Genomic DNA, 255,227 nt, shown 5'->3' with positions numbered 1-255,227 from the left:
ACTCCAGAAAATGAGCCCATGTGAGAATACAGCAGGGTGTTTTCCTGGGGATTCACCACGAGCAAGTGGGTGTGTGGATTGCATTTAATCAGGCAGTTAAACACGTAGAAGAGACCGATGAAGAGGTCAACTGGGAGAAAACAGATTCGGGAGCTTTTGGTGAAAATGATTGACGTCGGTGTTGATTTTCTCAGCAGAATTCAGACATCATGTCCTCCTGCATGTTCTACCCTTTTCTGTTGTTATGAATGCATCTGAACGGTGAATCTCCTGCTGCGTTCATCATGTGCGAAAGTCAAACTCCACACCCAGATCACGTCTGAAGTGACAGCATGCGAGTCCTGGACCAGAAATGTCAGTTATTTGTTTAACATAGTTTGATGGTAATTTTATTTCTTAAATATTTTCTTCAGAGTTTAGTTGCTAATCCTATTTCTGGAGTGGATTACTTGCTCTCCGAGGGTTTCTTGGAAAGTTGAATTGATGCAATGAGATGGAAGTTCGGTGACTCAACTGCAGCGTCGGTTGTGTAATGTGAACTCACTGCTGGAGTGTGCTGTGGAGTTATTAGCAGGGTGGAGGGCACTGCCTCTTGGGGCATCTATGCTTCCCTTTGAGCAGGAGACCGCAGGAGGCCTCTGACCAAATATTTTATGCCGTTTGTCATGGACTTGATTACTAGTGGGGAGGAGGTTATGTGAGGCTGCAGGGATTCTGTTCTGCAACAGCTCTGAATTGTCCTCAGATATTTGGTTCAAATGTGGGAATATTGTAGGAACTTGTGAAATACAGTGAACACCCTCCACCTCTTTCTTCAACCATTCTTCTCCGTGTTTTTGTGTGGTTGTGTTTGCATGTTTCCAGATTCCCAGGCTTGTAGATTTAATTATTGTCCGGAGTCTTATTGGCAGGAAGATTATTGTTTGCAGTTTTACAGTTTAAGTGTCAGTCTCATTTCAGAACCAGATGTTCATGTCCCGACCACAGTGACCAAAGGACAGTCCACATAACACAAACATGTTAATGTATCTTACCAGAAAATTATCATATTACGTGCCGAACTCGTTCATCATCACAAGCAGGATTGGTTGAAATCGTCACGTGTGAAGAGATGTGTAAACACGGACTTGATCCATATTTGATCAAAACTGATAATACTTGGTGTCACAAAATGATAGAATTATTACATACATTTTCATGTATTATTGATCTTACATCGTACAGAGGGAAAAACTATCGTACATATGCAATAATTATCGGCATTAATGGATGGAACAGCCAGGTGCAGCGAGGAAGAGGCAGGAAGTGACACATTAATTCTGCTGCGGAGATCATGTGATCATGTTTACAACACCTCAACACAGTCGTCAGCTGATGGTTCTGTGGGACTGCAGCTGTTTGATGAAACCATCAGATGAAAAACTGAAAGAGAGGCTATGAAATAAGGTTTGCAATCAAACTTTTAAGTAAATAACTGGGGGTGGGGTGCACATACAGCATTTATTATCAAAAGCAAGATCTGTTTTTGTCTGGATTTGTCATCAGCACATCTGAGAAATAAAAGCTGTTTCCTGTGCGAGCCAGAAAGGACCACGCCCGCTGAACATTGAGTCTTCCATACGAACATGTGAGTGCACACACGCTCGCACACACACACACACACACACACACACACACACACACACACACACACACACACACACACACACACACACACACACACAAACACACACACACACACACACACACACACACACACACACACACACACACACGTCTCTCCATCCAGCACTATCAGTACAATCACCCACAGGGAAACTCATGTTACACTCCCTGCATTTTGAAAACTTGTTATTTCCTGACATAAATATACATGCTCTGGCAGAGCCTCCGTCTTTCCTGTTCCTCTTCCGATCATAAGGTAACATACATCCTCAAGGTTCACACGTGAATAACCTCAATGCGGGGGGGCGACCTGGTTGCTGCATGGTTAGGATCTATAACGCATGGACGCAGGTGCCTTGAGCAGCAGGTCCCTGGTTTGATTCCTTTGGACCTTCTACTGTTTGTCAGTCCCCTGCTCTCTAATCCCCTTTCTTGTCTCCTTCAAATAAAAAATACATTGAAAAAGATAACAGAGAAATTAGTTCTACTGTTAAGTGTAGCAGAAGTTGTGATTTAGAAAAAAAAACTTCATACAGGTTTGACTGTTGAGCTCCTTTCTCCTTATTCCCCGTCCCTCTCCCCATAATTATTTTTCAAAACTGACATCCTTGCTCTTTTCCTTCTTCACCCTTTGATAGATGTCAGTCCACAAGACCTCTTTCACTTCTTCACCACCTCTCTTAATAAGAATTCCATGTCTCCCTCTGTGTCCTATCTGAGGTTCCTGCCCACACTAACACAACACACATGTCTGCAGCTGTATACTGAGCTGCTGCAGGGAGCCCGACCTGGCAGCAGCACATGGCGATCAGCGTGGATGAGTGTGTTGTGGTCTGTGGTACGTTGCCGTTAAATTGTCCAGTGCAGTACGATTAATCACTAGAAATTGACAGTTGCTTCTCAGAGAGTTCAGGGCAGTGAGATGCAATGTGTAACTTTGGCCACTCGGGGTCTCTCAATCGAAATAATTACAAAAGACCAAGTTTGATGACATCGTGAAGGAGCGTGGGATCATGGGAGTTGTTGTCTTCGCCGTAATTTACCACAACAAACGGCAATTCATTATCATGATCCAATTAGAGTGACCAAAATAAACAGTGGAAGAAAGAAACAGCTGACTGGCTAACTGGCTAGCCGTGTGTTTCTGCTTCGTTGAGACGGACAAAGCCGCGGGTAAAGAGGATATAATTCAATAAAGTGACTAAAAGGAAATGTTCCCTTACCTTTAATAAAATTATGTATTTCTCTCGGTTTGAACTTGGTTGGACATATTTTAGATATTGTAAGTACACAAGTAATTTTGAGACATTTCAATTTAAAAGTGTTACATAATCATTAACACAATAACTTCCATTATAGAAATTAGCTCTGAAAGAGTCTAAACTGCCAAACGACGGGTAGCACAGCGTTATATCTAAAAGCAACGGGTGTGTTTTGCATTTCAAACTGCTCGAGTCTCACGTTGGTCTCTTTCTTTCCTCTTGTGTGTTTGTGGGTGTTTATGTACATGTGCGGGTTCTGCCCTCTCTCATGCCTGTTTATGGTCAAACTATGCTGGCGGGCTCCCTCAGAGCACAGCAGGGGTCATGGGAGGGGAAAAGAGAGAAAATGTAACTCACTCATCCAGTTTAGTTTCTATGTATCATTAACTGACAGTTCCCCTCAGATGTGTCATCTTCTCCCCAAAGTTAAGACGTAGAAATTCAGTAAAGCTCCCGCGATTAGTTCACGCTTACTTTCTGTTTTGTGTCCGAAAGCATGAATTAATTTCAGCACTAAATTATCCCACAATCCTCGGTGCTGCCAACAAGCGCTTTTGACCTCATTGGGAGTCAGTCTGCCCAGCGAGGTCCCGCCTCCACATGGGTTTTGACCAATCACAAGGCAGTCTCAGCTGTCAATTATACTTCACCGGATTTTTTCCCCTACGATGAAAGAAACAATCTTCAAGAACAAATTAGGTGATGACCATGTCCCATCTAATTACACAGGGGAGGTGGAGTTTATGACCTATACTGCAGGCAGCGCCCCCCCCCTCCCCTCTTAGGGCTTCATATTCCTAACATTAACTAACCAGCTATTACCGCACATTGAAACAGCTTTGGAATTATAAGAGTACCGATCTGTGCCGAGCCAACGAGACCCGGTTAGACCTCAAACGAGCTGATCGACAAAATGTTAAACACATGGAGAGCTGCTTGGACGAACTGCACTTTAACTTCTGACCACATGTGTTAAGCATTAATGAAAAAACATTGTATAACTGTAACACTTTGAGGCAATATTATGGATAATGGCATTATTGAAAAGGGTCACAAAACCGCGCACACACACACACAATGTGCGTCACAAAAACAAAATAAGATTCATGCAGTCAGCCCTCATGTCATCACCTGTTCATCAACAACAGCTCATTCTGTCCGATCCCTCTGCACTTGCTCTGCCTCAGTTATTAACCGAGAGGGAGGGAGTCTCCTGATACTGTGAGAGAACAGGCCCCAGCGAGCTGCAGTTTCAGGGTCGGCTCCCAGCACAAGGTGGAGAATTTCTCCTTTCATGCAACAGTTTGGCAGATAACACTGGGAGGAGCCTCTGGAGAATTCAGCTTGTTCCAGCTGAAGGCCGAGCGTGGTGAGGGTATTGCAGCAGCATGACTGACCTGAAAAACACTCCCCCCATTCGATGTCAGTGTGTGTGTGTCTGTGTTTGAATGGGTTTCAGTGTAATACCATCGGTTCCTGTTTGTAATGAGAGGAGTCTTGATAGACGTGAGCAGCTGGGAATGAAGGCACAGTGAGAGCGTGATGGAGAAGAAGTTGAGAAACTGCCCAAACCATGATGTGAAGAGACAGTGCATGTGTGTGTCAGTATATCTGTACTTGCAAGGACCTGCTCTTTCCCTGCTACATGAACTTGTAAACGTAGGGTTTAGTTTAAACTTACTTAAAGTCAATTAAAGCTGTAGTTCTTGTTGTATCCAATGTGTCACACACACAGTAGAGGACATACAAAGCCCAACAGTCCCCTCAACAAACAATAAGTAAACTCACTGGACACAAATTTCTGTTATGAGCCGAGCCGTCTCCTTAACATGTCGGATTTTGTTAATATAGATCCATGAATCACCCACTGGGAAATCAGTGAAACTGTAGCAAAAATTGCTTTGTTGCACAATGCTAAAAAAACTAAACAACTAATTCCCACATGTGCACCACAATTTTATGATTCCTTCCCTGACCCACCCTAGCATCAAGTTTTGTGGTGATCAGTCTTGTACTTTTTGTGTAGTCCTGCTAACAATCAGACAAACAAACCCATTAAAACATAATATCCTTGGCTGAGGTGACCATCACTCGACCCAGTTGTTCCCCTCAGCTCCCTTATTTGGATGAGTGGGGGGTGGAGCCTGACTTAGAGCTACACGCCCGCCTGCATCCATTGGACGACACTATTCATACAATGCTTTATCGTCTATTTTACTGTCAATGGGACCATGATTTACAAAATGAACATCATGCTGTGTTGAAGAAGACTTGAAACATAAAGTCAGTTTCATAGAAATCGGCTGGGAAGTTTTCGCTTAATCCTAATAAACAAACAAACAAACAAACGCAGATAAAAGCATAACCTACTTAGCAGAGGTAGGAATGTTAATCATGTTACTAATGTCAATAATGACTTAGTTTTTCATTCTACAACACAAAGACACAAAGTGTTTCTTGAACCTCCTAAAAATTTCGGACAGAGTTTCACTGCAGTGAGTTTTCCCGATTGCTAAATAATGATGTCTCCAAAAAGCAGGATTGTAAGACAGAGTTTTTGAGTGAGATGAATGAATACAGAATTTCCTCCAAGGATACGTGCCTGCCATGTTTCTGAAAGATTACTGCTCACTTAGGTTTTCTACACTAATCCATCAAACTACACTTAAAATACTGCCTGGATCAGCGGCTGTTGCAGGAAAAAACTTGGAGCCGTTTTGGTTTGACTGCAGGTCAGTGATTGATCAAAAACAGTTTTCGTGCTGATCTTGGACCTGAGCAGCTGTCCACAGAGACACAGATACACACACACACACACACACACACACACACACACACACACACACACACACACACACACACACACACACACACACACACACACACACACATGCTTGGCTTTGCTATGGTTGGAAAGACAGTTTCATCTGTTGGTAGTTTAACAAGTTTTAAAGTCAACAATATCATAATTTTATAAGTCCTCCGTCTTCATTAAAAGTCACAAAGCAAAGTTGAGGTTTATTTCACTTTTAACAGACATTGGTCAAACTGGGCTGACTCCATTGTTGCAAAATAGTTTCTATATGAGAAACCATTCTACTGGTCACTTGATTCATAATGTTAATAAACATTTTCCTGGTTTTGGTGTGGGTCCACTTCAAGGGGTGGATCCAGGATTATTATTTGTTTCACTTTTAACACTCTAAGACAGAGTGTTTCTCAATAGTTAATTCCATGATTTCTCAAAGAATTTATTTAAATAAAATCAGACATGTTTTGGGGATGGGTATTTATAAGTTAAATTGCAATTTGATGCAGGTCCAAAGACAAATCTGGATCTAGTGAATTTAAATGTGGTTTCATAAACGATTTGTTGGGCCTCGGCCGAGGTATGGGTTCCACTGAGTGACAATCTAATTCCTATTATTTTTCACCTTGTAAAGAGGAAACGCTTCACAGGTATCACACACAATAGACGGAAGAAATTCATACAAGGCCCAGACAGGAAAAAACAAAAATCACACGAGATCATAAAAGTGTCTGGATGGGGTGATACTGTATGAGCGAGCAGAATATTCCCAGTGTCACAACCACACGGAAAACCCCTTTGTCAGAGTGACTCAGAGGTCTCCCTCCTGCTGGGAACACACCCTTTCCCACACGGAAGCTCTAATTAACCTGGAGCGCTCCACACTTCCTGCTGGTCAGTCATTGTGCCCCAATTTGCTGGTTACCGTGGCAACAGTTGTTTTCTGGGAGCATGGGTGTTTGGGTTTCAGGGAGAGGTCAGATGACAGTAACAGATCACGCAACGGTCGGCCACAAGGATCAGAGCAAATACTGGACCAAGTTTTTCTCTTAGCTGTTAAATATCACTTGTTTTAGCTCATTCAAACATTTTGTAAGTATTTCAAAGAAATTCAGTATTTCACCTGTTAAAACCCCAAAACAGGTGCCAGGTCTCAACATTCCCATTTGAAACGATCTGCATTTCTGGAAATATCAGTCCCCTAAACATTTTGTATCTTTTTCATCAAGTTACAGGAATTTAGAAAAATGCCTCGTCTTGATCATCTTCTAAGACAGAAAGAAAGAATTCCTGGATTTGCCCCCTGATCCAGATCCACACCAAAATGATATGGGATCTCCCCTAAGCCAAACCACATCCCTCCACCTAGTTCGTGGAAATCAATTATGTAGTTTTTGTGTGATCTTGCTGACAAACCAACAAACCAGTAAACAAATGGACAGGATGAAAACATCACTTCCTCGCCGGAGGTAAAACGGTTAAACTCCTGCACATGAAGGTGAGAAGAAATATAAAGAGCGAAAACAGATGATGTTCCATCATGTAGTGCATGATAACAACAGGAAACCCTCTGCTGGTACAGTTATTGTACCATAGATGATGTGGGTTCTCTGAGTCATACAGATATTTTCAGTGTGACCAGGATGTCGTTTCCGTGCAGCCCTGAACTGTATCAGCAGATGTTCGTGTAAAAAAACAAAGCTGCAGCCTGGTATAATTATCAGATTTAGTTTCTCTACCGTCTTCAAACTTTTCACTTGTGCAGATGAGACTCTGTGACGTTTCCATCCTGCCTAGCACCTGCCGAGTTCATTGTGCTGGTAACTGTGAGAACTTCCATTATGACCACGAGACATCGCTCAGATATTCCAAGGACAACTCCTGGAAGCATTTCAGTACTTAAACATAATTATGTTGGGGGGGATTGTTCAAACAATGTCGACTGTCAGCTGTCTAATGGATCCCTGAAATGTGAGAGTCTGAGCTGATTCTTGGATGAGACTGAGACCAACTCTGAATGTTGGTCTCAGAGTTGGGAGTAATTTGGCACTTGAGTGAAAATAAAAACAAGCATAATCAGTTGAATTTCTTGATTATTTCTGTGACTTACAAAACTGCTGATGCACTTAATCATGAAGGCTTCATCAGATCATAGCTGTCAACAGTGATCTTCCGTTCTGTTACCTTTTTTAGCAGCGTTTCCACCGCATGAACTTTCTTCATTTATTAAGATTTTATTGATATTGAAGGTATCTTCTTTCCAAATTCAACAGTACTCTTCCTTGGGCCCTATTTTAATACACAAGCCAAGTGGGATGTCTATAAGATGAATAGTTGTTGAGAGTCAAATACAGATAGAATTCTGGAATTAGTAGATAGATTCCACCAAAGTACTGCTACACGGAGCTACTAGCATGACTGTTGGATCTACATTTATTATTTTTATCACTGGAGTTCTGCCTTTTCCCTGATGTTGATTTGGGGGGGACACACATAATGCCAGGCTGTGTTTTTCAGGGAGGCAACCAGGCTGAGATTCAGCGTGGGGGAGGCTTTTGTTCCTCCTCATGGAGAATATTTGTACAAATATGAATTTATAAAAACTCACACATGAGGGGGAAATCCAAATGGCTCATCCATTTAGGAGGAGGCAGGAGCTGAGCAGATCAAACTGCTCAAAGACCATGAAGTGACTCACATGTCCCAGATCCTGACCCCCGGTCATTAACAACCGCCTACACCTCCCACAGACACACACAGAGACGTCCCCTGTGGTGCAGCGGAGATAATTAGTGTCTTAACCAGTGAAATGGAGAATATTTCATCATCCAGAGTTTGTAAGGGGCACAATTGTGGTCTTGCTGGGGTTTGTGTTGTGGTCAGAACCGATCTTACTGGTATGCTGACAGCCTCAATGTTGAAGACTTGTGTGGTGTGGTGGGACCACCTCTGCCCGGCTGGAAGAGTTTAACCTCTGATCTCCAAGCTGCGATATCATCAGAAATACAGAGTGATGAACACGAAAGTTACATATTAGAAGTATTGGAGCAAAACAGGAAAGCCCCAGCTGAACAAACACTCACTGTGCTGGTGGTGTTTTGGGTTATCTGAGTCACAGAGCTGAGACGAACATGCACTGTCCCTGCAGCTCTGGAAAGATTAATGCATTCATTGATAATCTCTCCTGTGCAGCACATAATCATCGTTCTCCTCCTGACATCGCACCACATACTGAACCACTTGTTTCTCCCCGAAAGATCCACAGACACACACTTGAATTACTGCAAGACTCAGATATTATCTCAAGATGTGCATTCACTGTGAGAATTGAGTCTCCCCCGATCGCACATAACTGATCTCGAGGATGAATAAGTTCTGCTCTGAGAAGGAGGATGAGATAATGCCTGGAGAACAGCCCTGAAAAGCCTTTGTAAAGACCCAGGGGACTTACGGATGGATTGGATTCACAGGGATTCCTGATATCTGGGCTCTATCTGTGGCTGACAGACTGTCACTTTGCTCAGCGTGTGGTGGTTCCCTCGGGGATGGGTGGATGCTCACAGTTAGTCAGCTTGGATCGAGCTGTAGGAACGAGCACAAGTGCATAAGGTGTTTGAGTCGGAGCGTCCTTTGTCAAGCCAAACAGCTGGATCATAAAAAGCATGTTGGTGGTGTTCTAGGACAATCCCTGTGCACAGCATGGTGATAAACGAGACGTGGGTTTGACTAGACTGTTTGGTATCAAGTGTGTTGCTGTTATATCAGACAGTCTGACTGTGATCAGTGGAAGAGACACAGCTTGAACTGTGATTTATTTACAGCAGTGAGATGAAACATTCGATATGTGTGTGAAATATGAAGCTGGGGTTGGTTTAGCTTAGATTGAAGACAGGACAGTGAAAGTGTCTTCTATCAAGTTTTTATTTTACTTCTACTCAGATCCAATCAGATCATTCAAAATAGAACAGCTTCGACTTTATACATATTTAAGAGTTGTGGTTTTCACCTCTGTGTTTGTTGAATCGTTTTTTTGTGAGCAAGATTACACAAAAACAGAATTTACACTAAACTTGGTGCAGTGATGCAGTATGGGTGAGTGAACAACTTCGGTGTGAATCCAGATCAGAATATTTGTATAGCCAATATTCACAAATCACAATTTGAAAGGAGCTTAAATCTCATATCAGCTTCCTCATGTCAGACTATGTCGGTTTTAAATCACATCCAACACCGTGTTGTCCAATAAAACATTAAGCAACCCGAACATATTTCAAATTTAAAAAATATAATTTAGGCCAAAGAGAAATATAATGAAAAGCCAGCTTTCGCATAAGTTGCACAATTTGTATTTGAATAACCTAACTTGCCATTGTGCGCCTCAAAAGACTTTTGAGGCTGACACAAGCAATGGTTCACGACCCCTTTATACAAACTGTGATCACGAGCCGGTCAGTGCTGTCCATGAGAAATATACAAAAGAAACATGAACAAAAGAATGGAAAATTGGAATAATCTCGGGAGAGGCCATTTAAAGGGGGTTCCAGGAAGGAAGGGGGGAAAACAATCTGTGGTATCATATCACAAGTCTATTTGAAATAAACTGCACCCATGACCAGCATTCAGCATCCATTACTGAAGGGTAATTGCCACAGAACTGTGGTACAATGAAAGACTCATTGTTTTGATTAAATCAGGCTTTGATTACATGCGTCGGCCTGTAGAATGAAAACGGACTTCAGAGGAGAAGCAGGGTTCAAACAATCCCCAACTTCTAAATGAACCAAATTTGTTAGGACATCAAATTGTAACCCCCCCCAAAAGTGACTTAAATAAAGCCTCAAGCTCCTGGTGGATGTCATAAATGTTTTGCCATATCTTTCACGAGGGTGTGAGTCATTTTCCGATGAGCCAGAGTATCACATGCAGGACGTTCAGCCCGGTCCTGTAGGCGGATTCTGTTGAGAACAGCTCAGTCATCAGAAGCAGAGAGAAGGAGCAGCTGTGACCGTTGGTTCACATTATGACTCCATGTCTCCTCTTCTTCTGCATCTTCTAACGGAAATCTCTATCAACTGAATGTTATGCTGAAGTAAAACCAGACGTTTGTATTCTCTTATTTAGATTTTTTCAGCCCATCGAGCAAAGGACATGTGTGTTACAAACAGTGACATGAAAGATTACTAATGCACATTTAGTTGAACCCTGAAATTGGCAAATTGTCATTTAATTTGTGAAGCAGATCAACACTGGACCACAGACTTTAGAGTGAGGCAACTACATGATGATGCATTTTGAGTAAACTTAGTCGTCTATGGGCCAGTAGATCAGTGGATATGCAACCGACCACTAGGCCTGAGTGAAGCCACCATTATGAAATTAACATAATTTTTCATGGGGTAGTTTAAGAATGTGACTAAATAAATATAAGTCTCCAAATATTACAAACGTTACTGAATAAATAACTTCACTGCAAGTTATCAGCATGATTAACTTACATAAGGTTCAGCCATTAGAATCTGCTCACTGTGGTCGACTCAAGAGGCAGAGTGAGGTGGGCTTGGTTGGTCAGGAGGCCAGGTATGGAACAGGTGATCATTTTTAACAAGTCAAACACAGACACAAGCTTGAGTTTGCTGGACCTCCCCCTGGTGGCTGGCTGCAGTATAAATCTTAAGCACTGTCCCCTCAATGTTAGCAGATGGGACACAAATATTTGTTTCCCCAAAGATTGTTTCTAAAATTTGTGTTTCTTCTTTTTACACTGATTCACACCCAGTCAGTATTCTGTGCAGTCTCTGGTCCCAAATGATATTAAAATCACAAGATGGCAGCATCCGGATATTTTGGCTTAATTTTTGTGCAGGTGGAAGATTTGGAGATTGGTCGCCCGCTGTTGAGGCAACAGACTGAAACTAATTTATGTATTGTTACTTAAGATCTTGGGTAGTTTGGATATTCACAAAATAATACACAAGTCTGCTGCAGGATAGAGTAAAGTAAATACTCCAAACAGTAAACATCATCACCAAACAACTCCTGGAATGTACCGAGCATCAACAGTGGACATTTCCTCCCACAGCAGCTGAGGCAGACAGTGTTGACCATTTCCTTTTTACATTAAAAATGATCCAATGCGCTTGCCAACAAGTGTATTATCTTCCTTTCGCCTTTTCATCAAGATTTAAACTTGGCCTGAGTTTTCATTCAAGATTTCACAGCAAATAGCTTCTGGAAAGACGCCTGTGGTTGTCTGGCTTTGCCAAACAGCTGTTTCGTGGCCACTTGGGACGAGCGAGAGAAGAAATGCGGGACGGGAGAAAGATGATTCCAGCGAGAGGCACAGAAACAGGGGAGAAACAAAGATGGAACAGAGCAGACTGACAGAGGGACATAAAGAGAGAGGATTCAAACATGCGTGGCCGTCCACACTTGCTCGATTGTGTCTGTGGCCAGAAGCGAGAGGAGGAGAGTGGGAGGAATAAAACAATTAACATGAACAGTACTCTGGGGAATGTGGGTTTCCTTGACAACAGAGGGCAAAGCCAAACAAACGGACTCTTTCATAACAATTCAAGACAAACAGAAAGGTCTCCTTTGGTAAAAAAAAAGAAAAAAGGGGGCATTCCTTCCTGTTGTCCTAGAGAAGAAATACAAACAAACACAGTGTAATTTTTTCCCTCAAAATTCTTCTTTTAGAATTAGAATTAGAAAGCTTTATTATCATTGGACAAAATACATAACCAGTGTATGTATCATAATGGGCACTGTAAAAATATTGCACGAGTATAACCAGTGGATTGCACATTAAGATAAATAGTCAATGTGTTTTATATTCAGTTCTTCTTCTGCACCCCCTATTTCAAGTGCAATCATCAACTTGCACAGATTGATTATCAAACAGCAAAAACTGCTCTGACGAGAACTGCATCGACAGAGTGAAGTGAGAAACCCAGATAAGTTTGGGTTCATGTGAAAACCAGCAGAGACCGGCGTTACCGGGACGAGAGGAGGGCGACACCCTGGCAGAGCGTCCTGACCCAGATAGCGTTTCCAGAAAGTGAGAGAGAGAGAGGTATGTGTGTGTGCATGTGCGTGTGAACTGTCATTTTGGGTTTTTGGGGATGGGTGGGGTTTCGGGTAATTCAGAGCAGTGTTTGATGAGCCAGCAGGTCCACCCTGACTCCTGGCAAAGGTGCTGATCTATAATCAGTTGCAGTTGAGATGCTGAATATCTGAGAATCTTATTTGCTTCCACACTGAGAGATGATTGGATGAGACGATTGATTCCAGCCCTCAAGTCTGTACAGCAAAAAACATAAAGTTTGCACCCAGTTGTCAGTTAGCTTAGCTCAGCATAAAGACCTGAAAAATAGACTGTATATAAAAATGGATGACATGTCTCCACTTCATCCCAGTATCCAGAGTTGGCCACAGCTGTCAAAAATGATGTTTCTCCACTCAAAGTTTCTTTATTGCCTCAAATAGCTTGTTAAAATCAAACTTACTGGAAAGATTAACACCTGAACATAAATCAGTGTGATAAAAACTGGAGGAAGCTGAATTTGTTACATACAGTGCAGCCAGAATCCAGGGAAGAGGTGGACGGGCAGCAGCCTGGCTCATAAAGGAAAAATGATTTGCTAGAAACACCTCTGAAGCTCACTTATCCACATGTAATAATTAGTTTGTTTTGTCGAAACAGGAACATACGCATGAACGAAACAATTCTAGCAGTGAGTTAAGTGCATACCCCCATCGAAGCCCAGCAGACCCCTTATGAAACCACAATTAAATTTATAAATCCATATTTTTATTGATCTGCACCATTTGCATGCCTCATGGATATCGGCCCCTTAAACACACTAATATTTTAAAAACAGATGAAAAACACCGACCACACTCATAGATACAGACACATGCACCTCTCCTCCTCCTCTCTGGGGTCTTTAATCCCACCTCTCCATCCTCCACTCTGCCCACTTTCTTCCTGTACGTCTGTGCCACCAACCTGAGACAAGACTGTACCGTTTCTACACCAACACCATCGACACCAGTGAACATCCGAGAGGAAATGGACATTGAGATGGGGACTTTCTATAAGTGCCTGTGTGTCCACCTGCACATAAACCTGGACTGGCCGTGCTCCTGCACTTTATAAGGCCCTGATCAGACTGTGTAAAGGCTTTTTGGACTACAGGGGGCGCTCCTGCAGACCTTTAATGGCTTCAGCCACCATGATTGCAGTGATTTACTGGTGCAACAGCATTTCTACCTCTGACAGGTGAAGAGAGGCAAAACGAAAAGGATTGAAATGAGACACAAAACAGGATTGCGTCTCGATTGTGCGTGTCATCCTTGCGCAGGGGCCATGCTAACCTTCTCTGTATCAATCCAGCATTATTATGTGTGAAACCGAAGTTACACAAAAATTGAAAGTACCCCCACATGTTCATATAGTGATGTGAGTCAGACACAGTTTTAATTCATGGTATTGTTTTCTTATGAGGACGGGACGTGGTGCACTGACTCTGTGGCTTCACGTTGAGCTCGGACAGAATCATTATGAGTCCGTTTATCATCTTAATTCTTTTATCAAACCTCCGTGTTGCTCACAGGCTCACGGGGCTGATGGGAAGTTCGTGTAAAGCCGCCTGATTGGTTCGCTGCAGGCGAGAGAGCAAAAGATCCGCCCACAAACGTACTGCAAGATCAAAGCTCCGCAAGCGTCACCTAGCCGGCAAGGCTGTGATTGGTCAGCTAACTACATCATTTCCGGAGTCGCATTTCCGGTTCATGCTGACAGAGAATCCTGCAGGTGCTGCACAGACCGGAAGTGTTTTACATCACAAAGCTCACCTGTCAACCAACTGCCTGCAGCGAACTGCTCGGTCATGAATGAGGATAAGGAAGTGAAGTATTCGCCTCTGATTGGTCAAAGTTTCCTATGCACGCTCTGATTGGACGACACTTTTACTCTTCGAATGAATACTCACCTTAAACTAACTACACAGATTTCAGCAGCTGTATCGGAGCAGGTCAACAACTATACACATGTATATTTAGAGTATTTAACTTGGACAACTTCCGGCCCGCTAACCATAAGGACGGTGGTTCGATTCCCGCCTCCCTCATTCGCACTGGGATGTTCTATAAAGAGATTTGAGTGGTCGTGAGAACTATCTCTATCTCTATATTAATGCAGACCATTAATTTTTAAATGAAGCAGTGTTGTGTCTTTGGAATTAATATTACATGATGAATATAATATTATAATAATATCGTATTTGTAATTTTTATAATAATTAGTTTCATGAATGGTGTGTGATTGTGTCCCTTCCCTCAGCTAATACAACTTCATGATTTATTAAACAACCCTCAACTTACTATTGTTTATATCAGAATTATAACACGATTTTATTCTTCAATTCAATGTTTGTAATCTTGAAGTGCAGCTTCTCAACATGTTCCTCTTTTATTTAACTTTCCTAGAAATGGAGCCAACGTTTTATTATCCTGCCTGACTCCCAAAGCACACATATTTCATAATAGATGTGTCAGGCCATTCAACTAGTTCCTCTCAACAAACACCGTTACAATGTAAATGTCATGTGTGTGTGTGTGTATGTGGGGGGGGGATTAATGGCTTTCTCCCAAGTGAACGTTCTTTGTGATTAATGCCAAGAGTCATGAGGGCGATCAACCAAGTGAATCAACAGCGTGAAAGTTTGTTTGGGCGGAACACTGATGTATGTGTGTGATGTAATTATTTAATGAGTATCTGACAGCATTTCTGGATGTGTATGTGTGGCAGAGAGAGAGAGAGAGAGAGAGAGAGAGAGAGAGAGAGAGAGAGAGAGAGAGAGAGAGAGAGAGAGAGAGAGAGAGAGAGAGAGAGAGAGAGAGAGAGAGAGAGAGAGAGAGAGAGAGAATCTGGTCCTGTTGCCCGATATAAAAAACGAATGTTACTCAGTGTTGGTGTGAAATCTCAATTTTATATATAAATATAATGTGCAGGGTTTGTTTTCCCTTTGTGAGACTTATAAATAATAGATAATAGAATTAATAGAATATATTTAAGTTGTACTTTGAATTCCTACATTACTTCCCTTATTATAAGTAACAGGACAATTATTTTGAAAGCCCAAGTTACGTTGAAACCTGGCTTCACTTCAAAGATTAGATGTAAAGGTGAATGATCACAAGAGAAATAGAAAAAACACCAGAAAAACTTCCCTGACGTGGCTCCTACTGTTCTACATGCTGAAGCAAAGAGTGTTACAACCCTATATGAAGTTTAAATACATGAAACAAATCTGTATTATATCTGAATGTGAATGGGTATGTGGGACAAGATTAATAAATAAATAAATGTAGAAATGCATAATAAATATAAGTGGGAACTGTTGGTTTTCTCCATAAATCTTAAGGTCTGGACCTTATTATGTTAGGATTAGAACTGAATTGAATAACTTTTATTTTAGTTCATACAATTTTTGCCATGGGTTTTGTGACCCTTGTTTGGATAAGTTCTATAAGAATAAAGAAAGAGTTACATAAATAAATACGTAAATTGCCTTATTCATTTCAAAAATTGATTTAATTATCATTTTCCCCCCACTTATGTCATTTTGTGTCCCTCACAGATGGGGAGGTGACGGAGTAAGTGATGGGATGTCATGTGACCGTGATGGGGTTTGGAAACCCTCCCGCTGCCTCCAGTCTTCTGCAGATGAAGGAGTGAACTCAGACAGGCAGGAGCCCTCCTCCTCCTCCTCCTCTTCATCATCCTCACCACCTTCCTCCTCCTCCTCCTGCAGCGCACAATGGTCCAGCTCCTCCGCTGCTGTCGAGCCGGCTGCTTCTCTTGGACGACTCCACTCCATGCCGGATTAAGTAAAGCCTTCAGTTCCTGAGAGAGAACAGCCGAGAAGACAACTGCTCTCTGTGTGGGTTTTTGCAGCAGGACTGGTTCACCAGTTCGATTCCCTCCGCTGCCCCTGACACGTCTGGTTGGAGGAGGGGGTTTACCCCTCAGTGTTCAGCCACCAGCTCACCTGCAGAAGAGGAACCATGCGCTCCCAGTCTGGGCTCCCACGGTGAGTCCACCTCTATGTCCATGTGTGTCTGTGCGTAAAAGTTAAAAACACTGAAAGGGAATTTTACTTGCACACTTAACATTTAATCAGTGGAGCAGCAAATAAAAAAACTCGTTGGTTGACTAGCTACTATATTAGTTTTTCTCCTTTAAAAGATATTCTGAATCTGGCCTTTATAATGGGTCTTGCCTAGTTACAGGAGACTTCACATCTCCAGGACACTTTTTCATTGTCCCAGTGAGTGGAACAGATATAGGACGGTGTCATGACTACAATATGTCATGATGCCTCTTAAAGCACTTTGACCTGCCTTGTTGTTGAAAGGTGTTAATAATAAACTTGTCTTTTTCTCAACTGTGCCAAATATACAAAACTTTGGTTATTCAGCCACTCTAGGGTTAAGGTCAAATCCCCACAGACACTCAAGGAATTTTCCATCATAAGATCTGATCTTTGCCCTGTCTGACGTATTTTCAGCATTAAAAATAGTGGGAGTTCCGACTTCCAAATTCCAGTGCTGATAATAAATATAAAAAAAACTTCCAGCTGAAATAGTTTTCCCTCATCTCCCATCGCTTGGGATTATAAACCCATGATGCTGCGTTTAGGAATGAGGATGTTTTTCATGCTGAGGGGCCCCAACGTCCGGTCTGAACTTGACCCCTTGGGATCCGTGGAAATGTTGGGTTTGATGCGCTTCATGTTTTTTGTACAGTAGTTCACCTGATCTATCCTCTCCCATCCACAGGTTTTCCTCCTTCCTATTTCTACTCTTCCTTCCCCCCATTTTCTCCTCCCGCCCCCAGTGGATCCTCCAGCGTGTCCCCGTGGTCCTCCCACAGACCTCGGAGCCTCGGCCTGCCCCTCACTTCCTGTCCCCGGCCCGTCTGGAGGTCAGCTCCCCCTGTGACCCAGAGTGCCACAAGCGGGCCGCCCAGCCGAGCTACTGGGACCTGCGACGACTTCTGGCCTACGAGACACTTCACTCGAATGGTCATCTGACTGAGACCGCCATTGGGATTTATGGCTACCAACCCAACTCAACCAGCAGCACAGCCTATTCCTCCAAGTTGTCAAGGAAGGCCGAGCAGTCACACGTCAGGAGAAAGCGTCAGATCTTCGGCCATGATGGACGTTTTAGCATCGCTGGACAGAACTTCCTGCTAAAATATCCATTCTCAGTGGCAGTCAAGCTGTCCACTGGGTGTTCTGGGACACTGGTGGGGGACCGTCATGTTCTCACAGCTGCTCATTGTGTTCACGATGGTAAGAACTATGTGAAAGGAGCCCAGAAACTCCGGGTTGGATTTTTAAAACCCAAGCAACGAGACGCACAGTCTTCTTCCCTTTCCCTTCCCTCCAACTTCACCAACCGGGTCGAGGGTGGCAGCGCTCCTTACAACCCACCAACCAACGAGAAGATGAAGTTCCAGTGGATCAGAGCCAAGCGCACCCATGTCCCCAAAGGATGGATTAAAGGGAACGCCAACGACATCGGGATGGACTACGACTATGCTCTGCTTGAACTCAAGAAACCCCACAAACGCCGCCACATGAAGTTGGGAGTCAGCCCGCCCGCTCAGAGGCTGCCGGGCAAGCGCGTCCACTTCGCAGGATTCGACAACGACCGTCCAGGCCAGCTGGTGTATCGGTTCTGTCGGGCTGGCGAGGAGACCTCCGACCTGCTGTACCAGCACTGCGATGCTCAACCGGGGGCCAGCGGCTCAGGGGTCTACGCCCGGATGTGGGATGGGAGGCGTCGGCGTTGGGAGCGGAAGGTGATAGGTGTGTTTTCCGGTCATCAATGGGTGGAGCGACAAGGGGCATCTCATGAATTCAATGTAGCGGTGAGAATCACGCCTCTCAAATATGCTCAGATTTGCTACTGGATTAAAGGGAACTTTGTGGACTGCCGGGAGGGCTAAGGAAGTGGACGCAGGTATAGCTTCATTACAACAGGCCCACTACATTCCTCATGACCTTTTCTGGAATATGGGGGCCACAAGAATCCAGACTTTTCACCCCACTACTTGTAGCACTGACATAACATTAACATGAAAATCTAAATTTCTTTTGTTGCTCAAATTCTCAGAAGCCAACATCGTAAAGACAGACCCAGTGACAACACTAACACTAAGTGTTCATTTAATTTCTGCTTAGAGTCCTAAAACATGATAGTGTTAGTTATACTTTTGTTAAGTGGAAAAACATTTAGGTTCAGGTGGTTGTGCAGAACTGTGGCATGTTGTTTCTGTACCCTGGAACATTTATCTGGACAACAGCTCCGCAGTTCTGGAACATGGACTGATGTAGAAAGATGTTTTTGGAATAAAACCTAAGCAGCGCGGCAGTTGGACTTTTCATCATATCATCTTTCTTGAGCTAATACTAAAGATTGCACTGTTCAAACCTTTTTCTACTGAGTATGATTTTTTTGTGTCAGCTACCAAAGGTGCCAACTCTCCAAACTATCATGTATCACCTCTCAGTGGACACACTACTTATCTACAGTTTTCTCTGTCAGCAAAGTTAACCATTGAAGAAAGTTTTGGATGTTCAACGACTGCAGATGACTCACACCAAGGCTGCAGAGCACATTTTGTTAAATGTTATACGTTAATGCTTAGCTCCCCCTGGTGGCAAAGGTAAAACACTGCAGGTGTCCGTTATGCAGACTAAGCCTGGGCCTGAATAAGCACTTTTTACTTCCTCCTCACACTTGTGACACTGCATCATTTTGTCCCTCAAACTGAAGGGTGTTGCAAATTAAATGAAATATATACTTTTTGAAATATACAACTGTGTCACACATTTCTTTCCGTCCTGCTCACACAAGACATTTCATGCACAGGAACACATTATTGGTTTAAACACCATTTGTATTTTTATTTCCAATGTTTTCAGAAATGCTTGGTGGAAACAGAACACTGTAAAAATGCCGAACTATGAGGACCAGCTCCTGTGACTTCTCCAGCACTTTCAACCCAGAGTATGAACCCTGGAACATGGCACTGACAAGACAAACTCTGTAACTCAGTTTGAACATTTTTTATAGCAAAGGGAACACAGATCGAAACCGTCGGCGACAATTTTACATTTATCTCCTAACATCCTGAAGGCCAGAGGACCATCGAGTACAATTCTCGCCACCGTGGGTCCGGTGGTGGTGAATTAATTATCTTTTGAAAGCTCACTTCAGCTGTGATCTAATGGGATTCACCAAACTTAGCAGACAGTTTGTGTTATTTGGGCAAAAAACATTCAAGTAAGATGTGAAAAAGAAGCATAATTTTAAACAAACCTCAAAATGTCTAATATCTGTAATGGGATAAGGGCAAGTTTAGGATAACATAAAACTATACCCATACAAAACTGATATTTCGATGACAGTGCTCACCAATGACAAAGAAAGTGAACCGCACCATTTAGCTGCAAAATCGGGAACATTCAAGTGGAAAATTACACAAAACCGAGTAGAAGCACCAACAGGCCGGTGAAGGGACCGAGTTGCAGACGAAGCAGAACAGGCACGTGCATGACATTTGGGTTCAATCCTAAATTCTTCACACTTCTTTTTCTGTGATCCAGACGGACACGCTGGTTAATCTCCAAAGTAGCTTCCTCCACCTCATTGACACTCAACCTGAAACTCAGCCGAAGCAGCCAATGTGAAATCCACAGCTGCAACAGTAAAATATTGATTCTCAGATTTCCCACTCGGACTTTGCACGCTGACGAAAAGGCCTCAGGTCAATTTGTATTGATTTCTTTCTGAATAATGGGAAGCTAATGGGCCCTGGGACTAACAATACTGCCTGGAGATTAGAGCAGGTGAAGGAGTGGAGGAGAGTGCGACCTCAGAGAGAGGCAAAAAAATGCAAGGCAACCTGTTTGTAACACCGCTGCGGTAACCGAGAATACATGAACTGGTAATGAGGTGAACTACATAGTCCCTTCCCTCCAATCATCCACAAACTATGATTTTAAATTCATCCTCCTCCAGAAACATCACCGTTAAACATCCACTGCTGTCGACATATTCGCTGTGGGGAAAAAGACTGAACCAACAGAAACATTTATTAACCACAATCATTCTGTTAACTGCATCCAGTTGGCAAAGGGATGAACCTGATGTCACATGATCCTCACCCACACTAACGTTGAATAACTCAGGCACCAAAATTCAAGAAAACAGATTGTCTGGATGGCTTTTAAGAGCACAAATGTGTCAGATGCTAGACCGTAGCAAAAAAAAAAAGACTTCAGCATGTCAAGGTGTGGAGAGGCAGAGTGAAGGTTTGCAAAGCTTGGTGCTGCTCCTGCCCCCCCACACAGCCAATGAGGTGAAACTAGCAGATACTGATAAAAAGGCCCCCCAAAAAAAAGTTGAATGAGGACGAGTTTACCTTAGGTGTGATTTACATACTGACTGATCTGAAGTCAGTCAATGTTTTATCTGACTTCCACACCGAGGCCCTGCTCGTAGATTAGTCCGACAAAGTTGGAAAATTCACTTATTCTCTTTCTGGCAGGAAATCCCGTGAGAAAATCAATAGCTCATGTCTGAAGGACAGGGCGAGCTTAGCTCATGTCCCCAGCAGATAACATCCTACAACACAACTGAACATTGTTATTATACATTTGCTTTTGTTGAAGTTAAACAAAGGAGATATTCAATGTTATGAGCTGCCCGAAGGAAGAGGTTAGAACCACTGGACAGAGCAGAGCTGTCTCTCCCTTCTCTCTTCATGCTTAGCTAGAACCAGCTTCATATTTCCTGGACAGACATGAGTCGCATTAATCTTCTCATTCCTCGCCTGATCGCAAAGAAGCTTATTTTCCACATTGCCAAAATATTCCTTAAAAAGCATTGCCTAAAGGATCAGCATTGATTTCTGCAGCAGTGCTGAAATGATCAGATCATCCTGCTTCCATAGACGGCAACTGGTTCCAGATTTAAGATGTAGGAGCCTCAAAGTCGGAGGAGAATTTAGGCCAATCAGGATTCAGGTTCTCAGGCACGACTCCTTCCACTGCTCTGAATCACTCATCTGGTTCGACTGACTGTCAGAGACCATGTTGTCTCTTTCATTGGCCACCTGCACTTAAAATATCTTTGGTGAAAGTCACCTCCTGGCATTCCCCGACTTCCCTGTCACCTAACACCACATGCTAATGTTGTCAGTGTGGTAATGCCCGGCGTAACTCGAAATAGTATACAAAATAAAAATATTCTTTTAAATAGGTATATATAAACATTGCATTAAAAATAGAACCGTATCAAAACACAATTATGAGTTCACAGTCTGTCCCTTAACCTCCAAGCGTGAGTGCTATAACAACCCTCCAGTCTTCCGCTGTACCAGACCTCCTCCAGTCTTTCTCCTCCAAATCCAGAGAACGGAGGTGAGGTCTCATTCTGCGGAGCCTTTACGGGGATTTGAGCCCCAAAGCGTTGGAGGACAGAGGGAAGGAGTAGGCTTTGCCCAGCACGATGCGGTCTCGGAGCAGTTTAAAAAGGACATAGTAGTTGCAGAAGAGAATAAGGCCCAGAGACAACGTGTGGTTCCAGCGCTCAGAGCGCAGCAGAGAGTATAACTGATACAAAACCACAGTCGACTCGATCCAGATCAGCAGGTTGAGGATCCGCAATGGCTTGTGAAACAGAAACTGAAAAACCAACGACAGGAAAAGAAGATCAGCAAAAGATATACAAAGCAGACAGGAGGTCATAGATGAACAGATTAAATCTAGTTTAACTTTCACATGTAGAACGCAGCAGGAGATTGTGCCGGTCAGACATGTTCACTATGAGTAAATGTACAGAACATTCAGGTGGGGGTGGCACAGCGTGAAGGAGGCACAACATGACGTTTAAATTCCACTGTAGAAAGCAGTTTTTTCTTAACAGCACGTCTACACTGGCGTCGGCCCTTATCTATGTTTGTGAAGATTTTTGTTATCTTTTGGTCTTTTTCACTTTAGCGTCCGTTTTGTGTTAGAAACGTCATCAAGGCACCTACTCACTTATTGTGAATTTTCCACACATTTCCTGTTGTATTCTCATTTGGGCTCACTCAAGCATTTTCAACACATTTTACAAGGGGGCTGGCAGGAACACATCCAAAAAGGTCAGGGGCACCTGACTGGGACATTTGTGTTATCACATTCAGCCCCTACGGAAAATATCAGTCAACTGTCCGGAGTGCAGTGCATGTGTGAAAGCAGCCGAGGATACAAAGTGCAGATACTCACATAAAACCTTGCATGGGAAACATCAGAGGGCAGAGCAACATTATAGGCTCCAATTGCCTTATACAGAGATCGACTGTGTCGTACCAACACCCCCTGAGGCCAAATAGTGCTTTCTGACCACCTGCAAAACATATCAACAACACCGTTACACACAAACCTTACAAGAGTCATTTTTAAACCCCAGCAAGTGTTATAAAAAGAAGTTGGCACAAAAGGGCCACTCACACATGCTGAGGTGCGTTGCTGTACGAGCCGTGCTCCAGTTTCTGCCAACGGCCCAGGTGGGCTGCCGACCGGTGAAGCAGGTCGCAGTAGCTGGGGGGCAGCAGCTGACTCATCAGCATCACAAACGCATTGATCCACACCATGATCAGGTGCTCACATGACCAACGCATGTCATAGTACTGGGTGCTCTGTGGAGATGAAGAAGCAGAGATGAACTCATCAATAATTTCCAGGGACTGAAGGAAGATTTGTAAAAGCTTGAGTGACAGATACCAACCTTGACGAAGCAGAGAGGCAGGAAGGCGACATAGTAGGCGCTGAACAGCGAGTTGAAGAGCACCTCCTTGATTCGCCGGTTGAAGTCGCTCTTCAGCTCCTCCACCTCGGTTCGAATCAACTCGGCTGTCTGCGGCTGCGTTGGTGGGCAGGTATGAGTGGGCATGTGGGGGGAGCTGGAAAACTGCTCTCGGAGGTTCTCTCGCAACAGGAAGAGGAAGTCACGTGGTCGAAAGAACGGGGCCTCTGCTAATTCGGTCGTCTGGTGATCGGCTGGGTAATCGCAGTCGGTCGGAACCGTTTGGCTTTTCCCTCCCTCCTGATGGAAACAGCAGAGCGGGACGTACACACCGAATCTGGCCGAAGAACAGAGCAGCGAGTTTTAGTTTTAAATACGACTAAACTAAACGATCAGACACATGAAGGATGGGTCTACATGTCTATTCAGACACACATTTACAAAAAGTAAACCAACCAGAAACACTACATGAATAATTTCTCAGTTTAAGAATATAGTATAAAGGGGATTTATTGAAAAGATGATTTCTGTTTTACTCACGGGTATCCCAGGAAGAGGAGGTTGAGCACTGAGTGGTTCTTGCAGAGGTTGACCAGCGTCCAGCAGAGCACCCAGCCGCACATGGTCAGCAGGCAGAGCCGAGCTGCGATAAGAACCACATAGCGCAGCAGCGACCCGCCGCTGCTCTGAGACACCTGGACCACATGACAGAATGAGTCACAGTTATCAGAGGGACCCCACAGGGGCTGCGTGTTTGTACTAACATGTTTGAGCTGATTGTATATACAAGTCTGTGGTTACCTCAGAAACTATCGTCCAAACAAGCCTCCTGGCCAACATGACTGTGATGAAGGTCGCCAGGTGATAGTCCATCAGATGAAAGTTCTACAGCAGCAGCACAGAAAGAAGGAAAAAGCTCATATCAGTTTTCAGCAAATACACATGACACAAAATTTTAGGTAAATATATATTTTTTTCTGTTCTTCGAGAACAAGAACACTTCAGCCAGACAATGAGACAAGCAGCTATGAATAAAAATATAAATATTATCAAAAAGCAGCAGGTAACAGGAGAAAACAAAAGAAATACGATAAAACTAAATGAGTAGTGACATAGTTTTATGAAGAAATTGAGTTACGAGTCCACTTTATCTGCTCTCAATTATTAAGGTTAACTAAAATTAACACCCTGTGATTGTATGCCTCCAACAACTAGTGCAGTGTCAGTTTACATTTATTTCTCCCTTTTCCTCTGGAATCGAATCAATACATCTTTGATTCCAAGGAACAACTGGTGAAAAACTTGTATAGATTCCCTAAACAGAAAACATGTTTTGTGTCCTTGACCTTCGATCGACCAAATCTAATCAGTTCATCTGTGAGTCTTCATGAACATTTGTGCCAAATCTAAAAGGATTCTCTCGTGCTCTTGAGATTCCGTGTTCATATAAATGGATGAACAACCTGAAGACATAATGCCTGCTGCCGCTGGTTGTGGCCAATGCGGAGGAATAAAAATGCCAGACATCATAATGTTGAGAGTTGATCCTTTTATGGAGAGACAATCTAATGTAATCTTACTTGAGAGTGTTAGGCCAAAGTATAACTGTAGATCATTTTGATGCAGGATATTATACAAACCATTTTTCGAAACTCATTTGAAATTTGTAGCATTGAGGTGATATTTACGGCCCGTCATGCCTCTGGTTTACATTTAAATATTGCGGCTAAAATAAGATGGGGAAGGACACGAGGCAATAAAGTTTCGAAGCTGTGGATACACATAAAAATGGGCTGCAGGAGTATTAAATACCAGCTGTCAATTTAAAGATCATCCATAAAAAGGTTTCTTATTTGAGGACAATATAAAGTAAGTACCTTAAACTTCCGTTATGTTATAAAATGTATAGGGACTAATCAGTGGATCCAGTGGCTGAACAAATGTTTAACATTTTCACACAAAAAAAACCTACCTCATAAAGTTTCCTGTCGCACAAAGAATTTCATTTCTACTGTTCTTAAGTTTAACGTTTATTTTGGAATTCAAGGGTGAGTTTTTCATTTTTAAAGATGATTTTGAGTTGCCACAGACAACAAGGCTGATGGTGTGTGTCTGCTAAAGTGTGTGTTAAGTGTGTGTGTGTGTGTGTGCGAGTCCTTACAAGTGAGGTCGAGGCAGCGGGGTGGCTGTATGGGTACCACCACACTGTCCTGTAGATGTTGATGTACTGGACAAACAAGGCCACCAGCAGATACAGAAAGAGCAGGAGCTCAAACAGCAGGCCGCTGTCCAACGGCAGCTCGGGGATCCGGGAGTGGCGGACCGGCTCTGGAGCGATGAGAGCCGAGAGGGGCGGGGCCGACAGACCCACCGAGTTATTGTTCCTAAAGAAAGACACAGGAAAACATCAAAATACTAAACAGTCAAAAAAGATGTGTGAGGGATACAAACATTTGTGTCACATCAAGCCTACGGCAAGTTGTGTGTTAAACATTTACACAATCAAAGGTCAGCTCAGGGAAGAAGCACAGAGAAACTACAAGGCTCAGCACTAATCCCTCAAAAAAAAAAGTTTGAAGAGGATATGTGCAATTCATCGACAGGAACTAAATCTGAAACTGTTTTGATAAACAAATGGTACTCGACCTCACTTTTAAATGATTAATTATAAATTCCATACGTTCCAGTTAATTCACTGTAAGAATTTAATGATTTTCTTTGTTTCACAGGAAAATCTTTCGACTGTCGTTGGTCAGAGAAGCACTGGGATGGTTTTGCTTTGGATTTTAGGAACCTGCATTGTTCTGACATGTCCTGCATGTGCTGATTCATCGAGAAAATAATCTCCAGATTAAATGATTCTGACTATGACTTCATTTGCTCAGAAACGTATCGCTATGCTGTCCTATGTGGAGTAAATGTGTATTGTTCAAATGAAATGAAACAATCCTGGTTTACTGCATTAACATGAACATTTGGAAAAATACATAAAGACATAAATCAGTTGAAGTGAAGTTGTTGTTACAGGTGAGCGTGTTCATACCTGTTCCTGTTGCCTGTACCATTGCCCAGGTTGCCTCCAACGAGAGTCTGCAGGGACGGCAGAGCAGAGCGACTCAGCTGCTGTCTGCTGGGGCCCCTGCGACCTCCTGGCATGGTCGCCAGTTACCGTGGCAACCGCGAACGCCACCCACCAACCAACAGCCGCTGGGACTCCTCCCCTTCCCCTCAAACAGCCACCATGTACAGACAGGCCACTGTGGAGGAAATGTTGACTTTTACTAGGTTGTTTGCAACTAAGGGACAACAACAAAGAGGCAGTACAGTCAAGGATGTTGAATAAGTGGGACATCTTTCTTATAATTCCCTCAAGTTTCCCTCAATGTCTCAAGAATCATTCATCTTGACGAAGTGCAGCCTCGACTTTGGGGCCATTTGGACACATAAGCTCAATATGACTACACCAGTACTTTGAATTAAGATTAGCTGACTTTGATTTAAGATTAGCTAAAAAACACTTCAGATAAGTTTGCAGTTTAATTATATTTTGTTGTCAGCATGAAAAACCTGTTGCACTTTGAAACATACAAGTGCTGCCACATTCATGCATTCATGTTGAGAGAAGCGCTTCCGTCTTTTCTTTATCAAACCTACTTGAGGTTAAAGACCCGACATGCTATCGAGAAATGAACCATGTCAGTTCCACATGTCTGCCCTCAGAAACTGTCAGGGTTTTCCCCCACCACCCAGGAACTGACATAGCAGGTGTACTGAGCCACAAATGATGAACCGCCTCGTGTTCAGATTATTTGATAGACGACAGCCCCAAGCTGTACAAACAGTCTCTGTGGATTTACAGTATTACCTGTGTGCAATTGCCTCAGCTCTTTTCCCCCTGAATGGAAAAGGTCTGTATTCAATATAGGGTTTTTGTCTTGATGACCACCTGAACTTTTACTATAAACACATTCATACAGTGCATCTGTGTGCAGCACTTTCTCTATTACACCTCACTCACACACTGTCAACACATCGTTCAGGGGCAATTTGAGGATCAATGTCTTGCTCAAGTGCAGACAGGCCGACTGGAATCGAACCGCCGACCTACGTCCTGAACCTCTGAATGTTTTTTGTAATTTTTAACAGTAGGTTCATTGGATCTTTTATACAATCATTTTAAAGCAGAGCTGTTTTTTCTAATAAGTTATATGGCCTACACATACATATGTTACATAATTTGCTGAGCTACATTGTTTCCGACAATGTTAACCAGAGAAATCTCTGAGGTTATTCAAGGTATCGGGACAATTCATTTCTGGGGAAGCAAGAGGATCAGTCTTCTCTTGTTATTTTGATTGAGTGCCCCCTATGGTTCGAAGCTACATATTATACATTTAAGGTAAATTTAGGGCAGCGAGATGAACCCAAATCTGATGATCATATTGATGGAGGGGGATCATCGCACTGTTGAACTGCCTTCATACGACCGACAGGAGTTTCTAGTGTTTATATTACGTCGCCAATAGGAATGTGAGAAAATATTACCTTTCTGTATAACGCCACACAGCCACAGACAAGAGCCTCTAATGATCATCCAGCTGAACCAACACCCCCTCGAAACCGAAACCAAAGAAAACCCAAAGGCTTCTTGGTGGCAACACTGCCGGCTACAGTCAAACCACATCTTCACTAGGCAAACAGAGCCGTCCCCGACACACATCTACCCGGAGTGTCAGACCTGTTCATATGCGGTCTGCCTGCTTAAGCTAACATTGGGAAACAATAACCTGGAGGTGTCCGCAGAGACAAAGACAAATGTGAAGTGTGGCTGTGTGTAATAACTGACGAGGAGTGTGCGTCGGCTCACTACATTTCCTAGAGAGGTTGGGATGAAAAGAAAGGATGCTCGTATTATCTTCCTTTAGGGTTATATAGGTTTTACATGTCAAAGTTCTGCTTAGCTAAAAAGTCCAAAGTAAAGTGAGAGTTTCACACAGAGGCTGAAAGAGGAGCTGCAGCAACGGACAGTTTGAGGAAAGTGAGAGACGTGCATATGAGCTTGTGTCTCCTTTAGTACTGAAACTGACAACCTGCATTCTCAGGGAAATACCTCAGCTTCTTCTCAACTCCCTGACTCAGAACACGGTGTGAATACCTGTATGATTTGTAAAGGCTAATAACACAGTGTTTTATGGCCCACACGTCGCAGCGGTTTCACATGCCACGGCAGGAAACGCATACGTGTAACTAATAAACATTTAAAACAGCTCCTCTCCAGTTTAGCTTTGTCTGTCAGCCAGCAAGAACAATAGCCACTGACAAAACTAAATGGAGTGCAGCCATCAATTATGTTGTTATTGATTACAGCCGGGCCTCTCCTGCTCTGACATGTCATCATCTGCTGTAACAAAGGCCAATTAGCTGCGTCACTCTCAGAAAGCGATGACACACTCACTGCCATTATACAGCTAATGTAACAGATGTGGATGGGACATAAATAATTGATTTCAAAGACAATGAGTTGCTTTTTTCATTATCTGTCAGCACCTCTAATTCACTTTCAAGCTTCTTTTCACTGTTAAATGACTCACGTTAACGCTTTAAAATAGTCAGTATGCATCTTATAATTACTGTCATGTGGAACTCATCAGTTTCATTATTTAGAGATTTAGTGAGGAGATGTTAACTCTTTGAAATCACAAACTTCTGAGCTCTTACGATCACATTGTCAAATGTCTTATTTTGGTCCAACCAACGTTTCAAAAGCTATAGATACTGAATCAAAAATGATATAAAAAGACCTGTCAAGGGTTTCAATGCAACCCTTACAGGATGTGCAGCATGGATAATGGATGGACAGATAAAAAAACTGAAAAAACTGCAAAAAGCTGTAATCAGATTTGGGTCTTCCCCTCCCCCCAGATACAACCGTGTTGCTTATCATCAACTGACAATGGATTCATAAATAAATCATTTTAAGACTGTTGCAAGTGAAAGGATATTAACTTTACAACCTGTGGCAATAATGCACATTCCCCTTTGGACTGCTGCTGCTGCTGCTACTGCTGCTGCTGCTGCTGCTACTGCTGCTCTTTGCACAACAGAGACATAGATATGTATATGTGTTTTATGTATATGAGTTAGCTTTAAGCGTCCTTATTGCTATGTTTAATCCCTGGTTTATGGAGAACTAGCAAAGTGATAGATTCAAACGATAATTGAATCTGTTGAATTATTAAGCATAGGATACTGTTATCGCAATGTCTGTTATTTTAGAGATGAGTTGGTTGAACTATATATAAAACTGTCTGTGACTGATCAGAGAATTCTCATGTTTTACTGTTTATTTATATTGTTATTATTTATAATATATGTTATGTTTTGCTGTGGAAATAACCTTGTACATTGATCAAAAAAATCCATCAGTATAATCTAATTTAAACTACACTATTAATTCATATTCATAGCATCTCAAATAAGAATTGAATTGTACAAAGCTGAATACATTTGGATTGTCTAATAAAATTAAAAGTATCACTGGCTGATTTATTCTTAATATGAGTTAGAAATATCAAAAAGACGGCTGCTGGATGAAAGATGAGAAATTAAACTGGAATGAAAACCACTGTAAATAGTTGCAGCTCAGTAAGAAAGAAAGTCCAGAATCCATCTGAGCCTCCGAAGCTGCACAGGTGGAACTGAACTCTATATTCTACACCGCACATTACATTCTGTACAATATTAATCTTCAGTCCTCAGTGGGTTTTTAATAACTCAGTTCTGTCCTCACTTCATCCACCAGTGAAACACCAGGCAGAGCACATCCCACCTCCACGTCTCCGCTGGACTCACTGGGCTAATCAAACATGATGGATATGATAACACACCAGTGGGTTTGGGAATAGCACACTGGAAGCAATATTAAACACACACACAACAGAGATAGAGATAGAGATAGAGAGAGAGAGAGAGAGAGAGAGAGAGAGAGAGAGAGAGAGAGAGAGAGAGAGAGAGAGAGAGAGAGAGAGAGAGAGAGAGACACATACACACAACTCTACAGTGGAAACAGGAACTGTGGAGGGGCAGCAGGAAGGGGTTTTGAAATTTTCTAATTTTTTCAAAAAAAAAACACAAACGAAAGTGAAGCTGCGTGGAATGCGTGTGCAGAGGTTTTTGTGTGCGTGTGTTTGTGTGTGATTTGACTGTGCATTGCTTTTAGATAAGGAAACACTTTTACCTGAGGTAGGTGTGTGTGTGTGTGTGTGTGCGTGTGTGTGTGTGTGTGTGTGTGCAGAGTGAGTTCTTCTTTAAGGAAACTGTTTTCCTTCAAGTGTGTGTGTGTGTGCAGAGTTTTTCTTGTGTGTGTCTGTGTGTGTCTCCCAGGCTTGCTAAGACATGCAGTGGAGCTCTTGACATATGGCAGAGTTATCATGTCTCTTCACTGGGGACACTTGGAACCACAGAGGCGGGTGTGTGCGTATGTGCATGTGTGTGTTTGTGTGCCCGTGTGAGTGTGTTTGTGTGTGTGTGTGTGTGTTTTGTGGGGTTTGACCGTCGCGTCTAGCCGTGTATACTCACACAACATGGGGAACACACGGAGGAGCGAGCTGGACGAGGAGGCATCAGTCAGTCCATGTCCCCGCCTCACAGCTCGTCTGTCCCCGGCCACCAGCCGCTTCGGGCCCCGGCGGTGCTGCGGGCCGGTGCTGACCCGGGTTAGAGGGACTGGAACGGGACTAGAACGGGTTTAAAAGTTGAGCCCCGGGCTGGAGGAGCAACAGGACTAGTGCTGCACGGAGACCGACGTGGCAGACCCGCACCGCCTCTGCGAGACACGTCATCAGCAAGCGACAGCCGCACAGTCGCAGTTTGAACCAGAGTCAGTGAGGGCTGTCACCAACTTTAATACTTTATTCATCACATTCATCAAATCAATACAAACTAATTTGAATAATTATAATAATACAATAACATACTATTTGAATCACGCATTTCATAAAGAAATGCATCTCATTCATGCTTCATTTGATTTTAATATTTTTTTAATCCATTCAATAACCTATTTTGTATTTATAATGCAATCATCAAGTATATTAATTAATAATCTAATCATCACATTGATAACTTCCATCAATTTTGTTCAGATTATATAAGCGATTATCGCATTTTCTTTTTCCATCTTGATTTTATTTCCATTTTTTTAAAAATAAATTACTAGTGATTTTATAAAATATGTATCAACAAGCTAATCATCACATTGATTACTTCTGTCTATTATGTTAAGGTTGTATAAACTATTGGTGTTTTTGATTTAATCAATAATTCATGATTTGTCGTGGAAATGTCATCCTCATGTAACCTTTCTCTTTCAGCTTTTTTGAAATACCTCTGTGGTACAAGTTCTACTCCAGTAAGTTCTTATCTAATGTTTCCAGTCGTCTTCAAGGTCTTCAAGTTCTACTTGAAGACGACTGGAAACATTAGATAAGAACTTATCTAAGTAAACATTAGATTACTTCTTATCTAATGTTTCCAGTCGTCTTCTTCTTCTTCTGATTTGTAGTCAAACCACCTGCTTCCTGCAAGGTAGCTTCTCTCATTTTAAGTCGGTAATAATGACTTTGTGTCTTAACGACTCTCTGGCAATGAGCCTTTGCAAATTAGATAACGTTTATTTATATTTGTATAGTTGAATACATTACTCATTACTTTCTACTTTTATGAAGAGTAAAAAATGTTGTATTGACAATATTTAGTAAGTTTTTTGATATTAACTATCATTGTTTTTTTTGATTGCATGAATTATAGTTTTTTATCGATCAAAGTACTTTTTAAATATGAATGTTTATCAGTTATCATTTTAATTAATATGATTCATTGTAGCACACTGTTTTGTATATATTCCTGCTTGACAAAATGTTGATAACTGCCTAATTTTAAATCTATCTCAAAACCTGTAATATAAATGGAGAAATACAGGTATTTCTGGATATTTGTTTACCATTAGGCCCTGGGTTAAAATAACACAACTTTTAGCAGAGCACAATTAGATTTGACAGTATAATGAACAATATTCAGTTTTGTTATACCCAAAAGGTAAAACGTTTATTTTCATCTTCATCAATAAACACAAACTGTTTTTACACTGTGCAGTGTAAAAACAAAAGATTAAAATCTAAAACCTTAAAAATTACAGTGGAAGGGGCAAAACTTAAATGTGTCCTTCTGAAACATGCCTTCAAACACATGGGAGAGGTGTGTGTGGGTGGGCAGTTAAGTTTTGAAAACTTTAAAATGTCTTTAAAAAAAGAAAAAAAACATTTTTGACCTGTAAGATTGTTGACTTCAGTACATTACCATGACAAATACTTATTTACATGCAGTGTTAACAGTAAACGTCTTCTTCATTCTTCTTATGTACAAACCACTGAACAGATGCCACTTCTACATTTTCCTTCAAACATTATTAAAACAATTGCACTAAAGTCAATAAGAGATATGAAAAAAAAATATTTACAAAAATGATAAAAACTAACTTCAGCATTCACAGGAATGTATTCATATTGATTTGTGTATAAATAGCTCTATTGTAACAAGTGTTGTTTGTTTACTGGCCCTGAGAGTAATTCCTTCTGCAATTAATACCAGTTTCAAAAGGAGAAACATTCATTCTAAAGCTACATAAAAGACTTCAGAATATTGAATTTCACTGATTAACCAGCAGGGGGAGATAATATCCCACAAATCTGTTCAGTAGCCCCAGTAAAGACTTGGTATTTTACTTGGCAAAAACAACTGTAGGCTACCAAAAAGGATTTCTCGTTGATACCAATCATTGGTTTTACCATCTTCACACTTTCTCAGTATCACATCTCTGCCAGTTTCCCTCGTGCGTGACATCTCTTGGTTGATGATTCATTTCAATACATAAAAATTGGTGTCCTGACGACAAGCTCCCAGTTCTACAGAGCCGTGCGTGTTCTCTGAAACAGAGGTCAAAGGTTGTTTCACAGCTGGAGGGTTCAGATGACGATGCTGGTGCCACTGCGATAACTCTTGGCCTGAGAGAGACACACTAACTTTAAAATCACGTTACTTGAAAATCAGTGTAACTCAGACTTTTGTGTGTGTGTTTGATTGCGTGTGCGTTTGTCTTGATGTAAGTGCGTAAGCGTGCCTTATAACTCAACTAAAGCAGCGATTTTCTTACAGAGTAGCGTTCATTCCTCCGTGTCCCCGGTTTCTGTCCAGGCTCGTACTCGGAGTAGCTGGGTGGTTTGTCAACCCAGCCTCCACCTCCTCTTCTCCCTCCTGCTCCTCCTCCTCTCCTGCTGCTGGCCTCATCATCCGAGCTCCAGGACCCTCGTCTTGATTGCCGGGATGCAGGTGGCGAGGGGTTTGTCCTGGACCTGGTGTCGTACAGGTCATCCCTGGAACGGGAGCGGGGAGGGTCCATGCCTCCTCGTGACCCGTTGTAACTCGGTCCGTCCAGGGTGTCCTGGCTGTAGCTCCGGGGCATGACTCTAGATCTGGTGGGTGAGGGGTAACGCCTACCTGCTACTCCTCGGTCATCGTGGCGGCCGAAGCCACTGCGGCTGCTCTCGCTCGAGCTCGGGGGGCGAGTCTTGGGTGCGGCGGGTGGCATTCTGCCTGGGTGCTGCTCCCTTATTGGTGGAAGTGTGATGACGCGACGCTGTGGTGGGCCTTCATCGAGGGCAGAGATCATGCTGGGAGGGCCGGGGGAAAACGGGACAGTCATGGGAGTGTGCTGGGGAGGAGGTGGCATGTATTGCATGTGTTGGGGTGGAGGTGGCTGGGACTGATGGGAAGCGGACACCAAAAGAAATGAGAAATAAACACACAGAGAAGAAAAAAAACATTTGTTTGCAGATATAGCACAAGAAACACTGCACTCTACCATACAGTATCAATGGGAATAATACAATCAGAACTATATAGTTTTCTCCAGATATTTTTGTTCATTTGTTTACAGTCTAGTGGAGGCGTGAAACCTCATCTGAACCAAAGACCATCCTTTACTAACTTCATACAAGTTTAGAGATGTTCTGATACAGGACACGGAAATGCTGCTGAAAATGCTGGGTCTAGCATCAGCAAATCCAAGTACTCATCCAATACCAAGTTTTTAAACTGTACACGTTTCTCTTATCGAGAAGGGAAATTTGTATCGGAACATCTCCATATAAGTAAAAACACACTTTTGAAAATGTTTGAAAAAAGATAAAATCTAATATTTCATACAGGAAGTGGAAAACCCATACCATCATCTACTGACTAACTAGCTTCCTGCCTCTGTGAAAATCCATTTCTTATGGGAAACCCTGCATCAATATTTTGCTTTAACTTTTTGGGGTATTTGAAAAAAAAACAACTCAGCTGTGATGTTGGCACCACTCAGACTCCTTCGATCGCCAACATGGTTAAAAAACAAGTCGTACAAACTAGTTCTGACTGAGTAAAACAATCTCTAAGCCTACACCACGTCTCCTCTTTGCAACCACCTGCCTGAGTTATCTTTCTAAACCACATCACCTCAAATACTTCCTCTACAGTAATACAAACAGAAACAGTTTATTATTGGCTTATAAATAGATACAGATACTGATTTAACGAGCAGCTACATACCTGTAAGAGAGGACTGGTCATGTCCATCCCCCTCACCTGGCTCTCCAGGTAATTAAGCATCTGATTGGTGTTGGCAGGGCTGTGGTGGCCAGGGACACTGGGTGGGGGCATGCTGTATGCTGAAGACTGAGGGGGAGGGAGGGGCATTGGCTGCATGTGCATTACCTTCCCTGAGTTAGAACCTGGAGGAGAAAACAAAGTCAGATGATTACATTTACAGAGATAAACCCATCTGCAGTCTGGAGGTGCTAAAGGTCCAGTGTGTAGAATATAGTGACATCTAGTGGTGAAAGTGCAAATTGCAGCCAAATTCCACTCACTCCACCCTCCTCTTCCAAACAAGTAAGAGAACTGTGTTCAGTGTCATGCTGGGTCATGTGTGCGTACCTGCGTAGAGCATCGGGTTCATCTGGGAGGAGGCGTGGCTCATTGGTCCATATTGCGGCTGTCCTCCCATCCAGTCCCTCTGAGCCTGCTTCATCATGCGATGCTGCATCACCGCTGAAAGATGACGACACCAACAGATTTACAATAAACTTTTAGACATTTCCTAAACTTAGTGTTAGTCGTACAGCGGCCGTTTGCGTAGCCTGTGGTAATGCTAGTTGCATCTGTCTTTGAGACGTTCAAACATTAACACAAAGGGGTTAAAACTGTTCCAACAACTCTTAAAACTTTGGAACAAACTTTTTAATTTGGTTACGTGAGATCGGTGAAATCTTCTTTTAGCCTCGGCAGAACTTTGAAAATGCGATTTCACTTTTGGCTTTATCCACTTATATTTATATCACATTAGATAACAATCTTTTCCCAGCTTGAACAGACAGGACTAATGTTGACAGCCACCAACAACTCGTATCGGATTGTATCGTGACGAAGTTGAACAAATGAACGTCTTCAATGCAAGACGTGGCCAAAATCACAAATCATATATATATATTTTATTGTTTCTCCTGTGCATGTGAAGCTCTTTGCAGCCCATTTGGTTTCGAGAGCATCCTTAAACCGACCTTTTTCAGGACAGCAGCATTGCTGTGGGCAGCATGGACAGCGCACGTAGCAGCAGCACTTCTGAGGGCAGCACTGGCAGCAGCAGATACAGAAGAGGAGGATCAGAAGCAACGCTCCGATGACGATGAATAACACAACCAACCAGTCTGAGAGAGAGGAGGGAAGAAGGATGATCAGCAGGGTGTGGCCAAAGAAACGTATGTTTAATAGGTTTTATAATGTCCGTCAAGGACATTATGTTTTACTTTTTGTTTGTATGTCTGAGAGCGGGCAGAAATACACAAAAACTAAAGTACGGATCACCACAAAACAAACACTTGTATGAGAGAGAAATGCATTGAGTGCAAAACTGCAGCAGAAACTATGAGGTCTGTCTGCGTGGATGTTAACAACTGCAGGAATGGAGTAAAATCAACAAGTTAGAAATCCCTCATGTTATTATGTGAAGTGTAAAAAGTTTGTTTTGCCTAATTATGTAACCGTGGCAGGACTAATTAAATATTCTGGGTCACCACAGTTCAGATTATTAATGGAAAACACTGCTGTGATGTGGCCGGATAAGCTTTGGTGGAGGAATGCACTCCATTCTACTCTATATTGTGATATCAAAGATACATAGTTCAGTTTTTTAAATCTCCAAGTCAAACGTTGTGAAGTTGTGAGTGAGAGCATGTCTCTGCACACGTTTGTTTCTCTTTGTTTCTTACGGTAGACGATGAGTTTGATTTCTTTGTCCGAGTCTCCTGAGGTGTCTCCAGAGGCATCCACGCTGCAGTAGTAAACCCCGTTGTCCCACCACATCACCTCATTCAGCACCAGGTCGGCCTCTACACACACAAACACATGTTCACATGTTCTATCCAAAAACTGCGCCTATACAGACTTTGGTCATGTTTGTCCTGTGGCCTGTTTGTCTAATTTGCTTCACTGATCAACTTTATGACAGAGAGCTGCGGCTAACAGTTATTTTCATTAACAATCAAAATCATCTATTTAAAAAGGCATATGACCTGATCTGCTTAAATATGTCCTTCTCCCTCAAAAGTTATTATTATTATTATTAATAACAGTAAATCTATGGATTATTCACTCGACCATTACTCAATTGGCTGATCTATAAAGTATTTCAGTTGTAGAAGGAAATATGTACAAGCCAAATAAGAGTTGAAGCAAATAATTCAAAGAACATTAGTTCTTAAAACTAGACATGGTTTCATCTTGTGTTTGCATGAACTCACTGTTTTGCATACTGATCCTGCGTTCGCGGTATTCGGATCCCAGGATGGGCTCGTTGCCTCCTTTCTTCTGGATCACAGTGCGCACTGTTCGTTGGCGATCCGGACAGTCATTGGCTGGGTCCTGTCCCAACTGTAGCGCAGACTGGTACGCTGCAAACCACAGACAAAAAAAACAACAATAAATAACAAAGTTTGCTGCTCAGCCGACAGTCCAGAGGCAGTATGTCCTGAGGCTCTCCACAGTTCAGTGCATGTCTGGAAGCAGCTTAAGACTGAGCTAAGAAAACCGGTGTGATTATATAAGAGCCAAACTAAACAAAAAGAGACAGTAAAATTGCAAAAACCCAAAAATATGTAAAAATGTCAAATGCATATATTTGTCACAACTGCGCGATAAACTTTGCCTGCTCAACCACTACTTACATAATGTACAACGTGTGCAGGAAGGATTCACAGAGGATAATGTGCTGCTGGATAAGGGCGACTACAGCATTTACAGAGTTCAGGAGGTCAAAAGACAGAATTCACCCCCCAGATGACCTGAAGATTCTTTTTTGTTAATAGTGACTACACAAGCGTTTGCCTGAAGCGGCAACATGCATCCAACAAGTTATATTCATTACTATTAAATATCCCCTCTCTCTGCATTACACTCTTGGGGTGTGTGGGTCATTCCTCACCTGTGGAGTAGTACTCCAGTACCGGGTCCTTGCAGAAGGACTTGAACCTCCAGGTGACCAGGACATCTTGGAGGTTTGCAGAGGTGCTGTAGTCGCAGCGGAGGATCACTGAGGCAAAGAGAGCTGTGGTGCGCTCCTGCTGGGCGACAATCACCTGAATACAGACAGACACTGTGGAGGGAGGGGCAACAAGCAGATGGTCACATGGCCTGCAGCACTCTTGTGTGTGTGTGTGTGTGTGAGAGTGTGTGTTGGGGGTAATAAATCCAACTTGTGCCAAAATTAGTTAATTTAGAGAAACGTTAGCCTATGGCACGTTTGGCCAAAAAGCGTGGGCAGTGGAGTGTCATCAGAAGGAAAGAATGCATCTGACGGTTCTCAACACAAGGAGTCATTTGTGGCAGAACCAGAAAAACAGGTGACACCGGCAGTGGCACAGGAAGTGGCTTACTGTGAAACCAGCAAACATACATTCACAAGCTGGAGTGAAACCAGTTGAGTCACCACCGTCCCTTTGTGGAGGTCAGGGACTCTTCTGAGTAAGAGCTGAATATAGTTTAAGTTATATCAACCTCTTATTGCTTTCGTTAAAGTTCTTAAAATAAAAAAAATGAACTACTACTTTGCCTCTTTTGTACAGATGCTTGTGATTTAACAGTGTCATTCTAACAATGACAATGTAACATTATATATGTGACATTGTCTATAAAAAATTGTGAATGAAACAGTGTGAATGTAACATTGTCTATACAATATTGTGAATGTAACACAACATTTTTTTGAAGTTGTGTAACAGTGTGTACTTAGTTAAATGTAGGACAGTGTAACACAAGATAGTATCTTTGTCAGATAGACAAAACCTGTCATGTGACCGATACCTGCAGTTTGATTCGTTCCAATCAGAATTTTGAGGGGAAAAATCTCTGAATTCTCGTTTGTTCTTCAGAACTCCACGATGTGAAGACGAGAGGAAATGAAATGTACCTTCAAGCAGCGACAGCAGGAGGATGAAGAGGATGGCGGCGCCGGGTAAACTCCACATGACGACGGGAAGCAACACAAGCAGCGAGGAGGACGAACGACTCACACAGACACACACACGAGTCCAGGAGAGGCGGAGGAGGATTTAAAAACGTGAAGGTTCCGGAGTTGAACCTGAATCTAGACCCGAGTCTTCATCGTCTGGTCTCCTCACTTCGTCTGATCAGTTTCTATCTGTGAGTCGACTCATCTGTAGCCACGCCCCCGAAACAGGTGCAATCATCCCGAGTGGTGACGTCAACAGGTGCAATTCAGAGAAATCAACCCCCACCCCCAAACTCAATGAAATGTAATTTTCATAATCTCTTGTTTATTTATTTTATATATTTATTTTTCTCTTATTTATCATCATATTGTTTATTTATGTTGTCATATGTTTGATTCTTTGTTTCTACATTTTATGGTTTATCCAATAAGGCAAAAAAAACAACATCACAACAATATGTAATTTTCAAAATCTCTCATTTATGTATAGATTTATTTTCTCTTATTTATGAATAAATCGTTGTCTATTCATGTACTCATATGTTTGATTCTTTGTTTCTACATTTCATTGTTTCTTCAGTCAGGCGTTTGAAAAACAAAACAACAAACGATCATACAGCTTCAATAAAAACTGTATGTTTGTGATGTGATGTTTACACTTCAGTTACATGTTCATCTATAATCTGTGTTTTACTAGAATCCTTAACATGTTGTAAGTTTCCTTGATTTATTTATTTTTTATTTATATTTGCAAGTTTTCATTTGTATTTATTTCGATTTTTACTGTCTGTATGAATGTATAAAGGAAATAAAGTAAATTGGATTAAAGAAACATGAGAGTCAATGATATGATCGTTGAATTTTCATAAAAACATGCTTTAAGGTTAACTACGTTAAAAATGGAAAGTCTGCAAAAATGAAGCTTGACTCCAAAGGGTTTCTGTATTGAGTTCATAACTTTTATTTTCAAAGAAAGCTCATTACAATTGACAACTGATGGTTGTGTTAATCATTTCAAACAACTCTAAAATAATGAAATGTGTTCTGTGTTTGACTGGAAACAAAGAGGTTTAGAAATTCAGATTCAACAGCTCAGCTTTTAAATATCACGTTAAAATACATTTTCATGTGAAAATATTCTATTATTATCATTATTGTTGCAAAATTAAAGTGATATTTAGTCGCCGTGTGAATCTTTGGTGAAAAGGTATTTGTATTAGATGACATTGAATATTACAAAAATCATCTACCCAGTTAAAGAAACATATTCTTTCGCTTGTTTTCCTTTCTAAATATTAAACACAATGGAATAACTAAGTATTTTTTTGTCCAGTAGAGGAGGTTTGAGCTTAATCCACTAGATGTCAGTCTAAACCTGTTTATATCTGAGCAGGAGCCTCAGTGTCATGTGATTTCTGTTTAAATTTAACTGTTGAGTTCTCAGGTTTAACGACCAAGTCACTTTTAAACACGTTCTTTATAAACGTCTGTAACTATGTGCACTTGAATGGGACCATGTTTGTGCTGAAGTACTTTTCAAGTCCTTCAGATTCTCGGAGTGTTTTCACCACTCTGCACCTGCTGCTCCCTAATATTCTGTTTTTCCTGGAAACTTCTGCCAAGATCCACCCACCGTTTCCTGCTCGTTCTTCCTCGACTCCTCTTCTGTCTGCTGAGGCTTAAAAAACAAACACAACCGCACCTTTGTTGAACATTTGATTTGATTTTGAATGAATACAATCATGAAACAGCCCCCCAAAAACTCTGTAACACAATGTCAGTGAGGCCTAATATTAATCCCAATACACTGCAGCTAATAAACATACCTGCATTTATACAGAGACACATCAGCCAATGAAAGACAACTGTTGCTAAAATGTCAACACTCTTGATGACTCTTGTCACTCTCTTGACTAGTGATGAATTATATGCTATAAAACTACACTTCTCTATGTTACATAGGCTTATTTATAATAATAACAATAAACATAATTTATCTGGACTGGTAATACTTGGTTGTCCATTTACTAAAGTATGTAACTTTTCACTCCACCTGCAGATTCAGGTTATTATTATAATGTAACAGATATTAATACAAAAAAAAGATAAGCTCTATTTAATCCTGAGATCTAAAATTAACGTCTGAATCAGTGACATCATTTGCAGATTTTCATTTAAATTTTACTTAATGCTGATTGGTGCAAAAAAAAGAACCTGAAAGCCAGGGGAGCCCCGCCCACATTGAACCAGAGCAAGAAGCAAACACACACTTGTTTTAGTCTGTGTTGTGTTGTTTCCCTGCTGATGCCTCTGTGAAGACCAGGAGGGAGTTGCTCAACAACATTCCTGAAATACTCCCCAGCTGTGAGTGGCCACCGTCTTAACTGGTCCCTCCCATCACAAATATACAGTTTATGAGCTCAGACGCGCACACACACACACACACACACACACACACACACACACACACACACACACACACACACACACTCCCTCTCACACACAGATAGAACAACACGGCACACAAAATCCAAAAGAAAGTATGTGTCTCCTGGATATCATACAGAGTTCCTCATGTAGTGTCCCTGTAGTCGAGAAGAAGAATTCAAATCCTGTAGATCCTATAATCATGATCTGTATCATGTATCGTCAAATCAGTTCATCCATAAGTCCAACTGAACATTTGTACCAAATTTGAGAGGTTCTATCGCATGTGGATTCATTTGTAAGAGTTTGGCCATTTGTATTGTGTAAATTCTTCATGACATCCCTCTGAAGTATGATCACGCACATAGCGGAGAAGAGAAAGACCAGTTCAGTCCACCAAAGCCTGTACTTCATGATTCATTAACAACAGACCATGTAAACTTCGTACAATAAAATAAAGGATGAGCTCACATATTTCATATTTCTGCAGAGTTTATTTGCCGAGGATATACGAAGATGTTATGTTTGCCCCCGCGCATCTCGACATTTTAGAAAACACACACTTCAACGGACACAAGCGTTGCCACAAACTCACTGTGGAGGACAAAACAGCCGATTTGTGTGGCTGAGCGGAGACAGACAGACTGTGGTAACAACAATGAACAAAGACATGAGTCATACTACATTACACATTGTCTCTTTTACAGAAGTAAAGAGTCATATCTCTCTCTCTCACACACACACACACACACAAACACACACAGTTGTCAGTACCAGTCAGTAGTAGAAATCTAAACACTGACGTTAGGCTTTTCTCAATTGAAGGCAGGAATAATGAAATTATTGTGAACAGAAAGAGCAATACAACTGATAAATGTACAGTAATCAGTGGGTCATTGTATTGTGTGTGTTTGTGTGTTTATCTTTGATAACACAATAAAGTGTTGGTTAAGCTGTTGACTCAGCAGTGATAAGAAGAGGCTGAACAACAGTTATCAAATCAAAGACACTTCATGTTATGTACACAGTCTCACTGAAGCCAAAGACAAACACAATCATTTACAAATTACAACAGTCATATCACACCTCACACACAAATAGGTAAAGTGTGCACACACAGACTTTAGTACAAACATGTTTTCCAGGAAAGCTGCAGTTCAATACCTTAAATGTTAATATACAAAATGTAATCAGGTTTACGTCCCTCGAAGTTACTTTGTGCAAATTCTAACATGTTTAAATACAATATGAAAATCATTGACACACAGAGAAACGAGTACTGCTGCTGCTTCTACTTTAAACCATCGCAGCAAATACAGAAACTAACATTAAGGCTTGATATTTTAGTTTAAACAACTTTACAAATAATAAATGTAAACATAAGTGCACATAATTTCTGCATTGTTTATCCTGTAAAATACAAGTTCTCATATTTAGCGCAAATTGCCGATTCTATATGTCCGGGAAAAGGCTCACATCGGCAATAAATCATCCGGGCTCGAGATTTCAGTCCAAATATTTTCCTTGTTAACTCTCCTTTTCCTTTTTCTCCCAACAACTTTTAGGTGAAACGAATATACAAGACTGTATCTAATATGTTCTCTCAACAGTGTCTGTTATCTTCCCTTTGGAGTAGAGCTGGTATCTTGCAATGAGTTTATTAGGGCTTGTTTGTTTTTGTTGTTGCTGAAACCCTGTGCCACTGCAGCTGGAAACAACACTGACGAAAACTGTAGGCAGAGACGGAAACGTTTTGGGCCATAATAAAAACAGCAATAAGTTGAAAGATGCTGAAACTCAACATAGAGCTAATGGTGAACTGCACAGGCGGAGGATAGTTTGTCAGCACGAGAAACACCTTTCAGATGCAACACAAGACATTTGGTTCCCCCCCCGGCCTCTGTAGATACACATCATATTAACATTAGATCATATTGGCTGCTACTTCCAGCTTTAGTTGACATTTAAGTCTCTGAATCTGTTGGGTCCGTGTCTGAACATATGACAGAATGACGCAGTGCGTGTGTCGTCAAACAACTGAAGTCAACTGGACAATAATGGTGTTGAGCTTTTTAAATGCAGATATCTCATCAAATCAATATGAATGAACTCATTGTGCTCAAAGCGTAAAAGCAAAGTCAGAGCGTCTTGCAGCGAGATGAGGGAAGACAGACATTGTCCTGCTCGGAGGGACGGTCCAGGTCGTACACCCCCCCACCCCCCACCCGGGTTCAGTGTTACTCCAGCTGAGATATACGAGAGGCAGTTGGTGACAGAAACAGAGCGGCGATGACCTCATCACTCGGTGACGTCACACGTAGGAAAGCCACAGTGACAGTCTCGATAATAGAAGTGTATCTGTTCGTTGCTTCATTCACTGATTCAGCTTTCCACACTCCAGGCTAATCCCTCATCTCTGATCAGTGGACGTGCCGCTCCCCCCCCGGTGTCAAGGCCGTTTGCTGCGTCTGCTCCAAGACTCCAGTCTCTGAGGCCGTCAGTCGATCAGACGATGAGGGAGTCTCGGCTCAGGAGGGTGCTCTAGGGGTGATTCAAAAAAAAGGGTAAGCCATTAAAGCAACAGCAGAGTAAACACAAAAAAATATTGAAGCATCATTCATTCAGTGGAGTGAGGACAATGCAGAGGCAGTGGACATTAGCCAGAGGAGGTTATTGTGGTGAAGTGGAACCTGGGACAAACTGCGACCTTCAACTTTTTTCAAATGATTTGCTTGAACCCCCGGTCGAGGGCAGAAAACTGATGAACAGGGGTGGGACAAAATATCAATACGGCAATATATCGCAAACTCTGTGAAACTAATTTTTCTTTCGTTAAACAGATAATGTGATGTATTGTCATATGTCAAACAATGTATTGATTATCACAGAATCGCTGTATCGTGCTATTAACGCTATCTTGGGCCACGTATCACGTATTGTATTCTGAGTTAATCTGGGATTCCCACCTCAACTGATAAATTAAGTAATGTTGTTCAGGAAGTCTTTTGTGTTGAAAACCATTTTGACCCAGGTCTGTGGGGAGGGGGACACAACCGGTTATGATTGTTATGGAGAGTAGTTGGATACAGAACAGGCTTCTACCTAGTCTTCACTCTGGTAGCTTCTGAACCTGACCTGTCAAAAGTACAACAACAACACTTACTGTGGGTCCTACAAACCTTATTCACACTGCAATGTCAGAGTTTCTCAACACCAGAGCCCAGATGTTAATAGTTTTAATCACAAAATATATATCATATTCTCAGTCAAATCTATTTCGAGCCCTCCCTCCATGCTCTGGATAATTGAACAAAAAAGAAGTGTGCAATACGCTTAATAACAATAATATCAATGTGCAGGTTCATGAAAATTGTGGACTTAATGTGTTTGTAGGTCGACACTTGATCTTTTCTTTTCATTTCTTACGAGGGGGGGTTGACCTTAGGCCGTGTGTAAAGATGTACGACACAGGAGCTCTCTGAAAATGGCCGCAGGCTGCAGTACAGGTCATGAACCCGGCCTCCTCCATGTTAATAGATGGGAAAAGTTCACCTTCAATAAATTATTCTCAGACAAGGCTCCTGTCATTTTAGGTAGTTTTAATCACACTGACGTATATTCATGTTTCCTCCATCTACCTATAGTTATTTTGCGGTAGACTTGGCATGAAATGGCCGTTCATATCCGGGATATTTCATTTCTGGAAAGAGAAAGGAAGTGGAGACCCACAGTCTACGGTGTTGACTGATGAGCCATCCTGAGTCATCCTGTTTCTTTGTATTGCAGTTTACGGGACTGATAAATGTTTTTCACTGTGGACGACCTGCTGAGTGTTTTATTATTCAATCGTCAAATCAAGGTTTTATCTTGTTTGCTCACTTTGCTCTCACATCACTGCTGCTTCTCTCAGTCTCTCTAATGAAGAAAACAAGATCACATTGTTTTTAATGTTACTAAACAGGAGATGACAGTACTTGCTATGATAGTTTCTAAATCATCAGATACTGACACTGAGACTTCATTGATTCATTTTTGATTGAGTCCCCAGTTCCTCTGGTTGAAACACAGGTTTAGATCCTGAGTTCCTCAAAAGGTTCATGGTCTCCTGAGGAAGTTTGTTTGGTGGAAATGACCCAGGAGATATTTTAAAAGCTTGAAAAAAACAAAACTGGGTGTTAAATTCTCTGTAGTTAGCCAAGTGTTAGCAAATATTTTCATTGATTACAAACCTAAAATGAGGTTTAACTGTAACCCACCACTTTCCGGGACTTGTCTCTGGGGTCCTCTCTGTGGCTGGGCAGGGAGAGGGCAGGAGGCTGAGGGGAGCGAGTGTTTGCTGGGGGGGGCCGTGGTGATGGCCGGTCAGACCTGCTTCGCTCTGTGTCCGAGTAAGGAGGCAGTGAATCTGCCTCGGGCCTGTTGCTGGGCGAGCGGCTGCAGTGCCGACTGGATTCCCCGCTGCTCTTTTTCGAGCTGCCCTTGGAGGGAGTGTCTGAATCGTCCTCACCCCGGGCCCCACTCCTTCCCTGGCCGACCCCACGCAACTGAGCCTTGCGGTCGAGCAGGCTGTTCAGGAATGTGCCATCATAGTCCTTCTCTTGAGAGGAAGTCGATGGAGGACTGACTCTGGGAGGAGGAGGTGCAGGACGATCACTGTCCCAAGTGCCCCTCCTCTTTGTGGGTGAAGGAAGTGGACTTATGTTGTGTCCGTTTTTCCTGCTCCATCTGGGATGATCTTCATGATCCCTGTTGTCTTCCATCTCATTTTCATCATTGTAGTAATGTTGAGCGGGACAATCACGGTAGGAAGGATATCTATTAGACTCCAGAAACTCCATCTCATAGTGTCCGCGGTCCTCTTCCTTCTCCGCTCCTCTCTTTCCTCTCTGCTTGTAGCAAGAAGCAAACTCCTCCAGCTCGTCCAGTGAGCCGGTGCGTCCCGCCGAGCGGTACGACTTTCTGTGCAGATGCTCTGAACGAGGGTTCCACCTGCAAAACACAGCCCGAGGCCAAGAGAGGACAGAGTGACAAGCATGTTTGTGAGGGTGTGTGGGACAGAAACTGGGCATTCAGAGATGTCTGTACCTGCTGCGGTTCTCCTCATCGCTGTGGTTCTGCTGATGTTGACCACGTCCCAGCCTGCGCGTCGGTGAGGAGGACGGAGGATCGTCGCTGTAGCGTCTCGGAGGAATAGGCTCTTCCTGGCACCGCCGGGGCTCTGGATTGGGGTTATCGCGATGACGCTGGGGTGAAGTGTGGTTGTCACGGTAACGCTGTGGCTCCGGGCTGCGGTTGTCACGGTGGCGTTGGGGTTCAGGCAGGGGGTCGTGGTCGGGGATGGCGGGCAGAGCCTTTTTCTGGATGTTTCTGTATGTTTGGCGGAAGCCTGTTTCTCCCTCGTGGAGAGAGCTCAGCTCGGACAGACTGCAGGCTGAACAGGGGAAGTAAAGTCATTCATCGATAAAGAAAGATTGAAAAGAGAATTCAACTTGTTTTTTTTTAAGGAAGACAATGCAGATAAAGTCAAAGTCCACATGAAATTAAAAAGTGTCAGAGGGAGAATTGTTAAAACCTTCAGGTATGTAGGCATGCAGACCCGCTACTGTATCACCTCTGAACTACAGGAAATTCAATATGCAGGAAGCTTAAGTGCAGAGAGGCATGCCAAGACAGGCTGAAGAGAATCAAAAGCCCCAAGGACACAATCAGCAGAATGTACAGTAGAGCATGCAGTCTCTATCCATCAACATTTATGGACAAATCATGACAGATCCTTGAGAGAGTAAAGCCCCGGGACGGTTTCATGCAGCTTACACTGGGGGCTGATGGATCTGGAGGGGTTGAAGTGAGCCAGCTGTTTCTCTACATACTGTAGCACCCTGAGAGAGTCCTGATCCTGAGGGGACGGCACGCGGTAGGGAAGCCCTACAGCATGCATCGGCACTGGAGATACACACTTGGCCCATCACCATAGGAAATCTCTGTTCATCTTTGTGTGTGCGTGTGTACTTGGACTATTTTCTCTGTTCAGTCATTTTAAAAACACATATTCACTTGCAAATAAAGAGTAAGACCTCACTTGCTGTGAGTAGGCTGCCGTTTGAAGGGGGGGGAGAAGACATCTGGCTCACTAGGGAGGGAGGAGCGATGGGTACCATGGTCGGAACACCAGAGACGAAGTATGGAGGGTAGACAGGTGACTGAGGGGTGGAGGTTCCCGTCTTTATACCCTTGCCTGCCTCATACACTAAAAAGAGCAACACAAACCCAGTAAGACGTTCAGTAGAAACACTTCTTTCAGACGGTCCTTGTATAAACTCCATGTGTGAGAGTGTGTGTGTGTGTGTGTGTGTGTGTGTTTATACTCACGGTGTCTGGGGCAGCAGCATGTGTCGGGGCAGCACCAGCAGCTGACGTAGCAGCAGCAGGAGTGAGGACAACACTGACACCAACAAACTCCAAACAACAGCAGGAATAACACACTTCCCAGCGCTACCGACGCCACAAACACCCACTCTGCAAGTACACACAACACACAATCCTGCATAAAACACACGTAAAAAGCACACACACTGACATAAAAACAAGTCAAACAGGCAAAGATTTACTTGTCACATATGGCTTGTTTTAAAGCACCACACTTCTGCAACACTGTTGACTCAATTAAAAAAAACAACTGATGTAGCATAACTATGAACATATATTCGTTTCCACACATTCTTCTGAGTTAAAAATCTGATGCCTACATTAACAACAACGCAACACGTGTGTTCGGAGATGTGGAGGTGCTGTGCTCTTGGCGGCTAACTAACCATCAGGCCGTTAGCCCCAGGCAGTGAAGAGGAGCAAGCTACAGAAGTCTGATAACCTCATTGCTTTAAACCCAAATGATGCTGCCTTCAAGTGACTTAAATGTATTTATCCGATTATACACAGCTTTATAATTCCCTCCACCAAGGAGTTTGTTTGTATCTGCGCTTGTTTGTTTGATTATTAGCAGGATTACACAAAAACTACCTGTCGGATTACCACGAAACTTCTATCTTTATTTATTTACTTTATTTCTTTCAAGCTTCACCTCAGCATGGGAGCTTCAGATGTACTAACATATAAAGAGATAAATGAGGTTAATAACCAAAATTTATCAAAAGAAATTACAATTAAAATATTTTTAAAATTTTTCCCTGAGTGCACAAAAACTGAAAGCCAGATGGCATGGCATCATTTTTTCCTGAATGTGATGCATTTCCTGTAGAACCAGGATGTTGTGACGGGTTTTAACACACTGAGAAATCCGTCTGTGTGACGGTGAAGTTATGGGACGTCAGCAAGGGAGAGGAGTAAGCCTTCTGTTATTAGGAGTCTTTTTATTTGAAACGTTTATGTGTAACAAATCAGAACAAATTAATCTTAACCAGAATGCGAGTTAAACAAAACATAAAATTAGACTATCAGACGGTAGAAGAGATAAAGAAAGTAGATCCGATAAACTACATGTATCTGTCTACAGGGACAAAGCAAAGGAAAGGGAAGGAGAAGGCAGATAAGGAAACGTTAACAATGTAATGTCCCTCATGCACACACACACACACACACACACACACACACACACACACACACACACCGCACACACACACACACAGATCTGCACGTGCACAGACTCCAAAACAAACATACACACTCACACGGGAAGCCTGTTTTTGCTACAGGAAGGAAAAGGACAGTTTATGCTGCTCTGAAAGATACTAAAGGTTTGTCTGTTACAACGAATAAGATGGTAATGTGATACAAACACAAAAACACGCAACCACAAACAAAGAGCACGGTGGGAGTTGAACATCATGTGCTAATGCAACATTAACTGTAGAGATAAGCTCACACGACTAACCATTGGCTCAGTGATTCATTTCCAAACCATCCACTCCTTTATCATTTCCCACAATCTTTGTGAAAACTTAGATAGTACGACAGGAATTTGATGCGACATTAAGAAAACTCCCTCCCTCCTCATTTACCAAACCATGACACGTTAACCACATACATAAATAACTGTAATGACCATAATAGCTGTTTTCCAGCACCGCTCATCTTACTGGGAGCAACGGCCAGCTCATAATCTGACGAGTGCTGAGCAACAACATCTCTGAAGTCTCTGAATCACCTTTTACATTACTACCTCTGACAAGTGGGTTAGTTTTTCGTTGCTGTGTGTCTGTTAGAAGGGTCACTACTAAAAAACTACCAAATTGATTTTCTTGAGACTAGGTGGAAGGTCTGGGGTATGAGCCAAGGAAGAACCCTCCAAGTTGTATTCGTTTGAGATAATTATGATTAGTTGTATTTGATTAAGGGGCAGGATTGAGGAATTTCTTCTCAATTTCTTTCAAAATTGGAGATTTGTGAATTTCTCAAGAACTAATTTATGGATCTAGATGACAAAAATCCGCCAAACCAAGGGACTAATATCTGAGTGTGTGTAATTTGCTGCAGCTTGACTGAATAAAATATTGGGCCTTGGTTGAAGTATGTGCTCAACTGAGAGCTATTCTAGTTTACTGATGTAAAGGGAGGATGGGTTAGACACTGACAGAGCTGTTAGCACAGAAACTACATCTCTAAATTTCTAAATTATTATTTGGTTAGAGCAGCTGATGGGGTTAGTATGAATGGAAGAAACCAGGTGAGGGTGAGGACACATTATGCCCCTACCTGGCATAATCTTCAAATCAAAGTCGGGCAGCAGATCTTCAGGCACACCTGAGAAACCTGGAGAGAGACAGAGCAGAGGTGACGAGAGGAAAGGAGAGGTGACAAAGGCAAAAAGAAGAGAGGAGAGGAGAGAGAGAGTCGACAAGGGCAGAAAAGAGGAGAGGAGAGAAGAGAGAGAGGAGAGGAGAGGTGACACTGTCAAAAAAGAGGAGAGGAGAGAGAGGAGAGGAGAGGTGACCAGAGCAGAAAAGAGGAGAGGAGAGGAGAGGAGGAAATTGTCTCGATGTAATTTGGAATGACTGATTCAAAGAGAGTTACTGCTGCCACAGCATGCACAAGAAGATAAGGAAGACAAAAACAAAGAGAGATACTTGGAGAAAATGAGTTGGCAGTTCAACAGCAGCATGCACCAGAGGACGTTCCGATTCTGTTCCAGTGTGTTCTCAAATCAGAGTGATCAGCAGATTGATTGTGTTTTCTCATCCTTAAGGCTGTGTGGTTATCAGTCTGATGAGAAGACCGACTGGAACGTGAATCATTCTCATGATAATCACATGACAAACAGGCAGGTGCTGTGAGTAATGTTACATGCAGAGCTGCAAAAATCACAGATGGAAGCATTCCTCATACAGAAAAATGTAAACAAACTGCAGATAAGCTGTTTGTTCGTCTCTCTCTTGTCCGACCTGTGAAGACATTGACTCCAGGATGATAACCTTAGATCTTTAAAATACTCTTTCTCTAAATCTCTAAATTTCTCCTTCATATATTATAGCAAAGACCAATGTGTAAAATATTCAGGTATGTTAGCAGGTTTCTCATTTATCGCTCCTTTGTCATTACAGTTGTAGAAGGAACGTCAACACTGAGACATTAGTCTGAATGGGCTCTCTTCAAGCTGCTCATTGTGCTCTGACTGTTTGTGAATGAAAAGGCATATCACTGTGTTGCATCATTCCACGACGGCCAGTACAATGGAAAATTCACAACTGGGCCTGTTGATGACTTGTCTAACACACGGCCGACGTGAAACTGGAAGAATACAAATATCTCAGGAAGAAAAAGAGAAGCTGACGAAAAAAAGGAGCTGACGAAGATGTCAACTTGGAAAGAAAACAAGACTCAAGAGCTTTTGGCGATAAGGGCAGACAGTAAACAAAAGGCCCGATCTCTGCAGCTGGACTTATATGTCACGTCCTGCCTCCTGCATGCTCTACCCAGGTTCCACCCTTTGTCAGAGTGTTCCAGATCAACATTTTTCTGTTCTTGTGACCTTTGATCACAGGCATTACAAATCCTTTTTGAACCCCAACCCTCAACATAAATCCTCTAAGAATCTGTCTCTTATTAATCTTGTTGTATATAAGGGGAATTTCTTTTAAGTTTAAAAGGTTTGGCAATTTTTAAATCATCAAAATAGATTCCCTCAAGATATAAATATGTGTTTTCAGAAAAGAAAAGGAAAACATAAATTCCCAAAGCCTGGCATCGGTCTTGTTGTGTCTTTCTCGTTTCACTTTTTCCTTTTAAAGACGACCCCACACAAGATCAGCAGATGAAACATAAGGATGATAGATCAAGGGCAGTGTAGCACAAGCTGGTGCCAAAATGTGCATGGGTGTGCTTTGTTTGGGTGCATATTTCCACCCTGACCTTGTGAGCTGAAGCTTTGTGAAAAGAGAACAAGATACTGGTGTTTGGCCACTGACAGTGGGGTTATGCTGAAGAGGAGGGAAAAGGAGTATTAAAGCCTTAAAGAGAAGGACTGGAGAAGCAGAGAAGAAGCTGGACTGGATCTGTTCGGCCTGGCTCTGGTCTGACTGCACATACCTCACTTTAGTGTGTGTCTTGGAAGGCTAAACGTGTTCTTTGCTGGATGTGAAAACAAAAGAAAACTATGAGAAGTTCTCTGAGAAGCAGCTGCATCTTCACATGAACCCGACAACAGATGAGTGTGGAAGTTTCCCTCGTGTGCCTCTGTACATTTGAGGCATCTTTCATTTAGTATTTATCTGTTGTTTTTGTCCTCTGCCGTCTCCCTCCTGCTGAAGCCGTGGAAGGCAGCTTACTCGAGATGTTCCCACTTGCTCATGAATTTGCCTGCAGGCTGGTGATTCACCAAGATTTACTTCTAAATAAGTCTGGGGTTACTTTTTCTACTCCAGACATCACGTTTACTCCTCCCAGAGCTCCACAAGAGGGAGTAGGCTCTAAAACAAAAACAAAGACTCTTTCCAGGTAACATGTGACTTCCCCTGGGTCCAGATATTACACTACTTTTATGCCATCTATCATCTATAATATTTTATTGAACTTTTATTTATAAAATGGTGACCTTCAGAGATTGGAGATAAGTTTAAGTTTTAACAAGTAGCTTCTGCACTATGAAAATTGAGTTTAAAGGACAGGAGAGAAGCAGATATTTTAAATATCTCTGTTAATCAGCCACTGAGTTCCCAGACGTCCACACCAGTGGACAGCCTCACATGGAGTCGGCCCACCTCTTTTGTATCACCACGCTCTGCTGGCCCTCCCCCCCCACGTCATTAAATCTTCCCCCGTCTCCTTTTCTGTGAAGCCATTCGCTTAAAAGACAAAGGAGCCCCCCGATCCATTTGCCGTGGCCCCAACTGTTGTTATGGAAACACAACAAGTGCCTCACATGCTATATTAGCTAAACAAGGTGGATTTAGTGTCACCCATGCCAGGCTGAGGACTAATGCAGGAAAATTAAGCAATCTTATTTGGCTGTAGTATCCTTTCCTTATCATTAACTTAAACAGGATTCAGAACACACTCAAGGGTTTCCTCACTGTAGCTTATTATTGTGTAATGTGTGTGTGTGTGCGTCTCTTTGTGCATACACATAAGTCTCTGAGTGCCGGCCAAACAAAAGTTCAGCCTCAGAGTGAATTAGGGCACAGGGAGCCGCACAGTCTCTCAGTCGTTGTCATGGGAATATTTGTTGTAACTGAACCCAGAAAAGTACACTATCACTGTAACACAACACACTACGGACACTTTTATGACAGGGGACAGAGAATATACACACACACACACACAGACACACACACACAAACACACAAGTTTCATCACCTTGCTCTATCCATTAACCGACATTATGAGTGAAAGCTGTGACGAGAGTGTCCACGAAGTCCCACTGTTATAAATCAGGTCATTAATGAGCTTGTATTGTGTTGTCGGTGATGAATAGATCAGTTCATAAAGGCCTTCTTGTGTAAAATATAATTTAATGATGTGTGGGGGGGAATTCCTTAGAAGGAGATACTGTAGTGTGTAGTCTGCCAATCATTGTTTCTAGCGGTGATAGGACGTGGCTGGGGTCAGGAACTCAGGAGCATAGTGTTTCAGCTGGTCGACCATTCAAATTGGCTAGTTTTGGTGCGAAGATAAAGTGTGACCAAGCTCTTAGGGGGATTTTACAAAATTTAAATCCTCTGCTATAAACATGGAAAAGTATGGTGGCACCTTACCCAGAACCAGCAGCTCCACAGGGGCTTCGTTCTGACCCTCGAGATCATCAGATATAACCACTTTGCAGATGTAAACTCCGCTGTCTCCCCACTGGACCTCTCCTATCCGCAGGTCGGCCTCTGCATGAGAAAAAGAAAAGAAGTTAGAAATGAGAAGCTAAATCTTAACACCTCATTGTTTCAAGCTGCTGGGAAAAAGGTGAAATACAATGGTGGTGAAGATAAGAAAATGTATCTTATAACTTTCAACATGTTTCCAGAAACAAGTATTACACTCATATGCGATTGTCTCATTCCAAAATCTTTCCACAACACTTTTAAAGTCTGAAAGGAGGGATTTGCTTCCATTCAGCTAGAAGAGCAGTGGTGAGGTAAACCACTGATGTTGGGTGACAAGGCCTGAAAATTCCAGTTCATTCTAAAGGTTTTGGATGTGGTTAAAGTCAGGGGTCTCATTGGTGAATACTTCTATAGCAAACTCAAAAAATCAGACTAGCCAAGAAAAAGGGGAAAAATAACATTCCAGAATCATCCAGTGTCGACCAATGGCAAGTCAGTCTCAAGTGTCAATCATAATGTTTCAAACCATTTTTATGGAACCAAACTAATCAGAAAAAGGAAATAATCATCAGTTTGATAAGTACTACCGAAAATGAAAGAATACACATTTGAGAAAAATGTATTTGTCTTTTTAGTTTGGCCCATTTCCGTCTGCTAACATGAAGGAGGCAGGGATTATGACCTATACTGCTTTTTCCACTTTTAGGGAGCCGTCATATCATCTATCTCTACAAACACTCAATAAAAAAGTGTCCATATACTTTTGGATAAACATACAAAAACTCCATTAAACATTTTTCAGTTATTGAAGCAATATTTTAAGCCATAAATAACAAAATAGTTTGGCCCAAGAGCTGAACACTGGAGACAATGCTGGGCTGCCGACTCCATTGTGAGGGGGGGGTCACACGTATAAATACAGCAGAGAGGAAATGGGTTGTATAATTCACTTCCTCTTCCTGTTAGCCGAGGAAAGGGCAGGAGAGACCAGGCCGCACCACAGTGACCAGTCTCACTTTCAACAAAGTGACACCTCCACTCATGCGGAAAACAAAGTTTTATTTGATTTATTCTAAAGTGACTTTATGATCAAATCAAACATGTCCTGTTGGTTTTCCTTGATTCGGTCTGTCTTTCCTAACACACATGCCAACTTTTAAAAATAAATAAATAAGTGTAAGTGAGTGTGTTGGTTTTTGTGTGTGCGTGTTAGCCATGTGATTAACAGGACCCCCACCCCCCTCCTCCAAGTGCATGCTGGGACGGAGTCCAGCAGCCCTCCTGCGACCCTGAATAGGATTACATGAGTATGGATGACTGGGCGTCTCTAAAAGGAACATAGTCGAAGCTTCCAATATTTTCGTCCTTTTACGACATCTCAACTCTGACCTGTTTGAGGACGGGAGGTGGAGTAGGATGGAATAAGAGAAGAAAGAAAAGAGCCTACAGTGAGAGACTTGACTGTGTGGATGGTGGCATGTGAAGAGATCTAGAGAGTACAAATAAAAGCGAGACATTGAAGTACATCAGGACGGAAGGAGTGAGAGGTGGAGATGAATGGCGGGACAGCATGAAAACCCGTTTCTTTTGTCTGTGTTCCTGGCTGGGGAAGAGAAGGTCGATTCTTCAGCCAGAGTTAGAGCTCCATAAATCCGAGGCCCGCAAACAAGGCTGCCACTCTGTCCAGCGCGCACACACACACACACACACACACAAACACACACACACACACACACACACACACACACACACACACACACACACACACACACACACACACACACACACACACACACACGCATATATGCACAGCAGTGTCCCTTAGATGATCTTCTAAAGGCACAATGGTAAGACTGTAAGGAAGTGTAGACCTCAGGAGAGAGGGATGGCATCAGAGGGAATTCCTGTGCTTAATCTCTGGTAAACTGCTGAAATATTTATAAGCTTGACAGATTTATTTATTAATAGACTTGAACAAGCTCCTCCCCCCAGTCTGCTAATTGAAAAATAACCTTGTTATTGCTTAATGGACGACAAACTTTATAATGATGGCACTGACCTTGTGTTAGTTATCAGCTGACATAATGAAAGGGCCAATCTATACTGTTACAGTGTGAAAAAAGATATTAAATATACGTAAAATTCAGTTTTATATCTTTTATAATTCCTTCTGAAGATTATTATTAAGATGCAGTTGTCAATAATAATCTATAATACTGTTTGATAGCATCTTAATAAACAATAACATGCATTTTATTTTGTTGTGCCTTTCTTTACAACCGTTCTTGGCAATACTTCATATACAAACAACAATAATCTTCTGTCTACTAATCTTCTATCTACTATTTCTACTGCAAATTCCATTTCTGTATGTGACTCGCATTGCTTGAGTAACTTTCATCTTATCGGTTTCTCACTTGTCACGTGTACTGTTAAAGGTCAAAGGAAGTGCACTGTCGACACCAACGGATTCCCCAGTTCGGATTTCTGCGTTCTGAGTCGAGCTTCATTGAACTTGAATAAACAGGTGAACAGCTCCTGGTGCAGCGGTGGTGGTGCAGATTCGTGTTTCTGTGGACTGAGTCCAACAGGTGGTCTTTACTTGTAAAGTAGTTTTTCCACTTTCCACTACTTAAGAAAATACTCATATTTGATTAGTTATTTCTGATTGGAACAATATGAGTCATGTCCTTTTATTTCTTCTCCTGTAGCATTAGCTAACAACTGTCGATGGTCGGCATTTAATAGTTTCTTCTGACTCGTGTAACCTGATTGTTCTGAAAGCTCAGTAAAGTGTACAGTAAAGCTTCTTAATCACGCGCCTCATACCTCCCTCACATGTGCATAGAATCTCTCCCAGTTTGGGCATTTAATCTGGAATCTGGGGGGAGGGTGAGCCAATGCTCTGATTTATGGCTTTCACAAAACTTGCCAGGCTTTGGCAGCAGAAGAGTCAAGAGCATTAGTTAAACCAATATGATACAAAGAGAAAACAGAGAGGGTGCTATGCTATTTCAAGTGTCAATCATAATGTTTCAAACCATTTTTAAGCAACCAAACTAATCAGAAAAAGGAAATAATCATCAGTGTGATAAGAACTACCTAAAATGACAGAATCCACATTTGAGAAAAAAGTATTTGTATTTTTAGATGGTCCATGTCCTGTCTGCTAACATGAAGGAGGCAGGGATTATGACCTATACTGCTTTGTCCACTTTTGGTCCAACTTTGAACATTCTTCTGACTTGTTTCATAGTGCTGCAGGAGTCTTACTGTTGATGATGGAGATGTCTCTGGTCTTGTAGTGCTCTGACAGTGTGATGGAGGCACCGGAGATGGAGGCCACCATTCGGACCGTCCGGCTGCTGTCGGAGCAGTCGAGGTAATTTGCCGTCTTCCCCGACTCGTACCCTCCTCCGGCTCCTCCGGTCCCACCCGTCAGCCCGCCTCCTCCCAGGCCTCCACCCATGCTGTCGGGGTAGTTGAAGGAATCCCGCGTGCGGTCGCGGCAGTACGACTTGTAGACCCACTGGACCACCGGGGTCTGCGTGGACACACTGGTGTACTGACACGGCAGAACCACAGACTGGAACAGCACAGCATACCTCTTCTCATCCCTCACAAACACGTTGACCCCCGAGCAACCGGGAGGGAGGACGCCTGTGGAGGAAGATAAGAAGAAAAAGGATCAGTGAAGTGAAAGATGGAAGATTAATAAATAAAAATAAATAAATAAAATGTAAGTCTTGATAATCATGTAATTCTTCGTGTTTGTTGTACTGTGAGGAGGCTCAGAGCGTCAGAGGGGACATGTGGGGGTACTAACAATAACAGGAAGTTAGATGGAGTAGTTTTGCTCACTGATTTCACCACCTCACCGACAGAGTTCACAGTTGAAGCAGAGGCAGTGACACAGCGTACGGAGGCAGTTTAGGTACTTAAACCTAAAGTCCCATTATTTGTGTCAAAGTTTGTAGTCCACTGAGTCATAGCTCAGACAAAGCTGAATGAAAGATGATCCAGATAATTTTTAGATTCAAAATAACCCAGTGGTATCTGACAGAACAACCCAACAGGAACTGCTTACATCTCATTTATATTAGCATCACTGTAATGGTGCCAAGTTGTTGGTGGGGGGGTTGTAGTTGTCTCAATGATTGCCTGCAGAGTGCCAGACTTTGAAAACCACAGACCTTGCAGCCAAAACATGTTCAGTAATACCTGAGCATGTGTAATGAAGGGGATTAAGGACGACTGCAGCAAATAGCAACACGCAATGACTCAGAAGCTCAGTTTAAACCCGCCCTCGTCTGCTCACTTTAAAAATAACTGACAAACCACGAGCTCCCCTCATCTCCTGATGGAAAGCATACCTGTTGTGAATTAGATTGAAATGTCTTTTTCTTTTGTGAGTCAAAACACATCAGGGTTCGAACTACCTAGACAGGAATGAAATGAAATAACAATAAAGTTTGACAAGATATATATTGTAAAACTTGAGCGGCTCATTAGAGCGCATACCTCCTGCCAAGGCCCAAAAGTCCATTTCATTCAATCAAGCTGCACCAAATTTCACACCCTAACAATTTTTACAAAAATGTGCCTGAAAAGAATTTTGGGATCTGCCCCCTGATTCCGATCTGCACCAAAATTGACCACCAAGTTCATGGTAATCCATCCAGTTGATTTCTGTGTAAATCTCTAACTAACAAAACAAGCTACACATACAAACCGACAAACAAACAACTGACCCAGGCTCTTTCAGCTGCTGAAGTCTGACTGTGAGCTGAGTTTGACCCGAGGTTGTTTTGGATCTTCTGAAGCCGCAGTACTCTGAGTCACATGATGACCAGGAGCTCAATTCGGCCGTTCAACATCAACACCCACTGGAGAGAAGACCATGTGAAAAAAACACTCCCACACACACAATCACACACACACACCCTGAAACATCTGCACATGCTGGTGCTGTGTGTGCGTTTTGTAGGCCGAACAGTGGGAGGTGTGACTGAACTGCACCAATGAACAGGGATGAGGTCAATTGTGAGAGAGGGGGTGCGGCAGCTTCACTTTATCAAGACCAGGCCAGTTCACTGAATTTTGTTTCCCCTCTGTTATGATGTTCTGTTGCCTGATGTCTGATGGATTTGATCAAAAACACATAAGCTACATCGAGCAGTGTTTCTTACTGCAAGGTCAGTACGCAGATTTCAAAGGAAAAGCAGTATTGTTTTACTTCCACATGTACAGTATGGTTACATCTTACATAGCTGAACTGAAAAATATGAAATATACAGAGATTGTTAATAAAAAGCCAGTGGATATGATCAGAAATGCTTTAATGTCATTGTAAGCACTGCATACAATGATTTAGGGTTTGTTACCGTTGGATTATGGTATCGTAGGAATGTTTTTAAATGTTTCTTCTGTGTCATCTGAGGATATTTCGGTTTACAGTTAAAGGTTTGAAGTGGTGTGGATTTCAGATAAAAAAACAAAACAGGGGCATCGGTTCAGACCAAGATAAATCAAGCTCATTGAAACAGAAATTCCTCAGGGAGGACATCACTGGTCTCTGACTCCTAACAACTGGAAAAAAAACACGCAGGAGGTTGGTCTTACAGGGATCACAAGCTGCAGGCGATCCAGACTTTATTAGTTTTGTGAGGAAGCCTCCTCCAGAGGAGAAAATGAAATGTGAAGGAGGATGGAAGGATGGCGACTGTTGTAATATTGGACAGATAAACTTTGCATTGGATATTAAGGGTCCTTGAGAAGATAATGCGGATTAAATGTTTAATGTCACATTATTTCTTTTGTGTTTAAAGACTGATTATTGCTCCTGAGTGAAGGTTGTGGTTTTAAACTCTTCTCTATGAGCAGAGAAGGACACTTGAGAAACAACAAATCTGAGGTAGATGAATGATGATCAATTGATCTTGTTTTCTTGGCCAGACCCAATTATGTCCCCACTTTTGGTATTAATAATTGAATAAATAAATATGACCTGGAGAGGATAAGCAGACGGACGGACGGACTGACGGACGGACAGACGGGTGGGTGGATGGGTCAGTTTTAAATGGGTGATCAATTTAAGGGGATTTTCCATAGACTGTATCTTCCAGTTTAGTTTTTGCTAAACACGCCTAGAAATGTTTTTTATTCACAAAATTAAAGATTTTTAAAAGACTTTTTAAATACCGTCTAATCTTATCTTATCTTATCTATAGATGGATAGATGGATGGATGGAAAGATAGGTAGATGAACGGATGGTTGGATAGATCTGGATGAATTAATGGATGGATGAAAAGATAGATGGATGAATGTTATAAGTATGTATTCAATCAGGACTTTTGAAATTCATTTTAAAGCACATACATAATCTTTACTTAAGGCCTCAATAATTACTTATAACTCTATCTTATTATTTTATACCAAACTAGTAAAAGATCCAATCTTCCTCTGGTACTTTACATGCATGTTCTGTGTTTTCTTCCATTATTAAAAGTACTTTTTAATGTACCAGCAGCTGTGGAGGAAACTGTCACTGCACTGAGTGACCTGTGGTTAAAACCAGTCAGAAGTTAAACCTGCTAATCCTCAACCCCCCCAAACTCTGTGGCTCTTTCACACATGACTAAATGTGGAGCCTGAAGCTCCGCACAAAGAAGCATCCACACGTTCCTGCAGCGAACTACTGAAGAACCGAGATTTAGAAATGAAGAGACGCGTCACCAACACTGGATTTAAAAACGTATAAATATCCACGTGTGGGATCGAAGTTTTGATTTAAATGTTGAATCGGCCTCAACAGTGATTGAGCAGCAGGTCGGTCAGTGTTCATCTGAGGAGACGTTGAGCCGAACGTGAAACCGAAGCTAAACAACCTGCTGCTCTTCATCTTCATCTTCTTCATCTTCTTTTTCATCTCTTACCTGAAACACAAGCGATGAAAATCCACCACTTCAGCGTCAGGAGCATTTCATTCATCCTGAGGGAGAAGTTCACCAAAGTTTCCTCCTGATGTTCGGACTCTTCTTCTTCTTCTTCTCTGTTTCTCTCCATCCCGACAAACTGACACATAACGGGACCAGCGTCAAGCTCGCCAAAATAAAACTCGGTTTTTCAGGCTGCACGTTTCAAAATAAAAGCTTTGGCGACAAACGCGGTGAATGCGAGGATGTGCGTAGAGAAAAGGATTAGTGAGTATCTACATGTCGTGTGCAGTGGTGGAGGAAGTACTCAAAGCTTTACTTCGTTAAAAGTACAACTAAATAGACCAATACATACTCGGGTAAAAGTACCACAATAACCTTTCTAATAGATAAAAGTACTTGCCTAGTACGTGCTTTTAAATATTATTAAAGTATTAAACGTACTTGCATATCACTTCCTTTTAAATATCCTAAATGTATTAAATGTAAAAGTACTTGCATAGTACTTGCTTTGAAATATTCTAAAATTATAAAAAATGAAAGTACGAACAAAGTACTTGCTATCAAATATCCTTTAAGTATTAAAAGTACTTGCATTTAAATATCCTTAAAGTATTAGAAGTAAAAGTACCTGCAAAGAACTCATGGAATTCATGTGTGGTTAAAGTACATGCTCCTTGATATAGTACTGTAGTGGTAAGAATAGTACAGACTCATTCATTTTAATTAAGAATGCTATAAATTATGCTATTGGAAAACCTTGCATATTAATTATTGGCTGATATAAGTGACTGTTCAAACCTTATCATTATAGACTAAAAGTACAACAAAATAGATATAATATACTGAATTACCACATCGAATTTTTTACTTGAGTACAAATAAGAACTTTCTTTTAAATATATCCAAATATCAGTCTCACCTCCTCTCCTAATGTAAATAATCCACTAAATATGTAAATACATACACATGAAGTTATGTATTTTTTACCATTGAACCCACTGAGTGTGGACCCAGCACCAAACAATGTAGGTAAAGTAAAAACATTACATGTAAATATATATTTTACATACTTATTCTCATGAGGGTCCAACAGTCTATGTGAGTCGAGTGAAAGTTGAGGTGTCTAATGTATATGGTGATTTACTAATACTAAAGTCTGAGGGCATAAGACTACTTTTATTTTTAGATTTATTATAAAAAATTATACTGAAGACATAATTAGTTTGTTTACAGAGTGACAGATTAAGGTAAAGATAAGTAAAGTCTGAACAATGCTTTTGCCATCAGTCACATCAGGTGCTTAAAATCATGCTTATCATCTTATTTTGAAATCCAGATGGCAACATATCCGGTAGTAGTTGTGCTGGATTACTCAGAAGGGTGAGAGGCTCTAGTGGAGACAATGGCTCGAGGCAGTGATGGAGGGAAACGGGAGAATAAAATATGAAACATAATAAAATATTTATAACAAAATGCAAAATTCAATTGAATGAATTCCCCAGATATTAATATCCTAATCAATAGTAGTGCTTAACTACTAATACTACTACTGCTGCTCCCAATGATGATGAGTATCATAAAATAGTTAGAATTCTGACAATTATATTTTACAATTTATATTATCAAAAACGTATTCATTTAAAAAAAGAAAAAATCTTTAAATCCAAATCGTCAATTTCATGTGATCCAGTGAGAACTGAGTTGTTTTGGAGGATTTGTGTTGCCCTCTAGTGTTAAGGATTCAGAGAAGCAGCTTTATTCCTTTTCTTCAGCTTTATTTTTATGAAGGATATTTAAAATGTACAAAAATCGCCGTTTCACAAATACAGAAAAACAAAATATGTATGTTATATATTTCTCAGAGCAAGTGTCGTCGGTGAAGAATTTAGGTCGAGTAATTGTCGAGACCCAAACCCTGAATTTTTTATAAAATGCACTTGCTGTTACCACGGTGACAGACACACCCCACAGAATGACGCTTGGTGAGTTTAAGAATAGAAGCCATTGCTCCCATCACACTACTTAACTGTACTTTACTGAAACAATGCCACACACCAACAGGCACATTTTGAACCTGCAAAAACATGGTTACAAAAAGACATGTTAAAATCATGATTTTTATTTACATTCAAATTTTATTCTAGCTCTTGTTTCTATTATGTGGTTAAAAAAAGAAAGATATTAAAAGCACTCCGTGGAATGAAGGAGACGGCTGTTTCCTGCATTAAAAAAGTTATTCTAGTAAAAGCATAAAGAGTAACACAAAAACCAAAGCCCTTTTCTTGGGCATGAGGTTAGCTTCCTGAGATAAAAAAGAAAACGAAACCACCACTACACCCAACAGCAGAGGCCAGTCTTAATCATGACAACCACACACACACACACACACACACACGTAACGCCATGCATTCTTTTGTGTGTCAACATATCAAGTTGAAAGCTAAAATTCCACATAATTACTGAATTACACAAGTCTCCTCCACACATCAGGCAGAATCTTTGTCTCACAGTGTGTCTCCACTTCAGAATGTGTTCAAACTGGACTGATCTGCGGCACAAACACACGCGCACGAGCACGCGCACGAGCACGCGCACGCACACGCACACGCACACACAGAGTATAAAAATCCTTTGGTCCTGGGGGGTCTGTGAAATTGTTGATCCTTAACTAAGCCTTCATCCATACTACTACGTTTTGCCTCGTCTTGCAGACCCCAGTTTTAATGCCCGTCCATACCAACGCGCCTGGAAATGCATATCACCTAACCACTCGCATACACTGGATCATAACGGTCGTCGTCATCGCAGGGGTGCGTTTGTCCTAATCCTTGAGCATGCAGAAAAAGACTATGGCAATCACGGCAACGGCAGATACAGCGATGAGTCTTACTGCAGTGGAACTAAAGGTCACGTAAGCTGCAGGATTGAAAGAAGACGAGTGAGGAGAAGAAAAAAAAAATCAGAATGACCGATATCACCGTAAATTGCTGTCAGTGTGTATTTACTTTTATGAAAAGCAGAAATGAGAAGGTGTCTCACGTCGCATGACTGCAAGAGTGATGTTGCAGGTAGCAGAGCGGATCTTGTTGCTCGAGGTGCAGGAGAAGTATCCAGACGTGTCTTTGGTGATATTGTACATTGACAGGATACCACCCTCTGAAAGACAAAAGCGTCAGTAACATGTACTGTGCACATTGGGATTTTATTGCTTCCTATGTGATAAAAAAACAAGTTCGACAATGCTGCAAAGTGAATATCCTGGTTGGGGGTGCATTCTTTCAATACATTTACACCCTTTATTTAGTGTTTATTGAGGTACTTTGACTCCACTCTAACACCTGTAATTTTGTAAAGGATCCTAAACAAAGATTTGCATGTTCATATTTACTTATGTAAAAAGCTAATTTGGTGATGTACGTTTTTTGAAATCATCAGCCTTTGAACTCTGCTTCTCCAGTCCTCACTAACACCAGGAAAGTGGATCACATCACTCCAGTTCTAAGATCTTCACACTGGCTCCCTGTCTGTCAAAATTCTGCTCTTGGTTAATTTAGGCCAAAACACATTTCTGATCTGCTCCTACGTTATGAACCATCCAGAACCCTCAGGTCGTCTGGAACAGGTCGGCTTTCTGGAGAAGCAGCGCCCGGTTTGCATCGGCCTTTTATTAAATCAAATATTTACTTATTCTCATTCTTTGTTTTTTACTTTATTCATTATTTTATGCTGTTTTTAACTCTTTTAATTTCATTTTTTAATGCTTATTTTCATAAATTGCTTTTACAATTCGTCATGATGCTATTTGTATTTAATGTACTTTGAATTACCTTGTTGTTGAAATGTCCTATACAAATAAACTTGCCTTGCCTAGATATATCGTTGTTTGCACTAACAATGTAGACTTTGATTTGCTGTATATCTTGTTACAGCCCCTAAACATTTTTTACACTAAATCACTGAAAGATTTGAACAGTGTCTGAAATGAAAGTCTTATGAGCAGCGCACACTTAAACTTTGGCTGAAAGTTGACTTGACAGTTTACCAAAAAGAATAACGCGGCTTCATTTTCACCCCGATTGCAGCCATAGTCATTTTTTTGAAAATGAAAGTTCATGTGCTGACAGATGACATTGATACTTACTGTCCGTGGTTCTGGGTTGTGGTGCAGCACGTGGCATGCACCGTACGTCCCTACTCTCCCACTTATAAGTGGGCGTTGGGGAGCCCTCCGCGGACAAACAGGTCAGGTTGATGTGATATGAGATAATGACTAGCGAGGGTTTAGGAAGCTTGGACTTAAAGCTGCAGGGCAGTGTGATGTTGTCCCCTCTGGCAAACTCATATTCCTTCTGCGGGATGACGACCTCAAGGGCTCCAACGCTGGACAACGCTGTCACAGGTTTAAAAAGTAAGAATGAATAAATTAATAATACACACACACAAACACACACGCACAAACAGAAGAAAATTCCACTGATCAATGTCTTACTACTGTGAAGAATGTGTTATTACTGTTTTGACTGTTTTCTGTGAACTTAGCTGATACAACATCATTGTCTTACACCTCCTGTCGACCATTATTTATACAACTGTGTGGCGGATTTCATCCGCAGTTTCCTGTTATCATATTGTATAAAAACCTTAATTTTTAACTTCTTGTGGTTTCACTCTGAGCCATGTTGCTGGATGTGTAACCCTCCACAGAGCTAATAATTAAACCTCTAAGATGACTCCGGTCTGACAAACTCATTATTTCAAATCTCATGATAAATTTCCACGACAAACTTGGTGTCACGAACATGATCGCTTGAAAGATCGTCTGGACCCTAGAAGTCTTCGTTGGTTGGCCACCCGGGAGAGAAGAAAAAACAAACTTCTGCCTCAACTTCTGACATTTAAGAGAAGAGAGGACCAAAGTGACTGGGGTTCCGGACCTTCTTCACAGGGATCCAAATACATCTCTTATATCTGATGAGATGTTGAAATTCAGGTTTTTCATGACTGCTTAGAGGATTTATCAAATAGAAAATCAAACAGACAAAGGAAAATAGCATTAGGATGTCTGATTTACCCAAATCTAATGAAATAAATGGAAGCTTTTTTTTTCTCAAGGCTCAACAGCGACAGTTAAGAAAAATTTCACAAAACCTCTTCCATAAGGTTTGAACATGATTTTCTGTTGTCACATTTATCAATCTCTGTTTTTGCCTTTTCCCGATGATTCTCTGAATGTTTCCAGCATTGTTTGGTTGTAGACTTATCCAAATTTTTTTTAAATATTTTTTATTTACTTTGGATAACGGGGAGGAACACAACTGTGTTGCTTTATTTCAAGTCCAGTGTTCAACACAACCTGACCTTTCTGACAAACCTCTTTCTAACTCTGACTTGACTCTGTATGTAGATGGGTCCTCTTCACGTGACCTTGTCTCTGATACTAATTGGTTTTTCTGTTTGATCAGATAACGATGTTCTCCTCTCGAGTTCTCTTCTCACCCCTCAGCCCAGACACCACAGAAATATGCAAATTTGCTACTGGTAAAACACCCACAGACCACACTAACTCTAGATATGCATTCGGTGTAACTCATGATTTTGACGCCCTTTGGCAAATCAGAAACTTAATCACATTTCAAATATACCACTTCCTCTGTTTCAAACAACAGCCATGTCTGTGTGTTTCTGATTATAAAAAGTACTTTTGAATGTACCAGCAGCTCTGGAGGAAACGGTCACTGCACTGAGCAACCTGTGGTTAAAACCAGTCAGAAGTTAAACCTGCTAATCCTAAACTAATGGAAATAATACTTTACTTGTCCTCAAGACAAAAAGGACGGCATGGGTCCCTGCTTTATTTTAATGAATTGAAGGGCAGCCTTCAGGCAGAATATTTACAGTCACTTTTTTTCCCACATTTAGATTTCATTTAGATTATTTAGCCTTGTTTAGATTTATTTTCTTTCTGATTAATTGGTTTGATCACTGATTACTTAGTTTTATTTTATTTTGTTCTTTGTTCTATGGGCAATGTGCAATATGGTTGACGGGTACTGTGCAATCCGGGTTTAATGGCTTGAATATTGGTGAGTTATTGGCTCCATAAACTAATTGAGTAGTTTTTTGTGTACTTTGTAATTTTTTGAGTAGTTTTTTGAAATGGGTAATTTTACTTTTACTTAAGTAGATTTTGACTGAAGTATTATACTTCGCTACATTGGAAATTACATCCGTTACTGCGTAAAAAAAAAACATAGTTCAAGGCGCAAGGCAATTCTCACTGCAGTGGTAGACAGTGTTGTGCGCGGGCACACCTGCCAGTAGATCTTTTCCGTATTATTCAGGAAGTGCCTTTTAAAAATAAAAGAAACCATTTCAAAATAAATGTATCAAAACTTTGATTTGTTGTGCCTTTTGTTTGCAGGGTATGAATAAATAAATAGGGAAAATTAGCAATAATAAAACAAAATTAAAAAGACATTTATTTTAGTAATTGATACATATGAGGTACAGTTTAAGGCAAGGGGTAGTGATGGATAAAGTTTTCTTTAAAAACAAGTTAAATCTTTCATTCTCACTTTCCACCTTAAAACTATGAAATGAACTGAACAAGGAACTAGTTCAGAATTTAAATTGTGAATTATTAACGTGAACTATTCATGTTTACTTGTATGAACTGAATTTTGAACTAGTTCATGAGAGGTGTGAACTTGCACAACACTGGTGGTAGATGCTGCATAGAGCGGACGACCAACAAGCGGAAGCATCGAACTTTCCGTAAATTGAGATTAAAGCAGATGAAGAAAACCCGTGGCCACATCTCAGCAAGATGTCTGTAGACTAGTGCTCTAAAGGTGGACCAAAGTTTAACCAAATGTTTAAATATACAGTGGGACAGCGGCATTTTAACTTTTTATTTTAGCTGTCATGTGGTTTATGTCTTGACATGTCCTCCCAAAAGTTCTTAAATGTTGTGTTCACATGTTAAATGTTTGACATGTTTAATGTCATTGCACTTATATTTGTAAAGATTCTCCATTAATTAAAAATAACTGTTTTTGGATTGGATTTTTGACCCCTTTTCCTTTTTTGCACTGTATAGGAGCGGCCCCCATCAAGTTGCTGGAAGTAACTAAGTAACTTTTACTTAAAGTATATTTTAAATGAACTACTTTTTACTTTTACTTGAGATTTTTAGATGGGTACTTTTACTTGTACTTAAGTAAAATTTCATCAAAGTAAAGGTACTTTTACTTGAGAACAATATTTCAGTACTTTTTACACCTCTGACTGTCACCTAAACTTTTTAAATACTGCAAGTCATTGAGCAGCAGGTCGGTGCGTTCATCTGAGGAGACGTTGAGCCGAACGTGAAACTGACGCTAAACAACCTGCTGCTCTTCATCTTCATCTTCATCCTTTTCTCTTACCTGAAACACAAACGAGGAAAATCCACCACTTCAGCGTCAGGAGCATTTCACTCATCCTGCGGGAGAAGTTCACCAAAGTTTCCCCCTGATGTTCGAACTCTTCTTCTTCTTCTTCTTCTCTGTTTCTCTCCATCCAGACAAACTGACACATAACGGGACCAGCGTCAAGCTCGCCAAAATAAAACTTTTTTTTTCAGGCTGCACGTTTCAAACTAAAAGCTTTGTCGACACACGCGGTGAATGCGAGGATGTGCATAGAGGAAAGGATTAGTGAGTATCTACATGTGGTGTGCAGTGGTGGAGGAAGAACTTAAAGCTTTACTTCGTTAAAAGTACAACTAAATAGACAAAAACATACCCGAGTCAAAGTACCCGGTAACCTTTCTACTAGATAAAAGTACTTGCCTAGTAAGTTATTTTATTAAAAGTAAAAGTACTTACAGAGTTGTTGCTTTTAAATATCTTTAAAGTCTTAAACTTACTTGCATACCACTTGCTTTTACACATCCTAAATGTATTAAATGGAAAAGTACTGCATAGTACTTGCTTTTAAATATTATAAAATTATAAAAAATAAAACTACGAACAAAGTACTTGCTATCAAATATCATGCATTTAAATATCCTTAAAGCATTAAAAGTAAAAGTACTTGCAAAGTACTCATGAAATTCATGCTCCTAAATATAGTACAGTAGTGGTAAGATTAGTAGAGACTCATTCATTTTAATAAAGAATGCTGTAGATGATGCTATTGGAAATACTTGCATATTAATTATTGGCTGATTGAAGTGTCTGTTCAAACCTCATAATTATAGACTAAAAGTAAATAGACAAAAATGTACTGAGGTACCACATCAAATTTTCTACTTGAGTACAAATAAGTACTTGCTTTTAAATATATCCAAATATCAGTCTCACCTCCTCTCCTAATGTAAATAATCCAATAAACATCAGGTGCTTAAAATCCTGTTTAGCATCTCATTTTGAAATCCAGATGCCAGTAGTTGTGCTGGTTTACTCAGAAGGGTGAGAGGCCTTAATGGAGACAATTAGGGCGGAGGGATGGAGGATGGAGGGAAACGGGAGAATAAAGTATGAAACATGAAAAAATATCTAAAACAAAATTCAAAATTCAATTGAATGAATTCCCTAGATATTAATATCCTAATCAATAGTAGTACTTAACTATTAATACTACTACTGCTGCTACCAATGATGATCAGTATCATAAAATAGTTAGAATCTTAACAAATATATTTTACAATTTATATTATCAAAAACGTATTCATTTAAAAAAAGAAAAAATCTTTAAATCAAAATGTTGTCAATTCCATGTGATCCTGTGAGAACTGAGTTGTTTGGGAGGTGTTGTGTTGCCCTCTAGTGTTAAGGATTCAGAGAAGCAGCTTTATTCCTTTTCTTCAGCTTTATTTTTATGCAGGATATTTAAATTGTACACAAATCGCCGTTTCACAAATATAGAAAATCAAAATATGTATGTTATATATTTCTCAGGGCAAGTGTCGTCAGTGAAGAATTTAGGTTGAGTAATTGTCGAGACCCAAACCCTGAATTTTTTATAAAATGCACTTGCTGTTACCACGGTGACAGACACAACCCACAGAAAGACGCTTGGTGAGTTTAAGAATAGAAGCCATTGCCCCCATCACACTACTTAACTGTACTTTACTGAAACAATGCCACACACCAACAGGCACATTTTGAACCTGCAAAAACATGGTTACAAAAAGACATGTTTAAATCATGATTTTTATTTACATTAAAATTTAATTCTAGCTCTAGTTTCTATTATGTGGTTAAAAAAAAGAAAGATATTAAAAGCACTCCGTGGAATGAAGGAGACGGCTGTTTTCTGCATTAAAAAAGTTATTCTAGTAAAAGCATAAAGAGTAACATAAAAACCAAAGCCCTTTTCTTGGGCGTGAGGTTAGCTTCCTGAGATAAAAAAGAAAATGAAACCACCACTACACCCAACAGCAGAGGCCAGTCTTAATCATGACAACCACACACACACAGTCGTAACACCATGCATTCTTTTGTGTGTCAACATATCAAGTTGAAAGCTAAAATTCCACATAATTACTGAATTACACAAGTCTCCTCCACACATCAGGCAGAATGTTTTTCTCACAGCGTGTCTCCATTCAGAATGTGACCAAACCGGACTGAGCGGCGTGAAACACGGAAGCAGTCACACACACACATACACACACACACACACACACACACACTCACACACATGCATTTATGTATAAAAATCCTTTTCCAGGTCCTGGGTGGGTCTGTGAAATTGTTGTACCTTAACTAAGCCTTCATCCATACTACTACGTTTTGCCTCGTCTTGCAGACCCCAGTTTTAATGCCCGTCCATACCAACACGCCTGGAAATGCATATCACCTATCCACTTGCATACACCGGACATGCGTGCGCCGGCGTAAACAAGAATTGCTCGATTAATAGCTCGTCTCCTGGGTTTGCCAGTAGTAGCATCATTGTAAAATGCAGAACAGCCGTTAGCAGAGGTTAATGTCAGCAAGACGTTGTGCTCGTCTACGTCACAATTACCAACCATCTCGGTTGCTGCCCATCCAGACTAAAACGCTTCCAAACCTCAATCGATCTCAAATGAAAACGTAGTATTATGGATGTAGCCTAAAATGGGATTATAACTGTTGACCCCACCCCCCCACTTCATGTGAATTAGACAGGTTTTTTGGTCACCCTTTTCATTTCCTGCCCTTCCCCAACTGATCCTCCGAGTCGCTTGCTTCCAGTCACATCTATTTTACATTACCGAGATTAACCCCCCTACCTTAAACTTTACCACCTCTCAAACATGTGATAACAGATCATGTTTAAGTCTAGTAGCCTATACATGTTGCCATTTTTTGAGCTAATTAGGTCATAGCTATAGGTCTACTGAGTCAAAATGTTGTTTGAAGCAATTAGATCACAGCGTGAGGTGTGAAGTAGAAGATAGAAGACATTCGTTGGTTCAGACTGGAGTACTTAGTCGTCATAATCCTTCCTCAGTGGTTTATTATTTGGCACGGGTGGTCGATCATCGTAGGGCTCATCGTAACGGTCGTCATCATCGCGGCGGTCTCTGCGTTCATTGGTGCTCCGCTCATCGTCATGGCGCTCGTTGCGATCACTGTACCTGTCACGGCGGTCAGAGTAGTCGCTCCGGCGGTCGTTGTAGTCGCTGCGGCGATCATCGTAGTCACTGCGGCGATCATCGTAGTCGCTGCGCCGATCATCGTAGTCGCTGCGCCGATCATCGTATTCGCTCCGGCGTTCGTCGTTGTCCTTGCGACTGTCGTAGCCTCTCTCGCTTCGATCCTCATTTCGGTCACCTTCAACACGTGTCTCCTCCTCCCTATCAATTTGGCGACGCTCACCATTTCTTGGCGGCTCTTTGTCGCGGAACTCTTCCGCAGGGGCTCTGGAAAGATGACACACATTACTTAGACGGGGCAAGAGTTTTCGTTTTGTGCATTTCTTAAGGGACATTTGTGTTGGCTGCTGGATACAGTCCGAAAACAAATGTAGCTAATAATGATTTCTTCTTAACTCTCTATAGGAACGATTATTTAGCTTTCTCAAAAACAATGGACCCTTCCTTGTTGTGCAACAGGTTGTTTGACTCTGCCTTGTTTAAGAAAGCTAACTTTAACCTGTTCTTGTTTCACTTCTACATGTTGAGCACCTGTACAACTAGTGTCTGATCTTCTGAGTTATTATTGACTCTTTGGTTGTGCAGGTGAATTGTCCTTTTGAGCTATTTTCTGCTAACTGAGGCATACAGTGAAACCACAAAACGGTAATTGTAGTTTTTCTTCTTCCAAATATTTTGTAGAACTTTCACAGCCGTAGTTTCTGCAGACCAAAGACTGTCAATTTCTCTCCCTATGAACCTCAATGCTCTAATGATAAGTCTTACAGATGGGTCGTATAAATCTTCCCCCAAATTAAAGCATTCTGTTCATCAGTCAATATGTGAGCGCTTGAATGTTTTTTGCATATGTGCACAATTCTTTTCGGTTGAAATTACCCCAAGGCATATTCCTCCTCCTGCCTCTTCTTCTTCCTGTGGCGGCAGCAGCAATAGACTATGACGATGAGGGCGGTCAAGGCAACGACAGATACAACGATGGCTATTATTGCAGTGGAACCAAAGGAAACGGAAGCTGCAGGATTGAAAGAAGACGAGTGAGGAGAAGAAAAAAAAAAATCAGAATGACCGATATCACCGTAATTACTGTCAATATGTATTTGCTGGGGTAAAAGCAGAAATGAGAAGGCGTCTCACGTGGCATGACTGCAAGAGTGATGTTGCAGGTAGCAGAGCGGATCTTGTTGCTCGAGGTGCAGGTGAAGTATCCAGACGTGTCTTTGGTGATATTGTACATTGACAGGATACCACCCTCTGAAAGACAAAAGGGTCAAGTACATGTACTGTGCACATTGGGATTTTATTGCTATCACTAACACCAGGAAAGTGGATCACATCACTCAAGTTCTAAGTTCTTCACACTGGCTCCCTGTCTGTCAAAATCCTGCTCTTGGTTAATTTAGGCCAAAACACATTTCTGATCTGCTGCTACGTTATGAACCATCCAGACCCCTCAGGTCGTCTGGAACAGGTCGGCTTTCTGGAGAAGCAGCGCCCGGTTTGCAACGGCCTTTTATTAAATCAAAGAATTACAAATTTTCTGACTCTTATTTTCATTCTGTATATTTTACTTTATTCATTATTATATATTATATATATATATTCTTATTTTGCTTTTACAATTTGTCATGATGCTATTTGCATTTTAGGTACTTTGAATTGCCTTGTTGTTGAAATCTCCTATACAATTTTTTTTCCCCCTAGAACTTGGCTTGACAGTTTACCAAAAAGAATAACGCGGCTTCATTTTCACCCCAAATGCAGCCATAGTCATTCTTTTGAAAATGAAAGTTCATGTGCTGACAGACGACATTGATACTTACTGTCCGTGGTTCTAGGGTGTGGTGCAGCACGTGGCATGCTCCGTACGTCCGTACTAGCCCACTTATACGTGGGCGTTGGGGAGCCCTCCGCAGACAAACAGGTCAGGTTGATGTTCTGGCCGTACTCTGCCTTTCCCTGGAGCTTACAGACGGGCTTGGACGGGGCCACTAGACAAATTAAGTGAAAAATTAGGTGTGATTTGTACACAAAATTAACAACAACTTCTTTAGTAGCACACAGTATAGGAGTTATATAATATTACATCCACCCTTTGGCGATATGAGGATCTTTGAGGGTCATACAGGGACTGAAGCCTATCGCAGGGATAGGTGGAGTACACATTGGATAGTTGAGTACACATTGGAATAGTTCAGTCTGCACCTGGTATCAACAACTATCTCGAAATGGACACCGCTAAGTTCCTCTGTTCATACCTGGCAATACAATGTGTCCTGAATGTGCGTGATTGGATCTTACTTCCTCGTTCTATTTGCAAATAAGCATGGATTATATGTTTTTTTTACCCAGTCTGAGTTGACAGAAGTGTCCAATGTCAGTGTGTGTGAGAAGATAGAGAGCCGAGTAAGAAGGGCCTGAATGAATCAATGTGGCCAAGGACACATTTGGTCGGCGCTGAGTTCAGGTCTGAACGCACCCAAATGTTTTTGCTGTATGAACACAAATTTGTCCTGAGCCACATATGATGGACAAACTACTCAACTGACGTCCTGCGACCTGCTCAAGTTTCACAGTGAATCTAAAGTAGTTTTACTCTTCTCTGTGATGATACAGCACAATATTACCACAGATCACCACAGAGCACAGGAAGTGAGATCTGATCACGAGTAGAGACACATTCAGGAAGCAGCTTCAATGCCGCGTGTGGACACATACACTTAATTTGTTCCACTTGTGATGAAATCTCTCATGTCTGGTGTTAATACAGGTCTGAAGGGGGACATAGAAATGTACAACCTTTGTACCAACCTGCATGTCTCTGGAATGGACAGAGCAAACTCCACTGAGGACGCCGTGACATTATTTACACTACAGTGCGGGTTATAACAAAACAAAGATGAAAAACTGATAAATTGTTCACATGGGATGCGTTACTTTACCTAGGACAACCAACCGTACATTGGCTGCTGGTTTTCCCTCATCATCACCTGGAATCATGACACGACACTCAAACATTTTGTTGTCTGCCAACGTGATGGAGGACAGTTTCAGGTTTGCCTGGCCAGTACGAGGGTCTCCGCCCAGAGACACTCGGCCTTCATATATTGACTTGATGTCAGTGAGTCCAGTATTAGAGTAGTAGGTGAGGATCAGGATCTATGGGACAACAACAACAGCATCACAGGAAAATTGAAAGAGGAACAAAACAAAGGATGATGATAGTGAGACGGACAAAAAGGACTGACCTCCTTAGCGTTAGCAGTTGGAGCCTCAGCCGACCATGAGATAATGACTAGTGAGGGTTTAGGAAGCTTGGATTTAAAGCTGCAGGGCAGTGTGATGTTGTCCCCTCTGGCAAACTCATATTCTTTCTGCGGGATGACGACCTCAAGGGCTCCAACGCTGGACAACACTGTCACAGGTTTAAAAAGTAAAAAATAAAAAAATATGCAAGCCATTGTCTATTATATAAAAACACTGAACTACAATCTGCATGATGAGGTTATCAGGTTTCGTGCACCTTTGCCCAAATTACTGGGAAACTGAATTTCACACAACACCCCACCCTCACGCCCACACACACACACACACACAGACACAAACACAGAACAAAAACTGGTTGAAGCTGTTCCAGGTGATTTATGTTGGGTATTTCACAGACATTTGCTCTGGGTGTAGCGGCAGTTATCTCACTAAGTGTAACCCAATGTTGGCAGGTAGACTATTTTACAATAATATTATTTTTTCAAAAAATGTTTTTCAATTGCTTTCATGTCATGAGAACCACTGACTTCAAGCATTTGCGGGGACATTGGGTAAATAGGCCACACCTTGTTTTGGGGATTATGGTGCATCTCTTAATTTATTACCCCACATTACCAACTTGTTTCGGCACAGTCATCCGGTCCACATATTGCATGGAATGATGGCACTTGGGCGGTCCGCTCCTGTTTGCTAAATCTAGGCCATAAGTAAGCCATAGCAACAACCACACGCTAACCAAAGTTAGATAAAAGCAAGTGTGCTATGTTTGTCCAGGGTAGTCACAGCAACTTCAAGGATTTAGACCCATATGACATGGAAGCTATTGAAAACCCAGACAGGAATTTATTGATAGTCCTGAAGTGAGGGCCCTGTGTGAGGGTTTCAGAGGTGAGAAAACCATCGTCTCCCACATGAGTGAGGCTGAGTAACGGCTGAGGACGCTGCTACAGAACAGTTTCTACCATCAGGAATTTGGAAAAATGTGAGAGAACTGAAACACACGGTGCAATAGCTCTACACACACACTCCATACGGTTAAAGTCGTTGCATTTGCATCAAAAACCCCACCACACCTTTGAATGTATATAGTCTTAGTTTCGTATTGTCTTTCTACCTTGCTTTTATCTTAATTTAACTATTGCACTGCTGAGCTGACCGGTTTCTTCTTGTACAACAACTTTTATTGTAATGTCGGCCCTGTGTTAATTTGCATATTAAACATCTGAACCAAATGTCTGTCGAATAAACACGAAAAACAAGACATCTGATCTGAGTAAACTTACAATTAGCTTGCTATGGCCATTTCATCGACTCAATTATTTACTTAACGAACAAGAAAATAATCAATCAACATATTTCTTTGATGCAACCACACAGACTCAAATACTTCATTAGAAACCAGAAACGATTCTGCCTATGAGGTCAGAGCAAACAATATAAAGGCTAGAGGGAAATTGCTTTTAATATTAAACGATTTCTAGATTTAATGCATTGTACATTTTACTTTGTTTGTTTTAATCTATTTAAAAAAGGCTTACTACAACAACAACCTAAGGACACAGGACAACCGGTTCCTTTGGGGCCTGTTGAACGCAAACAGGTGTGGCAGCTCAGAGAAACGAAGGCTGTTGGTTAATTCTCAGAGGAAAACTCACCCAGACACAGAACAGCTAAAGCACAAATCCTCCCCTCCATGGCTGAGACTCCTGTCCTCTTCACACCAGCCGGGAATGACTCTCCTGCGCGGGTTTTTTTTTCCTCTCAAATGAACCGGAGCCGCCCGGTGCGAAGTTGCATCGAAACCAAACCCGTCGGTGTCCCTGCAGGTGATGTCAGGGTGCGGTCCGCTGCTTCCTGGTGACTGACAGCTCTCTCAGCCAATCAGCGCGGCCCCTGCTGTCCAGGTAACATTCTTGCTGCGCCCACCTGACGTGCTGCGGCTTGTCCCATCATCCAGTGCGTTGGACTTTTCCAGGGAGACTCCTCACAAAGTCTGGATCTGACACAACAGGTGCCGTTTATTATTAAAATACAGTAAAATCTGATATATTCCTCTTGAACTCTAGAGCTGATGGAGTCAATATTAGCTTCATTGTCTATTCCCTTTTAAATGTTCAGCTTTATTTTGCAAGAAGAGAGAGAGGAAGGGTGTTTGAGGGAGGACACAACCTAACACAAAGAGTTGTTTACTGTGCAGTGAGAAGCTGATGTGTGCTGTTGGAACAAGAGAAGCATTTGGTCCCGTCAGACTGGTTTGACAAGGATTTATCACCTGAGGCAGTCTCTCTCTCTCTCACACACACACACACACACACACACACACACACACACAGAAAGAAAGAGGGCGGGGGGTGTATACCAGATTATTATCCTCGAATGTCTGATGGGAGATTTAAGTTATTTTTACTCTGGAGAATCTCCTGATATTCTCCGTAGATGTGCAAAAGTCTGAGGGAGAGTTCATGTCTGAAAAAGGTTTGCGTTTCCTGGTTTGACCTTGGTTCTAGCTTGAGCTTCTCTGTGTTACACTCACATAACATTACTCATTGGTTGGCAAAAAATACCCAAGAACACCGTCTTACATTATGTCACACACAGATGAAGTTTCTCACAACTTTCTATAAGTTAAACTTCATATTAAATTCATCGTGTTGTAATAATAAAATTATAGTAAGTGAGTAAGAAGAAATGAAGAAAGAAAGCTGCTGTGTTCAAAATGCCTCTATGTTGTGTTTCCATTTTGTTTCACAACTACACTTATTCACTCCATATTGGGACACTCCAGTTAAATTATGTAATTCAACCTCAAATGAGGGAAGATGTAAGAGGTTGTTTAAAAAGATGCTATGAGAATATTACAAGAGGGATCTCAATGGTCTAGTGAGAGTGAAATGTTTTACATACATTTTTTTGTACAACTGGAGTGTTACAATATGGAGTGTATAAGTGTAGATGTGACATATCTAGATAAATATAGATATCAGTTATTCCGTATAAGTTTATTCGGCTCAGTGCAAGTTCACCAGAGCTTAAATTTGGCATTTTGTGCTAAACCACATTCTAGACAGGCGACTGTTACGAAGGACAATTAAACTGTGTATTTCCGCTGTATTGATCATCATTGGTTTGGTATTTATGTGACATTTTGTCCCTGACTCATATAAGTGACTCATTTACTTTATTGTATAATCACAGTAGAGTCTTTTCTTTTTCAGTGATACATGTAAATGCACAGATGCATGCATTTACTGTACAAACATAATCGGGAATTGTAATGAATTTACTTAATAACTTCCTAGTTTATGCATACAGCTGATATTTCCATCTAGGGTACAGCTCGACATAAACATTGTCTACTCATGTCTTGCAGAAGTAGATCCTGAGTTAACTTGAATTCTATGGTGAGCTTTGCTGTACTCTGTGGTGGGACTGTCCAACACATTTAGGATGCAGCTATACATAGGTCACACTTTAACAGACTGTTCCAGACACAGAACATTACATTCACACACACCCCCGCCCTTGCCTGTGTAAACCTTTCTGCAGAAAAGCTTTTACAAATAAACTTACAAAGACACCTTGTCTCAGAACCTCGTTTGTTGACCAATTTCCACCGCAGAATGTTTTACCACTCTCTCACCTCCAGGCTCCTCTCATTTTGTCTCTGGTATCCTCATTTCCCCTCCTTAACGCTACAATCAATTTCATCTCTTGTGCTGTCAGCAGTCTTATCTCGCCTCCACATAATGACTCCGGACCCCAAGGTACCTTTCGTTTGCTATCTCATACAATTATAGCCGGTAACATTGCCTGGCGGCTCTTGAGAAACCACAGAGACACACGGGGATTAGAGATGTTCTTTCTCAGTGGCATATTACATCCCAGCTGGATCATGCTATTTCTGCGCTTGCCTCTGTGACGTCTGTGTTAAAGAACCAAGTTAATGCATCACCTGTAAGGGGGTCTTTTATGGCTCATCTTGAGAGCCTGATGGACCAGTTGCCCCCTTATTCATCTCTGGTACCTGTGGAGGTCCATTGTCCAGAGTCTGTGGAGACGTGACTTCCTGCAGGAACCCTGTGACTACCAAGGGATCAGATAAATTTGTTTGTTTGTGAAAAACACCTCAATCTCACAGCTCTCAAAGAAGAACGACATGACTCACTCTCAGGTTAATGCAATTCCATCGCTTTCAGAATGTTGTCATATTTTCCAATTACCGGAGGCTGAGCACAGAATCTTAAAAAAAATGTTTCAAGGTCTAAGAGTAACTTCATCATTTAGGGAATCTAAAAACATGATAAAGGTTTGCTTCACTTTATTCATACCCACACTATTGGTATGACAGTTAGTACAAATACTCATGTCCTCAGAGTGAATAACAGTAGCTTTGGTCCTCCCTTAAATGTTCCTCTTGCACCACCATCTGGTCAAAATGATTATTTGTCCAATACTTTTCATGAGGACAAAACTCCTGCAAAAGTAATTCCATCACCATTGGCTTTAATGTCCAGTGTGTACTATTCAGGTGAAAGGAATCAATTGAATATAAAATAATCCTAGTGATGTATTCACTAGTGTGTTTCATCTAAATTGAACGAAATGTTAGCTTTACCCTATGGCCCTTTATATCTAAATACTTTATATTAACATCAGGAGCAGGTACTCTCTACGGAGGCAGCTGTGTTTTTACAGTAGCCCAGACTGAAGGCTGCCCGAGTCACCGTCATGTTTGGAAGGGGTGGATGAGGTGAGCGGTATTCAGCTGCAACATGCAACATCACCACTAGATGTCCCTAAATTATACACACTGAACCTTTAAATTGTACTTTGTATTTAATCTCAATGACCTTGGTATCTCAGTGCAACCTTACAGAGTGTGGCTTAGCATGGTTGTACACTCAGTCTAAATTAATGTGAGTAATATCAACGAATGGATACGTGGGAAAGTACTAACAAGGTTATTTGAACTTCCAGCTTGTCATGAGAAAGTAATCACACTGACCATGAAATATTGAATAAGTCCTATGGATGAATGGGATTTGAAAAAGCGAAAGAAAGACCTGGTGAAATAATTACCCTTAAAAGCAAGTAAAAACATAACTGTGCCCTGATCCACTCAGAAGGTGAAACGCTTACCGAATTCTGAGAGATTTCCTGGGCAGAAAACTAATGAGAAGCAGTCCAGCTTTTCTCTTTATCTTTTGCTTCCTCATGCTGCTCCCTTTTCAGTTGAACCATGCTGTGAATATAGCAAACAAAAGAATTGGTCAAATTGCTCAGTTGCAGATAAGTGAAACATCTGAGAGCTGCACAGTAATTGATTTCCAGAAGATGTGCTCCCCTGCTGGCGACTCCTCTGTGTTTACATTTCAGTTTAATTACCTCGGACGAGGGGGTTATGTTTCCACCCCTGTCCATTTGTTTGCATGTAAACAGGATTATGCAAAAACCACAGCATGGAATATGAAACATGTGCATCTAACTCTGTCTCTTTCATATGAGGTTTGCTTTAGATTTAATATAGAACCACGATTCAGCTGTCGCCCCTGCATGGGAGACAACACTGGGAACTGTGCTGCTGGTATAAACTTGAAACTTGATTTTGTCAGAGTCTATTGCTGACGTGAATAAACATAGACTTACACAAAAAAAATAGACACCCAAAAACAGTGTTGTCACTGTTTTTTCACAATGATGTGCTGTTAGTTCACTTTGACAGTAAAAACATGAATTCATTAAAATACAGGACAAGAGGAAATAAAAGGATAACATATTTTCACTCAGACAAGTAAAAAATAAATAAATACGTAAATGTCTCTTTGTAAACCAATACTTTTATTCTTCTCTAAAACATTTAGATAGATAGATAGATAGATAGAGTACTTTATTCATCCCCGAAGGGAAATTAAGTTGTCATAGCAGCCACTATATTTGAATACAATAGAATAAAATAAAAAATATTGAGGTAGAAAGAATAAAAAACAGAAGCACAAGATAAAATAAAATAAAATAGGCAGATAAAGTGCAGTGGCAAGATGATGGTAATAGTACTGATGATATGATGGTAATGTTATTGTTAGACAGTATATCAGAATAGTACAGTATATATAGTATATAATATACATTTATATATGATAGTAATTATACCAATATAAAAGCAGTATATAGTAATAATGGCAGCAACAGTATATATAATAATAATAGTAATAGTGATATAATAATAGTAATTATAACATGTACACATGTATAAATATGTGTATATAGACTTATGTTTACAAAGAATATACAGAGAGTATGATATAATATATGATATATAGTAGAGGTATGAATATAAGTATTTGACTATAGAATAGGTAATATAATATACTATGAGTGTAAGAATATGTAGACAGAGTGTGCAAAAGACAATATTATTGTATAAAATGATATATAATATCAATATGGTTTATATGCACACATAATTTCAAATATTCAACTTAATATCATGTTGTTTGATCTCGTTAATTCATATTGATCTTTGAGCTTTGCATAGGCGCATGCTGGGTGAGTTGTGCGCACTGGGGGACAGCCCCTATAGAGTAACACGCTCCACACTGAGGAGGACACCAAGTTGGACACCTAACCCTCCTCAGCAGTTCTCTCTTCCTCTCATCAACCTGAAAAAAGCTCCTCCGTGTTTCAGTTTGAATTACTTCTACAGAAATCTCTTGAGCATCAGCTGCTGTGACTGCTGGGAGCCAAACCAGCCATCTGCAGCCAAACCTTGCGCACTCCTCTCCAGAGAAGCCGGACCATGCTGCTCTCCGGCGTCGCCATCGCTTCGGTTTACGGGGTCATCAGCGTGTTGGGTCTGATCGGCAACATCACCCTCATCAAGACCTTCTGCTCGGCCAAGTCCACTCGCAATGTGCCCAACCTGTTCATGTCCAGCCTGGCGCTGGGGGACGTGCTGCTGCTGGTGACCTGCGCCCCGGTGGACGCCAGCCGCTACCTGTCCGAGGAGTGGCTGTTCGGCAGGGTGGGCTGTAAAGTCATCCCCTTCATCCAGCTCACCTCGGTCGGGGTGTCGGTGTTCACTCTCACTGCTCTCTCTGCTGACAGGTAGGCTTCCACCTCTAGTGTCATTTCTATACCGACCAGGAGTCATTTGATGAATAGCACTGGTAATCGGATTACGGGCCAACAACATGACAACTCAAGGGGCTTTACATGAAATATAAAACGCATCATACAAATGTTTTTTTTTTTTACATGTATTTTTGTGTCTTAAATGGTGAACAAATATACGCGTGTGCTGATCAGAGGAGTTTTACGCACGAAGATGGCGACTATGTCAGGTGTGTGTGCGTGTGTGTGTGTGTGTGTGGTTTGTGTGGTTCAGGTATTCAGGGACCTGAATCTATTTACACATTATGGGGACTTGTCTCCCCATGGGGACAAAAATCAGGTTCCCATAAAGAAATGTTTTATGTTAGGGTTGAGGTTAAGATTCACAGTAAGATAAAGGGGTTAGGCAAGTATAGGTATGGTAAGGGTTAGAGCAAGTCTCTTGGAAATCAATGTAAGTCAATGTAATGTCCTCCGACGTTATGGATACCTCTGTGTGTGTGAGGTTTGTGTGTGTGTGTGTGTGTGTGTGTGTGTGTGTGTGTGTGTGAGAGAGAGAGAGAGTGTGTGTGGTTTGTGTGGTTCAGGTATTGTGGGACCTGAATCTATTTTCACATTATGGGGACTTGTCTCCCTATGGGGACAAAAATCAGGTCCCCATAAAGAAAAGTTTGGAAGTTTACGTTTGGGTTTAGGTTAAGATTCAGGTTAAGATAAGGGGTTAGGCAAGTATAGTGATGGTAAGGGTTAGAGCAAGTCTCTTGGAATTCAATGTAAGTCAATGTAATGTCCTCTGATGTCATGGATACCTGTGTGTCTGTGTGTATGTGTGTGTGTGTGTGTCTGTCTGTTTGTGTGTGTGTGTGTGAATGTGAAAATGAACACACTGCATGGTTCGAACATTGTTCAGGTAAGGATAAGGTTTTGGTTTGGGCTTCAATGCAAAGACCTAATGAGCTGCTGTGCAAACATGTATGTGTGGGTGTTTTTCTTTTCCTCTCTTTGTCCCTTTCTCATGGTCACTGAGTCATTGCCTCTCAGTCACAGAAACTCCTCATTAACATGAGATTTTTTCGCACCTATAAACCCCAAAAACGTGGTGAAATTCACATTAAAGTCTCACTGGAATCAGTCCTGCAGCCACAACTTGGATTTTGATGGTGATGTTTTAATAATTAAAGATTTAATCTAGGACTGAAATTTATCACAAGATCATTTTCATCAAAAGCAATATGACCTAAGTTCAATAGCATTGCATTGAGCAAATATGGTGAGGAGTTTTAACAGATAATTGGTCTTAATGTTCTCGACTGATTCGTTAAATGTTTTGTTTATCAAGTGTTTTTTTCATTTCTGTTCATAGAAAAGAGGTTAAACTACAGCCTTCACTCAGGAGCAACAATAACAACAAAAAATAATGGGAAATGTATTTTTTTATCAATAGTGACCTCCATTAACCACATAGCAATGACGCATACAGAAATGGAAGACATACAGATGGTGCAGAAAAAGACTAATGAAAACATTTCTTTTAATTTATTTTGCGTACTAGTATTCTGATGTTTTGCGTGTTGCTGTCTTCTTGTTGTACCTTATTCTTGTGAAGCACTCTGGTCAAACAAGTTGTTTTAAATGTGCTATATAAATAAACGACATTTCACATATATAGCCTAAAAGTTAAATTTACAAAGAAATGTGTTTTACTAAAAGTATTACAAACCCCTTAATTCTGGTGCGGATGTGGATCAGTGGACTGATCCATATATTTTTTTTACATATTCCTTATTGTCCTAGAGAATAAAAAATATTAATAGCAAATAGAGTTCTATAAGCTCCGTCGTTACAGTCGCTCGTCCAAGGAAACAAAGTCTCCTACTGCTAAAAAGTCTACAGCAGTATTTTCGCTTAGCAGTACAAGCGCCTCTGTGTGTGTTATTGGTAATCAATAACTTTAATTGCATGCTGCAGCAACAGGAAGGTGTTTGAAATGTTAGAGAGCATTAATGATCAGAGGTGAGACGGCTGCTGAAGAAGTGACTGTTGATGGGTTTTCCAAAACATTTCACATTTCACTAATCCCCTGTGTCTGTCAGGAGTACACAAACTTTTGTGCCTTCGCTTTGTCATCATCAGCTCCTCGCTCACTGTCAGATCTGTCCACAGCTCTGGGTCAGCGCTGGACAAAGGCCCTGCAAACTTTTTGCCCTTGTTTAATTATCATTTTACTACACAAGGAGAAAAAGCTTGGGCCGCTCTCATTCAATTTTTATCAGTGACAGTCACTTTGTTGCCTGCAAAATAGGGACAGGGTTGAAATAGTGTTTTGCTGAAACATTTGCATGTAGTGCAGGTGAGCACTGTAGTTAAAATGGTTAATTATCTGAAGAAGAAAACACCACAAAAAAACAATAAAAGACATTTTGACTGTGATCCTACGATTTGAATATTCATCAAAGTTTCCAGTATTCATCTCGAAGGCTACAACTCGTAGGGTGGTGTTGTAAAAGTACTGACCTACAGGAAGTGGAAAGGGACTTATTATTATTATTATTGTTATTATTGTTATTATTGCCACACAGCTTTTGTAAAAGGGCCTGTGCGCTTTTCTGGCTGCTCCTGCGTATGCACAACTTTTTATGAATAAGGCAGAGCTGAGGTGATGCCTGTTGTTTCCATGGACCAAGCGTTGTTGCCTAGATACGATAGCAATGTTCTGTTATTATCACACTCCATGGTTATTATATGTGTTGTTAAAGTGAGGCCTATTTTTCGATTGGGAAGGTTGTTTGTCCGTCACAGGGCACATACACTCAAACAATCATGCTCACATTTACACACCCGGCCATTTTCTTTTCACCCAAAGTGGATGTTTGTGAATGGAATCCAACCAACTTCTGTTTAAGTGTGATGGAAGACACAGGTATTTGTAATATTTTATCCTCCTATGAGAGATGATCAAATCCTCATCACTACATAATTTAAAATTATCGTTATTTAAAATTCACAGAGGACGTGAAGGGGGTGAAGACAAAAGTATTTGATCGCCTATCCAGAAATTACGCTAAAATATCCATCTTGCAAATTTGGAGTCAGGGTCTGTGCATTTGCGATCGGGAGATTGAGTGATACACGCGCTTGACCAACCTACCTACCTACCTTTCTTCCTTCCATCCTTGCTACCTACCTACTGTGCCTACATACCTTTCTTTCTTTCTTTCTTTCTTTCTCTAGGTACAAGGCCATAGTGAAGCCGTTGGACATCCAAACATCATCCACCACGAGCAGCATTGTCCTGAGGGCAGCTCTCATCTGGCTCTTCTCCCTGGTCCTTGCGATCCCCGAGGCCGTCTTCTCTGACCTCCACACTTTCAACCTCACCTCCTCCAATGAAAGCTTCAAAACCTGCGCGCCTTACCCCCACGCTGGGGACCTGCACCCTAAGATCCACTCCATGGCCTCCTTCCTTATTTTTTACGTCATTCCCCTGCTGATCATCTCTGTGTACTACACCTTCATTGCCCGGAGCCTGATAAGGAGCGCCTCAAACCTGCCTGTAGAGGGCAACGTGCACGCAAAACGACAGGCTAGTGTTAGCGTTATCAGTAATGGGACTGTAACTCAGTTTACAATATGCTTATATCATTTAATTCTTTAAATCAATCAGTATTTATATAAACTAACTAATTAACTACTCAGAAATGAATTTACAGAGAAGATTTTAATACAAGCTCTTTAAATACTGGAATCAGTTTATTATATAGTATGTAGCCCCAAAATTCTCTGAAATAATATCAACAACATAACCTCAGTGAACTCAATAGTTACTTTGGCTATATAAAGATATATTTATATATATATTACAATTTGTTTAACGTTGTGATAACATTTTGTTTTATTTGTTTCTCTTCTTCTTTTTGTTTCGATGTCTCTTCTGTTTACTAGCATTGCTCTTTGTTTTGAAGTTTTTTCAATAACCCGCAGGTTGAATCAAGAAAGCGTTTGGCGAAGACAGTGCTGGTGTTTGTTGGCCTCTTTGCTGTTTGCTGGCTTCCCAGTCACATCATCTACTTGTACCGCTCCTACCACTACTCCCAGGTACATTCAATCACTTACTGACTATATTTCAGATATTTTCTTGTTTATATACAATATGATTATATTATCTAGTTACTGTGTTTATGTTATATTAAATAATCTTTACTGTGTTTCATCATTTTTCTCATAACACCTACATTCCTCCCTAAAACAATAGGTTTTGTAACCTAATATCGTAACCACAAACCTAAATAAATGTATGAGTTATCAACTGGGCAGGTTGAAAATGAATAATTAATTAATAATTACCAATGATCAAGTTAGAAATTAATGATGGAACAGACGTTAACACAAGTTAGAATTTCATCAGGTGATAAATAAATAATTGAAAGTGGAGTGAAATGAAAATGAGAGATGGCCACAGTCACTTGTCGGGGCATTTTGCATAATTTAGGTAACTTTGTGAATCAGATTCGAATAATCTGGAAGAACATTATACTGTAACAATTCTGATTCTGTCCGTTCACAGCACCTCAATATCCGGGTGCTGTATTTCTATTTGTTTGTATCGTAGTATACTGATACATTTCTCAGTTTTGCATCATCTGTCTTTGCCCCGGCCAGGTGGACACCTCGCTGGTTCACTTTGTTTGCAGTGTCACAGCTCGTATCCTGGCTTTCACCAACTCCTGCCTCAACCCGTTCGCCCTCTACCTGCTGAGCAAGACCTTCAAGAAGCAGTTCCAGCAACAACTGTGCTGCTGCTGTCGTATGATCCTCACACACTCCTCACAGAGCCCGACACATTACAACACACGTGTGACCTCCATCCGCAGCACACACTACTCTGTGGCAAGTCTGAGCCTCATCAACGGCAGACAGATCTTTCAGGAGGACTGTGTGTGAGTGAGTGTGAGTGTGTAGTGTAGTGTTGTGTAGTGTAATTATGTATGTTGTCCAAAAAATAATACCATGTTCCACTTGCCACTCGCCACAAACCAAATTAGGTGCAGCTTGTTAAAAATAAATGTGGACGTAACAGAACGTCTCTAAATGCGGGATGTTCAGTCACAGCTCAGGCACAATTCACATCTTCAGTCATATCAGAGACAGCACAGCCATGCTTCAAGCTGAAAACAAACATCTTTAACATGTTAACATTCTCAGAGGGACAACACAACCATGGACTGTATAAAGATGGACCACTAAAGTGAAGCCATAATGTCACCTGGAGGTCATAAACCTTGTTTCCTCCATGTTAGTGGATGGGACATAGACCAAACTAAAAAGTCAAAGTACCCATTATATATGTTATTCTCAAAGATGGTTTCATTCATTTGTGGTAGTTCTAATCACGCTGTTAAATGTACATTTTTTAAATAAATTGGTTGTAATTTGATTCTATTAAATCGGGGGGAAACATCATGATTGACAACTGTGACTAACCAGTGGTGGAGCGCGTGCATTGACAGGACCTCGACAGCTCAGCTCCACCCCCAGTGGACAGACTGGCTCTGAATGACTCTGGCTCTACTTGGCAGCGCTCGTATCCAGCAGCATACTGATGATAACCTCTGTAGTTCCAATAGAGTCTCTTGGGTCGAGACGTTCCTTCACTGAAGGGAAGGAAATCCACTTGAAATAAGATTTCTGGACCGAACTATATTGAACGAGATTATTTACATCTGCAGTGCCGCTGCCTTCATATGACAGTTCAGTCAATGTGATCCACAGGGGGATATTTATATGTATGTGGATATTCTTCTGACTATTGATGTGTGAAACTCTGCCTGCACCATATAGCTGTGTATATGTATATATCTCTAAATGTCAGGTGCTGTGATCGCTGTGAAATTTAAAGCAGAGATACTCTTTCAATGTAAGCCGTCCTGTGGTTACAGGCTGTATATTGAGCCGTGTCCCTGTTGAACACAATGCGAAAAATAAACACTGAACGTGAAGGCATGTGTTTGAGATCACATTTCTAATTTAGTGTCGGATTATGCAACGTGTGTTCTTGTTTCTTCTAGCTGTGTAAATCCAGTTTACAACCAACAGAAGGTTCAGACTCATTTTCTCTCACCAGTTGAGGAAAAATAATGTGAAATAAATATAATTTAATTTAATCCCTCTACATTATATTGCAACGTGAGAGTGAATGCTCGTGTGCACCTTTTGTACTTGAGTTATTTTCATGGCCTCGGCCGTGTGTATACATCACATAATTTCAGCCCCACTGTTGACTGGACATGATTATTCTGCACTGTCACATAGATTTACAGTCACCACATCAAGCCACAGTTTCCTAATTTGGTGCTTCACACAGGGACAGGATCATGCCCAGGTTGTGACGAGTGGGTGTATAATTCAGTCTGGATAGTGTTTGTTTAATTGTGGTGCGAGTCCGTTGCCAAATTTCTGTCCTGCATGGTCTCAACCTTCTACTTAACAAGTCATCTTTAGAGTCTGTGGAAACTCTGCAATGTAAATAAGGATCCCTTATTATCTTTTTAGTGTATGGAACGAAAGAAAACAAATGAAGACGAATATAAGTCCATTCACACATGTATGAAATCCCCTTTTTTAAGTTCTACCTGCTGAAAAGTGTTGCTCTTGGATTTTTAAGCACATTAAATGAATCCAATAAGAAAAGTCCTGCCTCCCGCAGAATTACAGATACGACATAAAATAAAATAATTTTAGGTCAGAATGTGTAAAGATCCTCAGGCTAGTTAAAAATATTAATAAATTAAATAAAATGAAATCCCCACTCATCTATGTTGGCGGTTTTGTGTTCGAGCTTGGGTCCTCGACCAGATTCCTGGCAGCCTGGGGGTTCTGTGGTGCAGGATCCTAGCTGCTGCTTGGACTGAATACATTTGGACACAGATCTCGGGTGTTGCTCTGCTTGAGCCACTCTCCAAGTTAGGGGGTTACAGCCTCGTGTCGATAACCTCATGCACCAGTGGTACCTTCACGTTCCACATCTTCTCTTGCTCCTCTTTCAGCCCTTGGTATTTTTGAGCTGCTCGTATACCATCTTCTTGATGTTGCAGTCGCTTGGAATCGTTACATCCATCACACCTGCCTCCTTCTGCTGTTTGTCGACCGCCACGATATGCCACCTGGAATGATGGCTCATGGGTGGCCCACTCCTGTTTGCCAGATCTGGGCCACAAGTAAGCCACAGCAAAACCACATGTCAACCAAAAGTTAGAAATTACTTCTATGCAGTTTTGGTCCATATTTACCACATGAGTCGCTTCACCTCCTTGCAGCGAGCAGGTACCTAAAGTGGCCCATGTGAATGATGAATATGACCCAGATAGCACAAAACTAGTTTGGGCAACCTTTGGCCCATTTGGTTGACATGCAGTATTGCTGTGGCTTACTAGTGGCTCAGATCTGGCAGACAGGAGTGCACCACCCAAGGGCCATCATTCCATGTGGTATCTGAACTGGATGTGGGATGTGGTCCAAATCTGGGCCAGAACAATTTTGCTATGTGGGATGCATAGGTGTCTTATAAATAAAATGTGAATAAAACGTAAAGAATAAACACAATTGTCTGAGTCAGTTGCTCCAGACATTTCCTTTCTAGTGCTGCAAAATGTCTGAATATAGATGTAAATGGGGCCTTGACTACTCAGAAATGCCTGAATAGGAGGGGAAAAATAATGACACACTTCCGCCCTCCTGCGCCTCTCACACAGTCTCTCTAAAGGTCAGCGTTATGGGCTCTGTATGTGTTCACCGAGCGGCATATTGATCCATATGTGGTTGGCGCCCTTGTTACATGCCCGTCTGCCTGGGAAGCGACCAAATGCAAAGTGTCAGAACTATCAAAGCACATCAGAGAGCTGAAATGTCATCGCATTATTTCCCACACTTGATGTCAGTGTCCTCTCATGGGGAATTTCTCACTTGTGACAGAATTTATAATTGGTAACACTGGGAGGGGGGGGCACTTTGCCACATCAGTAATCCTCTGACACCAGAGCAAAAGTGAATCCTCTGTCATATAAATCAATTGATTATTTTTGGTGTCCTTGATCTCTGCTTTTGCATATGATTAAAAGGAAGATGGGATTTTTTTATAGTCTCTACGTTTATTATTGTAATGCTGTATAGGGTATTTGTTTTGGATTTCATGTTATGGATTTAATTTTGGATACTTTTTAAAAAAAATTTTTTAGCTTTGTGACATTTCAGGATTCAAAGCGTTTTATGTTTTGTTTTTTTCTTTGGAGATATATTGTTGTTTTTGTATTTATTAATTTAAATGATATATTTTTCACTGAGGTTTACATAAAAATAAACCTCCAACCTTTCTTTCAATTTTATTTGAAACAAAAAAAAAACAAAAGACATGAAATGATCTTAAAGCTACAAACAGATTTTGCATAATGTCTCTGGCATAAACATTAAAAGCGTACATTCCACAAAGTTGCTTGTGCTGGAATAAAAATTCTAAAATCATAAAACAGGATGACGATACCTGAGTGACATCATCCAACATGGCTGCACACACACGCACACGCACAAACAGACGTTCATACAACCCACCATACTATAGTCTGGAATAAGAGATACATATGAATACTTGTTAATGCCTGTATCTGATGTTTTCCACAAAAGTTCACCTTTATTGGAAAGGTTATATCTTTTTATTTTGATGCATTTGTCGTCTGTGGTGACTGATAAGAGAATTAGAACATTAGAAAGTCATAAATTGGATGAATGAAGAATAATGAGTCACAAGCTTTGACAGGTTCAGCAGCTTTTAACAATGCAAAAATGGTTTTGTTGGGCGACCTCTAGTGGCCACGGGCCGTCTGATGGGAGCAGAGAGAAGCGATGAAGGTTGTGTTTGTATGAGGAGTTTGAGGTGGTTGGATAAGTTGACAAAATATCGGAGACATAATGACAGGAAAATATTATGATATCTTAAATCAATATATGATGGTCACAAAATCCAGTCAAAGAAAATAAGGAGGCACGTATAAGACACGCTTTGATGTTTACATTTTACAGGTGATATAGAGGAATACAAAACTGGAAATCAATACATTCACCAAGCAACAACAGTAAAATCAACACATTTACAAATGGCTAACATGTTTTTACGAGATGCTGTATTTACAGTCCGCATGGTCCTTGTTATCAGAGAATATGGAGTTTCACCTGGAAGCTCAAATACATATCCAGTATAAAATGTATAGAGGTGCAGATCTCTATCAGCTCTGCCACCATCTGGCTAAAAAAATATTCACAGGTTCTAAGAGCAATGCAGCAAATCTCACATTAGCGAAACAGCTGCTTAATTGTTTATAAAAATGTGTTTTTATTGTTTAGCAACATTGGTTAAAAGTAGTCTGGCTTTATTTGTGTGTGACTCTAATAGAAAGTTTGACAAATCGAAAAAAAAAAGATGTACAATGATCTAAATGAATCACAAATGTAAAAATACTTGTTTGCAGCTGTGATCTCTTTCTCCACATCAGTATTATTGAGTGGATGCACATTAGGCAGAAATCTATGCCTTGAGTCTGCGTACTGGTCCGTTTTGCCCATGTGGACAATTTGTCCTTTTCTTTGTATAACTGAGAGCATTAATGATATAATGCTTTAGGCTCATTGTCCGTGCACCAATCATCTCAATGTGCTGCCGGTCACAGGGAGCGGGTGCCAATTGTAAATGACATTGGGCGAGGCGAGGTGTACACAGCTACAGAATCAGTTCAGTTAATTCAATTAAAGACTGATTGAATAGCATCGGCGTGACAAGGCTGTTCCATTTTAAACGGCTCCTGTAAATGCGTCCTTACATCCCCGATGAATGAAGGCTCCCACAATTCATTACATTACCTTGACAAACTTTTTTTCAAAGAGGTAACGTTGCCGAGTATCACACCTCAACTCAACCGAACAGCTAATGATAGACATGTTGAAAAAAAACAAACAAGGGCATTACAAGTTTCTCGTTTTCTCAGAGATTTAAGAATCAAAAAACTTCCACAGAGGGTGAATCATGTTTTCTAAAGTATCCTTATTATCTTTCAGAAGTAACAAAAATGAACTAACCGGGTGTTGTTGTTGACAAAAAAGGTGGATAGGAGCTCAGCAATAACTCATACATTCATTTCAAATTCAAATTATAAAAATAATCTTTTAATATAAACTACATATTCAGTGCACAAAGAACAAATGTACAAAACAAACTTGACACGTTGATTGAGACTTAGGGTAAGAATGTTAAAGTAAAATCAATTAACACAATCTTGTGAGTTAATATCATCATAATTAGTTAAAGTGATCAGCATAAATAGGACTGTAAATAAATTATGAGCCTTTTTTTCTCTGCCTTTTTCTCTGTTGAGCAGGTCGTCGTCATTTACTTCCCCGGTGGAATTCTACTTGGTCGGTCTGCACCTGTGAATAAGAGACGGGTCATTTAGAAACTGTTATTTCACTTCACCCTGCACGTAGCTGCTGTCCTCACCGACTCTAATAACTCATCCTTTTACTGTCGCTGTTTCCTGTTAAATTCCCTCCACCTATAGGAGGTTATGTTTTCACCCCTGTCCGTTTGTTTTTGAGGAAGAGGAAGTAAGAATTTCATTGTACAGGATCGTATACATGACAAATAAAACCCTTTCAACTTTTGAACTTTTAAGGAAAAATTCATGACATTTTGGAGCGTATCCGGACAAAGTCACAGATATAGGAAGGTTTTTTTATCCACTTTTGTCCGCTTTAGGAAATTATATTTTTAGGCATTAGATTTAGTCACTTTCTCAGGAGCACTTCATGGATTTGATGGAAAAAAAATCAGGCATATTTAGAAGGTGAGCATCTGTGAAGGCTGAGTGTGGATGAGCATAAAAATCTGAATATGTTTCATATCTGCTGCTGTAGGAACAACACAGGGCTAGAAGGAGTAGCTGAGACACTATCAGTGTGATAGTTTTTGAAGTAAATCCAAGAGAATATGATGAATTTTGTTGCGGATCTAGATCTGACAAAAAGGATACAACACTATGGGCCTTGGCCGAGATCTGTGCTCGACTCGGTGCTATTTTATTTATTTATTGATAACATTTTCCCTTTATCATTTTACCTGTTGCTTAAATCAAAAACTCTATATCAGACTAGATTCAATAAAGAAGGAGTTATTCTGAAGCATCTGTCTGGTTGGCCTTACTTGCATCCGACTGGATCGAAACGCTTATTACTGAGGGCACAGATGGTGCTGGTGCGTTGGCAGCGTTGGGCCGGTCTTGGCTCCGGGGTCGGCTCCGGTCTGGGAACACAGTCGCAGCGCTCCACATCTATTTCACAGTCGGGCATCCATGAACTGAGTGGCAACTCTTAGCCGCATGTAATAAACGGGGAGTGCATGTAAGTAGAAGTACGAGAAATCACTTTTCATCTTGACGTTCACGATTTCAAGTGCATTGGGTTTCATCACATGAAAAGTCTCACACACGCCAACACACACCTGGTGTACTGGAAGGGTAAGGTATGCATCTGTCAGCGGAACAATCCCAGATCGACCCCCTGGCACAGAGTCTCCTGGAGTCCTGCGACGCCGAGAGCTGGCTCGTCGGAGAGCAGCTGCCGATAAATCAGATGGATTAGAAGGAATATGATTCACCAGAGGAAACAGAGTGGACCTGAGGTGTGAGACTCACCCACTGCTCCTGTGAGGCTGAGCATTACGTCGTATAATTGGCGGCTCCATGCACCGGCACTCTGTGTGATTAGCCACTTTTATTAGCACCGGTTCCGGCAAAAAGTTGAATGGAATGATACTAAGCACCTGAAACGCACAGAATTACACACACACACACACACACACACACAGACACACACACATGCACAGGTGTAAGAGTGTTGAAACTTAAATCCTCAGTAGAAGTGTAGCCGCTCTTCAGTTTGGCTCACTCACAGTTTTGTTCACAAACAAAGTGGACGTGTTTCTGCAGGTGAGGCCCTCTTGATTGCAGCAACCACTGCACCTGTCAGTGGGAAAATAAAGCCACATCTGGGTAAAGTGACGTGCGTTGGTGCAAACACCACTGCAGAACATGTGTTCCACATTTACAGGAAACATACAGCTGTTGCAGCTGACTCAGAGCTGTAATATCCAAAACATCATGTTTAAATGTCTCCTGTAAGTTGTGCAGCTGTGATTTCAGGTCAAACAAACCTGTGGACGGACACACAAGGAGGCTTGAAGAACATTGATGAGTCAGTGCTCAGCTCCTTGGCCACGTCCACGCACGTTTCCCTCGGCATACACTGAGTCCGCTGCCACTCTTCATCTATGGCTGAAAGCAAGACATACATGTGTAAATAATCTCATCAGTACACATAGACATGAACAGGATCGACCCATTCTATCCGACCTTTCAGTATCTCCAGGCTGTAGGATTCGGCAGCGTAGCGTGTGGAGCGGTGAGAGCCTCCTGACGGCAGAGAGGAGAGGCTCTCTGGCTGCTGCAGCCTCAGACGACATTTCCACAACTTCCAGTCAGGAAACTCTTCCAGCCTCAGCAGCTCGTCCAGGCTGGAGGCCGATCGCACCTTTTGTTCCCACTCTCCCTTCATGGCCTGCTGGGATCACAGGCCACAATTAACATCTCACCTTGACATTTGTCTATTTCTATCTGGTCACATGGTCCCATTATAAGCTCCTCCTCACAATTTAAACTCAAGGCTTGAGTTGATTTGAGGTTAAAGGTCAGGTCAAGTCTTTGGAGGATTCAGTTCTTAGATTTGCTGTGAACAGACCACATGTCTGGATTTAAACCTAATTATGGTTCATATTAATAGGAACCTCTTTTATCTACACAGTATATAAAAATCACACAATTATTTATTTTCACACACACACAGATGTGCTAAATGTCAATCTTCAAGTTTGCACTAAACAATACAATAAACTGATATTATTGGATAACTTTTTGTTGACATCATATGCATGATATGATGAAGAAAATGATATTGATAAACAATACAATTGCTTTCAAAATATTAAATATTGAGTAAAATAAGTTTCAAAACTATAATCAAAAAAGTATTAATATAATAATTATTGTATTGTTATTATTGTAATAGGAAAAGGCAACTCGAATGATGACTGAAAAATACTTTCCACCATATCTACAGTAGATATTAAAACCTCTGTCATGATTCATAGTCAACAAACATGAAATCTAACAGACGTCTCAATAGGACTTCATCATTTGTCTCGTGTCTAAAACATTCATTTGGATCTGTAGGATGAGCGGTATAAAAAAAACTTTATGTTCAAACTACTTTTGATATAACGTTACTAGAGCTAACGTAAAATAATGTCATTGACACCCACTTTGACTCGAGAGGGAGGGGGGGTTAGGGTTAAAACCCAACTGCGCACATGCAATCCATGAGTTTAAGTATGCTCCTCGAAGGCTGCTTTCTGTTTGAAACACCTGTAACTTATACAGGACCTACACTGACAGGCTGCAGCCTACGATCACAACCTGAAGGACAATATAAACACATGTGAATAAATTCTGTCCTATGGGATTTACACCAAATGACTGCAACACTTTTCTGGGCCAGCAGCATTAGTCAGCAGTCAGGATGAGGCCACAGCTGGACACAAGAAGCCAAGAGTCTGGAAGCAGGAGTAGTTTCATGTAAACTGGGTTGGAAGCAAAATACAAGAGGCCCATCTACTCAAATCTTGCAAATGACCTACTTTGGATTCAAAATGCACTGAACATGCGACAATGGACATTTTCCTCAGGGATTGTGTATGTGAGAAAGCACATGTCCGAGTCAGTTGCTTTTCCTGCCAGCCCCTTAGGAAAATGTCCAGAAAATGAGTGTGAGAATACAGCGGGAAGCTATCCCCGCGAGTGAGTGAGTGAGTGATCGTGTTAATGAAGTTTCTAACATGCAAAAAGAGAGAAGAACAAAAAGATAACACAAAGAACTGAGGAGGCATACACACAGAAGACAATAGTGAAGATTGGAAAGACGACTGAGGCTGATGTCAATGTGCATGGAAACAAAAACACGTGATTCCGCAGCAGGATTTACATGTTGCCCCCTGGATACGCTACCGAATACAATCCCCTGCTGCGTTCTTTTTATGTGAAAGGAAATCTCTTTGTTTACGTACGTCATTTTCTGCTGAGTTCATGTGACGTTTGCTGTGGAGACACTGGGAGTCGACGTCACACACTGGGTGACACTCATTACACTTGCTGTGACTCACACTGTCACACACGTCGGTCAAAAGTGTGATTATTAGCAGCTGAAGCAGCAACTTGCACGTGTCTGTTCCACATTGACTTTGAGCCTTTCTGTCTCTGAACACTGTTCATTCTTAAAGGTCCAGTGTGTGAGATTTGGGTGAAAGGGATTCAATTGGCAGAATATAAAATAATCCGAGTGACTTTTTTTACTACTGTGTTTCATCTAAGTTGTACGAATTGTTGCTTTCACTACCTTGAATGGGACCTTTATATTTAAATACTTTATATTTATATCTGGAGCGGGTCCTCTTTTTGGAGGCCACCATGTTTTTTAAAGTAGGCCAGACTGGACAAACTAAAGACCTTTTGAGTTTTTATGATGACTAGAGGCCACCACAGGTTCTCTGTCATGTTTGAAGCGGAGAGTGAGGTGAGGGGTGTTCAGCTGCAACATGCAACTTCACCACTAGGTGTAACTAAATTCTACACATTTACACCCTTTAAGTCTCTTTTACCAAAGATTATACATATATATATTGAAGAGGACATGAAGACAGATTTAAAGACAAAAAATTCAAAATACATGGACCCTCAACTTCCAATCCCCAGCTTGCACTTTGAGAGGAGGCAGCAGTGTCCTTAACCACATGCACATGCACAATTACCAGTAAACAGAAAGAAGCAAGTGATTCAGATCTTAGATTAAGCCATAAAAAGCAGCTGTGCTGTTACAGAACTTCAAAGTCCCCATGATGATGACAAACCAGGACAAATGGAAGCAGAATAGATTGGAATAGGCAAATAGACTGGGAAGGGGAACGACCAGTATGAGGCTCAAACCCTGCTTTCCCAATGTTACAAAATAGATCAACAGACACATTTTCCTAAAGATGGTTTCTAGGATTGTAGGTAGTTCTATTCACACTGATGAATGGTCGAGTGTTATTTCTGAGTCACGTTTCGGTCAGGTGGGTGGTTTCAGCGGGATTTAGATTCCTCACCTCCACTTGCTGTGAGCTACTCAACCTGTACAAGATGTGCGTCACGTTTGTAATGTGGGAGGAAGTGGAGACGAGTAAAAGTGGCCATTGGGAGCAATGGCAGATACCCATAAAGTTTTTACTGTCCCTGTCTACTCCCCCAATCCTCATTAAAAAAAAAAAAAGATCAGCTACTGCTAGCACTAATAACATAATGATGTCCCGTGTGAGGGATTTTTACAGTTCTGTTTTTGTTTGTAACTTGTTGAAATTTTAATAGACTTTGAAGAGGGTGTCAGCTGAGGATGGGAGAGCAACGATCGAGGAGTTCCCAGGCTCATTCTTGAGGCAGGAAAGCCAGAGCCGGATAACTGGATGGTAGTTCTGCTACTGGGGCGGAGGCACGTCACAGAGGATATACATGCACTTGTCTGCGAATGCTTTCTTCAGCTCTGGTAAATGATCCGAGCCCTCTGATGTGTTCAGTGTGTTGCAGAAGAGAGGGTGGGGCAGGTTGGCCGGCCGACTGCTTCCACTTAAATCAGAGGAACAACAGAACAGAAAGTTGGGAGGTTTCCCCGCCGCAGCTTCTACCAGGGGATAGACCCACTTAATGAGAAACAGAGAGCGAGAGAGCGCCTGAGAAAAAGGGATGACAAGAAAGAGAGGTAAAGACGGGGGGAGAGTTCGCAGATGGGCTACGTCGCTCACGTGCGGTTTGTCTTGTAGCAACGACACATGATTTATATCACAGCAGTTTTATTATCAGTGGACAGGAGCAAAGGTGAGTGAACTGCACTCGCAGCATCTGGTCAAGTGTCAAGAGGATTATGTAACAGTGGGTGGGAAAAGGAAAGAGGAGGAAAAAGAAGTGAAATCAAGACTAATCAGTAATTGCTCCCGGCACAATGTCACATAATTACAAGTTATTTTTCTCCCAATGGGAACAAAATCTCTCATCAACTACAAACAGAAGCAGCGAATTGCGAGAAGCCAACATTGATTCTCGGTCCAGCATTGAGACACAAAGCTTTTTTGCCGCACTTACCCGACTCTCTTCCGGTCTGTGCATGCTGTGGCCCCCGTTGATCCAGCTCAGCTCCACCACCAGAGTCACCAAGCAGGAGAGTCTGCACAGGGTCCGTCTCATCCTCATCATCATCCCTCTGGCTCTGCTCGCCGGCTCTGAGAAGCACTCAGCAGTATGAACTTGTCTCCTCTTTTCTGCTGACAGAAAGCAGTTAGAACTGCCTCTCTGACTCAGTTTCCCAGACCAGCTCCGTCCCTCAGACCACACACACACACACACTCAGTCTCTTCAGCGCAGGTATGTGCAACACAAACTCATGATCCTCCAGCTGCACAGTTGAGCGTGAGAGTGTGTGTTTGTGTGTGTGTGTGTGTGTGTGTGTGTGTGTGTGTGTGTGTGTGTGTGTGTGTGTGTGTGTGTGTGTGTGCCTGAGCCAGACGTGACCTGTCACAGCACCCCAGACACCAAATGGAGAATGCTAAAGAGGCTTTAAAACGTGTACCTCTTGCTGCCGGAGCTTTGATGCAGCACCGGAGGTTTCCTGTTAAACAGCAACACTACCAGGAGTAAGAGGTGGGTAATTTCCTCAGTAAAAACAGAAGCCGAGATTCCCTTGAAGACTCACTGATCAATAAAGTCTGTGTTCAAGGCCTGTGACGTGTTACGGGGCCTCAAACAAATTCTTCTATTTCAAACTTTTCCTTGTTATATTCCCACCTCATGAAAAGGCTGCTGGCTTCCCTTAACCGTTAGTTCGAATATTTGTCCAATAAACTTTCCGTCTGTCCCAACCTCACTTCTCCAGATCCTTATGTGGTTTGTCCGACTAAAGACCCTGAGGTTCAACACAGCGCCTTCCTCCACGACCTTTCTGAAAAAAAAATAAAAAGATAAATGTTGGTTTCTGCCCTTATGTCTCTCCCTCTGCTGCTGCTCCTGCTGCCTCCGAATGTTCCTTTTTATTTGCTGGAGTGTTCCCTTCTTGCTTTTTTTAATGTCTGTGTCAAGAAATCAGTTCCCCTGCCTGTTAAATCCCCATCAGTGTCTTCTCCTCCGGAGCTGCCAAACCGCATCCAGCCAAAGAGCAGTAACATGTGTTTTAAATGTGATCCAGACCTCTGTAACGTGTGAGGGGAAATAGGAGTCCAGCACCACCCCTGTCCCACCGACACCCCACCCCCTCGCCCATCCAGGCCCATTTGACTCAGCATGTTACACACATAATGGATTTAATGTGAGAACTGCGTACATACATTCATCATTTGCATGTGAAGGATGAAGAGCATATTTTCTGTCGACTGCAAAACCAAATCCTATTAAAATCCAAAAAAAATTGTGCTATATTGTTGTATTTTGTATTTTGACTACTCCTGGAATAATAAACAACAGTCAATGTTTGTCTTCAGTAAATTTTATGGTATATAAACATTTGGAAAAACCATTATACCTTAAGTACAGTATGTGTATGTTAACTATCTTCATTACATTGTGTACAAGCAACTATTACAAATTTCATAACCGCAATGCAACTGTGGTATTTCAAACAGTAGAAGGAAACTGGGATAAAGGTTAAATTTAATAGGGGAAGGGAGAAAGAGCAGTTAGGGGCACATTTTCCATAAAACCTATATTTTACAAGGGAGAGGGGGTAAACGACCACTGTGCCAACACTGGGGCATGTCATTCACTCCCACCTGAAGCACTTGGGTGTAATAAGTTAAAATAAACGCTGTAAAATGCTAAATGTCCTGTAAACACATGCAGCACATATTCTAAAAGAAACAGGTTTCCATTGTTCAATGTTCAACATCGAACACCCCCATAAATATGTTTCTATAACAAGAAAGACAGTTTGTTGTATTAGAGGCAACAGGAGGGTTTAGAAGAGAAGTGGGGAATCTTTTCCTGTCAAGAACAATTTCAGTTTTCATAACGTCCTTCAGGGGCCACACTAAATTACCCAACACAGACAGTACACTGCAAAAAACAACTGCAAAACGGTAAAGTTTGGCAGCAAAAGTTGCCACTTAGCGTCAAATTATCGTAAAAAAAAAAGTTATAAGTTATTGAACAGAGATTCTTTTGAAACACAGACATAAATACAAGTATTACATTCAGCATAGTCTATATTTTTCTACTTTAAATTCAATGTTATCTAAACTTCAAGGCCCTTGAATAATGAAATAATCCTGTTAAAGAAATCTTTAATTTCCTGCTATCAATTAATGCATAACTTTTATTCTATGGTTCATATTTTTAATAAATATAATTAAAAAGTATTTTTATGGCATTTACATTTAATTTAGGGGGGAAAAGATGAAATTTGAGAGAACTTTTTTAACAGTGTATATCAAGTTCTCTAATACCTCAAACCTAAGTGTAAGCTTCCTCAAAATGGGAAAATCCTCATGACGTACGTAGTTTATAGAACTCAAGCAGAGGGAGGTGGTTGTACTTTGCCCCTTGATGATTTCATGTTGCAGGCACATCAGCAGGTTCCACATTAAACAGTTCAGTTAATAACTCAGTTCCTGAAACCTCTCGCCAACTGCCTGGAGCACATTGATCTCCTGGCTTTTGTTCTTACAGAGTAGGAAAATTTGACTTTGTCTGGTGCAAGCAGCTGCACAGTCACAACAAGACAAGGCTTCACAATCTCTCCTTCTCAGGGAGGGTTCAGCTTCTTAGCTGTTATCTCACTCAACACTAAACTCGCTTGTTTACCTTGTTGGGCACCAATCTCTCTGTAGAGTGAGAGCTAAATCACTTTGTAGAGATATAGACCAAAGGCAAAAGAAACGAGTCTGGATGAGAAAACGGTTGTGTAGTCGCGGTCAACACGCCCCATCTATCATTCAGTTTAATATGGGTCTACAGGGTTATGCTAGCTTGTAATGCTAATAATTATCTGGTTGTGATTAGTCATGTGAGACACGCTCTTCAGGGACTTGTATTCTTGCGACATACTGAAAAACATTTCCTCGAACCCAGCTGTCCAACGCAGACGTACAGTATGTTGTTTCTCTGTCACCATTTCAAAAGCTCTACACGCCTCTGGTTTGTTTCCACTTGGAAAGTACTGATGCAATCATCCATATTTTAAACATGTTTAATAACTACCTGGGCGGCCCCCAATTCTGTGGGAAGCTCAGGAGGTTTAAAGGTCCAGTGAGTAAGATTAAGGGGAAAGGGATGTTTTCTTTTCTATCTAGTAAATAGTCCTAGTGTGTTTGATCTAAATTGCATGAATTGTTGTTTCCTTAGCCGTAGAATGAGCCCTCTATGTTAAAATACTTTATATTTACATCTGGAGCGGGTCCTCTCTGCAGAGGCCGCCATGTTTTTTACAGTAGCCCAGACTGGACAAACTAAACACCTTTTGAGTTTTTATGACAACTGATGGATACCACAGGTTCTCTCTCATGTTTGGAAGGGGAGGGTGAGGTGAGGGGGATTCAGCTGTAACACGCAGCTTCACCACAAAGTGTCATTAAATTCTACACAGGGAACCTTTAAAAGCTAGAGTTGGTCATTTGTTTCTGAAACCCTTTTCTTAAATCTTATTTGTTAAAATCAAAAATATTTCCGAGTTGTTGCTTCTTTTTGTATATATGTCTTGTCTCATAGACTGGAGGGTGAAGGTTTCCCACCACTGATTTAGAAAGAGTCTCTGATCTTGGATCTCCAGTTTACGGCTCTTTCAAAGCCATTCCTTCCGCTCTGGTAGTCCCTGATGGCCTGACTGATCTCCTCCTCTGTCGTCATGACAAATGGACCTGAAAGACAAACACAACATTGCAAATAATGACATTACAGCTATCGATTACGTTACACATGTGACATCAAGGATTTAATTTGATCAGAGGGATGGAGGGAATGAAATGTCGTACCGCGTTGTACCACAGGCTCTTTGATCGGTTCTCCTGCGATGAGCACAAAATGAGAGACTTCAGAGCCCTGAGGAGGAAAGAAGAGGCAGTGTTATCGTCTTTGTGTGTGTGAAGTGGATTGACAGTCATTTCTCTGTATTAGGGAAACTAGTCGATTCAAACCTGGTAAACAGAAATAGCAGAGTCCCAACATAAATCTGTGTTTAAACATATGATTAGGTAGGTAGACAAGTAGGTATCATTTGGATCCAGAAAGCAGAGAGCGTAGGATCGTGCCAATATATGTGCTCGACAAATTGTGAGTCAGTCTAAACTGTTTTAACTGACCCTTAACCTGTCAATAACGATTGTCCCCATTTTTTAAGGATCAAATGAGTTATTAAAAAGAGTTAGCTTTAAAGTTACTGGAAAAACCTGCACCTGAACAAACATCAGTGAGAAAAGAATAACCTTAAATGAGACAAACTATCTTTGAGAAAAGGTATTTGATGTGTACTTTTTTGAGGTTCATGTTACATTAACTAACATGGAGAAGAAGGGTTTATGGCCTATACTGCAGCCAGCCACCAGGGGGCAACTGAGAAATTGTCATGTCCATCTTTACATACAGCCTATGGTTCAGGGTGTTAATTTGGCTGGTTTACCATTACTATTATTTACTATTCCTTAAATGTTGCTGTCACTTCTGAATGTCCTGTAGAACCTTGTTTAAACACAAACTATGAAAAAAGGCATGAAATATTTTTAAGGTTCCAGACGAGACACTAGGGAGAACCGTTTGGGAGCCACTGGTCGTCTCAACACTGAGAACTCACCTTGTTTTCAACCTTGACACAGTCTCCGTCTCCGAACACCACCGTGTGATGGGACGCCACCGCCTGCTGCTCCGGGTCTGGGCCTTGACAACAGGAACATTTTGTATAACAGGAACATTTTGTGCTTAAAACAATGCTAGACCTCTTTATTTTTAACAGTCTGTCAATGATAATGCGAGGAAATAGCCATTTAAAACACACACGCTATAAAAAATGAATGATTGGGATTGTGGTCTTTGAGGTCTTTTTTTATGCATTTTTGGAAAAGTGGAATCCATGAGAAGCTTCTCAGTGGAGGAAATTTAAAGAAAAAACCACACTGTTAGAGTTTAAGGGTTTAGGGGCGATAGTTCAGTGGTGAAGACGTCTCACACAAGCGTATTAACAGGAAACACGAATGCAAAAGCCACACAACAGAAACAAAACCACCACAGAAAAGAGCGACGCTGGATTTCCTACCGTCAACCTTTTTCTCTTGCTATGTTAGGGGAACTGTTTGAGAAGTCATGTCAGACGCCAATATAAAAATTGAGCCTCGTGTATTTCAGGTGTTACGGTACAGGTAACCACTTTTGCATTCGTGTTTTCTGTCAATGTGTTTGTCTAAGACGTCTCGGCCACCTGTTCATATGTTGGAATATTACCATTTAATTATTCACCCAGAACCAGATAACTTGCAGTCAATGAACAGATGTTGTGCATCATTAATAACAATTTCATTTTCATTTCAAGCTACCACTATTCTTCAAAGCGTAACGAAAACACTTTGAGTTAAAATGAAATAAAAGGCACCTGCATGTTTTAAACACTTCGGCCTTGTTTAGCAGTTTGCTCGCACACTTCATCACTTACTGGCTCTAAACGCTGAGCGAGCCAGACACCTCCATTCGTGGTGGACGCATTCATCAAAGCCAGCTGGTTCTGATTTGGCCAGACTACATGCAAAGTTCAAGACTCAAGATTCAAATAACGTCTTTAATCCCGGCGGCCAATTTCATCCTTGCGTGTCATCAAAACATCTGTCAGCAATTACACCCAGTCTGTGACGTCCTGCAGCGAACCGACGGAGAATAATCAAATCATAATGAAATTTCATGACAGAAGATGAAAGGGGGACTTTTGACCGAGAACAACAGGTTTCAACAAACCAACAAAGCCTCGGACAATGAGTCTGGCTTCTGAAAGGGTTCGTTCTCATGCGAGGGGAATTCCCTCCATCACATGATGCCGTCCAGGAAGCAGGAAATGCAGAATTTCACAGTCAAATGTCAAAGAGCAGCATCGATACAACAGGGCGTAGTTATTACATGTGGATTAGGTGACTGATCTAAAGCCAGACTCTAAGCCGGTCGTATTTTACAAACGCGCAATACTTTTCCCAGTGATGCTGGTTAACTTTCAGATTGAGCTGCTTTAGTCTGAAGTCTGAAGACATCATGGTTCAGTGACAGTATGAATCCATCAAGCTCTAAAGCAGAACACATGGGCCTTCTGGCTTTGCATAGGAGGGAAGTTGCGATTGGACGGAGATCACACACACGTAACTGTAACGTGAATATCGCACGTCACAGCCAGACAAGCAGCGAGGGAAGTGAGGGATTGATCAAATTCACAGAGAAGTGAGAGGGCATAAATTCATCATATCCAGCTAAAGAGAGTTTTCAGAACCCTGGTTATGTCAGATTTCTTCTTTTTATATTAATCTGAAGTGTTGGAGAATATTAGGGTGGTGATACGAGGTCACTGTGACCTCTGTCAACTGAAGTCAGAGGTCTTTGAGTCCAAGTGTCAACTGGTAAAGAAATAACTTCTTTTTTTAGGCGCCGATGACCTTAGACCAGCAAAATCTATTTTTTTTTTTTTTTAAATTCTCTTGAGCCAGTCCTAAGAAATCTCGTTCACAAGGCAAAAAAGGGTTTGTGGGGTCTAAACACTGGGCCTTTCTCCACTCACCAACGTTAATGGATCCTGATAACGTGTAGATGAATGTAGTCCATCCTGTTAAACAAAAAACAAATAGTGTAAAAAATTTGTATTTTTAATAAAGATGGTGAACAATTAAAAAAGTTCTTTGATCTTAAACCTAAAATTACTCTTGTGTCCACGGGGGGGGGGGAGTTGTGAACACAATATTGAAATATTGTTTATGATATTTCACTGATCTGCTGGGGAATCTGCTTTTTGAACAAAACGACAAACAGACTTTAAAAACAATGGGCAAAGTAGGTGAAATTACTTTTCCTTTGCATATTATGTCATATTTCAACTGTCACACACTGTTCTGTTGTTAAGTTGTGGTAATAAGTCTCAAAGCAACCATTAGATGCATCATGATGGACCACTCTTGTTATTAACCAACGCTGTGGTGAATTAAGAAATGTTCTCCTACCTGAAGGGACTGGCTGCACATGCAGGGCTCCAGCCTGCAGCTTGAAGTCCAGATACAGGGTCGGTGTCCTCGTGAAAACCTTGGACTGGAGAAAAAAGAGAAAAGGTCTTAACGTTCAAACAGACTCAATCACAAAGTAAATATTTTATATTAAAGAGGCCATACTCCCACAAACTGACATTGTGGTGGCCGTTTGTTTACAACTTCAGAACCATCTGCTGCCTGCAAACAGCTTGTGAACTCAGCTGCGTTGCTTCAGCTCCACAATCGTCCTGTTCTTCAGAGTCAGAATAAGTTATTGCCGTTTCCATGACTTACTGTTTATGTCCCTCCACAGCTCATTGTGTTTTCATTTTTATTTGTATGGATGTGAGCAACACAGTGCACCAGGTAGCACATGTGGAATTTTAATCGAGTCCATGAGTTTACTCCACATCTGCACTTAATGCAAATGACCTTAAAGAAAGTCAGCTGACTGAAAACACAAAGGAAATCACAGTGCCTGGCTTATTGTTTTTTTTTGTTTTGAAAAAGAATGTCTATTACATTTTTAGAAATATGAATCCATAAAGATTTCTTGTTTTTCACAGATTGATCTGACAAAATTGGGCAGTTTAGGGCAAATTATTTTGAAAAAGTATCAATTAGTCATTGAATATAAGTCAATGTAAAAAGTAGGTACACTTACTACTAACAAACCACCTGTTCCAAACCAAATGAGGGACATAATAAATAACTGGTGAACATAGGGGAACATTTAGCAGTTAAAGACACAGATGTCTCCCTCAGTAAATGTTACGGACCAGTTTTCTACTAAATGTTCCCTTTTTTTGTTGAAATAAATCTCATCTTTTAAAAAGTAATTCTGTGTTTGTTTGTCCTTTGACAGTTTTGTCCCTGAGGTAAAAACCCCCACACGCACTAACATCTGATTTTATCTGCAAAGGGAGTGGAAACAGTCTCTCTGAGGTCAAAAGGCCCTGCCGTAGAAATGGGTTTTTATCGGCTCAGGCACACACTGGGAGTGATGGTAACATGACATCTAGATGAATGCGCCAATTTCTTCTTCGCTATTTTGGCAGTCTAGATGCTAATGCAGCATCATTGAACTTTAGAGTGTTGGCGTGTAAATAGCCATCAACACATGTGTACTAGTGCTTTGGGAACAACGTGCAACAGCGATATGTTTTTTCTTCATAATGTGCAAAAAGCAACACTGGCAATACAAATTGAGCGTTTCAGCTTCTGGCAAATTCATGACGTCAAACTTGATTCACCAGGGACAAACCAGGATTGCTCTACTTGCAAGGAGAAAGGAGGCAATCTTTTAAAAACCTGTGTTTTCTCTCTAATTTGGTTGTAAGAGTCTAAGTTTTTAGGTTTTAAGTTGCTCAATGTACGGTCAGTTTTTATAATCAAATATTGTGACTCATCCCAAACACACGTCACTGACTGTATATTGTTATAAAACTGAGTGTTGTCTTATTGAGTATGAACATAAAACCAAGGCCAAGTTGAGCTGTAACGTTGGATACAAATCAGAGTCTTATACAGTTTAAATACACTGAATACAGAGATATCGATGTTTATCAGTGATACTCCTGCCCGACAGTAACCCTGGACATTACAATAAAACACACACATGCACTACAACTCTCACAGGCTGAGACAATCTGCTTCTCATTTTCTGTTTCCTCTTTTCAGACGGACACTCCTTACACTAACACTGGTCAAATAGCGTGGTTAACAGGCATTCCCTCAAACACACACACACACACACACACACACACACACACACACACACACACACACACACACACACACACACACACACACACACACACACACACACACACACACACACACACACACACACACAGACCCAAACACACACACACACACACACACACACACACACACACACACACACACACACACACACACACACACACACACACACACACAGACCCAAACACACTATTGCACGCACATGTTTGTCAGTTTTTCCTGTTTGCCTCAGGCCTCCAGCGAATGAGCAATCAGGATGAGATCAGCAGCTACCAGGAAAGTAAAGTGACTGATTGTTGGTTTACTGAATGGTGCTGCGGTGACGTCACAGCCCCATACACAAATTAAGTAGACGTATCCACACACACATGTAGAGACACACAAACACACACACCTTTGCTCCTAGAGCCTCTCCAGATATAACAGCGACTGTGACCCCTCCCTGGCTGCGTTTGGGAATCTCGGAGCCTTTGAGCTCCTGGTACGCTGGCTCCACCATCTTGTCTCGCCTCGGCAGGTTCACCCACAGCTGTAAGCCCACCACCGGCTCCTCTGATACAGGCATTTCAGCATGGACCACCCCCCGTCCTGCAGTCATCCACTGGTAGACAGGGAGACATATTTGAAACACACCACATACATATTGATATTAATTGTATAAGATAATCAAAAGCCATGAGCGATGTATGAATCTATAGGCAGCAGGAATAAAATAAAACAATTCTGATGAAATGCTGTGGAACAAAATGAGGTGTTGCTGTAACTCTGGTCATGATATTGAATCAGGTAGTGATTTAAAACACTGGATGAAGTGAAGTTCACTTTAACAGTTCACTTCCCTTTGGGCCGGATGGAAATTTCCACTGTCGAGCTTCGCTTTAATGCTGCCAGCCAATGATAATTCATCTGTGACTGTTCATCATGATGTTTGCTTTTTTTTTATTGCTGCGTGCTGGGTATTTACTGGGAGAGGGATCTGCTGGATAATAAAACATGCAGAATACAACCGAGGAGAACTAGAAAACCACACAGGCAACACAGACCTGAGTTACAGCTCAGCTTTATTTCAACCATGTTTCTGGGCAGAGTAAAGGGTGATTTTAAAATATAAATTTTCCGTTAAATCTAAATATACAGATGCGAAACTCATCCAAAACTTAGGGGAAGGATTTTCCTCAGTTGGCCCAATGTCTTCACCGCTTCCTTTGACGAGGCCATGTTTTATTCTGAAATGGAGTTTGAGCTTTCCCTGAAGGACAGACAGGCGTCTGTCTGAGCATCTGCAGCTCCCACGTGACGCCCGGCCCGACGGAGCATGCACATGGTGTGTAAGAGCTGAACTGACTGAACCTCTGCTACAGATTGAAGCTGAGTCAGCAGCCTACGTGCATGTGTGTTTGTGCGTATGTGTGTGTAACTTTACAACTTTAAAAACACAGGAAACAACCCACAGGGCATGATATCCAATTAGTGTGAGTGCACAACATCATGATGCATATGTAATGAGTTTGTGGGGATTGGTAAAGGCTTAACTCCTCTTCTGCTATGCAGGTCCCGATTCCTGTTAAGAACTTGTTCTCCACATTTACAATTAGGAGATGAAGATCACAGATAACGAACAATACCTCAGTTAGATAACGTGTATCTTATCATTTCAAAAACAGGAAGCACAAATCTATTGGAGGATAGGTTACAGGAATTGTTTGGCATTATGGGAAATATGCTGATTAGCCCTCTTGCTGAGAAATACATGAGGCGACTCTCATGTCTGTGAGGCAGTATGATGGTATATTATCAGAGGTGCTCGTTCGCAGAAGCCAACTGTCTGTAGCCTCATATTGAATGTTAAAAACCACAGACTGTAAATAAAGATGGAAGACATGACGGCTCCCCAAACGTGAAGCCAAAGCATCTCCATCACCACCTAGTGGCCGGCTCCAGTAAAGCGAATAAACCCAGCGTCCTCCATGTTAGTGGACGAGACATGAACCTAATTAAAAAGTCAAAGCACACGTAGGATACATTTTTCTCAACATTTGTGTCATTTGAGGTTGTTCTTATTACACTGATGTTTGTTCAAGTGTTCATGTTTTCAGTAAGAATGGTTTTAAATATTAATGTCATGCTATAAGAACAGAGTTTGACCCTTTTCATTCAACTCTTGGTCAAAAAAAGCTAATCTGTAACATTTATAAAATAAAACATTTCCTAAGATAACACTATTTCTTTAAAAAAAATAAACCCTCGATAAACCAAAATGAACTCTATGAGTAGTCATGTAGTACCTGCAGATCTCCAGGATGCAGTCGTCCAGAACGGCCACAGAAGTCTTCATGGGCCGTGATCCCCTCTAAAACATATGTTACCTGTTTGAGGAAAGACACAAACACACACATGCAACATTAACAGCTACAGTAACTTCAGGCAATGTGACCTCAGATGACCAAATTATTATTTATATATTTGTTTTTAAGTCAAATATTTTTTAATTTAGGTATAATGGTTTGGGGATCTTAATGACCTTGAACGAAATCCTTCAAATTTGGTGTAAACGTTTTGTTGGACTCGAGGATGACACTGATTAGAATTTGGTGATCAATGGTCAAGGTCAAGGTGATCTCACAAAAAACATCCTTGCTTAAAAATGCTACCAGAGAAAATTTTTCAATTTGGCACAAATTGTTGATTTACACACTTGGGAAGTCAAAGGTCTATTGAATCTGCTTTTAGGTAATTTCTACATATTTTTAACCAGATCACTTGGACTCAAATATTTACTGCTTGGATTATAGTGGTCAAAGGTCAAGGTCACAGTGATCTCATATGAGTATGAAACGGCACTAGTTGGCAGAGGCGTGGTAATTGTAGTTTAACCTTTTTTTTAAAAAAATTAACAGCTCGAGTCAATAACGTTTTAGTAAAAGGAAAATACCTTCTTTTATAATCTCCTGCAACAAGCTTCACAACTACAGTAACTTCAACACTGAAAGCACGTGTGCGCTTGTTTCATTGCTCCAGTGGTCAGACTGGACAGGAAGAGAAGATCTGCATCTCCGGTCACGGGTTCAAAGGTGAACATCTGTGTGAAGGGAGAGAGCTCAGGCTCCTGCAGGGAGCTGCCTCTGATCTGTCTCAGCAGCTGTGCGATCTCAAACGCCATGTGAGTGTGAGCAAACACACCTGCTGAAAGGCATGCTGGGAGTGTAGCCTAGTGCTGTCCGCCCACACTGGGAGATTTAAGTTGCATCTGCCAAATCCAATATGCTTGGAGGAAAGTCTGGCAATCTGAGGACAATGTTCAGAGTTCAACTTCAAAGATTCAAGTCAGACCTGCCACATTAGCTCCCTTCAGTCAGCGCGGCGGTGGAGTTACTGCTGATACTGCAGCACAGACGCATGCAAGAATAACTTGGGAATATAGTGACATTTATTAGAGCATCATCTGTCCGCCCACCAACAACCAATCAAAGCAACGGGATGTGTGATATTACACATTAACAAAACGCTGTAAGTGCAGTAGTTTGTTCTTTGTTTAGAGAAACTGTATTTCCCAGCATGGATTAGACCTCTTTCACATCATGTTATCAAAGATGCTTCAGGGGAGCATCTCTGTCTGTCAGAGTATCAAACCCACACTATTTCAGATAAAGCCTTGTGATTGGCTCGACCTGTCTCTGGATGGATGGATGGAAATCTGTCTGAGAGAGATATTCAGGAGCCTGCTGATTGGCCAGGTGTCCAAGTAAGATGACAGTCAACTACAATAAGAGAAAATACTTGACTGGCTCGTGTTTCTATGAGAGAGAAAAGTATTTATGAAGCCATTTTCAAAAACAACTGAAGTTGGAGCCAGAGTAAGAAGAAATGATCATATTTTCCAGTTTCGAGTCAGAAATGAAAAGTTGTTTTATCCGAAATGTTCCACTTTATTGGGACATGAAGCAGAAACTTGTATTGCCCAGATAAGCTCTGCCTATTATTAAAGAAAAAATATTAGAAAAGATAAGAAAGGAAGACAGACATTATATCTGTTAAAAATGACTAGTGCAACTTATCTGTGAACTTTCCAAACTTTGCACAAATGCATTTTTCAATTAATAAATCATCAAGACTTGGAAAAAAACCAACCTATAATATGTATGAGGCCTGAAGCTGAACTGGACTGAATGAGGAGGTTTTACATATGTAATTAAAAACGCTTGAATTATTCTAAACCAGAGAAGAGAAAGGGATAAAAACTCAAAAAACATCAAGATCTTGTATCCTTGGATGCCCGGGCCTCACACCGCTGTGGTGGAGTCATTCAAAATAAACACAAAACTGAAAAACTTAGCAGAAAAAAGGCCACAAGACAACAGAAGCAGGGACAATTCCTCTATTTCAAAAATAGATTATTTTGCGAGTTATTATTACAGAGCAGCTTATACAGTAATTATACTATCGCTGACATCTCTGGCTTTCTGGATAATTTTTTAGAATGTATAAACCTAAATGATCATTTGTAGAAAGCAAAGTGGTTCAGTAGCTTACAATGTCCCTTTGTCGCCATCTGGTGATAAAAGCAGGAATTTTGACTCCCTTACATTGAATGCAAACCTCAGAATTACAGTCAGGTGTCACTTACTGTTTCGAATCCTCGGTGAGGATGATCTGGAAAACCTGCTGGCTTGCTCACTCTGAACTCGTCCAGCATGAGGAAGGGATCCAGGTTCCTCAGCTGGAAGTCACACATGCACAGTGTTTCATGAATGGTAACTGTGTTGAGTTCCTTTTTAGCTCACTGGATGAAAACTGTGTGACGTTAACATGTTGAATGACTCACCTCCGCTCTGCCGATGCTCCTGCGAACACGAGCACCGACCCCCTCTCCCTGCTCCACACTCAGAACTGTCTTTTCCACTTTCCTCACATTCATTGTGCCGAGAGAGCTGGTTTCCCCACTTACTACAACACATACACAGTAATGAAATGACAATAAGGAAAACCATGGATGTAATAGAATGGGTTTGGGTTTTATTTATTTTCATGATTAAACTTGTGCATCTCAAACTAAATAAGATAAGATAAACTATACTGATCACATACCAGGGAAAACCAAGGTAGATAAGTACAAAACAGAATAAAACTGGGCATTGAAATAAAATAAAATTAACAAAAATATGTATATAATATGAATATGAGGGGTAGATAAAGTGCAGAGGCACAGGACGATTGCAAAATGATGTATATTTCATCTGTCCATATGTATAATATTATATATACAATAAATAAAATATGATACGAATATATTTTTTAACGAGTATAGATAAATATAATAAGTATTTGTGGTGATGATGAAATACTAAAGTTTACAACATGGTGGTTAGTATCGGTGTTGTGATATGAAACAATGTTACTATACTTTACTTTGGTGTCAATTAGGAGACAAACTCTAAAATGATGTCACAGTAAAATGATGTGGAAAAACAACCTGTGAGATCACAACTTTACGGGGATTTCCCGGTGTCATGAGACCACTGAAACCAGTGACACAGAAACTACACATGTGAAAGCAGCTGATCGTCAGCTGATCAGTCAGCTGATCTCGTCTCGTCACTCTGTCCCTCACCTCCCAGTCCCTCACCTCCCTGTCCCTCCCAGTCCCTCACCTCCCAGTCCCTCACCTCCCAGTCACCGCACCATCTCCGTCCTGTCTGTTCTCCACCTGCTCAGGTTTTATTTCTATAAGATGCTTTCACATCGGAGCAGCTGCAGAAAGTCCTGATCTCAGTGAATCAGCCTCACGGTTATTTTCATTCCAGTAACTTCGCCTGACACGATCAGCTCCTTCACCAGAGCTGTCATCATCACCATCAGCGTTAAATGACATTAGAACCACCACTCAGGTGTTTAGTTTAATGACAACAGGCAAACACTCACCTTCCTGAACGTAAACCACCGGAAGGAGGATTATAAATGCGGAAGTCCAGCAGGGGCGGAGCTTAGGAAGAGGTTATATCACCAGTATTTGTTTGTTTGTAAACAATACTCTAAACTAACTAACTCTAAACAGCCGAGCAGACTTTCACCAAAGATTTTGGGACGGAACTGGAATATTAACATTTGAACACCATTGTGATAAAAACATAATTAAAAATGCCATTTTAATTTGGTTTTATTTATGACCAATATTACATTTAGCCACCAGGGGGAGATTGAGATGCTTTGGCTTCGATTTTGAGGAACTGTAATGTCCATCTTTATAAAAAGTCTATTTGATCAGGTTATCAGCCCAGTTCCCTTTTTCTCTCATATTTCTACAATACAAGTTACACAATCATGTGTAGGATTGTTCAGACTTGGCAAAGCTCTCCTGAGAGCTATCAATCTATCTAGAGATAGAGGTGTGGAATCTAAACTGCTTTTAATAATCTGTGATAATTACTTTTTACTTTTAGATTTATTTTAAACAGACAATTCATGATCCAAAAGAGAATTTAACTACTTCTTTAAGTTATCAGTCCTAGATGCAGTCATGTCAAGTGTACAGGGTTTTTTTACGATACACACAACATTGAAATTCACTCATCCTCAGAGCCTTGATTTAGACAAAAACACTTGTCTTACATTAACATAAATGTTCTGTGAATATACTCGTGATTTGTGTTTAAAACAATATTGATTGGGCCGTCGAGGATGAAAAAAATAAAGATGAGTTTCACATCATTTAATCAAGATACAGTTGCATTTGACGAGTATAACAAAGACACTTCAGTTCCTCGAGGCTGAAGAGTGAAGTCAGAGCCATAACAGGCCGTGCATTTGTTGAATATACTCCTCGGTTTTCGATTTCTCCTCAGATGCATCTCCAACGTACGGGTGTCGATGGCGCATGATGTCCTTGGCGATTCTCCTGCTGGCAGCCTGTCCACCAGCCAGGTTCAGTGCGTGAGGTCCAACCTGTGTGTGAGGGGCAATAAAGACAAGTTGTATATATATGTAAAATAAGCTTGCAGGTTGTTGTGCTTCAAACCGTTGTGTAGAAGACACACCTGAAGAGCAGTGTACTGTCCCATCAGATAGAGCGGGCACCCGTCTGCCCACTGCAGGCTGTCTGATATGCACGGCCACCCGTCCATCACCTTCACAGAGGACAAGCCGGACACATTTTATGAATCGCTCTTAAATCATGACAGTGGATCACATGGGATGATTTTATTCTCTTGTCATCCGCTAAGTTACAACCTCTGAAGGATATGTTTTCACCCCCTTTGTTTGCTTGTTGGTTGGCTTGTTTAAGAAAGATTACACAAAATCTACTGGACAGAAACTACACTGATTTCCCAGGAAATAATTCATGGATCATGATGAAAAAACGTATTTTAATGGGAATCTTCTCCATAAGTGTGTGAATTTGGTGGTGCTTGATTAAATGTAAGGGTACTGACTGACACTTTCCCTTCTGCTCATCTGTCCATAGATGCATGCATACTATACATATCTAAAAACTATTTGACCCACCTGAATTGGGAATTCCTTCATCACCTCGGAAAGCAACAGGTCCTGTCTCACGTCAAGTTTGCAGCCGGTGGCGAGCCAGATCATATCTCCGGTCCAGTGGTCCCCTGTGCTAAGAGTCAGACTCCAGGCCTGGCCCCTGTAGCACCAGCTGGCCTCACTCACCTAGACATTATATGAATCATCACGTTATATCACTTCACCTCATCTCACTTTAACAGATCTCATTCACTGCACCCGTTACCCTGTGTATTGCATGTGTACCGTTACCTGACAGTATGTCTTGACGTCCACCTGTCCACTCAGTATGAACGGCTGTAGGTGGATGTAGGCCTCGGGGGTGACGGCCCCTCCCTTCCGTGCCTGGCGGATCATAGCCAGTCGTTTGTGGAGGCTCCGTTCGTTATAGAACTGTCGTAGGTATGCTTGTCCATCCATCTTGATGCCGTGCTCCACGTGAGAGTAACGCCCCACCAGGCTCTCCACGTCGCCCACGTCAAATTGCTTTAACTGTAAAAGAGACAGTGAAGTTTGACACGTGTGGCAGAGGCAGACAGGTGTAGCTGCAGTAATTCTTTATGGTTGGTCTTCATGCAGTTTCACACTGGCACTAGACCTGCAGGTGCTTCCTCATGACCCATGTCACATGGCTGGCCCCTTGCTGCAGGGCAAGTGAGACGACATGGGCGCTGGTCAGACCTCCACCAACTACCATTACTCTCTGCCCTCTCTGACACACTACACACAGTTCTAGACACACATAGTATTTGGTAAGTGTTGCAGCAAGGACTGGGAATCAAACAACCACGAGGTCTTCAGAAACATCAGGTGAAATTAAATAAAGCTCAATTAAATGAGGATTCTGGCAAATGTGCAAAGGCATCCAGGTAAAGTTTGCAATGATTTAGCTTAGCAATAGCAATTATCCTTACAGCTCCAAGACAAATGCAAAAAATGGCTTGATTTTCTGACTGGTTGTGATGTCACAGTGGCCTCTGAGGAGATTTGATTTACCTTGAGAGGGAGAAGTGTCTGTCTGTTCTTCTTCGTGCTTAGATTTTGGCGGATGGTGCATGAGATGCACTGTGTGCAGCAACCGCTCCTCTGGGTAACTCTCTCCAATGTTTTTCACCCATGAGGGGATGTTTACCATGTGGGCCCGTGTTGGTCCTGTTGCCATAACGACCTGGTGAGCTTTTAGGACGATGCCCTCCTGAAGATGGACTTGAAAGTACTTCACTCTCTTCCTCGCCCCGTCTCGGCACCTTTCAGTCATGGCCTCACCCTCTGTTCCCCTCTCCTTCGTACAGTCCTCCTCTTCTTCCATGTGCTCGACGACAGGGATGATGCGCTCCACCGTTCCCTTTACCAGCACTTTGCCCAAGTTGTATCTCTCCACCTGTGTTTAGATTAGATAGAACCAGATCATTGGCTCTCATCTGCTTCATATAAAATATTAGCATTATTCCACATTTTTGTGGCTACATTGTTAATACATCTCTCAATACTTTCCCCTGTTCTCTGTGTGGTGCCAAACCCAAGTTGAAGGTCAAATACACCCAAAGAAGAGCTTTCAATAAAAGACTTGTGTCAGTGAGTGAGAGAAACTAAAACCATTATCTTATAAACATCAAAGAAATTGGGACATAAATATTTAAAATTCTCCTTTCCACCACCATCTAAGGAAGAGATGGACAAAATGCAATGTTCTAGCATATTCAATTATTTGGCGGCTGTGTTGCATTATATATGTTTCATATATTCAGTCAAACCGTAAAGAAATGACACAAGAGAGAGCAGTGATTAATACGAATTTAGATTTTCATCCACAAACAGAAGTTATCCAAGATTCGTCGTCTAAGGTGTTAATGAAAATGTAGCATTAAATCCACCATAAAAATACACACATACACACACATAGACACACACACACTGTGTGTCCAACCTGATCTCTAAAGAAGTCAACACTCAGTTTGGTTCCCGGCAGACTGAAGGATAAACTCTTCTTCAGTGTGGAGGTGATGTTCAGTCGTCTCTTCTCCTTCTTGCCAAGTCGCGTGTCATTGAAAAAAGCATTTTCATCCAGAATATAAACCTGGTCTGGGAGACTGTGCAGCTCTGATGAACGATCAGACTTCAGAACAAACTCCTGCAGGGCTTTCTGTCAAAGAAAATATACAATATACTGTCCAAAAAAATCAACTGCTGTCTCTACTTCAGGAGGGAGTTGATTGCGTTTATTTTCTACCTTGTTGAGAGGGTCAGTGTGCACCAGTGTGTGTGAGCGCAGGTGAGGGATGCTCAGAGCTGTGAACTGCCTCTCCCACAGAGCCGTCCACTCCCCATACGAGTCCACGGCTCGGAGACTCAGCGGGGGGGAAACCAGCCTCTCTGATTCCTCCACTCTCAGCCCTGCAGAGACTAATCACAAAGTCACAAATGCACTGATTTATTTAACCACCTAAGAAAAAAACATCGACAAAATCAAAAGACTCACTTGAAAAAACCAACTTCAATTAACTTGACTTTAAAAACATTCAGAAAAACTAAATTAAAATCATTTGAGACAAAGTCCAAATAATGTCAAAGGTCTAACTTGTGATAAGCCCTCTTAATGTCCACACTGTCATTTAAATTTCGACGAAGTAATTCAAAATGATAGATTTAGATATGAGGTAATAACTGTTGATGGGAACTTGCTGACTCAAACATTTAGTTTTTAAATTTTGCTTCAGGAAGAGATTATAATCCACTATAGATTAAATTGAGAATAATTTTCTAAATTAATTACTAAATAGTTTCGTCAGTAAAGTGTCTCAAATATATTTACACAAAAAATATATTGCAAATGTTTATCCCAGAGTCCTAGAGCACACACACTAGGAAATATGTTGCTTTTTTTGCCCCAAAAAATTACTTCAATAATCAATTAATTATCAAATAAATGCCAGGACATTATCTCAATAAATCGATTAATTAACAAAAGCTTTATATGCATCTTTTAGTCGTCCAATTTGTGACTTAGTGTATAAAGCCTAAAGTTTAACAGAACACTGTACCAGCTGTTGCCTTCCTCTTCTTCTTGCCACTGCAGGATCTGTTGCTGGAAGTTGGCGGGTGGGACCGAGGCCTCGGAGGGTCCGAGCTGGAGGGGGGGAGCGGTGAGTCATGTCCAGGGTCTGATTCTGGCTCAGGACTCAGTAGCAAGCTGGCCAAGGTCAAGGCATGAGGGCCGCCCCCAATTATTAACACATCCAGGGTCACCATCTGAAACACAGACACAGTGACAACAACACACACAGCAGAGTGTTTAGTTGCAGTTTTCAACCAGCATGGGAAGGTTATAGTACTTTCAGATTCTGTTTGGTGTCGAGAGTTAGTTCCTCAAACTGTCAAACTGTCAAACTGTCGGGGATGTGATTGTGTGTGAAGGCACGAACAGGTCCAACGCTTTTTGGTTTTACTTTTAACTTTCAGTGAAGTTCCAACATGAGCCAAGACTCATTCACCCCCTATCCCTTCTCTCCCCTTCTTCTATTGCCCTGCATCTCAACTACCTCTGGAACAGCAGTGCCCACTAGCGGCAACAACTGTCAACAGCACATAGACACAAGTTGAAGTCAAAGAATAAAGCATTACATTAAGATATTGTACAACTGTACTCAACCTCACTCACTTTTTATGAATAATCATGAGAGGGATGCTCTTTTTTTCACTTAAGCACCGTTCCCCTGTAATGTCTGTGCACGGCCCTGCTGCCGAAGCTCCAACAGTCTGCTTTGGACCTTGGAAACCACATTTAAATTCCCTAGATCAAGATCTTTATTTGGAACTGCACCGTACTGCACATGCTCATAAATATCAGCCCCCTGAACATGATCAGGTAAATCAAAGAAAATTTTGCTAAAGGCCCCATCTCGCAATCTTTAAGAATGAGGAAACAAAGACTGGATTCACCTCTTTCCACCAAGTTTGTGTAGTTTTTGAAAATGTTTACTTCCAAACAAATGGACAGGGTTGAAAATCCATTTGTCCAAAGCTAAAGAGTCCAGTGAACTCTGTGTGGGTTGTTCCTTTAACTTCAGATAAACTCAAAACGACAGATTTCAAATTCACTCATGTCATGCAGAACCTCACACGGGGCGTTTCAGTATCGTGTTGAGTTTGGATCGTTGACTCACGCCGGCTCCTGAGATGTTGGAAACGTGGTCTGTGTCTCCACTCTGACCGACAGCAGCATGCAGAGGAAGACCGGAGTGTTTAGGAATACTGGCATGGGCCTCCATGTAACCCAATCCACCTCAGTGTCCCCAGATTTAGCCGGGCTTCCCTGACTCAACAGGGGAATCTAGAAATAGCTTCAGTGTGTGTGTGTGTGTGTGTGTGTGTGTGTGTGTGTGTGTGTAAATTTAGCTACACAACTCATGTCAGGATCAAAACAGTAAAGTTGTTATACTGGAACTAGAAACTTGTTTTCAGTCATGTTTATGCACAAACATATTTCTTTCGTTTGCTTTTAGATTTTTATTAAATATTCAATGCGATTTTTTTTTCAGATACAGATACTTGAGGGCCAGGAAGAGAAAGCCCACAGAAAGTTTCGGAGGTTCTCACTCTGACATTTTGCTTTCACACAAACAGCCTCTGTTCTGTGAAGCTTTGCTGTTTCCCCGCGTTCACACAATAAAAACGTTTCTTTGTTTACAAGAGAACCACACACCTTTAATTTGTTGAAACAAAGAACTTCTCATCACAATGCTCACTCACTCGCTTTTCCTAAAGCTCTTAGAGAATTTCCAATGTCAGGCCTTCAAGCTCAAAGCCTGTTGTTATCCATGTACAGAAATACCTCACCCCGGTCATGAAAAGTGGAGCCCAGCTGTTTACAGTTTTTCACAGTTGTTAACACACAAAAAGCAAAAATTCGGCACAATTTGCACAACATTCACTTCATGTACCAATAGCTTGACCCAATTTGGCACTACTTCACACTCCCTTATCTCATTAGACTCTGACTTTCCTTCTTTACACTCTGATTTCAATTACACATCACCTTGTTGTCAAAACACTACACACAATGTTCAGTTGTTGCACACACTTCTCACCCTAAAATATCAAAGCATCAACCTACAACACACAAATACTCAAATCTCTAAACATTCAGGTCTGTTGAGCAATTTGCAATCAGGACTGCAGCATAAAAGTGTCTTCAGCCTCTGTTTTGTTTGATGAACAATGGAATACAATAGAATACAGTGTGCTCACAGTATTTATATTTTGCAGGACTGAAAGAGAACCACACCGTGGAGGAAGAACAGGCATGTTCACAGCCGAACAGGAGACTGAAATTGTAGATATGGTTCATGAGAACAACGCTATCACACTCAGACAAATAAAAACTAGAATCCTGGCTGACCATGCTACATTTAGAAACGTCCAGACCGCCAGCCTCTCTACATTGGACCGTATTCTTCATAGGAATGCCATGTGGATGAAACAAGTGAACAGGTTCCCATTTGAACGGAACACAGACGCATCAAGGAGTTACCGTGAGAGTTTGTGCTTGTTAGTACCAAACATTCAGCACGGACACATGCATGTATTGTACCTGTAATCCAATATTGTTCCTTTTCTACAGTGTCTCACTGTAGCCCACTGTGTTGACCTCTCTGTGTCCATACTGTAACTTGCATTATCATGCTGTCTGTGTCAGTACTGTACTGTTCTCTGTGTGTACTGAAATAAACCTTTTTGTGTGTCTGTTTTATGTTTGACTATGAAAAAAGTAGGCCTACACTGAGACAGTTTACAAAAGGAGAAATGGCTAATTCTCCAGAGTCAGTCAATCATATGGTGTGTTCCATTTCGATGATTGTGTTTTCAATTTTGCACTTCAGTGTGCTGTAAATGCTTGGAAGTGTGTAAGCAAATGCTTAGTTGTGTTCTCAATAAATGGTATGTGTGTGTCATTTGAAAACATGGCTGTGTGTACCAAATGAAAACACGAGTTCCATTTTGTGAACAGTGAAGAGATTTGATTGCAAAGAGTCATCTTGCAAAGGGAGTGTCAGGTTTAACATTTTGTGTGTGAGGTTTTGAGTTTTCTGTGTGCAGTTTTGACAAAGCCGTTATTGTTTTGAAAAACGTGTGTTAACAATTGTGAAAAACTGTAAAAGACACAACATTTTGACATACTGGATAATATTCTTCAGAAAAAGCTGATCAAGTAAATTCCCTTTTTAAAAAACCACAAGGGAGGTCACAAAATGAAGCAAACGGACCATGACAGTTTGTGAGGAACCGTTGATCATCCATTCCATTAGTCATTAGATACGTTTGATTAAAAGAGGTAAACAATACAGATTTATATTGTTCACTCTCTCAAAGAGGAAGTAATTCTCTTGCAGTAGTTCCCATGATGACGTACTTTATAACTGATAGAGGTTGTTATTTCCTCTTCTGTCTGTTCATGGATCGATGGATAGATAGAGAGAGAGAGAGATAGATAGAGAGATAGGTAGATAGATGGATAGATGGATAGATGGATAGATGGATAGATAGATAGATAGATAGATAGATAGATAGATAGATAGATAGATAGATAGATAGATAGATAGATAGATAGATAGATAGATAGATAGATAGAGAGAGAGAGAGAGAGAGAGAGAGCGAGAGAGAGAGAGAGAGAAAGAGATAGATAGATAGATAGATAGATAGATAGATAGATAGATAGATAGATAGATAGATAGATAGATAGATAGATAGATAGATAGATAGATAGATAGATAGATAGATAGATAGATAGATAGATAGATAGATAGATAGATAGATAGATAGATAGATAGATAGATAGATAGATAGATAGATAGATAGATAGATAGATAGATAGATAGATAGATAGACTGAAGTAGAGTGGGCAAAGTTGCTTAATTGCCCAAAATATATCCCAGATACAAAAACGTTTTTATATCCGAACCAAAATATCACATTAAAAAATAAAATAAATAATGATAAGAAGTCAGTTAATAACTCAGGCCTCTGTTGACGATAAAAATAACTTAATCCCACTTCTCTTGTTCCCCAACAAAGGTGTGTCCCCTTTTTATCAAAGATTTCCTCAGCTTTATTCACTTCCTCATCTGACTCCACTGGCCCTTCACTCACACTTCCCCTTCTCTTCACACAAAGCAGAAGCACAGAAACACAGAGGGGTTTTAAAGTCTGTCCCCACGACTGGTGCTGGCTTCAATCTGTGGCATCACAAGCAGCGAATACTTCCGGCACCATGGATCAGACTGTGGGTGACAGAATCCAACTACCTCTAACACCATACGATTTGGGATGTGCCTTTTAAAAGGTTTGACTGTGATGCTTTCCGTTCATGAGAATTCTGTTTGTCTTATTCTAATCCTCAGGACTCTTCTGTGAATGGAGGTGTGCTCATCGTCCACCAGCTCAATGAAGGAAAGCACCAGTATAATGTGGAAAACGTCTACAAGAAACAGATTGGGAAGAAAATGTTTGTCAGGTACAAGTTAAACTCTTTGTTTTTTTATACATTCACTCAAATCTAAATTTTCGTTGAGCATATATTCTGTATATACATATATATATATATATATCTATAATTCAAGAATTATTGTATTTGTAACCCGGACTAAATTCAAGCAACTGAACATCACAAAAAAACTCAAACAAACAATCTAACGAAAAACGCTGATGTGATGGTGATGTTTAAAGTAAACATAGAAAGAACATAAAAAACAAATAGTAAAAACTGTCCTCCCATCAATGTTGATTATAACCATAATATGGCCCAAAAACAAGGTCTAAGAGGACTTCAAAATAAAACATAAACCACTCAGCAGAACATATTATACCACTTTCTAATGACTCATACTTATTAATGTCAATTACACCTGAAGCAAACTAATTTCAACTGTTCGTCTATGTGTCATTTATCACAAACACTTGCAGGAGAGGGGACAGGCTGATGCAGATCAACGGTATGGACCTGCAGGATCTCCCACCGGAGGAGTTGGCAGGGATGTTAGCGGAGGGGAATCCGATCCTGGTGAGTCTGAGACTCTGTGTGTTTGAGTCAGGTGTGGATGAAAACCAAAGCATCTCCAGGACGCAGTGTCATGTGAAAGTAATTCTACTTCCACTCAACATGCAGCATTTTAATCCCATGATGCTGATGATCTGGTGAGGCAGGCCCACTATAGACTGATCAGACCTGGGTGTGTGAGACCCGACCTCTTGGGGTCTAATTGGGGTCTTTCCTCTTGATCCATCGCCATTGGCCACAGTCTGGAGCAGGGTTTCTCCATGGATGCCTAACTCTTTGAGCAATAAAGCCCCTGGAGTTAACCTCCACTGGGCGGATTATTGCCTTCCAACCTCGTTGTTCTGCCTCAGATGCCATCTCCGCATAGTGCACCTCTTCCTTGACTGCTCCTTTTTGTTATATTGTGTTTTCTACACACCACAATAATTCATAATAAGTGAGATTACAAATTAAATTGATTCTCTCTCTTCTACAGATGGTGCATGAGCAGAAGAAGAAGAAGAAGCACGAGGAGCTGCCGTCCGGCGATGACAACACTTTTTATCCAGTTTCTAAGGAATCCAGAATGCTCAGTTTCTGCATGGAGATGAGGAGGGAGGAGGAGAATGAAGTGGTAGAAGAAAGTGAGAAAGGGTGTCCAGAGGAGAATGCTGGTCAAGGTGAAAGTGAGGAGAACGGGGAGAAGAGGGACATGCTCATCGTTACCATGACAAAAACCAGCATCTCCGTAGTGGCAGGGCGGGGGTGCAGCTCCGTGAGTTCTTGTCAGGGATGTGAAGGGAAAGGATGTAACTTCAACGATGTTGTCATTGTGTCTGACTCAAGCACAGTGACGCTTGGTGAGTACGTTTTAGCCTCTCCTCTCCTCTCCTCTCCTCTCCTCTCCTCTCCTCTCCTCTCCTCTCCTCTCCTCTCCTCTCCTCTCCTCTCCTCTCCTCTCCTCTCCTCTCCTCTCCTCTCCTTTCGTAAATGTAATAAAACAACAATGTAAAATGACTTTATTACAAGTAAAAGTTGTTCAAAAGTAGAATACATGAGTGCAACTAGCTGTATCTTTTTATTGGACTTCATTAATGATAATGCACACAGATTCTAATAATCTAACAATGCAGTATATGTACACAGAGGATGTACAATTATAAAAAAAAAACCTGTGTTACTTTCAGTTCCAAGAGGAGGCAGCAATTTCATTGAGGTTCAGTCGTTGAACGCTTCAATCAAGCATGTGGCCACCCACAATTACCTGAGAACCCTGTGCTCACACAAATCCCTCTACGCTTCACCTAATCCAGGTTTGTCTTCCACAGCAGCAACTAAAATAATCACCTGACTGATTCCAGTTTGATTTATTTAATCTCCAAAATAATGATGATTCTCTGTGTTGTGGGAATGGACTAATAATTACTTTTTTTTTTTATTTGTGTGTGTGTGTGTGTGTTCAGAGAATATGACGATCTACTACTACAAGTCAAACGTGACTTTCAGAGGAATACCAGTGGTTCTAAACATCACCGGTTCCAGCTGCTTCCTCAGGTGCAACAAGGAGGGAGAGAGAGTGTTTCTACAAGTGGAGGTAACGGAATTCATGTCATTCATCATCCTGTAACAAAGTCATTTTGTAGGTGCATTATTCACCCAGTATGTCATGGGTAAAGTAAAAATGAGAAAGTACTTTGTATGAACAAAATTTTAAAACATATATATTGTAAATACACACAGGCAGACCATAGACCCAGATTTAATCCTAAGGAGATTTCATATCATAAAATACTCATGAAGCTTTCATGGAGTAGTCTGGACCGTACTCTGTATTTGGAGATGGACGACATGACTGCTGCCTCTGGTAGCTGGCTGCAGTATAGGCCCGAAATCCTGCCTCCTACGTGTCATTTGACGTAACTAAAAAGCCAACTACATTTTTCTGTCATTTCAGTCGATCTGATCACAGTGATATATGCCAGAGTAGCAATTTCCTGCAAATTTGGGTTTTAATTATTAATTTAATGCTTTGGTTTAGTGTCCGAGTAGTGGGAGGAAGTGGAGATTTTTATACACAGTCCATGGTCAGGAACAAAATTACTGACTGATTGAACAACTGTTTCAGGAGAAGTCAAGTGTTGTTAAAAAACAATAAGGGGATTTTTTTTTTGTGTGTTCTGTAGTTATTTAAAGTTGATTAAGTTTATTTGGACAATTCTGAGACCCAAATCCACACTTTTGTCGTTGTAGACGTGCGAAAAACGCAGTCTGAGTAGGATTTCCACGACCGAAGAGAACAAACTGTCCTACCTCTTCTACATGATTTCTGACTCGACAGCACACACCAAGTTTGAGTCAGCGCTGCACCTGGGATGGTTCATCCAAATCCTCAACCATGACTCAGCAGTGACAATGAAAGAAATGGATGGATGCGAGCAGGACCACACATTTTTCTTTGTTATTCAGAAATGATGGGGACGTCTTTGTCTTCCCAGTCAAGTAATTTACAGGAGACATATTATTATTTTTACTTGTGTCCTTTATTGTTTTTTGGGGGATGTAAAAGTTCTGCAAAATCAAAAAGTCCAAAGTCTGCATCAAAGGGAGCTCCCAGAGAAAACCCTGCTCCTGAAGCTCCTGAAGCTCCTGAAACTCAATAGTGTCATGTGACATGATATCCAACCTTTGCATAATCCCTGTGTAGCAGCTAGTCTGACATAACACCAGAAAGTGATTGATCAATCAGAGCAGACTGGGCTTAATTGGGTGGAGGGCCTTAAATAGACAGCAGCTAAAACCAAGTGTTTCAGACAGAGGCTGAAAAGAGGAGCTGCAGCAATCGACACTGTGAGACATCAGAGCATGTTATACCTCAAATTAAAACTGTCAACCTGAATATCAGAATTATATGTCTCCTTTAAACATAAAAAAATATCTTGTGACTTGTATTTGGGACTTGAAGGTTACATAAGAATAAAGAAAAACATTTGAGAAGCTCTTACGTTTGAGCCACTTGTCCAGTAACAGAACCAAATGTCACTGTGTCAAATTCTGTAATTGCAGAGGTGCATAGATATTAATCTTACAACTGTGGAAGGAAACGTAATCTGTGTGTATATGTTTGGTCCAGACTTCAACAACATTTTTTGTTGTAGGGCAGTGTGTTGCTTAAAGTGAACTTTCTGTGTATGTAACTAAATATTTATATATGCATAAATATATTTAAACAGGCAATGTGATAATCATTTTATTCTTTTAGTTTTTTCTAATTATATGACATAAAGTATATACATGAATTAGAATAGAAGCACAAACATAAATAAATTCTGATTGTTCTATTACCTGCACAACCAGGTGAACATCACAACTACATTTAATTTGCAATTTCAAAAGCAGTTTAAACATTTGACAGTATTTCAAAAATAAATTATTGCTGAACTGCCATTTATTTGACTTAGACTGAAAATATCTGAATATCCACATCACAGAGGTAAGAAAGAAAGTAGAATCGAATGAAGTATACAAATATAATGTTCTACAAATCATAAAACTGAAAATACAACATTTTTATTTTCCTTTTATCTTATTTTGTGTGTAACTTATATTTATGATGTTTTGATTCATTATAGCGCACTACTTGAACGATAGTAAATATGCTTACTTTACTACAATTAGGTGTACTTTTCTTTTTCTTACAGGAGTATTGACAGTATAATAACAGTGAGGGTCAGAATTCCAGACAAACACAACCTTTACACATATTCACATTTTGTCATGTTGTGGTTTGATGAGAGATCAGTAAAAGAGGGAAAGGCTTTATAAAATCATTTGTATTTCTTATTGTTGGACGGTGACTCTGAGTCCACTGTCGATCGTGCTGAGGAAAACCTCCCTCCGGTCTGTGTGGAATCAGAATCCAGTTTGTTCATCATCATTGTTCTCAAAGGCTTTGTTGGTTATCCCCTCGATGTCTTCGTACGGATTCTCCGTGGCTGGCTTTGCAGATTTCCTGCAAACACACGGAGACACAACACATCTCACAGTCTCACAGTAAATGGTCCATCATGCCGGGAAATGAGTCTTGAGGCCAATCTTACCTTTTACGTTCTCTGGCACCGGAGACAATGAGGTAGGTGCCCAGGAGCACCACGGCTCCCATGACCACCCCAAACACCACCAGCCACACCTCCACTGGCTGCTCCACAGGAGGGGCCAGTGTTGCTGGGATACCCGCGAAGTACAGCGTCTTGTCATCCAATTGGAAGGCATCGTTGATTCGGCCTCTGGATAACCTGGGATCAATATCAACACAGGTTTATTATTTCACATAGCTATTAGATGTCCTCAGGGAAATGTCACACTCAAATCCTTCTGCTACAAATTTGATAAGAGCCTAGAGACTAAGAGACTTTCGTTAACATTGCGAGATAGAGCATTTTTCCTTTTTGTTAATATCTCAGAGAATAATTCATGGATTTTGATGAAAATTGACATTTGGTGCAGGTCCCCCAAAATGTATCTCGTGAATTTTAATGTGGCTTCATGAGGTGGCGGTTGTGTTTTCATTATTTTCTGGTGCCTCACCGTATGGCAGCCTCCAAGTCAGTCTTTGGGATGTACACAGTGGTATTCGGTTTGGTGACCATAATGTAGAAGGAGATTCTCTCAGTCTCGTTGGAGATGTGGACGTCCTCTGACCTGCAGTTGCAAACAGAGAAAAGCCCTCAGACAGATGTTGCAACGGAGGAAAAACTCTCTTTACTCTCAAATTGACCCAGTTAATACTGACGTGAAGGGAAGTGTCTCGTTCTTTTGTGCGTAGTACTGCCTCAGAGCGTATGCAATGTTGGTCTCGAACAGGTACAGCTCGTTGTCGTTCCAGGAATACTGAAACACATTATGGTACATGAATATTTGCCAAGATACCAAACACACTGCAGATACATTTCAATTACTATCATTTCATATGTAATAAGCATGTAACCCTACAGCAATAACACATCAAACTACAATATTTGTAATGATTAATAATACTTACAGCGTTGTCTCCCATGGCGGCCTTCAAACTTATTCGTACTTTGATGGCATACTGGGTTACTGTAAATGAAGGTAATTAGATGATACAAATAAACGTCAAATAAACATGACATGACAGAAACAGTACACTCAATAATGACAAATACACTTGCCGTGCAGGAAAACAAAGAACAGATGGGAAGGAAAGATTAATATGTCGTGTCAACACAATTTATATTAAGTTCCCTCTATGAGATAGTTAGCTTAGCTTTGCAATTAGATAGCATCGCTCCGTCCAAAGGGAAAATGCCTAACTATGTCAACCACATTTAGTTTTATGTTTTTGTATGTTTTGCACTCACATGGATCCATTGGATCTACTGGATCTACTGCTGGCTGCCAGCCGACCATCCTGTTGTGTTTCTTGTTGTCTGCCTTCAGCCACTGGTGAAGTGTTGCAAAATAATCCAGCAGGGGCTGGGCGTCCATCTTGACATCACCAGATATCGTGTGCAAGGCCCTGGTCCAGGACTGGGACCTCCCCAGCTCCAACATGTCCCTGGTGGAAAACGTTGATGATGATGATGATGATGATGATGATGATGATGATGATGATGATGATGATGATGATGATGATGATGATGATGATGATGATGATGATGATGATGATGATGATGATGATGATGATGATGATGATAAATTACTGACGCTTACATCCCTACCTCATACGACAGCCTGATATAATGTGATACAGCAAAATAACTAAAGGAAGGAAGTTGTTCATACCTCAGTTTGGTTCCTGCTACGGTAGAATTGGTAATGTCACATGAAGACAAAGGACCAGTGTGACCAGCAGCATCGCACAGCGCTTTTTGGAACTGAAACTGGTAGATGGTTCTGGTGAAGTACCTGTATTCAAAACCATTGAGACACACACACACACACACACACACACACACACACACTCACAGATTAAAACAAAGTACAAACATAAAAACATACGAATCTGTGGCTACAATGAATTATGGAAAATAAAAAACACATGTTGAAAGCAATGACTTTGTTCTATGAAACTGTTCCTTTTACTCACCTCTAACATTCACACACACACACACACACACACACACACACACACACACACACACACACACACACTCACACACACGTGGGCAATGTCTTCTGACAGAACTTGTTGCAGTGGTTTGTTTGATTATTTAAAAAATCAAGAGAGCACTATAATTCTATGTCTCTTGTTAGTGATTGAAATCTATTTTATATATTCAAGTTTGTTTTGTTTTAATTTAGTTTAAACAAATTAGTAGTTTCATTGTAATGTTTTTTTTATTTTGAATTTATGTTGGAATCATATCTTAGCAATTTCTGTGACTTTTGTAATATTCATTTCCATTTATGCTGCCATATGCTCAGGTTGGGGAAGGGTCTTGTATATTTGTAAATTGATGTAAATGTATAAAACTATATAAAACCAATAAATATATGTTTAAAAAAAAAGAGAGCACTATAAACTTTTCTTTAGAGAAAATATAAATGTTCTCACCAGAGAAGGGGCTGGAGTTAAGTGTTATAAATGTATGGTTATGGAGAATCACCTGATGAAGGAGTAGTCTCCAGACACATGGAACAGAGCAGGAGGATCACAGTAAGACTCATTTCTCGGCACCGGCTCCATCACTCCCACCATCTCCCTCCTGTTAAGACAACACAGTCAGCCCTGACTGACGCTGTAACAGTGAAGCAGCTGCCAAGTTTACGCAGCATAAAACACGACTTTATTCGTCTGCAGCATGTCCATTTTTAATTACAGTGATGTCCATTTTTGATATAATTTACCTGTAAACGTTTAAAACTACTGAATTATTTACAGACGGCTCTCTGCTTACTTCATCTCCCACCACCGCTGCATCCATTGGTCCTTGGGGATGTTCCCTGCGAACACCTGCCACCTCCACTCCTCCAGCATGTAGGTGAACGGCAGCGTGGCCACAATGGTGAGCGCCTGTTTGAGCAGGAAGTTGATCTCTGTTTCTGCAAACACCAAACGTTAAAAACAAAAGTGAGAGCTGGACAGAGATATATGTGTTTCTGGTCTCAATGTCGTTTGAGTGGCTGAGCTCTGAGCTCTGTTTAAAATGGAAACAGAGGAATAGTATTCTTCCTGGACTGTTTCAGTGGGCGTCCTGCAGAGCCGTTAAATGTTGGTCTGGATCCTAATCAGGGGGAAGATACATTTTTTTGAGATTGGATGTTTTTTGGAAAATTTCCCATATTTTCCAGAAATTGAAGATAAGGGGAAAGTTGGGCCCTAGCCGAGATATGTGCTCTACAAACTGCTTCTATATGTCTCTGTTTTGTTCCACGCTTACGTTTATTGAAGGCAAGATCTGGCTTTTGAGAAACTAATGTTTTTTGTTGAAAACAGCTGCCTGCTGGTGGAATCATGCTAAAAGTTTCCAGGAAACCTAAAAAATCAGCTGAAAGATACTAAAAAGGAACCACACATTTGACAGGAGTCACAGAGTCTGTGATTATTCTCTGTGGGTTCACTTGTCTAATTCTCTTACATAACTACTAATTATAGCAGCTTTCATGTTTTGGAGGGTTAGTCAATAACTGGCAGTGTTTTCTACAACTCTCAATGTTACCTTTATCATAAGTGAAGTTAGCATCCAGGAGGCCCAGGCTCTGCAGGTGTTTGGGCGTTGCAGCAGAAAGAGACATGATTTCTCCGACGGCCTCGTGGAACCCCTCGTTGGCTCCGTCCCTCAGGAGGTAGGACAGGTTGCGGTAGGCCATCTGGTATTGGTTGTGGCCCATCTCGTGGTGCACAGTGAGGAAGTCGTCCATGTTGACCTTGCTGCACATTTTGATCCTGAATATAACACGGGAGAAGTGTTGATGTCAGCGGTTATGAAGTCTGATGCAGACATGATACCCTATCAGATCTACTGCACCAATAAAACATCCTCAATAACAAGTTACTGATGAGTCACATTCACCAAGGCCCAATAAAATATATAAATAAATCAAGTTCTGGTCTGACACAGGTGAAGTTACACGGTTTCAGGCAGAATAAGTTTTATTCAGTCATTTTTACTGAAGAGTTGTATTTTAAAACCTGTTGAACAAACTTTGCTACAGGGTGTCCCTTTGTGTGTGTGTGTGTGTGTGTGTGTAGTTAATGGTTAACATCGTGTTTGTCTAACAATATAATTATCATTATGATAATGATATTACACTACTATCATATCTATGATCTACAAAATAATATATATTTATATACTTGTGTTAATAATTAACAAGGTTTACAACGATGTGAAGCAAGAGCGGCCCCTTGGAGAGTCGAGTGACGGTTACTGATTGGGAAAAATGTAATTAGTCATACATCTTCTATCTTATAATTTCCTGAACTTCATTCTGTTTATTGTTCTGTTTTTTCTATTGGGCTGTGAACTTCCCCCAGCGTTTTAGTCTCAAGATTGTACTTCATGTTAAATCTGTGCATTAATATAAAAAAGGTACCTAAAGTCTTCCCTGTTCCCCATGTCCCAGGCCGTGGGGTGACACACCACCTGGCGTCCGTCGTTAGGCTTCACCAGCATCGACTCGGTCCAGAAGTTCGGAAACATCTCGTACAGGCCCACGGACATGAAGAACTTCTCTGCTTCTTCGAAAAGACGAGTTTCATTCCAGCCCTGAAATTTCAGTTGACATTTGGTAAATGGGCTTTTATTTATATAAAGCTTTTCGTCTTATTGATCACTCAAAGCTCTTCACAGTACAAGTCACATTCACTCATTCACACACACATTCCTACTACTCCTCCATACGCAGTGCACTATTCCTACACTGCCGGCACAGCTGTCAGAACCAATTTGGGGTTCAGTATCTTGCCTAAGGACACTTTGGAATGCAAACTGGAGTAGCCTGGGATTGAACCGCCGACTTTGTGGCTGGTGGGCGGCCCTCTCTACCGCCGAAGACCTATTTTAAATAGATTACTTTCTTTTTCTGTTTCATTTAATGCACCACATTAAAGACATGATCCTCATGTGTACCTATCTACTGTTTTTTAAATATTATATTTAAACCAGGCTGTGGGTCAGGAGGTAAAGCGGGTCTTTCAACAACTGGGAGGTCGACGGTTTCAATATCAGTCTCCCCCATTCTACGTGCCAAAGTGTCCTTTTGCAAAATACTGAATGTGATGTTTGATAGAGGAAGTGCTGCACATAGATGCACCTTGACTCAAAAAACACTGTACAATTACTTTAAGTGTGACGTACCTGCTCCACCATAGTCTTACTGACATCAATATCTGGTTTCTCAGGGTAGGGGGTAGACAGAGGGTACAGGTTGGTCCAGAATCTTCCCCACATGTCACCTGAATAGTAGACACAACTGATTATTTTTCTTCTTACCACAGTCGGTCTTATTCAGACGTATATAGCTGTAAAGTGATTTATTTTCCAATAGTTTATTTGAGCCATAATACAAAAAAATTGCATTTAAAATAGAACCAAGGAAATACAACATATGTCACCAGCTTTAAGATTTCCTTTTTCCCAACATGTATCCTGAGATGACTGATTTCAATTAGAAACAGCATCAGTGGCAGATTAATCTACAGAACCACCAAACAGGGGCAGTGATGCGAGCTGCTAGACAACAGAAGGAGACATACTTCAGTTCTCGACTGGATCTGAACACGTACATGAACATTTTGAATCTCTCTGTTCTACAGCTGTTCTATTTATGATGTGATATTAACATTTACAATTCTGAACTGCAGCGTTTCACATCATGTTAGATCATCTTGTGATCAGATTACCTTTCGCCAAGTTTGTTTGTGTGATTGTTGGATTTTTTCAAAACTTAATGAACCAATTCAATTTTAGGGCAAATCAGAATCGAAAGGGCAGATCCAGGATTTGTTTTCAATTTGTCACACATTGTGAGGTATTTTTTTAGTCTTATATCAATATAAGAAACATTTCAAGAAATATGTCCATCATTAAGCTGTTGACTAGGATGCATTTCAGCCATAATCAACAAGTTACAGCAAAAGACAATAATTGTAAGATAAAAAAAAGAGGTAAAGTAAAGAACAGAGATATCAGAAGGATTCATGTTTCCCGTTTTACATTGTGACATTATTCAGAAAATGGAAATCCTCATCCTACCCAGCAGGTGGGCTGGCAGAGGTCCTTTTGGATCAATGTGTCCTGGGTAGACATCAATGAGCTTGGATCTCACGTAGGCATGCAGCTCCTTGTATAATGGCAGGATCTAAGAAAAAAACAGTTAGACGCCAATATATTTATCCAGTTTGAATTTATGTCAAATATACATTCCAAAAATATTTTTTAATGTATATGTCAATATGTCCAAAGAAGAGATAGATGTAGGGAAAATAAAAATAAACCATCTTCTGAAAAAGTATGTTACGTACAGAAAGAAATACACTAAGTTTGCAAAACCTAAAGGACGATCACCACGTGAAGCAAAAATCTTGAATAACAGTCGGAGAAACGTGGATATCTTTCCTTTGCCCTCTTCATATTTAACACACCGGTCTGGGATATTTAGATTGAATTAAGTTACATGGAGTAACGTTGCTTCTCATCAAGTTTAAACCGAGAATTGTGAATTTAAACAGCAGCTTTTCATTAATTCAATCCGATTATCTAGAGTGTGAAAATTAATTAAGTACAGAGAGGAGGAATTTTTTGTGTTTCAATAAAATCAATTTTAATTGGCCAGCATGTTATTATAACACCCACCAAACCTCTTCTTTGTTCCTCCAAATATCACATTCAATAGGTTTGTCTTAAAGGTAACCCTTTCAGCTGCTGAGCCCCACCCGAAAGTTGTCAGGATTGGTTGATGAGATTTGTGACATCACAAACCCTGGCAAAGTAACTTGGTAAATCTTTTCACACAACATCCATCACAGAGCCACGGCAGCAGACACGGACGGACACTGGACGTACCTCTTTGTATATTGAACGCACGTCTCCCATGAGCTGGTCTCTTGTGTACTTGTACTGAGGATCCTCCTCGATTGTCTCATAGTTGGATCTCCAGTAAGCTCCATAGTCATCAAAATCTGAAAGAGTCAAGAGTCAGAGGGAAACAGATTAAGAAAGTTTAAAAACAATTGTGTTTTTAAAAGTTATTTTCTGGAGTTTTTATTATTATTTATTATCCTTATTATTATATGTCCTAATGTAAGTGCTATATAATATATACTACAAGATGTCAATACAAGAAAAAATTACACAAAGTGTCATGTTTCTCTTTTGAACATCTCACTGTTTAGTTTGGAAGCTTCGTTCTTCAGATCCACATATTCTTCATACAGGGGTCTCATCTCCTTCCCCGTCTCCTTCCTCCAGCCCTCCCACACGTGCAGGCGCTTGGCGTAGTCTTTGCTGTTGAACATCACGTCCTCCAGGCCTGTGAACATAAACATAAATGTTTGTCTCAGTACTTCTTCCACCACTGTATGTTAGAAGTGAGTAAAATAATATTTAAAAATGATAATAGTTAATATACGTTTTCATAGAACAATGTCATTGCTTTCAACATGTGCTTTTTAATTTCCATAATTCATTTTAGCCACATATTCCTATTTTAATGTGTGTTCCTTGTTTTTAATCTGATTGTGTGTGTTTGTAATTTGTCCCTTCTCATATTTAATATTTCAAACTTGTCAGCTTGACCAGGACTCACTTACAGAAGAGATACTGTATCTCAATGGGACCTTCCTGGGTAAATGAAAGTTAAATGAATAAAATAAAGATTATATACAAATGTTTCTATATCTGAAATAATATGGTTGTTAATTCTAATTCTAAGAGTTTTTAAGCAGCATTTTAACTCAGTATTTTCCAATGGGGACGAGCATTTTTTGGATGCATCACTAAAAACAATGTTCTGCCCAACAAATCAATATACATTTTTCAATTTGTTGTTGTGGTGAAAAATTGGATAATTTGACATTACTAGGCCTTGAACAGTTATCTAACAGTTATCTTACCTAACCCTAAACCATCCGAGATGTTTAAAGAAAAATCTGTCTTCATAAATATAGCTGACAATTCATAGACATATGACAAACCAGAGCATTATGGATTTTTTGTGAGGGGTCACAACACTAAAATTACCGTCCACCATCAAGACTTAATCTCATCACATTGTTTTCTTTAGATGTAAAATATCAATACGAAAACAAACTTAAGATGTCGGTTATTTTAATAATAATATTTCAATTAAGTATTTCAAAATGAATGACAGGTATCTGAACATCACACTTGTTTCTTTCCACCATTTAGCCGTGATCCTGTTTTGCTGCTGTCAGAGTTTAAATTCAAAGGACTAAAAATCCCAGTAACATGATTCCCATAATGAAATAAAGTCTCAACTCAAACACTCTAAGAAAAGCCACTTTCCTTTTCTCAGTGACGGTGTTAATTATAAACGGCTCTATTTAACCCTGGCTGACAGCAGCAGAGAAGCCACGTAGCCATAAAGGTTGTTATTAACAGAGCGTACCTGGCTCCAAAGTCTGGCAGTTCAGGGGTTCGTCCATCAGGCACACTTTGGCTGTGCTGTAGATTGTATTCATCTTACTCATGATTTCACTCAGCTGCAAAAGAAGAATGTGAAGTGAAACGAGCACACTGGTGACAGAATAAGAGTCACTGCGGTGTTTAACAGCTGGAAAGAATGTTTTTAAAGTAAGATATTAAAGTCGGGCAGCAGTCTCACGCGTGCGGCCTTGTCCTGGGACAAAGCACCGGCGCCTTTGTCCTGAAGGGAGATGAGCTGCAGTTTGATTTCTGGATCTTTGATCTGGTCGATGGGGAATTTCAGGGACTCTTCTGACATCTGAGTGTAAAAACTGCCCCAGATCTGCCCCTGTACTGACTGCAGGGAGGTAAAACAAGGTGATTCAAAAAGGATGTCACTGCATCTGTATTTTAGGGCAACTTCAGGGTGTCTTTCCCGGTGCTTACCAGCTTGTCCGAGTTCTCCTGGGAGATGTCGGTGTTGTAGGCCCATGATGCCAGAGAGTAACTGTACATACGCTGCGTGGCCTCTTCGTCGAACCTCTTTAGAAACTCCGTCACGTTCTTCTCCAGGTCCTGAGCAGAGACGACGCAGGACAGGGCCAGCAACGTTACAAGAATCCGAGCTGACACCGCCATGGCTTCAGCTCTGTCCACTCACACACACTAACTCTGAGAAGGTGGGACACTTCTCTGTTATACAGTTTCAACAACCTTCTGTGCCGCCTTGGCCTTTGGACGCCAGAGCCATAACTGAGGGTGTATCTGAGTTTTCATTTACAGAAAGAACATTGAGCGTCTCCGCAGACACTGTGCGTTATACTTTGAAAGATTATCAGTAGCAAATCGACATTTAATCTCCCATGAGAGATGTTCAGTCAGTTGTACAGAAGGAGATCTATTCATTCTTCTGTTGGTTGTAAACATGTTAACATGAGAACCATATTAAAAACCTATGGTTAAATGAAAAGTTTAGAGCAAAGAATCAAGACGACCACAGTGTAAAAAACAATGAATGTTGTGAGTGAATCAAGAGGAAATAAACTTTATATGACGGCAGTTTACAAAAAACAATAAACTATGAGCAAAACATGGACAATATACTTTTTATTCCTTGATCTTTTGAATGCAAAACAATAAACTATGATTTCTTACTGAATATATTTCCTTTTTTATGGCCTTTTCTTGAAAGGCAGAATTTGTTACCTCTGATAAGAAGGTTATGTTTTCAGCCCCGTAAATTTTTTCTGTTTGTTTCTAAATAAAATGCTGCACAAACTACTGAACAGGTTTACATGAAACTTGGTGGAAGGATGTAGTATGAGTCAAGAAAGAACCCTTTAAATCTTAGTGTGGATCTAGATTAGAGTGCGGAGACTGATATGTGTGTAAAAATCCAAATCTAGTGAATTTAAATTGAGTTTAATAATGGGACTGGGATGGAGATATTCATTCTGCTGAGTTCCATTCTAGTATTAATTGTTTTTTATTTTTTATTAAAATCTTTTTTTTTATCTTAACTTTTTAGATTTGATTAACTTTTTAGTCTTTGTTCTCTTCCACGTTTTAAATGTAAATAAAGCTATTATAATCACTAAAGTTATTAAATGCACAAAAAAACGATTTCAGCTCCAATAGGTGTCTTTTCTAACAGAAACGTGACCTTTTGAGGAGAAAATGTCAAGCAAACAGGAAACAACAGTGCAAGAATCCAACCTTCTTATCATGTGGCTGTGGATTTCCGAGCAACAAATAATGTGCAAGTCATGGAACACGGATAAGAAATCAGCCACGAGGACAAAGTTTATTATTTAGATTTATTACTAACAACAGGTTGCTTAATAGTCTCTCTCTCTCTCTCTCTCTCTCTCTCTCTCTCTCTCTCTCTCTCTCTCTCTCTCTCGCTCTCTCTCTCTCTCTCTCTCTGCAACTAATTAATCAATAATTTACTAAAAAATCCATAAAATACAATCAATAAAAAAATGATCAGAGTCGTTTTTGCATCCACAGCAGCAACTTGACATTAGATCAGGAAATATTTTTGTATTCACTCGCCTCAGTTGAACAACTTTTAAAAAAGCGTCAGTGCTCAGACGAGAGTTTGGTCTTTAGGTATAAATACATTTCTGTTTGTTATGGGTCACAGTTATCCTGATCAATCATTTATATCAGTGCAAATACATATTATTAATAAGACTACAATGGTCTTACTATTGTAACTCTATGAAATATAACCATTTAGTATAAAAGAATACAAATAATGTTCAGAGCTAAATCAAAGTAACCCTCAGACTGAGAGAAATCAAACAGAGATGTGGAAAATGCCAATAAGGTTTTTTAAAATGTGTAATTTCCCTTTTTGATTTTTTAAGAGAAATAATTTTTCAGGGCAATGAGTGTAAATGTTTAATTTGATATAAAATATAGACAGGCAAACAAAAACCTATTCTTCCGCTTCAATCTATATATGATGTAAATACTTAGTTTACACTGTCTTTTTAGTTTATATTTGTTGTACAAGATCAGATAAACTCGAAGCACCTGCAGAACATCCATGGCAACATTAACTTGAAGCAACAGTGCCTCCCTGTGGAAAGACTTGGGATAACCGTGCTCATTAAAGGATAGGTTCACAGTTTTTCAAGTATTTCTTAATGTTATACAACACATATGTACATTAAAAGCATCTGTAACCGATACTCCTGAGTCCTGATACAAATGTACTGTTCTTGTTCAGTGAATCACTGCCTCAACTCAGCAATGAGATATAATGAGGAAGATAACCAGCAACCCTTACTATCATATAAATGTAATGAATCAGAAGCAAAGTACAAGGTTCGTCTTTGAAGTGTGTCTGTGCGGACATATAAAGTATGAATATACAAACTAGAATGGCTACAGTACAGTGCATATATCTCCGCCAAGGTCCAACCGTCGCCTTATCAAACCACATTTAAAATCACTAGATCTAGATTTAGATTTTTGCATAAAGACCCATGAATTATTCTCTGAGAAATCAAGGAAAATGCAAAAGAAAACTTCTTTAAAATCTCACAATGCAAGTGAAAAATTAATTCCTGGATGTGGCCCCCTGACATGAATCCAAAAATTGTGTTGGTTTCTTCCCTGCTCCAAATCTTCAACCCAGTTTCATGTTAAAACACAACAAACGGAGGTAAGAACTTAACCTAATGTAACTTTCACATAACTGTAGTGAATAAGAAGCTAAGAACAACAATTATCTTTGACATGTGTGAGTGTGATCATGTAAAGAATGAAACTCAAATAAAGAACAAGTACCTAAGACGTGTGGTTACAGTAGTTGAGTGAATCTACTTAGTTACTTTCCATCACTGCTCACTTGCTGACTGAGTAGAGTCGATACTTCCCGTGTTACTTGGTGAACTCGTCCAGGACACTGAGCAGAACGCCCCCTGGCAACACATGAATACTCATTAGATCTAAAGCAAAGATCAACAGGCCTTTCACGTTCATCATGGCGGGGGTTAATGGTCGCAGCTCGACTTATTCTGAATGAATCACTCCATGATTTATTTGCTGGGATGTGTGTGCAGAAGGTTTTTACAGTGTGCAGCCCGCTTGTCTCCAGCTCGGAGTGAGGCCCATGATAGGTTACTGTCAATCTGCGCTGCCTCAGATTTGCTGCAGCAGCAAGTTTACAGCCGACATGTCTATATAGAGACTGAGCCTGGAGGCTATAGGCTAATCACGGTGAATGGATGAGACAACAGCCAGGCTTAGCATTCTGGAAACTCACATTCAGCAGAAAAAAAAGAGATCTGTTCACTATGTAGAGGTTCTTGCTGTAGGTGAGCTGTTCCTAGAAGCCCAAGGTTTATTATTCTATTCTATTACGTTTAGAGGATACACAGTGTACAGGGAAGTGAAGCTTTATTCCAAGTTTATCAAGTCATGTGTTTCCGTTGGTTTTAATTTGTAATGTTAATGCTTTCTTATTGCTTTTAAATGTTTTATATTATTTGCCCACATGTCATAGCTCTTGTCAATCACATTTATTTTTGTCGATTAAGATTTGGGTGAAATGTTGAGGAAGAAAAAAAAGGGGCAAATAAAAACACAACGCAACAGCAAATAAAGAAACACTATTACAAATGAGAACACACGACAACAAATTAGAAAACACAATGGCAAATAAAAAACAACACAACAGCAAAAGAAAAACACAACAACAAGTCAGAGAACTCATGGACAGTGTGTCTATACAATAAGCAACACGCCTGGTACAATTGCATGAAGAACATACATTTGTGTTATAAGTTACTACAGTTTTGTGTTGTGATTTGTTGTTGTGTTTTGCACTTCAGGGCCACCATAAGCAACAGTTCACTGTAGTGAGAGTCTGCAGCATCATTATATCTCAAGATCATTCTGACTAATTCAATTCTACTTGTGGTTGCGATCAAGTTGCAATTCCATCATCAACTACCTGAAATTCTTACATTGAAGTTCTGCTCCTGTAAGAAAGGATCACACTGAACCTCCACTGATCCAGAGCTGAAACAGAAGATCATGATGAGGCTGAAGGGAAATCAATCCCATTTTCCTCATAGATCTAATTTACGACAGCAGGGTCAAAATATAAAAGTCTGAACTAATCACCATCTTGTAATGAAACGCCCCTGACATGATGAGAAAGTTGTGAGGGCGGGGGGGGTTCAGTTCCGGCCCCACATGTGCACCTCTCCGGGTTTTACCTCAGCCTCCTCTCTCATCCTCTCAGCCTGGCGCTGATCAGGCCACTGAGACGAGCTGCGACAATCCCCGGGAAACACCACAGCAGCACCGGAAACACAAGGACACACTTTGAAAATAAAGGTCAAAGATCTGCAGACTGTGTACTGAAAATATTTGAAATATTTGAAGCTGAACATTATGGGAATAGTCTGCATGATGTTGTTTGTTGATTTGTGCTCAATAATTAATTCTGCACCCCCTCTCCTGCAGTTCCACTCCTCCAATGCTCTTATTTGGAAACGGTGCAGCGGTGCGTCCTTTGCGCAGCGGGAGGCTTGACGCTCGCACGGAGGTAAACCCATGATCGCAGACTCCACACGCATCCTCACACCACTGACCCGAGCTCAGCCGTGTCCTGCATGTGTGTGCATGTGTGTGCATGTGTGAGCGGGAGTGTGAGTGATCCCCGGAGACCAGCAGCAGGATGGAGCATCTCAAGGAGAATGGGGGAACTTTGGATTGACGCCCGGGGATAACGCGAGGGTCGGCCCGAACCTCCTCGGCTCTGTCGCGGATTTAAAAAAAAATATTTGGATGTTTCCCCCGTTCCCCCTCTTTCTTCTAGGCAGTGGGAATTTACACTTGGCTCGCAACTCCCGTGATTTGTGGCGTGCGCAAAAAAAATGCCATTCGCCAAAAGGATTGTGGAGCCGCCGCTTCTGTGCAGGAACCACATCCCCCACGATGAGGGTCTGCTTCTCGAGGACCTGTGTGCCATCAATAACGTGGTTCTGTCCCGGACCTTGCGACAGCTGTCCGACCTGGCCCGGCACGCCTGCTCCTTATTTCAGGAGCTGGAGAACGACATCCTCCACACCAACCAGCGGGTCTGGGTCCTCCAGAACAGAATAGGCCAGATCCAGCAGACTGCCAGTGCCCTAGACCCTAAAAAGGAGGCAGTGCGTAAGTACACCAAAAAATAACCCCCCCTCATAAAAAAAAAAACACCACCCCATGATTCACACCTGAGCGTGTGTGTGTGTGTTTTTTTTTTTATTCATCCACACACCACACTTATGTGCCTTGGAGCCTCGAAGGGCTCCCACCTTTAGAATGCATTCTCCCATCATCCAGCTGCACGACGGCTCTCATCCAGCTCATTGAAATGTGTCACACGGTTGCATCTGCACATCGGAGCCGTCCAGCATCACCGGGATGTGTTGACTGCTCATTCATTTGGCGGTCCAGACTCGGATGTGTGTGTGTGTGTGTGTGTGTGTGTGTCAGTCGACGGTGGAGGGGGTGAGGTGGTGTGTGTGTGTGCGGGGCGGAGGGGCGTGTGTTGCCGCTGCATTGGCTCAGCATCGCAGTCTCGTTACTGCGGGTAGCGCACACCTGAAGCATGCACAAGGCTGTGTGCAGGGGGGGGGGGGGGGTGGGGGGTGGGGGGGTCGTTCATGCTAAGGGGAGAGAGTACATGAAGTTAAGGGTCGAGCTTCTCTTATTGAAAAGGGTTTGGAGACGTGTGTGTGTGTGTGTGTGTTGGTGCATGTGTGTGTGTGTGTTGGGGTTTTCACAGGCGACTCCCCCCACCCCACCCCCCCCGTGCGCCAAACCCACCCTCTCCACATGCAGCCGCACCACCACAGCATCAATAATGGATCCAGATGTCCTGTGTTGCAGGTTCAATATGAACCGGTCATGTGTCTGCATGTTTCAGGTGGAGCCGTGGTCACAGCCAGGGAGTAGAAGCCTTCAGTGCGAGACTCGGTGTAACAGTACGCTCTGTACAGCAGCAGCAGCAGCTACAGATTATTTATGTCCTCTGCAGTCCCTTCAGAATAAAGCTTTTGATGTTCCACCGTCCTTTGGCTGGTTTCTGGTCCACGCTCAGTGCAGCATATCGCCGCTGTAGGTTATCACAATCTGGGACAATCACAAGAAGAGCATTTTGGGGCCTAAAGCTACTGTATGCTCATGAACTCCCGCTTTAGATTTACCCCCAACCCCCAACAACAACAACACACACACACACACACAGTCAGAGCATAGGAGCCATGTCTCTACAACACAAACCAGTCTCACTGCTCGGCTCTGTTTACTCCTGTTTGCTGTGGGTTTGGATGTGTGAGGCTCCGATGTCGAGACACATATACGAGGTCTCTTGGATTTCAGTCATGTGAGAAATATAGACGGGGACAGCCCGTTGGATTTGTAGTTCGGTACAACAGTCCGAAAGTGTCATCCGAGCTGCACACAAACACACAACAGCTCCCTCACATCTCAGTGTTCCTGAACCTGTCGGGGCAGCTACACCCAGAAACCCTGTCTGCTTCACCTGTTGTGCTCAGAAAACCCTCAAATATTGATTGTTTTTGTTGATTTGTTGGATTGTGCTTCCATATCCCTGTAGCCGGTCCAGACACACGAGAAAAGTATCACTTAGCAAATCCAAAGATGCTGCACTGTTGGAGTTTAGCAAATTTGAAATCCACGAATGAGCTAATGCTATCAATTAAGGCTAGTGCGTTACACAAATAGGAAATAAAAACTAAATTACAGATACAATTCTGTTTAACTGTCATAATATTCTCTGATCTTCACTTGTCTCTTGTGGATGCTTTTTGAGGGAGCGCATGGGAATTTAGTATTTTGTATATGTCCTGTTGTCATCACACTTGCCATTTATTGGGTTGTTGATGGGCGTGAGTCTAACGTCTGCATGTTGTCAGGTCAGCAGGTATTAGTCTTTCTGTTTGAATGGCGAAAATGAAAGGAGCTGCTCATTTTATAGTCGATAAGGCTACAAGCAATCAGCAAGCCGCTTCCCCTTCTTCTTCTTCTTCTTCTTCTTCTTCTTCTTCTTCTTCTTCTTCTTCTTCTTCTTCTTCTTCTTCTTCTTCTTCTTCTTCTTCTTCTTCTTCTTCTTCTTCTTCTTCTATTGTTTAATAGTCTCTCTACTTCCTGCGATTGGTTCTAAACTCTGAACTATCCATGAAAGTGTTTTCACACCCTACCTACACCAACCAAATCTTTTTGGTGGGACAAAATATTGGTCCATGGCTGTTATTTTGATTCGGGCTAAACTGAAAAGTCAGAAGGTCCAGACCCAACAAAGAAGGTGTGAAAGCTCCCAAAATCAAATAAAACAATCCAAGAGGCTGTTGTTCTCACAATGTAGAGTAAGTGAGTACAACCTGTGAGCTAGTATAATCATTTTATGCTGCTAACTTTTCCCAAACTCCAACTGGCTTCACAACCTCCTCCTCTTCTTTTTTTGATGTATAGAAGTAACATACATGATGTGTCCTCCTGTATCTGCCTATCTTCAATTACAATATGACATACTTCAAAACACTGACACAGTTTACTTGGTCAGAATTGTCCACTGTGGTATTTACAGGCTAAAGATATGCCACCATTGTACTGGATGTTTTTATAGTGAATCTGGATCTTCATTCATCCATCATCACTATTTTTGGAGGGAAAAAAACACATGAAATGACTGAAAACTGAGAGAATCACTCTGTGTGTGTGGGACTTCAGTCTGAGTGCTCTATGGGCCAGGGCTCAGACTTGGACGCCCACCAAAGTTTTGCTATTTTTATTCAGTTTTCAAAAGGGCTATAATCCTCGCCTCTTTCTCTCAAATGGCAGAAATGACCCCAAGGAGCTAAATATCTCTGTGTACACACAGACAGGGATTCAGAATCCGTGACAATGGTTTCCTCATGAGAGCATCAAGATCCAGAGCAGCCAATGTGGGGCTAACCTGGATTCTGATCCTGGACATGGGAGTGGGCAGTTTTCAGATGGTTTTCAGTCAGTCGTGTTGGACATTTATCAAAAGTCGAAGTCACATGTTAGCACTAACAATAAGAGCTTTCCATTAACACGGCACTAATGGTCAGGATCATTTGTTTTGATTGATTTGCAAGTGTCATTCCACGATGTCGGCCTTGAGTGACACAAATACTGACATACACAACGTCCTGAAATGATCATTTAGGTCATAAAATCAAACCATTATTTAGTTACTGAGCAAACTTTTCAGTCATTTATTTCCCTTATCGCTGACTGAGGGGATTTGCTTCTATTTTAGTAAATCCAGCTTTCTACATAAGCCTTATAATGGCTCTAGTTTTATTCAACCCACCTATATGTAAGTGCAACTCATATTTTTACACTTTTATAAGTTAAAGCTTCAGTTACCTCCACCAATGAGGTTCTGATTTCACCGCTGTCCGATTGTTTATTGGTTAGTTTGTCAACAGGATTACACAAAAACTACCGATCTGATTTAAAAAAAACTTGTTGGAAGGAGAAAGAAAACATTGTATTTTGTCCTGGTGTCTGAGGCAACAGCCCCTAATGTGTTATGAATATCCCCAGATCTAAAACAAATATACTTATTTAAATATATGACATATAAATAAGAATATTAAAGGCATAGTTAGTGTACTGGTTACTTGTCATTGTTGGTATATTGTAGTACCTAGTTAGCTGATCCACTAAGGCAACGCTTGAAGGTTGTTGATATAAGAAGCTTGTTTTTAAAAAGCAGGTGCGGCCGGGTGGAGTTAGAGGAGGTGGATGAAGAGTTGTGTCCTGGTGCTGTAGCAGCAAATCCAGAGTCAGGATGTGAGAACAAGCTCCAGTTGTCGGAGAGGAGAACTCTTCAGCTTCATAGCTGGTCTAGTGGCTTTAGCTCAGGTCTCACATGGTTTTGAGAGACGATATTGGGCAGGAGGTGAGGTTCACCCTGGACGAGGCAGACACCCGGCTGACATTCAGAGACAACAACCATTCACAGTCACATTCACACCTACGGACAATTTAGAGTCTCCAGTCAACTTAACCACAGTCTGCATGTCTTTGGACTGTGGTAGGAAGCTGAAATACCCACAGAAAACCCACACAGAAACAGGGAGAACATGCAAACTCCACACCATGCCGCCCTCTACGAAAAAACAAGTATTTCCAAAGCCTTTACATATGATTACAGCAAGGAAAATCATCACAACAAGACGGGGAGAAATTCGGAGGAAGGGATGAGGTTATAGCGATGTTATGGGAGATCGATGTTATCAGAGCACAGAATCCATCGATTACAACTGTTGATGACACTTGATAAGAGTAAGTAATTCAGTAAATAGCAATATAAAGCTGATTGATGTACATCTTTTTAAACATCGGCCTGGAGCTGCATTCAGTAAAGTGTTGCTGTGTCCAGTGACTGTCAGCCTATATGGAATATTGAGCAACGGTCACTGCTATATATGGCTGATATACCGGTATCAGAATTGTTTTACCCTCTTATATTTGTATAAGCTGGGCTCTAATATATAGATAAGTATGTTTATGGTGTAAATATACGGGTAATCACCAGATCAAAAAATTGACATCTGGTTTGATTTTGGTTGGTTAGATTATTTTTGTGTGAGAGGAAAGAGGAGAAGAGGGAGAGGAGGAGACGAGGAGATGAGGAGTGAGACAGACAGAAGAGAGAGAGAGCTACAGGAGAGGTGAAGAAGAGGAGAGCATCAGATAAAACCGAACAGACACAGAGTTTGTCATAGGTCAAATTTGTCACAGTTGAAAAGGAGCCCAGTAGAAAAAGAAGCTTTGAGACGGCGTTGGTCAATGTTCGGAACTGAATGAAGCTTCGTCAGCATTTCCTCCCACATATATGACTGACTCATCCAAGTTAAGGCCTTTATTCCTTCTCAGGGTTTTAAGGTGAATGAGAACTCAGATTATTACGGAATCAGATTATTTCCTGTCATTTGACAGATTTACATGTTTAAAAGTGGACTAAATCGTTCCAGCTCTAACTTTCCTGAAGACTATGAGTATCATAAATCTGCAAAATAGAACCACTTTAATGGAACATTTAGGAGATTTAGAGAATATGTCTATGATTATATGGGGAAAAGTCATTATTTTTTAAGGGTAAATACTGGTGGCCTGTGTTAAAATAAGGAATGTGGAGCATCTTGTTAAGTTTTTCTCTAGTCTCACAAATATAATAATACTTTTGGCACATCAGCAACAAATTAGTATCACAAGTTTGGAAAGATTTTTCAGGAAATTGTCGGCCCTGAAGTAAGAACCACATGAACACCTTGCTGATTCTGTTGGTTTCTGGTTGTTTCCTAAGATAATTCGTTTTTTTCTCAAAAGGTTCTGACTTATTCTTGTAATACACATCTTAATCCCCAAAAACATATGCCTACAATGAGCTCATTCATTAAATATCTTAGTGTTATTTCCACATCTTTTAAAATAATGAAGCAGATGTATGTAGGTGCAACACAAATACTGCGAGAGCATCAAATGGTCAAGGCTGCACAGCTCATATTCAGAAACTGTGCCTTAAAACAAGCTGCCAGGAATTCTGTAAGGTTCTGATATCACAACTACACAGTCACCGGCCTCAGCCACTGACCCCACCCGCACCTATTATAGTCTGTTGGTTTGTTTTGACTTTATTAACACGACTCAAAGCTAAGATTCACTGTAGGGTAACACACACACACATATACACACACACACACAAACTCAAAACATGTCTTCACCTTAACATGATTTATGATCTGGGGATATGCTTCTTGTCCCGAAAATGAAGATAAGTCACCACACACACACAAAGTGAAGATGATTCTGGTGTGAAAATATTGGTCTGTAGTAAATATATTGTACTGCTCTGGCGACCCTGGTTTCTTCCTGGTATGCCATTAAAGCAAATTTGACTTTGAATTTGAATGTAGGAGTGTATGGCCTGTGGCAGCGGGGGACTACTCTATCTCACTAGTCTGCATAGTAACAGGAGAGAGAGGGAGGCCTGCTTTAACCTTTCAGCTGTGTCAATCTCTCCCTCCCTCCCTCCCTTCTTCCATCCCTCTCTCTCTCTCTCTCTCTCGCTCTCTCCCTAGCTGGTCATACATTTTTACTCACAATCTTTTGTAGTACAACTAGAATCAGCTCTTGAGCAGGCGCATGTCGTGTTGTCAAAACGTTTTGTTATGGACAAAAGGAAGAAGCGGGAAGCACAGTGACTCGAGTGCTAACGGTGCAGTGTGGGAATCTCAGTGGTCCGGAAGTAATTGTGTTTTTCTTTGTTTCTCAGTCGCAAACACACAGAAACTCTGATGGCAAAAGGAGAAATAGAGACATATTTACCAACTTCTGTTTGTGCGACTGGCCAACAGCCTCTGTGTGTGTGTGTGTGTGTGTGTGTGTTGGCGTGTGATTCAGGCATCTGATTTCTACCGCAAAAGGCAGGTTAGGATACACACTGTCCAGGCACGTCTCACACCTCAGCACACACACACATGCGCAAACACACACACACTAAGAGCATCCATTCAGGTGTTTGCGGAATCCAATATGTGCGATGATTTACTTGCTGTTGTTTCTCTCGCAGCCTCCTCTGTGTCTCTCTGCCTCCATCTGTTCTTCCCTCCATCTTTGCATCTTTGTGTCCATTCTCCTCCTCCTCCTCCCCATCCATACCTCTTCCCTCACTGGCCTACTTTCCCCATCATCATCAGCATGGAGAGACTTCTGCCTCTTGACAGCGTATTTAATGTTTAATGCACTTTGATTTCCACCCAGACACTTACGAGCCTGAGAGGAGAGGAGAGGTTTGATAAGAGAGTTAAAGGGAGAGAGACAGAGGAAGATAAGGGACGGCCATGCTTGAGCAGGGCAGGGCTTCTGATGTGAAAGGCGCGTGTGGGCAGGGGGCAAATTTCCAGTGGGGGAGGCAGGGGTGGGGATGGGCTGACCTGGATACCCGCACGTGTGTGACATGTAATAACATACGAGTGTTTCAATCGGAGAACCTGTGTGGAAATAATATCACAGAGGGATAAAGTGCATATGAGCTCTGCTGCTGACTGATCAAAACTGCAAAAAGTTTTTAATTTAGAGGCTAAACACATTCGGGCTGATTGATAGCAACTTTGTGGTGTTTTATTCAACACGTTATTAAAGATGCATCGCGTTTCAGACACTGTCCACTTCGTCTGTCCTCAGAGTCAGCTGCTGTCAGCGTTTGCTTTTGATGCAGGGGAAAACTTAGACAGTCTAAAAAGTTTAATTCGGGTAAACTCTCAGTTTATATTTAAATTTTGTTTTAGAATATTTATATTACATTCTCTATAATGCTAGTCCTTTAAAGGGTTGCAAGCTGACATTACTACTAGAATCCGCATTTCTTTGGGCCGTGGGAGGAAGCTGGAGCACCCAAACAAAACCATGCAGACACATGAGAACATGCAAACTCGGGATTAGCAACCGCAAACCTTGTTGTTTGGATGGGTGAGGGTGCAAGGTGGTCACATTTATAACTCCTAAATCCGGCCTCCTCCATGTTAGTGGATCGGAGATGCACCAACCAAGACACTTTGATCTAAGTGTGTAGCTATAACTTAACTAAACAGGCCAGTTAATTAAACTTGCATATATGGATGAGAGTATCCAAGTGAAAATGACACATCCTCTGGTGAGAAAGAATCATTAACTGTGATCGTCTGCATTAACAGAGCACATGAACTCAAAACCTTCTCTTAAAACATAATTTGATCCATAGTAAATAAGGATCTTGATGATAAATCCTGTCTCCTCCATGTTAGCAGGTGGGAAATGGAGCAAACTAAAAAGTGGAAGAGGACATTTGTTTGCTCAATTGTATTATTCCTCAAACAAGGTTTATCGGAGACTTGTCTTTCCTCTTTATTAACATACAATAGATTAAAGTTTTAGGGTTTGGCGTTGGTTGCCTCCCGCCAATAAACTGAACAATGAAGAAGAGGAAGAACTTTTAGGTGACGTTAATTAATGCTGGGATCTTACTTTTTCATGCTCTCATACACAAATATACACAACAAAACAACAAAATCCAATCAATTGGCAGCATGTGTCCACTTACTGTTTGTTACCACAGGAGAGGGGGATGGGATGTGATGATACAGTGTGTCACTCACACACAGTGTATTGTATTTGGCTCCTCAAAATCTCTTACATCACAGAGAGTAAAAATCATCAGTGCACATTTTCTGTTTTCGTGGCCCAATTACCTCTATGCTAATTTTGGCTAAAGTGATTCTATTGCCTCATGTATAGTAACACAGAGAGAGTTGACACACTTTCCAGACCAACCTTTCCCCAAACCAACAGGTAAACACTCACACACACACATAAACACGCGGGCACAGGAAAGTACAGAGACACACAAGGGCAACACACGCGCCCACAACCCGCTGAACTCTGCAAGCCTCTTCTTTCTGTCTCTCATGTCATCATTTGAAATTCCGCTTTAAGTGCCTCTGTCTCTGTTGCTGTTGCAGCCGGCTATAAAACATGCATGCTGGACTTCTTGGTCTGTACATCACAGCGCTCGGCCGGCTGGATGGCTGGCATGCTGGCTTTCTGGAGACCATTCCTCACCTGGCAAACTGGCCTCTGGCTTTTCTCCATGTTGTTGTGGAAGTTCTGCTAGAGCTGAGCAGGTACGCCAAAGATAGACTACACAGGTTCTGCAGCTCTTATCATCAAGGAGACAGTATTGCCTTTGTAAAGCACAGACAAGAGCAGATAGTTACTCACTGCTCTAAAGTTTGTGGTAACATACGTTGACATATGTTGTTTAAATCACTGTGTTGCTCGGATTTTCAACTGTTTCTTTAACTTTTAGAATGTATAGACATTGGCTAGCATTATTATTAGAGTACTTTAACCTCCGATACGGATGTTATGTTTTCACCCCTGTCCGTTTGTTGGTTGGTTTGTTTGATGGTCAGCAAGGCTACGCAAAAGCTACTGGACGTATTTCTACTCCCTTAACATTTTGGTGTGTGTCCAGATTAGGGTTCGGATTAAGGATTTTCTTCTCACTTGACACCAGACATGTTTAGGGGACAGTATGATTTAAGTTAAGGGGACTGTTGGGCCTTGGAGGGTGTCTGCGCTCTAGTGAGAACCATTCCTGTGTTCCATTCCGAGTGTATTTTTATGAGGGAGACATACATGGTTTTATTTACATGAGAGGTTATGTGTGAGTAGAGCAGGAAGAAAACATGAGTCAACTACAACTACGAGATTGAACAGACGAGATCAATAGGCAAAAAGACCTAAAGTCAGCACATAATCTTAAAATAGTGAGGATTAATGTACAGTTACATTATGTGGATTACTGGTAATTCTGAGTCAATGACTCATATCATTGCATTGCAGTTTTGTGTGGTGGTAGAGCTTGATTCTGTGTGACTGTGTGTGTGTGTGTGTGTGTGTGTGTGTGTGTGTGTGTGTGTGTGTGTGTGTGTGTGTGTGTGTCAGCCTCCTGTGACATTGCTGTACTGAACTGTCCTGAGCTGCTGTCATCTCTGCCTGGAGACCCCATGATCATCACTGTTCCCCCAAAATCTTTGACAGATGGCTGGGGACCAGAGAAATGAACACGCTCAGCAATCTCTCTGGGTCAATGTGCATGTGTGTGTGTTTGTGTGTCTGTGCACTGAGTGGACAACACTTTTAACATAACAATAGACTTTGAAGTCACCACAATAAGATGTTGTTGGCTCTTAAGGAAATGTTACATATACAGTCCCTCAGGAGACATTATGAAAAACTATGAATGAACCACAACATATGACCTCTGCTTTTCCTGTGTAGCTTTACATGAACTATAAAACAAGGTTTACATGTGTTGATATTAAATATTAAGTGGAGCTAAAAACAAGGAGTTTATCAATATTGTATTCTGATGATGATTTAAAGAGATTATTTAAGCAAAACTGCAAAAACAAATCAGAATCAGACCTTGTTCTCTGAGAACTTAATATTGGCATTTTCTTCATATGCCTGATTTATTTCATTAAGATATCTTAATGATATCTTGGGAAAGTCACAGAAATGTGAAAAAAACTTACAAGAATCTGCCTCCTTTTTGATTGTCCTTCACAAGTTGACCCACCTCTCCCCCAGGTTTCAAGTCAATCGGTTCAGTAGTTAATACTTAATCCTGGTGACAGACAAACAAACAAACAAGAGGCAATTAAAACATGACCTCCTTGACGCAGGTAATGAAAGTCAGTTACGTCTAATCACTTTGACGTAACAAACACAAGGTAACAGTTTGCTGCAGGTTTAGATCCAACATTAAAGTCCCTACAGTAGAGAGACGTCACATTTTAATTCTACAGTTATTTAAGAAAAAGTCTTCTGTTAAAAAGCCACATGTTTTAACTGAGACGTATTTACTGTATTTTGGTGGGACAGACAGACAGAGAGATGGATGGATAGACGGACTCTCTCTCTCTCTTATTTTCTATGCCTCTCTCACTCTCACTTTCCGCTCAGCATCGCAACAGAGTCCCACGCTGAGATCCTCACAGAGGGGTGTTTTTGTACTTCGCAGGGGTGCTGTTGGCAAAGAGCAGTCATGTTACTACAGAAATTTTAAAACAGAGGGAGAGATACAGAAGAGACTGGAGAAAAGAAAGAATGTTAATGATGAATGAGCACAAATAAGAACCATTTTTGGTTCCTCTAAACACAAGAAACAATAACTTTACAAAGAGATTATGATGAGTCTTTTTTTCATCCTTCCTTAATGTCTACTTCATTAGTTAAATATACTGGAACATGCACCTAAAGGTTATTGGAATACAGTCGTTTCTCCCTCGGCTCAGCAGAGCTGGTGATACTAGCCCATCGCAGGAATCACCAGAGCTGACAGTCGTTGCACAGTCGGTATTAACAGATGACAAAAATAAGATGGGAAGCCAATTATATCAATAATGTTGTGACCATGTGCTTGAGCGGTCTCAGAAGATGGACAGCAGAGATTATGAGTATCCTCTGGGGATTTAGGGCCAAAGCACGGACAGTTTAGATGGTTTTCAGCTGAAGAGCCTCTGGACGGACTTAGTATAAAGTATCAGCGTAAGATGGAAACAGATGGAGTCAGGAAAAGCTTAGGAGTGGTTGTCTGCCGCTTGTTTTAAGGACTGAGCTGCTCTTAAGGACTTCCTTGGAAACAGATTGTCCCCTTAAGAACCTTAGCACACCCTAAAGAAGAGCCAGCCTAATTGGACTACTAGCAACCCCTGCTTTGAAACATGCTCACCATACTTTGCAGGCATATGCGTGTGCGTGAGGGACAGAGAGAGAGAGAGAGAGAGAGAGAGAGAGAGAGACACTGCTGTACAGTTTTCTACAACATTAAAGTGCTCGGACAAGCTTTACAGATTAGGCAAAATTTGAAACAAGCCTGGTTCCCCGAGTAGCAGAAAATCTGTGCTCATTAAAGAAGTATTGGTTGCTGATATACAGTGTTAAGGTGAGGTAAATTAATCCAATTTAACAGCAGGCTGGTGAGAGGTGAGGACAGCCGAGCCAAGGCTGCACTAATTAACCATATATCTGTCACTATTGATCGTATCAGAGGGCCCACCAAAACCTACCAGCCTCTTCTGGATCAAACACACAAAAAACCATGCATATACAGTATATACTCCTAAACTGAGCAGCTACATCCTCCACAAACAGCCGCGGTCTGATACCAGGACGCACAATTTCCTTCCATACCTGAGCCATAATGAGTGGGAGAATGTGCCTTGTGCAGGCTTCTGCAGGCGTGTTATATGCAACTGTGTCTGGCTTGATGACTGCGCTAATGCACCTTCGGATGACAGACCAGAGATGTGCTAGCAAAACGCTGCAGGCTAGCACAGCTGTTACAGATAAGGGAAGAACGAGAGGAGAGGAAAGAGGAGAGAAATGATGGAGTGGAAGAAATTGAACTGGAACAAGACACAGAGTCTATAGATAGCTCTGAATAGACTGTAATTAAACACAATGGTGATTTAACATAAATACTTAAAGCAGGAAGGCTCGTACATACCGTAAATAAAGATGGCTGACGCGTCTGGACTTTCTCCCACTATCAAGAAGTGAAGCCAAAATATCCCAGATATGAATTCAGACATCTTGGCGGCAATGACGTTATTTGGAGTCGGCGTATAGTAGCAATCGGGATGGAGCCGTGGTATTGATACACGTGCTCAAACAATCCAAACTGTAAATCACGATATTCATAAATCATCAAAATAACTAATTAAAACCAAACTCACAGGAAAACAATTGAACAGTCACCTGTGTGATAAGAACTACCTTAAATGACAGGAACTATCTTTGTTTGACGTGAACTTTGTAGTTTGGCTCATGTCCCATCCACTAACATGGAGGATGTAGAGTTTGAGACCTATACTGCAGCCTGCCACTAGGGGGCGATTGAGAAGCTTTGGCTTCACTTTTTCTGGCTCAGTTATGTAAATCCATGTTTAAACATAGTCTAAAATGCAGTTTTAACGTTTACCGAGTTAGCATGATAGCTTATTAGCAGTAAAGACAAAGTACAGCACAGGAAATAGTATTTACCTGTTTAAATAGCTTAAAAGTTGCTACCAACGTTATTACAAATCAAATTCTATGGCAGATATATCTGAGGTAAGAGCGGAGAACAAAAATGGTTGTTTATCCAATAGAATACAGGACTGATACTGCAGATTCAACATGTGTAAAATAATTACAGTTTCCCGACAGATACTGCTCCCATTCTATGATAGTAATTATCACCACACAGTCAAATAATTACAGTAGCAAGAAATTACAATTAAGCGATTGTGTGATTTACCGGGGACTCCCCATCACTATTGTGCCTGTGTGTGTGTGTGTGTGTGTGTGTGGGTGTGTGTGTGAACGAGCCTTACCTAGCAGATTACTCCACTGAGGCCAAGTCCCTACAGATGACATGTGATAGCAGATTAATAGCCTAACATATTAAAGTCACAAACCCTATTATTTCCCCCTGTATCTGTGCTTAATCAATTAATATCTAACAGCTTATTCACCAGTCAGAGATCCTCTGCGCCACCTTCAGTTTAATCTAAAATTAATCACACTGAATATGCGATTCATCTTTTAATGTACAGTTCATTTACAGTTATGCAACTTCTTGTTATTGTAAAACTGCATTTAAATCAAATATATCATGAAGTAAAATAACCAATTAATATCATCAATATTATTCAAGTTTTTGCCTGGTCCTGAAAAGCCACTTTGACTTTATTTGAGTTGCTTGATTAGATACAAATAAAGGAGCCGGTCCCCTGAAGAATTTTTTTTACCTAACAGTGCAATTGATAAGTATAGATATTTGTCATTTACATAGATTATGTAAATACAATTTAATAGAAGAAAATAACTTCAGTAAAGTGCAAGATAGTGTGACATTTAGCCATGATGGAATCTGTGAACAAATTAAGAGGAACTGTTGTTTCCAGTGTTTCCCGTTTTATTCCATGCTTTTGTACAGATAAAACCTTTTTCGTACAAAAAGCAAAAAATGTGTTACTTCAATGACATGTGGTCTGTTCTGAGGCAGAGATTGGATGATTACTAAGCACCACACATAGAGTGATACTGACGGGTTCAAACCAAGTGTCCAAGCAAAGCAGACCTTTTAATCAAAGCGTGTTAAAGTGAAGCAGGGCCATCTGGTTTGCAGTGGATCAGAAGCAGTGATCCTGAGGATGATGTGACCCCGGCTGAACCTTCGTGCCGTGCATTTACACCATCTGATGTGTTGGTGCTGCAGTGCGGCCTCAGTCCAGATCTTATATAATCTACATGGCTCATTATGACAGAATATAGCAAACGGCTTAATGCGTGTCCAACCTGGCAGTTTGGTGCCATGTCCCTTTCACACTACTGAGCCTCTAACACCTATTTTACACCAAATTAGCAGGTATATGCAGGTTTTAAAGAAATGGGTAAACCTGTTAAATAAAGATAATCGCCTCCTTACCCATTGCCAGTAGAGGAGTTTGCTTTCCACCACCGAGTAATGCTCAACGTCATGAATGAGCCATAAACTGAGAAGCACTTTATTCCAAAGATGTAAAAAAGTACACAAACATTCATGACTGTTCCCACACCAACATCAGGAAGTTTAATGCGCCTCATAACTTTGTGTCAGAAAATGTGCAGCATCAGCAGATTGACCCTCGAGATGAAGAATAATTAATGCGTTTATGTTTCATCGGTGGCGTTCAGCCTGAGCCAATAAAAACCCTTCTACTGCAGAGTCATGTGATCCAGGAGTGAATTCTGGTTTGTATCCTTTCCCATTGCAGACAAAATCCAGATGTTAGCAGATGTTTGTACCAGTGGAAGTGAAAAATTCTACATGACGTTGATGTTCTGCTGTTTCAGAGGTTAATTTATCTGTTCGTCGCTGATCTTTGGTGTCTCCTGTTCGGTCAGACGTCTCACAAGAGGGGGTCAAGTATCTTGTTGTCTGTAAGATCTATAAAACTCTATACACAAACCTGCATGAACGTATACACCGGTAACACTGGTTCAACGCCAGATCAAGACACACAGATGCACATAACCATGACCGACGCTTAGATGTCCCACAGAAACTGGCCGCCCTCTCATCCTCGGGATAAAAGAGGAGATAATGCATTATACATTTCCTGCTCTCTTCAATGGTTCATTATAGTACAGTCAGACTCTGCCTTAAACAGGTTGTTTCTAATGAGACAAAGATGGCTTCATAATCCCGTCTTTTTCCTTCAAGTGTAACTCTGAAGTCATTTTCTGGTTGTGTTTACGCCTTCTCGTCCAAACTCGTACAGACGCCAGTGGTTTTCAAATGACCAAAAGGCCTTGCATTTTACTTCTGTAGATGAATATTTATAACTGCAGTGAACATTGGCTCATTATTTACACCACATTACAGTTGACTCCTTTGGTTTTCAAGATCGCTTTCTCGATCTATGAGATGCACTGATGTGAATCCAGATAAAAGCCATTAATCCTCACTGGTTGATTACAATAAATCTCTAAACATCACAGACACAGATAAAGAGATATTTTTTCTAAACTGTAGGTACATCCAGTCCATCAGTAGGTCCATCTCTCAAAAGAGCATGTCGACTTTTAAGCTAATACAGACATTTTTATGATAAACGTGCAAAACTTTCAAATTATTTATTGCCTTTACGACTCCGATTTTGGACCTTCTGAAGAGCATGTGAATGCACGGAGAGACAGGCAGACTATCGGCTATCTGAAACTGTCTGTAGCTACTGTTATTCCTGGTTTCTCCACTGTGTGTGAATGCATGTTGATGGTTTTGAAAAGATAAAATATTCCAATTTCTGCCTCTTGTTAGAACAAAACTTTTTGGAGGTTAAAACAGCGGTAGACAGATGTCCTACATGTCTATTATGATTCTTATATTACAATAATCTAATATTAAAGTCCAGTGCGTTATTATAATGCTGGTCGGCAGTTTTTTCATTGGCTTGGACTTGGTTTTATTACTTGCTTTTTTCTCATGTGATTCTTTCTTTGTGTTGCATTATTCCTTGTGAAAAAAGTGCACCTCTATATGTTTTTATGGCTAGACTCCATATGTTGAGAGTACTCTGAGTCAACTGTATGTTCTTAAAGCCGGGGTGAAATGTAACCAGGGCTGTGGTTTTAAAGCCTTTGAACAGATTTAGACAGTAAATACCTTACTTAGCTCCACAGTAAACAGATAGATTGGATAGGACTGACGCTGATCTCGTTAGGTTGTGTCCTTTCGTAGGAGAAGCAGGATGAGAGCAGGATTGACCTCAGAGCTTGTTAATTTAGCAACATGAAAGCCCACTGTTGGAGGTTGTTTTTTTCAATTGCCTTTAATTTCTGACTCTGCATTTATCCACATCTTATACTATGCTTTTTTAATTGAAGAAAGTGGTCATTTCTATATAATTCCATTTCTGTTGTTGTTTTTTAAAGCTGAATTGCAGGTTATATCTCATAACAAACTGCAATATGCTTCATTTGTAAATTCTGAAAAATTTCGTAAACATTTCAGTGTGGAGGATTTCGTAGCAACTTGAAGTAACAGATGCAATCAGCGTACTACCCCTCGTCTCACACTATTCATACAAAATGTAGGAAAACCAATGGTGGCCTTCAGGAAACATTAAAACACAAAAGGCTCAGACTATAGCAAGAGATCATGTTTTTCTTCTAAGTTGAGATGTGTTGGAGCAACATGATCGACTCTGGGGGAGTTGATGTACTCAAATATACATTCATAATAAAGGACTCATTCTAATGAAACAGGGAGACAATCTAACTTTCTATCTATCTATCTATCTACATACAAATAAACAGTTTATAAATATATGTGTAAAAAGTAATGTATATATACTTATTGATATACTTGTATTTGATTTCTGCCAACATTTCTAAATCTTTTCATTTTAAGTTACTCTTGGACATAGATGAGTTACAGCACCTGCCATGTATTGTCTCCTCTCTTATTGTTGTATGATATTGTTTTACTTTAGTGCTGCCAAGAATTGACAACTGATATTTGGAGCAACTCTTTTGTGAGTTTGACTCTGGGCCTGCTCTGGTAAAAACTGCTTCCTGGAAACAGCCATATGCTCGCTCTCCGTGTTTGACACTGACAAAAGCTTTCGCTGTCTCCCGCCCACTCGGCCTGCCCTCCACACTTCCAATAGACGGCGAACTGCAGCACGTTTGCAGGATAACACGGACGCGAGCGCTCGAGGGCTTGGGGGCTCACCAGATTCGTTCAGAGTCACAGTGGACTCAGTGCTTGTTAGCCTGTTAGCCTGTGGATATTTTTCCTGCTGCCTGTGGAGTTTGGAGACACTCGTTGCTTTTATTGTCGCCAAGTTATTTCTGCTACTGTGATGATACAAAAAAAATGAGTTGGAAGACGCTTGTTTATTTGCTGTGAAAAAAAAATAAACAGTGTAGCATCAACACAAGTCGGGAAAGGAAACCACGTCTTGATTTCATGTGTTCTCAGTATAAAACAGGATAATGAAGCATACATTGATTTTCTACCTCTTAAATCAATACCCACACATCATGTACATTTACCCTTCACTCTTCAGGCCTAGAAGGTGCACAACACCAACTCTTTGAAAATGTTCATGTATTTAGAGGTGTTACCAAGGAAACGGAACATATGACACCTACTGTTCAGACTTTTGGACCAATTGTAGGCAGCTGAGACAGAATTAAGAAGAATGCAGCATGCTGATGTCAGAAAGACGATGCTCTACAAACCAATCAATGTCAAGTATAGGTAGACAGGTTGTTTAGTGGGCTCCCTAAATTACAATGTGAAACAGGATCGAATGTAAACTATGTGACAAAGGCAAGAACCTTAGTTCAAACTTTTAGGTGTGAAAATGCCCTTAAATTCAACAAGAAATCGTCTGGTCTAATTTTTAACACCTACAATTCAGTGACAGCTATTCAGTTATAACATGCTCACACATGCACACACACGAACACACACACACACACTGCTCTGGTAAAATCTACTTTAACTGTGGGGATTAAATGCAAGTGAAATCCCCGGTGGGGTTTAAATTTTGTGTTTTTGCATCACCAGCTCCTTCAAAGCTGTCAGAATCGTTCAGTAGATTCCAGAGGTGATAATCCATGAGGCCATCCTCTGCCAGCTCTTCCTAGATTCAAACTGTGCACTTTGTTTTCATCTGATCTCAAAGGGCTGGAATTGTCATTTTTATAACACAACAAAACCTTTCGAACCTCGATGTAGTTAGTCTATTAACAACATCTTTATGAAACATTAAAGAAATGTTGGACATGTGACAAACTATTATCATTCCATGTGTTTCCTCCTTTTCGTCTTAGCCTTAAAACTTCTTATGCTCTGCAGTTTGCAGTTATGTCTGATAATCTTTACACTATGTTCTTAAATCCCACTTAACAGGACCTTAACTAACAGTTTAACAAAATACGTAGCCTACTGTACAATTTCTGCTAAAGAAGGCCTACATTTGTTTTAAATAGCAGATATAAATACATTAAATGGTTGGGTCCCCCACAATAAATGCGGCATGTAGAGTATTTAGACCTAAATCACATATTAATATCTAAAAGAGTTGTCAGAGTATTTTGCAACAGCTACATATGGCAGTCACGTAGTGGATAATGTTGAGGTGTATCATAACCAGACTATGCGCTCTAACATGTAACAGAAATATGAATGGAATACTCTCATGTAAACATCACACCTTAAGTAAAGTCTAATTCAGAACATGGTCATTAGTCAGATTACTGATTTAATGCAAACATAGAAAGTGAGAAGCAATTGGCTCGTCTCATCTTGACTAAATGTTTATATTGACAAGTTTAATGACTTATTGACAACTAAAATACCACAGTAACTGGTTTATCTGATTACATGTAGTGACCATCCTGTCAGAATTACGTCAACGCCCACCTGTCAACTGTTCGTAACTTCTTAAAGTTGGCGTCACTGCAGCCGACTATCGTTACAATAACGCAGAGTCTCTCGAGTCTATACCAGGAGGAGGGAGTAATACTGAGTTGTTCCATTGGATATAATCCAGGACTTGCTGGTCTTGGCAAAGCAAAAGCCAACTCTTAAAACCTGATTGATTACTAATCAATGGTATTGTGAGTACTTCAGGACCTAATACAGTGTTGTAGTTATTATTTGTCCAAAGAGGAAACCGGAGCTAGAACCATTTCCTGACAGAAGAAGACTCAGAAAAAATGACCTCACACCAACATTATGGTTATGGCTATCTTCCCTTGTGGTGGATCAGAGGCTGACTGGCTAATAGACATCGGTATCTGGTCAGCTGAGGAGACGGAGCGAAGACAATGCGATCATTACAGCTGGTTGGCTTCCAGGAGGCAGTAGATGAAGTGTAGACAGAGGAAGAAGGGATAAAGAAGGAGTGGTGAAGGGATCAAGAGAAAAAAGGGTGATGGGGAGAAGATGACAGAAGGAGATAGAAGAAGGGAAACGGTTGCCATTGTGCATCTGCGGTGTGTGTGTCTTTGTGTGTGTGTGTGAGTATTACTCATGTTGTTGGGACCTACATTTGTTTATAGTCACATTGTTATATTTTAAATGGTAAGGCAAATGCTAGTTATGGTTAAGGTTAGCGTAGTTTCTGGGAAATTAATGTTAGTCAATGCATTGTCGTGTGAATGTGTGTGTGTGTGCGGGGGCAGTGTGTAAGAGAAGAGCAATAAGGCCGTGGTTCTTCGAGACTCACTCTCACTGTCACATCAATCAGACTACAGCATCACACACACACTCACGCACCCAACACCACGGCTATATCTGTGCTCTCATTAGTGCAGTTGTGGAAAATATGCCACGGAAGTGAACACAGGAGCCTGTTTGAAATGAAATAATATAATGAAAATGTATTCTTGCCTTGACTTACATGAACAGTTTGACGTTTTGGGGGAATGTGCGTATTTGCTTTCTCGGTGAGCGTTAGATGAGAAGATCGGTGTCGCTCTCATGTCTGTGTGGTAAACAGGTAGCTTAGCTTAGCATAAAGTCTAGAAGCAGGGGGTAAACAGCGATCCTGGCTTTGTCTTAGCAGCATTATCCTTCCTGCTTCTCAGGTGGCTACGGAAATTTCCTACAATGTGACTCAGCTTTGGACAACAGGAACTTTTAGGGTTGTTTTCACACATGAATGTTCCCGACCAACACAAAAACTTTGTATGACACATTCTGTCTTCATCACCAATGTGAGCTGCATCTATATATGTACGACACTAGGTGGTAGGAAGACGGGTGTTTTTGATAAGGGTATGTTGTCAATTTAGCCGGGGGGGGGAGTCTTCAGAGACGGTGTTGACACAAGTTCTAATGCACCAAATGAACCTCCTTGTTATTCAAACGTTATATTGTCAGAGGCAAAGAATACTAGCATCATTCGACCCTGGGGTATGGCGTCTCATGAGAGGACACTTAGGCGTCTGCTTTCTTTCTTCTTCTATTCTTTGATGCTCTCTCTTCTTCCTAGAATTGGTCCGAAAGCTCAAACTATCCAAAAAGAGCCAAACCGTGGTTCAGTTTGATCCAGACCAAAAACACCTCTTTTGTTCTCACAAAAACAATTTGACTGTTGGTTAAAATATGTTCACATTAAACTTTTGATTGTTGAAAGGTCAATTTATACACATCTAGTGTTTGGAGAGTGTATCATCAAATCTGTTAATATTTTAAGCATTATTGTTTAATTGCGGCGCATTTCCCCCATTAAGTATTTAGTTTGCACTCTAAAACGAAATCCTCAGATCACCTTATAAACTGCATCTCAGTGCAAAATGCCAACAGCTCACATTGCACTGACTCTATTAAATTCTGCAAGCAACTGGTTGTGCCTCTCTCCCGACCTAGGAGCCAGTATACTGGGCACGAATGTCATCGTCAGGATAAAAATCTAAACCGCAGGGTGTCACGTGTTCAGGACAGAGAGCCCCTGATTTTAAAGGTGCGACAATACGTCCTAATCCCTGGGTGGGGTGTGGTATTAAACAAAATCCTATTCCTGGCACTCAAGTGAATGGTTAAAAACAAAAGATCTTTAATGACTGTGGGCTAGAGCATTATAAAAATTCACCAGCGCATATCACCATGGAAAACATGCCCTCCTCAGGGTATGTGGGGAAAGTATATGTGCCAATATGTGTTGGAATGTGAGACACAGGACCCCTTGAAACCTAAAATTACACTTCAATTTTTCTACAGATGAAACAAAGGGGATAAAATGCGTTATCATTGTGTGTATTTTCAAAATGTCTCTTTTAAGACTAGATCATTTGGCCTCATTTTCTTGAATCTTCAGCTGAATCCGGCAAATCGTACAAATAAACTATGAAGGGAAATTCAGACAAAACAGCATCAATTTTTAAGATTTGCACAGGTACTTGGGTTTATGCAAAAAGCTGCAGTGTGTTATTTATAATGCAATGACAATATGGGTACAGAATATATTATAGTTGTTGTCTTTCAGCATCAGCTCCTGGGAGGGGATTTCAATCAGGGGCAGGGAAGATGTAAAATAAAGGAGGCTGGATTTTTTGGTTAAAAATATCTGCGTTTTGTGCACAAAATATATAAATAATAACAAACTTAGCAAACACATTAATTTTATAGTCACTGGTACACACATTCAAACACACACACACACACACACACACACACACACACACACACACACACACACACACACACACACACACACACACAGGGCTACAGGGTGTGCCCAGCATCAGCCAGAGTACTCTCTGTGCCTGTTCTCTTTCTCCTGGTGCCCTTATTGGTTCTTGTCCAATCTGGCCATCCAATCACATCAGGCAGAGCGAGTCTGTGCATAGACTTGCAAATACGCTGCGGTTGTACAACAACACCCGACAACCACCACCATTATCTCTGTTTCCTTATATGTCTGTTTATCATTCGCTTATCCTTTAAAAGGTGATGAATGACACGTGGTGAATATAAATTGTTCTATTCTCTTTTAATTAAAATACCTTTGATCCTTCTCTCTCTCTCTCTGTCTCTCTCTGTATGTATATGTATATATATGTTCTACCTTACATACAGTACATCCTGATCCATTCTATTAATGTCGCTTTGCCAAACGCATCTGTAAAAACTGTTGTTGTTTTCCTGAGCCCGTCATTTAGTCGAGTAGAAGCTTATAAAGCTGTAGTGAATTATTAAGCAGGGTGAATTATGGGGCTGGAGCGAGAGAGAGCGAGAGACAGAAAGAGAGAGGAGGGGAGAGAGAGAGAGAGAGGTCTGGACAAAAATAGGTCAACCTAGCAGTGGCAACCCAGGCAAGTAGAAATGATTCTCACTCTGAGGAGGAGCTTTGTGTGTGTGTGTGTGTGTGTGTGTGTGTGTGTGTGTGTGTGTGTGTGTGTGTGTGTGTGTGTGTGTGTGTGTGTGTGTGTGTGTGTGTGTGTGTGTGTGTGTCTGGGGAGGCTGCATATTTGTCAGCAGCTCACGGTGTAATGCTAATTCTGATCAAAACAAAGCAATTTACGAGCAAAGGTTTCTTATAAAGGTTTCTATAAAGAAAAAGCTAAATGTTAACACTCGAGTAGATCATGAAGTCAAGTCCAAAAAGAAACATCAGCAGCATCTAGAAACATCAGCATAAACACATGTGGGAGATAAGTAATGCATATGTGGGTTTTGTTTAGAACTTTTACCAACTTCCATTCAAAATGTGCCACATTTGAGGTTCCATTTCATCCTATTTAATACATTTTACATCACTACATGTATATGACAGCTATAATTACTAGTTACATTTAAGATCATGAGTTTATATGAACAAAAACATATTTTGAGGTATAAAAAAGTAACAAACACACTGCTGGGCCCCTTTTTCACCAAAAAAACATCATCATCCATCTATAGTTTTTGTCTACAATAGAAATGGTTACAATCAGCATTCACTCCCAGGTCAAATGAATCTGCAGGAGACACAGGTTTTACTTGGCTCCAGGTGTGACGTAAATGTGACACTACTGCACTAATCTGGGAGACAGCCAGGTGAGAGAGTGCCTCAGTCTCCGTCCATGACGTTGAACATGACGCATCAGGGAAAAAATTACAGAACAGCAAGCCTCTCGTCTGACATTGGGAAAATCGCCTTTTTATAGTTGAATAGTCACGGGAAGCCTCTTGCGTACCTGCTCATTTTGGTGTAAAGAGGTTTTGGAGATGTCTTGTCATCTTTCACATGTCTAAGAGTTGTACGCAGTTCCACCAAATAGACACGTCCCCTTTTAACTTCTCAGAATGTTTAATTTAAATTATTGTTCAATACCTAACACTTAATCTTATCCAATATAAAATGTACATCCCAAACTGAAAACTGATTTACTTGTACATGTATGAAGCAGAACTTGTTCAAAGACTCATTCATCATCTCACAACACATCAGATTTATCAGGAATGCATGGATTGTATCTGTTACACCTGCACAAACGTTCACTTGGACTCAAGAAGGACGACCTGATGAAAATTTGGTGGTCAAAGGTCAAGGTCACTGTGACCTCACTGGTTTGGCCACGCAAACACGGTATCTCACGAATGCCTATAGATAATTTCTTAAATTGGACAAACATGGGTGTGAACGGTTAATTTCACCGTTTCACAAGGCGTTAATTCTAGTTCCACTTATTTAACTTTTTCATAGTAACATGTTTGGCTGCATTAACTGGAGTGGTACTGGTGTGATTATGAACATCTTTCAGGGTCAGAAATTGAATTAACATTCCTGCTTTTTTTACAGTCAAATTATTTAAAACACCAAACTGAGTTTCTTTCGTTCTGGACCGATAATTGTGCCAAGGGTTTTTGCCACATTGAACATGAAAAGAAATGTCCGAAAGCATGGTCTTGTTCAAAGTATAATTCAACATTCATGTTTAAAGGGGCAAGGCATGACATAACCATGGAAATAAGCCACAGAACAATAGAACACAAAAGTTTGTGTATCTAGTTCTGTGTGATTTTACAGCCATAACTACCACTTGAACTCCATCAAGGAAAAGAAACTCACCTGCATTCACCTTCTCAGTATTGAAAGTGCCACGAGGACAAAGATAATTGTTTGTGAATCCTGTAACCGAGCAGATAAAATGTGAAATTGCATCTTTTCTTTTCCAGTTTTTTTCCCCCCCATGACCTCAGTAAACCTGCTCAACAGTGTACTATGGTTTCATGAAAAAGAATAAGTCGCTCTTAGACTCATTACATTATTTTTTAAATCCAGTCAGACTGCAGAATTCAGGTCTCTGATTTACCATCTATATATAATCTGCTGGCTTCTATGGCTGCTGCTCAGATCATAATGCAGCCTGTGCTATACTGCAGCACAGACAGTTCAGCGAGAGTTCAGGAGGGAGCCAAGAGTGTTTTTTGGGTTTCATACAGTGATTTCACTCTGTGATCAACTTTTTATCATTGGTGGAAATATTGGCTGCAGAGAAAAAATCCCAACATCTGAAGACCTGTGTGTCCTGCAGGGAACAGATCCACCAGTAAAGTTAAGGAACAGGCGAGAGTGTTACCACCGAGTAGTGTCACCCCACCCTGTGTCAGAACGAGTGTGTATGTGTGTGTGTGTGTGTGTGTGTGTGTGTGTGTGTGTGTAGGTACGAAACCTGTGTGTGTTTCTTTGTGTGTCTGCGGCTATATGTGAGTACCCATTTGATGAGGATACTTCCTTATCTGTGTATGTGTGCATCTGTGGAGGGGTGAAGAGGTTTATGTGTGTGTGTGTGTGTGTGTGTGTGTGTCTGTGCGAGAGAGAGAGAGAGAGAGAGAGAGAGAGAGAGAGAGAGAAAGAGAGAGTGAGAGAGAGAGGGAGAGAGAGAGAGAGAGAGAGAGAAGCATGACCTACATTTGGCAAAGCTCATCGTATGAGCATGAAACTGCCTAACATCACCCCAGAGCTCCTCAGCACAGAGCCACACGATTGGCTGCTCTCAGCTCCAGCCTGACAACAGCACTGGCATCACCCAGGGGGAGGGGGAGGGGAGGGAGAGAGAGAGAGAGAGGTAGAGAGAGACAGAGAGAGTGAGAGATAGAGAGAGAGGAGGGCACAGGGAGGAGGTACATACATTAAATTGAAAAGAGGAGAAGATGCAAATAGACGATTGGGTAAAAGGAGAAATAAGACGGAGAGTGTGAGAGTGAGGAAAATGCTCCAATTAGAGACAGTAATGCTTGTGAGTGTGTGTGTATACTTGCTTATGCACATTTTGGGAACTCACAGTTACATTAAAAGGACTCGCATCCATTTGCAGACAAAAAGTTGGTCCCCACAAGGTACAGTATTAGTTTATGTAGGAGGTAGTGAAGACCTTTTCAGCGGCTGAGCTCTCTGATGATCTGATGGTCTCATGTTCCACCACTTCCATCCAGATTTTAAAATATCTCAGGAACCGTTTGATGGTTTGCAGGGACATTTAATAGACTTTTTTGGTTCCAGTCTGAACAACAGGACACACCTTCATGTCGCCTTCAGGATGAAGCCTCATGGTGACTTTGTTGAACCTTTCTCTTTTCCTATAGCGCCACCATTAGGTTACATTTTTAAATTTGTGCAATGCTCTCACAAAATACCTGTAAAACTAATAATACCCTAAATCGCCTTATCTGTTCTTTGTGTTGAGCCCTAATTAGCAAATATTAGCATGCTACCACACCTAACTAAGAGCAGCTATTATGGTTGTAAGGCTGCATTCATACTACTCCTTGTATGTGTACGTCAACATGGCTAATAAAGCTGATTCTGATTCTACTATATTTTCTATTTGAAATCAGCGTTTTCAAACTAAAACGAGCGTTTTGGCTGTTTATCAGTTTTGAAGCCGCTCGTGACTAAAAACGACCCAATCAGCAAGAAGTTGTAAGCGTCCAATTCATTGTTTGCAAACCTGTTTCTGTTCGTACAGACTAATACGCATTCCCGGAGTTTTCACACTAAAACGGAAGCAGCAGCGTTTCCACACTTCTCCATTTTCACAGCACCAGCTGCCTGGAGCAGAGTTGTTGGAGTGTGGTTGTAGCCTGAGTCTTAATCGGTGATGGTAAAGGTTAGTTTTCAGACCATGTTAGACTAACGGCTGGGGTAGACATCATGTGGTTATTTTAAGAAACAAAGGCACGTTTTTACTGAGTGTATGTGTGTATGTGCACATTTGTGTGTTTGTGCAGACTTTGGTGTCTTTGGTCATGTGTCACAATAGAGTCGAAGATTTGTGGCATTGCACCTCTAGAGCTGACAGACACACACACACACACTCTCTCTCTCTCTCCTGCCTCTGTGTCCCATTCTGTCTCTCTCTCTCTCTCTCTCTCTCTCTCTCTCTCTCTCCCTGAGATCCCCAGGCACACAGCATTATGGGAATCACTCTGGCACTGCTCTCGCTCTTCACAGCTTTAATCTTTAAGTTGTTTCCATAGAAACGACTACATTCACTCAGTTGACAACTGTCCAATTGCTTCCAAAGCTATAGAAGAATGCCCTCGCTCAACATAAACCGCCTCCACAAACCAGCAGCGGAGGAACGTCTTAGTCACCGTAGAGCCACCGATCCATTGATTAGAAATAATGAAGAGTCAGTATTGATGACGGCAGGCACACTGGGCCACAAATAACTGCATCCAGTTGATTTTTGGTTTCCTGGAATTATCCGCCGTTCAGCGCAGCTATAAGTTCTAAGGTATGTCAATAATTCGATGACACCGAAGTAGAGGCTCCCCTGCATGCAGCAGACAAGGCAATCGACATTTAGCAGGTGATGCTTTCAGTGAGCTCACAGCCCAGCCTGGGTTATTTCAGGTTGAGGCAGCAGCAGCAGATCCCCTCCCTGTTATCAGGTTCAGCATGTTGGTGTTTCCTCAGTCGCCTCAGAAGCCCTTTATCCTCCCTTCTCCTTCTCTCAGTACATATCGCTGTCTGTCTCTCAGGAAATGTATGCTTTTAATTTGAAAGGCTGAATTTACAAAGACAATTAATAGACTCACACACACACAGATGTGCATGTACCTGCAAACTCACATAAAAGGACACACACACTCACACAGATGTGCATGTACCTGCAAACTCCCATAAAAGGGGACACACACACACACACACACACAATGACCAGTGGTAGGAGTCTTCCACGACACATGCACAGCAGGAGATCCCCCCCCCCTCCCCTGGCATATGTGCCGGTTTCCATGGAGACACGCAGTTAAAAATAACATGGGCGATGGCTTGTCTTGTGCCATTCCACCAACAGGGCTGAAGTATTCACAAACACACATTCTATCACTCACACACAAGCGCACACACACACTGTTAGAATTCGTCGCACACACACAGAACAATATGAAAACACACTCTGCCACCATCATTATTGGCATGATAGTTGCATTTATTCCCACCCTCCTGCCACTGGTCTCCTCAGTGGCAGAGCAGTAGCAGGACGCCATTTATCCTCATCTGTGGCCTGAAGCTCGAGAGAAACAAAGGATCTGTGGGTTTCCAACCACTGAGGTTATTCACTCAAATCGTTAGAACTTGTAGTAAGTAAGTAACTTAGAAAAGCAGAGGAATGTGTAGTGAGACACTTACCTGGAATAACATGTAATCCAAACCCAAAGACCCCTGTGTATGTGTGTGTGTGTGTGTATGTTTGTGTAAATCAATTCTTATTAGTCTACATGTATTTAAACAAATGCGCAGGTTAAAAAACGGGATCGACCAAGTACAATAGAGGAGAAACATGTTTCCTCTGGTTAACACCATTCTTTTATCCCTCTCCATATTTCCTTCACTGATTACTGCCTCTTTAGGAACAATGCTGCAATATTGATGAGGGCTGGGGAAATACAGAAGCCTCAAAAAGGTTGAGCGAGAAAAGGAAGCCCTACAACAACATGAGATAATAAAACATTGAACTCCTGCTGCTGCTTTTCTCAGCAACCGCGTGTCGACCGACACAGAAATGTATTTGTGGTATTTTGACCAGTTCAGTTGATCTTTGTTTGCCGCAGATGTTTGATAAACTCCTGGTTTCTGACGGAATATTTTATTTTTTATTTTAAATTTAGGTTGTGAGGATAGAGGGATTGTACGTCGTCCGTGCTGTTAAGACGTTTATGACAAATCTGAGATTCTGAGCTGTAAAACGTAACTTGAACATTTTGATGACAATGAGATTTGAGAGCTCTCTGTGATTATGGCCGGTGCCGATGTTGAGGGGCTATAAACAAAAACTCATGTTTTCCACAGCGGAATTACGTCATGAGCTGCCACCTGCTCATAAGCTCTACTCAGTTACTGCCCCTCACCTGAATCCCGGAGATTGTCCTGTTGTTGTGAACGCATCTGACCCAGAGAATCCCAGGCTGTGATCTTACCATCGTTTTTAAAATATTAATTTACTTATTTTTATTGTCCTTCACTGCTTTTATGGCATCAAGTTCTTATGTGACATAGTCTTATAGTTATCAAACTTATTTGAACACTTATTTCTTTTAGAACATTGCACCCTGCCGATGGTTTTCTCTTGTGTATTCTTTTTTGCTTAGCTGTCAAAGCACTTTGTAAACTCTGTTTTTAAACGGGCTATATAAACATAAGAGAAGTAACAACTGTCTCATCTAACCTTTAACTAGGAGAGAAAATATGTTGGACTGAAAACAAAGTGTAGAATAGCAGCAGAGGTTCCCAGATAATGATGTTTTCACAGAATAGTGACCTGATTTCCACCATTAAGACATTATAACAGCTCAGGATGCACACTGGGATTTGTTTGTATGTTGGATCATCCCTTCAGTAAATCTATCTGACGTATAGAAAATATATGATAAACATATGGCAGCAATTGTAAATCCAGCCAACATCTCAGCTGTGTGACTCGGGCCACACACACATGTGGCACAGTATGTTGTTGCCACACACATGCACCGTCTCTGACTTTGTGTAGTGTCCATGTTGTGCCACTAAGGGGCAGTACAGGAGCACTTTGAGTGGAGTATGTTATTATTGGGTAAACAGTGTGTGCAGAGCCAGGAAATAATCCCTTGAACATTTAACCTGCTGTTATGTTGTTGATATTTTCTCTGGCTCGTCGGGCTCGCTGTGACGTGGCGGCTGCTATAAATAAAACTTTTGGCTGTGTTGTGAGACACTGTGGCTCACAGACAGGCCTCCAACCCGAACACTGGAGAAACGTGCCCTCGTTCGCTGTAAGGCAAATGTTGTGCAGGTCAGAGGGATTGAAGAGGAGGTGGAGGAAGAGGGGGGGAGGAGGAGGAAGAGGAGGGGATGAACAATAGTGCAGGTGTGCAGCCTGAAAAAGAAGGGATGGGAAGAGGTAACGGGGCAGAATGATTTATTAATGTTATGAGGAAGAAGAAAAGAGACAAAGAGAGATAAATATTAGGAAACAGAAAGAGAGAGAGGTATTTTACAATTATTCATTCATCATCACTTTGTATGTTGAGGTTCATGTGCAACAAAACAAGTCGAACTAGAATTGCACTCGGTATAGAGCGTAAACTTCCGCCAGGACCCAACAGTCCTGTAAAATTAAAACTGAGGCAATGTTACGTTTCTCAGCTCCACGTTGGTGCTAATTAAAGAGTGTTAGCCTCATTTTTACAGTTGCTGAAAATAAGCCACATTTAAATCCCCTAGATCCAGTTTTTTATACAGATCAATACAAAATTGTAGAAACGATACAAACCCCCTAACACGTGGGAATATTTTCATCAAGGTTCACACGTAATTTCCCAGGAAATGCTAAATGCATCTAGATAAGAACATTTTTATGTTTTGGGGATTGATATGTATTGAGTGAATGTATTGTACAATTTGGTGCAGCTTGATTGAATTCAAGGGAATGAAAACTAGCAATGTTCATAAAAACAGATTTATCTCCCGACCGATTCCGCATCTTTCCACAATCACAATTTCATGACAATCCATCCTTTAGTTTCTCTGTGCTTAACTAACAAACAAACTAAAATACCCTGGCTGAGGCAATCGAGCTAAAAGGTAAAAGGACATGTGAGCATTATATCTAAATAAAAAAGCAAGTGTCTGGGAACGAGTTTTAACTGACTTTCAAGATGATGCTAATGAAGTGGTTTGGCCCAAGCTGCTCGGACAGGACCAGTCATTAGGGCCCTTTCCAAGAAGCTCAGGTTCCTGTGCAGTGGAAAGGTCTGTGATGTGACCTGATGTTTCATAGATCACTCAACAGCACAACCGACAAACAACCCCAGGGACGAGAAGCTATTAAAGGCCTCTCAGCAGTCCTGTTGAGGAACCTCACTTATAACTGAGGCAAACCACATGAAACATCCGTGCATTTAATAATCACCACCTCCTCTGTTCCTGCTGATGTTGACCCCTGCAGCGGCGCGCGTGCAGACACGTCGCTGGTTCTGAGTGTGTTGGGATATTTTCGGTGTGTCTGCGTTTTTTCCCAGCAACAGCGGGAGGCTGGGAGCTGCCCGAGCACACTGCCAGCTCCCCCAGCTCCACTCCAAAGTCAGTGAACTGCCAGAGCTCCAGATTACAGCAGATTACCAGGCAGGGTGCTCACAGACTCTCTCTGTTTGTGTGTGCGTCATGCTGTTTATTGTGCGACCGCAAGGGATTCTGACTCCTCAGATCAAAAGTAGACAAAGAGAAAGTTGACTTGAGGTGGACATTGAGTGAAATGAAGATTTATGTGCTGCATCTCATTTTGCCTTCATCGTTATGCGTTAAAATGTCAAATTTGCCCTAAATGTCAAACATTCATTGATTATTTGACTGTAAAAATTGATGTTTTAACACCAGCACATACTCAGGTGTACTCACACATACACAGTCTTAGATCATGATTCTTTGGTGGCAGCAATAGAAGGATTGAGCACGTGATACATATTCCCAGCATGTGGTGGATTAATACATTAATACTTCATGGCTGATTCCCCCTCCCTCCACATCATAAAGAGATTACAGTCAGTGACAGGCCATGCCGCGGCGGGACCCTACCATCTGACGGGGGGGGGGTGGATCGTAGAGACGAACGAGACGGGACAGAGACGTGTTTTGAGTTTGCGAGGAAGCGTAGGTGCACCGTCATTCCTCGTGAGTGAGATGTAGCTCTCAGCGAGGCCAAACTGAGGCGCACACAAAGGAGAAGCAATATTTCTTATTCAGTGGCCGCGTTGGGTCGGCTGAAGGGAGGCGAGCAGGGACAGCAGGTGGGTGGGAGGCCGGGTGGGTGGGTGAGGAGGCGGTGGGGGAGAGTCTGAGTCTGCAGATGTTGCTCGTCTGGATGTTGGTCTTGCACAGGGTTGTTTTAAGGTCTGCAGGAGGAAATAAGGTGCCGCTACTGAGAGACAGATGACAAGGAGTCTGCAGGAGAAAGGGAAGAGCAACTGAGAAAGAAAAGAGAGGAGGAGGACCATGGCTTTGGTTTGTCTTGGTTTAGGCTGCGTCCCTGTGCGATCCAGAGGTACTGTCTATAACTATCATCCTTTAAAATCACCCATTACTGGTAACATTGTTTATGATGTTCATTTCATTTGAATCAATCCTGCTCCTTTTCAATAACGGTTATTATTTCTTATTTACTGGATGCTTTTTTTAGCAGATTAATGTTAAATCAGTAAATGTGCACACTACACTGTTGTGGGCATGAGGGTGTTGTGTTGTTATGACCTTTGTTGTGTGTTCAACCCAATCCTGAAATGCTACATTTTCAAATATATCAAGAAATCAAATGTGTCAGGTTGAACTACATACAGTGGTGGGATGTAACAAAGTAAATGTGCTACTGTATTTAAGTAAAGTACACAAATGTGCTTAAGTAGATCTATTTTCAGATACTTTTTACTTCAAGGCCACTCCATGTAATCAGCAAATATCTGTCCTTTCTACTCCACTACATTTTTACAATGAGTTTTAAAAGTAATCAGTAATGAGAGGGGAATTGATCCAATCAGGTAACATTTAGACCCCGCCTTCTTCTACGAGAGCAAAGTGCATCAGCATGCAGCTTCTCTGGTGAAGAAACATAAAACATGGATTCAGAGGTGTCAGAGGAGGCCAACGCCAAAACTCAGTCCTAATGATGTAGTACAGGGAATAAGCTACTCCGTGCAAGTACTTTAGATTACTACTCTACTTCTTGAGATGTATTTAAAAGCAAGAACTTTCTTACTTTTACTCAAGTACTACTTAAATGTGGTACTTTTACTATTTTTGTCCAATTATTTGTAATTTTAAATGGAACAGTGCATCAAAAAGAGAAGACTTGAGATTTAAAGAGAAATAATAATAAAAACAACATAATAATAACCATTTTGACAACTGATAAATCAATTAATCGTTTTGTTAAGATGGCAAATTACACAGAATATTTCAGTTTTTTATGTTTTTCTTATTTTTCTCATATTCAGCTGGATCCTTTGGGTTTATGGACTGTTGGTTCCAACAAGGCATTTTTGAGTATCTTATTAGATCCTGTTAGTTGTTTACCTATTACATTTTACACAACCGCATTGAAAAGCTAAGAACTATATGGTGTGAAATAAATAGATGTTAACCTGCGAAATCTTTACAAGCTTTAATTAAGATATATTTTGTCGCCCACTGTATTTCTTACCCTGTAGTGAGTTATTCTTCTGAATAAATCTGCTGTAGATGTTGCACCGGTTCAAACACTGGCTGAAACAAACAGCTGGTGTGATATATTTTATATAAGAAAACGATATTGTCACTGTAGATGAGAGGAGCTGGTGGGACGCTCAGCCACCGTGGGTCCACTACCACTGCACAGTGTTTCCTCTGCAGAGCCAGTGTTTCTTATATAACAGCTGTCTACTATGACAAGATTCTGCAGCTACTGCCATAGGGAGTGTGCTGCCTGACCCAGATACACCCTAATACATTCCCTACTAATGACTTACATTCACTCACATCTGGACCAGAGACAACAGCGGGCCAAAGACAGGGTTACAAAATCATATAGCTGCACTAGCAAGTGGAAGAAGAGTATTTAAGCAGTCGGTATCCTAGTTGCAAATGTCGTGGACGATGCAGACGCATCCCTGACGTGTCTGGCTCTGATCTTTTTATGCTTTTGTTGACACAGCTTTGTATTTTCAATCTTTACTCTAAAGACTGTCATCTGTGCATAGAAAGGCTAAGGTCTGCTACTGACCCTAATACTGGTCTGAGCACAGAATTATAGAATCTTACAGTTATTACAAGGATTTATTATTCCTCTCCTTCTCATTTCTGTTTCTCGTCTCCTTCCCTGGAAGTTTTTGGATCTGTGACACCATAAAAACTGAGCAATAAGCTGAGCTGAACATTACTGATCCACTGCTCAGGTAATAAAAATTAGACCCATTAGCAAGATGAGGCTGAAGTGGTGCCATAAACAACACTTTTACATTTTCTCCAATAACCTTCTGTATGTCACACATTTTAAAGCCTTTAAAGTCAGTTAGCGAGTTTCCTGATTTTACTGTTTAATACTTGATGGCTTGGTTCTGTCTTAGGAATCCAACATTTCTTTTGGGGAGGCAATGATAAATACAATGTCAGTGAGTCAAACTTTTCTGATACTGATACTGGAATTTTTAGGCTTTTAGTACATACTAATGGGATTAAGGCTCGATATTTTACATTTTAACCATAAACCTTATTATAAATAGTTGAAAATACAAATACAACCAAATATATTGAACTTGAATTGAAAAAAGTTATATTTTCAACGTAAACCATAAATTTGGATGCACAACATGCTTTGTTTATTCTGTAAAATAAAAGCTTTCAGATTGTGCAAATTGGCAAAGAGACGCAGATACCCATATCTCTGGAAAGCTCATAACAGCCAAAATTATAAGCCAATTTATAAATCTGTTGGGCTCTACAAACCGATGTAAATTTTCCAAGTGAAGAGCAAGCAGAGCCCTTGTAGTAAATCCCCAAACACTCCTACTTCCTAGATTCTCCAACTGATCCTGTGTATATTGAACCACTGCAATGGGGAAGGGGGGGGGTGGGGGCATATTTACCTGGGGCCTGTGATCACCATCATCAGTTCTACAGAAGCTGCTGTTCTTCAGATGGTCGGCTGAGTGAGGCCGATCGCAGCCGTCAGCTTGAAGCTATGTCGACGGACCATGTTTGCATCTTAAGACTTTGTCTTCAGGGGCCAGCTTCCTGTCAGCAGGTCCCTTGGATCGATACTCTTTGGGGGTTTTTTTTAGTAAACCCTTGACAATATAGGTTTTCCCCAAGTAGGCTGAGGAGTGGTTCTTCCTGTAGAACATTTCTGACTGGAAGGTGGAGTGAAAAGCAGACATCAGCTGTTCTGTTGAAGTCACTCATTGCCTCTTTTGTTGCGACGGTGTAATATCTGAGCCCGAAAAAAACTTTGACTATATCTTGTTGTTTATATCCATATTACGTAGATTTGTGAATTATGTTGTGCTGCTCAGGCGCTAAATAAATAAATACACTACTTGAGCAGAAAGTTCATACACAACTTTACCTTAAACATTTGAATTGCTCCTGTGTTACGATTTCATCGTTGTTTCTAGAGAATTACCTCATTACTCTCTTTTCTATATTTTGTTCCATTTTCTTATTTCATAGTGTTTTCTACCGGCATTAAAGTCCTGGTGATGATACTGAGAGCTGCTAACTCTGCACCTGCAGAGATCAGGATGAGGTGAAACAGAGATGGAGAAATACAGTGAAGAGAGGGATGATGGGTAAACGTGCATGAGCTAAGTGTGTATGTGTGCTTTGCTGCTACAAAAAGGGAAACTACCGGCTTTAACTTTTTAACAATTTAATGTAGATGATGTAGTCCGGGTGAATAAGAGCGAGACAGGAGCGAGAGAATACAGGGACGGACGAGAGATGAAACTCAGATTTTCTCTAAATCTGAGGGTCAGGAGGAAATAATTGAATCACTGTGTGGACGTATCTAGTGTTTGATATCGTTTTTTTCCCCAAGTTTGTTTAGTTACATTGTTTCTGCAGTGTGATAATGTACAGTTAGTTAAAGCTTCATCTGATGAAGCTTTGGTTTGGATTTGTTTGCGATGCAGGTGTTTGACATTATTTCTAAACTTCACAGGCGCATGTTCATTTCCTCCTCAACTAGAATAAGGCTTTGTTTGTTTCTATTTGAGCTCAAGTGTGTGTAAAATATATGATAAAGATTTTTGCGATAGTAGCAATGATTTAAACTTAAATTTTTCAATGAGGGGGGAGTAGATGTGAAAATTATTTTCAACCAGTATTTAGAACTTTTAGTTTTTACTGAAAACATGATCTCATATAGTGTTAGTCCAAACATGATTTTTTTACATGACTTAAAACATCTGAAAGGAATCCTAAAATGATCAAATTGAATTTTGTTGATGATAAAACAGCAGGAAAAATGCTGTTGTGCAACAAAAGCACAATTTGATGGTTGTGGTGAGAGGACGTCTTCAAGGCAGCAGCAAGAGAACGAGACAAACACAAAACAGGAAGAGACTGAATGGGCGATGAGAAGAGAGATGAGGGAAACAAGTGGGCTGACAGGGAGTAAAGCCACAGCAACAAATCCACTAATTTAACTGTGTCACAACAACTAGGTCAGCATCTTCCACAGATTCTTCTCAAAGAAACACCTTTGTTCCAATATTCTTTCCTTCTTTTTTACTTTAATGATAGATTCTTATATTTGCAGATTTTGCAGATCTGCCAGTTTAATGATGAGACAACCACAAAAGCAAAGATAATCTAAATAAAATGCAGCATTGGTAAAAAATACTGCATCTGACATGTATCTCAGTTACTCCTAAAATTGATGTCACTGTTTATCTTTGACTAATTCAAACAGCTCCATCTGCCAAGTGAGTTTCTGTAGCTGCAGATTTTAATGGTTGTATTTTACATATTGTTATCATCTTATCTTACCATCTCTGTTAAAGAGACAAGATGCTAAATTAATGTAACTTCCTGTGTGTGGCCGCCTGTAGAGCAGAACGCTGTGTGATGTTTGGGCTGAATGTGCTGCTCCCATGTGCTCCTTTAACCTTGATGTTTAAATACACTGAATGCTGTTGATGCGAGCTTGCTGATTTAATTGCACACAAATGCATGAGCGAGGAAAAGGTTGCCTGGTTACTGACGTACAGTGCGGCTTTCAAGGACACTACTGCGTTTTCTATTCCAAGTGAAAAGAGGAGAAATATATTCACAATAAAAGATAAAGAGACTCTGAAGGCAGATGAGAGATGGATAATCACAGTCTTCTCCTTTATAACCGATTGTTCTAACCTTTGGAAATGAAAGTTAAGAATACTCAGCTGTAACATCATTAATAAAAGTAGGGTATCTTGTTTTTCGATACTCCGAATTTGCCGCAATAATGTCTCCAGACACGGAACCATGAGAAATTTACAGTGGTCTGATGGTGTGTGCACACTTGCTGGGGGGGAGGTGGGCTTAACTGCCATCTGCTGGTAGGCCAGGGCATAGTTTTACTGTACACCCCAGACAGACTGATCACTGTGATATTCTTTACATAAATGTTTCCAATTATATTTATTCTTTTCAACTTTCTTTTCAATTGTGTGTTTTTGATATGTTGCCAGGGTTTAATGCTCGTCCTCTGCCTGTTGGTGTTAAACTGTTAAACTTGGCCTGGATCTCAGCTTTTCGCTTTCTTCTCTGTTAGGCTGGTGAAACGGACACCGAGAGTTGTCATCTTTAAATCACAATAATATCTTGCTGTATTTTTTCCATGACTAACAAATCGATATTTTATTTTGTAGTGTAAACAAGGATGTTTAGGACCTGTTAGACAATCACATAAACGAGTAGAATCAGTAAAGCGCATAACTCAACCAAGGCCAAACAGTTGCCTTAAACTCAATCAAGCCGGACCAAATTTCACACACTATCAGATCTCTAAATCTGCCTGACTGTCAAAAAGGATCCATTAATTATTCTCTTGAGAAATCCAAGAATATGTCCCAAAAAGAAAAAAAGCCCCATCTCACTATGTTAAATTAAAATAATAAGATAATCCTGTTAACAGCCAAACATACAAACAGCATGGAAAACATTACATCCTTGGCATAGGTTAAAAAACATTGACAATACAGAACCATACTTTTAGAAAATAAAATAGGTCATAGCCTTTACATTTCTGAGGACCAGTTGTTATCTCTTTTATTTCAGAGTAATCAGAGACATTCCCTTTAACGTGTTCTATCCTCTCCTCTCGTATTTCAGCGGTGTCGAACCTGGACATAGAAAGCAAGCTGTCACTGCACTATCAGGCTCCATGGCACCAACAACACAACGTGTTTCATCCCTGCACCCGACCGCCATGTCTGGAGGAGCTGCACAGAAATGCTCAACTCAGCCTCCGAGCCCTGAACCGAGGTGAGAGGCTCTACCAGTCTGCATAGTCGTAATTTACCATGTGCACATTCCACAGTATTGGGAGTTTTTTCTGTTTTTCTCTTTTACAGACGAACAACAGCACGAACAACGGTCCACAAGTCGGGAAAGAAACAGGGTGACCATCTCTATCTCCGTGGCGCCCCCTATGCCCACCTTCCCCTCACCACACAGCATTCGCCGGCAGCAGAGAAGTCGGCTGGCGCGAGCGGTAAGGACGTTGCACCTTGAACAAGTGGGGCAGATATCAAGTGTTTTCATTAAATGGCTCAAACGATATTATGTGAATGTCTCTTAGTAAGCAGTTAACTCTCAATGAAATTCTGTGCTGGATGTAACTTACATGCAAAAGCTTCTCAAAATGTAAATCTCAATCTAAATCATCTTTTGATCCATTTACTACTGAACAACTAGACACTGTCATCTTGAGAGAGTTATTGGACAGTGAGAATAAAAATAAGGTCACATTTGGAACAACATGAGAGAAAAACATGTATTACTTTTGACTTTACTTACATATTTTATTTGTATATACCGTGTGTAACAATAAACTGAAACTATATCTCATTCTGGTGTTGCGGTGCAGCAAGAGAGAGCAGAGAGGGAGCGAGAGTTAGACTATCAACCCAGGAAGGTAAATCAGAAATATGTCCATGTCTTGTTCGTCTAAAATGTAGGTCCCTTCTGCACGATTTGTGTAATTCCCGCTTGTGTGTTCAGTTACTGTTGTGTGTCTAAGGTTTCATGTGACATAAGATGAACAGTATCCATTATAGGTCTGTCCTCACACTGACCTAACCCTGACTTCTTTTTGAATCTCTTGAAGGAGAGGACTGTGAGAGAAACAGAGACCATCCAGAGAAAAGTAAGAAAATTCAGTGACTAAAAATAATTTCTTAAAAATTGTATCTGTGTCGTACTCAGAACAATAATTGTTGTATGTTCTGCTGCCACAGGAGAGGCCAGGGAGAGAAGCAGATGTTCAGACGATCCAAAGAAAGGTAAGAAATATGCTTAAATGGCAAATATTTGAACTTCCTTAAAATTTACTATTAACAGACAGTGTCAATAATGACAAGAGTTGGAAGAAAAGAGTATAAATACATGTACACATTTTTTTTTAAATTGAAGAATAGGGCAATTTGAGATTGAGACTGATCTTATAAACATATGATTGTCTGTTTCATCCATCAACTTTTGACTTTCATTTATTATTTTTGTTTGAAATGATGAACTCTTCTGGATTATTTGTCATCTTATCTGTTATTTTGTTTCTTTCTTTTGTTGTATTTTTTTATGTTCATAGTTTGCGTGCTTTTACTCACTTCACCCTATTGAAAGTTGCATCTTCATCCCATGGAATAGAAAGGTATTGAGCATTTGTGTTGTTTTTTTACTTTGTGTTAATCCTTTTGTCACTTCAGTTGTCCAGTAGTTCATTTTAACACCTTCACTCTTAATTTTGTCATTACGTATCTACCAGTGTTAGAGACATTTTAAAGATAGTGGCTATTTATTTTTCCACATCATGCTAGCTAACTTGTGTATGAAAATTGTATCGGTACCCACCATGTAATGTTGCTGCCGGCATCTTCCAGGCTACCTCGATGGGGGAAGACGAAGGTTGTGAGGTCTTGGGAGGCCACAGAGCCAAGTCCTCGGCCCACAAAGCTTCCTCAACCCAAGATAAGCAGACGAGCTGGTCCAAGGAAAACCACCCACCTTCAGATCCGAAGATATCTGCCGATTCTCACTCCATCTCCTCCTGCATCATCCCCATCAACGTCACAGGTAAGATTAAGACGAGACAACAAATTAGGAATGAGCCAGGATAACCCTGGTTAAAACCAAAATCGATAACCTATGTGTAACTATTAAGTAGCTGTGCAAATAAGTGACCTTGGAGTAATCAGGGGTCAAATACGGAATTCTATTGTAAAAGCCAGGAATCCGAGCCCTTTTTAGACATTACTTGTGGTGCAACTCCATGGAGAACTGACTCCGAACTTTCTGCGCATGCACAACGGAAGCGGAGCTTACCTCAGACGTGTGTTCACAACAGCAACAAATCCTGAGCAGGATTCAGGGAAAGTTCTCAAACTCTGGAGGCTCAACTGCATCCACAGATACATCTCCTCTGGAGTTCACAGCTCTAGTGACTACACCATGTTTGAATGAGAAACAAAATGAAAACATTCTAAAATACAACCTCAATAGTAAGCATTATTAACTGCTTCTGTGCATGTAGTCTATATACTGTTTATAGCTTATGGTCTCTGTTATTGCAGGTGTTGGGTTTGACAGGGAAGCCAGTGCTCGTTGCTCTCTAGTACATTCCCAGTCGGTTCTTCAGAGGAGGAGGAAGCTAAGGAGGAGGAAGACCATCACAGGAATACCCAAAAGAGTGCACCAGGATATGGGTATGTTATAGAGAATGCCTGCTCACCGATAGAAAATTAGGACTATCTTGTTGTGTGGGTCTTTATTTTGTAACTTTTTACCATATTTATCCTCATCCTCTAAAGCAAAGGTTTGCACATGATATTACAGACACGCTTTGTCTCTTTGCATTCAGACTCAGATGAATCACCCGTAGCAAGAGAGCGCACAGTGATCGTCCATGCCAACCCGCACCAACTCTCTCTCTATCAGGAAGATCTCTCAATCAGTGGTCGGCTCCATCACACTCGTGACTCTGGCTGCCAGACAGATGATTTCCTTATAGCATGTACGTTTCTGAGAATGAACAAGTATATTAGGTTCTTTATTGCAGTTTCTTTTAGTCTGTCAGGCTCCCATATTTGCTCTATAAAGGACGAGGAGTACGCTTAATTCCCTTAATGACTATATGATTGACTTAATAGTTATTGCTACAATTATTGGTTGGTTAATGTTTGGTTCGGGATCAGAAACGGGACAACCATCTAAAAGGCTACCAATATTATCAGATTTGTGTATTTTCATCCCCAAACAAGATCCATCAAACTGGAATTCAAATCATTTATTTATAGTAACCTAGTAGTCCATGTGGTCAACATCCACCTGAGTTAAAAATCGCCCCCTCTGTTCCCCCTCTCTGTTCTATCATTTCATTCTCAGGTTCAGCTGCTCCCTCCAGACGACGCATCAGAGCGCAACGTGGCCATCAGGGAATCCCTGCCTCTCTCTCCCATTCGACAGGCAACATTTCGTCACTGGGTGACCAGTCAGATTCCACATACACCTGCTCTTCCAGCCACGGTGCACGCTTGCGCTCTCGCAGCCTTCCACGAGAGGGTGGACGTCTAATGGACAGTGATGATGATGACGATGATGACGAGGATGATGATGATGACAATTATGATGATGACGATGAAGATGAGGAGCTGTCACCATATGAAGCTGATGACTTTATTCCATCTGGCCCTAGTCCAAGAATGATGATGATGATGATGAAGGATGAGGAAGAGAGCACAGATGACCAGGCAGCCCCTGAGCCACTGCAACTTGGAAGCCTCAAAAGGTTACAGCGATCTGGGGAAAGAGACCGAGGGGGTGGAGGAGGAGGAAGCCCGGAGCATAGCTGGATGGAGAGGGGCCGTTCTCGCTTACCCCGCAAAGCTGACATGGGAAGCTGTGAGATCTCATCAAGTTCAGATACTTTCAGCAGTCCAATTCACTCTATGTCTACAACAGGAGTTCTAGGAAGCCATGTGGACCATAAAGAGGACCACCAGTCGTCAAGTGGGAACTGGAGTGGTTCCAGCTCCACCTGCCCCTCTCAGACATCTGAAACCATACCCCCGCCCTCTTCTCCACCACTGACAGGCTCTTCCCATTGTGACTCAGAGCTATCACTCAACACTGTGCCCATTGCCATTGATGAGGGATTTTCCCTGGATGCCTCATACCACTCTGACCTCAGACCCCAGGGCCAGGGCCACAGGTCAAGCTCATTTACATCCTCAGCCACAGACCAGCTAGATGACGCAGGGGTCAGTACAGCAAGTGAGGGGGAGTGGACATACCCTCAAGACCAAGACCAGACTGATCCAGACCAAGACCATGATCAGATCCAAAACCTGAGTCATAGTCATGGGTTAGCTCAGGAGTACAGCTCCAAACAAGGTTTGGAAAACCAAACCTGTTTTAGTGACAACAATACCCCCAACAATGAAAAGGGGCCTGGCTCTCTTTACGCATCAGAGACAAACAGTTTCTACTCCTCATCAGTGCATTTTGGGGAGTGTAATCAGAGTTACAGAGGTTACATGTATAACTATGCAGACCCCGGACCTGACTGCAGTCAATCCAACACTGTGGCAGCAGCACTATCCCATGGAGTGTACCTCCAATCCTCAACTGACCTCAGAGCAGGCACTATGACCCTGGGGAGAAGCTATCGTCCACTGAAGAAGCCTAAAGTCAAACCTCCACCACCAAAACGGACTTCTTCGCTGAAGGAAAGCAGCAGTAGTGTTGATGTTGGAACGGACACACAAGCAGATCAAGATCAACCAAAGACGGTTAGAGAACAAGAGCTCACCTTGTCTTCCACAGATATGAAGAGGGAACTGGAGCTTGAGCTTGGAGGTGCTCCCGAACCCTTACAGACATCTTGTCTAGTAGCAGAGCCTTTAGGATCATGGGGAATGGGACTGGGTGAAACTGTCGACATTGTAGAACCGATGTCCTTCAGCTCGGCAGATACACACTCGTTTAAGAATGAAGGTGCTGTGCAATCTGATTATGCAGACCTGTGGCTTCACAACACTGAGCTGAAGTCCAACAATGGTGAGTACACATCTATGTCCAACTCAAGCACAGCCACAGGCACTACTGTCATGGACTGTATCAAGTCACCAGACAGCTCTTCCTCCTCCACAGAATCCCAAAGCCAGGCCTCGGCCCAGGTGTCACAGACCAGGCCAACTAGTCCCCCTCTCCCACCTGGAGACTACAAACTTGGGTCCCCTGAGAAGCTGGCAGGCCTGGCCTCCCCATCAAGTGGCTATTCCAGCCAATCAGAGACTCCGACATCAACCTTACCCTCATCTTCAACAGCGTTTTTCCCAGGACCTCTATCTCCATCCACAGGCAAAAGGAAGCCTAAAGTGCCAGAGAGAAAGTCTTCTCTTTCTTCTCTCCAGCATTTTCCCAGAGATGGAGTTTCCATTTCATCTGGTTATAAGAGAGACCCAGACTTTCCACCTCCACCTTCTCAACTTGATCTCAATATTCTTCATGGTGGCTATGTCAGACACACGCTATCCCACCGGACACACCACATGCACACGCTCCACCACAGCAAACACAGAGTTTCAAATGTGTTAGCCACTGGAACAAAGTTTTTGGTCCCTGAGACATCGAATACCAACCCGCCACCACATTCAAACTCAACTCCTACAATTACAAATTCCCATCTAATGGTGATAACGCCATCTGCTCTCCGTTCAGTGCAGCTCCATCCTATTAGTCGATCCAGAGATAGTGCTACCACTGCAGTCCAGGAAACAGCAAGTGGAATGGAGACTGCTACGAGACCCAAATATCCTCCTAGTTGTTCTACCCTTGCTCCACCACCTATTAACACTAGGCCACTCCCGCCCCGTAGACCACCACCCAGACCCCCATGTCATGACCACATCTCCTCCCCTGAACATTCACAACCACCTCCTCCTGGCCGCCACCCTGATGGGCCACCATCCTATGAAAGCCTGCTACTCAGACAGGACCGCTATGGAGGTGGAACTTTCTGGGCTATGTCGGCCTTCAGAACACGGATGGACCCGTTATCAGATATGTCTGAAGACAGCTCACCTTTACATCGGCCAGTGCCACGTGCTCCCCACCCTTCGCCTGTGGATCTACACACACACATCCACTCGCACACAGAGTTCAGAGGGCTCACACATTCAACTCATGCACATTCTGAGTTTAGGGTTTTGGGGGAACGCTCATTCTCCCAGGATGATGATGATGATGACGATGAAGAGGAGGAAGAGGAAGAGCCAGTGAAAGACCTACCGAGGGCTGCATGTTCCAGAGGAGGCATGCGAACGGATCACCCTCCACCCCCAGCATATGAGTTTGCTGGATTATGCCACTCAGACTCAGGGCCCTGGGCTAGTCCATTCAAAGTGCCTGGTACCACAATGGAGACATCGCATCCTTACCTAATCAGCGATGCAAGGAGAAGAGGACTAGTAGAGAGAGACGAAGAAGATGAAGTGATATCCGGTGCTACCAGAAGTGCCCATCAGCAGCATTCACAGGAGAATAAAGACGACTCCACAACTCCTGACACAGAGGATTACTTCAGTAAAGGTAATCTTTCACACAAAATTCCACTTGAAGAAGTAAAACTTTTTTGTTAAACTGATACAATTTTTTTTTTTTTTAAAGGCACAATAGCTGCAAATATAGCTAGTTTAAAATACCCTTGAACAAATAGAGATCTTATTGTAAATTATATTTCACTGATTGTATAATAGATGATCAGACAACCAGATGACATTTGATAGGGATTTTTTGTGCTGCAGATTCCACGCCCAGTGATAACTCGCTCTCCCCTCTGACGGATGACTCCAAAATGGACGATGAATTACTCAGCTCACCCAACAAGACCCGTACAACTGAGGATCTGTTTGCCATGATACACAGGTGTTGTACATTTTACTGTTTGGGTTATATTGTCTATCCCTGTATCTACTGGTCCACTGTCTTCATCTGTACCTTGATTTCTTCATTCAGATCCAAAAGAAAGGTCCTGGGCCGTAAAGATTCAGGAGATTTAAACGTGAAGTCTCGTCTTTGCCCTCCAGCGACAGTGACCCCTTGCAATGTCACCACCGTCATTATCCCGCCAGAACCTCCTCTGAACATCCCAGCCAATTTAGCCACTGCTGCTGGGGCACAACGAGCCCCAGTGCCAATCTACCGTAGCGCCAAGAAATCCACCACATCCAACGAGGAGTTTAAACTCCTGTTGCTGAAGAAAGGTAGCAGGTCGGATTCCAGCTACCGCATGTCAGCGACAGAGATTCTAAAGAGCCCCATCACTCCTAAAATGCCAGGGGAGTCCCTTCAAGAGGGAGCCTTCAGACAGTATGAGGAGCACACCTCCGCATTCCAAGAGCCCCCCATGTCTGGCATGGACCCAATACAGATACCAGGTCTTTTTCCCAGGGCCAACGCTGAGAGTTTCACCTCCAAAACCCTGCCTATGTCGGCTGCATCTCGACAGGGACGTTCTCGGATCCCCCCTGTAGCCAACAGCAGTCGCTACAGTACCCGCAGCCGCCTCTACACCGCCCCGATGCAAGCCATTTCTGAAGGGGAGACAGAGAATTCAGATGGAAGCCCCCATGATGACAGATCATCCTAAAAAACAACCAGTGAGAGATGTCTTGATGATGTTCTAACTTTAAAACGGCCCCTTGCACTGTTCTTATCTCGGAAAAGCTTCTCATCAAGGCCAACAGTGTAATTCTTGTGACACACGAAATCTGGTAAAAATATTGTTTCTCTTTTTTTAAGTTTTCGATCCACTATTCTACTTAAGGGTGTCAGAGTGCTGTGAGATACTGAACCAGCTTTGATGATATATCTAAATACTGTATTATCAAAACAATAGCTCCCTCATAGTTAAAAAAAAAGAAGATTTAAGAACTATTTTGATTGACTTGTCTTTAAAAATAAAAGAGTCCTAAATGTTTGGTAAATAATGACAAAAGACATTTCGTGGAATACGGACAACGTGCGTGTGCATGAACTAGCACATGCAACATCCACTGATATTTCTACTTCTCGTGTTTTGAATGGTGTGAGTGCGTGTGTGTCCCTGAGGAACTGCTTTCTTATTAACATTTTAAAATCTTCTGAAGTTTAATATTCTTTGAACTTTTGGTGCCCAAAGCATCGGCCCAGAGTCTATGACTCAATATTCCTGCCAACAAGCAAAGGTTGTTCCGTTGTGGAAGTTACTAACAACATCTCAACACAGCATCAAACGTATCTATTGTATTTCCATCTCGCAGACCTGGCATTGAGAGTATATCACACAGAGCCAATCATATATTTCTTCGCATAAATTATATCCAAAAAGATAACATGATGCATGTATTTTTATAAAATTGCGCCTCCTGACATGGTGATAAAGTTTCGCCATGTTGCATGACCCTATATGGAAACATCCCCAGGATCCCGGTTTCAACATTTTTGTGGTTCCTTTGTATTATAAGAATTATCAATCTTTCACTGTGAAAGGTTTCAGTGACATTTGTACCCCATTTCCAGTGATCTAAATTGATTTGTCTTAGACATGAGTTTCAAACAAGGAGCAAGGGCTTGCAACTAGATGGAGCCCACTGCTCTACGATACTGGCTAATTTTGGACAATCGCACAGTGGCCTTTCTCTACTAGAGGTTGTTGTAAGCAGGGCATTTATAAGTCTCTGCACGTATACAAGGACCCTCGCCATGTTCCACCAGAATTCAATCACAGACTTGTTTAAACCCAACCTTGAAATCTAGTATGTTTAGACGGATTTCAGCTTTTCCAGCTGCTGGCAAGTTTTGCTGTCATCACTTAAAGTGGCAAAGGTGCATTTCAAAGCAGTTTTAATCTGAACATCGAGTGGAGATGGTGAAAATGCTTTAGAAGGTCCTCAATCGGTTTTACTAGAGGTTGATTTGGAAAAAGATTCCAAGAACCAACCTTGCTTTTGCACTTCATGATTCTTCAAGAATATTCCTTGAATAAAAAAATATATCTTATAATGAAAAATTGCATATGTATATTTGTACTGAATATTAAAAGTCATATATATATAAAACAACAAGCAGAAATTTTATAGGGAATGAACCTGAGTGTAGCAAAGAAGAACAGGTTTTATTGACATTACACGTGAATCTTAACAATATACACTGTTCTCCTCTCCTTGTTGCCTCTCCTTCATTTGCACTGACCCAGTAGCATTAGACAGGTGAAAGCTCAACCCAGTGGCTGGGGTACGCCATTGTCTTACCCTTGTCTAAATTTACTACGAAATCTGAAAGAGTGGAGACAAGAGGAGTATAGGACTATATTCAACCGATATTTAAAAAGTCAGCAATGCATATATTGCATTGCTGCTATCTTTTCTGCCCAACACAGGGATTAGAGTATGCTGTAAAATCAAGTGTGTTACAGAAGCAAGCTATCATCAGTGGAAAATTTGAACTCTCACCTGCCTACCACAGCAAACACAACACATATACTTCTTAAATTCAGAGACCGTACTTCAATAGAAACCATTCACTGTATTCTGTGAATACCTCAGCAAGCATATTACTGTTTTATTGTAAATTATATAGATAGACAGATAGACAGATAGACAGATAGACAGATAGATAGATAGATAGATAGATAGATAGATAGATAGATAGATAGATAGATAGATAGATAGATAGATAGATAGATAGATAGATAGATAGATAGATAGATAACAAAACTACAACTGTTTGATACTCAGAGAATCTGAATTGCAGAACTGACACTGTGTAAGATGGAGAGAGTACAAAGCTGTGAACTGCTTATGAGAATTTTACATTCGTCATACCCATATTGCTGAAACTCACTTGTTCCTACTCATTGTTTTATTTGTTGTGTTTTCTATCGCATGCAATAAGTCAAGAAAATAAAGAAGAAAAGAAAAGGATACCACCATATCATTATTTTTATCTGAGGGATGTCTCCATACCACAAGAAAAGATTTTGTATTTTCCATTCAAATGTCAAGTTCAATAGTGTGTTCTATAGATGTACAAACTGTCTGGCTAATTCTGTTCTGTATAGTTGTGATCACAAACAGGGGTTTATCTTGTACTGTATATCTACTCACTGGACAATCATACGTATAAATGACTGTAAAGAAAATGATATTGAATTTGTCGGGGGAGAGAATCTGAACACTTTTGGTGCTGGGTCCTATTGCTGGAGCTGTGGGAGTGAGAGAAATATTTTCAAAGAGAAACTGCTGATTGAATTTAAAATGCATATCTGAACAAGTCCGCTTTGGGGACAAAAAATATATAAGAATGAAAAAAAAATGTATCTGATCAGAAAGTCATTGTATTTACTTTTGACTCATAACAGAATTTTTGGATTCCCACAAAACATTATTACTGAACAATTAAAATAAATATGTAGAATTGATACAGTTGATATATATGAAAAATGCAATGTCACTCTGTGAAATGTCATTGAAAAAGCTTAAAAACAAAAATACTCCTAGTATTTGAGGATTTTCTTTGGGTGTGATTTTTCCGTACTGTACCGGTGCTAGCAGCGATGCTAAAGAGGTACTTCAAGACTGTTTCCTTTAGCTGTAAAAGCAGTGGATAAATGATTGATTGACAATTTGATTAGAAAGACAAACTGTGGTTGCCATGCAAACTCTTAGTGCTCATTTAGCTCAGTCCTCAGCAGCTTGGGAATATAAAAGATAAGAATCTATCACCTTAGATAGATATAGATTCTTCTTTCCCCAACTGTTTTCCAATGTCTGCACACAGTTTTGCCCTAAAGGGAAAGTGTGACAACAGCCACTTGATATTTTTCTTCAAGGGTGTACAGTATGGAATACCACAAACTTTAGAATAAGTGACAGAGAGCAGGACAAATTCTGATAGTGCAGACAAAGTGTAACTATTTAAAAGAAGCTCCATGTTTAAAACTAGCTAGGACTTAAAGAGATTTGAATCACTTTTGTATTTTTGTATAAACCTGTAAATACGTTTTTAAAGAAAAAAATCTTGCAAATTCTTTCTTTTGTAAAATAAACCAATAAAAGAATAAAAAGAAAAAAGTTTTTTTTTTTTTAAAGTTTACATGATTATTTCCAAGCCTTTGTATATTTTGGAGCTGTGCAACACTTTCAGTCTTGTATTTATTTTTGGGGGGTTACAACATTGTGAAAATTCCATTATTCTATATCTAATTCATTTTAACAGCTCATCAGGCTGCTTAGTAACTGTGCATAGAAAAAAAGCCAATAAATGTGATTGCATTGAAAACCTTTTGTGTGACACTTCATTTCCTTCACGTCAGAAACAAGAGCATCGACACAATGCCTCCACTAGGTGGCAGTGTTCTATCTATAGTTTTACTCTGGACTTCAGTCTTTCACCTTGAACTGTAACTATAACGCTACTGACCCGATTCACAGTCGTGAAAAAAAATAAATATCAGAATTTTACTGTTGAAAACGCACATCTCGCAAACGTTCATCTACTCGACTACGCACTTGAGTATTATGCTAAATTACCCGAGAAGGTACAGTTCCCAGGGCTGCAGTCACTATGTGTGTGTTCACATTATATATAATATATAACTTTTATTTGTATAGCACTCATTATAACAAGGTTACACAAGTGCTATATAAAAAATCCACAAACATATTTAAAACCCACACACATGAACAGTAATAAAGCAAATTCAGTTTCATTTTTTGTGACTAAACTTCACTGCCGATAATTCAGGTAGGATAAACACAATGGATTTGGCACCATAGTCTAAAAAGTGACAGCATACTGTAGAAATGTTTGAGGATTCAGTAGTGACAAGGAATCATTCTACATTTGCTCTGGAGCATTAACACAGGTGAGGAAAACAGACTACTCCAAACAAGGAATAACCAACAATATGCCTGAAATCTTTCAAACTCCCAGTATCATAACATCTACTATAATTTAAATGTATGAATATAAAGTCAAACATATGAAATTGGCAGTAAATGAACATGTGTTGAACAGTGAATAATAAACTCTAAGTGCATCGTTGAGTCTTGATTTAAGACACATCGTGAATCTTACCTCAGTTTCCTCCACGTCTCTCTATCGTGTTGATAATGACTTCCTGTTGTTTTTACAGCACCTGTCCGGTCCATCTCACACATTCATCTTCATCATCATCTTCATCTCCATCTCGTGTTGAAAGTCAGTTTATTGGATCCCGCCAACATCTGTTTTTTACCCGCGTAACTTCAGAGGAAGTGAATAAGAAAATGATTCACCTGCAAACCCATAGATGTGCAAACCCACAGATTTATATATAAAGATTTTTCTCCTTCAGTTTCTCCAGAAGAGCCTGCATGTTGTTCTTGGCCCTATTTTCTCTCCTAAAGGCATTAGTCTTCTCCCGCTGCAGTTTCCTCACTCTCGCTGAGGCTTCTTCAAGTTTGGCCTTTATAGCCTTAGGGGAAGCAGGCAATGCATATAAGTGGTCAGTGGCCTGCCGCTTGCACTCCAATCTCCTCTCTCCAGTGGCTCCCTGTTGTTTTGGCAAAATATACAAATATATAAATTATAGTAATACGGAAATTAATAACTTACTTTTTCAACAATTCAATCTTCACTTTTCAATTCTGTGAGCCTGAATACATTTTTAGGTTCTCAAATTCTCCAACAGAAAACACAACAGCATACTTTTATGAAATTTGTATAGGCTCCTCCACTTATAAGGCAAAAATATGTTTTGTGGCTCTGGACAAATATGTAAAGGTTGCCTATCCCTGGGTGTAGTTTCAATGGTCACGTATGTTTATTCATTCCAGTGTATGAGTGACAGAGAAAGTGAGATAGCCAGTGGTTTTCAAACTTTTTACAATGAGTACCACCTCAAATAATATTGGGCTCTTAGACTACTAACACCATCATAGACCTTTCTGGGTACCACCTAGATAAACGATTTAATATAACAAGCCATATGATCCTATCATTAGTTTGTGTCATTCCACAGGCAAATACTCACAACATCAGGCATCAAGTCCATTGGCAGGTTGTCATCCGCCCTTCTAGAAGTGGTTGTGGTTCTTGTTGCTACCGACTAAAATAAACAGTAAAGAAGTTTTGAATGTCTAAAATGTGCTATAATAAACAACACATTATATAACTTGCAGAAACAAAAAACTAAAATGTGACATTTAATCACATATGTATATTGATACATCAATCTTATACACCTTAAATTATTGTTGGTCAATGATACACATACCCTGTGAAGATGAGCTGGAAAGTTGAAAATGGTTGGCACAACACCATCTTTTAGCCGGACAGTCTGCCCTGTCCTGTCAAAGTCCTCACTCCTGAAGTGCTCACTGCAGAGCGTTGTACGGTCAGAGGCAGCGAAACGGTCCCTTCTTAGGGCAACCTCCCACATCCTCCTCCTCTCTCCGGTTTTGGGAAACCTAAAAAAAAGTGAGAAATGTACCCAGATATATAAATTATTGTCAACATTTTCAATCCGTATTTTCATTTACATTAAGGGTAAGGACACAAATACACACCTTAATTATCATATTTTTGGAGTAATTGTATGTATGCATGCATGTATGTACATTAAGAATAAGATAACCACACTAAAAACAATAAAAAGGTGTCCAAAAGAAACATTCAGTGATTGTGTAAACAAACATATTCTAAAAAGCCTTGTGACAATCTAGCAATACTATTATGTCATAGCCCCGCTGTTCCTGTACATACTTCCACTGAGTAACTAACGATTATCCAAAAAATAAATCATAATATTGTAATATCCTACTGGTGAAAGGTGATCCCACGGGTTCTCGTTTCGAGACAACGGGTATTGGAGCATCCGTAGGCTGCACAAAAGGATGGCATCTTCACTGGCAATAAAGTCAGCAATTTCCTGTAGAAATCATAATGTAAGATGTTTTTAACAAACCAACACGATAAATCATGTGAAACTTCAGTTCAATCATGTACAACTTAAGTAATATTGAAAAGAAAGAACAATTCTGCCTCTCCTATAAATGTAAAATTACTCGGTACTAGCCTAGCCTAGCCGTGATACACACCTAAGCTGCACGATTAAGTCATTTTTCGAAGAGAAAAGCTGCGATTTCAACATGTTCAAGCATCCATAATTCTAACCACGTTAATAACGTTTGTAAGAAACCAAACCATTTGTAAATCCGTCAAGATTTCAGCGAGATACGAGTATTAGCGTTTGTGCAGATCACTGACCCTACCTCAGGTACAACAGGTCCTTCCAGAAAGATTACCCGCAGCAAGATGGCCGCCTGTGATGACGTTCAAAACTCCGCCGGAAGACATCTAGTCATATATACGTCTATGTGCAAACCATAGATATCATATATATAGGCTAGATGTCTCGTCTGCGTTGCCGGCCAATCGGTTGAAAATTGAGCAAGTTCTGGTTATTTACCACTACCAACACAATGTTATGGGTGAGCGAGATGTCCCCTAGCAAGATGGCCGCCATGTGCGGACGTCCGGCTCCGTCGAACGAGACATCTAGCCTTTATATATTATATCTATGGTGCAAACCAACACCTCCACGTGCCCCCACAAAACTATCTCGACTGTCACATCAACGAATAACATTAGTTCCTATAGTGGAAAGAAAAAGTTATCAATAAATAGCTTTACAATAAAAAGAGCTCGAACTAATGACATAAGGACAATATAGTGATGTAAAGTAATGAAGTGCATTTATTCAAGTACTTTGCTTGAGTAACGTTTTCGGGCACTCATACTTTACTTGAGTATTTACCTTTTTTTCGTTACTTTTGAGTCCACTACATTTATTTATTTAACTGTGGAGTTATCGTTAACATCCATGTTTATAATTATAGAATCAAAAAATAAATTCTGATTTATTTTATTTCATATGTTCCACGGCCTTTCTATAAATCAAACAATTACTAATTTATTTCTCTGGACTATTATTTATTAATTTATTTTCACTTTCTTATTTATTTTTTATTCTCCATGTAACTTTAACATTTTATTTTTAATGCTTGTGTTTTGGTGTTGTCATATTTTGCTTTTACAGATTGTCATTATGCCTTTTGTATTTTATCGAATTTGCTTTGGCTTTTTGTAAAATATTTCAGACCCCTTCTTATTGTACAAATCGTTTATTTAACTGTAGAGTTATTTTCTAGATGCAGATTTAAAATACAAAAAATAATTAAAGTACATTAAAAAAATTATTACTTAAGAGGAATAGAAATAATCCATCAGTATTTAAAGTTACTAAAGTTACCCCCAGATGTATCCGCTGCAACTTTAAATACTAGGAATATACAGTATCAGAATAATACAATTATAATGTGCATTATTCTGAAATTGGCAGCTATCCTGAATGCATTAGACACAAGTCAAGGTGGTATTTGTTGTTTTGAGTTTACAGTTAATATATAACTGAGATCATTTCATTTTAAAGGTAAACTAAAAGTTTTAAATCTCACCTGAAGATTCACAAGGGTTTGGTCCACAAAGTCACATCCTACATTTCTGCTATTTTCATTTCTAAGAGTCAAAGGATTTTTTGAAGCAGTAACTTGATTTGAGTTGGTTTGTATTAAATACATGTCCACGGTGTCACTGAGGGGAGCTGCTGCTGTTTCCTTAAATATGCACATCATATAATCATTTAACATTGTTTATCACATTAATACTTGTGAGTCTTCAGCAATGTGCAATGAGCTGGGATCTTTCTTCACAACCATGAAACAACATAATGCAGAGTCATAATCATTTTTGAACTGCCTGATCTTTTGAACAATGATTCCTTTTGAACTGTCACTTTCCTTAAAAAAGACGTCTAGGACCCTTCCATGTAAAGGGGCAAAGGTGAAGTCACAAACACAGACACACACCTGCACAATCAACGTAGTTTAAGTTCTTCTGGTGCTCTTAAGCATTACGTATTCATTTATTTGTTTGTTCATGTTGCATTTTAATTTACTTTAAACCCTTAAAATACTCTTATATCTCTTATTTTACTTTTACTTAAGTTTTCAAGGAATCTATTGAAACGACAGGCCAGAGGTTCACAACCTGTGGACCTCGACCCTCTGATGGGCCCCAAGAAAATACTGAGGGGCCCAAAGATGATAAACAAGACAGGGGAGCAGAACAACATTTTTTTCTACACACAATGCTGTTATTTTTTCAGACTTCCTTCCACCGCTACCTTATAAATTACCTTTTTTTTTTCTTTTGTGACAAAACAAGAAGAATGGTACTCATTAAAGCATATAAGGCCTATTGTAATCCTGACTACAAACAGACCAATCAACAATTCGACGGGTGAAAACATAACCTCTTTGGCAGAGGTCACAAACTATTTGATCAATTTGGTCGTAACTGATTTGCAACCAATCGCTAAGATCGATTACAAGGAGACATTTCTCTGTTTAATAGCATCGCAAATTATAAAGTTGGGAACCAGTTGATTATAACTGAAGCAAACGCTAAGAGGATCTTAACAAATGTTTAATTGGGTGATTGCATATCAAACATTTGACAAACAGTAAACTTACAGTAAAAAGTTGTATATATATTTAATGAATATATACACAAATGAAATGCTGCGGGTTGATAGATGACAAAGCATGAAAATATACACAATTGATTATTGTGCAGTCGCATGAACACAAACTGCAAATGATGTAAAACATATTCTAAGAATCAACCCCCGACTAAAACCTGAGTTTAAAATTTAAAGCAAGATGGTTTCAAGTGTGGACTTGACTCCACGACAGGAGAGCGAACGAGTGAAATGCAGCTACATTAAACATGATTTGGTTTGAAAAATGGTTCTGAAATGTTCAGAAAATCAGTATTTCTGCCGCTGACAACAGATAAATACTTTGAGACGTGTGAATAATTACTCGGACACAACGTAGCCCTGTAAGTAGTTATTTGATGGTGCACACAAAAACTATCTCAGGCAGAAAAAGAATGATTACACTTTAGTTTGATACAGGTTGATACACTTTGTTACAGTACAAAATGATATCAAAAAACAACCTTTTGGCTTGACTTTATACAAAACAGGTTGTCCGTCATTTACTCGTTCAGGAAAACTTGACACTCAAGGGCCTCGCCTTTATGTCAATGTCAAAACACTTACAGTATTCCAGTCATTGTACATGTGTCTGTCTGTCAAAGCATAATACAATCATCAGTGCTCAAGCTGAAACCGCCCGACTTCAATCAGATATGATCGTCCAACTTCCAGCACGTGACAAATAAAAGAGAAAGCAACTCTTCAGTTTTCCGCGCCGCAGAATCACAAGTGATGGAAGGTTTTTCCTCTGAAGTAAAACTTAAACAGTTTAAATAAACAGAGGTGCAAAGAGTTCACTTCTGATCTTTGTCGAAAAAAACAGCTGAGTCATTTGAGGACGGTGACTTCAGGGAACAAGGAATAAAAACCTCCAACGCTTCTCCACAGAGCTGAGCCTTCCTGGTTGTAGAACCTGTTAGTTACGACACTCGGGACAGCATACATTCACTGACTTGCATAAATGAAATCTGACTGTAACAGAGACCGATGTTGAAGGTTGTGAGGGATGACGCAGTGAGACGTTCACTGACAGTACCTGAACTCTGCCTTATACAGTCTCCAGTGCAGAGCAGGGGGAAAATACAGTGACAGCAACGTGTTTGTGTAACAGTGGCAATGTAGAGGTAACTTAACTGATCAATTATGGCCTCCAGTTCATAATAAGGCAAAAAACATGAACTAATACATTAATGATATCTGTGGTCAGATGAACTGATACTACTTGTGTGTTGAGTATCGGTCATAATGTGAAAGATGTTTCCATTAATAAATATTGTTCCTCTCATGGCTGCAGTAATTACTATTGTTGATAACTGTTAAATTTGACTTTATGCAATATTTATTTCTCCAGATTTAAGATCTAACTTATTTTTCAAAGGTATCAAAGCTGTAATCTTTGAGTAATTATTTGTCTATTTGGCCAAAAAGTAGTTAAATCCGCTCATAAAATCCCCACCGTGTGTAAATCCTTAACTCCAGGCAGTCTGCTAAAATCCCCAAATTCATAAGAAGTCCAGAGGACGTGATCGCGGCGTTCTCAGCGGCGGCTTCGTCCTGGTTGAGGTGGATGATCACTGCATCACGTCCCTGCAGAATAATACATGTCTGTGTGTTCGGTTGCCAGTGAGAGAAGAACGAGTCTCTGTCGTCTACTGCTTGGTCTGTTTCAGCTTCTCGATGTGATGACAGAGTTTGAGCGCCGGGCCGAGCTTCAGTCCCATGTACTTCATGATGACATCACTGCGCAGCAGCATCAGAGCCTTGCCATCAATCTCCTGTGAAGAAAGGGGGGGGGGGCATGCTGTCAATTTACAAAACACTTCCTCATGGAATTTCTATCAACAAGTCGTTGCTTGGTGTGAATCATTCTCTGCACATACAGATGGACGACATAACAGCTCCTACAAGGTGAAGCCAAAACCTCTTTATGTGCAGCGTATGGTTTGAATGGCGAATGTAAAATCGCCGAACATCAAACAAGACACAGAAAGAAGTTCACATGAATGAAATACTCACATGTTTCCTAAACAGTTCGACGTGTGGGCCCAGAGTTTGGGGATCTGCCTCTTGGACGAACCGGATGACATCATCCACCGACCAGGAAGAGGCGTTGCTCCCTGAACCGTCCTTGTCCTGTTTCAAGTGTTCTGGTCCTGTTGTTGAGCTCGCTGCTCAAGATGGTGAGGGTGAGAGGGAAAAAAGGAATTAAACCAATGCCTAATATCTTTATTAATTATTAAAGCATCTGCCCATTTTTTCATCTGTGTCACTTGCTTGAATGAGGGATGTGTATTTCTGCAGTTGTGTGTAACGTGGGCAGGCAGCATGGCAAACCACACGATTATGGATATTTCTTTGTATGTTTTGTGTTATTTGTATGTTTCCTAGTATCACTAACATTTAAACTTAAATTTGATCCTGTGTGTTTATGTGTGTGTGTGTTACATCCTACCCTCCACTCGTCTGTGTGCACACATCGGATCCAGCTCAGCCGGGTTGGAGCTGACGCGTCGAAGTGGCGGCGGCGGCGTGTGGGTGTGTCCAGGGTAATATGGCCGCTCCTTCTTGGTCGCTCTGTAGTCCGATGCGGCGTGAATGGAGCGGGGGCTGGGGATGGGATCGTTCGTCGAGTCATCTTTGCGCAGGCCGTTTTCAGCGTGGGAAGGCGGTTCTGTTTCAAGAGAGGATGAGACGGAGTTAAAGACTAGGAGAGCAGTGGGTGGTGGGAGTGAGTCACTTCATAATTTTGGCCTCAACAAAACCATTAGAGAAGAATGAAATGGAGAGTAACCCTGACCTGATTTGGTCTTGTTGTAGAAGCGCGTGTTGTTGTTGAAGGGGCTGAACGGCTGCGAGCTGAACAGACTGTCGCTCTCCAGATGTTGGCACATGTTCTCCAGGAAGCGCAGCACCGACGATGCACTGGAGACGGAGGGCAGCTTCACGTAGCGGATACCATGCTCTGACCGCACTGGAGGGGAGGGGGGGGGCAGGAGATAAACATAAATAAGTCTGAATGCTGTATCTATTTATACATACAGACAGACACACACACACAGACACAGCATACATTCAAAGCGGAAGAAAAGCAGCAGATGGTTTAGGGTGATCACCCTCCCTCCATAATCACACACATATACACACACACACACACACACACACACACACACACACACACGTTTCACCCAATCCCACACTCTGCGCTGCACCCACCAAACCAAGCCAAGCCTGCACAAATCCGCAAATTAAAGCCCCCTCCCCAGCCCCACCCCACCCATAACTTTCCCAGTCTGGCCCCCCAAGGGAGACCCAATCCCAGAATCCCAAACCAGGTTAGACGCACATGTCACTTCTGATTACAGGAACGGTGCTCACATCAGCTGCTGCCACAGGCACTGTCTTTTATTCCTCTTCTCTTTCTCTCTCTCACACACACACACACACACAGACACACACAACCTATGAGTGAGTTCAAACCAATTTCACCAGACTGCTTGACATTTTAGAAAAGTGCGTTTTTGTAAAGGAACAGTTCAACATTTTGGCAAAATAAGCTGATGAGAATATTGATTTGCAACCAGCAGCTGCTTAGCTTAGTTAAGCATAAATACTGGAAACAAAGGGAAACAGCTAGCCAGGTTCCGTCCAAATATAATGAAATTGTCCCACCTGTAATATTCATTTACACATAATATCTGTCGCCAGGCACTTGAGCCAAGACTCCAGGAAATCATTTTATAATTTTGACTTTGGTCACAAATAAACAATTACATAAAATATGTCACTAAGCCTTAAATCCTTAAGTAGCTTCTCAAGAAAACAGATTCCAGCTTCACAAATGTGAGAATCAGCTCCTCTTCTGTTTCTGTATCACTTCATATTGAATACATTTGGTTTCTTCCAGAGATAAAATCCTTGTTTACTGCGCTTACCTCTGATGACCTCTCCTCCCGTGTGGGACTGGCTCTGCAGGAAGGACAGCAGCACTGACGGCTGGTACGTACAGTCCACGCAGGCCTGGACCGCTTGCTGCAGCACGGCGTTGACTGGAGCCGGGCCGAAGTGATCCGGCAGCTGCTGCACGAGCTTCCGGTCGAGGTTCGGGCCGTAGTCCCCGTGCTTGTTCACGTAGACACAAACTAGGACATCACACAGAGAGAGGGAAGCATCAGCAAAGAAGAATAAAAACTTTTCATATAATTTTAGTTGAAGCGTCGAATCCGTGAGTGCTCATTCAAGCCTCTGACTCACCTGTGCAAACTACATTTGAGCTGTTGCTATGGTTGCTGTTGTCGGCGGAGACGTGGCTGGAGCTCAGCCTGGTCTCTGGAGGCGGAGCTGTGACTGATGATGACCCCAGGGACTGCTCCACCCGAGGCTTCTTCTGGTGCAAAAAGAGCAAACAAACCCTCTCTCATTACTCTCTGCAACCTACAAAGGCAGTTAGTTAATGATTAATCAAGAGCTGGGCCTAAACTCGTTCACCGCTATTCACCAAATGCACAGCAGCACAAAACAAAGCGGGTCTCCTCTGTACATTTTCATCAGGTATAAACATCCACAAAAGCTCCCCACTCTGTCTTTCCCTGAGAAGTTCACCTCTGATCTCGCCTCCTCTTCATCAAAATCATTTCTGCCACGATGCGTATAGCATAAGATGACAGGGTCGCTGGCCCGCAGCATAACAGATTACCACTCCTCTGACATCTGATCTCACCTTGGGCTTGGGCCCTCTCTTCTTGTGTGGTCTGGGGGCCAGTTGAGTCTCAGTCCTGGCAGGGTTCTGCGGCGCCCCATTTACTGCTGCCGCTGCCGCCGCCGCCTCGGCCGCTGCCTTCAACAAAGCAATAGTCTGGGATTTGGGACGGCGACCTCGGACACCCTTTCGAACGGGGAGGGGCGGCAAGGGGTTGGGCAGTCGGTAGGAGGTCTGCATGGAGGAGGAGGAGGTGGACGAGGAGCGACGTGTCGTGAGGGAGGCAGAGGTGGAAGAAGCCGGGGCAAGGAGCGCGCCAGGGAGGGTAACTAGAAAATAAATTGGACAAAGGAGGGAGAAAGAGAGGGAGAGATAAATAATATATCGTTTTTCTTCCTGTATTTTCCTGCATTTTTAAAATAATAGGAGAGAGATAACATAATAATCAACAGGCACCAAACAATATGTCACATTTCATTCTCACACCTAAGGGACAGTATTTGAGGGGTTTGTCCAGATTTAAATAGTTTTTTCAAAACTGATGAAGACATTTGTGAAGAGAGCCACAGCACAGAGGAAAACGATTCACTGGCCCTGCAGAAGAGATTTGTTAGGATTGTGAGATTGGCAGCTCCTTTGTATTAAACCCCTCCCTTCACCGAAATCAGAGTCAAAAGTCACGAGCCCCCGGAGACCTGCCTGCTCCAGAATTCATCAAACCGCTCGGCTTCCAGCAACACAACAGAAGCAGTAGTTATGTTGATCCGATTTAAAGCCTTCCTCAAACAGCAAGATATTGGATTCTTGGGCCTGATTCCCATTATCCGACAATAAACTCACAATATCAATTTTAAATGTAATTTCTCATGTCAATATAAGAAATTCTGTTTTGTCCTATTCATGGCTTTGAGTGGTCATAAAGAAAAGAAAAGAATATAAAAACAGTGTGAATCTGAGTGTATTAAACAGCTTCTGTGATTGAACTAAACCACTTGAAGGTGTTTTGAGAGTTTTGATGCGAATAATCAACAAATAGCAATAAGCAACCAATATTGATAATATGTTATTTGCATTGGATCTGGACCAGATTGCCCACATTTATAAATATCAGTCCTCTAATTATTTCTTCTTTTTTTTAATGAAATTATGAATTATTCTCTGAGAAACAAGATTAAAATCCATATCTCACAATGTTAAAGAAATTTAAAACAAAAACTCCTGTATCCGTCCCCTGATCCAGATCCACATCAAAATGTTAAGTTTTTTTTCTTGAGTCATGTCCCACCAACTACAAAATGTCAGGGAACCGGTTGAGTACTTTTTTTGCGTAACTAACTAACAAGACAAAAGCAGAACCTCATTGCAGAGGTAAAAAAAATCTAGCAACAATACATGAAGGCCCTGTTGTGATCCCAGATAACCTCCAACTTAAAGACTTTGCTCTGGAAATTAAGAGGATTCTAAAATGTCAATCAGCTTAAGGATTCAATTGTAAAGCAAGTGAAAATAGAGTTCTGAAAAGGTTTGACCCATTGTTCGGAAGAAAGAGAAAAATAAATCACAAAGCAGTGGCCCCACCACGCTGTCTTCATTAGCCTGAGCGTGACTCTGTGATACGATCACACAATCATCGCGGGGAATGTGTGAGAGACAGAGAGAAAAAATAAGAGAGAGAGAAAGGGTGGAAAAGAGGAAGATAACCATCTCCTATTTCAATACAAATGCATTGGCTTGGTGAGAGCATGTGGGAACTCTCAAGGGGCCGGGGGGCTTTCATTAGAGCCTCCTTCACTGACGCGGTGTGGAGCGACTATGGAAGGTTTACAGTATCCTCCCAGGGCCGGCCGGGGCACCCTGAAAGCTGCTTAATTGGGAAATGAGTGAAAGTGGGCGTAGAATAGAGCAGGGTTTTGTTTCAGAGGACGAGAGTTCATTTTCTCACCAGGAGCAGTCGCACAAAGCTCGCACACGGAGGAGCGGCAACCAGCTCGCACACTGGCACACGTATTCACACTGAGCCCCGAGACGTAAGCCCTACAAAGGCAGATCAAAAATTTGTTTGCAGGGTACCAATCAGTATCAGTGGGTTTTAACACACCCGGGGAATCTGAGTCAGGGGCCCTCTTTGATCTACTCCTGTTGTAGGGAGGAAAATCTAATCCCTTCACATTATGTGACAGCAACATGCACCAGTTCCACCTCACCGATAAACGTCATATTCTACCATATATTAGTTTAGCATCGCTTAAATGTAAAAAGACTAATCACCTCTGGATTTGAACTTTCAAAGAAGAGCTGCTTATTCGCTAATTTTATTCCACACTGTCCGACGGTGTCACATATATTCTGCATGAGCTTCATTGAAGTTATACAGTGTCGGCACGAAGTGAATTATTTAAGACTAGAGCGCTGTGTTTCTTAATGGATGCACCATTTCATCAACTGGAACTATTTCAAATGTGCTGTTTATGGTTTTATACACCGTTTCCCCTGAAATGCAGCCTAACAATCGGTTGCCATGGAAACTTTCTCTGCTTGGATCTCAATTAAAGCTGAATGTTCAACTGCATTCACTTAGAGCTGCAACCACCATATATCATCATTATAAACATATCCACCTACTGTCAATAATTTAGTAAGTAAAAAATGCAATTCACAATTTTCATTTCGACCGCCAAGGAGGTTATGTTTTCATCTGCGTTTGTTTGCTTGTTTATTTCTGTCTGTTGGTTAGTGTAAGATAAAAAAAACTACAGAATGGTTTATGAAACTTAACCCTGAGTTTCATTGATTTCTCAGAGAATAATGACTGTATATGTAGATATGTTTAAGGGACTCATAATTGTGAGTGTGTGCAATTCGGTTCTAATTAAAATGCAGCGCTGGTGAAATTTCATGTGATTTCATAAGGGGGGGAAGTTACGGGCCTTTGCGGAGATATGCACTCCACTGAAAGTTTAATTGACAAATTAAAAATACATATCACAATTTCCAAGACACCAAAGTTTTAAAATTGCTTCACCTTCTCAGCCAGCCAAAATTGTTAAATTTAAAATGAGACGAAACAGAGAAAAGCAGCAAATCTTCACATGAACAAAGCTCGAATCAGAATAAGTCTGGTGTCTTTGCTCAGAAAACTATTTTACTTAATCATCAAACCAGAGAAACATGATTCGCACAAGAGCCCAGAGCTAAGGTTAAAATCTAAAATGTTTTCTGTAATTTGACTTAAACTGAGTAATTAGGTCTTCCCCAAAAAAGCTCCAAAAAAACGTGAGTAAGGAATCCAGCATGCAACCAAACAAAGACATATGGTTCTGATCATGACGATATAATTCTAACTCGACCCGATGACCTGAGTAAGCCACAGCCCGAGGAAACGTGCGTGTGTGTGTCTGTGTGTCTCTGTGTGCGATATGGGTGTGTGCGTGTGTGTTATACACGCATGAGAAAGGGGTCATAGAGAAGTGTGTCTGCAGTCTGGGGGTGTTGGGGGAGGGGCACCACAGAGTTGCCTCTCATCTAATTACACCCCCCAACACACACGCATATATACATACACACACACACACACACCCCTACATGGCGAGCAGCATCAATGGAAACAGTCGAAACACACACAGGATGTTCTTTCGAGAAGATTTAAAGCTGCATGACACTCATGAACTGCAGATTCAGGTGTGTGTGTGTGTGTGTGTCTGTGTGTGTGACTGCACACTAGATAACAGAGGAGGGGAAGTGCCTTAAACAGCTTCAGGCCACAGAGTAAAACCACAACAATAGTCCCTGCACAACTTCTCAAGTCTAAAGACAAAATAAAAGTCCCGACTGTGACTTGTGTGAATGGTGAACTTAACTTGACAGATGCATAAAATTAGTGTAGTGAAAATATTTGATATCCGCTAATCCTCTCCTGAGCCTTGTGCAAACTAATTCCCGAGGCTTTACACACACAAAAATCACATGATCAAAAACACATGCAGCCCTGAACTTGATTACCGCAGAGGATACTGTAAAACCTCCAGACTCTGAGTGACGGGGACCACTGGTCTCTTTACAGTGAATCTGAATCAATCTAAAGAAACATAGAAAAATGATTTACTCTCAACGAGGAGGCGGCTTCACCACGAACAAGGAAAGCATGGTTTCCCCTCACTTTACTTTTTTCTGCTTTACCAGGACAATGAAATGCACTTCTAGTACAAAATGTGAAAAGTATCAAACATAAACAAGCTATTTTTAAGACGTGACAACTTCCTGAATTGTGACTGAACTGACTCAGATTGAATTCTAATTCAATACATTGCAGGGAATCTCCAAAGGACTATTAATACTTCTGTACTCTCATTAAACGTGTTGTTTCTGCATTAATGTGCCTCCACTTCCCTTCACTAAATCTGCACAACTAATCATGAAACATTCTATAAAACAGAACACATGTAGTACAAACTTTTTTTTTTGTTGCATTTATCAAAAAGAGAAAAACTTTGCAAAATTGAAACTCACCAGGAAATCCCCCTCCAAAAAACTTCACGGCTGCTGTGTTTTGCAGTAGCAGAAGTATTTGCAGAAGCAGCAGCAGCGGTAATGATAGTAAAGCCAGGGAACAATACAAGTCACTCAGTACAGTTGCTTCCTGGTTCCCTCTTTGGTGCAACTCTTTCTGCTTCAGCCGGTGTTTGATATATTTTTCCTCTGGTCGTCTCTCTATTCCCAACTTTAAAACTCTCTCCTCGTCTACAATTAATTTTCTGTTTGTCTGCCTCTTCCTGCTCTGTTCTGCCGGCTGTAGTCCACAACAAAGCCCACGCTTCTGCTTCTGCTGCTGCTGCTGCTGGTCGAAGCATGCAAAGCTTCCCTTCCAATGAATGGACAGGAGGAGGAGGAGGAGGAAGAGGAGGAGGAGGGTGTGTGTTTGGATTTGCATAGAGGCTTGGGTAGAGTGAGGGAGGGAGGGAGGAGTGGGGTGGGTGTTTGTGGTGAGGAAGGAGTGAGGAGAGGGAGGGGGGGGGGTCGGGCCCTTTATTCATGTTATCTGTAGGCCATATCGACAGTCTACATCAGTCACCTGCTTCTCAGCAAGTCTCTCAGGGAGGGGGGAGATGACACAGGGGAGGGAGAAAGAGAGGGGTGAACGGCGGATGGGGGATGGGAAGAGGGAGGGGGGGGGGTAAAAGGTTAACTGGATCTGAAGAGTTCCTGATTGAAACGGGTGAAAGGGGCAAAACTCATGGAGTTGGCGCAAACAGAAGCCAGCATTCTCTCTCTCTCTCTCTCTCTCTCTCTCTCTCTCTCTCTCTCTCTCTCTCTCTCTCTCTCTCTCTCTCTCTCTCTCTCTCTCTCTCTCTCTCTCTCTCTCTCTCTCTCTCTCTCTCTCTCTCTCTCTCTCTCTCTCTCTCTCTCTCTCTCTCTCTCTCTCTCTCTCTCTCTCTCTCTCTCTCTCTCTCTCGGCCCAGAGGGACCCCCCCCCCCCCACACACACACACACACACACACACACACACACACACACACACACACACACACACACACACACACACACACTCAGTTGTAACCCTATAGCCCACTCAGACATTCCCCCTGATGAACGATGGCCAGGTCCCCCGTCAGGAAACAGTGGCATGGTCGGATGTCACCCCGGCTCTGGAACAATGTGGAGCAGCCGGAGGAAGCCGGCCTGGGAAAAGTCCCTTCATCGCACAAACGTCTTCAACGGTTACGATGCAAATTCAAGAAAGAAGAAAAAAAGCTCTTGGACAAATATCCTGAATTTGAATCGTCATCCTCTTTCGGCCTTTTTGAATCTTGTGTAAACGTTCTGTGCTTTTAACATCTCATTCTTGTTTTCCAAGACTAATTCAAGTCACTGATTCCTGTAGCCATGTTGAATGTGTTTGGTGTGTGTGTGTGTGTGTGTGTGTGTGTGTGTGTGTGTGTGTGTGTGTGTGTGTGTGTGTGTGTGGGTGTGTGTGGGTGTGGGTGTGTGTGTGTGTGTGTAAAACTGCTTTCAGACAGAGCACCAGAAAATTGAAAACAAGAAAAAGAAAACAAATATTCCTGACTTTCACATCAGGACCTTAAGAGTTTGATTTGCTTATTCAATGTAAATGTTAAAGAAAGTTGCAACAAAAGGCTGCAATACATTTATCAACTGTATATATATATCAGGATCACACTGATACAATTTTTTGTTTGATACCTTTATCATCCTTTAGATAGCCTATATCAATATACATTTCTATTGTTCCCATCAATATTAATCAAAAAAATTGAATACATGTCTACAGGGTCATTTCTGTCCAAATATAATTTATAAGCTGACAAAAGTTGCGTTATTTTGCCCTAAATAGATAAAACCTACTTGTATGGAGACATTGTGTTCTTCATACATTATTCAAAAAGGATTATTCTGCATTTTGACCCAGTTTAACAAAGACATCAAACAAAAACACAAATTAAAATATATACTACAAATCCAAAATATTTTGAATGATGATTCGTGCACAAACTGTTCAAAAAGCAGAAACGTTAACGATCCTCCGAAGCTTCTTACCAAAAATACGTATGTGGTTCACAAAGAGACAAATCTGATGAAAGCTAATTAGAAATTTTTAAATGTAGTGGTAATTACAGATCCTCGCTGCCTCTCTCGTATGCAGAGCTAATTAACGCTCATTAACACCTCAACCCGGCCCTACTTATTCACTTACATGCACACAAACATCGCTGTCTGCTAATTTACATGATCCTCTCCTCCACGTCTGTTTCTCTCCACATTGCGCTCGCACTCATTTGAAAGCACAGACTGTAGCTTAAATACACGTGTGAGTGCATCTGTTGCACAAAGCCGCCTCGGTCTGTGTTGTACTGAGCTGCAACAAACTCTGGGGTTGTTTCCAAACCAGGTCAGACCATTCAGATTTGTTAACCCTCTGGTAGAAGGACATTCGACAAAAAACTTCCAGCAGTGAAAGTGAAAGCGTCATGGCAGTGCCGACCTGTAGCAAAGCTGAGCTACTGTGGCCATTTATTCTACTTAAGGTGTTTCGTAACATGCACAGGACTCTGGATATTCTCCTGAAATTATCCGAAGGGGCTGCATGCGAGATCACAAATGTCAGAGTCAGTTGCTCCAGACATTCTCCAGAGTTTTTCCTGCCGGGTAAAAACTCCAAGAATGTCCGAATGAGCCCACGTGACAATACAGCACGAACATTTCTATAGAATTCACAGCTTTTCTAACACGTGATGGACACAAAAGTGAAAAAGCCAAAAGAATACAAATATCTCCGGATGAGAATGAGGCGTCATGCACATGGTAGATGGTGGCGAAGATGTCAACTTGGAAAGACAACGACATTGAAGAGCTTTCGGTGCTAACGGCCGATACGTCACATCCTGCCTCCTACGTGCTGCAGGCGTTCTACACATGTGAAAGGCAAAGTCCGGAGAAAGTCCAGACCTGAATGTCCAGACATGTTATGACAGACGTGCAACTGCTGTCATCCATCAACTGAGAGAAGGAAACCCAAACACACACATACACTCGCAACAAGTTTGCACAGATATCCTTGTTAGGCATTAGATTCCATTCATTCTGAACAGCCTTGCCAAAAGCTTATCCCTAAATCATGACCAATTCATACCTTCATCTTAACCTAACAGTAGGGAATCCTGACAAGATCTGTGCAAGTTCTAAAGAGATATCAAAATCTTAGCCATCCCAACTAAATGCATAACCCTAATCTAAACCCAATTCTAACCCTAAAAACGAGTCTTCACCCTTAAGCAGCTCTTTGGAAAAGGGAAGACCAGCCAAACCGTCCTCACTCCGTAAGGTCTCTGCTCAAAATGGTCCTGACAAATATCCAAGTGCACAGACACAGACAGTCTGGGCTACTGAGCCACATGTTCCCTGACCAGTGACAGGGTGAAGGGGAGGAACTGGCTGGAGTGGATGTAACATTAACTGCAAACAAGAGGACGATTGATATTTATTCCCACGTCTAAACCTTATCCACACCACACACTTCAGAAACTTAAGTGATTTTGACGGATGGCAAATGTCAAAATATCTGCCGAAGAAAATAAACAGCTTTAGAGAAACTCATGTGGAGACACGCAACTGTAACTGCAGAGTCTAATTACTGTATAATTTCATCCAGATTGATTACGAATAGTTCAGATGTGCCTGCACTCATGTCAACTGAAGCTATAATTTCTGCAGACACAGGAAGTGTCTTTGTCTTTGAGGTTCAGGGTTAAAAAAAAAACCTGGAACAAGGATGGTATTCAGTAGAGTTCAAACCAAGAGACTTCATCAAACGTAACACACTCATCGATCATTAGTTCCCTTAATGTGCCTGATTTATCAAGATCCATGAATTATTCCCCTGAGAAATTGGAGAAAATGTTTATTCCAGAATGTTAAAGAAACAAACATACAAACCAACAAACCGACGGGTGAAAACATAGCTTCCTTGGCAGAGATAAAAATTAGGAGGATATGAAAACACACAGAAGAAAGTGGTAAAATGTTTGTTTCTTTTATCCGAAGAGGCTTCAGACAAATTTTGCACTTGCATATTCTATTATTCATATTTTACACACTCAGTATCAGTGATTGTTGTTCTGTTCCTATTGTCAGATCGCACAAATTACAGTCAGGTCTCACAACCCCAACAAACAAAACACAAGTTTCTAAACAGCTTCTGATCCTGTAACGATGCAACAGAAACATCAGAATCTGTGCTTGTGCTGCCCTCTAGTGGTAAAACTGGATCAGCTCCTATCAGATGATCTCTCAGTGATACAACACCTTCTACAATAAGAACAACAACAATTACTTATAGACCCAAATGAGCAGAGTCTGATAAAGAAAGTAATGTAGAGTTATTAAAAAAAGTATGTGGGAGTGAAAAATATTCTGAATCTTATATGAACTTTGGTCTAAGTCAATAAGCACATGAGCTGAAATATCATTCTATAGAAATTATAGTATATAAAACATAATCAATTTAGTTAAATATAATATTGATTTGCTTTTCACAAGGGGGTTAGGGTTAATTCCATTAATATATATATGCTAGAAGAGAATAGTCTTTAATTGATCTCAATCATAGACTCAATAGTGACTGCTCTCCAAAAGTGAAGCAACAAAAGCGTCTCTATCGCCACCTGGTGGCTCGCTGCAGTATAGGTCATGAACTCTGTCTTTTCCTTGTTAACACATGGACCACACTACGGAGTCAAAATACACACCAGATAACTTTTCTCAAATACGGCTGCTGTCATTGTAAGTTATTCTTATCACACTGATGTTTGTAGGTTAAGTTGAGTTTTAAAGTTACATGCTCTAAAAACAGGATCAAATGTCATGATTGACAGCTGAGAAGGACTCGTGATTGGTCGAGCATGTGTATCAGCGGGACCTTGACTCTGAAGCTCCATCCCTCGATCACAACTGTGCAGACTCTGGCTCCAAATATACAAGATGGCAGCGTTCTTATCCGCGATGCATTGGCTTAATTGTAAGTATATTAGCAAACCTGTGGTATAAGCAGCAGCTCTATCATCTGTTGTTCTTTACACACAAAACTGCTCCTATCACGTGGAACTCACAATCTCCATGAATCAAAAACAAACTGCAATGAACCAGAAGAACTTACAGTAGTTTCCGGGCGGCTGGATGCTGTGCTTCGTCAGAGAACACCAGCCGACCGGGAAGATGTCTCTGGAGTCGAAGGGGCACCAGTAGTCGAAGGCGCCTCGCCAGCCGTCAAACATGACGAAAATCTCCTGACCCCTGACCTCTCCCACTGTGGCAGGACAAATCAAGTAGGGGTTCTTCCTGTCCACCGCCTCCAGCTTCATACCAGGCTGGAAGTAGTTTTTAACAGGACTGGCCGGATCCTACACACACAAATGTACACAAACAAAGCGATATTTTTCAGGATCAATACAGAAATGTATTGGTCTTGTTGGTATCAAACTTCTGGTTCTTGTTACCTTCTTAAAAGCAGAGGCAGGGGCCATCTCCGCTCCGCTCAGCGTCCGCAGCAGAAACATGGGCCACGAGGAGGCGTTCATCCTGAAACCTGTGTCACAACAGTTCTATTTAAACCAAGGTACCTTCTCCTCATATTTCTGTGGGAAAACCTATTTCTTTGTGTTAATACTGGATTTCTGTAAGAGTAGAGATTTCACAAATTCATAAATTACAATTTATTTGTCCTTATCTCCATTATTGTTTACACTTCCTTATCACTCACCCTGCGTCTTCTAATCAGCTGACCGCTGGTGGTGTTTACGTTAATCCAATGAGGCTTTGCCATGATCTCAATAAGCCAATCATGTCATTACTGCCAAACTTTGAAGCGGCTCTCCTTTCTGTAGCTGTCATTTCAGTGATTCTGTGCCAGTCTCCTCCCGTAGTCTCCTCCAGGCTCAACAACCTGGCCAAGTCCTGCTGAGTCCACTTATCTAATCTCCTTCACATCAACAGGATTCTCTAGATCCCATCAACCACCAGCAGTGTCCACACCCTATGCAGCCACACCCCCTTTCAACCTCGATGACATCATGAAGGGTGTAAACGCCAAATGGACTCTCATTTATATCACATGACTTTCATCTGTTATTGTGTATTGAAACAAATTTATTTAAATCTTTAAATCAAATGTATTTATTCAAACAACAACCAAACCCCATACAATGACATGTAAACACTCGGATTTCTCACCCAGGGGGGGCTGCAGCATGTCTCCGTTCCTCTCGCAGGTTCCTATTGGCTGGATGTCCGAGGAGTCGATCAGCCGCCAGAAGTCGTTGGTGTTGTCGCTGCCGTCGAGCCGCAGACGCAGACGAGTGCCCATCATGCCCATCACCGTGGCGATGCACACCGAGTTGGAGTTGCGAGGGTCCCGCGCCTCCAGTTTCATCCCTGCTTTGAAGTCGTTGGCGGGGGGGAGTCTGGACTGCACAGGAACACAAAGAGAGCCTCGGGTCAAATTGATTGATGACCAGTATGATCATTGATGTTACATTGTGATTCCAGTTGACACAGTAAACTCAACACACAGGTGATGTTCACTGTGTCAGATCATGAGTTTCTCCAGTGAGAGGGGGTCATAAAAATCCTGTTCTCGTAAACAAGTTAGAGTCCTGAGCACAATGAGTCTTAGAATTCATTTGCAGTAAATAAATGAATAAGTTGTGTTATGGTTGTTCAGTTGTGTTATGGTCGACAAATCCCACTTAAACCCAACAATTGTGTGTCTGTAGTCCTGAGACCATTTGTTCTGCCTGCAAAAGTTAATCTTTAAAAATGCAGTAGGTGCAACAGGATCGGTCACTGATGTTTTTTAATGTTTATTGGACAATAATGGAGCCGCATGACGTAGAGGAATACAAAAGATCATCGTCGGTCTTCGCTGACGAGTAGCAAAACATAGAAATCACCAAACTGCAGCTGCTTGTGCACGGCCAACTGTATTTAACAAAACTGAATATAATCTACGGAGACAGCACATGGAAACAGTATGAGAACGTTACAGATCACCTACCTGTTTGAAGCATGTTGGCGAAGCTGCAACGGAAGACGTTTGTCTCAGATAATCTTCCCAGCTGAACGGTTCTAGAAAGAAAAACAACAGAAACAAACCACAGATTATTGAAAGAAAGTGTGAACGAAAACACAGCACACACAAATAAGTCGCATTTAAGTAAATCATTATAGTGTGATCCTAAATAAATTGTCACCACTGCCAGTGAGCTTATGTTTTCATTCTAGTGAGTTGTTAGTTTGTCGACAGGAATAAACAAAAATGAATATTTTGTATGAATTTCCATGAATCTTGTTGGAGGGATGAGACATGTGCTAATTTGTGAAATAGGGCTAATATGTTTGGACATTTTCATTGATTTCTATGCAGGAACGTTGATCAAACCCAATCAGGCATCTTTCTCTGAGTGTGTGCAATTAGATGCAGCTTGATTGAATTCAAGGGGACTGTTGGGCCTTCTACTGCCAGTTCGGAAGTAATATGAATTGCAGAGAGGAAATGACAATTTGATGCTGGTTTATGCCAAATCTGCAGACGTCATGGAGGTTTATAAGAAAAATATTTACAAGAAAAAATGTTTGAAAACTAGTTTGTTGGAGAGATTAATGTGTAATATGTGAAAGCTTTTGTAAACCCCACCCTAGACTTTACTGAAAAATACTACACAGCCCACTGATCACTGCTGATGCAAGTACTGACACATAACTGGGTTAATAAAAAAAATATTAACTTAAAAAGTTTTGAATCATTAATAAAAGGATGAGCAATGAAAAGAAATAAGCCAGAAATGAAAACTGCCAACCGTTGGATTTGTCGAGGGCAGAGCCTGCTGTGATGCTGCTTCCCCTCTCCTTCTTCTCCTCTTTTTGATCTGAAATCAAAACAGTGATTGAAGCGCTCATCACTTTGGGAGCTTCAGACATGCAGACTTTATTACTGTGAGAATGAAGCCATTAAACCTCTGACTGTAATAGTTCTTTGAGAAAAAATAAATAAACGTCCAGAATACCAAACAGCAAAAAATCAAATTACATCTGGGAGCTTTTTTTTGTGTGTGTGAGTTTGTCTCGTGAAGCATGTTAATATGAATATATCTAGAAGCCGGCAGCTTTGTGGAGACCTACCTCTGTGTGGAGTTCGGCCCATGACGACCAGAGTCAAAGTGCCGCTGCAGAGGAGGTGAAGTCAGACCGACTGCAAAAGAGACAGATACAAAACTTTATCCAGAATATTCACAGAATGCCAGAAGGCACAGACCTGCTCTAATGTAGCCTGTATATCCTGGGCTATTTCTATTTTTTTTTATTATGAATGTAATTTATAAAAGGTGCACAGGTCTTCGTTTGATATTTTAGTATTTTATTATATGTGATTCATTAATATGTTGTGTTAATGCCTTTTCAAGCAATTTGGCCTGTTGTTGAGATGGACTCTGGACTCTGTCCTCAACAATAGACTGATCCAGTTAACAATTAATGTCTGAGTGGCCATAACCTGATATAAGTTATTCCACTGTTCTAAACACAGAGTGTCATGTTGCTTCATTTCCATGAAAACAGGCTGTAGCTTCTTTTGACTCAATCCCACATTCACAGCCCTGCAGCAGTAAATATTCAGCAGTAAATGTGAAATCAATTCATGGCTGAAAAACAGTGTTTTAAAAAATGTTTTGAGGAATACGTCAAGCTACATATTTCTAACATCAACAACATAAGACCAGGTTGTTAGTCTGTACTTTATAGGGACAGACGACCTAAGGGAGAGAGGCGCAAATGCCTTTTTCTGATTGTATCATGAAATCTAATCTTTAAACTCCCAACTTCCACCCAAAGAGATAACATCCTCCAATTTTGTGAAACTTCAAATACAAAATCTACAACATTTACAACTTGTGCATTATAACCTAACAACAGAATCTACTTGTATTAGTGAGCACGATAAATAATCATCATACATAAGGAACACTAACAACGTGCTGATGTAAGAGCGTTTGAAACTAAAAAGTAGCATGTGTTGTCCATATGAACTCCTCTGGCCAAACTGTTTGAGTTAGCAGCTCTGCTACATTAACTTCTGATGCACTGTAACAACAACTCATCAAATTAAATTGTTACCACACTGTTTATGCTGAAAATCTGGCACAAAAATCCAGATCAGGTTTGCAAAAACTCTCAGCATGGTCCCACTGCAGAGACAGGGCGTTCATAGTGTAGGTCCAAATGAAGCAGGGATACAATGGTAGGGAGCAGAGCATCAAAAACAGTCATCCAGTCCAAATGAAATCCCAAGAATCCCAAAGGTTAAAATCTCTTCAGAGGCCAAACAATGTCTCCTTTACTTAGGATTAAAAAATGTTAGCATCTGCAAAGCAGTGTGGCTGCTTCTCCCTCTGAAGACCCTTCTGTCTCTGCAGCGGAACCCATTGAGTCACAAGGAGCCATAAAGATTCCAAGCTGCCATAAAAAGCCATTAAGACGTGTGGATGTGGGACATCTGCTGGATCACATGAAAAGGATTCCAGCCCGGCAGCTCGCTCTGCTTCAGACTCCTCCAGTGTTTGCACTGGTCTGTCTGCCTCACTCAAGAGGGTCAGACAAAACCGCCCCGAAGACCAGGAAGCACTTAACTTTTACAACCTCCATTTCCACTTAGGCCGCCACTGATCTGGGATTAGTGTGATGTTCACAAACCTGAAAAACGACCCTAGGCCTGGTTTCAGGAGCCGGTTCAACTGTCGTTTGATATGAGGAACTGTCAAAGGTTACAGATAATATTTTAACTTTACTCTGCACAGAAATATCTTTGCTCTGATATTAAAAAAAAACTATGAGGGTATATATTTAAGCTGCATTGCAAAGCATTTTACTTTTGGATGTTTATTGCTAAGACACATTTTAGTTCACTGTTTTCACTTCACAAAAAAAAGCTACATTTCCCTAAAGCTACAAGTAAATTAGTTATTAATTAACGTTTACAAGAAGTTAATTCAATAAGTCTATAAAAGTTTGTTAAAGTTGTGTAAAAGTTCACAGAGATGAAAGTCGTGGCTTCAACGTTCAATCTTTTAAAAAATAGTAAATTCACAATAAAAGCAAATAGCTTTTCTCTGTCAAGTAGCAAACTCAGATTTGGCATTTTAGCTCGACAACAAATTTGATAAGTATTTATTAAAATGACCTTTGATTCCTTTTACAGTGATTGGTTTTAGATAAATTGTTCCATTTTACATGTTAACACCCACAGGATAAGTGCTTACACAAAGTCAGTGTCTTTTTCTTCAAACAAATATGGCCATAACTTCTAATGTTTCTGCAAATCTAAAGAATTTGAAGAACGATAAAAATATATAAACAACCAGAAATAAACTTTACTCTGTTTTCATCATTATCTTCCAAAATTATTTCTGCCTCTCCAAACTTGTAGGAGCTCCAACTGATCACTATTGTCAACACTGTATAATCTCATAATAATTTTCTTGATTAACTGATTTATCATTTAGTAAATGACATGTCAGAAAATGCTGAAAATGTAAAAAGTTTAGTCTTTATTTTTTATCTGAAATGCCACATACTCTGTTTGCTGCAGTGAGGCTCTGCTTCTCTTCTTTGTTTTAATTTACAGTAAAACTAAATTTGATTTGGTTTCTAACTTTTTCGAAATGATTGTAAAGATGTTTTATAGACAAAAACGTCCAAACAACTGAGAACCTGCAGTTTGATGAAATCGATATTGTCAACTGATAAATAACTAAATCATTTATCAGATTTACATATTGTAACATTTTAGAAGTTTGAGCCACCGCATGTTAGATTTGTTCTGCTTGACGAATAATTTTAAATGATCATTGACTGTTACAATAATTAATATAATAACCAATAGTTTCCATCCAAAGTAGGACTTTGTGATAAAACAGTATAATTGCAGTGTAATTTCTATCCCTGTGACAAAGATTAAATATATATTTATATATTGAAATATTGATCCACTTTTGGAGCTTGATAAAAGGAGGTTTAGAAGTTACAGCCACCTCAGGTTTGGATTTTTTGATTCATAAATAATTGAAATTAAAGAAGACTGTTACACTAATTAATAAATCAACTATTAGAGCTGGTGCGAGGCCTCACCTCCAGGATCATCACTTAAGATGTTAGTTCATCAATATACAGCCTGAATATTTAATTAATTTATCTCAGCAGAACCTTTAAGACACTTAACATCGAACCTCCGTGGAACCAGGAAGCTTCAGTGAGAGTATTTCTCAGCTTAATGTATGTGAGGAGGTTTAACACATTATTGATTAACCCCAGGTTTGTAAAATGCTTTGCTGTTTATCCAGTTTTCCTCAATTCCTCACAAATGAGAACATGCATCTTGATGATATTAGGAAAATAATCATTTGTCCAATTTACAGTGAGGATTAAATACAGAGAAAAAGCAGCAAATTACTACATTTTAGAAGTCACCAGATTTCGATTTACTTGCTTCATAAACAATTGAATTGATAATTGACTGTCAGAATAAAGAATAAATCAGGCATGAGTGCTGCTGAGGGGTGTGAGGCGCTGCAGGGCGTCACCTCCAGGATCACTTCACATGCAATATTATCAATATACAGTCTGGATATTTAATTAATTTATCTTAGCAGAACCTTTAAGACACTTAACATCGAACCTCCGTGGAACCAGGAAGCTTCAGTGAGAGTATTTCTCAGCTTAATGTATGTGAGGAGGTTTAACACATTATTGATCAACCTCAGGTTTGTAAAATGCTTTGCTGTTTATCCTGTGTTTCTCAATTCCTCACTAATGAGAACCTGCATCTTGTTATTTGGGAAATAATCATATGTCGAATTTACAGTGAGGATAAAAAACAGAGAAATTACTACATCTTAGAAGTTAGAGTCACCAGATTTCGATTTCATAAACAATTGAACTGATAATTGACTGTCAGAATAAAGAATAAATCAGGCATGAGTGCTGCTGAGGGGTGTGAGCCGCTGCAGGGCGTCACCTCCAGGATCACTTCACATGCAATATTATCAATATACAGCCTGGATATTTAATTAATTTATTTCAGCAGAACATTTGTAGACGCTTTACGTCAAACCTATGAGGAACCAGGAAGCTTCAGTGAGAGTATTTCTCAGTTTTGTGTCTGACTGGGGGGAAAGAAAAAGAGGCTGAACAAGCAGAAAAATAACATTGGAACGTGAAAGGAAAGTGCGTGACGCATTTTGGTTTGGGTTACGGTCACGTTTAGTGGGCGGGACGGTGCTGATTATTAACTATAAGCACCTCTAACGTTACAGCACAACAACAACAACAACAACAACAACAACAACAACCCGATGCTATATAAGGCAGAAGGAATGAGAAGGTTGTCCTCCTCCTCCCAGTGGAACCAGCCAGTACACGGAGGGTCTGCAGAGGAGCGCACCACCAGGCTGCTGCTATGCCCCCCACCCCCCCCCCCCCCCCACCCCTGCAGCGCTCGTTTTCCCTATTTCCCACAGCAGCCCGCTAAGCAAACGCGAGGGGAATCGAACGTGGTGGGGGGGGTGTAAAAAAAAAGGAACGAGGCATGAGTGGTACCAACCGTGCGAGCAGCAGCAGATCCCCTCACTTTCTATCAGATGCAAGCCGCCATGTTCGCTGCAGCTCCGCGCATGTCCACCACGCAGTGCTGTAATTCATATTTTTCCACTGGAGGAATAAAAAAAAAAAAAAAAAAAAAAAGACAAATACCCACACAACCGCTCACTCACTCACTCACATAACGGACACACGGGGGGGGGGGGGGGGGGATTAATTAATGAGCAGGATGTGGTGTCCGGCTGGGCTCTGATGTGAAAACTACAGGTCACGTGTGAACGAAGCTTCCTGTTCCTCCTGAAGAAGAAGACCTGACACAGAGGTGAGGAATCAATAACACAAGCAATAGGTTTTTCATCAAAACAACAGAAGTTCGATACGTATTGATATCTATGGTGTAAGCACAGTGAGGAGGTTTAACACGTAGTGGATCAAATACAGATCTGTTGTATTATATCATTTGTTTTCACTGTTTAACTTTATTTAAATAAGCATTTGGTTTTTTTTTTGTATTTTTGTTTATTGGAAGTAGTTTCACGAGATACAACAATATAACAGGGAATACTTCCATCTTACATTTTTTTCCCATCTTTTTATCCCTCCCACATTCCCATCCCCAGCACCCATAACAAACCTATAAACACGAAAAAAAAAAAAAATATATAAAAATAAATAAATAAAATAAAATAAATAATTAAAGGGGAAGGGTGAATTGTTATTAAAAATCAAATAAATGGGGGGGAGGGGGAGGCTCAGTCATCACCATAACGCAGAGATGTCAAAGACTCAATATGACTTAAGAGAGGTCTCCAAGTCTTTTCAAATGAATTTAAGGAACCATTCAGGGAAAATCTAAGCTTTTCAAGACTCATGAACAGTAAAACTTCTTCAACCCACCTACTGTGAGATGGGGGTTGAGGGTGTTTCCATTTAAAGAGTATAAGGCGTCTGGCCAACAGGGTGGTAAAGGCAAGGACATTCTGTATAACTCTAGAGGCAAAAGGCTGTAGGGGGGCCCCAAACAAAGCCAAGAGAGGTTGAGGAGAGATGGTAGTGTTATATGCTGTGCTAAGAGTTTTAAAGATTTCAGACCAGAATGTGGCAAGCCCGGGACAGGACCAGAACATATGAGAATGATCTGCTGGGGATTGTTTGCACCTGTTACAGGAGTCAGTTACCTAAATAAGCATTTGTACCGTTATCAATAAATCAGCCAATAGTTTCAATCGGTTTGGGGCTTTGTGATAGAAGCTATAAATAATTCTCACAATATAATTTTCATCAGAATAACAAAGGTTCAATATATATTGATATATGTATATAATGCTTGTAGTGTCATAGTCAGGAGGTTTAACACATAATTGATCAACTACACATTTGTTATATGTTTTTGCTGTTTATCAATCGACAACAAAAAACACAGCAAATTGTCCCATTTTAGAAGTTTAAGCTTGATAAATAACTTAAATGATCATCGACTGTACAATGATCAGTAAGTCAACCGATAGTTTCAAGTTCAACAAGTGGGACATTTATCGTCATAATTATCAAGGGTTGTGAATTGTGTTTTTTTTTCAGTATAATATTTGTGCTACTGTAAATGATAATCGATTGTTACAATAATGAATAAATCAATCAATCATTTCAATCCATTACTTTGATTTATGGCTTGGTGTTAAAACAGTATTGTTTATTACCTCAATATAATCTTCAGCAAAATAACAAAGGTTTAATTCTGACATGCTGATCCATTGTGTGAGCACATTGAGGAGGAATAGCACACAATTGATCAACCTCAGATGTTTCTGTTGTTTGTCATTCTCTGCTTGTAAAGAAGTTTAAAACCACAACCTTCATCTAGACATTGCAACGCTTTCTTCGATTGTGCGTCCAGCTGTTAACCGAAAGGTTGGTGGTTTGAGTCCCCCCAGGGACGACATGTTTTTATGCCAATTAAGTCTATGTGTACGTCATCCAATCTCACAATGTCATTGGCTTAGATCCAATATCACATTGGACATGAAAGCCACGATTGGCTGGAGAGATCGGAGTCTAGACGCTGCGGAAACAGCATTTGGCTATTAAGCTACAGGTTGGTGGTCCACCATGGTATAACAAGCTTTTACGTTAATTTCCTCATTGTGGGACCAATAGCTGTTCTCCAATATCTATAAGTCATCCAACCTCACATCTGAAAGCAGCGCCATGATTGGTGCTTTCCAATTTCATCCCGCGCAGCAATTGGCCTAAATCCAATCTCACATTGGATTGAAAGCCATGATTGGATGAAAAGACCGAAGCTCAGACGCTGCGAGAACGACATTCGACTATTTGGCTACAGGTTGGTGGCTGAGCCCACCCAGGAGTGAAATGCTTAAACTAACTTCTTGCACTTCTCTCAATATAACTTAACATTCAACACTCACTCGAATGGAAGAAGTCAGATATTGCAGCTGAACCTGTCAGTTACCTAGTGATTTGAAAACATGTGTGGTTTTATTATAATATTATAGATGTATTTAATAAGTTTTATTTGAATATATGTACAACGTAAACATGTTATAGATGCTATCGACTCTCTATATTTGTGCAGAATGTTGAATGTAAAATAAATGTACTGTTTTTCCACATCACAACTTCTTACCACTACTTCCACTATTTTTCTACATTAGTGTCCTCTTGCACATTATCTGTATAACATAAACAAATTATATATTATAATATTAAACTATTATTCCACTTGTATGTCTCTGACTGTGACTTTCTAACAAATTATACACCTGCACACCTTTTTTATATTCTTATTATATTGTATACTGTGAATTAATACAAATAATTTTTTAGGTTCTTTTTCCTTTTGTTATATATATTCTGATACTATTATTCTGTATCTATATTTATTTTCCTATTTTTTATTCTATTAACTTTTTTTCCCTCTTCTCTAACTCTGTCTGACAATCTGCTTTAAAGTTGCATCTCATCAGATCTTATTTCAGAAAACAATAATATGCAGAACAACCTAAATCTGTTTGACATATTTTTTTTGTGCAAGGCTGCAACTTTTAAAAACTAATTCCCTATATATGTGTGGCTTGTTAAGGCTGCTCAGCTTATGGGACATTGGCAACAACTATAACAATACTTTGTCTGCTGGACACATGCTAACTGTGTCAGTTAGAAGTTTACAAATTATTGATTGATCATCACAATAAGGATAATACAGAAGTGGGATTCGAGATTCTTTGGTGGCTGAGAAAAGAAAATGAAGGTTATAGCTAATATATATCTAAAAACTCCCTCATTACTCTCAGATTTTACATGTTATGCTAAGGCTGTGGGACTAATGTGCAGAGAGGATGGTGTGGAGGTCACACACGCCACACATGGCCTCTGCAGGAAGAAAAAATTCCCTTGAATCCAGTGGATTCACGCTGATTTTGGCCAATTAGTGCGGTAATGGAGAGGAGGTGTGTGGGGAGGAGAGAGAACCAGCACTTTATAGCAGGACACACCGTGGATCAGGGATCATAGAGGAGCACTGACCGAGTGCAGTCTGTGTGTTGGAGGGTGACGAAGAGGAGGCAGGTCCGAGACTCATCCAACGATGGAGCTGGAATCCATTTCCATGCCAAAGTTTTGATTTCCTCACACCTCGCAGTGGATGTAGAACCACCGCTGGAACGCGTCGACGTCCGCGCTCCTATTGGCTGCGCGCAGCGTCGTTCAGAGGAATGACGATGCTGCTGCTATAAGCAGCTGATGCTGAGGATGAACACGGAGCCTGTGAAGAACTGTTGACGGTACACGGACACCCCGGCATCGGCCGTGTGTCTGCGGATTGCAGCTCCTCTTCGTCCACAGACTCAGTGAGTATTTGGGGGGGTTTGATGGTGTCACGACGCGCAGGCCTTTCTCCCACTGTCACGCCAGATGATGTTTCCTCCTCTTCATCATTTTCACGGGCATGATGCTCGGGGGCTTCACAGATTCAGCTCCATCACCTCGAACAGGCGACACATCCAATCTGCAGGTAAAACAAGGATTCAACGATGGACGAGCTGCGATGGCTTCATTTTCATCCTTAGTGGGGTTTTTGTTTTTTTTTGCGTGCGTAAAATCACGTCCAAATGTGTGTTTGTGGGTAAACGCTATTCGTGGGATGTTGTTGTGCAACACTGTCGTGAACAAGGTGCGTGGACTAGGTTGTAATGGATGCACTGGTTGCTGTAATGGGTGCACTGGTTGCTGTGTAGGCTGGGGAACGCGTGGAAAGCGGTGGATTGCTGGTGGAACGCAGCGATTAGAGAGACGCAGTTTCGGTGCAGCAGCATTACTACCCTCTCTCTCTCTCTCTCTCTCTCTCTCTCTCTCTCTCTCTCTCTCACCTCATTCACACACGCGCACGAATACCCACACGCACGCGGACGCACGTTCCTTCCCGTTAAATTCACACTCCCGAACTCACTCATCCACCCCCCCCCCCCACTCGCCCCCCCACTGGCTTTCTGCATGACACCAGTAGGGGCATGTTGCAACATCCCAGTCCTTCCTATCACAGACCTCAGGACTTTCCCAGAGCTGTTTCCACGTTGTTTCCATTAACCAGCTGCAGTGTCTATAAAACTGCCTCTTGTTCTGCACCCTTTTTTAGGGAACATTTACTCGGGTCCTACAGTTTTTCTCCATTTGCAGGCTTTTGGGGGGGGGGGGGGGGGGGGGGGTTATTTGTGCTGCACTGTGGATCCAATCACTCCCCAGTTGCAGCACATCCTTAGATGACTAGTCATGGATGGCCTCAACATCCACCTTATCTCTCCCCCTGGAAAGCTGTGTGGAGTGTACGCTGCATTGGAAAACGCCCACTCAGACACATGAGCCAAATCAACATTAAAGTGTTTTTGCTGTTTTGCACCGCGGAATAAATCAAGTGTTACACAAATGAAGTTGGACTGATTTGCGAGGAGCTTTGATGGTTCCACTCCAACAGCATGCACAATACAAAAGAGGCCTTTTAATAATCGTGGACGGTTTTTGGATGTGTGACAGACGGAGATTTCAGGCTTTGGAGACGATTGCTCCTTTTCACGCTTAAAAACAAAAATATTTCATCATTGAGTATAAAAATATAGGACATGCATAATTATGTCCTGATGATGATGATGCTGATGATGCTTTACTGTAAATCCTAAATCAGTGCAAACGTCGGTACCACTTTTCATGGCAGTTCATCTGATAGTTGTTTAGACATTTCACTAAAAACCATAAAAGTCAGCATCAGGAGTCAGGGGATGACTAAAATCAGTCGGGTACATCCTGTGAGAACCATGAATATTTGCACTAAACATTGTGCAAACCCATCCAGGAGATGTTGGCTGACTTGGATGGATGGACATCCGAACCAAATGTCATAGCGATCCATCCAAAGGTTCTTGAGACGTTTCAATAAAGCTGCTTTCATTCATGCACTGAATTCTGGATTATTCTCCAGAATTTATCCAGAGGGTCTGAATGTGAGAACAAAGTTTTTCCTCCCAGCCCCCCGGGTAGAAATTTGTCAGTGTGAGGCCATGTGAGAGTACAGTAGGATTATGTCGGGAGACTTCACAGAGAGTGGGTGTGTCGATTGTGACGGATGCAAAACAAAACAAAAACAAGAAAAACAAGACAAAAGGAGTTAAAATATCTCAGGATAAAAAATAAATCTACAAGACGTAGAGGAAGGCATGGATGAGATTCTAGAGCTTTTGTTGAGAGAGGCTGGGAGACACCACTCCTCTCCTGAGCACTGAGCAGATTTTCCTGTTGTTATGAACAAGTCTGGTGCGGAGAATCTCCCGCTGCGTTCTGCATGTGTGAAAAGGCAAAATCTGAATAAAGTTGGAACCCTAATGTCCGGATATCTTCTGGAGTTTCAGGTCCGAAAATAGCTCAAAATGGTGTCGTTACAGGACCAATCAGCAGTGAGACTGATCCTGTAGGACATTTCATGGTGTCCAATAATTGTTAAGACTTTTCTAGTCTGGACCAACATATATATTATCCTGACTAGTTGACCTGGAGCTTCAGAGCAGGCATGGCTTCACGCTGCTGCTGCCAGTTATTCCATATTCACTCCAGTGATTCCCGCAGCATCATCCTGGTTGAACGCGTGGCCTGCTGGAGTAGAAGGGATAGAACGAGTGTGTGTGGAAGTCGTGCAGAAGTCATCCATGATTTAAACGTGTCCTGAAGGAAATGCCTCTCTGTACTGTACATGTCCTAGTTAGCTGCCATCTGGGCCAGGAATAAACCGCCTGTGCAAGGAATGATGGGAAGTTGGGGCTTGGAGTGACCCTTTCACGGCATATTTTTAAAACCTTGTTTCTCCGTTTTGTCTCCCATCTTCCAGGTACGAGCGTTAAGAGGTTTGGATAGAAGGACGTCACGCACAACCAGAAGTCACGGAATAAAGGGAGTTCACAGACGACTAAAACAACTGGAGAAAGATCCATAAATAAAAGAAAGTGACTTTAGAAAGCGCAAGAGAGAAGAAGAAGAAGAAGAAGAAGAAGAAGAGGAGTTAAGATGGGGTGCGGTCAGGTTACTTTTCTCCTGGGCTCTACAGTTCCCTCCGTCAGACGCCGGTCAAAGCAGGAGTCTCCTCGCTAACACTCGAGCAGTTTGTTTCACCCGCTGGAGGAATCCCCCGCTCGGTGATGTGATGAATAAGTTTGAAGTCCTTGGCATTGTGGGAGAAGGTGGGTGGTTTCTACACAGCAGATCCTATTGCATGTTTGTTAACCTACAAATCTGACCCTGGTGATCAGGGCCAACGAGGAGCCTAATGTCATCGACTGTATTTCTTCATGTGAGGTTGTTTTGGCAGCACATGGCTCAGTTTACATTAAACAGATAATATGCACACTTCACATTTTAAAATCAATATAGAAGGATTGTTAATTTGAGGCTGATAAACTGGAGAAGATTGAGAAACAGACCTTTATCTGAAATAGGGTTTTATCCAGCTGTTTTCTCATGTGCAGTGATGTCTCGACATTTTCCTGAGATTTTCCGAGTCATTTGCTGCAGACATTTTCAGGAACTTTTCCTGCCAGCTCTCTAGTGAATAACTAAATGTCTGAGTGACCCCATGTGTACGGCTGCAGAGCGGTTTCACTTAAGCGCACTTTGGGAAAACACAGCAGTAAAAGCGGCGACTGATTTGTCCTTCATAAACGATTGCTCACATGTCACAGAAAGTCTAGTTTCATTATCAACATCAGTTGTGGCTCACTGCTGTTGTGGTTGTGTTTCCGTTATGTGGCTTTTGTAGTTTAGTTTTCACAGTTTGTATTTGTGTTGTGAGTTCTGCATTTGTGTTTTCTCTGTTCTGTCTACGCGTTAAAAATAACCAATGCAGGAACAAAAATTATAGCAGAGTCATGAGATTCTTCTCTCACCACCTTCGATGAGCTGTTAACAAAAACTGAGAAGTGCAATTTATATTTCTATGTCATGTCCTGCTTCCTGCGTGTTCTACTCTAAACAACTTTAGCCAGATCTTTATTCCTGTATCTCTCTACTTTATTAGACAAGCCTCCCTCTTTCCTGATTAAATTCATCACATATGTCTCTCCAGTGTCTTTAACAGGAACAATATTTCTTCTCCTAAATTATTTCCAATTGCCTCCATTTGACATTTTTCTCAATTGTGGTTACGTAACTGTAAAATCCTGCGTTGGTGTTTCACATTTTTAAAAACTTCCAGTAGCTTAAAGGCCGTTATCCATCCCCATCCCGACAGGCTTTTAATCTGCTGGACGTGTCGAAGTGTAATTTGACCGGGCTCGAAAAAGACAAAGCGGAATTAATTGCGAGATGTAAAATCACAAGTTAAAGAACTGAACACCAGAGAGAACTGCTCCTTTCACATTTTGGGTCGACAGACATTGTTTTCTTTTAATCCTATAACAAATATTTTTAATCTCACAACTAGGTAGGCAGGTTAGAAAATATTTATCAAAATTCAATTTACAGGGACACCAATATTCTGTAATTAAGCCTATAATCTGAATAAGTCACTGCCATATAAATAGCTTTTTCTTATGATCTTAAACTGATCGAGTTCATACCTGGAATAAGCGAAAATCGAATTAAGAAAAACATCTCGAATTTTCCATATGTCTGTTTCTGTTATATCTCAGTGCATCTGTGTTAGTGTGTTTTGCATAAGGGTGAAAGGTTGGTCGACTCCTCCTCTGTGGGATCAGAGGTCAGAAGATCAAATAAATGAGGATAACAAATTAAACCCTCGCTGCACATGAGTTTCAGATATTTCACAAATGTGTGTCACACACTAAACTACGTGTCCATTAATTCTGTCAGTCAGCTGTTTCATTTGAAGCTGATTCCAGTGAGTTGCACTGACATACTTCTCCGTGTCACTCTGATGTGAGAAGACAGAGGAACCCAGTGCTTATTGTACTGTTGATAATTCTCACTAACTGTGATCAAATATACATTAGTGCTTGTCAGCACACTTTAATCAACATGTTACAAACAAAGAGGACTGCAGTGTAATGATTCAAAGTTGTTTTAGTTATTAACCAATTTTTTCTCCAACCCTAATGAATTAAAGATTGCGTACAAACATTAGACAATATACATTTTTTTATTATCTTAGAGTATTTATTGATGTTCTGTCTTTGTCTCTATTTGTCCTTGTGCAGGAGCGTATGGAGTGGTGCTTAAGTGCAGACATAAGGTAAGACAGCATTTCTCCTATCTTTAAGTCTTAACGTCACTTGTATGAAAATATTGTTGCCTGCAACATTGTAATATGAAGTCTCCGTGTCCTTGTGCATTTTCATGGAGAGATTATGAGGAAAAAAAGAAACTAAATTTTGGCTTTTGTGAAGTGAAAAGCTTTCAAAATCCTAAACGAACACGGACCTACATCAGTTCAATGAGAACTACCTAAAATGACAGAAATCATTAATTTGACATGCGCTATGACTTTTTAGTTTGGTCCATGTCCCATCCACAAACATTGAGGCAACCAAGACGCTTTCGCTTCACTTTTGGGGAGCTGTCATGTAGTCCAGATTTATAAACAAAATTGCCTTGTCTAAACACGTGATAGAAACTATTCAATTCATTTTGGAATAGCAACATCCAATGGGGAAACTCGTAAGAATCGACCAATATCGTAACTTCTTTCAGTCACTTGATCCTTTGATCTTCTTTTCAACCGCTCGTCTAATTGACTTTAAACAGGATGTGGTTGGTGGTGAGGATCCTGGTCCAGTGTTTAAATCCATCAACAGTGTTAACGAAACATCAGAGTGGTGTCCAGGTTTGATGCAACGGGAACAGGGTTAAGTGCAGATTACAGCAAATATTATTAGCAGCTGTATTCAGGCCTCTGTTTTTAAAGTGACATTAATGAAGAGTTTAATCTCAATGAGAGCGGCAGGTTCTGTGAAGGTGACCCGTCAACAATCAGCCTTTTCTCTCGTAGTCTATCAAAGGATTGTGTTTGACACAGTTTACATATGATATTAATGAATCCACACTCTGTTTAATAAAATATATAAATTAAGACAGACTTACCAACTGCTTGATGACACAAAAAATATAAAGGAGCTTTAGCTTTTGCTAAATTAGAAAGAAAACACTCACAATAGTATATAGTAACATCACACATTAAACGCAAGTGGAATGATGCTCAGTAGATGTAATGATGTGAGTCAGGCTATGTCCTGTAACATGTAAACAGAAATATGAATTTAATATTCTATGGTTAACTCATGGAAACATTTAAATCAAAGTATTGTGTCCAGAGGTGAAAAGGAATCTGTCGAGGAACTGTTTGTACCTGGATGTGTTTTTGATTGTAAGTAAAAGTCTAATTTATACTCTGGTTTAGTTTGCTTTTGACCAGAAGCCTTCCATTACTAATGGTGAACCATGATATTAGAAATAGGGACAAATCAAATACAGGTAAGAAATCAGGCGCCATTTTGGCTCAAGATCCCAACTGAATGACACATTTAATGATGAGGAAATTTTTACCCCAGATACAGAAATTCTAAATAATCACACTGTAGGAGATATTAGGATTTTGGATAGTACAGTAGTTATCCAGGAACTGTGGTATTCAAGAAATCTGTCATGTAAATGCTTCACTGTTCTGTCTCAGTGTAAGACGGAGTGTCTTGTGCAGTCACTTAATCCAGAGCAGAGTCAAAGTCTTCTTTGTCTGAAGTGAAGGTAATTTTAGGTGCCTATTCCTGGGATGAAACTGTGAGAAGTCACTGCAGCTATAAAAGAAGAGCTATTTCTACATTTAGTCCTGCTGAAACAAAAAAGAAAGGGATCCATTTATCTGATGTCAGTATAACAACTAATATATTGTCATCGAGCTACTTCGTATCAGACCTTCTTAAACTGGGCATCAGCTTTATAAACATAAGACATGAAAAGGTGTATCATGATGCAATAATTGGTGTTTAAACATAGAAAATAGAAACATAGAAATAATCCTCATTGTAGGGAGGAAGTCTGGGAGATTGGTGGGCGTATTAAGTTCAGGAATCCAGAGAATATTGTAATTTTGGTTAAATTGTAATAAAAAATGTCACATCTTGCATTTTCCGTATTTAATCCACATTTTAACAATCATAACCGTTACCTTTTCCTCTGTGTGCAGCAGACAGGACACATGACAGAGTCTTATTCTACAGGTTCACTCGTTTATAGATCATACATATCCATAAAATGCAACGGTCACCTTTTAATCACTTGTGGAAATACTTCTACTAAACTGAATCAAACAGCTACATTAATAAATTCCGTTGTGTAGTAAAGGTTCATTCGTGTTAATAAAGCGACATGCTCTGCTTTGGTTTTTAGTCTAATTTTACATTCGTCCATCTGTCAGCACATCTATGAAAATGATATATTTGTGAAAAACACCTAACCCCGCACATGAGAGCGAGCTGCTGTAGGAGGAGAGAGAGAGCGTTCAGCTAGAGATGGAAACACATCTTTAAATGTTTAATGCTGCTGCGATATTCCAATGTGTCAGAAAACAGTTGATCTGTGTCATCGTTTCTGTTTTGTTTGCAGTTTTATGTGAAAACTAAATATTTAGAGATTTATATTCAGAGATCCAAAACAAATCAAGCTTATTACTGCCCATGTTGTTGGAGACACTAAGCAGGAAATAAACTACAGGAAGTCAAAATCAATGTTTTTGTCAGGGTCATTCTTTACCTCTAGTGCTCAGTATTCGTTCCACTTGTGCATGTTTCTTTCATTTCAGCCCCCAAACGTGTCCCTTGAACACCAAGTTCCTTCAAAGCTTCATGAAAATTTCAAAAGCGCCATGAATTATATACATTGAGTGAATATGCTCAACATGCAAACGCTGGCATTCTGGAGGCATGAGCAAAATGACACGCTCAGCAAGACGTGAAGGTTAGAGAGGAAGTTGCAGCCGCGACAGAGGCAGGTTGAAGCTCCACTGGAGAAGCAGCATCCGAATTTGTTAAAAAAAAATCTAAATGCAACAGTCAGTGAATGTGGAAATCAGTTGACACATTTCTGTGTTTGGGCTCTGACTCAGGTCTTTTGTTAAGTGCTGCATTTGTGAGAGCGATGCGGCAGAAATGGTATTTGGGACAGAGGGGCGTCAGAATCTTTTGATGTGTGCATGTTTGCAGAGTTAACCAGGGCTACCTGCACAGATGACTAATCTGTGGAAACACGGAGCTCGCTGGCTCGCAGGGTCAGTGGGAAGCAGGGATCGTCTGTGTCTGTGATGAGGCTTTTCGGAATTACTTGGCTTGATTATTGTTGTTTGAAATAAATAACTAATAGAGGTTATTTTGGAGAGATAAGTGGAGAGAGAGAGAGAGAGAGAGAGAGTGAGAGGGCGAGACAGATGATTGTAATTATTGATTAGGTCTATTCGGTCTCAAGAAGAGACGTCATCTTGCTCAACCACTGCCCTGAAAACAAAAACAAAGAACCTCAGTGAGGAAACCAACAAGTAGAACAACTCATTTCAAATATGAAAAAACTAAATGAAATATGATAAACCCTGTATATATTCAATATATTCCTATATGGACAAATGTGTTAATAAAAGTAATTTTCGAGTAAAAAAGCTACATGAATAATATATATATATACTATGCTAACGTAAATATATTCTGTATGTGTCCCTAAAAAGAAGCCAAAGCAGCTTGATGCCACCCCCTGGTGGCTGGTTGGACTATAGGTTATAAACCATGCCTACTCCATGTTAGTGGATGGGACAAAATCAAAAGTCAAAGCACATGTCAAATAAAAGATCCCATTTGTCATTTAAGGTAATTCATATTACATTGATGTGTGTCCCAGTGTTCATGTTTGTACTAAATTGGTTTGAATTGGTTATATGATGCTGTAAAAACGTGATGAAACATAATGATTGACACCTGAGACTGACCCACGATTGGTCGAGTCCATGTATTGTGGGACCTTGATACTATGGATCCATCCTCCTATCACTAATTCGGCTTCATTTCGGAACAATAGGGGGAAGTAGAGATGTCGTCTTGAACCAGATGTTTTCATAGCTGCAACACATTTGATTCTCAAATCTCAGTTTCATAAAAAAATTCATATCACCAGTCTAGCTGTCGCTTTGTTAAATAGACGGTAAGTGTTTCAAAGCAGGAAGTTACTAAAAAGTGACAAGTGACATGTTTCACACTTTGATAACATTGTAGGGAATTCTTTTACAGACTTAGGCCACGGCAATAAAAGCTTTGTAGCTTTCCTGCAAGAGAGCAGTTATTTTTACTTTTCTCAGATGGAAGCAGGGCAAAGGAGAGCAGGGTGGCAGAAGGAGAGAGAGACAAGCAGTGTGTGTGTTTGTGTGTGTGTGTGTGTGTGTGTGTGGGGAGGGGGGGGGGGGAGTGGACGAGATTGAGAGGGAAGTATTGAATATGAATCTATGTTGGTAAATGGGTCACCCTAATAGGAGTCTAGCAGACCTGAGGAAATCAGAGGGCGGTGGAGCGCCGGGCTTTACCCCAGCCGGACAATTGATTTCTTCTATGAAGAAACTAAATGCTTTTTAAACGTGTCCCAGTATAAATTATGTACATCCTCCAGTACAGTATATTAAGTGTTTGATGGTTGATTTAATGGGTCGAGCGAATGTGTGCCAGCGTTTGTGCAATGTCCTGCCACTTTATACAAGTGTTGTATTGTGGGTGTGTGTATGGAGGCTTATGTGTTATCTTGAATTTGTGTTTCGGGAGTGACAATAGCACAACCTACACGCTAGCCAGTGTTTCCTGGTGACTATACAGTATTTCTATGCCGCATTGTAGTGCTGACATGTTAATTAATTACCTCTAGTCTGTGTTGGCTATACATTGGCAAGAAGTGAAGAAGTGAACCCCACAGGGAAGTGAACTGAGTCGCAAGTGTTAACAAAACACAATGTGCTTAAACTAATGACAAAATTTGTATATTGTGCGTCTCTGTTGAAAATATCCTGCAAATGTTAACACTGCTGGTGGAAAAATAAGTGAACCCTTGTACTGAGTAACGGGTAAAAACCTAATTCAGCAACAGTAACTTGATCCAAATACTTTCTGGAACAATCTGTGTAATTACCTCTGGCAGCAAGAAGGTTATGTCTATATGTGTGTTTATTCTGTTGGTTGGTAAATTTGTTGGTTAGTTTGAAGGTTTGTTGGTTGGTTGTTTTCTTGGTTGGTTGGTCGGTTGGTTGGTTTGTTTGTTAGTTGGTTGGAAGATTAGCTGGTTGGTTTGTTGGTTGGTTTGTTGGTTTGTTTGTTGGTTGGTTGGTTGGTTGGTTGGTTGGTTGGTTGGTTGGTTGGTTGATAAAAATAATTTAAATGTAGTTTCAGAAAGGGACTGTTGGGCCTTGGCCATTCTAGTCATATGCTCTAAAAGCATCACTTTCTTCAAACTGACTAACAAACCCCTGCATCATCATCGGCTATTTGCATTTATTATTGCATTCATGGCTGATTTCTGTGGAAACAAGGGAAACATTAAAGCTTTATTCTTTTGTGCAAAGTGACAATCAGGACCTGCTCATGACATCAGCAGAAAATTAACGAGCCTGATGCTATTCTTAGCCGTGCTGACTTAACAGTGGCTCAAAAGGTAAATGAGTGGAGGTCAGAGGCACCTCACACGGGCACAAGCATCATCAGCACGTTGCAAAGCCGCAGAGCTGGAATTGTCCCATGTGTTAGCATGCGTGTTACTGGTCAACACTAAATGTTCCAGTTCGTTATTCAGACAAAGGCCTGGAAACTAAAACTGTACGGTCACGATGCTGCTGGAGCTGTGAATCCATGTTGTTTAGTTTCATGGACTCTGTTGTGAAACACATGGTTGTATTAAAAAACAGTGCGTTCACGCAAACAATCGGCTCGTGTGAGTGAGAGCGCCGCTTGTGACGAGCAGCTCCTCGTCGTGTGGCCGCCGCTTCACACTGAGGCCGACTGTGTTCTCTGACCCTCCGCAGACAACAGGACAATAGATGGAATGAGACAGAGATTGGCCTGTATGTTGTGATTTCTTCTGGACCATTGTCTTGGGTCCAGCATTGAGGGAAAATAATGTCTTGATAGCAAATGTATGCACATGTTCCAGGATTTAAAAAAGAATGTGTAGCTTGCAGGAAACTATAACATCACTCTTTTAGAGGTATGTTTTGACGTAGGGCCATATATCTGATTTTGCCAATAATGTCGTAATATTATGAGAATGAAGTTGTTAGTGAAAATAAAGTCGTAGGATTATGAGAGGAAAGTCATAATTGAAGATAAAGTCACAATATTATGATAATAAGGTAGTATTTTTACAAGAATAAATTAGAAAGATGAAATAGCTTTAATTTAGTCTAAAGACATAAAATGATTGTGGCAAGCGGTGCAAGAAAAGAACAGCAGGAATATTAATATAGATATTTTTAAAAAATGTGTCGTTGTTGTACGATTTGCAGGATGTTGGGTTTATAGTGTGGAGGCTCAGTCTTTATGAAGTGAGCCGTGCACACCTCTGAACAACTCTCATCTGAATATGAGATTATTTTCTCTAACAATATGATGCATTTTACATCCAAACCCCTGAGTCTCCTCCCTCATTTATCAAGGACTTTAGCTCCACACTTTTACTCCGCTCATTAAAAAGCTGTGAACACAGAGTAATCTTACCCTAACCCAGATATTCTTTATCATCTTCAACAACAAAAAAACATCCACAACATCAAAGTCCAGGACCTTGAGCTGGCTGCTGCATGTGAAATAGATTCTGTATCTGAGACATGGGATGAACATTCCCATCATCACTGGATCCCTGCAGTTGCTTTTATTTTGACAATATTCCCCTTTTACTGTTGTTTCTCACATACAAAAATGACCATCCCGATCTGGATCTAAACATTGTGAAAGACAAGATATCAATTTTCTCAGAACTTAAGCTCCTCTTGAATCTTGTGCAGTCAGAGTAAAACATTGATGTCAGAAACAGAGCCGAGCCTTCTGTTGTTTTGCAGTCAAAGTGCACACTTATGTTAAATCTGTGGCATGCACATGGACTTTGAAACAAATGTATATGGTAAATCTCTGAATCAGCTTCTGCAAGGTCGTTCAAGTAATCTGATCCTTATTAACTGTGCCAAGGATGTGCTGTTTCTGTGTGTGCAAGCGCCCTGTGGTGAAATAATTCAAATGAGAGCACTGCCTTGGCTCTTTTGATGTTGACAGTGGGCAGGAAATCAATTTAAATATCCTCACCATTTCTCATTTCCACCTTTCGTTCCTCCAATTCTCCTTATTTCTTACTTCTACTCTGATCTTTATGTTCCTTCCGTCTGCCTTGGAAAGTCGCTGATACCTCTGTTCGACACTGTAAGTTTTTTTCTCTTGTCTTACACCCAAATCACGTCCTCACATCTCTGCAGGAAACCAATGAGCTGGTGGCCATCAAGAAGTTCAAAGACAGCGAAGGTGAGTGAAGGGACACATGGAGGGAGAGGAGGAGGAGGAGGAGGAGGAGGAGGAGGAGGAGGAGGAGGAGGAGGAGGAGGAAGAGGAGGAGGAGGAGGAGGAGGCGATCGACCGCATCACCGCTGTCTCTTTCATTTCCGTACAGAAAATGAGGAGGTCAAGGAGACGACTCTTCGGGAGCTGAAGATGCTCCGGACTCTGAAGCAGGACAACATCGTGGAGCTGAAGGAGGCGTTTCGCAGGAGGGGGAAACTCTACCTGGTCTTTGAATATGTGGAGAGGGTCAGCAGAGCGATCATGTTGATTTCACTGTGCACACATTCATTCTCACATTGCTATTCTGCTGCATGGACTCGGTTTCAGGACAGTGAGGCTGCTCAGTTAAACATAAAAAAGCATCACCATGGCAACATATGAACTATGCTGTTGGTGAATAATGGTATTCCCCACTGTGTTGCCAGGGTATCCAGCCAAGTGTTTATTTCATGACAGGCTTTATTTTCATGCTGTACTCCAATCATTTGAGCAAAGGTGTCCCCACTTGCTGCCCTGTCAGGGTTAAAGCACCAAGACCAGGGAAAGGAATCCCCCACTCTGAGGATGATTTAGGAAATACTTGAAAATGATTCATATTTTAAAGCACACTTTCCATATGTCAAGTAGCTGAGGCTGCACCACACATCCTGTATCGCTCTTCAGAGGTGTAATTGCTGTTTGCTTTTGCAGAACATGCTGGAGCTCTTGGAGGAACTTCCCAACGGTGCAGCGCCAGACAAAGTCCGCAGCTACATCTACCAGCTCATCAAAGCCATCAACTGGTGTCACAAGAATGAGATCGTACACAGAGGTGAGAAGTTGATCTGTCCTGCTGTCTTCATGTCCCTTTACTGCAAAATATATCCAATGGTTTAAAGCTGCAGCTTTGAAGCCTCCCATTTGCCATGTTGGCCAGAGCCATCTTGGTTTTTTTGAAACCAGAAGTGACCATATTTGGAGGGGAGCTCGAGGACGGTGCAGATCCACCTGCGACCTGCATCCATTGGACGATACTAGCTGTCAGTCACACAATATCCAAGCCTCAATGCATACCGTGCTTTATCGTCTATTTGACTTTAAATGGGACCATGATTTACGAAATGAACATCCTGCTGAATTGAAGAAAACTTGAAACAAGTATGAAAAACATAGCCCAACAGCAGAGGAGGTTGTCCTCAGTGAAAGTTACACAGTGTTGCTTTAACAAGCTTTTGTATGTTTCTATTTCAGATATCAAACCTGAGAACCTCCTCATCAGCTCTGAGGACGTCCTCAAACTCTGTGACTTTGGTGAGTCTTTGGTTTATGATCTTATCGGATTCACATTTTCACATTGAGTTGTAAAAATGAAGCAATCTGCTTGGACTCAGCCGATCTTTTACTAGTGATCTATTTGATGTTCTGCTGCATGTGTGGAATCGTTTTGATGCTGTGAAAATTATTTTTGAATCTGTGATTTAATTTTTGCCTGTTCGGATTCTTTTGCTCAGTTCACAGTACAAAAAAAATCACACCATTAATTTGTTAGCTTGTAAGCTGCGTGTTAGAAAGATCGATTCTGTCAGTGGGAAGGAGCCGAACAGAAGTATAACATGTACTCTGGTGGTTGTTATAACAACTAATCCACCACAGGAAACCTACTTCAAAGTAAAGCTATAGAAGTATAAATATGAATGAACTGTATTGATACAGAATAGTTTTGTGTTTTTACAGTTTCTCAGGTGTGAAGTGCATATTTAGATGTTCTTCTTCTTCAAAATCAAACTGTCAGTTATCTTTGCATATTTGGCTAATGTGATCCCACTGAGTCAGCTGGGGTGAGATCTGTATTATTCACTGTTGGAGCTGTCTTCTGTTTATCGTGATTGTTGTGATGAAAAGGAACTCACTGTCCAGCAGTGATCTAAAGTCTCCACCCGCCTGCAGTGACATAACTGGTTCGAGTCCGGTCACATGCTGTTACTTAATTTGACTGTTGATTGAACTTTATTCTCTCCAATTTGCCATTAATACCTTTACATGAAGGACGGTAGAATGTCTAAATATTATTGCAGTCATAATGATTTTTATTGCTCTGGCTCAGGTTTTGCTCGTAACCTGTCGGAGGGAACTGACGCCAACTACACAGAGTATGTGGCCACAAGGTGGTATCGCTCACCTGAGCTGCTGCTGGGGTGAGTCTGTGTGTGAGTCTGTGTGAGAAACCAGAGAAACAAGTCGAAATAAAATTTGTCCTCATTCTGTCGCATTTTGCATATCAATCTTAGTATTTATTTAATCTCTTGAACACCATCATTTTTATACGCGAAGGTTTCTGAGGCATCACGGTGGTACAGTGGTTAAAACCATCACCTCACTCACAAGATATCCAATTAAAGCGGATAAATATAAGTGTAAGGCAGCATATCTTCTCATTGGAGAAGAGAACAAACTAAATCCATAAACAGAGGAGTGATATTGTTCAAAAAAAATATTTAAACAGTTTTAACTATTATCAAAATACCTGTTAACCTATTTTTTGTCTTTGTCTAATTGGTTTAAATGTATTTACAGGATGACATATTTTCTTAATGTACAGTTTCTTAATGTAAGACATTTTATGCCTAAGTAGCACAATACACATTACTTTCATATGACAGAAGAGGTTGTGACAGAGAGACAGGTGAGGTTTGAGGGACACTAAACAACAATGAAGTCAAGTCAAATTCAATAATATCATTAAACATAGTAATAATAACAGGTTAAGAAGTTAAGTAATGGAGTACTAGAGTTGTGAAACACAAGGGTTAAATGTACTGTTCGTTATTGTTAATGTTTATTTAAAGGGACTCTTACCTTTGTTGCATTTGAGAATTACAGCACATTCGAATCATCCCGCCTTCCTCCAATGCCCCACCCCCTCGTTCCCATCCGCGGTGTTTTTTCTTTTGTTTTTCCCCCTGGGAGCGGCTGTTTCAGTACGCCGTGGACCACTTTGGTCTGCCATCGTCAGTCGCTACGGTCGATACGGTCGCTACTCGCTACTGTCTGCCGTGGAATCAAAACAAACCCTATAGTTGAGGACGCGCCTTGATGACGCGGGCCCGAATGCGCCAGAAGAAGCAGACGGGCTTCCTGTCTGTTTCCATGCAGCAAACAGACAGGTCTGTCGGCCAATAAGGTCCTTCGGTCCGAAGAATTTTATTGGTTGAAGTTTTCACTAAATATTACGAGAGTGAAATAATTGTTTGCTTTAACTCCTGGTGGGTCTGTCTTGCATTTTAGAGTGTCATTACCTTATTAATACCAATTTAACCTTATCCACAAAAAGTGTAAAAATGCAACAAAGGTAAGAGTCCCTTTAATGAGATGTAAAGAGCTGTATTCATTTTGTACATGTGTTATTAGTCCCAGAGAGGATTTTCTCTCATTTGTGTGTTTTCGTCCTCAGCACTGTTAAACGTGTGTCGATGATTCACCTGCTTCAGAATCAGACATGAACCTTTTCCGCTCTTCACTGAATCCTGAGATCTAATATCTCAGTTGTTTTCAATGCTTCTGTTGCGGGTGCTGCTAAATGTCCATTCTCGCTCGGAGACGGCTGAACGTCATCTAGCCTCGCTGCTGTAGCCTGATTTAGTAAATGCCCTGGAACATTTATTGAGACAGCGTTTGAATGCCACCCACTCAAATACTCTCTCCCTCCAACACCACAGCTCCTCTGCTTCTCTGCTGCCAGATCTCTCGCCATTTCTCACCAGACTCCTCAGCTCCGTTCCCTCAGAAATGACCATCTTTCTCATGAGAAATACAGCATCCATTGCTTTATTCTATATTGCAGCACCACCACTAATAATGACCATCCTCTCACCATCATTCTCATTGTGGTTTCCATTTAATTTGGTGGTATCATTTTTCACCACAGCCATTATTGTGTAGCCTCCCTGCTGTTTTTCACCTGAGTGATATTCTGTCTCTTCGTCTCTCTCCATCCGTCCCAGGGCTCCCTATGGAAAAGCCGTGGACATGTGGTCTGTGGGGTGTATCCTCGGGGAGCTGAGCGATGGACAGCCCTTGTTCCCGGGGGAAAGTGAGATTGATCAGGTTGGTGAGAAAACAAGTCGCAGATTAAACAGCGTTAAATATGAGAAATCATTATCATTTTACGGTAGGTCTTCTCATATGTGAAGCTTTTTCTTTATATCGTCTTTTTTAAGCTTTAGCTTGCTCAGATAAATAAACTGTTTGATTCTCTGTATCTGACAAACCGGGCCAACCGGGGCTTGATATTTTTTAAGGAGTGAAATAGTTTTTTAAATGGGACGTCACAAGGACACAAGTATAAGACAACAGTACGGATTTAAGGATTGATTAATTAAGAGATTAGTAAAAATGTAAGTAATCCTTAGTTGTGCCGCCATGAGTTTATTGATTTATTTGTTGGGATGAAAGATGGGATAGCAACATGGAATAAATGGATTTGCTGGGACATGCTCTCCCCTCATTTCCATCATTATCCCTTTTCTCTGATGAAAGAGTGCTCTATATCTCCACAGTGCTGTGAATAAATAGATAATGACAGTAATTAACATCGATATGATGACAGTGTGTCAGACTTCTCCTCAAACAGTCCATTTCTGCAGCTCCTCTTTTCAGCCTGTGTCTGAAACCCTTGGTTTTAGCACCTGTCTCTTTAAGAAACCCCTCCCGATAAAGCACAGTCTGCTCTGATTGGCCAGCTGGTCCACTCTTTTGTGATTGGTCAACCGCTTCACCTGGTTTTGTTAGGGGGCGTGTCAGACTAGCCTAGAGGTGTGCATTATACACGGGGCGTCATTAAAATTACATTTTTCATCCTTTTTTAAAATTGCTTATAAACATTACAAATATCGTAGAAGTAGAGTTTTGTCCGTAAACGTGTAAAGTCATATCTACTGTCATGTTAAACTATGATGCTTCGTTTCACCTCCAGCTCTTCACCATTCAGAAGGTTCTGGGTTCACTCCCTGCCGAGCAAATGAAACTCTTCTACAACAACCCTCGGTTTCATGGAATCAGGGTAAGAGACGTTCTCTCATCCTTTTGTTATTGCTTTCTTGTTTTCTCTGCTTTGTCTCCGTCTTTCTACTCCTCCTCCTCCTCTGTTTTACCTCCTTTCCTTCTCTCTCCAGCTTTGTGTCCTTCTTTCCTTCTCTCCTTCTCTCTCGCTCTCTTTTGCTCTCTCTCTCTCTCTCTGTCGTGGCAGCGTTCCCAGCACCATGACTGAGTGGATTGCTGTGACTCATGAGGTGTTTGGTGTTCAGTTTAGCAGCACCAGAAAATGTCCCAGACAACCAAACTAGACTTTGCGTGTGTGTGTATGTGTCTGTATGAGTCTGTGTGTGAGTGTGTGTGTGTGTGTGTTCGATATTTTGTTTAGTGTGAGCCGGTGATAGATTTCTGTCAGATGTGTGTTGCGAATACTGGCACAAACATCTACCTACGTATACACGGTATATTGAAAATCCTAATAGTAATTTAAAAAGTGCATAACAAGTTCAGTTTGGATTTTAATTGTGTGTGTGTGTGTGTGTGTGTGTGTGTGTGTTTGTTTGTGTGTGTGTGTGTGTGTTTGTTTGTGTGTGTGTGTGTGTGTGTATCAGTTTCCCTCAGTTACTCATCCTCAGACTCTGGAGAGAAGGTACCAAGGCATCTTGAGTGTTCTGATGCTGGATCTGATGAAGGTAAAAATACAAAGAAGCACAGAACTCAAACTAATCTGTCCACTGTAAAACTTTAAACCTTTGTCAGTAAGTAATATATAAAATAAACATAAACACGTGCCAGTAAAACAGTTTCCTTCCCTGTTTGTGTCTTTTCTCTTCAGAACCTGCTGCTGCTAAACCCCACCGAGCGTTTTCTGACGGAGCAGAGTTTGAACCATCCGGCCTTCCAGCCTCTGAGGCAGGCGGAGAGAGAGAGGCCTTCTCCTGCATCGCCCAACCCGCCGCGCTCCTCCAAGAGGAAAACACACCATCATGGAGAGAACACAGTTCCTACCAGGTTTCACTGATTCCTTTATTTGTATTTCATGTCACAGTTTCTTCTTATCCCAGGGCTATTTGATGTGGAAAGATCCCGATACACAGAATGTAATGTGATTTTATAAGCCTGTTTTTTAATTCCTCCATGTCGGCAACAACCAGTGGTCAGAGGCATTATGTTTTCAGATTGTCCGTCCATAGGGCCGAGGACAGATGTCCAAACTCAAGACCCCCTCCCAAGTGTATTGACTAACTGTTCCCCCCACTGCTCCTCCAGGAGTCACACTAAGAGCTCAAGCCGTCGCTCCAACAGTAAAGAGTGCTCCAGCCTCCCTCGCCACGGGGACCTCCATCACCTCGGCAATGAGAGCTTCCTGAATGGCAACAAACCGGCCCCGTCCAGTTTGAGTCCCGTGCTCCACCCCAAGGGCCAGTACATGTCCCAGACCCTCAATCGCTCTGCCTCCTCCAACAAAGACCTGGCAAACAACAACCTGCCACACCTCCTCAGTCCCAAAGAGGTCAAAGGAAAGACTGAGTTTGATTTCAGCATGGGACCCTCCACGAAGCTGCCGGACCAGGGGCACGGGGGAAAGTACGGCCACAGCAAATCCAGCTCGTCTCGCTCTCAGCAGCAGCAGCAGCAGCAGCAGCAGCAGCAGCAGCAGCAGGTCGGCCGACACACCTTCCTGGAAGGAAAGACAAACACACTGCAGTCTGGAGCGGAGAAACAACATGGCCGACACACCCACAGTATGGCCGACTCTGCCCACGGATCCATGTCCTCCTCGTCTAAGAGTTCGGCCTCTTATCTCAGCCTGTCCAAGAGCCACAGCGCGCTGAGCGACGCCAAATCGGTCGGGAACCTCAGCGACGGCCGGCTCCACCCGGACGACCCAAACTCCAACACAACAGCGGGGGTGGGACCCAGCGCCCGCTTCTTCCCTGCCAGCTGCTTAGACCTCAATGCCCCTTCGGGTCCTCAGGGGCCCCCCGGCAGCCCCTCGACCCGACACAGCGATCGAACCGGACACAGCCCCGCCTCTCGTAGCAGCGGCAACGTCCGCATGGAGAGCAGCACACTGGACTCATCCTCCAGACACAAGTCCAGACACAAGCCTTTAACTCCAGGTAGGAGTAGGAGTTCAATTTGTTTTAAATCATTTTGGTTGTTTTCCAATTGTGAATAAAATATTAGCAGATACAGGTGATACTGATAAATTAAATCTATTCAGCACAAGACATAACGATTATATGATTTGGATTTAAACTATTTACAGTTTTTAAAAATAAACGTTAAGTTAACTGTCAATTTCCAGCTTGTCAAATATGAGGTTTGCTGTTTTTATCTTTCTAATATGATTTGTATGGTTTGTTGGACAAAGAAGCAATATGAAGATATTTGATACACAATATTGTAAAAAATAAAATAGAATTAGTGATTAATAAATATCTCTCCTCTCTTCTCCAGAGGATATCGGCGCTCCGGAGCTCTTAGACCCGGGAGGAGGGGGGATGCCCTCCACTCACACTCTGCCTTCCCCACACGAGTCTTATCACTACGGCCTGGGCTACACCTCCCCCTTCTCCTCCCAGCAGCGCCCCCAACGCCACTCCATGTACGTGAGGAGGGAGCGCCACCGGCCCCACGGCCAGGAGGGTGGGATGGCAGGCTTGCCCCCGCCGGGCCAGGTGATACCAACGAGAGCCAGCAGCCTGCAGCTCCTCTCCCCACAGCTGCAGCACCGCACCAACCTCACCGGACACTCAGTGAGCTCATCCAGAGAGGACTGCACCGACGACATGACCAGGGTTAGTGGGGGACACGTCCTGAGAGTGTGGAAGAGTCAAAGGAAACATTCATCCTAAAACACTGAAACTGTCACTGTACAAAAGAAAAGTTCCATTTGGGTCCGTTACAGCTTCAGTGTTGCATTGTTCTTATTCTCAGGCATAAAAAGTCAACTGCCAGAATAGTGTGGATCTTAACGAGAAAAAAAATGAATTTAGCTGACGCTTATATGACTTAGAATAAGTGAAGCAGCTCATTCTTAAAAAGTACATGGTCTCAGATACTCTGATGTCATGTCTGTGATTTTTTTAAAGAAGGATTGAGATGCTTTTAAACTAAATATTTGTTTAAATAAAACAATATATAATAGGAGCTGCAGTATTCTCTATCAGAAAGACACACATGTCATTGATGATGATCTTACAAAACATTTAAATCAACAGGTAAATTAAAAGCTACAATATGAAATTTGTTGTTTTAAAATTTGAATTGGAACGAACAATTTAATAAGTAAGGTTCCGATCAAAAGGGATGGAGTGAAGCACAAAAAGATGTGAATTCAAATATTTTCGTGTGATTGTAAATTATTCCGTAAAATTTGGGAAAACACTGAAGAAGGGGAGGAAGAGAAAAGAGGCCGGTTGATGAACAATGAGAACTCACAGAAGCAATAACATCTCTTATTCAAGATATCGAACAATGTGACAAAGGGTGCATTTTTTCTTTAATGTGTGTGTGCGTGTGTGTGTTTTACAAGGAGGTGTGTGTGTGTGTTTCACATTTTCATTGCCACTGCTTCATACCGCGTCTGTCCGTCTCCTCAACAGAGTGAGCCGTCCCCTAAAGACATGAGCCACCCTTGTGCCCCCATCAAAGACTCTGCGAGGGACAACGTTGCTGCTTTTCATACGCAGCGCTCTAAAAACGAGGTCCGCCCCCCCGACACTGACAGTAGCTCTTCTGACCGCTGGTTTCCATGTTGCGTTTTCTGTCTGTTTCTGATCAGGTTCAACAGCTTCACTGCACGTTGTCGCTGGTATAAATGTTACCTCACTGAACAGCTGGAATGTCTTGTGATGTGAGGCGTTAAAGAATGTGACAGCTTATGTTCAGTGATGATTAGATGAGATGATCCGTCACAAAGCTGTGGGTACCGAGGAATCTTGTCTGTGCGTTTCTTAGGTGGGTATGTACCACGACCCTCATGGGGAAGATGGAGGTTCTTCCAAGGAGAACCGGATGATCTTCACTGAGTCCATGCCGAGGAGAGTTGGCAGCTTCTACCGAGGTAAGAAACAGGCATCTGCAAACATAACACCATGATTTAACTGTATTTTATTATTTTACTTAAGGTTGCCTGCAGGAGAAGTAAATGACAAATGATTTAAGTTTTTATTAACTTCCATATCTTTTTACTATTGCAATACAATGTGTTTTAAACTACATCTTTCAAATACCTAATGGTAGTTTCTGTACAAAGCTTTCAACAACAATGATATTCAAAATGTTTTCCATAACAAAGTATGAGACAGAAAGATCTGTCAAATAAAATATATACATATATGGGATTTTTGAAATAAATTAAATGAGATGGAACATGAAAATACGCAATATAAGAGAATAGAACAGGGCATAATTCAGTTTGCTAATCCAAACCACATCATCAATCAGTAATACAAATCATACAAGTTATGGATTAGTGTAACTTTGACCTTGTGATGGCGCTAGAGGGAAAGTCAGCAGATTATGAATTTATAACATCTCATTATCTGGGGGAAACAGATGGCTGCAGCAAATATTAACGACAGTCCATTAAACCGTTATTTCAGTAAAACAAACAGATGTCGTCCTGCTGGTGGCGCCAGAGAAACAGTCAATCAGAGGAAAACTGAAAATTCTTAAGGAATCACCCATAGACTTCACATAAAGATGGACCACATGACAATCTCCCTATAGTGAAGCCAAAGAATCTCGATCGCAACACTTTTTATTATTTTCTCTACTTGTTTTGTTTCAGTTCCTTCCCCAAGACCAGACAACTCCTCCTCTTTCCACGACGGCGTCGTCCAGGGTCGAGGGCCGGTCGTCCCCGTTGTATCCGGAGACCCTGTCGTCATGGGCAACCACTCCAAACGCCAGACGGCTTTTGACTGGTGGGTTTTCTTCTCACTGTAACTTCAGGCATTATAAGATCATGGTTGTAACAAGGAACTGGTTAAACTTTGTTCACACTTATTTTTGTAAAACTTCAATAGTTTTCAGCTGTAGAAACCACCAGATCAAACTATGTCTCATATGTTCCTCACGGTCAATTAACTAATGAAGATTCTATAAACAGTAATTCTAGTTTCCTTTGTTGACAGTTGAAAAAGAAGCATTGTTTGTTGTCTGTATTAATTCATAAACCTTAAGAGTGTGGATCTAATATAAAATTTGATATTTTGTAAAATATACATAATTGTCTCTCGCTGTGCTGGAAAGTGAATCATTTGAAAAGTTATTATCGGACTGAAAGCTGAAATCTTGAACGCCACTCGCTGCTTTTGTTATTTTAGGACCTGTGACTTTTCTCACTCTATTCGTCTTCTATTTGTGACATAATCTATTTCACTGTTAGCCCTGATGTAAGATACTCCTGAAACGAAGTCACCGTTTAATCCTGAGCCTGTAATTACAAACATGAGTCACTTGCCGATTTTCCACATTTGCCTCTCAGGAGCGCCGCGGAGGCGATGGTCATGAACCCTCCGGAGCCCGTCAAAGAGAAGGAGAAACAAGGCTTCTTCAGAGCCATTAAGAAGAAGAAGAAGAAGACACAAATAGTAAGATCGCTTAAGTCTTCACCTGTCGTTTAATTCAGCGCATATAAAAATATGTCCTTTGGATCCTTTTGTGTTTTTCTCCCTTGTCCATAGTATATTTATATTTCATTGTGAAGGCTTTTTTTAGACCAGTGCATCTGACAGTGATTTTCTGCAGCATCAGTATCTTAAGTCTTTATTGTTACTTATACTAAACACTGAAAGATTTTTATATGTATTTACTGATATCAACCACCAAGCATGTCAAAGGGTGATAATAACACTGGACTCACCAGGTTGATTTCTATGGCTACAATGAAGTGCAGCAGACCAAGAAGCAGTCAATATAACTTTAAACATATTCTTTTTTAAATTGTAAGTACTGAATAGTTTTTGTGTAATCATGATCACAGACAGACAAACAGAAATAAGACACATGGTTTAATATAACAGGATTATTCTTCAATGCTGGTTTAAATTTCTCCCTGTTTATCTTAACAGATATTTGTCGTTACTGATTTAGTTTTCTTTTTTTCTGTAGTAAATGATGTTTCTTTAACTGGATAGTGTCAGGTGCTGCAGTTGTTGTTGTGTTGCTGTCGGAGGTTTGTGTTGAGAGCTGTGGCTGTGCGTCTTCTGCTCTACAGACGGACATAGAGGACGGGAGGAACCCCAGCATCAGGAAAAGTCTCTTCCCCCTCTTTAGCTCTAAGAATAGCTTAAAGCACAACTCAGCTGTCAAAGTCCTCCCTGTAGTCGCCTCGCCCATGGTACAACACCAGCCTACTGCGCCCTACCCTGCCTCACCAGTAATCTAACCTCAACACTACAGCTGCATGTCCACTCACACCGCACTCACCGCAACGAGGCGCTTTGAAATCCTCTCCAGATCTTCGCGAATGATCGACGGAGAAGGATTTCAAATGTGCTTTGAGTAGAATGCTGCACGCGGTCTGTGCGTCCATTTTGTCTTGTATGTGTCCATTCACAAGAGACATTTATCTCATGCTGCAGTGTGAGAGGTGAGGAGAGTGTGAGTTTGTGAGGCCGACACATCTGCACGTCCGGACTCATCCCTTGCAGTTATATCATTGTATAATTTCTATAAACTCACAAACCAGCACGTGTTCAACCTCAAACTACAGACATTTTCATTCAAGGCTGTATGATTAAGAGAGTAGCTCATATTTTTGTTTTGTTTACCTCGAGGGTCAAAACATCTCTCGTGTTCGTCCATTAAATATGAAGCTGCCACCCGGTTAGCCTAGCTTAGCAAAAATACTGAAAACTGATAATACTCAGTCTACCAAGTAGCACCTCTCAAGTGCCTCCTCTGATTTAATTCATAACTAAGTTTTCCTTTAAAGCAAGACTGTGAAACTTTTCCACCTTAAAACAACAGCTTAAAAATTACTCTGATATCTCGCTTTTATTTAGTTTGAAATGACTTATAGTCGCAGCTGAAATAGTCGGAATCAGTTCCTGTAGGTTCAAGAGTAATGCCGAGCTGTAGATCAGTTTAAAAACTACTGTTATGAGGAGTTGTCAACAGAGTTTGGTGGATTAGATACAGCTGCAGCTCTTCTGGTTCAGGAAGCTGGGGATCAAGGGTAATCATTTGTTTTCAGTTCAGTGAGAGGAACGACACAGTCACAGCACATTGTGAGGAATAATTAACCACGTGTTGCTGCAGAGGGCGCTGTTGCTCAGTTACAAAGTGATACTTAAATCAGTTATCAAGAAAAAGGGAAGACACATATTTGCTAGTTTTAGAGTTGCAAATTAAATGTTTTCCTTTTTTCCTTTAGTATTCATTTAATCCCTCTTTTTTAGCTGTTGATGAGAAAGATGAAGATGTCCCCTTTACTAAACAACTGATCAGAAAACAAGAAACATATTAATTGATCATAAGAATATTTTTTAATTTGTCGTTTGTCATTCCCCACTTTGACACAAGAGAATAAATCATCATCACTAATCACCATCACCCCGTCCTTGTGCTTTGTCTGGTCCTGCCAGAGGGATGCATGAGGAACCTCACCAGGATCTGAGACCTGATTTGAGTGAGACGTGTTGTGTGATGAAAACTCAAAGTTGAAACACAAACTGATCATGTTCCTGTCTTTTGTTTCTGCAATGTTAGGTCATCGGTATCGGACAGGAACACCTGTCGCTGCAGAGGGGCTCCAAGTCCTCCTCTCATCACGGCAGCCGGCGGAAAAACCGCGAGAGATCCCGAGACAGGGACCGAGAGCGAGATCAGAGCCGGGACCGGGACCGAGAGAGAGAACGCGAGAGGGAAAGAGAGAGGGAGAGGGAGAGAGAGAGAGGGAGGGAGAGAGAGAGAGTCAGTGATTGGCCACAAGAGAAACCCGTGGACTCACACTCACAGGTAAGTAGAAGATCATGAGTCTTGCACCAAAATGACATCGAGTATAATGATATCACTTGCAGAATGTGGAAATTGAGGCTGGCAGGGTGGAGCAGTGGTGAGCACTGTCGCCACTGAGGTTCTTGGTTTGAATACTAGTTCGTTTTTCTGCGTAGGTTTTCTCCGGCTTCCTCCCACAGTCCAAAGACATGCAACTCGTTGTGAGGTTAAATGGAGATTCTAAAACGATCGTAGATGTGAATGTGAGAGTGAATTTACTTTGTCTTGGTATGTCGGCCCAGTGACGATGGCGACCTGTACCCCGCCTCTCACCCAATGTCAGATGGAATGGGCTCCAACCCCCCAGTACCCTTAAAGGATATGTTGTATAGATAATGGGAATATGCATAAATTAGATGGGGGAGGTCTCAAGCATATTACAAGGCCAACGTATAGAGGCATGCTCACATTCACTACCACGGTCGATTTAGAATCACCAATCAACTCCAATCTGCATGTCTTTGGTTGTAGTAGAAAGCAGTAGTGAATAAAGGATGAAAATGTAAACTCTGAAGAGAAAGAACCAAGATTCAGACTGGAGATCCTTCTTGCACCGCACCACCTTGCACCAACAACAATTTCAAAAATTCAAATTGTTGCATAAAACTGTAGGAATCACAACAATGATTTCTCTCCTCCCAGAGCCACAAACTCAAGTCCCTCCGCCGGCTCCTTCACCTCTCCCCCTCTTCCTCAAATCAAGGACAGCCTCCTCCTCCTCCTCCTCAAGACCTGCGCTTCCAAGCCCCCCTCTCCAACCCGCCTCAGCCCTCCTCCAAAGCGGGCTACCCCGAGGCTCGAGGGCACGTGGAGAGCAGGGGGCACTCCGGGGTGAGCAGCACCTCCCAGGCCAAGAGCCGCAAGCCCAGCTACCCGCTCCCCGGACAGATCGAGTCCAGCTGGCACGTGTCGGCTCTGCAGCGGGCGGAGGGCGCTCAGTTCACCCCGGAACAGTTGGGCATCAAACCGGGGCAGAATGGACCCACGTTTACCCGATCCTCCCGCAGCAGGATGCCAAACCTCAACGACCTGAAGGAGACTGCTCTTTAAAAAAAAAAAAGAAACCCGCCCAAACCACACCACCTCCAATATAGCTCCACACTGAAAGCATCTGTCAATACAGACATCTTGGTACTGTAGTAAAAGTTTACATGAAGCCTATTTCACTGGATCAAGTCCTCATTCAGAAACACATTGTCTGAAACCTACACGGACCAGACACAGACGGCGTCCAGGAGACAGGACAGGGCCGCTCCGTCACAGGAAGTCAGTCCTGCGTCGGTTGGACGTTATTGTCTCTCTACTGAACAAGGGATTCGAACGTAATAAGCTGATGTTTCCCGTCAAGGAGACCCTGCTCCTGTGGCCTCTCTGCTGCCATCTCCTGCTCACAGGACGCTACTACAACACATCTGACAGCCGCCGACGCACCGCGGCCAATGAACTCAAGCTCTGTTTTTCAAGCTCCGATATTTGATAAGAACAAAAAACAAAAGATTTATATCAACATTATTTATTGAATATTTATTTGTTTTGAATTCAAGGATATAAGCTATAAATGACACAGTATGTAGGCTATATGGGAATATTATAAGGTAATATAGAATTAAATGTGTAATTGCGAGAGCTTTAGTTTCGACACAGAGAAATGCATAGATATTTATGTGTTGATAATACAATATGTCACAAGGAATATTTAATAATGGTGAATGTCCTTTTCTGTTCAATTTGATATGTTATTAAGAGATTTTCATAATGTTATTTTTAACCTTTTTTTCATTTTTTTTCATCAAGATATGAAGAATTACTGATAAATGCTTTTTGCCCAGAGTGAAAAAAAACCCACAAAAAACATCTACTTCAGATCTGCTCATCGGCCTCATGACATCACTTTATGAGTTGAGAGACACATCGGGCTGTTTGTCAGAGGGTTCGGTAGCATAGGAGCCGGAGTGAGACTGTTAGACTCTGAACTTTACACACAGAAACTTTCACACTTTCACATGACGTCCCACTCTCAGTGTCCTCATCCTTTTAGCTCCGTGCTGCCATGTTGGTTTCGTCTTCAGCCTTAACAGTAAGTAAGTAATCACCACACGGTCCCGCTGAGAAGGTTGTCTCTGAACAGTGTTTTCAGATTGTAGGAGAGCATTCTGCAAAAAACCACCTCACCTACAACCTTTAAGATCTTCAGGGAAAAGTCTGGTTCTATTCCAACATTTTACTGAATCAGGCCTCAGACATGTGTCATCTGGGGTGGAGCTAATTACTCTGTGCCACAGACTGAGACCTCTGTTTTCCAAAATCATCACAAATTCATCAGTCACACGTTAGCTTCTGTAAATACCCAGAAAACTATCGAACCCTGAAAATTAGCCAACAAATACAGTATTTGAAGTTAAATGCAAAATAAAACATGAATTATAAATTTTTTATAACTGAAACATAGTGAAATGTGCCAAAATACGCCAACATACAACAATGCTCGACAATTATAAGTTTGAGACTCTAAATCCTTCCTACTTTAAAAACAGTAATTCTGTGAGGTAAATGTACCTGAAGTACTAAAATAAGTTTGTGGCTGTTGTTTCCTTGTATACGGAATTTCCCGAATTTCCCCTCCCCCTAAATCATGAGATGATTAATGGGGTGAAAAAAAGAAAATGGGACTTTGTTGACAGTAAGAAACATAAGAAATAACACCAGACTTACCCTGAAATGATTTTTTAATTGGTTTTATATATTTTTTTCTATGTGCATTTGAAAACATTGCTTTTTTGTAAATGCCTTTTTGTGTAAATCTGACTTTGGTTTTTGCATCACAACTTCTCTTTTTCGACATCAATAATCATGATCAGGGATGATTTTACTCGATTGTTCATAAAAAGCATTTACCTGTGGCCCACTGACATGCAGAGTCATGCAGATCACATCACTATTTGTGGCCTAGGCAAAGTACACGGCGCAGATCTTTCTCCAGTCTCCCCTTTATCCTTCATTTCCCTCTTCCACCTTAAGGGAAGCATTACAAAAACCAGTAAAGATTCTCATCCAAGATGGTATGAACCAAGGGAAGAAGGACGGGTGGATGCATTTGTGCATAAATTCAAAACAATGTGGATAAAAGAAAAAAAGGAATCCATCAAAAAGGATTAAATGATAAAGGCAAAAAAATATATGTACCAATTGACTTTGTGGCTGATTTAGAGCAATAACGACGAGAAGGAGCCTCTGATTGTATCGTTCCAAACCAGCGGCAGTTAAACTGGAGCCAAATATAGCTCAGTGAAGGATTTGAGAAGTGCTCATGGATTAAAATCACTTAAACATCGCTTCTGCAATACATTTAATTTTCAATTTGTCCGTGAACGTAAACCAAGGACGAGAAACCTCCCCGTGTTGTGTGCTATGGAAAAAAATCCTGATTGCCAATGATTGTCAATGACGTGTGGGTTTGTTTGAATCATTGCCGGGACACAGTGGTGACGACGCTTGCCTTGCCGGTGACCTGAAGCCTTACACTAGCTCCCCCCCCCCCCCCAGAGAGTCACACACACAACGAGAACTGACACAAGAAACAGTTTTGTTCACAAATATGAATGTGTTTTCGTAAAACATCCGTTATTTTAGATTTTTCTTTTCCTTTGGCCGTTTTTCCCCACTTCTTACAGGGTGTACATAGAAATAATAGAGTGTATCTATACTGACCATTCTACTTTAATTATAGGGTCTCATAATAAAAAACGACTGTACATTTTTGATGGGCTTGTGCGTTTGTTTTGCGGCACAGAGCGACACCAACACAGACGTGAGACAAGTATTTTATTTAGTTGAGGAAACAGAAAATTACAGATAAAGTAAGGAACACGTCATCAGAGTGTGCTCCCAAAGCACCATGGGAAATTTAACTGAAATGGCAACAAAACAAAATCAGGAACAACCACGATTCAAAACCACATATGAATATTATTGAATTTCACTTGATATATATATATATATATATAGCACCTAAAAAGTGATTGATTTTAAAAAGTGCCTGAGATTTACAAACAAAAAAGAAAGAGGATATCAACAAATCCTTTGAAAAGACAAAAATAAACATGTTCATGGTTTTCAGCTCCAAAGCCACTTGTACTGAGGATGAAAAGCTTTACACAAAAAAAAAGACTAAGTCATTTCCTAAAACAGCTGGAGACTAGTTTTCAGCAAACACGAGTCAAACAGGAGTAAACACTACATTTGTTGGGGATTATTTTTTTGAGCTGCAGATTAATACAGAGTTGATGCACGCTGAGCCTCGGAGTATTTAGAGCAGCACGACTGCGGAAGTGTTAGTGACTGAAAATAAACGACAGCACCCGTGTAACGAAGGAACACGACACTGCAGCTCACTGAGGTGTTTTCATAATTACTGGGGATAACAAACATAACACAGGCCGTTATAATGACATCAATAATCAAGAATTCATTATTGGTTCGGAGGACTTTTCTTGGGATTTGTTGATAAGGAAAACACAGGATCACCAGGAATAAATGGAGGAGAAACCAACTGAGGTGCAGAACTGAAAACTCCCCGTTTATCCTTAAATAAAGGGAGAGAAGGACAGAAATTCATCGAGCTGTCACAGAAGGAAAGAGTTGTTTTGAGCGAGCTCGTCTCAGACCTGTGGATACAACCTCCATAGCAACGCGGCCTCTCCCTCATCATGCCTAATTATTGCTTTGAATTTATGCCATTTGATTGAAACTGGAACAATCTATTGAGAATTCACCAAATTAAAGCCCCGAGCGAGACGGGTCACACAAAGACAATGAGGAGTGGGCTGAATGAAAGCTCATTGAGCATATCAAACAGACATTTGAATGGAATTACACAAGTCTGACTGTTTTCCTCCCGTTTTTAAAGAGGTTTTCAACTGGATATTGTTTGAAATTGAGGGGTTTTCCACATGTAGCTGGAGGAAGGAGGTCAGAACTATGGATGTTGTACGCTGTGATGATGAGGCTTTATGGGTAGAGTTGGAAGGTTTGGGACAAGGCCTTGGGGAACGACGGGAGGAGACGTTCACATGCATTTGTTCATGCAGAGCAGCAGCTCCAGGCGCAGAGCGATGCGTGTGTGCCATCCGAGAGGGAGGATGCGAATGTATCGCGCCACGATGGGCGGCCGCAGAAGGTTCTGCACAGACGAGGAGCGGTCGGAGTTTCCATAAAACACCTGAGGACACAGAGAAGGACGAGGTCAGGACATGAGCTGACTGAGTATACTACTTGTCCTATAACAGCTATGACCACTATGACCAAGTATAATATAGACATAATTAAATAGGATAAATGCTGTAGAACTATTATGATTGATCATTAAATAAATATTTATAAATCAGAATGAAGTGAAAAATGCCAATCACAATTATTCAAAATGACATTGTTATAGCTTCAAACTAATCATTCTGTTTGACAAATTGTCAAAAACTAGGAAAGTGTCAAATTTAATTAAAACCTTTGAAAATTGCAACCTTCAAATATTTGACAATGAATACATAACTGAAATATTTTTTTTATATTTAGTTCAATCATCTTATCGATTGATCAACTGATTGTTCCAGCACTTTAATTTGAAATTTCCAGGATTTTACTACACAAGATAACAATGTAGAAGAAACTTCTTGAATAAGACTTTGTTTAGAAAGACATGTTGTTAGAGTCTTAATGAAAAGATAGATTGTAGTCAAATATTTTCATCTTCAAATGTAGACATGTTTTTTATGTCATGTCTGTGGTATCAGGCCAATCACTGTGATTATCTTAAACAGGAGAACCCAATATATCAGCCATCTTCAGTTTGATCAAAGTTAATAGCAGTGAGGTCCAAGATGTTTCCTCCCTCAACTCTCCAGTGTTGTGCTGTGTTGTTGAGTCCCACTGACCCTGTTGTTCCCAGTCTGGTCTTTGTAGTAGATCCAGTTGAGCTTCTCGTCCGTGCGGTACTGAACGCTGTACTTGGTGATCCACTCATCGGCGTCACAGCGGCCCTGAGTCAGGATCCCTGACACCACCTTCACCTCCGTCAGGTCGATCTGCAGCCACTGATTGGTGTCCTGGAACTTGGAGAGCCAGGCGCACCTGCAGGACAAAACACACGTGGGGTTTAAAATCAGGCTTCAAATTATCATATAAATTTTTTCGATATTTTGGGGCCTTTTTTGCATTTGTTGACAGGAAAGTTAAAACGTAAAATGGGGAAGACAAACAGCAAAAGGCTGAGTCGGAAGCAAATGGGTCGGACTCAAGCCTCAACATGTGAGTTAATGATTCGAAAACTGTTATACTCATCTGAGGTAAATGGACAGTTCTTGAGACCCGTTCTAGCCTGAACTTAATTCATCGGTTATTTAACTGATCTATTTAATGTTTTAATTCAGAGCATATTGACAAGTCAACCTCACCAACTGCATCTCACATAATGAGTGGGTTTTCTCTAATACTGTTCCTTCCAGATGGAAAAGGCCAAGATATTTCTTATTAGAGTCAGAACAGTCAACCATCTCTGGTAAAAACAACATATTGAGTTAAAATGGAAACAAATGTGTTTTGACAGCCTCAGTTTTCACTGTCACAGATTTAAAATGCATGTTGATATACAACTCTGCAGATTTTTTAGTTTTCTCTCTAAAAAAAAAGGTTTCTTTCTGTGAATGTAAAGAACTGAACAACTGTCGGCCCGGACGTACCCGAAACCCTGGGTGTTGAGCCGGGCCTTGCTGGGCAGCCATGAGGAGAACCAGCCGGTGTACTGGTCCTGGTTGGAGCAGGTGATCTGGTCTGGATTCACCGACCCGGCCTCGAAGCCCAGAGGTTTGTGGTACGGACACTCTGCGGGAGGAGATGTTTACTTAATTTGCTGTGTTTTTGTCACTTAATAGAGGTTTGGACTTGGATTTCAAGGTCACCGCCCGGACGGAGGAGAGAACACAAACACGTCTGTTTCAGCACAACACCGAAACGTGACCAGATCATCAGGGAGCTTCTCTGAAAGATGAAGAGCTTTCCTCGCTCTTCATCCTCACCTCTGCCAACTTCCATCCCCACACAGACACACACACATACGAACACACACACACCCATACACACCACCACAGTCAGCGGCCCAGTGTGACATAATCCCATCCTAAAAGCCTGCAGTTTAATGCTCCACAGTGAGAGATCAGTGGTGTCCATTAGGGCGGCAGGTGGACAGATGGCCGTGTTCCCTCCTCGCCATAGCTTTAGCTCCATGTTGCTCTCATATCGTGACCTCTCACTTCATATGAAAACAAACCAGAGCGAGTCCTGTTCTCAATTTAGTATATATGCTTCATAAATCCGTGAATGGGAGAGAGGACAGAGAGGCACACGGGTGAGTTGTTTTCCTGTAAAGTTTTAGAGAAACTGTGAAACTGTAGTAGAAGCCGTCTGCTGCCCTTTTGTTTACTACTGGCTTAAGCCTATCTGGCGCAGGGTCACATCCTGTCTAATCCCAGTATTACAACGCATACAGCAGCGTGGATGTGAGTCAGCCAGCAGATAAGTGTTTACATAACTGTGATGTGAGCGACTCTCGTCCTGTCTAATGTATTTCCTGAAACACATTAGAGGCTAAATTCACAGAAGAAGCCAAAAGGTGAGATCCAGCATCGACTGAGAAAATGTCACATGGAGTTAGTCATCTCTCATCACAACTTCCAGGCGGTGATAATTACTGCTTTCTGTGATTGTGCGATATATAGGCACAGTCTATTACCAGCCCCGTAATCTGAGCATCGCGTTGTGAGATAATGAATATCTGCAGCACTTCTGTCTCCCGTCCGTCTCCGGTTGCCATGTGATTTGTGGCTCAGTCGACACACGCTGATTCACTGAGGGAAAACCCTGTTTACTGTACATCAGCTGTAACTTCTTCATCTTCTTCTTCTTCAATTCTGACACGGTTCAAGTTTGATCTTTGGTGTCATGAGACATTTTTTTTTGTTGAGATCTCAAAAACAGGTTTAGGTTTTAAAAGATATATTGAAAGCTTTTAACAAGCCGTGGTGGTGAGAATTTTACAGATACAAACAACATTTTCCATGATTGTACTTGTAAATTCAGAGAACCGTGCAGCCTTGATGGAGGCTCCATCTGCATCCCCACCCCGAGGGTGTCCATTGGAGCATGACCACCCTGCGGCGTCAAATCTGGAGTCTAATGCGCTCATGCATGTGCATCAACGTATAGAGATTCCTCCTCTTTCTGTCTCTGCTTCCATTAAGCACATGAAAACTGTCCATACATCTACATGCATAGACGTGACAGGAATTTAGCTCGCAAACGTTTTGATAGTTTTGTTGAAATCATTGGTGACGAAATGGTTTCAGCCTTAAAAAATGTGAATATTTAAATTTTTGTCTTAAATTTAAGTAAATTGCTTGTCTTTGGGTTTTATTAACAATCAAAAAAAGAATTCTTTAAAAGAATATTCAGCACATTAACTGATAATAAAAAATGATTCTTAGTAGCAGATCTGCTGCTCAATTATTGTCCTTGTTATAAGTACTGTTTTAGTTCTGTGGTACAGTTTGATCTTGAACTCATCTAAAGTAATGACAAAAAACTTCATTCTTAAACTGAATTAAAACAAAAAATAAATGTTTGATAACAATTAATTTACAATAAAGCAGTGTGTATGTTTCAAAGAAAGACACAGGTTGTCGTGTTTGTGTTTTCCCCATAACTGTATTTGAAGGTTATTTATTACCTGGCATGCAGTCGACTCCTCTCACCATGGAGGAGCCTGACGCGATGGAGGAGAACTCAGTGGGGGTTTCTCCTCCTTCACAGTCACATTTGCAAGACCTGCTGGTCCATGTCTCGGTCACGTCATTCTAAAAAACACGCACAGAAACATAATTTAATACATGCTCTTCAAAATATTGTCATCAGAAAATAAATACACACATGCCATTATTTAAAAAAATTACTATTTCATGGATAACTGCAAAAACAATGATACAGAGACTGAACCTTCTAATATCTCATCTCTGTAGATTTATGTGGAAATCATTTGACAAGTACAAATATTAGTTAAACTGGGAAAATGTCCAGTGTGTCGTTTTGGTACCTCTTGAGCATAGATGCAGATGAACACTGTCCGAGCAGAGGATAAGACAAGGTCCAGGCATCCGGTGAAGAAAAGAGAGTAAACCACACTGTTAGGATGAGTAGTTATTCATTCAAGAAAACAGTCTGTGCATCAATAACCACAGATTTAAAAAGGTCAATTAAATACTACACAGACATAAATAATCAAAGATAATGTCACCAACCATGGACAGTGAGAGAAACCCCAAATCAAACCCCAAGTTAAAGGTTTTCTGACATTAGCACATTTAAAATCCAATATTTGGAAGTAAATAAACACAGATCATGTTTTCATAACACCACAGCAGCACAAGGTCCAGAGTGTACAGACAGAATTCGTACCGTTAGCACCCAGAAGAAGCAGGGGGAGCAGGACACGCTGCACGTCGAGAGCCATCTTCCAACCTGCCTCAAACCAGACCAGACCGACTGTAGACTGAGCAACCGAACCATGAAGTGATGGAGAGGCTGGATTACAATAATCCACGGGACACTAATGGTCTTACCTAATGCCGCCGTCCCCTATCTGACAAAGCCTCTCCTGCAGCTGTTCATCCTCCACCATCATCACCACCACCACCATGCCTTCTGAAAATCACTGCACACTCATGTGGGTCAGGTCACAAATTCCAGAGGAAAAAAAAACAAAAAACGTAAAGCCACCGGGGTTTGTGTGTGTGCGTGAGTGTGTGTGTGTGTGTGTGTGTGTGTGTGTGTCTTTGTGTGTGTGTGCGTGAGTGTGTGTGTGTGTGAGTGTGTGTGTGTCAGAGTCAGTGAGAGAGAAGAAGGGTTAGAGGGTGGTGATGGCTGATGCTGGGCCTTGTGATGGCCCCATATGATGGAGCAGAAGGTTGACAGGGACAGAGATACAGAGATATAGATATATAGAGATAGATAGATAGATAGATAGATAGATAGATAGATAGATAGATAGATAGATAGATAGATAG

The 255,227-nt window shown here is 41.1% G+C and overlaps 16 protein-coding genes and 1 non-coding gene across 17 annotated transcripts; 5 read left to right on the top strand and 12 right to left on the bottom strand.

Moving 5' to 3' along the window:
• Positions 1-14,054: 14,054 nt before the first annotated feature.
• On the bottom strand, positions 14,055-14,160 carry LOC132999229 (U6 spliceosomal RNA). Its single transcript, XR_009678096.1, has one exon. It is a non-coding gene; the product is annotated as a U6 spliceosomal RNA (small nuclear RNA).
• A 2,323-nt stretch (positions 14,161-16,483) lies between these two features.
• LOC132998632 (serine protease 23-like) lies at positions 16,484-19,602 on the top strand. Its single transcript, XM_061068360.1, has 2 exons — positions 16,484-16,832; positions 17,581-19,602. Exons 1-2 carry the CDS (start codon positions 16,807-16,809, stop codon positions 18,755-18,757), a joined length of 1,203 nt encoding a protein of 400 aa, XP_060924343.1. The 5' UTR covers positions 16,484-16,806; the 3' UTR covers positions 18,758-19,602.
• Positions 19,603-19,865: 263 nt separating this feature from the next.
• On the bottom strand, positions 19,866-31,419 carry tmem39a (transmembrane protein 39A). Its single transcript, XM_061067760.1, has 9 exons — positions 31,186-31,419; positions 26,651-26,864; positions 25,769-25,991; positions 24,409-24,492; positions 24,148-24,302; positions 23,590-23,944; positions 23,313-23,500; positions 23,088-23,208; positions 19,866-22,502 (listed from the first exon to the last, which is right to left on the bottom strand). Exons 2-9 carry the CDS (start codon positions 26,761-26,763, stop codon positions 22,263-22,265), a joined length of 1,479 nt encoding a protein of 492 aa, XP_060923743.1. The 5' UTR covers positions 26,764-26,864; positions 31,186-31,419; the 3' UTR covers positions 19,866-22,262.
• A 2,181-nt stretch (positions 31,420-33,600) lies between these two features.
• On the bottom strand, positions 33,601-39,224 carry LOC132999066 (immunoglobulin-like domain-containing receptor 1). The gene is made up of 9 exons (XM_061068847.1): positions 39,167-39,224; positions 38,183-38,353; positions 37,503-37,652; positions 36,972-37,091; positions 36,264-36,410; positions 35,641-35,754; positions 35,254-35,435; positions 33,818-34,420; positions 33,601-33,668 (listed from the first exon to the last, which is right to left on the bottom strand). The coding sequence occupies exons 1-9, from the start codon at positions 39,222-39,224 to the stop codon at positions 33,630-33,632; spliced, it is 1,584 nt and encodes a 527-aa protein (XP_060924830.1). The 3' UTR covers positions 33,601-33,629.
• Positions 39,225-43,818: 4,594 nt separating this feature from the next.
• Positions 43,819-60,880, bottom strand: LOC132998745 (immunoglobulin-like domain-containing receptor 2). The gene is made up of 11 exons (XM_061068489.1): positions 60,835-60,880; positions 57,172-57,558; positions 53,839-53,958; positions 50,345-50,401; positions 48,005-48,151; positions 47,715-47,882; positions 47,450-47,578; positions 46,721-47,066; positions 45,892-46,624; positions 45,610-45,612; positions 43,819-44,176 (listed from the first exon to the last, which is right to left on the bottom strand). The coding sequence occupies exons 1-11, from the start codon at positions 60,878-60,880 to the stop codon at positions 44,141-44,143; spliced, it is 2,172 nt and encodes a 723-aa protein (XP_060924472.1). The 3' UTR covers positions 43,819-44,140.
• Positions 60,881-71,295: 10,415 nt separating this feature from the next.
• On the bottom strand, positions 71,296-76,423 carry LOC132998060 (cell surface A33 antigen-like). The gene is made up of 7 exons (XM_061067547.1): positions 76,384-76,423; positions 74,719-74,876; positions 74,404-74,620; positions 73,285-73,452; positions 72,599-72,715; positions 72,341-72,476; positions 71,296-71,731 (listed from the first exon to the last, which is right to left on the bottom strand). The coding sequence occupies exons 1-7, from the start codon at positions 76,421-76,423 to the stop codon at positions 71,296-71,298; spliced, it is 1,272 nt and encodes a 423-aa protein (XP_060923530.1).
• Positions 76,424-81,524: 5,101 nt separating this feature from the next.
• LOC132998870 (gastrin-releasing peptide receptor-like) lies at positions 81,525-86,779 on the top strand. The gene is made up of 4 exons (XM_061068614.1): positions 81,525-81,832; positions 85,070-85,421; positions 85,820-85,933; positions 86,498-86,779. Exons 1-4 carry the CDS (start codon positions 81,525-81,527, stop codon positions 86,777-86,779), a joined length of 1,056 nt encoding a protein of 351 aa, XP_060924597.1.
• A 5,471-nt stretch (positions 86,780-92,250) lies between these two features.
• vegfd (vascular endothelial growth factor D) lies at positions 92,251-98,265 on the bottom strand. The gene is made up of 8 exons (XM_061068901.1): positions 98,149-98,265; positions 94,285-94,480; positions 94,086-94,206; positions 93,825-93,894; positions 93,568-93,695; positions 93,375-93,490; positions 93,078-93,243; positions 92,251-92,305 (listed from the first exon to the last, which is right to left on the bottom strand). Exons 1-8 carry the CDS (start codon positions 98,263-98,265, stop codon positions 92,287-92,289), a joined length of 933 nt encoding a protein of 310 aa, XP_060924884.1. The 3' UTR covers positions 92,251-92,286.
• A 1,429-nt stretch (positions 98,266-99,694) lies between these two features.
• On the bottom strand, positions 99,695-112,963 carry pir (pirin). The gene is made up of 10 exons (XM_061068194.1): positions 112,938-112,963; positions 111,841-111,962; positions 111,643-111,735; positions 109,304-109,384; positions 107,413-107,619; positions 105,231-105,315; positions 104,795-104,839; positions 102,842-102,924; positions 102,027-102,093; positions 99,695-101,912 (listed from the first exon to the last, which is right to left on the bottom strand). The coding sequence occupies exons 2-10, from the start codon at positions 111,931-111,933 to the stop codon at positions 101,794-101,796; spliced, it is 873 nt and encodes a 290-aa protein (XP_060924177.1). The 5' UTR covers positions 111,934-111,962; positions 112,938-112,963; the 3' UTR covers positions 99,695-101,793.
• Positions 112,964-113,795: 832 nt separating this feature from the next.
• Positions 113,796-118,801, bottom strand: zgc:113276 (uncharacterized protein LOC553748 homolog). The gene is made up of 11 exons (XM_061068613.1): positions 118,697-118,801; positions 117,575-117,782; positions 116,764-116,927; positions 116,461-116,676; positions 115,824-115,914; positions 115,530-115,754; positions 115,132-115,253; positions 114,786-115,025; positions 114,519-114,680; positions 114,050-114,139; positions 113,796-113,957 (listed from the first exon to the last, which is right to left on the bottom strand). The coding sequence occupies exons 1-11, from the start codon at positions 118,799-118,801 to the stop codon at positions 113,796-113,798; spliced, it is 1,785 nt and encodes a 594-aa protein (XP_060924596.1).
• A 2,999-nt stretch (positions 118,802-121,800) lies between these two features.
• Positions 121,801-125,067, top strand: LOC132999011 (uncharacterized). The gene is made up of 7 exons (XM_061068779.1): positions 121,801-121,812; positions 121,931-122,043; positions 122,493-122,589; positions 123,062-123,425; positions 123,753-123,878; positions 124,029-124,159; positions 124,816-125,067. Exons 1-7 carry the CDS (start codon positions 121,801-121,803, stop codon positions 125,035-125,037), a joined length of 1,065 nt encoding a protein of 354 aa, XP_060924762.1. The 3' UTR covers positions 125,038-125,067.
• A 1,407-nt stretch (positions 125,068-126,474) lies between these two features.
• Positions 126,475-135,812, bottom strand: ace2 (angiotensin I converting enzyme 2). Its single transcript, XM_061068611.1, has 18 exons — positions 135,621-135,812; positions 135,373-135,531; positions 135,157-135,250; positions 133,915-134,058; positions 133,593-133,708; positions 132,783-132,888; positions 131,886-131,983; positions 131,122-131,294; positions 130,245-130,471; positions 129,483-129,627; positions 129,192-129,290; positions 128,368-128,490; positions 127,963-128,140; positions 127,604-127,654; positions 127,355-127,452; positions 127,150-127,263; positions 126,663-126,857; positions 126,475-126,574 (listed from the first exon to the last, which is right to left on the bottom strand). Exons 1-18 carry the CDS (start codon positions 135,810-135,812, stop codon positions 126,475-126,477), a joined length of 2,412 nt encoding a protein of 803 aa, XP_060924594.1.
• Positions 135,813-140,572: 4,760 nt separating this feature from the next.
• nhsb (Nance-Horan syndrome b (congenital cataracts and dental anomalies)) lies at positions 140,573-185,183 on the top strand. The gene is made up of 13 exons (XM_061068814.1): positions 140,573-140,852; positions 177,647-177,799; positions 177,889-178,028; positions 178,404-178,451; positions 178,644-178,693; positions 178,770-178,818; positions 179,124-179,186; positions 179,416-179,608; positions 180,106-180,237; positions 180,393-180,545; positions 180,917-184,123; positions 184,339-184,459; positions 184,550-185,183. The coding sequence occupies exons 1-13, from the start codon at positions 140,573-140,575 to the stop codon at positions 185,181-185,183; spliced, it is 5,223 nt and encodes a 1,740-aa protein (XP_060924797.1).
• Positions 185,184-189,884: 4,701 nt separating this feature from the next.
• Positions 189,885-191,458, bottom strand: LOC132998864 (THAP domain-containing protein 6-like). Its single transcript, XM_061068610.1, has 4 exons — positions 191,379-191,458; positions 190,833-191,025; positions 190,590-190,664; positions 189,885-190,109 (listed from the first exon to the last, which is right to left on the bottom strand). Exons 1-4 carry the CDS (start codon positions 191,456-191,458, stop codon positions 189,885-189,887), a joined length of 573 nt encoding a protein of 190 aa, XP_060924593.1.
• Positions 191,459-194,191: 2,733 nt separating this feature from the next.
• scml2 (Scm polycomb group protein like 2) lies at positions 194,192-216,097 on the bottom strand. Its single transcript, XM_061068298.1, has 14 exons — positions 216,036-216,097; positions 211,565-211,634; positions 211,243-211,311; positions 210,441-210,511; positions 209,618-209,852; positions 208,885-208,973; positions 208,545-208,788; positions 198,898-199,205; positions 198,432-198,564; positions 198,113-198,319; positions 196,978-197,151; positions 196,633-196,851; positions 196,197-196,348; positions 194,192-195,955 (listed from the first exon to the last, which is right to left on the bottom strand). Exons 2-14 carry the CDS (start codon positions 211,584-211,586, stop codon positions 195,830-195,832), a joined length of 2,049 nt encoding a protein of 682 aa, XP_060924281.1. The 5' UTR covers positions 211,587-211,634; positions 216,036-216,097; the 3' UTR covers positions 194,192-195,829.
• A 6,634-nt stretch (positions 216,098-222,731) lies between these two features.
• On the top strand, positions 222,732-246,171 carry cdkl5 (cyclin dependent kinase like 5). The gene is made up of 20 exons (XM_061068772.1): positions 222,732-222,768; positions 224,740-224,774; positions 232,014-232,059; positions 232,205-232,341; positions 232,786-232,906; positions 233,326-233,385; positions 234,179-234,269; positions 236,076-236,178; positions 237,047-237,133; positions 237,717-237,797; positions 237,941-238,116; positions 238,375-239,228; positions 239,569-239,909; positions 240,717-240,818; positions 241,072-241,177; positions 241,907-242,042; positions 242,606-242,711; positions 243,338-243,499; positions 244,834-245,082; positions 245,764-246,171. The coding sequence occupies exons 1-20, from the start codon at positions 222,732-222,734 to the stop codon at positions 246,169-246,171; spliced, it is 3,438 nt and encodes a 1,145-aa protein (XP_060924755.1).
• Positions 246,172-250,186: 4,015 nt separating this feature from the next.
• rs1a (retinoschisin 1a) lies at positions 250,187-254,674 on the bottom strand. The gene is made up of 6 exons (XM_061068902.1): positions 254,620-254,674; positions 254,258-254,283; positions 253,895-254,021; positions 251,853-251,994; positions 251,049-251,244; positions 250,187-250,339 (listed from the first exon to the last, which is right to left on the bottom strand). Exons 1-6 carry the CDS (start codon positions 254,672-254,674, stop codon positions 250,187-250,189), a joined length of 699 nt encoding a protein of 232 aa, XP_060924885.1.
• Positions 254,675-255,227: the final 553 nt, after the last annotated feature.

This window comes from Limanda limanda, chromosome 3, assembly GCF_963576545.1.
Source record: "Limanda limanda chromosome 3, fLimLim1.1, whole genome shotgun sequence".
Classification (NCBI taxonomy): Eukaryota; Metazoa; Chordata; class Actinopteri; order Pleuronectiformes; family Pleuronectidae; genus Limanda; species Limanda limanda.
The sequence above is the reverse complement of the archived record's forward strand: the minus strand, read 5'-3'. Positions and strand labels throughout refer to the sequence as shown.

Bases quoted from the DNA above. Each gene is read 5' to 3' on its own strand.
- LOC132998632 (XM_061068360.1), top strand. From the start codon at position 16,807: ATGCGCTCCCAGTCTGGGCTCCCACG. The intron at 16,833-17,580 runs GTGAGTCCACCT...TCCCATCCACAG, and splicing joins TCCCAGTCTGGGCTCCCACG to GTTTTCCTCCTTCCTATTTC.
- tmem39a (XM_061067760.1), bottom strand. From the start codon at position 26,763: ATGCCAGGAGGTCGCAGGGGCCCCAGCAGACAGCAGCTGAGTCGCTCT. The intron at 24,493-25,768 runs GTAAGGACTCGC...CTGCTGCTGTAG, and splicing joins CCGCTGCCTCGACCTCACTT to AACTTTCATCTGATGGACTA. The intron at 22,503-23,087 runs GTGAGTATCTGC...TTGGTTTTTCAG, and splicing joins TTTCCCATGCAAGGTTTTAT to TTTCTGTTTCACAAGCCATT.
- LOC132999066 (XM_061068847.1), bottom strand. From the start codon at position 39,224: ATGTGGAGTTTACCCGGCGCCGCCATCCTCTTCATCCTCCTGCTGTCG. The intron at 36,411-36,971 runs GTAAGAAACAAA...CCTCTCTCTCAG, and splicing joins AATCAAACTCATCGTCTACC to ACTGGTTGGTTGTGTTATTC. The intron at 33,669-33,817 runs GTAAGAAAATCG...TGTCTCTCTCAG, and splicing joins GGAGGAATGAACGCTACTCT to GCCAAGAGTTATCGCAGTGG.
- LOC132998745 (XM_061068489.1), bottom strand. From the start codon at position 60,880: ATGCTCCTGACGCTGAAGTGGTGGATTTTCATCGCTTGTGTTTCAG. The intron at 53,959-57,171 runs GTAAGACTCCTG...TTTCTCATGCAG, and splicing joins AGACATCTCCATCATCAACA to AGGCCGACCTGCGGATAGGA. The intron at 48,152-50,344 runs GTAGGGGCATAA...GTGTACTTGCAG, and splicing joins TGATTTGAAGATTATGCCAG to AGTGGGTGTTTGTGGCGTCG.
- LOC132998060 (XM_061067547.1), bottom strand. From the start codon at position 76,423: ATGGAGGGGAGGATTTGTGCTTTAGCTGTTCTGTGTCTGG. The intron at 72,716-73,284 runs GTAAGTATCAAT...TTTGTCTTTCAG, and splicing joins ACACCCTAGAACCACGGACA to AGGGTGGTATCCTGTCAATG. The intron at 72,477-72,598 runs GTGAGACGCCTT...TCAATCCTGCAG, and splicing joins CACTCTTGCAGTCATGCCAC to CTTCCGTTTCCTTTGGTTCC.
- LOC132998870 (XM_061068614.1), top strand. From the start codon at position 81,525: ATGCTGCTCTCCGGCGTCGCCATCGCTTCGGTTTACGGGGTCATCAGC. The intron at 81,833-85,069 runs GTAGGCTTCCAC...TTCTTTCTCTAG, and splicing joins ACTGCTCTCTCTGCTGACAG to GTACAAGGCCATAGTGAAGC. The intron at 85,934-86,497 runs GTACATTCAATC...TGCCCCGGCCAG, and splicing joins GCTCCTACCACTACTCCCAG to GTGGACACCTCGCTGGTTCA.
- vegfd (XM_061068901.1), bottom strand. From the start codon at position 98,265: ATGATGAGGATGAGACGGACCCTGTGCAGACTCTCCTGCTTGGTGACT. The intron at 93,895-94,085 runs GTTTGTTTGACC...TCCCACTGACAG, and splicing joins CCTTGTGTGTCCGTCCACAG to GTGCAGTGGTTGCTGCAATC. The intron at 93,244-93,374 runs GTGTGTGTTGGC...CATGCGGCTAAG, and splicing joins TTACCCTTCCAGTACACCAG to AGTTGCCACTCAGTTCATGG.
- pir (XM_061068194.1), bottom strand. From the start codon at position 111,933: ATGAATGTGAGGAAAGTGGAAAAGACAGTTCTGAGTGTGGAGCAGGGA. The intron at 107,620-109,303 runs GTACTACATGAC...CCTGTCTACCAG, and splicing joins TGCATCCTGGAGATCTGCAG to TGGATGACTGCAGGACGGGG. The intron at 101,913-102,026 runs GTACGACATTTC...TTTGTCTTTCAG, and splicing joins AGAGCCTGTGGTACAACGCG to GTCCATTTGTCATGACGACA.
- zgc:113276 (XM_061068613.1), bottom strand. From the start codon at position 118,801: ATGGAGGCCCATGCCAGTATTCCTAAACACTCCGGTCTTCCTCTGCAT. The intron at 114,140-114,518 runs GTGGGTCAAATA...TCCTCTGTGAAG, and splicing joins TGAAGGAATTCCCAATTCAG to GTGATGGACGGGTGGCCGTG. The intron at 113,958-114,049 runs GTGTGTCTTCTA...CCTCACACACAG, and splicing joins GACAGTACACTGCTCTTCAG to GTTGGACCTCACGCACTGAA.
- LOC132999011 (XM_061068779.1), top strand. The intron at 123,426-123,752 runs GTGAGTACGTTT...TGTTACTTTCAG, and splicing joins CTCAAGCACAGTGACGCTTG to TTCCAAGAGGAGGCAGCAAT. The intron at 124,160-124,815 runs GTAACGGAATTC...TTGTCGTTGTAG, and splicing joins GAGTGTTTCTACAAGTGGAG to ACGTGCGAAAAACGCAGTCT.
- ace2 (XM_061068611.1), bottom strand. From the start codon at position 135,812: ATGGCGGTGTCAGCTCGGATTCTTGTAACGTTGCTGGCCCTGTCCTGC. The intron at 134,059-135,156 runs GTACGCTCTGTT...TTATGTTCACAG, and splicing joins CTGCCAGACTTTGGAGCCAG to GCCTGGAGGACGTGATGTTC. The intron at 130,472-131,121 runs GTACCTTTTTTA...TGTTATATTCAG, and splicing joins GGGAACAGGGAAGACTTTAG to GATCAAAATGTGCAGCAAGG.
- nhsb (XM_061068814.1), top strand. From the start codon at position 140,573: ATGCCATTCGCCAAAAGGATTGTGGAGCCGCCGCTTCTGTGCAGGAAC. The intron at 177,800-177,888 runs GTGAGAGGCTCT...TCTCTTTTACAG, and splicing joins CCTCCGAGCCCTGAACCGAG to ACGAACAACAGCACGAACAA. The intron at 184,460-184,549 runs GTGTTGTACATT...TTCTTCATTCAG, and splicing joins CTGTTTGCCATGATACACAG to ATCCAAAAGAAAGGTCCTGG.
- LOC132998864 (XM_061068610.1), bottom strand. From the start codon at position 191,458: ATGCCATCCTTTTGTGCAGCCTACGGATGCTCCAATACCCGTTGTCTC. The intron at 190,665-190,832 runs GTATGTGTATCA...TGTTTATTTTAG, and splicing joins TTCCAGCTCATCTTCACAGG to TCGGTAGCAACAAGAACCAC. The intron at 190,110-190,589 runs GTGAGTATTTGC...CCAAAACAACAG, and splicing joins TGGACTTGATGCCTGATGTT to GGAGCCACTGGAGAGAGGAG.
- scml2 (XM_061068298.1), bottom strand. From the start codon at position 211,586: ATGGGCCGAACTCCACACAGAG. The intron at 197,152-198,112 runs GTAAGCGCAGTA...CCTCCCCTCCAG, and splicing joins GGGAGGAGAGGTCATCAGAG to TGCGGTCAGAGCATGGTATC. The intron at 196,349-196,632 runs GTAGGATGTAAC...CATCTTGAGCAG, and splicing joins TGCACACAGACGAGTGGAGG to CGAGCTCAACAACAGGACCA.
- cdkl5 (XM_061068772.1), top strand. From the start codon at position 222,732: ATGAATAAGTTTGAAGTCCTTGGCATTGTGGGAGAAG. The intron at 236,179-237,046 runs GTTGGTGAGAAA...TTTCACCTCCAG, and splicing joins GGGAAAGTGAGATTGATCAG to CTCTTCACCATTCAGAAGGT. The intron at 242,712-243,337 runs GTAAGATCGCTT...TCTGCTCTACAG, and splicing joins AGAAGAAGAAGACACAAATA to ACGGACATAGAGGACGGGAG.
- rs1a (XM_061068902.1), bottom strand. From the start codon at position 254,674: ATGGCTCTCGACGTGCAGCGTGTCCTGCTCCCCCTGCTTCTTCTGGGT. The intron at 251,995-253,894 runs GTAATAAATAAC...CTCCTCCCGCAG, and splicing joins AGGAGTCGACTGCATGCCAG to AGTGTCCGTACCACAAACCT. The intron at 251,245-251,852 runs GTACGTCCGGGC...TTTGTCCTGCAG, and splicing joins CTCAACACCCAGGGTTTCGG to GTGCGCCTGGCTCTCCAAGT.